Source organism: Trachypithecus francoisi, unplaced genomic scaffold, assembly GCF_009764315.1.
Source record: "Trachypithecus francoisi isolate TF-2019V2 unplaced genomic scaffold, Tfra_2.0 Contig01461, whole genome shotgun sequence".
NCBI classification, from domain to species: Eukaryota; Metazoa; Chordata; class Mammalia; order Primates; family Cercopithecidae; genus Trachypithecus; species Trachypithecus francoisi.
The window spans coordinates 6,884,107-7,127,899 of record NW_022681433.1 but is presented as its reverse complement, the minus strand read 5'-3'; the positions used below and the strand labels follow the sequence as shown (position 1 = coordinate 7,127,899).

At 39.7% G+C, this 243,793-nt stretch overlaps 3 protein-coding genes, 2 long non-coding RNA genes and 1 pseudogene across 21 annotated transcripts; 4 read left to right on the top strand and 2 right to left on the bottom strand.

Moving 5' to 3' along the window:
* Positions 1-229: 229 nt before the first annotated feature.
* Positions 230-77,651, bottom strand: CCDC169 (coiled-coil domain containing 169). Of its 5 annotated transcripts, none has more exons than XM_033235275.1 (9): positions 77,410-77,651; positions 75,569-75,648; positions 62,799-62,909; positions 62,676-62,716; positions 60,625-60,675; positions 33,345-33,443; positions 33,090-33,143; positions 28,648-28,724; positions 230-400 (listed from the first exon to the last, which is right to left on the bottom strand). In XM_033235275.1, the coding sequence occupies exons 1-9, from the start codon at positions 77,490-77,492 to the stop codon at positions 292-294; spliced, it is 705 nt and encodes a 234-aa protein (XP_033091166.1). In that variant the 5' UTR covers positions 77,493-77,651; the 3' UTR covers positions 230-291. The 5 variants fall into 5 exon arrangements, with proteins under 5 accessions (XP_033091166.1, XP_033091177.1, XP_033091171.1 ...); XM_033235280.1 differs by lacking the exon at positions 230-400 and adding an exon at positions 4,083-4,305; XM_033235286.1 differs by lacking the exon at positions 60,625-60,675 and having other exon boundaries at positions 234-400.
* On the top strand, positions 46,711-46,806 carry LOC117098637 (annotated as a pseudogene).
* Positions 77,652-89,134: 11,483 nt separating the features above from the next.
* Positions 89,135-90,776, top strand: LOC117097416. The gene is made up of 2 exons (XR_004442934.1): positions 89,135-90,622; positions 90,710-90,776. It is a non-coding gene; the product is annotated as an uncharacterized LOC117097416 (long non-coding RNA).
* Positions 90,777-90,907: 131 nt separating this feature from the next.
* Positions 90,908-134,645, bottom strand: SPART (spartin). Of its 6 annotated transcripts, none has more exons than XM_033235250.1 (9): positions 134,446-134,645; positions 122,177-122,988; positions 118,257-118,454; positions 115,897-116,052; positions 112,778-112,901; positions 100,633-100,827; positions 98,698-98,856; positions 98,523-98,613; positions 90,908-91,367 (listed from the first exon to the last, which is right to left on the bottom strand). In XM_033235250.1, exons 2-9 carry the CDS (start codon positions 122,984-122,986, stop codon positions 91,100-91,102), a joined length of 2,001 nt encoding a protein of 666 aa, XP_033091141.1. In that variant the 5' UTR covers positions 122,987-122,988; positions 134,446-134,645; the 3' UTR covers positions 90,908-91,099. The 6 variants fall into 6 exon arrangements, with proteins under 6 accessions (XP_033091141.1, XP_033091145.1, XP_033091135.1 ...); XM_033235254.1 differs by having other exon boundaries at positions 134,329-134,453; XM_033235244.1 differs by lacking the exon at positions 134,446-134,645 and adding an exon at positions 134,077-134,342.
* Positions 134,646-148,655: 14,010 nt separating this feature from the next.
* LOC117097424 lies at positions 148,656-157,291 on the top strand. The gene is made up of 3 exons (XR_004442935.1): positions 148,656-148,727; positions 154,255-154,362; positions 157,017-157,291. It is a non-coding gene; the product is annotated as an uncharacterized LOC117097424 (long non-coding RNA).
* A 46,585-nt stretch (positions 157,292-203,876) lies between these two features.
* CCNA1 (cyclin A1) lies at positions 203,877-215,576 on the top strand. 8 transcript variants are annotated; one of them, XM_033235235.1, is made up of 9 exons: positions 203,877-204,624; positions 205,837-206,022; positions 210,361-210,607; positions 210,799-210,923; positions 211,376-211,599; positions 212,700-212,904; positions 213,837-213,950; positions 214,879-215,012; positions 215,319-215,576. In XM_033235235.1, exons 2-9 carry the CDS (start codon positions 205,858-205,860, stop codon positions 215,368-215,370), a joined length of 1,266 nt encoding a protein of 421 aa, XP_033091126.1. In that variant the 5' UTR covers positions 203,877-204,624; positions 205,837-205,857; the 3' UTR covers positions 215,371-215,576. The 8 variants fall into 8 exon arrangements, with proteins under 8 accessions (XP_033091126.1, XP_033091119.1, XP_033091111.1 ...); XM_033235228.1 differs by having other exon boundaries at positions 205,834-206,022; XM_033235220.1 differs by lacking the exon at positions 203,877-204,624 and adding an exon at positions 204,666-205,014.
* Positions 215,577-243,793: the final 28,217 nt, after the last annotated feature.

Genomic DNA, 243,793 nt, shown 5'->3' with positions numbered 1-243,793 from the left:
TGGAGTCTCACTCTGTTGCCCAGGCTGGAGTGTGCAGTGGCGCATCTCAGCTCACTGCAAGCTCTGCCTTCTGGGTTCACACCATTCTCCTGCCTCAGCCTCCCGAGTAGCTGGGACTACAGGCGCTGCCACCACGCCTGGCTAATTTTTTTCTATTTTTAGTAGAGATGGGGTTTCACCATGTTAGCCAGGATGGTCTCGATCAACTGACCTTGTGATCCGCCCGCCTCGGCCTCTCAAAGTGCTGGGATTACAGACGTGAGCCACCACGCCCGGCCACCAGAGAGCTTTTTATCCAAGGCATGTCCTGTTCTCTGGTCCAGTCACACCGGCAGCACTGAAACCCAATGTCTCCAAGCAGCTGACCTCTAAAGGGTCCAATTCTTCTTTTAAGAGGGGTCTGTGTGAAGAGATGTGAATAGAACATGAATAAGGGCAGAGAAGGTACAAATATGCTAACAAAGCAGATGTTCCAACCAGTTTATTGTATTTTTACACACACACACACACACACACACACAAATAAATAAAAAGTAAGCTCTATACCCAGTAATAGCACTAGTGATGATGCATTTTTGTATTTTTAGGATCATATTTTTGAGAAAGATCAAATAATATTTCATTAACATTTATCTACTAATTAATATTAAAATAACATATATTTAACATTTTTACAACAACCTTACTGAGGTATAAATCACAAAACATACCATTAACCCACTTAAAGTATACAACAGTTTTCATTACTTTCACAGAGTTGTGCAACTGTCACTGCAATCAATTTTAGAACATTTTCATCACCCCAAAAAGGAATCCTGTACCCATCAGCAGTCATTCTCCATCACCGACCCTTCCGCCAACCCTCAGCAACTACTGATCTATTTTCTGTCTCTATGGATTTGCCTATTTTTTGACATTTCATATAAATGGAATTATGCAATATATGGTCTTTTGTTATTCCATTATTTCACTCAGGATAATGTTTCCAAGGTTTACCCACGTTGTAGCATATATCAGCATTTCATTCCTTTCTACTGCCAAATAATATCCATTGCTGGAATATACTGCATTTTATTTACCGAATCATCAGCTGATGAACATTTGGGTTGTTTCCACTTCTTGGCTATTTGAATAGTGGTACCACAAACCTTCCTGTACATGTTTTTACATGGACATAGGTTTCCATTTTTCTTAGGCATATACCGAAGAGACTTGCTGTGTTATATAGTAACTCCATGTTTAACCTTTTGAGAAACTGACAGTTTTCCAAAGTGGCTGTATCACTTTGCATCCCCAGCAGCAACATATGAGGATTCCAGGTTCTTCATACTCATGTCAGTACTCATGATCTGTCTTTTTTATTATGGCAAAATTTGTTTTTAAAAATGGTATGTCTTGATATTTTGTAATACATTTAGATATCTTAAAATTTTTTATGTTGTTTTACTGATGGTTTTGCTTTATGATTTCTGAACTTTCCAATGAAAGAAAACAACTACTGAAGTCAATACATGTTTGAGTATCGAAGACCCTAAACTGTCATTTTTGCTGCAGTTATTGCAGCAAATAATTAGATTTTTTTTCTTTTTCTTTGAGACAGGGTCTTCCTCTGTTGCCTAGGCTGGAGTACAGTGGCTCATTGCAGCCTCCACCTCCTGGGCTGGCTCAAGTGATCCTCCCACCTCAGCCTTCTGAGTACTAGGCTACAGGCATATGTCACCACAACTGGTTAATTTTTGTATTTTTTGTAGAGATGGGGTTTTGCCATGTTGCTCAGGCTGGTCTGGAACTCCTGGGCTCAAGCAATTCACCTGCCTCACCCTCCCAAAGTGACAGGAGGTGTGAGCCACCATGCCAGGCCAGTAATTGCATTTTCTTTATGACAAAATTATTTTCAGAGCTTAGAATTAGATAAAACTTTTTCTCTACTTGTATATTCCTTCTACAGAGGAAAGCAGTCATTGCTTCTTTGCACTGACTGGTAGAAGGCTTAAAACTAAAACTTTTCTTGGTTGGAAATTCTTGCTAAATTTTAATTTTTATTTTCATCTTTTATCTTGTAGGTATTTTTTGATACCTCTATATTAGTAAAAGCTAACTCACATCCCTTCTAGTGGGAAAGAGGCTATAAAGAAGTAAAGAAATAAATATGTGGTAAGTACCCTTTATCTGCACAGCAATCTCAAGGCAGTAATTATAAAGGATAAAACTAAAGATATGAAAAGTTATTTACCAAAGTCAGAAGCTTATAAGTGGCAAAACTGGTATTAGAATACAGATCTTGGAGTCCCTCATTTCAGTTCTTTATACTCTCTCAACATTCCATCATTCTGTTTAATACAGACATTTTATGGCATCTGAAAAGTATCCCAAAGTAGCTTCTGCAGAACCAACACTTAAATGTAATACAGTCCCTGTGATAAGATGTTCAACTAATATTTTATCCCAGTGATTGAGATAACTTTAAATGTTCCTCAATAGTCCCCACAATAGCTTACTTAGCTCTGTATGAAAGGAAAAAATGTGTTTATTTTTCATTGATAATTATAATTATTATAATAATGATTTTTTTTTTTTTGAAACAGAGTCTTGCTCTGTCTCCCAAGCTGGAGTGCAGTGGCATGATCTCAGTTCACTGCAACCTCTGCCTCCTGGGTTTAAGTGATTCTCATGCCTCAGCCTCCCGAGTAGCTGGGATTACAGGCGTGCACAACCACTCCAGGCTAATTGTATTTTTTCCATTTTTAGTACAGACAAGTTTTGCCATGTTGGCCAGGCTGTTCTCAAACTCCTGGACTCAAGTGATCTGCCTGCCTTGGTCTCCCAAAGTACTAGGATTACAGGTGTGAGCCACCACACCCGTCCTATAATTATTATTTTAATTATTAATTTTCTACTAATGCTGAGAAAGATGGTATAAGACATAAAAATCTAATATTTGTCTAATGATATGGGTCAAGGCACCTAATATCAATAGTTAGCTAAAGAATAGGGGAAAACATTTATGAATAATTCCAATGTAGAATAATTTATAGAAAGTTACTTTATATTTTTCCACATTACATTTTAAAGTAACTTAAAATATTTTTGGCTATATGAAATTTATATATTCTTCCTTAAAGAAAGAAAATAAACTTTTATAGAAGTAGTTACAGAAATGCATTTGGTATTCATTACTGGTGATACAGAATTGAATTCAGGTTTACTGCCAGATATAGGATGAGAACACCATTAGCTGGAAACTATACTTATCTCTAGGTGATTTCTATACATTTGAAGTCCAATGATTTCACTTATTAAAGTGGACAAATAAGTTACATGTTCCAGACCTAGGTGACAGTTACAAAAACTATCTAAAAGACAAAAACAGTCTAACCACGAATGAGAGGATTCAATACATTTTATAAATGCCTCAAAAGCACTCTTTTCTATTCTCATTCTATCTCCACGTCTGGACTTGAGTATTGTGAACAATTGCAGTTTGGTCTAAAGAATTAGTCCATCACTATGAATTACCACACGTCACAAAATGACTTAAATCACTAGTGCTAAGTAAGTGGTAGGACCTTATGATTGAATAAATACTGGTTTTCTAGAATTGTAAAAAACCTCAGAAAGTGTACAGTTTTGCCTCAGTCATTTTACAGGTGTGGGAAATAAACAAGAGGTGAAGGGACTTGCCCAAGATCTCCTAAGTTCATGGCAGAGTGGAGACTACAAACAAGTTTATTTATGATCTAAGGTTGTTCTACAATACCATAATAGTTCAAGTTAAAACTTAAAATGGACTTGATTTTCGACTTTGTTTAAACCTGCAATTTAAAAAACTGAGCAAGATCCAGCCCAAAATGGCAAAAGGGTTTTATGAATACACACTTTTCACTGACAGTCAACTAGAAACCAAATAGAATAGCAATGTTTCTATCAGAGCAGATCATGGGTGTATCATTAAAAGCAAGTGTAACGATGCCAGCCTTCAGATTCCCTACGATATTTTAAAACTCTCAAGCACTTCATAGTTTAGAGTCACTGGAGAAAATTACTTTTATGCAAACAAAGGAATACACATCTGGAAAAGGAGCTAAAGAAAAATTTGGCAGTTCTTATCTATTTTATTCCCTGAAGAAATGAGCTGACCATTAACTTCATAAGTTGAATATTATAAATGGAAAAAGGAAGAAATAGAAATCCACCCAGTTCTGGAATCATAGATGGAGTTCTGGAAGATGGTTTGATCTTGTAATCTTTTTTACTGGTCCTTTCTTGGCACTCACTGTCTTCTGCTTAGCTGGATTATATCTTCCACTGAAATAAATAAGTGTTAATCATAATTTTTCAGTCACCATTATGTACAACAAAAACATTATAGGCCACACAGGGAGAAAGGTATATTGTACCTTGTTCCCCACCCTCTACCCCGATAGACCCTCACATGGAAACCTTCCTGTGAATAGTTTCTGCTTACAGTGCAAATCTTAGGCAGCCTTCTGTTACAGCATATCATCTCCACAGCTACAGAGGCATACAGCTTAAGGGTAGATAATTCAAAGACTGGGAAGCAGCATGTCAGGTGCCCTAATGTGGAAAGTTCTATCTAATGAGGGGTAAGACAGATCCATGAATTTCTTTTCTTAGATTTCCATGAGATCCTTTTTCCATTAATGACTTATGTGGCATTAAAAAGCCAACCTACCTTACACTCTGACTTGAGAGAGTAAAAGGCCACTTCAATTTCCTAAAAACTTTCTTAGTTAAGGGGTGATGGCAGTAAAATGATGAGTAAGAACCTGTCATTTTCTCCTCATTAAAATGAAGGATAAAATTCTCTTCTGCATAAAAGTGATGACAAATTGGCAAATATGGTTAGAAGCAACTTTATCAAAACTCTGGAAATTAACGAAAATGTTGCAACAATCCTGGAGAATGTATAAAATAACAACAACAGAAACAAATGGCTGAAACTTCCAACACTGAGCTTTGTAGCATTTTAACTTGCCCTATGCCTATCCACTGTTCCCCTGGCTCTCATCCCCAGCTCCATGGTAGCCTTGAAAACCAACAGTGCACAATTGCAGAGAAAACCCAGTAGCCTGGCAGACACCATAAGGGGCAGAATAGGGCTGGAGCTCCTTTAACACCTATTTCATTCCGAGAGGAGTTTCATTATTTAAATAGTCTGGTGATTACTTGAAAGACCACTTACAAAGCTATCTTTATTTGACCTAACTTGGAGATGGTCCAGTGTAAATAGCCTTTTCCCTAGGGGCATGGAACAATAAGAAACCATTGTTTAATTTCAGAGCTGCCAGGAGTTAGTAGATAACAATTGAGGAAAAAAATAGGCTTACCAGGAAGCTTAAAAGGAAAAGCTGAGAGGCCAGGCTCAGTGGCTCTCACCTATAATCCCAGCACTTTGGGAGGCTAAGGGAGGCAAGTGGATCACTTGAGGCCAGGAGTATGAGACTAGCCTGGCCAGTATGATGAAACCCCACCTGTACTAAGAATACAAAAAACAGAAAGAAAGAAAAAAATTAGCCAGGCGTGGTGCTGCATGCCTGTAATCTCAGCCACTTGGGAGGATGAGACATGAGAATCACTTGAGCCTGAGGCAGAGGTTGCAGTGAGCTGAGATCATGCCTCGGCAATAGAGTGAGACTCTGTCTCTTAAAAAAAGGAAAAGCTGTGCAATGAGTGTTAATAAGCTCCATTATATTTCTCGGAATCTAGAAGAGCATACACATGTGTAACTGTGGGGATGCATAGGACTGTGTGCATACTCAGGAAAGGCCTGAAAAGTCCCTAAGCTCTTGCCTCTGGCTGACCTTGAGGCTCTGCACAAGCAGGAAGTAAAGAATAAGGTAGAGTTGTAATTTGCCTGGCCAGCTGCTGAAGGCATGCTCCAACACACACACACAGAGCCCATCAGCAAAGGCTAGGAGATTTATTGATTCTAGGCATTTAAAGAAATCTGTTCAATCATTAGCTGACCCCTAAGCTAACTCAGCAGAGACTTCAGTGTCCACCCCAACAAAGAATACAGATTTTACATAATTATTTCAGAAAAGTCACTAAACAAGCAGCCGCAAAAACACTGACAACAACAAACCCTGGGGAGGGGAAAGAAACTAATATACAGAGTGGCCACGTTATATTTTTAAAAACATCCAGTTTTCAAAAAAAAAAAAAATTACAATATATGAGACGAGACAAAAAAAATGGCTCTTATACAAGAAAAAAAGCGACTAATAAAGGCTTTCCCTGAGGAAGTCCAGATGTTAGACTTAATAGAGAGAAAGACTTTAAATCTACTGTTTAAATATATTTCAAGAACTACAGGAAATCATATCTATAGAGGAAATTATGAGAATGATGTCTCACCAAATCAAGAATACTAATAAGAGAAAGAAATTATTTAAAAAGAACCAAATAGGCATTCTGGAGTTGAAAAAGAAAATAACTGAAATGAAGAATTCACTAGAAGAGCTCAACAGCAGATTGGAGCAGGCACAAGAGTCAGTGAAGTTAAAGATTTGTCAACTAAGATCATCTGGTTTGAGCAACAGATAACAAAGAATAAAGTGAAGGAAATTAAAATATTTTCCCCCAAAATATAGTTCTTTGACATATTTTGAAATGTCAGTCTCTTGGACAGCAGGCAGAAACAGCCTTACAAAGCTGTCTTAAGTGGGGAACATTTGCATTAATGTGGAGAATCTCCACTAATGCAGCTGTGCCACTTCCCCTTTCTATGCTTTTCCCCAGATCTAGGAGAGATTGAAAGTCTGACACATTTAGAAGTCTGAGAAGAAACATTTACCATCTATTCTCTTTGATGGTGGCTTCATCTACATAAAAAGTCCACCTTTGTTTGCTAAACCTCTTCTCCCTGCTCCTATAACCTTTTTTAAAATCAGAATCTAAGCCCCTACTCTTTCTGTAACCTCAAAATGGTATATAAGTTTCTATAACTCACTGGGAAGTTGGGTCTTCATTCTGAAGATTCCCATGTATACATATTAAATAAATGTGTGTGCCTTTTCTCCTATTAATAAATCTGATTCATGTCTGTGATTTTTAGTAAACTTTAGGGGCAAGAGCCTATGGCCCCCACTAAAGAAAACTGAACAGTCTCAGAGACCTGTAAAACACCATCAACTATACCAACACATGTATAATAAGTGTCCCAGAAGGAGAAGGTAAAGAGAAAAGGACAGATAGATTATTTGAAAAATAATAGCTAAAAATTTCCCAAATTTCATTAAAAATATTGATCTACAAATTTAAGAAACCTAACAAATTCCAAGATGAATATCCAGACACATCATAATCGAACTATCAAAAGCCAACACAAAGAGGGAATCTTGAAAGCAGCTAGAATGAAGCAACTCAGTCTGTATAAGGGATCTTCAATAGGAGTAACAACTGATTTCTCATCAGGAACTATGAAGGCCTGAAGGCAGTGAGATGAAATATTCAAAGTGCTAAAGGAAAAAGACTTTCAGCTAAGAATCCTATATGCAACAAAACTATCCTTCTAAAATAAAAGAAAAATTAAGACATTTCCAGATAAGGAAAAACAGAAGGAATTAATCATCGGTGAACCTGCCCTATAAAAAATAGTAGATTTTTGTGTTGAAATAAAAGGACATTTGATAGTAGTGTAAATTCACATGAAAATATAAAGGAAACTAGTAAAGGTAACTACATAGGTAAACATAAAAATAGGATAAATATGGTTTTTGTTTGTAATTCTTTTTAAATCTCCTAACTGATTAAGAAAATCACTGCATGAGCAATAATTGTAAATCTGTTGATGGAAACAAAATGTATAAAGTTGTAATTTGTATGACAATAACAGCACAAAGTAAGGTGGAGGGAATGGAGCTACATAGGAAAGATCTTTTGGTACACTACTGAAATTAAGTTCATTTGAACCTAAAGTAGATTGTTATAAATTAATATCCTAATTGTAATTCCCAGGGCAACCACTGAGACCAAGACCAGATGGCTTCACTGGTAAAATCTACCAAACATTAGATCATACATATGTAAAACCAATCCTTCATGCACACTTCATAAAAATGAAATAGGAGAGAACACCTTCCTACTTATTTTATGAGGCAAATATTACTCTTATTTTCTTGTTTCTGCTTGTTTGGGGTTTGGTTTACTCCTCTTTTTCAAGTTTCTTAAGGTAGAAGATTTGATTTTTTATTTGAAATGATTCCTTTAAAATATATTTACAGCTATAAATTTATCTCTAAGCACTAAACCTAATAAAGAAAATCTATGAACAAAATTTACAGCCAACATTATATTTAACGTAAAAACCAAAAGCTTTCTCTCTAAGATAAGGAACAAGTTAAGGACGTTCACTATTACCACTTCTATTCAACATTGTATAGAATTAGGCAAGAAAAATAGATAAAAGGCATCCAAATTGAAGAAAAAAAAGGAGTAAAAAAAAGAAGAAGAAAATAAAGGAGTAAAATGATCTCTATTTAGGTGACATGTTCTTATGTATAGAAAATACTAGGGCATACACATACACATACACATACAGACACAGACACACGCATGCATTTATGAGATCCAGGGTTTCTGGATTTAAGATCAATATGCAAAAATCAACTGTATTTCTAGACAATGCAATATATAGTCCTAAAATGAAATTTAAAACATAATTCTATTTCAAACTGCATCAAAAAGAATACAGCATTAGGAATAAATTTAGCCAAAGAATTGCAAGATTTGTACACTAAAATCTATAAACTATCTATGAAAGAAATTAAAGAAGATCTAAATAGAAAGAAATTCATGTTCTTGGATTAGAAGACTTAATATTGTTAAGATGGCAATACTACCCAAAGTGATCTACAGATTCAACACACTCTTCATCAAAACACCAGCTATATTTTGTGAAGAAACTGACAAGTGGATCCTAAATCCACGTGGAAATTAAAGGGACTCTGAATAACCAAAACAATCTTGAAAAAGAACAATAAAATTTGAGTACTCACACTTCTTGATTTTAAACTCACTAAAAAGTTAGTCATCCAGACAGCATGGTATTGGCATAAGGACAGGGTTATAGATCAATGAAATACAACTGGGAGTCTAACAGTAAACCCATATGTTATGGTCAATTTTTTTTTACAAGACTGCCAGGACCATTTAATTGGCAAAGTATAGTGTCTTCAACCTACGGTGCTAGGACAACTGAATAAATGCAGGCAAAAGAGTGAAATTGGATGCCTACCTCATATCATATACAAAAATGAACTCAAAATGGGGGAAAAGGGAGCTAAAACTATAAAACTCTCAGAAGAAAACATAGGTTAGGCAATGACTTCTTATATATGACACCTAAAACACAAGTAACCAAGAAAAAGCAGATGATGGTCTTTATCAAAATGGAGAACTTTTGGGTTTCTAAAGATATCATCAAGAAAGTAAAAAGACCATCCATAGAATGGGGAAAAAAATTGTAAATCTTTTATCTGATAAGCTCTCAGACCCAGAATATAAAATGCTCTCAATGCAACATAACAGAGACAAACAAGCCAATTTAATAATAGGCAAAGGACTTGAATAGACATTTCTCCAAAGAAGATACAGTTGTCCCTCTATATCCATGGGTGATTGGTTCCAGGACCCCTATGGATACCAAGATTCACAGATGCTCAAGTCCCTTACATAAAATGGTGTCATATTTCCATATAATGTACATGCATAATCCAGTATACTTTAACTCATCTCTAGATTACTAATATATAATACAAAAGTAAATGCTATATAAATAGATGTTATACTGTATTTGGTTCTTAAAATTATTTATTATTATTGTATTATTATTATTATTGTTTTTTCCCCAATTTTTTTGATCCACAGTTGGTTGAATTCATGGATGCAGAATTCATGCACATGGAAGGCTATCTGTATAGAAATGGCCAACAAGTACAAGAAAAGATGTTCAACATCATTAGTCATTAGGAAAGTGCAAATCAAAACCACAGTAAGATACCACTTCACATCCACTAGGATGGTTACATTTCTTTTAAATAAAGGACAATGTGTTGACAAGGATGTGGAGAAACTGGAACCCTGATACATTGCTGACGGAAATATAAAATGGTACAGCCACTACAGAAAACAGCTTGGCAGTTCCTTGAAAAGATAAACAGAATGGAATTAATGCAGCAATTCCACTTTTAGGCATGCACCAAAGAGAATTAAAAAAATTTACACACAAAACTTGTACAGGGATGTTCATAGCAGCATTATTCAAAATAGTGAAGAGGTGTAAACATATAAATATCTATCAGCTGATGATTTGGTAAATAAAATGTGGTATATCCAAAAACTGGAATATTACTCCACCACAAAAAGGAATAAAGAACTCGCATATGTTCCAACATGGATGAACCCTGAAAATGTTATACTAAGTGGCATAAGTTAAACACACAAGTTCACATATTGTGTATGCTCCCATTTACACTTGGAAATGTGCCACATAACATTTCAGTCAGCAATGGACTGCATATATGACAGTATTCCTGTAAGATAATACTGTAAGATAATACTGTATAGTATTTGTACTATACCTTTTCTATGTTTAGATACACAAACACTTAACATTTACAATTATTACAATTATCAGAGTGTTCAGTACAGTAATATGCTGTACAGGTTTGTAACTTAGGAGCAATAGGCTATACCATATAGCTAGGTGTGTAGTAGGCTCTACCATCTAGGTTTCTGTAAGCACACTCTATGATGTTTGCACAATGACAAAATTGCCTTATGATACACTTCTCACAACATGTCCCCATCATTAAGGGACACGTGATCAACTGTATATGAAATAACAAAACCAGAGAAAACCATAAAGACAGAAAGCAGATTAGTAATTGCCAGGAGTTTAGTGGAAGGAGGTTTGGGAACTAACTGCTCATTCATATAGGCTTTCTTTCTGAGGTGATGAAGATGTTCTGGAATCAGTTAGCAGTGATGGTTGCATGACCCCATGAACATACTAAAAATCATTGAGTTGTACACTTTATTATTTTTATATAAAAACATTTTTTTAATGAGGTCTGGCTCTGTTGCCCAAGCTGCAATGAAGTGGCACGAATATAGCTCACTGCAGCTCAACTCCTGGGCTCAAGTGATTGTCCTGCCTTGGCCTTTCGAAGTGCTGAGGATACAGAGTTGTAGGCTAAAAGGATAATTTTTTTGGTATATGAATAATATCTCAATAAAATAACTTTTCAAAATGTGCTTTGGGAATAATTTATTTCCTGTTAAAATTTTCTTTAGTTTATTAATCATGTTTAAAAAATGATTTCTTCTGGTGAAATATGGAATTAATCACAATCATTCAATTATTATATTTAATTAATATAGCTCATTATAGATATTACTTACAGCATGAAATGATTTTCTATTGCATTAAGGATGTTTTGAGTAGCTTCCAAAATACGGCCCATTTCTAAAAGATCTAACTAACATGATGACACTAATGTCTTAATAATAACTGACTAATGACACTAATGATGAAGCTGAGGTACTTTACTGGTAAAAGATATTTAATCTTCTAGATGTCTTTTAGAGCAGTGTTTTCCAAACTGCAGAATGTAACTCATTAGTGGATTGATTTACTGAATTACAATAGCAATATAAAAATAACAGAAAAGGAAACAACAGAAGAGGAAAAAGAATATATATTAATAAAAAGAACAGAAAAGGGGCCAGGTGCAGTGATTCATGCCTGTAATCCCAGCACTTTAGGAGGCCAAGGTGGGAAACTGCTTGAGCCTAGGAGATTAAGACCAGCCTGAAAAACATGGCAAGACCCTGTCTATATTCTCTACAAAAAAATAAAAAAATTAGCTGGACATGGTGGCTCATGCCTATAGTCCTAGCTATCAGGAGGCTGAGGCAGGGGGATCTCTTGAGCCTGGGAGTTTAGGGTTACAGTGAGCAATCACTATACCACTGTACTCTGGCCGGGGCAACAGTGCAAGACCTGTCTCTTTAAAAAAAGAAAAGAAAAAAAAACAGAAAAAGAAATATCAATATGCATCACATAGTAAGAGAAAACACTTTCATAAATTGTAAAGTATATAAATATATATGTGAGTATAGGATCACAATATGGTGTCAGTCATAGTCAAGAAAGTTTGGAAACCATTCTATGCTCCTGGGTATTATGGTTTTTAAATAAATAATAGTGGCTAAGCCTCCTGCAAGTTTATATATTAATAGCATAACAGTCACTTGCAGTTCCAAATTATTGTCATATGTATTTTTCTGTCCTCACAAATCAATACATTGTTACTCTGCTGATTATTTATATTCAATAAAGTACTATAGTAATGATCAGTTAATGTTTATTGAACTAGGGATTTAAAAAAATAATCTCTAATTCTCATACCAATCATTCGTTTTGGGTTTCATCTCTTCATCTTATGGGTGAGAAAATGGAATCTGAGAGTGGTTACTTATATAAAACCACATTAAATAATAAGAAATGGAGGCAAAAACTGATTGGTCTATCTGCTCCAAAGTCAGTGCTGATTTTCATTTACACTTGTCCCCCCTTTATCCATGGTTTTACTTTCCACAGTTTCAGTTACCTGTGGTCAGCCACAGTCTAAATATAGGTGATTACGGTACAATAAGCTATTTTGAGAGAGAGAGAGAGAGAGAGAGACCATATTCATATAACTTTTATTACAGTATGCTGTTATAATTAAGTTGTATTATTAGTTACTGCTAATCTCTTCCTATGCCTAATTTTGTAAATTTAATTTTATCATAGATACCTATGTATGTAAAAAAATAGTATACATAGGGTGCAGTACTATCTACGGTTTTGGTATCCACTGGTGGTCTTTGGAATGTATCTCCCTTGGTAAGAGAGGACTACTGTACCACCTTGCTTCTCACTATTTTTTTAAACACTGTAGTGTATTAGTCATACAGTATTTATACTGCTATTTTGACTCAAGAATTTCCATAGTCTATCTGGACTGTCTCTTGACTTTTTTAATAAAAAAATTATTTAAAATGATTATAAAATATACATATTCTTATATAAAACCTAAGAGGCATAAATATAAGTCATCCACAATTTCACTAACCTATTTTGTACTGTAATTTTTGTTTACTATTATAGGTAAGCGTTTTTCTATGTCAGCTATGTACTTTCCTAGAATGTAATTTTTGCAACTTCCTAATATCAACATAGTTATTGACTTATTCTTTTAATATTGGATATTTTGGTTGTGTTATCTCTACTGTAGCTGCTTTTTAACAAAATCAAAATCAGAAGGATGTGCCCCTAACAATCTGCCTCTTACCAAGTCCTAGAATCAATTTCCCTCAGGTTCTTTTGCTCCAGGGCACCAACGGCTCCTTGGTTATTTTCTTCCTTTAGGGCTTTTAGTCACTTTAAAACTGTCCATAAGCAGAAAAAAATGAGGTTTCACACTAAAGAAAAAAATAAACTTTAGTTTTCTATTTTTAGGAACTATTCCTGTGGTATCAGTTTTGAGCTCCTTGCTTTTGGGAATATGATTTTTCATAGTTAATACACACCATGGGGCACAGTCAATAAAGTTAGCTATTGACTTGTCTAGACTTTTTGGCAACTTACAATACTTACCCTAAAAAGACTGTTTCTCCTATTTAATCTTTTTTTTTTTTTTTTTTTTTTTGAGACAGAGTCTCGCTCTGTCGCCCAGGCTGGAGTGCAGTGGCCGGATCTCAGCTCACTGCAAGCTCAGCTCACTGCAAGCTCCGCCTCCTGGGTTTACGTCATTCCCCTGCCTCAGCCTCCCGAGTAGCTGGGACTACAGGCGCCCGCCACCTTGCCCGGCTAGTTTTTTTTTTTTTTTTTTTTTAGTAGAGACAGGGTTTCACTGTGTTAGCCAGCATGGTCTCGATCTCCTGACCTCGTGATCCGCCCGTCTTGGCCTCCCAAAGTGCTGGGATTACAGGCTTGAGCCACCGCGCCCGGCCCTCCTATTTAATCTTAAAGAGTCTTTTGTCAAATTGGTATATGTAAAGATCTCTAGAATACATCCTTCAACAGCAGTATAGATATCTTGTTCATTTGTGGCCATAATACATAGTAGTATGTCTACATAGTAGGACTATAATAGCTAATATTAAATCAGGCACTATCTCTTTCTGCTAGATTTTTAAAAGAGAATTTCACATTTACATGGGTATTTTCAAATGTTCTGATTTGTTTTGAACATTAGGAAAAATGGGATTAAGTCAATATTTTAATATTAGTACGTATGAGAATATCAACCAAAGCAAACATTAAAAGCCATGGAGACTTGATTAAAAGTTCATAAATCATAAATGTACCAACTCATAAATTATAATAAAGCAAATACTGATGTAACCACCACTTAGGTCAATCACTAGAATATTATCATCATACTGGAAGATGGCATCATGTCACTCACAATTATTATTCACTTCTTCCTTCCCATTGGTATTAATAATTACTAGCCTGTCTTCTGACATCACAGTTTTGTCTGTCTTTGAACTTTAAATGAATGGGATCACATTGTACATATTCTTTTACTTCTGACCTATTTCACTCAATACTGAGAATTATCCATAACGTTGTATGAGTTATAGTTTGTTTGTATTGCTGTTATTATTCATATATATATATATAATTTTTATCCATCCCATTACTGATGGACATTTAGGCTATATTCAGTTTTGAACTGTCAAAAATAAAGCTGCTATGAATATTCTTGTTCTTTTGGTGTAAATGTATGCACCATTCTATTTGATATATTACTGGAATTGTTGGGTTATAGAGAAGGTATATGATCAGTTAAATATAGAAAATAATGCTAAAATGTATTTGATATGGTTTGACCCTGTGTCCCCAACCCAAATCTCATGTTGAATTGTAATCCCTGGTGCTGGGGGAGTCACCTGGGGGGAGATAATTGAATCCTGGGGGCGGATCTCCCCCTTAGTGTTCTTGTGATAGTGGGTTCTCACGAAATCTGGTTTTTTGAAAATGTGTAGCACTTCCCCATTCACTCTCTCTTCTTCTTTGCCATGTGAAGAAGGTGCTTGCTTCCCCTTCGCCCTTCCACCATGGTTGTAAGTTTCCTGAGGCCTCCCCAACCATGTTTCCTATACAGCCTGTGGGACTGTGATTCAATTAAACTTCTTTTCTTCATAAATTACCCAGTCTCAGGTAGTTCTTTATAGCAGTGTGAAAACAAACTAATAGAGTATTCCAAAGTGGTTGTATAAATTTATACTCCTACTAGCAGTGTATGAGAATCCCCTATTCCTCCACATCCTTGACAACACTTGAAATCATCCATCTTCAAAATTTGTGGTTATATCTTGTAATTTTAATTTGCATTCTGCTGATGAGTAATGATGCTGAGTCTCTCTTCACATGTCCTTTGGCCATCTGGATATCCCATGTGAGGTGCATAATACCATAACTTCCTTTAAAGACTCAAATTTGAGTCATCAACAAAAGGAGGATACTAACTTCCAGAGTTAAGCCAGTAAGAAAAACAATATTTTGAGGTAGTACCAATTATCTAATCATCCATTAATTTGGATGATTATAGAGATATTTCTATGTTTCTATGAGATGAATGACTTGCATTGTTTATAATTTCAGAGAGTGAAGGTTTTTTTTTTTCCATTTGGCCATTCATTTAGTCATAAATTCATTCAAAAATTATTAAACACAAATATATGCCAGGCACTGTATTCAACATTAAGTTTCATCAGAGGTAGAAGTGATTGATCTGGGATCAAGCACAAGCAGTGCTGGAGGGCACAAACCAGCTGAATGGGCAGGTATCCCAGACCATGTCATCCACCTCAATGCACCAGCGCCTTAAGCTCAGTTCAGACCTGTGGTGTGGAGGGCTTCACAGACAAGCTGATCATCAGCCTGATTCACCGCTGCTGCTACATAAGGGGGTGGGGAGGAATGAGTTTGGCACCCAGGTGATCTACTTGGTTGTCCTTTGGTAGTAACTTGCCCAATTTTGACAGTAAGTGGACAACTATCTTAGCCATGACCTGGAAAGGACATGATAAACAGAAGCTCAGATTCCCCAGGGATAAGAGTATGGGTCATCCTGCCAGAGGAAGAAAAGGCCCACACTTGAGTCATGGATAAATCAGCTTGGTACATGGGACTGTGGCTGCGCAATAGCCCTACTCCCTCTGCCCAAACCGGGTTCCTAGCCTTCCCCCACAGGTGCTGATCCTAAGAATGCTCACTAAGAAATTTCCTGGCCAGGTGCAGTGGCTCATGCCTGCAATTTCAGCACTTTGGGAGGCTGAGGCGGGAGTATTTTTTGAGGTCAGGAGTTTGAGACCAGCCTGAGCAATACGGTGAAACTCTGTCTCTACTAAAAACACAAAAATTAGCCAGGAATGGTGGCACACACCTGTAATCTCAGCTATTTGGGAGGCTGAGGTAGAATAATAATTTGAATCCAGGAGGCAGAGGTTGCAGTGAGCAGAGATTGCACCACTTCACTCCAACCTGGGTTACAAAGACCCCATCTCATAATAAATACATAAATAAATACATAAGGCCGGGCGCGGTGGCTCACACCTATAATCCCAGCACCTTGGGAGGCAAACGTGAGAGGATCACCTGAGGTCAGGAGTTCGAGACCAGCCTGACCAACATGGAGAAATCCCGTCTCAACTAAAAACACAAAATTAGCTGTGTCTGTAATCCCAGCTACTCGGGAGGCTGAGGAAAGAGAATCATTGGAACCTGGGAGGCGGAGGTTGCAGTGAGCCAAGATCATGCCATTGCACTCCAGCCTGGGCAACAAGAGCTAAACTCCATCTCAATAACTAAATAAATAAATAAATCAAATAAACTTCCTACATGCTGATTCCTGTTTCAGAGTCTACTCCCTGAGAGATCCAACTCCCAGCAATATTCAATGGAAAACCAAACTGCCCTCGCAGACCTATATTCTGGTGACATATATGTGTGTATGTGCTAATATATGATTAGAATAAAGAAGTTTAACTTTCATTTTTGAAATATTTCCCTCTTCACTATTTAAGCAAATTTGAATAACAGAGGTAATATATTTTTAGAACAGATATGAATTGGAAAATAAATCTGAACTTCAAGATATTAATTAAAAATATTTAGGGTGGTTGTGCAGAAAAGTCAACATAGCAGGCTTGAGACTACTGTCTTTGGAAAAGCTTGCTTGCGAGTATCTGAAAACTTACTGGTAAACAGTTCCCTATACTGACATAAACCTTTTCCCAAATGAAAAGAATGATTTACTGTGCCTATGCTGTTTGTACAAACAATGTGGTTTATACTGAACACATGTTTTCCTTCTGGGAGTCTGGAATTTTGGTGCATGCCAGGCAGAGGAAGCCTATGTGATCTGCTCCCAGTAGAAACATTAGGTGCTAAGTATCTAATGAGCTTCTCTGGTAGATAAAACTTCAAGCACTGTCATACTTGTAATTTTTTGCTGGAGGAATTAAGTATGTCTTATGTGGCCCTAACTTGGAGAAAACTTTCGGAAGCTTGAGCCTAATTTTCTGAGAATTCATCCCATGAGCCTTATCCCTTTGTTGATTTTGCTTTGTTTTCCTTAGCTAAGGATGGAAGGAAGGAAGGAAAGAAGGAAGGAAGGAAGGAAGGAAGGAAGGAAGGAAGGAAGGAAATATATATTAGCCATAAGTACAAATATATGCCAATCCTTATGAATTCTTCTAGTGCATCATTGAATATGGGAGTGGTCTTGGGGACTCTGACAGTATATGAATTCTTCTAGTGAACCATTGAATATGGATGGGAGTGGTCTTGGGGACTCAGACACAGTGGTTATTGGACAAAATGTTGCTACCTCATTAATTTCCACCAAGGAAATTTGCTATACTTGAGTGGCTCTTACCTTGACCTATATTTAAAAAGGATTCTGACTTATAGCTGATTCACATCTTGGCTCAATTTTTTACAGTATTAAGTTACATATTAATGTTTTCCCCTACATAGGATAAAGTTACTCAGACAAGGATTACCTGAGTAATTCTGTATTTAGGACCAGGGAAAATTGCATGTAGGTATAACCTTCTAAACTCACAAAACATTTTCCTATTTTTTTTTTCTTAAGAGACAGTGTCTTGCTCTGTCAACCAGGCTGGATTGCAGTGGTGCAATCGTGGCTCACTGCAGCTTTGAACTCCTGGGCTCAGGTGATCCTCCCATCTCAGCCTCCCAAGCAGCTGGGACTACAGTGCACACCATCATACCCAGTCAATTTTTCTAATTTTTTGTAGAGACAGAGTCTTGCGATGTTTCCCAAGTTGGTCTTGAACTTGAGGCCTCAAGCAATCCTCCCGCCTCAGCCTCCCAAAATGTTGTACGACAGGAATGAGCCACTGCACCAGGCCCTCTGTTCTTTATCTATCTTAAATTGGTTTTATTTACATAGGAAAACAGTTTAAACTGCACTGTCATCTATGTTTATTTTAGTGTCCACTCCAGTGAACATATTTCCTGACTAAAAGGGGTAGGGCTGATGCTGTAATTGTTTAGGCATGCCTTGTCTTATTATGCTTCACTTTATTGTGCTTCAAAGATACTGCATTTTCTTACAAATTGAAGACTTGTGGCAACCCTCTGTTCAGCAAGTCCATCAGCACCATTTTTCTAATAGCATATGTTCATTTCATATCTGTGTCATATTTTGGTAATTCTCACAATATGTCAAACTTTTAAATTGTTACTATATCTGTTATGGTGATCAGTGATCTTTGATGTTACTACTGTAATTGTTTTGGAGAACCATAAACCACGCCCATATAAAACAGCAAACTGTTTGATAAAGGTATATATGTTCTGACTGCTCTACCAACCAGCCATTGCTGGGTCTCTCTCTCTCTCTTTAGGCTTCTCCATTCACTAAGACACAACAATATTGAAATTAGGCCAATTAATAACCCTACTATGTTGCTGAAGTAAAAGGAAGAGTTGCACATCTCTCACTTTAATTTGGCTAGAAATGATAAGCTTAGTCATTTAGTGAGGAAGGTATGTTGAAAGCTGAGATGGGCTGAAAGCTAGGCCTCTTGTGCCAAACAGTTAAGCCAAAGTGTAAATGCAAAGGGAAGATTCTTTTTTTTTTTCTTTTTTTTTTTGAAAGTGTGCATGGTGTTTATTAAGAACTTTATTTAGGGAGGGGCGGAGCAAGATGGCCGAATAGGAACAGCTCCAGTCTCCAACTCCCAGCGCGAGCGACACAGAAGACCGGTGATTTCTGCATTTTCAACTGAGGTACTGGGGTCATCTCTCTAGGGAGTGCCGGACAATCAGTGCTGGTCAGCTGCTGCAGCCTGACCAGCGTGAGCTGAAGCAGGGCGAGGCATCACCTCACCTGGAAGCGCAAGGGGGAAGGGAATCCCTTTTCCTAGCCAGGGGAACTGAGACACACAACACCTGGAAAATCAGGTAACTCCCACCCCAATACTGCGCTTTAAGGAAACAGGCACACCAGGAGAATATATCCCACACCTGGCCAGGAGGGTCCCATGCCCACGGAGCCTTCCTCACTGCTAACACAGCCATCTGCAGTGATCTATCCGCAAGGCAGCAGCGAGGCTGGGGGAGGGGCGCCCACCATTGCTGAGGCTTAAGTAGGTAAACAAAGCCGCTGGGAAGCTCGAACTGGGTGGAGCTCATAGCAGCTCAAGGAAGCCTGCCTGTCTCTGTAGACTCTACCTCTGCGGACAGCGCACAGCTGCAGTCCATTAGGGGAAAGAGCGGGGGCCGGTGCAGACGCGAACGACTCTGTCTGACAGCTTTGGGGAGAGGCGTGGATCTCCTAACGCGGAGGTTGAGATCTGAGAACGGACAGACTGCCTGCTCAGGTGGGTCCCTGACCCCTGAGTAGCCTAGCTGGGAGACATCCCCCACTAGGGGCAGTCTGACACCCCACACCTCACAGGGTGGTGTCACCCCTGAGAGGAAACTTCCAAAGAAAGAATCAGACAGGTACACTCGCTGTTCAGCAATATTCTATCTTCGGCAACCTCTGCTGCTGATACCCAGGCAAACAGGGTCTGGAGTGGACCTCAAGCAATCTCCAACAGACCAACAGACAGTCCTTCTGACTGTCAGACGGAAAACTATCAAACAGGAAGGACACCTATACCAAAACCCCATCAGTACGTCACCATCATCAAAGTCCAGAGACAGATAAAACCACAAAGATGGGGAAGAAGCAGGGCAGAAAAGCTGGAAATTCAAAAAATAAGAGCGCATCTCCCCCTGCAAAGGAGCGCAGCCCATCGCCAGCAACGGATCAAAGCTGGTCAGAGAATGACTCTGACGAGATGAGAGAAGAAGGCTTCAGTCCATCAAACCTCTCAGAGCTAAAGGAGGAATTACGTACCCAGCGCAAAGAAACTAAAAATCTTGAAAAAAAAGTGGAAGAATTGACAGCTAGACTAATTAATGCAGAGAAGATCATAAACGAAATGACAGAGATGAAAACCATGACACGAGAAATACGTGACAAATGCACAAGCTTCAGTAACCGACTCGATCAACTGGAAGAAAGAGTATCAGCGATTGAGGATCAAATGAATGAAATGAAGCGAGAAGAGAAACCAAAAGAAAAAAGAAGAAAAAGAAATGAACAAAGCCTGCAAGAAGTATGGGATTATGTCAAAAGACCAAATCTACGTCTGATTGGGGTGCCTGAAAGTGAGGGGGAAAATGGAACCAAGTTGGAAAACACTCTTCAGGATATCATCCAGGAGAACTTCCCCAACCTAGTAGGGCAGGCCAACATTCAAATTCAGGAAATACAGAGAACGCCACAAAGATTTTCCTCCAGAAGAGCAACTCCAAGACAAAGAATTGCCAGATTCACCAAAGTTGAAATGAAGGAAAAAATCTTAAGGGCAGCCAGAGAGAAAGGTCGGGTTACCCACAAAGGGAAGCCCATCAGAATAACAGCAGACCTCTCGGCAGAAACTCTACAAGCCAGAAGAGAGTGGGGGCCAATATTCAACGTTCTTAAAGAAAAGAATTTTCAACCCAGAATTTCATATCCAGCCAAACTAAGTTTCATCAGTGAAGGAGAAATAAAATCCTTTACAGATAAGCAAATGCTTAGAGATTTTGTCACCACCAGGCCTGCCTTACAAGGGACCCTGAAGGAAGCCCTAAACATGGAAAGGAACAACCGGTACCAGCCAAAAACATGCCAAAACGTAAAGACCATCGAGGCTAGGAAGAAACTGCATCAACTAACGAGCAAAACAACCAGTTAATATAATAATGACAGGATCAAGTTCACACATAACAATATTAACCTTAAATGTCAATGGACTAAACGCTCCAATTAAAAGACACAGACGGCCGGGCGCGGTGGCTCAAGCCTGTAATCCCAGCACTTCGGGAGGCCGAGACGGGCGGATCACGAGGTCAGGAGATCGAGACCATCCTGGCTAATATGGTGAAACCCTGTCTCTACTAAAAATACAAAAACTAGCCGGGCGAGGTGGCGGGCGCCTGTAGTCCCAGCTACTTGGGAGGCTGAGGCAGGAGAATGGCGGAAACCCAGGAGGCGGAGCTTGCAGTGAGCTGAGATCTGGCCACTGCACTCCAGTCCGGGCGACAGAGCGAGACTCCGCCTCAAAAAAAAAAAAAAAAAAAAAAAAAAAGACACAGACTGGCAAACTGGATAAAGAGTCAAGACCCATCAGTCTGCTGTATTCAGGAGACCCATCTCACATGCAGAGACATACATAGGCTCCAAATAAAGGGATGGAGGAAGATCTACCAAGCAAATGGAGAACAAAAAAAAGCAGGGGTTGCAATCCTAGGCTCTGATAAAACAGACTTTAAACCATCAAAGATCAAAAGAGACAAAGAAGGCCATTACATAATGGTAAAGGGATCAATTCAACAGGAAGAGCTAACTCTCCTAAATATATATGCACCCAATACAGGAGCACCCAGATTCATAAAGCAAGTCCTTAGAGACCTACAAAGAGACTTAGACTCCCATACAATAATAATGGGAGACTTCAACACTCCACTGTCAACATTAGACAGATCAACGAGACAGAAAGTTCACAAGGATATCCAGGAATTGAACTCATCTCTGCACCAAGCGGACCTAATAGACATCTATAGAACTCTCCACCCCAAATCAACAGAATATACATTCTTCTCAGCACCACATCGCACTTATTCCAAAATTGACCACATAATTGGAAGTAAAGCACTCCTCAGCAAATGTCAAAGAACAGAAATTATAACAAACTGTCTCTCAGACCACAGTGCAATCAAACTAGAACTCAGGACTAAGAAACTCAATCAAAACCACTCAACTACATGGAAACTGAACAACCTGCTCCTGAATGACTACTGGGTACATAACGAAATGAAAGCAGAAATAAAGATGTTCTTTGAAACCAATGAGAACAAAGATACAACATACCAGAATCTCTGGGACACATTGAAAGCAGTGTGTAGAGGGAAATTTATAGCACTAAATGCCCACAAGAGAAAGCAGGAGAGATCTAAAATTGACACTCTAACATCACAATTAAAAGAACTAGAGAGGCAAGAGCAAACACATTCAAAAGCTAGCAGAAGGCAAGAAATAAGATCAGAGCAGAACTGAAGGAGATAGAGACACAAAAAACCCTCCAAAAAATCAATGAATCCAGGAGTTGGTTTTTTGAAAAGATCAACAAAATTGACAGACTGCTAGCTAGACTAATAAAGAAGAAAAGAGAGAGGAATCAAATAGACGCAATAAAAAATGATAAAGGGGATATCACCACCGACCCCACAGAAATACAAACAACCATCAGAGAATACTATAAATGCCTCTATGCAAATCAACTAGAAAATCTAGAAGAAATGGATAATTTCTGGACACTTACACTCTCCCAAGACTAAACCAGGAAGAAGTTGAATCCCTGAATAGACCAATAGCAGGCTCTGAAATTGAGGCAACAATTAATAGCCTACCCACCAAAAAAAGTCCAGGACCAGATGGATTCACAGCTGAATTCTACCAGAGGTACAAGGAGGAGCTGGTACCATTCCTTCTGAAACCATTCCTATCAATAGAAAAAGAGGGAATCCTCCCTAACTCTTTTTATGAGGCCAACATCATCCTGATACCAAAGCCTGGCAGAGACACAACAAAAAAAAGAGAATTTTAGACCAATATCCCTGATGAACGTCGATGCAAAAATCCTCAATAAAATACTGGCAAACTGGATTCAGCAGCACATCAAAAAGCTTATCCACCATGATCAAGTGGGCTTCATCCCTGGGATGCAAGGCTGGTTCAACATTCGCAAATCAATAAACGTAATCCAGCATATAAACAGAACCAAAGACAAGAACCACATGATTATCTCAATAGATGCAGAAAAGGCTTTTGACAAAATTCAACAGCCCTTTATGCTAAAAACGCTCAATAAATTTGGTATTGATGGAACGTACCTCAAAATAATAAGAGCTATTTATGACAAACCCACAGCTAATATCATACTGAATGGACAAAAACTGGAAAAATTCCCTTTGAAAACTGGCACAAGACAGGGATGCCCTCTCACCACTCCTATTCAACATAGTGTTGGAAGTTCTGGCTAGGGCAATCAGGCAAGAGAAAGAAATCAAGGGTATCCAGTTAGGAAAAGAAGAAGTCAAATTGTCCTGTTTGCAGATGACATGATTGTATATTTAGAAAACCCCATTGTCTCAGCCCAAAATCTCCTTAAGCTGATAAGCAACTTCAGCAAAGTCTCAGGATACAAAATTAATGTGCAAAAATCACAAGCATTCTTATACACCAGTAACAGACAAGCAGAGAGCCAAATCAGGAATCAACTTCCATTCACAATTGCTTCAAAGAGAATAAAATACCTAGGAATCCAGCTTACAAGGGATGTAAAGGACCTCTTCAAGGAGAACTACAAGCCACTGCTCAGTGAAATCAAAGAGGACACAAACAAATGGAAGAACATACCATGCTCATGGATAGGAAGAATCAATATCGTGAAAATGGCCATACTGCCCAAGGTGATTTATAGATTCAATGCCATCCCCATCAAGCTACCAATGACTTTCTTCACAGAATTGGAAAAAACGGCTTTAAAGTTCATATGGAACCAAAAAAGAGCCCGCATTGCCAAGACAATCCTAAGTCAAAAGGACAAAGCTGGAGGCGTCACGCTACCTGACTTCAAACTATACTACAAGGCTACAGTAACCAAAACAGCATGGTACTGGTACCATAACAGAGATATAGACCAATGGAACAGAACAGAGTCCTCAGAAATAATACCGCACATCTACAGCCATCTGATCTTTGACAAACCTGAGAGAAACAAGAAATGGGGAAAGGATTCCCTATTTAATAAATGGTGCTGGGAAAATTGGCTAGCCATAAGTAGAAAGCTGAAACTGGATCCTTTCCTTACCCCTTATATGAAAATTAATTCAAGATGGATTAGAGACTTAAATGTTAGACCTAATACCATAAAAACCCTAGAAGAAAATCTAGGTAGTACCATTCAGGACATAGGCATGGGCAAGGACTTCATGTCTAAAACACCAAAAGCAATGGCAGCAAAAGCAAAAGTTGACACATGGGATCTAATTAAACTAAAGAGCTTTTGCACAGCTAAAGAAACTACCATCAGAGTGAACAGGCAACCTACAGAATGGGAAAAAATTTTTGCAACCTACTCATCTGACAAAGGGCTAATATCCAGAATCTACAAGAACTCAAACAAATATACAAGAAAAAAACAAACAACCCCATCAAAAAGTGGGGAAAGGATATGAACAGACATTTCTCAAAAGAAGACATCCATACAGCCAACAGACACATGAAAAAATGCTCATCATCACTCGCCATCAGAGAAATGCAAATCAAAACCACAATGAGATACCATCTCACACCAGTTAGAATGGCAATCATTAAGAAGTCAGGAAACAACAGGTGTTGGAGAGGATGTGGAGAAATAGGAACACTTTTACACTGTTGGTGGGATTGTAAACTAGTTCAACCATTATGGAAAACAGTATGGCGATTCCTCAAGGATCTAGAACTAGATGTACCATATGACCCAGCCATCCCACTACTGGGTATATACCCAAAGGATTATAAATTACTCTACTACAAAGACACATGCACACGTATGTTTATTGCGGCACTATTCACAATAGCAAAGACTTGGAATCAACCCAAATGTCCATCTGTGACAGACTGGATTAAGAAAATGTGGCACATATACACCATGGAATACTATGCAGCCATCAAAAAGGATGAGTTTGCGTCCTTTGTAGGGACATGGATGCAGCTGGAAACCACCATTCTTAGCAAACTATCACAAGAAGAGAAAACCAAACACCGCATGTTCTCACTCATAGGTGGGAACTGAACAATGAGATCACTTGGACTCGGGAAGGGGAACATCACACACTGGGGCCTATCATGGGGAGGGGGGAGGAGGGAGGGATTGCACTGGGGAGTTATACATGATATAAACGTCATGCACATGTACCGTAGAACTTAAAGTATAATAATAATAATAAAAAAAAAAAAAAAAAGAACTTTATTTAGGATCAAGATTTGGAGAGGAGGAGAAGGGAGCAGGAATGCGTTCAGTGGCAGCCCCAGTTGGCCAACAGGGAGTTCTGGGGCCAGAATGACTCTTGAAAGTTACCCCAGGTTGGGCTGAGATGACCTAGTCTTTATATCAGGGGTCAGCAAGTTATGGCTTATAGGCCAAACCCAGGTTGCAACCTATTTTTTAACTAAAGTTTTATTGGAGCACAGCCACACCCATCATGTACATGTCATCTGTGGCTGCTTTCATGATACATTAGCAGAGTTGAGTAGTGGGGACAGCTTCCAAGGCTGGCAAAGCCTAAAATGTTTAGGATCTGCCATTGATAGAAGTTTGGCAGGCCCTGTGATGTTCCCTCATTGCTCAGTCGCTGAGTGGACAGTCTCTGATCTCTGTGGCCTCGGCTGGGCTGGAGGGTCCCCTTCCAAGGTGCCTTCCTTGCTCAGGTCTCCTTGGCCTTGAAGCACCACGTTAGTGAACACACAAATGATAAGGAAGCAAAACAGCCTTCTTGCTGACATGGAGAAAATGTGAGTGGTCTGGATAGAAGACCAAAGAAGCCACAATATTCTCTTAAGCCAAAACCTAATCAAGAGTAAGGCCCTAAATCCCTTCAACTCTATGAAGGCTGAGAGAAGTGAGACAGCTGCAGAAGAAAAGCTAGAAGCCAGCAGAGGATGGTTCATGAGGCTTAAGGAAAGAAGCCCCCTCCATAACATAAAAGTGCCAAGTGAAGTAGCAAGTGTTGATGTCATACCTGTTGCTGCAATTTTTTGCTGGAGGAATTAAGTATGTCTTATGTGCTGCAGCAAGTTACCCAGAACTAGCTAAGATCATTGATGAAGGTGATTACACTAACCAACAGATTTTCAATGTACACAAAACAATCTTCTGTTGGAAAAGGATGCCAGCTGAGAAAAACGGGAAATTCTGGCCTTCTCCTTTATTATCAAGCCTCTGAAGATTCTGGAAATCCCCCTATCTCAACCCCACAGTCCATGTGACTTTAAAAAAAAATGCAGAGGAAACTGTGAAAACCATGTCACCTAGACATTCCTAGCTAGAGAGGAGAAGACAATGCTTGGCTTCAAAGCATCAAAAAAACAGGTTGACTTGTCTAATGCAGCCGGTGACTTTATGTTGAAGCTAATGCTCATTTACCATTCTGAAAATCCTAGAAATTATGCTAAACCTAATATTCCTGTACTCTGTAAATGAAACAACAAAGCCCAGATGACAGCACAAGAGTTTAGAGTTTACAGCATGGTTTATTGAATATTTTAAGCCAAGTGTTGAGACCTACTGCTCAGAAAATAAGATTCCTTTCAAAATATTACAACTCTTTGACAATGTACCTGGTTACATCCAAGAACTCTGTGGGAGATACACAAGAAGATAAATGCTGATTAAATGTCTGTTAACATAACATCTATTCTGCTGCCCACGGATCAAGGAGTAATTTTAACTTTCAAGTCTGGGTGGATCACGAGGTCAGGAGATCGAGACCATCCTGGCTAACACAGTGAAACCCTGTCTCTACTAACAATACAAAAAACTAGCTGGGCGAGGTGGCGGGCGCCTGTAGTCCCAGCTACTTGGGAGGCTGAGGCAGGAGAATGGCGGGAACCCGGGAGGCGGAGCTTGCAGTGAGCTGAGATCGCGCCACTGCACTCCAGCCTGGGTGACAGAGTGAGACTCCGTCTCAAAAAAAAAAAAAAAAGAAATACATTTCATAAGGTTATATCTGCCATAGATAGTGATTCCTCTGATGGGTCTGGGAGAAAACCCTCTGGAAAGGATTCATCATTCTAGATGCCACTAAGAACATTTGTGATTTATGGGAGGAGGTAGAAAAATGTCAACATTAAAAGAAGTTTGGAAGAAGTTGATTCCAACCCTCACAGATGACTATGAAGGGTGCAAGACTTCAGTGGAGGAAGTAACGGTAGATGTTTTGGAAATAGCAAGAGAACTAGAATTAGAAGTAGAGCCTGAAGAGGTGACTGACTTGCTGCAATCTGACAATAAAATTTGAATGGATGAGGAGTTGCTTCTTACAAATGAGCACAGAAAGTTGTCTCTTGAGATGAAATCTGCTCCTAGTAAAGATGCTGTGATGTCATTTTTGAAATGACAGCAAAGGATTTAGAATATTCTATGGACTTGGTTGATAAAGCAGCAGCAGACTTTGAAAGGATTATGCCAATTTTGAAAGAAGTTCTACTGTAGGTAAAATGCTATCAAACCACAACACATATGACAGAGACATCTTTCATAAAAGAGTCAATTGGTGCATCAAACTTCGTTGTTGCCCTATTTTCAGAATTTGCCACAGGCACTTCAGCTTTCAGCAACCACCACTCTGATTCATCAGGAGCCATCAACATCAAGGCAAGACCCTCCACCAGCAAAAAGATTATAACTCACTGAAGGCTCAGATGATCAATAGCAGTTTTCAGCATAAAATCTTTTAAAATTAAGGTATTTACATTGTTTTTAGACATAATGCTAATGCACACTTAATAGACTACAGTAATGGTATAATGGTATAAAAATAACTTTTATATATACTGAGAAACCCCAAAATTTGTGTAACTCACTGCATTGTGATACTAGCTTCATTACAGTGGTCCAGAACCAAACCCATAATATTTCCAAGGTATGACTGTGTTTATGTCATTGTTAATGGTGTAGTTTTAAGCTCTCCTAGGTAAATATTATTTTAGTTTAAAAACTAATATATTATCGTGCTTGAGGACCAAAAATGTATCTGGGATCGAAAAAAAAAATGTGTATAAATAGTGGAATAGATCACAACTTCTTTAAGTTCTCTTACCATCTGCAATTTTATATTGTTGCTATAAAACCTAGAAGTTCTGCTTCCAAAATATAGTGGACACCTGTTTTGTCAGTGGCATTTATGTGCAAATGTAATTAATTAGAAAGAAAATATGTAGCTAGACTTACGTTTTCACTAGATTCTCTTGCATCCTAGGCAGTTGATCCATCTGTTGCCTTTTAGAAACTTGATGTAAACCAGAACCCTGAAATACAAAACTAAGTGTTTATCCTCTTAGTTCATAATTGATTTCAGAAATAAGAGAGATAGTCAATTCTCAATTAACTCTCCCATAACCTGGTTTTTTTGCAGCATATGTAACAGAAGCTTTTTGGGTGTGAGCTAAGATATTAGATCATTTGATAAGAGTGACAGGTTTGGGTATATTGAAACATAAAATGGAGTTCATTCATTCCTTCAGCTAATGTTATAGAGCATCTACTATATGCTGCCACTATATAGAGCATCTACTATATGCTGCCACTACATTAAGCACTCAGGTACAAAGACAAATGGGTCCTAGTTCTATTGGGGAAACAGCAAACTAAATAGGTGATTATAATTAAGTGCCTTGATAGAGATGTGCACAGGTGCTTTGTAAGCATACAGGAGATGTAGTTAATTGAGGGTTTGGGGGGCTCCACGTGGAAGAGTAGCCAATTAAGAACTAAGGAAAGGATATTCTAGGTAGAAGGAACAGTAAGGACCTCAGATATAAAGCAGTAGATAGATCCAGAAACTGCACATAGCATTTGGTCTAACGGCAGTCTAGGATATTAGCAGGGATAAGGTTGCAGAGACAGGTCAGCCAAGTTGGAGAGGACTCTATAGAGACCACACCACAGAGCTTTGCTGTGATCCTCTGGGTAATGCAAACTAAAGGTTTTTAACAGGAAACAACACTATTGTATCTGTATTTCAGAATGATAGGCAGCAGAGAAGAGAAATGGGTGCGGCAGAGTTAGTTAAGACTTTGGTAACTATGCTGTTGACATTATATCTAAAGTACTAAATTTAAACCTAAGTACTACATTTAAACCTAGTGAGCCACATTTTTAAATGAACAATAACAGAATTGTCCAAAAAGGCAGCTGAAATACCTGCGCAGTCTGGAACCTATGTTATGGGAATGGCTAATGTAACTTAATATTTTAGCTTAGAAAACAAAACAAAACAAAAAACTAAGGGAAGACTGAGAGGCATTTACAAATCTTTGAAAACCTGTCTTGCAGGAAGAGTGTAGACTTATTCTTCAGAGAATGTAACTAAAACCAATGGATTTTAAGGAAGTCTCAGGAAAGGAGAATAAGAGGCACCATATGATATTTTAACAATTTTCACAATCAGAACTTCCCGATAATGAAACAGAAAAGCCTCAGATTCCTTAGCTGTGAGCTAAAAGCATTATATTCCTCAACCTCTCACAGCCATTGCTAAAATTCTACATTTACGAGGATAGAAGCTAAAGCTTAAGTTTATTATGTGTTGCAAACAGCTCTAGTAAATCTTTCTGCCTGACTTTAAGTAATGCAACGTACCTATGTATTAAAAAGCAATGTCCGTAGTGTACTTACGTTGTGCATATCAGAAGACTCCCAAGAGGGGGAAACTCAGTTTCATTCAAAACAGTGAATCAAGAGTGAGACAAAGTCACAGAGAGGACAACAGCAGAAGGATAAACAGCACACTCAGCAAATAGCTCTAGTTATCTACCAATGAATCAATTATTTATGTATTCAGCATGGAAAGAACTGCAAATCATCCATTAACCTTTCCAATCACCATAGTATCCACATGGTTAGAACTGTCCTTCACTATAGAGATTAACAATTCACTCTACAGTGAAAATCCTGATTAACATTTATACTGGGGACAGGATTAATATCTTCCTGGGAAGCTGTTAAAATAGGCTTTTATCGTATGTTCAGTGATCCTGTGGAGTCAGAGTAGGATTATTTCACATAAGTGAATTTTTCAGATAAACAAAGGTAAATGAATGCCTTGGGGACAAAAGACTTTTAACCTTAAAAGAATCCTTCAACAATGTTTTATATATCACCTTTTTCTTAATAACTTGGGCTTAATATTATGAACATAAATTTCTATTTTATGTTCAGTTCAGTAAATAATTTTGCATATTTCCTTTTTGCCACTCTTTGTGAAAGGGAATAGAAAGCATGAGTCACCCTGCCTGACCTCAGGGAGGAACCTACAGCTGAGTGAAGCAAACAGATATATCAGCAATAAGGGACCAGGAGGAAAGCTAAGGCAAGCAGAAATTCTGGTGCCCCTGTCACAGAGGGGCTCGGAAAATCAGAAAAGAAACATAGGAAAGTGATATTCACCGTTTACTGGAATTTAAAACCTACTATGTGCCGGAAACTTCACCCAGCACTGCACATATATTATTTCTCTACATACTCACAAAATCCCTGCAAGATACTGGTATTTCCTTTTCACAGGTCAGGAAGGAAATTAAGGCCCAGAAAGGTCACATAGTAGCAAGTGCAGAGCTGGGATTCAGATTCAGATTTGCAATCCCACTACAGTCTGGTCTTTTCATCACGTCATGGCCCCATAAAGAGGTAGTGTTTGTGCTAGACCTTGATGGAAGTGGAATTGGCATGTATGAGAAGGAGCACATTCCAAGCACATAGTCTGAGGAAAGGCATAAGGGTGCCTGTATTCTAGGAGGAATCAGTGCATCCAGCCCAGTAGCAAGGACCATGAAGTTTGAGCTAATCATCCATTTTACAGACAAGAGACTGCAAGAACGGATCCTATCTTGTCTCAATTTCCTCTTGTTTACCTTAGTCAACATTGCAACACACACTTCCCTTTACCCATGATAGACCTTTCTCAAAATTTTCTAAATATCCCCCTATTGGCTGTAATCCCCAAACTTAATGCCCTTCCTCTCAATCCTTTCATTAATCCCTCTAGATATTCTGGATCAGTGACTTGCAGATTATTCTTCATGCTACTCCCATCCTCAAAATCCTCTACCTCCTTGTCAGACCTAGCTGTGTCTTCAGGACTCCAACCCTCTTTTCGGCTCTTTTTCCCTTGATTGTCACTGTTGAACTTCTTCACAGCTATATCCTAGACTATTTTTTTCTTTTCCCACTGTATATTCTCCCCAATGCATTTCATTCATTCAATTACTTCACCATGCCTGGCCTACTTCACTTTTTATATGTTAACAATTTTCAAATCTTTATTTGTTTCCTGAAAGTCATATATCCAACTGCTCTTTGGACAATTCCATTTGGATCTGAAAACCGAATTTACATCCTAATCTTAAAACATTACCAAAGTAAGATTAATACTGATTACATATTTAAATGTCAGATATTATGCTATACAAATACTAAAAGATGGCCGGGCGCGGTGGCTCAAGCCTGTAATCCCAGCACTTTGGGAGGCCGAGACGGGTGGATCACGAGGTCAGGAGATCGAGACCATCCTGGCTAACACCGTGAAACCCTGTCTCTACTAAAAAATACAAAAAACTAGCTGGGTGAGGTGGCGGGCGCCTGTTAGTCCCAGCTACTCGGGAGGCTGAGGCAGGAGAATGGCGTAAATCCGGGAGACGGAGCTTGCAGTGAGCTGAGATCCGGCCACTGCACTCCAGCCTGGGCGATAGAGCAAGACTCTGTGTCAAAAAAACAAAACAAAAAACAAATACTAAAAGATATAGTGAATGCTATGAAACATTGAGATGGTCTTTTTAACTATAACATTAGAAATCATAAATAAAAGATAGCTCTGACAAGGTCAAAACAAAAACTCTACAATACCAACAATATCATAAATAAAACTGAAAAGCAAATGAATAGCTTGAAAATAGATGCAACATCTTTCATAATTTACTGATCACCTCCCTGTCCTGTATTTATAAGTACGCACTTCTACCAACAGCAATTCTGATCTCTCAGACCTTACCATGCATTATTATAAAGTGAAGTGCCTTGAATTTCATGATTGCACAGAGATAGCAGCTACCTGTTTGAATTCTAGTGATTAGGGATGAAACTAAAAGGATAATTAAGGAAGCAAATATGAAAAATAATCTCTTAATTTGGAAAACTGTTATGTCCTTTTTACTTTTTTTTTTTTTTTTGAGATTTAGTCTTGCTCTGTCATCCAGGTTGGAGTGCAGTGGTGTGATCTCGGCTCACTGCAACCTCCGCCTCCCAGGTTCAAGCTATTCTCCTGCCTCACCTCCAAGTAGCTGGGACTATAGGTGCTCACCACCAGGCCCAGCTAATTTTTGGCATTTCTTGTAGAGACAGGGTTTCACTATGTTGGTCAGGCTGGTCTCAAACGCCTGACCTCGTGATCCGACCGCCTCAGCTTCCCAAAGTGCTGGGATTAGAGGCTTGAGCCACCACACCCAGCCCTTTTTATCTTTTATACAAGTTGTGTATTTTCCTGTCTACCCTCTGTATTTAGAAACTTAATTCCAACATCTGCTTCTCTCCCAAACCAAAACCAAAACCTAGAAAAGTGAAAAACATAATTTATAGTAAGAAGAAACACTTAGAATTTGGAAATAAAAAAGGGTTACCTGAGACATTTCAGCTAGGTATGTACGGCGTTCATTGTTGATCTTCTGGTAAGCCTATGTGAAGATACAAAAGTAAAGGGTCCAGCATATGAGAAGATTAGCAATACGAGCAAGACTAAGTTAAGGTGTATGTCTCTATAGTGTAGGAAATAGTTTTCTAAGCATTTTGTGATCATTATAGAGTAGGTTTGTAGATAACATTAGAAATAATGGCAGTTTCAAAGGAATTGCTAAGTATATAGAGTAAAAACGAACCTTTGATTCTTGTTCCAGTTTAAGTGCATAGTATTTCACTTGACTTTCAAGAGTCCTCTTTTCTTTTTCTAGCTGCTTAAGTAATGTGTTTAAGGATTCCTGAAAATGTAAATAGTAAAATTTTATATGTAATCATGTTCTAAACAAAATAAGAAATGACCATCAATTTATTCACTAGCAAATGCCTTGTATACCTAACATTCTGTGATTTCAAAGTTCTTTGATGTGTACTTTTTTTTTTTTTTCCAGACAGAGTCTCACTCTGTCACCCAGGTTGGAGTGCAATGGCGTGATCTTGGCTCACTGCAACCTCTGCCTCCCAGGTTCAAGTGATTCTCTTGCCTCAGGCTCCCAAGTAGCTGGGATTACAGGCATGTGCCACCATGCCAGGCTAACTTTTTGTATTTTCAGTAGAGACAAGGTTTCACCATGTTGGCCAGGCTGGTCTCGAACTCCTGACCTCAGGTGATCCACCTGCCTCAGCCTCCCAAAGTGCTGGGATTACAGGCATGAGCCACTGCACCGGGGTGATGTGTACTTTTTAAGTAATGGCAATAATCACAATATTTATTGAACCCTAACAATATGTCATGTGTCGTACTAAGTGCTTTTCTTTTTTTTATATTAAACTATCTTTATTTGAAAAACGGTATCGTACAAACCTAACACTGTCTATCAAACTTCAGTAAGGTCAATTTCAGCATCAACTAATGAATAGTAGCTCAACTAACAAGAGACCAATCAAAAGTGCTTTCAAAGGAGCAGCACTGGCTGATGTTCTGCTGAAGCTGTGGGCATTCAGGACCTGGCTACAGGGAAAACAGAACCAAACCAGCTGGTGCTTTGGACCCAAGCCCTCACATCGTGACCTGCCTCCCTCCTGGGAGCCCTGGCACTTCCAGGTTCCTTTGGCACTTCCTGGGCCCTGTGGGGGCAGGAACTTGGCCTCACAATCAGCTGGCTTCTGTCTGTTGTGGTCATTTTTTTTTCCAGAGTGCCCAGAGTGCTCTCTCAGTGGACATGGCAGTCACCCAGCTTTCCTGAGGTGTTTTCTCATGGAAGAGGGTCTTGCTATGAAAACTGGAAGTGTCTTTCTTCAATTCTTGGGCCAGTTCTTGGAACAACTTGTAGCAGTCTGATATAAGCAGTTCAAGTTTTCAGGTGCCTTGTGAAGTCTCTGGTCGAGGTCCAGGCAGTAGGTGTCCTCCTCCATGGACTGCTGCTGAGGCCCCCTCATGTGTTCTCCATGCAGTTCAGATAGAGTGGGGAGGGTCAGCTACAGCTTCAGGAACTCCCCCTCAGACCGTGCCCTTGCACCCTGCAGAAAGGCCTGCTCCCTGGCGTGGTGGCTCACACCTGTAATCCCAGCACTTTGGGAGACCGTGGCGGGTAGATCACTTGAGCTCAGAAGTTCGAGACCAACCTGGTCAACATGGTGAAAACCCGTCTCTACTAAAAATACACAAATTAGCTCGCATGGTGGCACATGCCTGTAATCCCAGCTACTCGGGAGGCTGAGGAAGGAGAATCACTTGAACCCAGGAGGCAGAGGTTGAAGTGAGCCAAGATCGTGCCACTGCATTCCAAGCTGGGTGGCAGAGCAAGACTCCATGAAAAAAAAGGAAAGGCCTGCTTGCCGATCAGACTTTGGACTTGTCCTGTGAATTCTTTCCTTCTTTGGATTTCTTCCCACAATTGCATTCTGCTTCTCCAACTTCCCCTCAGGAAATAAGAAGGATGCACCTAAGCTACCATCGTCATCCACAGTCTTTAGAGGAACTTGTGGCCGGGACGCTGGGGACCCACTGTGTCCTTCGATGATCCCCATTCACTGCCAAGTCCCCGTCCTCCACGTAGTCTCTTACCACCCTTGAGCAGATACAGGGTGCTCAGCACGGTGTGGGCCAGGGAGGTCAATTGTCTCACTCCAGTATTCATGGGCTATTTCATTCCTGCCTTGGCCTGCTCCGGCCTTTCCTTCTTCTCCTTCTTTGCCTGCAAGCGTTGCTTCCATCTTGCAATCTTGGCTGGGCAGTTGTGCAGGTTGCTGATGGTCAGTGCTGTCATTTAGATCATCTGCAGTTTGTCCTTAAAGATCTCCAGCGTGCTGTGAAGTGTGAGGGATGTGATTTGCATCAGTCACTTGGGGAAGTTCAGGAGGCCTGTTTTTTCATGCTTTTCTCAGAAAGCTCACTGTTTTAGTTTGTTCTCATGCTGCTGTGAAGAAATACCTGACACTGGGTAATTTATAAAGAAAAGAGGCTTAGTTGACTCATGGTTCTGCATGGCTGGGGAGGCCTCAGGAAACTTACAATCATGGTGGAAGGCACCTCTTCACAAGACGGCAGGAGAGAGAATGAGAGCAAGCAGGTGAAATGCCAGACACTTATAAAGCCATCAGATCTTGTAAGAACTCACTATCATGAGAACAGCATGAGGGAAACAGCTCCCATAATCAATGACCTTCACCTGGTCTCACCCTTGACATGTGGAATTATTACAATTCAAGATGAGAGCCAAACCATATCACTCAGTCATGTCCTGAAGGGAAGGCCTGCTCATTTCATTTAGAACCCCTCAAGCAGAGATTTTGGAGCAGTCAAGGACTGACCTCCAGCATGGGTGATATGAAGTCCCCACCGGCCTGGGGTGCTGACCACATCTTGGCCCTGGCCTTTCTGTGGACCTCACCCTGGTCTGAACCCCTCTGGGCCGTCTCTTCCCTTCTTCTCACTGCATGTCATCTCCTGATCATAAAGGCCACCACAGCAGCACATGTCTGATCACCCAGAGTGTTCCCTGGCACTAGTCCCAGGCTGCACATCACTAATTACTACTGTCCACAGGTGGGCCAGCAGAAGCTGGGTAGGCATTGTGTGGCAGACAGAGGTGCTCTGTGGTTCCTGAGGGCTCTGCAGCTCTGCTTCCATTTGCCAGTGGCCTGTGGGCCAGAGCTTACCACTAGTGTTCTATCTCTAACACAAACAAGGGCCTATCGACCAGGTAGACCATTCACTGAGCTGGGGGTAGGAGAGGCACCTGGTATTATAGAAAACTGTTTTCTTCATTTTGCTGTACAAATAGAAAGTGACATTACTTACGCAATGCCTTGGGGGAGTGGAAAGAGCTCATGGCAGCCCCTAGCTCAGGCCACTCCAAGCCCCATCTAGCCCTACAGCACAGCTACAAGGTCAAAGCAGGGCTATGTCATAGCCCTGTGTCCACATATAATCATCTCAGGGCAGTGTGGTGGCCACCCCTGGTGAGGCTCATTACCCTAATTTCAAGTTTCCTTCTGCTTCAGGGAAGCCTGGTCCTGCCTACAAAGAGTCTGTCTACCAGCTGGGCATGGTGGCTCATGCCTGTAATCCCAGCACGTTGGGAGGCCAAGGCAGGCAGATCATGAGGTCAAGAGATCGAGACCATCCGGGCCAACATGGTGAAACCTCGTCTCTACTAAAAATACAAAAATTAGCTGGGCGTGGTGGTGCACGCCTGTAGTCCCAGCTACTTGAGAGGCTGAGGCAGGTGAATCGCTTGAACCCAGGAGGTGGGGGTTGCAGTGAGTCAAGATGGCATCACTGTACTTCCACCCTGGCGACAGAGCAAGACTCCATCTAAAAAAAAAAAAAATGAAAAAAAGAAAAACAATCTTTCTACCTTACTAGATGGAGCTCCTTGTAAAAGGAACTGTTTTCTTCATCTCCATATCCCCAGTAGCTAGCCAGTGCCCAGTATACACTAAGGGCGCAGTCATTGTCTTATTTTCTTATCTACTCTGACTTAGGACATGTCACTTCCCCTCTTGACCTCCATATTCAGATCTGTGAATGAGTAAGTGGGCAAAGGTCCCTCTAGCTTTAAAACCCCTCCAATATAGAGAAAACTCAGAAACCAGAACCAGAAGCTGAGGAATGGCGAATGGAGCATTTTCCCTGGTGTGGTGGATGAGACTGTAGATCTGGTTACTACGGTGATTTTTTTGCCACTGGAAAGTCCCTGCAGAATTTGACCCTAGTTTTCAAATCAGACTCCAGAATGATCTTCAGTGTTGGTGGTTTTGCTTTTGTTTTGAGACTGTTATTGACACAGCAGCTTCTGGAAATGTTTTTCATGGAGAGTATGGGGGCTTATTTGGCCAAATTGGGTGGGTGCAGGCTCCATCAGCTCAGCAGCTGCTGTCTGGGCCACAGCCTGTCTGCTGAGTCCTGCTCCCCTACAGAGGTTTTTGTCAGAGGCATCTGAACAAGAGCAACTCCATCTTGAATACAGGCTGGGTAAAATAAGGCTGAGACCTACTGGGCTGCATTCCCAGGAGGTTAGACATTCTTAGTCACAGAATGAAATAGGCTGACACAAGGTACAGGTCACAAAGACTTTGTCAATAAAAGGATGCAATAAAGAAATGGGGCAAAATCCACCAGAACCTGAGATGGCAACAAAAGTAACCTCTGGTTATCCTCACTGCTCATTATATGCTAATTATAATGTATTAGCATACTAAAAGACACTTCTATCAGCACCATGACAGTTTACAAATGCCATGGCAACATCAGGAAATTACCTGTATAGTCTTAAAAGGGAAGGAACCCTCATTTCCAGGAATTGCCCACCCCTTTCCTGGAAAACTCATGAATAATCCACTCCTTTAGCATATAATCAAGAAATAAGCAAAAAAAAAAAAAAAAAAAAATAGCCCATCAGCACCCCTGGGGGCTGCTCTGCTGATGGAGTGGCCATTCTTTTATTCCTTTATTTTCTTAATAAACTTGCTTTCACTTTACACTGTGGATTTCCCTCTAATTCTTTCATGTGCAAGATCCAAGAACCCTCTCTTGGAATCTGGATCGGGATCCCTTTCCGTTAATAGTTTCTCCAGACATTACAGTGTGACTGGCCATGTCATCTGTCACATGTATGAAAACAATCAAAACCAAGAGCCTGAAGCTGCCGGGTAAGGATGAGTGCCTACCAAGGAATCCTGCTCCCTGCAGGCACATCTAAAATGTGTTCCTGTGCTCGGGCCCTGCTCTTTCCAAGAAGGCAGGCTCCAGGGATTCCCAGGATCCCCCTCCCTCGGATACCACAGTCTATGTAGGTAGCAGGACTACAGTGGTGAGAGCCACCATGATAGTGAGGGCCAAGGGCAGGATGGTTGAATTAGAAGGCAGCATCCTGCCCCCTGGTGATGAGCTGAGTCACTTGGTCCCTGTCTCCCCCTCAGAGCCACCATCTTGTCGTGGTTTCCCTTAGGAACATTATGAGCTCTCCCCCAGGAAGTGCTTCTTGGCTTCCCTTTGTTACCTGATGGGAAGTCTTGACTGCGAGTTGTCCAGGTTCTTGGTGTATTGAACAAAGACTTGAACAAAATGCTCAAATAAAGCAATGGATGGCAGCGACAGAGATTTACTGAAGTGAAAGGACACTCCACAGAGTGAAGCGGGCTCAAGCAAGTGGCTCGAGAGGTCTGAGTCTAATGTTCCCTGGGGTTATTAACTAAAAGAACTTGATAACACCGTTTAGAGGTTTCCAGTTGGTTACACCCTATGCAAATGAAGACAGCCCACCACCAACCCTGAAGTGAAGACTTGGCCCAAAATACGAATCAGAGGCTGAAGTAAAGACTTGGCTCATGACCAATCAGAGGTTGAAGTTTTCCTTTAGGTTGAATTCCAAGAAGTCAGAGGCAGGTTGGCCTTAGACTCCCTGTCTCCAGACCCTATTCTCCTGCCTCATCTTCTCCAGACTCCCACCAGGTGGTGGCCTCTCTGGCCCTGCCAGGGACTGGGCGCAGGGAGGGGAGGGGTGGCTGACAGGCCTGCCTGAGGCAGGTGGGCAGTTGGTGGCCTTCAAGCATGGCCTGCTCCAATGGAGATGCCTCCTCGCTTGGCCTGCCCAGTCCAGTGCACCTCCATGTCTCTGGGAGCCCTGGGCCTAAGTGCTTTTCATAGATTATTTCATTTAATCCTTATTACAGTTGAAATGGCTAATATATTTCTATTTGACTGTTGAGAAGATTGCAGCTTATAGAGATTACATAACTGGCTCAAAGACATGCAGCTAATAATGGTAGAGCTGGAATGGAACCCAGGTAAAATGACTCCAAAGGCCACAGAAGGTAAACAATTATTATATGCGTGTTCATTTTATTGTTACCATTGTAACAAAAGAGGTACAGGCAAAGACATTTAAAGAGGATGTCCTATTGTTAACTGTATACTCTAAGTCAATTTTTATTTCCTGGTGAAAAACTAACTTAGAAATCTATAAAAACAGGATCAAACAGGCATCCAAATAGAGGAAAAAGTTTATGGTACCTTTTTTATAGAAAGATGAAATGTAGTGAATTATCTTGATCCACATCAATAATACCATACATATACATAATTATAAATTGTTAGATAAATGTACAATTAAAATGTATAATTTTTATCTTCCAATCTGAGTTACACTAGTTTCCTGGTATTAGTGAAATAAATGTAAGCAAACCCTTATGTAAAAAACTCCAGCTATTTGTGATGAGGGGTATCTAGGTTAAGGTCTTAGTTTCTAGAACTGGTCTACTCTGTAATATCCTCACAATTTTCCTGATTACCAACCTTTAGTGCCTATTCTACCACTCTACTTCTTTCACTTCTTTGGCTTGATAAATAATCTCCTTTTCCTGATCGTATTATTTCTCTTTTTTTGTGTCAGTGCATCCCTCACAAACTCTAGAACTTTCTTTTCTGAATGCTGCTTTTCATAAGAACCTCCTACCCCCATCTGTTTTAGCTTTTCAGAGAGGACGTAGAAGTGCATGGTTTCCTGGGTGTCACATATAGAAATGCAGAAAAGCTTTCAAGAATCTTATAATCCTTTTACCTGGCCAACATTCACTGAGGGCCGAAATCTGTACTGACTTGATGATTGGGGATGAGGAAATCTGGGAAAGAGGTATGTGGATGGTCCTATAAAAGTGGGAACAAAGGGTGAAATCTCTGTATTGCACAGTAATTTTCACCAGAGAGCACCCACTATGTAAGAGGCATCAAACCATATGGAACAAAGACTTAACCAGGAGATAGCATCTGGTTTCTGTTTTTGGTCACCCCAGTGGGTAGACAATGAGCTCATGAACAGTAACCACAGTGGCTGAGATGGCGACTTTGCGTTGGCTCAACATAATGGGCTCCTTCCCAGCAAGACTAATCTAGTACTGCTGCTGCTCAATGTCTAGCTTACCAACAAGAGATGACAACATAAGCCACTGTTACTGTGCCATCCTTCAAGATCAATCAGCTGCTTGGTGGCAAGAGTTGATTATACAAGATGCCTTCCAACCTCAAAACAGCAACAATTCATCCTGACAAGTGTTCCTGATACAGTTTTACCTTTCCTACCACAGTGCCTCAGCCAGCAACATACTTTGGCAATCTATCAGTTCTGAGAAGGAAGTTTGTTTGTTTGTTTCACTCAAAAGGGTTCTGTTAGGCCAAAAAACAATCTTACTATCCTTTTCAGGTGGGACTGGCTGGACAGTCAACTGGCTGATATCTAAGACTGGCAGCCTAGCATAATTAGTGGCTCAAAGCATATGAGTTGAAGGCAGAATGCTAGGCATAGAGCTAAATTTGTAGCAAAGAAAACCCACACTGCCACTAGAAGATAACTTGTGCCTGTTCTGTAGGAAAGCTGGATTCTTTATGATTTGACTTGCCTCCAGAGCCTGCCCTGTGATCACAGAACTGAACATCAGAAATATGCCATTGGGAACTTGCTGTTGGAACTCACTGCAGAGCATTTGTGAGTTTAGGTAAATTCATCAGTTGATTTTAGCCCAATAGACCCAGGTGCCAATTTACTCTAAATCGGCTTAGCTCTGGGTTGTTTAATCATCCCACACTTTTTAGTTTTCTCTTATATTCTGGGAAAACCATTAAGAGATGACCCTGCTGAGAGACTTTCACATGCAGAAACTTTTTCAGGAAGTTCATATAGAGGAATAACTGTCTACCCCTCTAGTGCTGCCCAGAAATGCTTGGCCCCACCCAACTTGAATCTACCACCCAGAAATGCCTTATGTTAACAATTAAACCTCCTCTGCCAACACTTCAGCACATAGTGTTCAGATTACCAAATACACAGTCCTTGGGGAGGTATGTGATCTCATCCTTAGACAAAAAGGAGATGAGTAGAAATAATTTTCTAAGGCCAGCCTGACCCACTGTCACATAATGCTATTTGAACTGTACCAGCATGACTGTGCCAGCACCTGATGAATGATGAACACCTCCATCTCCTTCTGGATGTGAAAGTATATAATATATTGATTTACTGCTAGATCTAGTCTCCTACTGGCCCTGTCCTGCTAGTCTTGGACTTCTAACATGTGCCACAAAGATTAGTTCTAATACCTAAATAAACAAAAGTACCACTAGCTTTGAATTATACCTAGGAATTCAAGTCATGCTTCAAAAATGCTTTTAACTGTGGCTCAAGCCTTCAATCATGAAAACCTGAAGATTCCCTGCCCCAACTGAAAGGATAAAGGTGGCTGGAGGGGTGAAGATTGGTATATACTGGATAGCCCAACAGAGATCTTTAAAGAACGATTTTTACCTAGGAAGTATGTTCTGGGCTCTGCTCTGTGCATAAAAGGGCCATCTAACCATAGGTCCAGAGCTACTGGGCTTGGTTTCTTGAACTGTCTCTGTGCCCAGCTCTGGGTCAGTGGTGGGGGTGAGTATCTCTTTTCTAAGAGATACTATGGTTGGCCAGTCTATGTAAGGTCTCCACCTCTAGACTAATGAGCTCTGGGGACATATAAAGCAGGGAAAACTCTTTTGGTATAAACATATGATTGAAAGAAGGAGAAAATACAATTTGCAGAAGGAGGGGAGTTCTGTCCTAGAAGCAGCCAGAAGGAATGCTGATCAAACCAAACCAAAATGCTCTCTACAAAGGAGATGCTAAAGCCCAGGGTTTGGCCATGGTATATGGGTTTCTGAAAAGGAGTGGGAGAGGGAGGGATTAATACAATTAAGCAGTTCAAGGAATTGTGAGGCTATAGTTATTTGTTGAATTTACAATCAAGTTCCCTAAAACATTGGTAGGAAAGTAGAGAAAAAAAGGGTTAGAGGTCAGAGCAATAATACACGCATTTGGTTTAAAATTTAATCCCTAACTGATAACTGATCATTTTCAGTAACTCCAATGAGTTCTCACATTCTTGCAAATTAAAGGGAAAAAATCTTCAAGTCAAATTCTCTCAATTATATTGGTCATGATCTAGGTCACTAAATCTATTAAAAAAATCCTTCAAAGAAAAGTGCAAGCAGTTGATTTAAATCTCCACAAAGCAAAACTGCAAGATATTTCAGAGCTCATACCTTCCTGAAACACAGCTACTTCTCTAAACACTTTATTCTCTCTTAGATACTTCTTAACAATTACTAGAATTTTACAAATTCTATTAAGAGAATAATTCGGTGAAACAGGGCAAGTTCCAGTCTCTCAAAATAATTCTAGTGATAAAACAAATCCCTGAGAAATGACACATCCTCACTATATATATTTGACTAACATCCCTGTTAAAACGTAATTGGGTGATACTTCTCAGGTAGGTATTATCATTCTTCAAAAATTAATTACACACTAGTATCATGAATGGTTTCCAGTTACCTTCCCTCAAATACAAATTTGCTCCGGAAGAAAATCAATAAAAGGCAAACATATGCAAGAAACTAAACTGAGTCATTTTATAGAAAATTAAAGCCCTATGAAATAAGCTGCTTAATATGAAGAGCTTTTGAAGGGATAATCAGGGGGTGAGGGAGGTAGTTCAAAATTCTGCTACATGGACGCTTGCTCCAAGAATTCCAAGTTTAGGCTACCATAGTAACGTAGATCAGTTACATAATTTGTTAAATATATTTATAGATGTAAAATGAATCCAACCCTTTTTAGTATAGTTTTAATGGAAAATGTATTCTAAGTTCTAAAAGAAGTTAGCTTACAAATAACTTTCTGTAACACAAATTATTTTTGCATTAAAGATGACCTGAATTAGATGGGATTCAAAACTTTAGAAATTCATACCCCAAAAATTTACATTCAAATAGCAGTTAAAATTACAGGCAGTATGTGATTAAAAGCCAAAATGTGAAACATAGACAACAAATACTTCAGAAGTTTTTAAAAGAAGTTGATCAGTATGGGCTACAGAGTCCTTAAAATGAGAAGGATTTCGATGGAAAAAGTGAAATGGAAGGAGCTATCTATTGGTCACAGGCTTGAATCAGAAACGATTATTTAATGGTAGTGATAGAGCTGAAGCAAAATATTTGAGCAATAAACAAAAGACAAAGTAAGATACCTAGGGAAGGACCTGGATAAAGAAGGCTTAACATGTTAGGCTCAGGAGTCTAAGAACTGGGAGCTGTTCCAAGTTACTAAAGAAGAGACATGATGAAAACAGGGACTTAGGAATATTAGTCAAGTGGCAGTCTCTATGACAGAGGATGTTTGCTGTTACTTTCAGGTGTAAATTTGCAATTCTAACTCTTGAGGCTTAAACATTTTTAATATACCTGTACTTTCTTTGTGACTTAGACTATATCTTACTGCTGTTCCCAACCTGACTAGATTCCTTGTCTCGTGGCCTAATTTTACAATTCATTCATTTATTCAATAAGTGCCTATGAAGCACCTCTTATGTGTCAGGCATTGTGCTAGGAATAGCACACTAAGAATTACAAACCTAGACCCTGTCCTCATGAAGCTGAGAATCTAATAGGGGATTCAGAATGTGGTCTATCTTAATGAATGTTACATGTGAGCTTGAGAAGAATCTGTGTTCTGGTGGTGTTGGATGGAATACTCAATAAATGTCAATTAGATCAAGTTGGTTGGTAGCACTGTTCAGGTCAATTGCCTGCTTATCAATCACTGACAGTGGGATGTTGAAGTCTCCAACTTTCACAATGGATTTGTCTATTTTCCCTCCAGTAATTAATCAAAGTTACCATTCAGGTGCACCTACCAGTTTACAATTCTAGCAGTTCTCATTTTAGGTGAACAGATCTCAATTGTGACTGTCCACTTTTGTCTGTTTATCCAGATTTCAGGGTAGGAGTTTGCCCTGCAAACACAATTTTCTAATCGGTCCAAGAAAAGTCACTGATTTTCTTTTTTTTTTTTGAGATGGAGTCTTGCTCTGTCGCCCGGGCTGGAGTGCAGTGGCCGGATCTCAGCTCACTGTAAGCTCCGCCTTGTGGGTTTACACCATTCTCCTGCCTCAGCCTCTGGAGTAGCTGGGACTACAGGCGCCTGCCACCTCGCCCGGCTAGTTTTTTTTTTTTTTTTTGTATTTTTAATAGAGATGGGGTTTCACCTTTTTAGCCAGGATGGTCTCGATCTCCTGACCTCGTGATCTGCCCATCTCAGCCTCCCAAAATGCTGGGATTACAGGCTTGAGCCACCGCACCCGGCCTGATTTTCAGTTTGAAAGTTGTAATGACAAGATTGACAACTTTCAAGCTGTATACATGTTCTAGCTGAAACAAGGAGTCACATACTTTGATCCCCTTTTCTAACTGAAATGAAAAGAATGAATTCTCCAAATCAATGGCTGCATACCCTGTACCTGAAACCTTATTACTCTGCTCTGGCAGTAATATCACATCAGGCAAAGTAGCTGCAATTGAGGCTACTAATTTAAGTCTGTAGTGCCTACAGTTTTTCCCCAAGAGACATCCAGTTTCTGCAGCCATTAGGCTGGCAAATTAAAGACAGCTATGATAGGCACCAGTATATTTGCATCTTTTAAGTCTTTAATTATGGCACTAATCTCTACTGTCTTCCCGGGGATTAGACATGTTTTTGATTTACAATTTTGGTCTGGTGAAGGGAGTAGTTTCAGAAGTTTTTATTTGGTCTTTTCCCTACCATGATAGCTTTTACTTCAGAGATTAGGGACCCATAAGGGAGTAACTTTCAACTGTCAAGTATATCTATTTCAATTATGTACTTGGTGATGGAGATAATTATCACTGCAAGGGTAGGGGAGTCCGTGGGCACATTGAGCCCCCTGTGATTTGGAATTTGGTCATAGATTTCCACTCTGGGAATCAATGTGAAGTCAGACTCTGTGCTCAATCGTCCTTGAGAGCTAGTTATTTCCTTTTCCTCAGTGTACAGTCACCTGTGTAAATGGCCAGAGGTCCCTTTTGGGAGGACTATGGATACTGTCATAACATAAACTTTGACTAGTATTGCAGGGCCCTTCTTAGGAATCCAGCCACTTCTTTGATCAGTAGTTTCTGGTTCTGGAAATTGGTTCAGATCTGGGAAATGAGTAAAAGAATTATGCTTTCTGCTGGGCGGTCCTCAGCCTCCTGCTCCTATATTTTTGCTTTTCTTTCTTTAACTAGAGATGCTGAACAGCACCATTCTTAATTGGCTTGGCAGCCAGGGGAGGAGGTGGGTGCAGCTCCTGAGGGGGAAACCAATTGTCTTGTTGGGAAGGGGCCTCCACAGCATCTTCCAGCACAGTGGATACTCTTCTAGCCGTTATTAGGGAAGGGTGGGCCACCTCTGCACACCCGGAGGGTCCAGGTAGACTTGTAGAATCCAGATCCTCAGGGGCACCTATCCAGATGTCCTATCAGAGTTTTCAGGATCCCTGGTCATCCCTATCAGGGCCCTGCCCTTCACGTAACAGACCTACCTGGGCTGAGCATTCAGATGCCTCTGGAGCTCTGCACTCTCACAATTAGGTCTTTAGCCTATTGTTTTACCCTGTCCACCCTTACACTACTGGTATAGAGGGCCTCTTATGAGGCTACCTCCAAGGCTTTCTGGTTTCACATACTTGTTAACAGTCCTCAGCCTCTCATTATTCTTATGTAGGCTGTCAATAAAACTTAGTAGCAAATGCCTGCATCATGGCTTCTTCCACAGTACTCCATTCCAACAGGACATTTTCCAAGGTCATCATCAGTGCAATCTTTATGAAATGAACTGCCACGTTGGGCCAGGATCTACTGTTGTCACATCTACCAATCAGAACAGATCCTCTTCCTGCTACACGGTGAGTGAGCCAGTTACAAATTACCTCCTATTTTCTCATATCACTATTCTTACTCCTAGTTTTAGACCTGGTCTTCTGAGAAGCAGACACTATAATGGGATTACATGTGAAAGGATCATGTTATGAGACACACCCATGTAAAAGTAAATAGGGAGCAGGAAGAGGCCAGGAGAGCAGTCTGACAGTAATGCAAGTCTTAGTCCTAGTAAAGGATAGGGAGAGAAGGTTGGTTGAAAGCAGAAATGTCCTAGGCTATAATGTAGTCTAGGAAAAGTTTGGCAAAGCCAATCAAGAGTGCTCACATCTGCAGCACATATACTAAAATTAGAATGATATAGAGAAGATTAGCATAGTCCCTGTGCACAAATTCATGAAGATTTCATATTTTTACAAGCTAGAAAAGATTAGAGTCCTATCTTCAACCTTCTTAAACAGAATAACTCTCAGCTAATAATTTTGTATCCAGCAAAACTAAGTTTCATAAATGAAGGAGAAATAAAGTCATTTTCAGACAAACAAATGCTGAAGGAATTTGTCACTACCAAACCAGAACTGTAAGAAATGCTAAAAGGAGTTCTAGACCTTGAAACAAAAGCCCAATATGTACGAAAACAGGACCTCTTGAAACCTTAAAACTCACAGGGTCTATAAAACAATAACACAATGAAAAAAAAACTATCTAGGTAACAATTAATATGATGAAGAGAACAGTGCCTTGTATCTCAACATTAACACTGAATGTAAATGGTCTAAATGCTCTGCTTAAAAAATACAGAATGAATTAAAAAAATCACAAACCAAATATCTGCTGTCTTCAAGAGACTCACCTAACATGGAAGGATTCATATAAACTCAAGGTAAAAAGGTGCAAAAAGATATTCCATGCAAATAGAAACCAAAAGTGAGCAGTAGTAGCTATTCTTATATCAGACAAAACAGACTTCAAAGCAGTAACATAACACATTAAACAAAGCAAAGATGGTCAGTATACAATGACAAAAGGATCAATTAAACAAGAAGATACTTCAATTCTAAATTTATATGCACCTAACACTGGAGCTCCCAGATTTATAAAACATTTTAAAATGTTTAAATTTTAAAAATTACTACTAGATCTAAGAAATGACACAGCAATACAATAATGGTGGAAGACGCCACTGACAGCACTAGACAGATTTTTGAGACAGAAAGTCAACAAACAGTGAACTTAAATGACACTCCAGAACAAATGGACTTAACAGATATTTACAGAACATTCTTCTCATCAGCACATGGAACATTCTCCAAGACAGACCATATGATAAGCCACAGAATAAATCTCAATAAATTTTTAAAAATTGAAATCATATCAAGTATATTCTCAGACAACATAGCAATAAAAGTAGAAATCAACTCCAAAAAGATCCCTCAGAACTATACAAATACATGCAAATTAAATAATCTGCTCCTGAATGATATCTGGGTTAACAATGAAATAAAGATGGAAATTTAGAAATTCTTTGAATTGAATGATAATAATGACACAAGCTATCAAAACCTCTAGTATACAGCAAAAGCAGTGCTAAGTTTATAGCATTAAATGCCTCTATCAAAAAAGGTGAAAGAGCACAAATTGACAACCTAATATCATACCTCAGGGAGCTAGAGAAACAACAACAAGCTAAACCCAAAGCTACAAGATGAAAAAAATAAAAAGATCGGAGTAGAACTAAATGAAATTCAAACAAAAAAGCCCCAAAAGATCAATGATACCAAAATCTGGCTCTTTGAAAAAATAAACAAAATAGAACATTAGTTAGATTAACCAAGAAGAGAGAAGATCCAAATAAGCTCAATTAGAAATGATACTGGAAACATTACAACCAACACCATAGAAATAACAAAACATCATTCAAGCCAGGTATGGTGGCTCATGCCTGTAATCCCAGCACTTTGAGAGGCTGAGGCAGGCAGATCATTTGAGGTCAGGAGTTCGAGACCATCCTGGCCAACCTGGTGAAACCCCGTCTCTACTAAAAATACAAAAATTAGCCAGGTGTGGTGGTGGACACCTATAATCCCAGCTACTTGGGAGGCTGAGGCAGGAGAATCACTTGAACTAGCAGGTGGAGGTTGCAGTAAGCTGAGATTGTGCCATTGCACTCCAGCCAGGGTGACAGAGCAAGACTCCAACTAAAAAACAAAACAAAAATCATTTGAGACTGCTATGATTACCTTTACGTGCACAAACTAGAAACCCTAGAGGAAATGGATAAGTTCTTGGAAACATGCAACCCTCCTAGGTTAAATCAGGAAGAAACAGAAACCCTGAACAGATCAATAACAAGCAACAAGATTGAATCAGTAATTTAAAAGTTGCCAACAACAACACCACCACCACCCAGGACCAGTTGGATTCACAGCTAAATTCTATCATGCATTCAAAGAAGAACTGGTATCAATCCTACTGAAACTATTCCAAAAGACTGAGAAAGAGGGAATCCTCCCTAAATCATTCTATGAAGCCAGTATCACCCTGATACTAATACCTGGAAAGGATTCAACAACAAAAGAAAACTACAGACCAATTTCCCTGATGAACATAGAGGCAGAAATCCTCAACAAAATACTAGCTAACTGAATCCAACAGCACATCAAAAAGATAATGTATTTTGATCAAGTGGGTTTCATTCCAGGGATGCAGGGATGATTTAACATATGCAAGTTAATAAATGTGATATATCACATAAACAGAATTAAAAACAAAAACCATATGATCATCTCAATAGACGCAGAAAAAGCACTGGACAAAATCCAGCATCACTTTGTGATAAAAACTCTCAACAAACTAGACATAGAAGGGACTTACTTCAAAATAATAAAAGCCATACATGACAAATCCACAGCCAACATCATACTGAATTGGGAAAAGTTGAAAGCATTCCCCCTGAGAACAGGAACAAGACAAGGATGCCTACTTGCACCACTCCTATTGAATATAGTTCTGGAAGTCCTAGCCAGAGCATTCAGGCAAGAGAAAGAAATAAAGAGCATCCAAATTGGAAAAGAGGAATCCAAACTATTGCTGTTTTCAGATGACATGATTGTATACCTAGAAAATCCTAAAGACTCCTCCCAAAAGACTCCTAGATTTGATAAACAAATTGAGTAAAGTTTCAGGTTGCAAAATCAATGTACACAAATCAGTAGCACTGCTGCACAACGAAATGACCAAGATGAGAATCAAATCAAGAACTCAATCTCTTTTACAGTAGCTGCAAAAACAAAACAAAACAAACAAACAAACAAACAAAACTAGGAATATACTTAACAAAGCATGTGAAAGACCTCTACAAGGAGAACTACAAACCACTGCTGAAAGAAATCACCGATGACACACACACAAAAGGAAACGCATCCCATGCTCATGAACTGGAAGAATCATTGTTGTGAAAAGGACCATATTGCCCAAAGCAATGTATAGATTCAGTGCAATTCCCATCAAAATACCAACATCAGTTTTCAAAGGATTAGAAAAAAACATCCTAAAATTCATATGGAACTAAGAAAGAGCCCAAATAGCCAAAGCAATCCTAATCAAAAAGAACAACTCTGGAGGCATCATATTACCAGACTTCAAATTATATTACAACGGTATAGTTACCAAAACAGGATGGTACTGGTATAAAAAACAGGCACATAGATTAATGGAACAGAATAGAGAACCCAGAAATAAAGCCAAATACTTACAGCCAGCTGATCTTCAACAAAGCATACAAAAACATAACTTGGGGAATGGACCCCCCTTTTAATAAATGGTGCTGGGAAAACTAGCAATCCACATGTTGAAGAATGAAACTGGATCCCTGTCTCTTACCTTATATAAAAATCAGCTCAAGATGGATCAAAGACTTAAATATAAGATCTGGAAGTATAAAAATTCTAGAAGACAAGGTTGGAAAAATTCTCATAGACATTGGCCTAGGCAAAGAATTCATGACTAAGATGCAAAAAGTAAACGCAACAAAAACAAAAATAAATGAGACCTAATTAAACTAAAAAGCTTCTGCACAGTAAAAGACATAATAATCAGAGCAAACACACAACTCACAGAATGGGAGAAAATATTTGCAAACCACACATCTGATAAAGGACTAGAACCTAGAATCTACAAGGAACTCAAACAAATCAGCAAGAAAAAAAAATCCCATCAAAAAGTAGGCAAGGACATGAATAGATATTTCTCAAATGAAGATATACAAATGGCCAACAAACATACGGAAAAATGCTCAACATCACTAATTCTCAGGGAAATGTAAATTAAAACCACAAAGATGCTACCTTACTCCTGCAAGAATGGCTATTAAAAAGTCAAAAAACAATAGATGTTGGCATGGATGTAGGGAAAAGGGAACGCTTATACACTGCTGATGGGAATGCAAATTAGTACAACCTCTATAGAAAACAGTATGGAGATTCCTTAAAGAACTAAAAGTAGATCTACCATTTGATCCAGCAATCACACTACTGGGTATCTACCCAAAGAAAAAGAAGTCATTATACAAAAAAGACACTTGCACACATATGTTTTTAGCAGCACAGTTCACAATTGCAAAGATGTGGAACCAACCTAAGTGCCCATTAGCTAACAAGTAGATAAAGCAAATGTGGTTATATATACACCATGGAATACTCCTCAGGCATTAAAATGAATGAAATAATGTCTTCTGCAGTAACTTGGATGGAATAGAAGGGTAATATTCTAAGTGAAGTAACACAGGAGTAGAAAACTAAAAACTGTATGTTCTAACTTGTAAGTGGGAGCTTTACTGTGAGTACACAAAAGCATACAGAGTGATATAAGGAACTTTAGAGACCCAGAAGCGGGTGGCTGGCAGGGAAGGAAGGGATAAAAAACTACACATTAGTGGCCGGGTGTGGTGGCTCATGCCTATAATCCCAGCACTTTGGGAGGCTGAGGCGGGCGGATCACAAGGTCAGGAGTTCGAGACCAGCCTGATCAACATGGTGAAACCCCCGTCTTTACTAAAAATACAAAAAAATTAGCCAGGAATGGTGGCGCAAGCCTGTAATCCCAGCTACTCAGGAGGCTGAGGCAGGAGAATCGCTTGAATCCAGGAGGCGGAGGTTGCAGTGAGCCGAGATTGCACCATTGCACTCCTGCCCGGGTGACAGAGTGAGACTCCATCTCAAAAAAGAAAAAAACTAAAAATAAAATAAAATAATAATAAAAACTACACATTAGGGACAATGTACACTACTTGGGTGATGAGTGCACTAAAATCTTAGAATTCACCACTATATAATTCATCCATGTGACAAAAAGAAAACACACACACACACACACATACATGTGTACCCCAAAATGTATTGAAATAAAAACTTTTTGAAAAAAGCCATCAGGGAACTTTAAGTCGAAGTCAGCTGACAATGGAGCCCCATGCTTCGCGGGAATGGGTCTGCCTTAGTAGCTCCACTGCACTTAATCATAGGCGGAGAATAGCCCTTAGGAAGTATAAACCTGATACAAAAGTAGTAACACATGTAAAATTTTTTTGAAGCCCAGCACCTACGGTCCTCAATTAACCTTCCTGTCCTGGGAATTCTGTGAGGTTCATTGTTGGGTCACCATACTAACTTTTCTATTTTTTTAAAATTATTTTTTCTCTTATTTTTTCTTCCTATTTCTTCCCATTCAACACACTAACTTTTCTAAAGGGCATTTCAGGTTTTTTGCTGAAGAATACTCCAATCTCCTAACCCTTAACGTTTAATCCTACCTGCTAGTTTCATGGAGTAGGGCAGGAGAAGAGAGCTGAGAGTTCCATTATTCAAACTGCATATTTTCATTTGATCCCATCATTCTTAGACCTCTATCTCACTCACACGTCTCTGTGTCTGAAACTCCAGAGTACAAGAGCTATTGCAGTTTAATTTCTCCAGAAAATAGACTCCTCACTGAAGGAGAGTATCCTGGCTGCATGGGATGGCAGAGGGGTCCCAGTGACCAACTGCTCCATGTGTTCATCTTCCACTGTCTCCCAGTTTTCAGCTCCTTTCTCACCCCCATCTTCTTCCATATCTGCCAAGTTCTAAAGCACTAAGCAGGTCAGAAGAGTGAATGCATTATTTTCACCAATATTCTTCTCTGCAGGCACTCTGTTATTGCTTCCTCAACTTCTATCAAGTCAATTTGTATTCTTCCAGCTATGAGCCTTCCAAAATTTGTTTAAATCACTCACCTGCTGAGATTTCTTCTTATCCATTCATTTCAATGATCAGCTATCATTTCTTGTTTAATAAATATCAGATCCAAATGTAAAAGTAGGCCCCTGGGTGCCTATTCTTAACATTTTCTTCACACTTCAAACTCAACTTTACCAAAATAAAAATGACGATTTTACTTAAACTAATTATACCCAATTATACCCAGTTTTCCAATTTTACATGTGTTATTGGATTTTGTCAGGTGGGAGTACTTTAGGAATTTTACACATGGGAAGAATATGGGTTTGTGAGACAGGAGCATGTAAGAGTGAACACACCCAATGATGTAATAGTCATAAAAAAAATTTCCTAACTGAGGCCCCACACACATACTGCCTTACTAGTTTCACAAGCAAAAAATGTTTTGATTAAAATGGGGAACATTCTAATTAGGCGCATTTGCATTTTTTAAAGCACAATACTACTACTGCTTCAATAATATTTCTACTATTCTGCTAGATTTAAAAATAATAATTTTATACTCAAAACCTGTGAATTCTAAAATAGATCACATTTGAGATCGTTAACAACCCACCCTGGTATTTAAGTTAGAAATTCCATCAATGTTTTTATTAAAATTTTTTTATAATGCACTAATTTCTAAAGCCTTATAGACACCATGTGGAAAACGTATTAAGAAGCAGCTTCATAGGAGTTGTGGTCTTCGTGCCTTGTCCTTCTTTCTTTCTTCACTATTGTCTTTAGCTTTAAGCTTTAACACCTCGGTTTCTTCTTCCAGCCTCTAACACATGACTTTGTCTCCCAGCTCTGTGGGTGTTCATTCTCTCCAGGCTCAACATAGAGACACGAAGTATTTTCTCTTCTGCAGTTAGCCTCAGCACTGCCCCCACACAGTTATAGCTGGTGTGGTCCAGAATTCCTGGAACCCACTTCACTCTCCTTCTCTGTACCTGCTTCTTATGAGTTGTGTTTTAGACATACTATGCTTTGAAATTCTACTATAACTCAGGAAGTTATGATGTGTCATTGGGGCAATCTCATGGGAATAAGGGCAGCATAAAAATAAATTATCCTGGGGAGAAGACAAAAACACATTATAGATTTTGCAAAAACTACAGCAATCATGAAATAACCTGGACCATTAACAAGAAGATATTTGTAATTATCTGTTTATAATATACATACCAGAGATCCCTGTAAAATATAAAACTGTACTACAATAACTTTAAGGTTCCCTCTTTTACTGACTCCAAAATGAACTAGATATCTTTAAAACAGAGGAACAGACTCTCATTCCATCAGTTCCAATTCACTGGACTACTCATAACAATGTTCTTGATCTTCCCAAGGAGCTGCTTTTATCTGATTATATAAATCAATAGTAATATACTAGAAAACTACAGCCTGGAAAGACAAAGCAATGCAACAGTTAAACTGAAAACTCTGTTAGATATTAACAACAACAAAAATCACATACATAAAGCCAATTCTTCTACTATCATACAAGAGCTGTTTTGTTTTGTTTCTGACACTAATAACTTCTTAGCATTCCAAGCAATAACATATTTCACCTACGTTCTTGTTTTAATTTGCTTTTTAAAGGTCATTTTCCTAGAGTAGATTGAAACGACAGGGTAAGAATAAGAAATTTCAAGATACTGTTTACACACCTGAAATAAAGTATACTTAGGTTTTTAAAAAAGTCCCTCACCTCTATCCAAAGCAGAAAGAAAATTCCATTGGCTGCTTATTATTTTTTAAATCAATAATTGCTAAAGAACACAAAAAACTAAAGTAAAAAAAAAAGAAATCACTCCACTGAAGTTTACAAAAGAAAAAACAGAAGAATACAATTTAGTTAAGCACAGCTCCTAGACACACAGTACTTTTCAGTACAGGCAACCGCAACAATGAAAGAACACAGCCTTCTACATACTTAAATACCAAATGCCCCCTTGTGGACAGCACTGTTACTAGAGTTACATATAAGATCTGTTTCAACTAACTTTTCGTGATTTGAAGCTATGTACCTATCCCCTAATTGACCATTCTGATCTTGGGGAGAACACAAATCCAGTGAGGGTTGACACAGAACACCTCAGGAGGCAGTCTCGGAGGTTATATCATTTTAATAACCTCAATACTTTAAAAATATATACTTAATGCATGTCAATAGTGCTGTAGGGTCATTAATTTTAATGACTGGTTATCAGGCATTAAAAACAAAATTTCTAAGAATTTTCAGAAGGCATAAACTACCAGAGTGAGCCCAGTGGGAGCATGACTAACTGGGTGTACAGCGAGGTAATGAGTCCCAGGAAGACCCAAACAGGGCTGGATGTCCATCAGGCAGCACAGCTAAAAGAAGAATCTGAATCACGATAAAGGAAAGAAATTAGTATTACAGTCAGGCAAATGTTGTGTGGCATCAGGATGAAGAAAAGATAAGTAGGTCAATGAGTAATAAGACAGACTGGAAGTCAGAGAGTGGGACATGACATGGACAACAGAGAATAATAGAGAGGAGAGACTGGTGTGGGATAAAAACAATGGCCCGATGGTTTAAAAGAACTAAGACTTAAAACCATTTCTTCCTTCAGGTTTCTCCTGCTTTTATAATATGTTCTTCTCCTGTTTGTCATATGGAAAACTGAAACATATGTCAGAAGAGAAGACAGACAAACAGCCAAAGATTAATATTTCAAAAAGTCAATTCACCAAAGGATTAATTTGCAGGGAGACCAACCTACCTATAATTCCAAACTTACTAAAAACTCGCTTTAAGGAAAATCATTCATATATGTGAACGTATAACCTGAAATATATTCTTTTTCTAAGTAATTTTCGATAATAATACTAAATGCTACATCATTTTCGTAAGTTTTGGGTTTTCAACAAACATTTCTTAAAATGTTACTAAATAAACTTATATTCATTAGAACATATTCAAGGATTTGGATTTTGGCAAATTGGCTTCCTGTGAATTGGTTTTCTACAAATTGATCAAGAGTCTTCCAGGGAATGTTTGAATGAGATTAAGTATTTTCCTAAATAATGTTTCTCGTTTCTACACCTTCTCCCCTATTCTTTTCACCACCAGCTAGACTTGCTAGCTTTAGGAACAGGATCTATCTGACTGACAAAGCATATGCACTGGTAAGAGATTTCCCTGAAGAATCCAAGCTGCTTGGGTGTCATGGAGGACAAGGGGGTGGGTATTGACAGGAAAACTAGAGAAAGAGAAAAATAGGGGTCATCACTTTTATGACTCTAAATGAGTCAAGAAACAGGACTTCCACTTTGCAATACAATTGACTGCAGGGTTTTGGTGGGGCTTGTTGATAAGAGACATTACACTCACTTATCACAAGCAAGTCTGTATTGCACATCTTTCTCTGAGGGATCTAGATCCCTACATCTGTTGATCTCAAGTGGTGCTCTGTAATAGAGCCTATTGAGATGTCTGCCAAAAAAATACAAATGTCCAGGCCTTACTCCAGACCTACCAAATTTCTGGGGAAATCCTCAGAATGTATACTTTTAGTATACATTAGTATACATACATTATGTATATAAAAGTATACATTAAGCAGCACTATTCACAATAGCAAAGACATGGAATCAACCCAAATGCCCATCAATGATAGACTGGATAAAGAAAATGTGGTACATATACACCACGGAATAATATGCAACCGTAAAAACGAAAGAGATCATGTCCTTTGCAGGGACATGGATGGAGCTGAAAGCCATTTTCCTCAGTAAACTAATGCAGGAACAGAAAACCAAACACCACATGTTCTCACTTATAAGTGGGGCCTGAACGTTGAGAACACATGGAAACAGAAAGGGGAACACCACACACTGGGGCCTGTTAGGGAGTAGGGTGGAGGGAGTAGAGAGCATTAGGAAAAATAATTAATACATGCTGGACTTAATACTTAGCTGATGGGTTGACAGGTGCAGCAAACCACCATGGCACATGTTTACCTATGTAACAAACCTGTACATCCTGCATTTGTACATTTGTACCCCAGAACTTAAACATTAAAATTAAAAAAGGATACACCTTTAATATACATTAAGATGGCTACAAGTCTTTGATGAACATACCTGGGAACTCTTGGAAGGAATTTCAGGTAGGCACTAAGTCCCTTTTTGGTGAATGCACATGGAAGAGACTAGAAAACGTACACCCAACTAGCTCAAGGGAAGTAGAGGTTCTGCACTTTTTATTAAGAGTGTTAAATACCGGCTAGGTGAGGTGGCTTACGCCTGTAATGGGAGGTGAGGCAGGCAGATCACCTGAGGTCAGGAGTTCAGCCTGGCCAACATGGCAAAACCCTATCTCTACTAAAAACACAAAAATTGGCTGGGCGTGGTGGTGGGCGCCTGTAATCCCAGCTACTTGGGAGGATGAGGCAGGAGAATGGCTTGAACCCGTGAGGCGGAGGTTGCAGTGACCCAAGATCACGCCATTGCACTCCAGCCTGGGCAACAGAGTGAGACTCCATCTCAAAAAAAGAGTGTTAAATATCTAATGAATTCTATTATAGTTTTGAGAAGGTACCAGAAGATTCAGAAGATTCACAACTTATATAACAGCACAGCTTAATAAGTGAAAACAGATTGCACATCTTTGGGACTTATGCTTATCCCTTCCAAGGTGATTGGGGTTAATTTCACAACAGATTTGTTTTAATAAAATAGTACTTTTCCTTTATCAAGGGAAAATAGGACAGGAACGAACACAGAGCTTACTATGTTAGGCACTATGCTATTCGTTTTATCTATCTCTAATAATCTTCACAGTAACCCTGCATGACAGTTTAATTAACTCAGTTTTGCAGATGAGGAAATGAAGCCTCAGAGAGATGAAACAGCTTCCTCAGTGTCCCATAGTCTGAATTTGAGCCATGATGGTCTGATTCTAAAACCTATGCTTCTAGGTAAAATAGGTTATACTCAGTACCTTTTCTCACCCCCACTCTTCCACTACACACCACATCACATTTTCTCCTAACATCCTAGCCTCTAATTGGCATTTCTTTCTTCACTATTGAATAATTTGCCTGAACTCTGGACAACGCATTTTATTCTCTCCTACAGCAGAAGTTTCTAGAACATTCTTTTGCTGAACATTCACAAAGCCATCCCCTTCTTGACTTCTATGATACCATTCTTCCAGTTGTCCCCCTCATCCTTTCTCAGTATTTTGCCTTCTCAATAATATTCCCTAATGTGCCTCCTAACACTTTAAGTGTTAGCATTCCCCAAGGCTTTAACCTCAATCATATTTTTCAGACTGCATATATTTTCCCGAGCAATCCCTTGTAGTTCCATGACTTCATGTGACACTTATGACTTGGTGGTCTCTATTTTCAGAGAAGCAATTTTCCATAATCTAAAACTATTTTCAGTTGCTTCCAAACCACTATCACCGGTGTAATACACACAAACAAAACTAAACTTACCATTTCCTAACATTCTAACTAGTTGCAATTTCTATTATCCTGTTCATTGTAATCCATGAAGTTATTCAAGCCAAAACCCTCAACTGTCATTAAATTCTCTTGCAGTCTCACCCAATATCTAAGTATTCATGAAATCCTCATTCCTAAATAGATCTTTAATCTGTCTTCTATGTTCCATCCCCATATAATACTGCCCAAGCTAAAAAAACCACCTTCCCTTACCTAGACTACAACAAAAGCATCCTAACTGGTTTCTTTTATTCAATTCTAACCCACCCTGAGGAATCCTTTCTTCAGGGTGGTTGGGGTGGGGGTGGGAGGATCTTTTCTTCATGGTGGTTGGGGTGGGGGTGGGAGGATATTTCAATCTCTATATAAAATATTTCTGTAGCTTCTTATCACATATAAGAAAATCCACACTCCCTAACATGAATACCAAACCCTTTATTATTTAGCCCCTGCATATATTTCCAGCTTCATCACTCATCATCCCTCTTATTTATTCCAGACATACTGAACTAACTGTAGATCTGGGGTGTCTTTAGATAGACTGACCCAGAAATACTTTATAATAATTTGAAAATGTACCTATCTTATTATTTTAAAATTCCACTTTTATATGTATACTTGAAGCAGTGGTTCTCAAACTTTTTTATTAGAATTACCTGAAGAGTTAATAAAAATATAGAGGTGGCAAGTAGGTTGAAGGACAGGACTTGGCCTTTATATTTTTATGAAGTGCCCTAGGTGATTCTGTAACCTATCAAAGTTTATGGATCACTGCCTTAAAGCAGGGGCGGGCAAACTATAGCCTAAATATCAAATTCAGCTTCTGTCTGTTTTTGTAAACCAAGATTTTTTAGAATACAGCCCACCAAATAGGTATTGTCTATGGCTCCCTTTATACTACAGCAGCAAGGCTGAATAGCTACAACAGAGATCAGAGGTCATACGGCTGCAATGCTGAATATATTTACTATTTATCCATCTGCAGAAAAGTTTGCTAAGCCTAGAGGAACACTTCGCACTGAAAGACACATATAAGGATATTCACTGCGGCAATGCTTGTCATAGTGAGATTTTGAAAAATTATTGATATACATAAATAAGCTAATAAATACATTACGGATATACACATATAATGAAATACTATACAACTGATAAAATTTACTAGATCTTTATGAACATGAATGGAATTCAAGAGTAAAAGAATGATATGCACAGTATCATACTTTTTAATGCATTTTTATACATACAACATGTAGAGAGATATTAAAAAATAAACAGAAATAATATATACCAAATTCATGGTAGTCCTTGCCTATGAAAAGGAGGCACAAACAAGACAGGGGAACAAAAGAGATCTCAACTCTATAAATTGTTTTCATTAAAAAATTTAAAATAAGAAAGACACACAGATCTGAAGATTTATAAATACTAGAATATGGAGGTGTTCGCCATAATATATTCTGTGGGTTTTGTTTAACTCAAAATTAAAACCAGAAACAACCTAGAACACCAAGTTATAGGGAAAAGTAATTGAACATTCGCATTCCAACACAATGGAACATAATATAGCCTTGAAAAATGCACATGAAGAGAATATAACATAAGAAATAATTGACTTAATTATCCTGATTAGCATAGGATTCAAAATTGTCCATGCAGTAAGGTTATAATTATATTTTAAACAATAAAAACTAGTTGTAATCCTTTTTCACTTTGTTTGTTGGCTGACTTATTCATTTGGTTGTTCTTTTAAATCAATATGTATGCATACAAAAATTACTAAAAACAGAACTGTCAACAGTGGATATGTTTGATTTTATAATATTCTTTTTCTTTGCCTTTTATTTTCCAAATAATATCGACTGAATACATATTGAATGAATATGTATGAATGAATTGAATACATAAAATGAAATGCCTTCACTTTAAATGACTTTGTGTGTGGCAGATACAGCCAACTGTACGCTCACAATGCACTCTTCTCTTCTTCCTGTATATTCAGTAAAACAGTACATTTCCCAGCCTGTCACACACACGAAGGTGGCCATATGATACAGTTCTAACTCCCAATGAAATGTCAAGGGGAGCAGCATCTTAGAAAGCTCTTTGAAGGGGAGTAGACCTGACTAGCTTTCACCTTGGCCTTTTCTCCTTCACCTACTTCTTTTTTTGAATGATAACATGAAGCAGCTGAGAAGGTGAAGCAGCCATCTTTAAATACGAGGACAAAAGCCACTCACAACAGATGGCAGAGTAGAAACATAGGGGAAGCCTAGATTCCTGAAGGCATTATACAGCCACTGCACCACCCCTGGACTGCAGACCTCATACTTTCTGTTACATGAGGAAAAAAAAGAAAAGAGAAAAAAAAAGCTTTACTTGTTTAAACCTTTCTCTTTATTCTGCCAAATGCGACCTTTAATTGATACATCATGCTAAAATAAAATTTTAACAAATTACCCCACTGAAAGACACAAGATAATATAATCTATCTTACCTTCAGAGGAGAAAAGTGAACCTCAAGAAAAAAAAGGCTGGAGGCATCAACCTAATATCCGAACAAAGACTAAAGCTTCACTCTCACGTATGTGAATAATTTTTTCCAAAATATTAAAATCACACTGAACTTTACATTTCAAAATGGCTGAAACAGGCGGGGTGTGGTGACTCACACCTGTAATTTTGGGAGGTGAGGCGGGTGGATTGTTTGAGCTCAGGAGCTTGAGACCAGCCTGGGACACATGGTGAAACCTCATCTCTACTAAAAATACAATAATTAGCTAGGCATGGAGGCATGAACCTGTAGTCTCAGCTATTCAGGAGGCTGAGGTAAGAGGATTGCTTGAGCTCAGCAGGCAAAGGCTGTAGTGAGCTGAGATTGAACCACTACACTCCAGCCTGGGTGACAAAGTGAGACCCTCCCTCAAAAAAAAAATGCTGAATGGTAAATTTTACATTATGTATATTTACCACAATAGAAAAGAGATAAAGTTATATTAAAATAAAGTCCACTTTAATGATATAGTTTGAAGATAATATTTTATATATTTTTGTCAAATAACATTTGAAATAATTACACATATACTAGTCAACAACAAGTGCCCATCCTTTTGCTACCCGTAAGCAAATCTGCAGTTTGAAGTTACTCAAAATTAGTATTCAAACAAACACATCAATTTCATAAGTATGTCTGTACAGATTACTCCTAAACACTAAACAATCCACAACAAGGATAAAGAATCGGGAAATTTACAGATGGTGTTTGAATTCATACCCTATCCCACAAAAACAACTAATTTAAGCCCTTTTGCCTAATTGTCAATTTAACAGGAAGCCAAAAATAGGTCTGCATTACACAATTATATGTCTAAATTTCACAAATATTATTCTTTATATCAAAGAATAAGACTTAGTATATCTTTTGTCCTTAGCTAAGAGAGTCTCTTGACTGGATATAGGGTTGTTGGATCCCAGTGCTTTTTGCTTAGCATTTGGACACTTCTATCGCTGACTCCTTGGCTAGATTTCTAATGTCTGCTGCTCAGACATACCCCTCTTGGATTCATGAGTACCAAACACTCATGAAAGCACCTCTCCAGAGAATAGAGAGGACCAGTTCTATTTATACTGAACATTCATTCTCTTTCCTTTCTGCTTAGTCTGTGGTCTCACTCTTTGTTGTGTTAATATTTCTTCAGTCCTTTACCGTGGAGAAATATAATTCTCTGTCTCTGGACCTAAATTATTGAACCTCTTAGAGAACCACATTTTCTTCAAAAATAACACAAATACATCAAGGAAAATAAATGTAGTTTTACCAACATGAATATGTTCTAGAGTCTCAGGTAGTAGTTAGAAAACCAAATAAATGCTCCTTAGATATGCCCTAAGGTATTTTACCAAGTCATACCAGCACTTGTTGCTACTCTCCACGAAGGTGGTGACACCCACTCTCGTGAGCTAGGACTGAGCCTCAGTTATCAAGAAGCAGGTAGCCAGAATATTTTATATCCAGTAGGTACTAATAAAATTCTACCTGCAATTAAGAAAAAGCACTAAGCTTAACACAGCTCTAGCAACAATTTCTAAATGCCACAAGAGGGCGATATAACTCTATGAGAGCACACGGGAAAACCTACAATTTTTCGAATTAAAAAAGAAAAATTCCTGACTTTCCAAGATATGGAAATAAAGGCATGTCTGGGTTGAAAATAACAAGTGTGCAAAAACACATTTCTCCTTGATCCATTATTAGCAAAAACACAGTATTTGTCTATATCTTTCTCTCTAAAGGTTGGCAGTGATTCAAAAAGTAATATCCATACATGCTCTTCTCTTTAGGACGCCTGTGAATATAGCTGGCAACTTAGTGCTCCACCTATAGCTACTTGAAAATTATTTGTTGTTACTTCAAACAGGTCCCCTGAAAAAAAAACAGTTTATTTGGACCTTGCCCTAGTCTTCAAACTTCTGTTTGAAATACGTCTAAAAAAAAAAAGACATAATTTCCTTCAATTATTCTTTGTGTTTAATCATATTTCTACTCACCACTGTCATTCGTTCATAGACACGAATAGAAGATAGTCTATCTACAATAAATCAAATATGAGCACTTAATGTTATATCAGTTTTAATTCAAATGATAAAACGTACATATGATTGGTTTTGTACCTGAAGAGTTTCCACGGATTTTTTCCATCTTCTCCTTGAGATAAACAATTTGCTTTTCTAGTTGATCATTTAATTCAAGTTGTGTCTCATAACGGGTTTTCCATTCACTACCTGAGTAAAAATGGGGAAAGAATCAAGAAAACCCCAACACCTCTCATTTATTTATTAAAATAACATGACGCCGGGCGCGGTGGCTCAAGCCTGTAATCCCAGCACTTTGGGAGGCCGAGACGGGCGGATCACGAGGTCAGGAGATCGAGACCATCCTGGCTAACACGGTGAAACCCCGTCTCTACTAAAAAATGCAAAAAAACTAGCCGGGCGAGGTGGTGGGCGCCTGTAGTCCCAGCTACTAGGGAGGCTGAGGCAGGAGAATGGCGTAAACCCGGGAGGCGGAGCTTGCAGTGAGCTGAGATCCGGCCACTGCACTCCAGCCTGGGCGACAGAGCGATACTCTGTCTCAAAAAATAAATAAATAAATAAATAAAATAAAATAACATGAAGAGCTTGATCTTACTCTATTACTACATTTTACTTTATTGGCAATGCAGATCAACTAGAAGGAAATAATTATTAAGTCTGTATTTCTGTTAGTAAGATTTTCTAGATTGCAAGAATTAGACCCACACTCAGGCTACCACACAGCCAAACCTTATTACAACTACTACAATTCCTCTCTTCTTCCCTACTTCCCACCCCCTTTTTTCTTTAACTTCTTGTGCATCCTTACAATGAATTCAATTAGAGGGAATATCAGGACATGTTTCTTTCCTTGGAACTTGAAATACCCATATATATAATATTCATATATTTCATATATATATCCATAATATATATGAATATTTCAAGTTCCAAGGAAACTTGATATATTTATGTTTTATATATACTTATAAGTATATAAAATATCCTCAACATTACTAACCTATCCAATGTCATGTTCATTTTTTTCCTTTGAAAGCAATTCTGAAGTCTGCTTAATAACTATCACTTATGTGTCTGCTGTATGTAAAGTACACAATGCTTTACATACATTAACTAATTTAATCCTCATTTTAGAAATGTAGTTACCTATTTTACAAAGATGAGGAAACCAAGGTTCAAAGATGTCAAATAATATCTTTTTTTTTTTTTTTTTTGAGACGGAGTCTTGCTCTGTCACCCAGGCTGGAGTGCAGTGGCCGGATCTCAGCTCACTGCAAGCTCCGCCTCCCGGGTTCACGCCATTCTCCTGCCTCAGCCTCCCGAGTAGCTGGGACTACAGGCGCCCGCCACCTCGCCCAGCTAATTTTTTGTATTTTTAGTAGAGACGGGGTTTCACCATGTTAGCCAGGATGGTCTCGATCTCCTGACCTCGTGATCCGCCCATCTCGGCCTCCCAAAGTGCTAGGATTACAGGCTTGAGCCACCGCGCCCGGCCCAAATAATATTCTTAAGATGACAGAGCTAATAAATGAGGGAAAAACCGGGTTTTAAATCCAGTTTTATCTGCCTTTGAAATCAAATCCTCTTAACTGCTAAGCTGAAGGAACAATGTACATTTAGCTATCTTCTCAGGCATTTTCTCTTAACCTTAAGCGTTTTTCTTTCACTAAACCCCTTTAGCTATTAAAGTCAAAGCATTTTTCTTATGTCTAGGGAAAAAGAAGAATACAGCCTAAAATTAAAAGGTCTTTGTTCAGATTCAAAGCCCAAAGCTAACTTTTTCTAGTCTTTAAAGTCAGGCTTTGTAGAGGGCAAAAAGATGGCTTCTTGTTCAACTTTAAATGCTCTTCACATGTCTGAAATAACTGCTGCTACATAACAGTTGGTGGAGGAGTTCAGGAGAAAGAGTATTAGCACATACTACTACCAGCCTCCTCAGCCCAGACACAGGTCTCCCTTACACCCTCATCTTTATGCAAATACGGCCTACCAAAGGGGCTGGAACACCCTCCCATACTGAAACTGAAAGTCATTAACCCAAAAGCTTTGGAAAGGAACAAGAAGAAAGGAGAAGCCCTGAAAGACTAAACAGTTACCCAAAAGACACAGCAGAGCCCAGCTGCATGGAATCATCTTTGTAACTTGCTACCTAAAGTCTCCCTTTGTCATGCTATCCCCTTTCCTACCATGGGAATGGATGCTTCAGACCAAGATGAGAATGGTTACCAAAAAATTAAAAACACAATTTATTTTTGGTACATCTGAGTACAGTTTATAAATTCTGACACCATTTTATTTTAAAATATTATTGACTTTAAGTCAATCATCAAATATAGACAAGTCAGCCAGGCATGGTGGCTCACACCTATAATCCCACCATTTTGGGAGGCTGAGGCCAGCAGATCACTTGAGGTCAGGAGTTCAAGACCAGCCTGGTCAATGTGGTGAAACCCCGTCTCTACTAAAGAATACAAAAATTAGCCGGGCCTGGTGGCAGGCGCCTATAATCCCAGCTACTCAGGAGGCTGAGGCAGGAGAATTGCTTGAACCTGGGAGGCGGAGGTTGCAGTGAGCTGAGATCGCGCCACTCACTGCACTCTAGCCTGGGTGACATAGCGAGTCTGCATCTCAAAAAAATAAAAAATTTTCTCAGAAAAACAAAAATAAAATAAGATAGATAGACAGACCAACCTTTTAGTATACAATTGTAACCAAATGCAATCTGGCTGCTCGCCACTTACAGAGTCCAATTAATAAGAGCAAGGTCTGGTGGAAAGTGACTTTATTAACCCCAACATCAACATGGGACAACACAAAAGACCCAACATAGACATCAAAACAAGACACACAGACCTTGTAACCAGCACAACTCCTGCATGCCTCCCATATTAAGTTTCCCTTTGTAAGCCCCCTGCCTTTTCCCTAGAAATTGGACATGGTTATTTTGGATGGGAATCTGGCCACTTATCCATTATTAGTTTTGGTCAATGAAGTCACTTCCTCTCTATCAGACCTCGTTCTTGTTAACTGAACTATGCAATCAGCACTTACAATTGCTGGTTACAATTTTAGTGTCCTGTATGGTGAGTGCTGTATGCTCCAGGGCCTGAGCCCGCCAGTCTGGTTTCTGTCAGATGGGGCATAGGGCCACCTGTGACTACTAGTTGCTGACGGCTAGCTGACCCATGGCTAGGATATTAGGGAATTTCCCAGCAGTTGCCAAGAATCTTTTGTCTTAGGGATCTTCTCTTTTCTTCCTGCTATGCTGTCTGCTACCTTCAATGCTTCGCTGGTGCAAAGTGACCTCTGGAGAAGCTGACAAACTTTGGAACTAGGTACATTAGTCAGAGTGTACCCAACCACCCTCTGCCTCTTTTGGGGTGTCGCTGGGGCTCTGCTTTATTTAGACTTGGCTGCCAGTGACACTATATGAGCATTTTATGCATTGGTTTTGTTTGTATTTGCTGCAACCTTGGGCCTTTGCTAGTTCTGACTCAGTTGCCTGGGGGGAGCCATTTGAAACTGAAATGAGGGATGTGGGAGTCTACACAGCCCCTTAACCAGGGATTTGTTTGGAGGCACACCAGCTGTTTGTCCATGTGAGATCTTTGTGCACCCTGATCTCTCTCTCTCTTTCCCCTTTTTTCCAACTTCATCATCCTGATTATCTCAGAAGCCATCTACAGCCCTACTCTTCTCAGCGAAAACCACCCTTAGCTCCCTCTGGCTCGAAACAGTTTACCTTGACTGGTGACTTGAGGAAATGGGAGGGATTCATCCCACACCCTCCCGGTCTGGGGTGCTGAGGCTCTCCCTAAGAGGAGATAAACAAGAGAGGTAGGGGTACTGTGCAGTGGCTGGAAGGCTCATAAGCCTCCCTTCCTTCTTTTTTCTTTCCTCTTCCTGCCCACAAAACCTGACCTCCTTTCTCCTCTCCATTCCTTTCTTCTTATCTTTTCCTGTTCAAACCAGGAAACCAGTACTGAAGAGGAAAAACAACTTTCAACATCCTGGCCCGATTTTGTCATCCTCTTTGGGACTCCAGCTGAGTACATATGGTACATTTTTGTGTACATTTTAAACCGACGGGCAAATTACAGCAAGAAAAATTTAGAGCTCAAATAGTTAACCTGAAGCTATAGAGTTAAGTAGACTCTTCTAAAGCTATCTTCCTCTCTTTTCTGCCTGCTTTAAATCTGCTGTTACTAAGCTGCTGGTGCTAAGACTCATTTATGGTCTAACTAGAATGTAAACACTGGAAAGTTGTTTGAAACTGAAAACAAAAAAACAAGGGTAAAAGGGGTTTAAAAAAAATTGCCATAGAGACCGTTTTACCCAAAATTTTGGTTCACAGATTTCCTTGGATTACCTATTAGGGCAAATGAAGTTTGGCCATATGAACAGGTTTCAATTTTGTCAGAAAAAGAACTTGGAGCCAGCTAACTTTTGTATGCTTGTGAGTTTGTAATGCTGTCTCATGGCTAGCGTTCCAAGGTAAAAGCTATTGGTTATTTCTTTGTGCATATATGTATTCATTAGATATATTTATGTAACATTCACATATTATGTTCTGTGTTATGTCTAGCATGCTATCAAATTGGCTTATAAGTAAACGAGTACTCAAAAATTAAGTCCAAATGCGTTTCAAGTGCATGTGAATCTTTAATAAAACTGGTTTTAAAATTATTGATAAAAATAGAAATGTCTTCAGAATTGTCCACATACGTTTTTACCTAAGTGGTTTTATATTTGTATCAGTGTGTATACTAAACTGTCAAGGGTTGACATAAAGGTTCTAAGACTTTACACTTAGCCAAAAACAGAATAATCTTTGTGTATTTTTTTTTGACAAATAAGATTAAGATTGTTAGTTCAATGAAACAGCTAAATCTTCTGTGTCATCAGCAAATACAATTAATTTTAAGGTTCTTAATTAGGTGCTCACTGTTTACTGTTCAGATTTTAAAAATGGTTAATAGAGAAATTATTGTTATTATTATTGAGACAGAGTCTTGCTCTGTTGCCCAGGCTGGAGTGCAGTGGCACAATCTTGGCTTACTGCAAGCTCCGCCTCCTGGGTTCACACCATTCTCCTGCCTCAGCCTCTCGAGTAGCTGGGACTATAGGCGCCCACCACCACGCCCAGCTAATTTTTTTGTATGTTTTTTAGTAGAGACGGGGTTTCACTGTGTTAGCCACCAGGATGGTCTCGATCTCCTGACCCCATGATCTGCTCACCTGGGCCTCCCAAAGGGCTGGGATTACAGGCTTGAGCCACTGTGCTCGGCCCAGTAATAACTTTAAATAATGATTAGTTTTGTGTAGTATCTCAATTTTCAGTAGTAATCTAGATAAACTATTAAAAAATGGAAAGAGTGAATACATGTAAATGAGATAAATGCTTGTAAGTGGACTTTTTATGTAATTTTAAATCTTAAAATTGTTTTGAATTAAATAATAGATGCTCCAATCCAATTGATAATAATTAGATTTCTGGGACACTTCCAATTAAGAAAAGATTATGATGTGGGAAAACGTATTTCTAAAACTGTAGAATGGTTTCATCCAGAAAATGCTAACATCTGATAAATAGTTCAGGACTTCTTGCTTCCTAAGTTTTCACTAAAATTTAAGGTTACTAAGAATAAGAATTCTAATATATAATTCTGTAAGTTGTGTTTTCATTTTTTAAAAAAGAGTAATTTAAGTAATTCAAAGGTTATTTAAAAGTTATTTCTAAAAGAAGATAAAAAAGAATCAGTGAGTAGGGGAGATATAAAGACAGTTGTGGATACAAAAATGTGTTTATAATAAAAAGGTTATAAAACAAGCAAATAATTTTACATGAGAAAGATTTTATATAGTAAATTCTTGTCCTAAAATAAAATGGCTGGTTATTCAGAAAACAGAAAATTTTAGGACAAATCAGAAAGTCCAAGCATGTAATAAATGGTCTATGTCAGTTATGATAAGGTTCATAAAAGGAAAATCACAAAAGTTATTTTATGTATTAAGTTGGCTATAATTAAAAGGGAATTATTTTTAATAGTCTTTCTAAGATTGATCCCCTGTCCTACAACAAGGTTTTCTTAAGGTATTACTTTTCTCTTAATAAAATTACAAGAGATTTTTAAAATTTTAGAGCCTGTTTCTTTTAAAAACTTCTCAGAATCGTATCTCAGAAGTTCAACTATTGCTGTCTCACTGCTTTCAGTTTTTCCTCCCCCTGAGAAGGCCTGAGATGAGCGCTCTCTCCTTCAGCTTTTAAATTAGCTTCTGTAACTTTTTTCCTCTGGTTCCATTGTTGTGGCCTGATGCTAAAATGTTTTATCTTAAAGGTCTAGAAAAGCAGTATTTTCCTCCAGTATAATTTGAACCTGTACTCTTGGCTTTCTTGATAGGTTTAAATTTTTCAATGTAATCAAGAAACTTCTCATGCAGTTACTAAGAACTATGTATTCCTCTGCTATACTCATAACCCTGAACACATTCTTCCCGTGTCTGATTAAATTCAAGTACATTTTTCATCAGGTTTAACTTCCAGGTTGTCTAAATAGCCTTCCTATAAGGACAAGTAGTCACACTGCAGGTTTTTCTTTGCCTTTCTGGTAACTGGTATAAGAAACAACATTTGGCCGGGCGCGGTGGCTCAAGCCTGTAATCCCAGCACTTTGGGAGGCCGAGACGGGCGGATCACGAGGTCAGGAGATCGAGACCATCCTGGCTAATACGGTGAAACCCCGTCTCTACTAAAAAAATACAAAAAACTAGCCGGGCGTGGTGGCGGGCGCCTGTAGTCCCAGCTACTCGGGAGGCTGAGGCAGGAGAATGGCGGGAACCCGGGAGGCGGAGCTTGCAGTGAGCTGAGATCCGGCCACTGCACTCCAGCCTGGGCGACAGAGCGAGACTCCGTCTCAAAAAAAAAAAAAAAAAAAAGGAAACAACATTTTACTTTTTATCAAAATAATTCATATGTTGTCTTTATTAGATTTTTAATTGCTTAGAAAAACTGCGACCTAAAAGGCTGAAAGTTGTTACATGCATGTAACCTTCTGTATTGCCTTTAAGTCTTTCAATGATCATTTTGGTTAAATTAGTAACGACTGGTTTACAATGACCTGTGGATCTTTTTTAATCAAATGTTTTGAGCCCTTTAACATTTTTGAGAAACATCTTCAAAATTGAAACCAAAATTAAGTCTCTGGCTTATTGCTGGTGTTTATCAAAGCTATAAAAGTTAATTGCTGCAAGGTTATAGAATCTTTTTACAGCTTCCAGTCAAGTCATGGACTCTAGTGTCACCACCTCCAGCCCCTTAAAAAGGTCCTTATCAGGTGCTATTAACTAATCCTTGTGCTATGAAGTTACAGGGCTTTGATTCCTGGGTACACAATCTCATCTAAAGAAGGCACTGACTCCTGCCAGTATCTGACAGCAAATCTAAGTTAACCAAAGCCCCATCTTTAGATCTGGGAAAAGATGACAATCATAGTAAACTACCTTCATGAGACACAGGGACACACCTGTACCACAGAAAAATCAAGATTCACTTAATAATTTTGCCTCTATCTAAAATAATATAATTTATTCTGTGCCTTGATACTAAATAATTTAAATGTTTAGCTACCTATAAGTTTCCTTTCCTGTAATTGTCAGAACTAGGCAGGGCTTATAACCTTTTTGTGTGAAACATTGGTAATACTTCACATTTTTTTTTACCTTCAGAATTTGAAACTATTCAATCCCTCCAGGCCCAGGGGCTATCGCAGAAGTGTGTCATTGTAAGGGCCAGATTTTGAGGGATAAAATTAATTAAGACTCTCCAAATCAAGGACACACAGATGCCTAAACAGCTGAACAAAATGCTTGTGTTTTGTATAGCTAATTGCTACAAGTCAAGATTACAGTATCTCAATGCAGAAAATTTATAGATAACTTTATAACCTTATTTTTTGGCTTTTGGTTTTTGGCTCTTATGTTACCTAAAAGGGGTTTTAAAGATTACTGAATACCTGCTCACCTCCACTCCTATCTAGCCTAAAACGTTTAATTGGATGGAAGTCTTTGACTCTAAGTTCTTGGCAATAGGAGTCCCACTGAGAAGCATGATGGACCAGGGGCAAGTAGTCACACCACCCCAGAACTTAAGCTAATAAAAGCTTAGCTATGGATACTGCTTCTGCATACCTTGAACAAAAAAGGGGGAATATAAACAAAAAAAAAAAAAAAATCCTAAGTCCCCCCAACAGAGGGAACGTATCCACCTCTTGGCCAAAGGGAATCTCAAAGAAACCTGAAAAACTAGTTCAGGCCATTATGAGAAGTGGAGGGTTGGACAGGCCACACTATACCTTCCCCCACTTTGGAGTTTAGGCACAAATGACCAGCATTAACATTAAAATAGAGATCACCTAAGACTGACAGGACAGACTCCTTGTAGCAATAAGATACACACTGTTACCTGTTTCACTTACTAACAAAGATTCTCAGAAGCTTAGCAAACAAGTGTTAATGCTGCAAAGCTTTCCCAAATTCATTTTATTCTGGAGTTTCCTGTATGATATCTCTTATGTTAAATAAGTAAGAATTTGGACTGAACTGTTATTCCCTTATAGTTACAGTCTTCTGTTATCTCTTCATATAGGTCCTCATATTTGTCAGGAATATTGCCAGATCTTTTATGGTTTGGGTTGGAGTTGCGGGTGGGATCATTTAAAAACCCTATTTTTCTAACTGGTTATTGCTGGCATTTGTTTTTTAAAATAAACATTTATTTCATTATTGTATCCAACCATTTTCTAGTTCTTTATTAATATGCTAATCTTTATAATAATTGTATCACTTCCTCTCTAATAGCTGTAACTCTTATTTCTATATCATATTGTATTGCTTAATTGGAACTTTTAAAACTATATTGCATTTTAATAATGGCAGCAGGTAGCTTTGGTATTTTTTCCCCCAAGAATGGAAATGCCTCTACTATTTCATTGTTAAGTATTACGCTAGTTTGAGATAAATAGAAGCATTCTTTTCCTTGTTTTGAAATAAGAAAAACAAATGGAATTTTATTTTAAAAATTTTAGCATTTACTGAGGTGACTTTAAAAAAATATATTGGATCTATTAATATATTACCCACTAGCCAAAGCTATTTGGGCATAGAAACCAGCCTACAAAAGACTCAACAGAGAAATCCAGGATGAAGATGTAAACTTGTGTGTTGTCAATAAGTCTCCTTTTTTTTTTTTTTGGATGGAGTCTCGTTCTTGTCATCCAGGCTGGAGTGCAATGGCGCAATCTTCACTCACTACAACCCCCAACTCCCAGTTCAAGTGATTCTCCTGCCTCAGCCTCCAGAGTAGCTGGGATTACAGGCACCCACCACCACACCTGGCTAATTTTTCTTTTGTTATATTTAGTAGAGACATGGTTTCACCAAGTTGGCCATGCTGGTCTCGAACTCCTGACCTCAGGTGATCCGCTGGCCTCGGCCTCCCAAAGTGCTGGGATTACAGGTGTGAGCTGCCGCGCCCGGCCTCCATTTTTCAATCTATAAAGTAGAGGTAATGATACTATTTTCTTTTTTTTTTTTTTTGAGACGGAGTCTTGCTCTGTCGCCTGGACTGGAGTGCAGTGGCCGGATCTCAGCTCACTGCAAACTCCGCTTCCCGGGTTCACGCCATTCTCCTGCCTCAGCCTCCCGAGTAGCTGGGACTACAGGCGCCAGCCACCTCGCCTGGCTAGTTTTTTGTATTTTTTAGTAGAGACGGGGTTTCACCGTGTTAGCCAGGATGGTCTCGAACTCCTGACTTCGTGATCCGCCCGTCTCGGCCTCCCAAAGTGCTGGGATTACAGGCTTGAGCCAACGCACCCGGCCAATGATACTATTTTCAAAGGGTAGTTGTGAGGTTTCAATTTTTTAAAAAAACGTACTTAAAGCTCTACACAAATACTAATTCTTCTCACTTTAAAAAAAAAAAAAGTCACCTGAACATTTCTTTACCATTTTCTTATTACTAAACTTCATTGTAAAATTCAAATTAAAACATAAAACCACATTTTCTACATATAGTTTCCTACAAACCCTAAAAGGCTTCAAGAGGTGACTGAGAATATAAAGATCTTTAGAGTTGGCTGTGTTTACCGTTTACCTAGAAATTAATCCAGTGACAAGCAAGATCAAACAATAAGCAGATAAGAAAGTAGAAATAAAAACTACTCTTTCGAAGGCTTTTGCTATAAATGGGGCAGGGACAGGGGATGCTAGCTGAAGGGGAAAAGTGGGACCAAAAGAAGCCTATCATTTGTTGTTCAGATAAAATAAATTCAGCATGTTGGTCTGCTGTTGGGAATGATCCAGTAGAGCAGGGAAAACAGTGTAGGGAAGAGAGGGCCATCACTAGAGTGATATCCTTGACTAGGTAAGAGTAGGTAGGATCTACTGCACAAAGGGAGGAGATAACCTGAGACGAGAATAAGGACAGACAATTCATCAAACAAGAGGGAAGAGGATGTGCAAGGTGCAGGTAGATGGGTAGCTCTGTTGGTAGAAACATGCAGAAGTCCTCTTCTGATAGCTTCTCTTTTTTCTTTGAAAGAGGAGGGTAAGCTCATTACCTTACAGTGTGATTGAGTAGAGGTGGTAGAGGTTTGAGAAGAAAGCAGAAAGGGTGAAAAAATTATCTGAACAGTGAATGTACCCATATTTGTCGCATGTGCACCTTTTTCCAATAATAAATTCATTTTAAAACACCTTTAATATCGCCCCACTGCCTTCAGGATAAATGTAAATTCATTAGCATCATGCAATCTTCTTGATTCATCTCCTTCGTAAACTTGAATCTCATCTTTTACCGCATTCTCATTATGACCTATGTTCCACTTTTATCAATTACTTAGCATATTCCCCAAATGGCTTTATGTTTAATGCTCCTGTGGCAGACTGTATTTTCCAAAGATGACTGCAGTAATGTATCCCATCCCATGTGCTGCTCTGTAATGTGACCTTAAAACAGTCTACCTCTCCAGTCCCTTGAATCTGTGTCTATTATGACCAATAGAATACAGTGGATATACACCTGTGCCAGTTCTGGGAGTAGCCCTTGATTGGCCTGGCGGTCTCTACTTATGTCTTTTGGAATGCTTGCTCTTGGGATACATCCTAACCTAACCACCATGCTGTGGAAGAAAATGGTACAAGAGGCATTTCTGACAGGCAGCCCTAGCTGGGCTTCCAGTCAAAAGCCAGTGTCAGATGTTAGCCAAGTGAATGAGTCATCACGGAATGACCAGTTCACTTGAATCTTCAGTATACCTGACTGCAATCGAACAAGAGACCCCGGTCAAGAACCATCAGGTGAACCAACCCAGTTAATCCCCAGAATTATAAGAGAAAGTTTGTTGCTTTAAGCTCCTAAATTATAGGGTGGTTTGCTATGTAGCAACAGACAAGCAGAACTGTTTTGAGTGTGCTGTGGTAATGGCAGTTGTATTATCATTTACTGAAGGCATGGTAAATAGATGATCTAGGATCAAGTCATGGCTCAGCCACTCCCTGGCTATATGACCTTAGAAGTTATTTGAATTCCTGAATCTCATTCTTCCACAAATGGGAATAATAGTAACTACCTCACCTGACACAGTCCCTGGCTTTAAAGGAGTAAATGTTTCTGTCCTTCACCTTAGGCCTTACTTTTGGCCCATGGAGGAAAGAACTTTCTCTATCATTCTGACCTTTTCTCTTTACACCCACATACTAGCTCCTTCTTTTGAGAACTGGTACAACTTGTTGAGCCACATTTTACTAGTGGGCATAGTTACTGCATGTGTACCTGTAGGCATGCCTTCTGTTTTTTCCTGTAACTGCGTACATGAAGAAGGTCCAGCTACCCTGCCAATGAAAGTATTTGATAAGTACACTTAGAGCCTGCCCCCAGAGACTCAATTATATCTAAGATATAGATATGGAGATAGAGGAAGCTACTTCAGCCTCGGGACAAAGCAGTATTCTGCAACCAAGCTTTAACAAAGCATTGGGTACTTATAGAAAGTGGCATTTTATTTCCCATATGGCCACTAATCCTTTTTGTTCATGGCTCCCCAGTTGAGGAAGAGTATAAATGCCCACGCTGATAACCCTAATAAACTCCTGTTCTTTAGCATTCAGTTCAAGCACTGCCTGTTCTGGAAAGCCTGTCTTTATTACCTCACCCAAATTCTGTTAGGTTTCTCTTCCCTGCGTTTTCATTTATCCTTACATAGAACTCATATGACTTTTCATATCCATATTCTGGTTTGATACTTTCTCCCAATAGTCAATGAACCTCTTTAGAACAGGGAAAACAAAGGTCTTCCATTTAAAGTGTTTACATATGGCAGGGTCATATCTTGCATAGATTACAAATTTTAAGGATATATGAGTGTGTATGTACACAACATCCTCCACACCAAACAACAGGCTTCCAACAACAACAGCCAAAACCTAGATACAGATTTTAAACATATCCCAAATCTAGAAGTTAGGATACAAAGAGTGTAACTTGAGGTAAATAGAAAACTGGTGATATTTATTTAATAAAGAAATAATATATCGATGCCATGTAACAAAGGTTTTGCTAACTAATGAACATTTTGAACTTCAAAGGTAGAAAAATAATTAAATAGTAATAAGTTTGATATTCTGAAGTATCAGTTTTAAAGCCTCTATCATAAACTATTATTAATGTGGCCAAAAAGCAATACTGAAACCTTGGTACTATTAAATATATGGAATTTAATGCACTATAGATATCCTGGTAAAATGAACAATAATTATACAGGAGTCACAAATGTAAGTATTTACTTATCTACCTTCATTGTCAGTATTGAGTTTGGCTTCCAGTTCTGTAATCTTGTGTCTTAGTTCAAATATTGAGAGTTGCACTGCATCCCTGTTATTTAAAATGTTTTTGTTGATTATAATTCAATTAAAAATAACATCAGAAAAATAATACATAGTAACCCACTACTACTTCAGGAACAATTTACTATGACATATCATTTACTGAAGTACTGGTTAAGAAACAAGACTCAGTTAAAAGGAAGGCTTCCAATTAGTCAGTTCTAGGACTCAAATACGCACTAAAGCTCAAAGACCCCCAGGCAACCACTGGAAATCCTTTATTTATTTATTTATTTATTTATGAGACAAAGTCTCGCTCTGTCGCCCAGGCTGGAGTGCAGTGGTGCAATCTCGGCTCACTGCAACCTCCGCCTCCCGGGTTCAAGCAATTCTCCTGCCTCAGCCCCCTGAGTAGCTGGGATTACAGGCATGCGCCACCAAGCCTGGCTAATTTTTTTCATATTTTTAATAAAGACGAGGTTTCACCATACTGACCAGACTGGTCTCGAACTCCTGATCTTGTGATCCGCCCAGCCTCGGCCTCTCAAAGTGCTGGGATTACAGGCATGAGCCAGCATGCCCCGCCCTCGGAAATCCTTTAACTTAAATATCATCCCAAAGAAGTTAGCTATCTGGTTTTTCAGAACCAAGCAAATTAGGCACTGTACATTATTACAGAAAGGCATACCTAGGGCAATACATAACAGCTGACAAACTGAAACAAAGGGAAAAAAAGAAACACTAATTTAAAAGGTTAGCTATTTAGGACATCAGTAAATAGAACATTATCATATGACAGGACCATTTATTCAATAAATAGTTTTGAATGCTATTATGTTCAAGGCATTGTATTAAACACGGAAGAATTCAGTGAACAGTGAACAGAAAAATAGCAATAGCGGCAGCAAAGTTCCACTGGATGCATATTATAAGCCAATGCTAAGCGCTTTATAGTGCATTTCATTCCAACCTGGGAACAACTGCAGGAGTATGATGATGACTATTTGTATACCCGTCTTAGAGTGGAGAAAACTGAAGAGTAAAGAGGTTAATTAACTTGTCTAAGATTGCATAATTACTGAGTGACAGATGGGGTTTGCATTCATTCAGGACTCTCCTCAAGTACTTGCTCTTATTCTTTACTTCCTCAGAATACACAGAACCTGTCCTCAGAATGCGTGTAGTTTGGTAGCAAGACAAGAATCACACAAGCAATTAAAAAACTGTGATTGGAGCTACAATAGAGGAAAACCCAGAACGCTATCTAGGCACAAAGGAGAGTCCAATTCTCACGGGACTTGTGGATGGAGTTGGGAGTATGTCCAAAAAATAAATGTTTCAAAAATTTAACACGAAGTACGAATACTGTTTTTAAAAAGCATAAAGGAGGAGTAACAGTTTTACTAAATGTCATTTTATGAAGTTCCCCCTAAAGGGATGAAAGAAAAAAAAACACGCATAACTAAATAAAATCTTTGGAATTTTAAACAAAAAACCTGCATTTATGGAGACATCAAAACCAAACACAACTTTTGGCATTACAGTATACAAGCAAAATACACGCCATATGATTGGATCCTAAGGGCAGAACATCCTACCTCGAAAGCTGCCTACTTACAATACCAAAGGCTTAGTCAAAGAGGCACATGAATCTTTCGCATGGAACACTTGGGCAGGTAGACCGAAGTGCCCAGGGGTTAATCACGGGGCCGGTCTCCCAGCATCCTCAGCGGCTTCGGCCCTGAGACGCCGCAGGTGAAGGCTCGGGGGGCGTGGACCAGACTCCACACCGCGCCGCCCCCCGACTCACTTCTTGCGGATTTCTTCCAGCAACTGCTGTTTCAGGCGGTTGGTGCTCACACCGTCGAAATTGTAGCTTCTCTCTTCCTCCATAGTGTCAGGCTAGAGACCTCCCGGGTCTTTCCCCTCAGCACACCTTAGAACACAAGACATTAAAGGCCACCCAGAAGCGAGCAAGGAGAGTATGGCACGAGGCGTGGCACCCGAACCGCCTCCCGGTGCCACCTCCCGCGCGTGCCTGCAGACGCACGTGGTGACGTCATAAAGCGATGCCCGCAGGCGGCAGGGGGCGGGGCGAGGGCAGCCGGGGAGACTGGAAGAGAAACCTGCCCTGTCCGGTGGAGCGACCCTGGAGAACAGCTCGAGGGACACTCCTTGCTCAAGACACTGGGGTTACATTGCCCCGACCACACAGAGGAGTGTCAGGAGGCTGAGAATATTCCTCACCTTTTTCTTCCTTCCTGCTGGTTGCTTTCCTAAACATAGACGTGGATGGCAAAGTCGGCTTCACTCTTAGCCCTTGTTAGGAAAATGCTGGATCCAAGAGTAGCTGCGCCCTTCTTTGCTTCAGTTGAACAAGCACCAGAATCGCTGATTTGGCAGTGTTGGAGCGAGAGGAACTGGCCTTAAAAAGGTACCTCCTGAACTCGGGAAGACCGCTAACCCTCCAGATTATTGTTTTGCATCTGTGTGCTGTTGATGAACATACCTCAGAGCTGCTCACTGCAACTTTAAATTTCATTTTATATATATATATTGTCACGAGCCTCCATGTGAAGAGACCACCAAAAAGGCTTTGTGTGAGCAACATGGCTGTTTATTTCACGTGGATGCTGGCGGGCTCAGTCCGAAAAAGGAGTCAGCCAAGGGAGATAAGGGTGGGGCCGTTTTATAGGATTTGGGATAGGTCAACGAAAATTACAAAGGGGGGTTGTTCTCTGGCGGGCAGGAGTGGGAGTCACAAGGTGCTCAGTGGGGGAGCTTTTTGAGCCAAGATGAGCCAGGAAAAGGAATTTCACAAGATAATGTCATCGCTTAAGGCAATGACCGGCCATTTTCACTTCTTTTGTGGTGGAATGTCATCAGTTAAGTCGGCGCAGGGCATTTTCCCTTCTTTTGTGATTCTTCAGTTACTTCAGGCCATCTGGGGTTATACGTGCAAGTCACAGGCGTATATGTGCAGGTCACAGGGGATGCGATGGCTTGGTTTGGGCTCAGAGGCCTGACATATATATATATATATTTAAGACGGAGTCTCGCTCTGTCTCCCAGGCTGGAGTTCAGTGACACGATCTCGGCTCACTGCGAGCTCCACCTCCCAAGTTCACGCCATTCTCCTGCCTCAGCCTCCCGAGTAGCTGGGACTACAGGCACCTGCCACTACACCCGGCTAATTTTTTGTGTTTTTAGTAGAGACGGGGTTTCACCGAGTTAGCCAGGATGGTCTCGATCTCCTGACCTTGTGATCTGCCCGCCTCGGCCTCCCAAAGTGCTGGGATTACAGGCATGAGCCACCGCGCCCGGCCTCATTATATTTTTAATCACAAGTTTACCTCCTACCCTTGATACATCTGTGTTTCCTTGACAAAAAGAGACAAACTCTGTAAAATATTTGAAGAGATTTATTCTAAGCCAAATGAGTGACCAATGGCTGGTGACAGCTCTCAGGAGATCCTAAGAACACGTGCCCAAGGTAGTCAGGGTACAGCTTAGTTTTATACATTTTAGGGAGACGTGGGACATCAATCAAATACATGTTAAGATATACGCTGGTTCCATCCGGAAAGGCAGGGCATTTGGAAGGGATGGGGGACAGGGGGCGGCTTCCAGGTCACAGCTAGAGTCAAAGATTTCCTGATTGGCAATTGGTTGAAAAGTTATTTACTAAAGACTTACGAATGTCTTTAGAAAATAAAGGGGTTGTGGAGACCAAGGTTTTAGTGAGAATGGGATAATTGATTGGTGTGGAAAACACAATTTGGTGTCAGATGTGTTGTGAATACATAAATAGTTTTCCAATTGAGTTTCTGGATGAGATTAACATTTCAATTGGGAGACTGAGTATAGTACATTGTCTTCTCCAATGTGGGTGGGCCTCAGCCAATCGACTGAAGACGGAATAGAACAAAAAGGCTGACCTCCCAGGAGTAACAGGGAGCTCCTACAGCCAAACAGCTTGAGTTGGAACACTTTCCCAGCCTTGGCAACACTTTTCCAGCCTTGGGCTCAGACTGGAACTACACATCAGTTTGCCTGCCTCTCCAGCTTGTCAACTGCAGATCCTGAGACTTCTCAGCCTTCATAATTGTATGGGCAAATTCCTTATAATAAATCTTTTATACACACACTCCCTATTAGTTCTGTTTTTGTGAATTACCCTAATATAGGAGGTATGCTTATCAAAATTTTGTCTAGCTCTAAGTCTGAAAGGGCAACTCACAACCAAGTAAACAGAATAGAATGAAGTGAAAAGGACTAGATTATCTGTTGACAAATCCAAATGTACAGAGGATTTCTTTTTTGAGCTCAGCTTACTGCAACCTCCGCCTCCCATGTTAAAGCGATTCTCCTGCCTCAGCCTCCCAAAGTAGCTGGGACTACAGGCACGCACCACCATGCCCAGCTAAATTTTTTTGTGTATTTTTTAGTAGAGACGGGGGTTTCACCATATTGCGCAGGCTGGTCTTGAACTCCTGACCTCGTGATCCACCCGCTTCTGCCTCCCATGGTGCTGGGATTACAGGCGTGAGCCACTGCACCTGGCCGAGGATTTCTTAAAAAGATCTGTTAGCAGAATCTCACTGTGGGAAATTAAGAGCAAAGGCAAGCAGAAAACAGGTTTGTCAACAACTACAGAAACCACAGATTTGTGTTTCCGGCAGAAATAAAGCAACTGAATTTACCTCCTGCCTGAAACAACTAAAAACTAAGAGGAACAAAAAAAGAAACAATGGTTTTCAAGAGATTGAACATCAGGCAATAAGGGACAATGATCTCTTGATGAGACACAAATGAGGCAAGCTCCCAAATGAACACTTGATGTGGGCCTGCCAGGGTACAAAGCAGAAAGGGAGAAAACAGGCAGAGGCTGGTAGTTGCCCTAAGTTGAGGAAACGAAGTTTCTCTAAGAGTCTAGGGAGAACAAGGCAGCTAGACTTTGCAGGGCAGATATTGGAGGGAAGACCTGTGCACGGTGTTCCCAGACCAAACTGAGGGTTGAGCTGCTATTTCTTGTGACCCAGTAACAAGATGTAGATGAACCGGGGAGGAAGAGTTTTTATTTCTGGAACCAGTTACAGGGAGAAGGCCTGGAAATTATCACCAGACCAACTCAAAATTACAAAATTTTCCAGAGCTTATAATACCTTCTAAGCTATATGTCAATGTGTAAGTGTGCATTCATCTAAAGACATAAGTGGTTAACTTCTTATAATCTACAACAAAGGTCCTGAGTCCTGAAGACCTTCCTCTGCAGCCTCAGTAAATTCACTTAATCTAAATGGGTCCAGGTGCTAGGGTGATTACCCTTGTCTCCCGCTAAATCAGGGAGGTTTAGTGATTCCTTCAGACCCTCAATAAACTTGTTTAATCCTAAATGGGTCCAGCTAAGAATTCCTTCGTTTTTTTGTCATGCTTTAAGGCCCAGTAAAGGACTGGGCAAAATTCTTGGTGGGCTTTGTTACATTCCAGCCTTTGTATAAGGGCCTTGGCTGTTTTATCTTTTAGCATTTAACTTAGCCACTCACTCAGTACTGAAACAGTTGTTATGGAGGCCTGTGTTGAGACCTGGCCTGCCACAGGGTACAGTCTGCAGCAGAGTCCTGATGAATGCACACACATGGTGGGGCAAGTCCTCAGGCTGGGGAAAGAACCATCGCAAAGGATTAGTGGAGAAATCCTTACAGTTTACAGAGGTAGGAATAATACCTGCTACCACCCACCAGAATGGAAAACCTCTGAATTCACAGGCATCAGGTACACAGAGGATTTTGCTTTAGGAGTGGAAAAAAACACTAGCCCTAACAAGTTTAAAAGAAAGATCCAAAAGTATCCAACTGGTTCTAAGTAACTTAATCCCCTCCCAAGACAAAGTTCAAGAATATTTATAGGAACACAAAACATCCAGTACCCAATAAGGTAAAATTCACAATGTCCAACAATATCTTTGGTCTCATTATGTTGCCCAGGCTGGTCTCGAACTCCTGGACTCGAGAGATCCACCCAACCTCAGCCGCCGTTGGGATTACAGGTGTGCGCCTCTGCACCCAATGTAACATTGTTTTCTTCAGGTATGTTAGAACTCACCTGTAAGTCCATCGGGCTGATGTTTCTTTGTGGGAAGATTTTAAACTCCTTATGGAACTATCAGCCAAAATACCCTTAAAGAATTTGGTCAGGCGGAGCAAGATGGCCGAATAGGAACAGCTCCAGTCTCCAACTCCCAGCGCGAGTAACACAGAAGACCGGTGATTTCTGCATTTTCAACTGAGGTACTGGGGTCATCTCTCTAGGGAGTGCCGGACAATCGGTGCTGGTCAGCTGCTGCAGCCTGACCAGCGTGAGCTGAAGCAGGGCGAGGCATCGCCTCACCTGGAAGCGCAAGGGGGAAGGAAATCCGTTTTCCTAGCCAGGGGAACTGAGACACATAACACCTGGAAAATCGCGTAACTCCCACCCCAATACTGCGCTTTAAGGAAACAGGCACACCAGGAGAATATATCCCACACCTGGCCGGGAGGGTCCCACGCCCACGGAGCCTCCCTCACTGCTAACACAGCCGTCTGCCGCGATCTATCCGCAAGGCAGCAGCGAGGCTGGGGGAGGGGCGCCCGCCATTGCTGAGGCTTAAGTAGGTAAACAAAGCTGCTGGGAAGCTCGAACTGGGTGGAGCTCACAGCAGCTCAAGGAAACCTGCCTGTCTCTGTAGACTCCACCTCTGGGGACAGCCCACAGCCGAGGTCCAATAGGGAAAGCAGCGGGGGCGGTGCAGAGGCGAACGACTCTGTCTGACAGCTTTGGGGAGAGCCGTGGATCTCCCAACGCGGAGGTTGAGATCCGAGAACGGACAGACTGCCTGCTCAGGTGGGTCCCTGACCCCTGAGTAGCCTAGCTGGGAGACATCCCCCACTAGGGGCAGTCTGACACCCCACACCTCACAGGGTGGAGTCATCCCTGAGAGGAAACTTCCAAAGGAAGAATCAGACAGGTACACTCGCTGCTCAGCAATATTCTATCTTTGGCAACCTCTGCTGCTGATACCCAGGCAAACAGGGTCTGGAGTGGACCTCAAGCAATCTCCAACAGACCAACAGACAGTCCTTCTGACTGTCAGACGGAAAACTATCAAACAGAAAGGACACCTATACCAAAACCCCATCAGTACGTCATCATCATCAAAGACCAGAGACAGATAAAACCACAAAGATGGGGAAAAAGCAGGGCAGAAAAGCTGGAAATTCAAAAAATAAGAGCGCATCTCCCCCTGCAAAGGAGCGCAGCCCATCGCCAGCAACGGATCAAAGCTGGTCAGAGAATGACTTTGACGAGATGAGAGAAGAAGGCTTCAGTCCATCAAACTTCTCAGAGCTAAAGGAGGAATTACGTACCCAGCGCAAAGAAACTAAAAATCTTGAAAAAAAAGTGGAAGAATTGACAGCTAGACTAATGAATGCAGAGAAGATCATAAACGAAATGACAGAGATGAAAACCATGACACGAGAAATACGTGACAAATGCACAAGCTTCAGTAACCGACTCGATCAACTGGAAGAAAGAGTATCAGCGATTGAGGATCAAATGAATGAAATGAAGCGAGAAGAGAAACCAAAAGAAAAAAGAAGAAAAAGAAATGAACAAAGCCTGCAAGAAGTATGGGATTATGTAAAAAGACCAAATCTACGTCTGATTGGGGTGCCTGAAAGTGAGGGGGAAAATGGAACCAAGTTGGAAAACACTCTTCAGGATATCATCCAGGAGAACTTCCCCAACCTAGTAGGGCAGGCCAACATTCAAATTCAGGAAATACAGAGAACGCCACAAAGATACTCCTCCAGAAGAGCAACTCCAAGACACATAATTGCCAGATTCACCAAAGTTGAAATGAAGGAAAAAATCTTAAGGGCAGCCAGAGAGAAAGGTCGGGTTACCCACAAAGGGAAGCCCATCAGACTAACAGCAGATCTCTCGGCAGAAACTCTACAAGCCAGAAGAGAGTGGGGGCCAATATTCAACGTTCTTAAAGAAAAGAATTTTCAACCCAGAATTTCATATCCAGCCAAACTAAGTTTCATCAGTGAAGGAGAAATAAAATCCTTTACAGATAAGCAAATGCTTAGAGATTTTGTCACCACCAGGCCTGCCTTACAAGAGACCCTGAAGGAAGCCCTAAACATGGAAAGGAACAACCGGTACCAGCCATTGCAAAAACATGCCAAAATGTAAAGACCATCGAGGCTAGGAAGAAACTGCATCAACTAATGAGCAAAATAACCAGTTAATATCATAATGACAGGATCAAGTTCACACATAACAATATTAACCTTAAATGTAAATGGACTAAATGCTCCAATTAAAAGACACAGACTGGCAAACTGGATAAAGAGTCAAGACCCATCAGTCTGCTGTATTCAGGAGACCCATCTCACATGCAGAGACATACATAGGCTCAAAATAAAGGGATGGAGAAAGATCTACCAAGCAAATGGAGAACAAAAAAAAGCAGGGGTTGCAATCCTAGTCTCTGATAAAACAGACTTTAAACCATCAAAGATCAAAAGAGACAAAGAAGGCCATTACATAATGGTAAAGGGATCAATTCAACAGGAAGAGCTAACTCTCCTAAATATATATGCACCCAATACAGGAGCACCCAGATTCATAAAGCAAGTCCTTAGAGACCTACAAAGAGACTTAGACTCCCATACAATAATAATGGGAGATTTCAACACTCCACTGTCAACATTAGACAGATCAACGAGACAGAAAGTTAACAAGGATATCCAGGAATTGAACTCATCTCTGCACCAAGCGGACCTAATAGACATCTATAGAACTCTCCACCCCAAATCAACAGAATATACATTCTTCTCAGCACCACATCGCACTTATTCCAAAATTGACCACATAATTGGAAGTAAAGCACTCCTCAGCAAATGTACAAGAACAGAAATTATAACAAACTGTCTCTCAGACCACAGTGCAATCAAACTAGAACTCAGGACTAAGAAACTCAATCAAAACCGCTCAACTACATGGAAACTGAATAACCTGCTCCTGAATGACTACTGGGTACATAACGAAATGAAAGCAGAAATAAAGATGTTCTTTGAAACCAATGAGAACAAAGATACAACATACCAGAATCTCTGGGACACATTTAAAGCAGTGTGTAGAGGGAAATTTATAGCACTAAATGCCCACAAGAGAAAGCAGGAAAGATCTAAAATTGACACTTTAACATCACAATTAAAAGAACTAGAGAGGCAAGAGCAAACACATTCAAAAGCTAGCAGAAGGCAAGAAATAACTAAGATCAGAGCAGAACTGAAGGAGATAGAGACACAAAAAACCCTCCAAAAAATCAATGAATCCAGGAGTTGGTTTTTTGAAAAAATCAACAAAATTGACAGACCGCTAGCAAGACTAATAAAGAAGAAAAGAGAGAGGAATCAAATAGACGCAATAAAAAATGATAAAGGGGATATCACCACCGACCCCACAGAAATACAAACAACCATCAGAGAATACTATAAATGCCTCTACGCAAATCGACTAGAAAATCTAGAAGAAATGGATAATTTCCTGGACACTTACACTCTCCCAAGACTGAACCAGGAAGAAGTTGAATCCCTGAATAGACCAATAACAGGCTCTGAAATTGAGGCAACAATTAATAGCCTACCCACGAAAAAAAGTCCAGGACCAGATGGATTCACAGCTGAATTCTACCAGAGGTACAAGGAGGAGCTGGTACCATTCCTTCTGAAACTATTCCAATCAATAGAAAAAGAGGGAATCCTCCCTAACTCATTTTATGAGGCCAACATCATCCTGATACCAAAGCCTGGCAGAGACACAACAAAAAAAGAGAATTTTAGACCAATATCCCTGATGAACATCGATGCAAAAATTCTCAATAAAATACTGGCAAACCGGATTCAGCAGCACATCAAAAAGCTTATCCACCATGATCAAGTGGGCTTCATCCCTGGGATGCAAGGCTGGTTCAACATTCGCAAATCAATAAACGTAATCCAGCATATAAACAGAACCAAAGACAAGAACCACATGATTATCTCAATAGATGCAGAAAAGGCTTTTGACAAAATTCAACAGCCCTTTATGCTAAAAACGCTCAATAAATTCGGTATTGATGGAACGTACCTCAAAATAATAAGAGCTATTTACGACAAACCCACAGCTAATATCATACTGAATGGGCAAAAACTGGAAAAATTCCCTTTGAAAACTGGCACAAGACAGGGATGCCCTCTCTCACCACTCCTATTCAACATAGTGTTGGAAGTTCTGGCTAGGGCAATCAGGCAAGAGAAAGAAATCCAGGGTATCCAGTTAGGAAAAGAAGAAGTCAAATTGTCCCTGTTTGCAGATGACATGATTGTATATTTAGAAAAACCCATCGTCTCAGCCCAAAATCTCCTTAAGCTGATAAGCAACTTCAGCAAAGTCTCAGGATACAAAATTAATGTGCAAAAATCACAAGCATTCTTATACACCAGTAACAGACAAGCAGAGAGCCAAGTCAGGAATGAACTTCCATTCACAATTGCTTCAAAGAGAATAAAATACCTAGGAATCCAGCTTACAAGGGATGTAAAGGACCTCTTCAAGGAGAACTACAAACCACTGCTCAGTGAAATCAAAGAGGACACAAACAAATGGAAGAACATACCATGCTCATGGATAGGAAGAATCAATATCGTGAAAATGGCCATACTGCCCAAGGTATTTATAGATTCAATGCCATCCCCATCAAGCTACCAATGAGTTTCTTCACAGAATTGGAAAAAACTGCTTTAAAGTTCATATGGAACCAAAAAAGAGCCCGCATTGCCAAGACAATCCTAGGTCAAAAGGACAAAGCTGGAGGCGTCACGCTACCTGACTTCAAACTATACTACAAGGCTACAGTAACCAAAACAGCATGGTACTGGTACCACAACAGAGAAATAGACCAGTGGAACAGAACAGAGTCCTCAGAAATAATACCACACATCTACAGCCATCTGATCTTTGACAAACCTGACAAAAACAAGAAATGGGGAAAGGATTCCCTATTTAATAAATGGTGCTGGGAAAATTGGCTAGCCACAAGTAGAAAGCTGAAACTGGATCCTTTCCTTACCCCTTATACGAAAATTAATTCAAGATGGATTAGAGACTTAAATGTTAGACCTAATACCATAAAAACCCTAGAAGAAAATCTAGGTAGTACCATTCAGGACATAGGCATGGGCAAGGACTTCATGTCTAAAACACCAAAAGCAACGGCAGCAAAAGCCAAAATTGACACATGGGATCTCATTAAACTAAAGAGCTTTTGCACAGCAAAAGAAACTACCATCAGAGTGAACAGGCAACCTACAGAATGGGAGAAAATTTTTGCAACCTACTCATCTGACAAAGGGCTAATATCCAGAATCTACAAAGAACTCAAACAAATATACAAGAAAAAAACAAACAACCCCATCAAAAAGTGGGGAAAGGATATGAACAGACATTTCTCAAAAGAAGACATCCATACAGCCAACAGACACATGAAAAAATGCTCGTCATCACTCGCCATCAGAGAAATGCAAATCAAAACCACAATGAGATACCATCTCACACCAGTTAGAATGGCAATCATTAAGAAGTCAGGAAACAATAGATGTTGGAGAGGATGTGGAGAAATAGGAACACTTTTACACTGTTGGTGGGATTGTAAACTAGTTCAACCATTATGGAAAACAGTATGGCGATTCCTCAAGGATCTAGAACTAGATGTACCATATGACCCAGCCATCCCACTACTGGGTATATACCCAAAGGATTATAAATTACTCTACTACAAAGACACATGCACACGTATGTTTATTGCGGCACTATTCACAATAGCAAAGACTTGGAATCAACCCAAATGTCCATCTGTGACAGACTGGATTAAGAAAATGTGGCACATATACACCATGGAATACTATGCAGCCATAAAAAAGGATGAGTTTGCGTCCTTTGTAGGGACATGGATGCAGCTGGAAACCATCATTCTTAGCAAACTATCACAAGAAGAGAAAACCAAACACCGCATGTTCTCACTCATAGGTGGGAACTGAACAATGAGATCACTTGGACTCGGGAAGGGGAACATCACACACTGGGGCCTATCATGGGGAGGGGGGAAGAGGGAGGGATTGCATTGGGGAGTTATACATGATATAAACGTTACGCACATGTACCCTAGAACTTAAAGTATAATAAAAAATAAAAAAAATAAAAAAATAAATAAATAAATAAATAAATAAAAAAAAAAAAAAAAAAAAAAAAAAAAAAAAAAAAAAAAAATTTGGTCTAGGGAATGAGCCTCTTGCCCTAACAATCAGTAGGACTTACTAATTTTAATGATGACAGTGTGGGACTGGCCCAGGAAAAAAAGAAATGACAGATGGAACAAACATCTCTGAGCCCAGAAACACTCATGCTTGATATATAGAGAAAGACCTGTGGGAAATTACTAAAGAAAAGAACTATTCAATAAACGGGGGTTAAATAACTGATTATCCACGGGGCGGGGGAGGAGGGGAGGAATTAGATACCTTACATGTTGCACACATACACACAATTCTCAGTACACACCTAAACAGGAAAAGCAAAATTGTCAACAGTGACAACAGGCAAATTTTACAGTAGAGGGAAATGAATGGCAAATGAACATGAAAAATTCCTGATCTAAGGTCAGGAAAGGAGGTCAGGAAAACACAAGTTAAAATTATGAGATACTTTTTTATATATGCTACATTAACAATAAAAACATTGCAAAGGGAAGTACTACTCAAGAGAATATCATCATTTTGGAAAATACCCGGCATTATTTTGCAAATTTGACAAGCCAACAACTCCACTCTTATGTATAAAGTCTCTTGCATATATGTACCAGGGGACAGTCAAGTATTTTTTGAGTGTACTGTTTCTACCAACAAAAACTAAAAATGAATGTCAACTGATAGGAAAATGAACACTTGATGTGGTATACTCAAACAGAATACTACAGGGCAACTAAACCATCCATGCATATTAAGCACAAGAATTAATTTTAAACATAAACTCAAAAAAGCAAGTTGAGTAAGACTTCACATTCAGACACTATATGTAGAAAGCTTCAAAAAATGCAACAGTATGTTTGGAGAATATACATGTGTGATTTAAAAAGGGCAAGGAACAATAAAAAATGACGTGGGGAAAGAGGTAAGAAAATAGGAAGAACATACATATACGTAATTGGCAGCTTTCCGTGTCTTTAGTTAGGTGTGATGAGTTTTTAAGTATTAATTCTGTTATTCATCATACCTTACATGTAATATACAATTTTATCTATGTATCAATTATTACAAAATATAAAAAAACTTTAGAAGATGCCTATCTCCTAATGATTCAATGAATGGTGGGAAAAGTCCATTTTCTAGAGTCTAAGACAGCACACTTTTTCTGCAAAGGGCCAGAGAGTGTGAATAAGTTAGGCTTGAAAACAGGTGGCCATCTGGATTTAGCCCATGGAGGATATTTGCTGACCTCTGGTCAAAGCTAACTTTTTAAAGTTTACATTCCATTATTTGCCATTCCATTTCTTTTTAAATTTTTTTTAATTTTTAATTTTTATGGGTACGTGGTAGGTGTATATATGTATGGGATACATGAGATATTTTGATACAGGTATATGATTCATAATAATTACATCAGGGTGTATCTACTGCTTCAAGCATTCATTTGTGTTACAAACGTCCCAATTACACTCTTTTATTTTTAAATGTATAAAGTTATTGCTGACTGTAGTCACCCTGTTAGACTATCAAACACTAGAACTAATTCGTTCTAACTAACTGTATTTTCATACCCATTAACCAACCTCACTTCCCTCCCTATCCCTTCAATGCCTCCCAGCCTCTGGTAACCATCATTCTACTCTCTATCTCCATAAGTTCGATTATTGTAATGTTTAGCTCCCACAAATGAGAATACATGAAGTGCCATTCTATTTCTTAAACTTAAAGCATAGACTGTAAGCTATTTACCAATTCACTTTTATTTCCATTTTATCAACTAGTACATTATCCTTGGTCTTAGGAAAAGCCTACATCAGTTCCATGTGTTCCCAAAATATAAGCCCATGTGACAATGACGTCAGGCAATTCAGAGTTTTTTAATTCATAAAGTGCATTCTTCAGACAGCTTCAAATAACGTCTAAGTAGCCACTAGAAGATCAGAAATTATTAGAATGAACTACAGCTATGAAAACTAACACCAATCTCTTAAATTCAGTAAACAAAAATAAAATACCATTAGGTATTTAGTTACATAGTTTTTTAGCCCATGTAAGTAAATAGGTCTGTGAATAGTCTGCCTCCTGCCAAAGTGGAAACCATAATGCCTATCCATCGGGGATTACGCCTAAGGTTTTCATATTCTTTACCCTGATTATGAACAGAACCTTTCCTTTTTAATAACTTGTCTTTTATGACCGAATCCCCAGAATAAAATGTTTACCATTAGTAAACTCAATTCTGTTTATATATATATATTTTACAATTTTTAACCTTTTGGAAACACAGAAGCAGATATGATAAAATAATTTCTTGAAGTACTTTTTTAATCCAATTAAGCTGATAATAATCACTTTGAATTTTAATACAAAACAATCATGTTCCCAAATGTCCTAGGCTCATAAGAGAACAATCAGTCTCAATACAAAAGACGTAATAATCTATTTTTATTCATTTTAAATCAAAAAGACCATTCCATTTCCTAACAAACAGGTAAGTTACAAAAGTAGTCCATTTTACTTTTCATCAGTCTTTCCGTTTTGAACAAGTCTTTTTGAGAATTCTTAGTTTAGGATTAGGTTTTGCTTAGCTTACACACTGAAAATATTGAGAAGAATGTAAAAAATCCACACTTAGTGCAAAAAGAGTAGACAATACTTTAAGTCATTCCTTCTATAAAAAGAATTAAGGTTTTCACTCTAGCCTGGGCGACAGAGCGAGACTCCGTCTCAAAAAAAAAAAAAAAAAAAAAAAAAAAAAAAAAAAAAAGAATTAAGGTTACTAAATGCCAATTTTTAAGCAAATATATAGTTTCCTAATTTGCTTTCTGAAATATAGCAGATATAAAAATAGTTCAACATTAGGTTTAATAAGGTCTAAACAGCACATGTATTATTAGCTTCATTTTACCGGCGAAAATATTTCAGCTACACTTGGAAAAAATAAACTTGAGAATAATTACTTCACATTTCTAAGGCCAGAAGCAAGAATATTTATTCTTTTCCTTTTAAATAGAAGACATGCCATAAAATTTATGAAAGTTAATTTGTAGGAATGAATACATTTAAAAAAATACTGGTTAATCTGTGAGGAATTCCACATTTGCTTAAATAACAAAATTTCATCCATTTCATAAGGCTTTGGTATAGGTGATTCCCAGCACTCCATCATTTATCTTTCTTCTTTGCCTCCTTTACTTCCTTCGTTTGCTCATTCTTCTCCCCTCTTACGTTGACATTTGCTGCTCCTTCTTGATTTTCCCTCTGAGAATTATCAGCTATCTGATAGTCCTCAAGGAGCGTGTGTCCTGTTTGTGTTGCAGTTTTCTTCACCATTGCTTTGATACCAATGTTGTTAATATTGTAGGCAGTTACGCCAACATTGACCGCAGAATCCACCGCATTGTGGGTAGCTTCTCCTGCATTATACCCGTATCTTTAAAAGAAAGATTAGAGGACATACAATGACATGATAAATATAAAATAAGGTCTTCTGAATTAGTATTAAATAAGTCAAATGATTACTGTGTGTTACCCCTGAAAGCAAAATTAAAGCTTAGGTTTCAATTTAATTACCAACTTAAAACATAGTAGAGAATGAAATCACACTGTGACAAAGCTGTATTTTCTCCTTTAGTAAAAACAGTGTGTGAAAATAAACTCAGACTAGCTGAGAAGGATGTAATAAAGACCCTCAAGTAAAAATAAAGTGTAAATTATAATATAGGTCATTAATCAGTCATTTTTTTTAATCCTCCCTTTCTGGAAACATGAGGGAAAATATTCACAGAAGCAACTAATCTAGAGTCATATAAGTAGTTTCAGGTTCTACCTTAACCAGACTTTGGCTATGTCTTTTAATTACGGGAATTTGAGTTTGTCTTTAAACAGAGGTTCTACGGCATTCTCCCCTGCATCCCACCCTACTGCACACTCACTGTCCTCCTTGCTGTTCCTTGAGCCCACCAAGCACTCGAAGGCCTTAGGACCTTTGTACTGGCTGCTGTCTGCTTGGACTTCCCACAGTTCTCTGCCCCACCTTCTACAAGTTGGCTCAACTATAATCTTCTCATTATCTAATCTGTTTAAATTGCCTTTTCCCACATGTCCACCTCCACCTCTTGACAACTGATTCCCCTTTAAACTACTTTTCCTTCTCCCATAACTTACCACTTTCTACATACTATAGAACTTACTCATTATCACTGTTCATGTCTTGCTTGTCTCACTAAAATATAAACCCTATTGGAGAGGAGATTCTTAGCTTTGTCCTTTAACATATCCTAAGCATTGAGAATAGTGCCTGATACTCACTCAATATTCACTAAATGAATGAAATCAGTAATTCCTGCCCTATCTGCCTCAGAGTTTCTTGAGCATCAAATGCATAGCAAGTGCCTGGGAAATTACAAAGCATATACAAAAGTTGTTATTATTGATAATAATACTATCTGCATTTAATGCTATTTCTATGATAAAATACAATTTGAGGTCCTATACGAGCATACCAAAACACATTTCCCTAGTGTTTAATTGTTTTACTCTTTACCCCATTTTGGTAACAGACTTTTAAAGCTTTTCTTGTCCACAGGTTTCCCCAAATAGAGGATTGTTTAAACAAACAACAACAAAAAGGCAAAAGTTTGCATTTTCTCCAGGACACAGTGAAGTTTCCTAGGTGCTTTATGACCTATAGCTGGACATCTTATATAACACTAGATCTGCCTTTTGAATTAACAAGTCCTCTATTACTAAATAGCCTGGCCTAGAATAGTGGTTTGTGATCCCACCGGCTTGTTTGTACTTGGCTTTTTTAACCCCAGTGTGAAATAATCTTACAGTGCCTCTGAATGATTCCATTCTGTCCTTTGCCTAATGTTAGTAATTATATTAGAGCTAGCACACGGCAGAGCCTAGTCTGTCAAACCTTCCAAGTCTGTACTACTCTTAATTGGGGCCCTTCTCACCAGTCAACAGACAGAAAAGCTTCCTACAACTGCTTCAGCCAGTCCCTGTTATGCAACCCCTCAGCATTCCACAGGATTTGCTGATGGTGCAGAAGATGCACCATTGCTGATGGTGCCTTCTCATTGTTAACCAAGCCCCAGTCACAAATACTACTGTCAGGTGGTAATGGCTGTGTCTACACAAAAAGAAAAAGGTATCAGCAGTTTCTGCACTGACAAACAGGGACCATAACTCTTGGTGGAGCCAGTTTCCCCGAGGGCTTACAGAACATTCAGAAAACTAGATTCTAATGCCAACTATGCCAGTAACTAGCCACATGACCTTGGTCAAGTTTCTACCTCTTTGCATATTGTCAACTTTCTCTTCTTTATTTGAAAAAAATGATGTACATGTGTGAAAGCAGTTTTAAAATTCTAAAATACTAAACATATATTTTTAAATATCCTATAAAATGGCTTTTCATCAGTTGTATTTATTTTTTAATATACCCTCAACTATCACTCCTGCTTTCCAATATGCCTTAGAACTAGTTTTCCTAACAGGAATCTATTCTTCTCTTCATAAATAACTGTTTAGTCCTTTTCTTCAGATTCAAACTATACTGCTATAAACTCCTATAAAGCATATGTCTGGCAGAAAGTTAAATTTATTTTTGATCTCTTATTTTTAAACAAATTTACTTTAATTAGACCTCATTAAGTTGGATTTTATATACTAACACTACCAATTGAAAAATAATAAAAAATGAATACAAAGTAGGCCCTAAATAAGTCAATGAGATTCAAAACTACAACTGAACCAGATTTTTCTGAAATTTCTCCAATGTGTTCAGTTATACAGAACTGGTTTTGGGTAATATGACACCTGTCATTGAAGTTACCTCTTCATCCACTGCAAATTTAGGGGGAATTTTAATTAAATTTCACTAAACAAACCAATAAACCAGCTACACTTAATTATAGCATAGTACCAAAAACCATAAAACAGTCAATTTTCCACAGGAAAAAAAGTCTATTATTAAGCTTATGTTCCACAAATATACATTCAAAGAAAATATTGCTAGGGGAAAATAAAAATAGATCTATCAAAGCTCTATTATTCTTTAAACACTTCAAAGTAGAATAAAAGAAACTTAAAGGTGAAACTTAAGCTTCATATGTAGAAGAGAGATGAATTATTGAATAGGTACTATACCGCAATTCAGTGTAGCAGGTTTAAAGTTACTGTTTTTCATTATTCCTGTATGTCTTCACATCCCCAAATATAAGACAAAAGTATTAATTTGACTGACAAACTGAATCTTAATGAATAGTTTCTATGCATTTACCTAAAAATTTTAAGAGTATAGTTATTTAATCCTCTGTACTGGCTTATCCACCTGAAATCAGATAAGGAAGTTTATATAATACACTTGGTTTTCTCTCAAGCATAAAATTAGGGACATTTAAAATAACTACTTTGGAGAGCAATCGCTTATCATAGGCAATTAAGAACACAAATTTTCCTTAGTATACTACCATCAGGTTTGATTCGAGTACTCCACAAATGGTCATTCGATGAAATACTTTTTGATAGTAAATTTAAATACAGGACAGTGTAAATAAACCTAAGTGTATGTAAACAAATAAGAACAAAATTAAATAAAGGTACAACAAGTGTTTCAATTTCTTCAGTTCTATCACTAAGTTATTACCGGTTCAATACTTTTAGTTTCTTCTCTTAAAAGACGTTTTCTACTTTGGGCCAGATTAGCTCCAAAGGTGAGAAACAGTATTACTTAGATAAAATCTTTTATTCCCTACTGCCTCTCCCCTCTTTCTAAATTTCTAATAGCAGAAACTAAATTACTGCTAAGACTGAATCATCCTCATAGTTAGAAATACAAAGCTACTTAACTAAATTCTCACTTTTCTGCTTTTTATTTAAATTCCATGAATCTTTGGACAAAAGGACAAAAAGAATAGCAATAATACAATAATAGAAATAAAAGAGCTGAGAATCACTGTTAAAAATATGCTATTCAACATATTAAGTTCTCATTAAGGACCAGAAGTGCAAAATCTACATTAAAATCCAGTATTTCCTAGTTATGTGAATCTCAAACTTTTAATAAGTTAATTGTAGTTAGGTAAGTATTTTTTTTGTCATTAGAGTAGGCCATGAAACAAAACCAACACAGCACTTCCTATTTTCTAATATGATAATCTAAAAACAATTCACTTTTGGCCTAAAAGGCATTTCTGCATTTCACCTGTTCTTGCTACAAATAAAGAACTATTTTTCTAATTATGACTGATCCAAAGTAACCTCAGGGTCATAAAACAATGACTGAATATTAGAGTTCAGTGCCACAGGTGACAAGAAGTGAATTGGAAGACTTGAGTTTTATATTTCTATCAGAAGAATTTGAGATCTATTGTATGTTTTATCTCTCAACTCTTTTGGTAAAACTGACACTCCGGCCAGGCACGGTGGCTCACGCCTGTAATCCCAGCACTTTGGGAGGCTGAGGTGGGCGGATCACAAAATCAGGAGATGGAGACCATCCTGGCTAACACAGTGAAACTCTGTCTCTACTAAAAATACAAAAAATTAGCCGGGCGTGGTGGCGAGCACCTGTAGTCCCAGCTACTCGGGAAGCTGAAGCAGGAGAATGGCAGGAACCCGGGAGGTGGAGCTTGCAGTGAGCCAAGATCACGCCACTGCACTCCAGCCTGGGTGACACAGCAAGACTCCGTCTCCAAAAAAAAAAAAACACTGACACTCCAAAATGATATGCCATATTGCTTTGATTTGATTCAAAGATATGTATCCCCCAGAATGTAAAGTAGTTCAGCCACTTTTGGGAGATTTCTCAAAACACTTAAAATGGAATTACCATTTGATACCCAAAAGAAAATAAATTGTTCTATCAAAAAGACACATGCACTCACATGTTCACTGCAGCACTATTCACAACAGCAAAGACATGGAATCAACCTAGGTGCCCATCAACGGTGGACTGCATAAAGAAAACATGGTACATATACACCATGGAATACTACACAGCCCTAAAAAAGAATGAAATCATATCCTTTGCAGCAACATGCATGCAGCTGGAGGCCATTATTCTAAATGAATTAATGCAGGAACAGAAAACCACATGTTCTCACTTATAAACGGGAAATAAACACTGGGTACTCATGGACATAAAGATGACAACAACAGACACTGGGGACTACTAGGCGGGGGAGGGAGAGGAGTGTGAGCTAAAAGACCATCTATTGGGTACTATGCTTACTACCTGGGTGAAGGGATCATTTGTACCCCAAACCTCAGCATCATACAACAAACCTATGTAACAAGCCTGCACTTGTACCCTTTAATCTATAATAATAGTTGAAATGATTAAAAAAAAAAAACATAAAGCAATTCCTATTTCCTAACTTAAAACAAACAAATGTATACATGCCCCAGACAGAGCAGATCAAACCAATTAAGGATGGAAATTAAATTAGCACTGTAGAGCACAGGTTCTGATGACAGAAACACTTGGTTTATATCCCAGCTCTACTACTCACTAGGAGAGAAATCTTTAACATGGTATTTAACTTTACATTTTGGTTTCCTCATCTGCAAAATGGAGATAAGTGTTGAAAATTAATCAATATGTAGGAAAAGCAATGAACACAGTGCCTGATACAAAAGTATGAACTCAACTAAATGCTGTCAATAAGTGGATAATTAACATAAATAACCAAGAGTTGTGAATACTGTTAATATTGCTCTTCTTTTTTCTTTCTGAACAGTAAGATCCAAACTAATTCAAGGCTAAGAAAGCAACTCAGGTCCTTCATACTAGATTTAGTTTTTAGACCTTGATTCTTCTAGTATTGTATAAAGAAAGTAGAGTCAGGTAGAAAGAATAAGGAGCTAAAAGCAGAAGACCCTGCTTTAACTCTCACCTTCAATACCACTTGTCATAAATTTGTTATATAGTTGCGGCTTCGGCATTTATTTTTAGGCCTGACATAAGTTGCTTGAAACCTAGTTGTATCCCGTCACCTTTGGCCTAGTTAAAACTTCCCCTCCCCATGTGGTTGTCTGCAATACAGTATACTTGTTTCTCATCTCATTGACTCAAAACCCAACATACCCCACAGCTGCTGACCACGAGAAAATCCAATGGTCAACATTAGAGTCACATAAAACTAGAGCCGTGTAAATGTTCCCCTGTTCACACTTGTTTTCTTTAAACTAGTCAATCCACAGGCCCCACTGGAAAGCCAAAGGAAGAACACCCATGGACTTGCATGAAGGTAGTCGCACAAATTGCCTCTCCCTTGCTGCTGCTCCCTTTCACCCATCCCCCGCCCCACCCACTGGTTGAGCACTCTGCTGTCTTCAGACTTCCTCCTGGCTCTCGTGGGTACCCCTCTTCTCTCAAGGGTCTGTGAGTAATAAAAAGCTTCTGTCATTTCGTGTGTTTGGTTGTGCTGCCTTCTCTGTGTGTCACATGACCAACACCCAAACCTTGCTCTCCTCCTAGTCAGGGTCTCCTAGAGAGTGGCTTTCTTAGTAGGAATAAACTGGACACAGGTCAGAAAAGAGTCATAAGGGCATATGCCATAAAGAAGTTCCCTGAGAGAGGGATACCTGGTCATGGATGTGCCAGGATAAAGAAGTATCCTGTGAAAGGCACACTGCAAACATCCATGAGCTTTTCCTCTTGAGCCACGACACAGCAGGACTAGAATTTATAGCCACTCTCCAGAGACAGACTGTAAGGCCAAATGAGAAAGCAATCATAACACCAATCAGGTGAGCTTGTGCAAATCATTCATTTCTGTTTGTCCATTTCTTAATATATGAAATTGAAGATACACCATCTACCCATTCCAATACAAATGTACAGTGGTAATCAGAGTCAAGTAAGATGTGACATAATTTTTAACAGTCTGTATGCTCAGTGGGCTAATATTAACAAGGGGTATAAGAGTTTAATTATAATTCAAGTTTATTCAGGCAGACATCACCCATCAAAAACATGTAGTCAGTTAATAAGGTATACAGGAATTCTGGGTTTTTAAAAAAATTAAACTTATTCTTCACAGTAACGATGAACAAATGTTTATAACGATTAGTAATATAAAGCAAAGTGACAAAAATTCTGTTATTATACTAGAAATACTATTCTCCCTATTTAAGAAAAGCAGTGAGTGAAAAAAATTATTTATCAGATACTTAATAAAAATATCTTTACCATCATGGATTTTTGCAAATGCTACAAGAGATTTAGTTGGCCAGGTGTGGTGGCTCATGCCTGTAATCCCAGCACTTTGGGAGGCTGAGGCAGGCAGATCACCTGAGGTCAGGAGTTGAAGACTAGCCTGGCCAATGTGGGGAAACTCCATTTCTACTAAAAAAAAAAAAAAAAAAAAAAATTAGCCGGGTGTGGTGGTGTGTGCCTGTAATCCCAGCTACTTGGGAGGCTGAGACAGAATTGCCTGAACCTGGGAGGTGGAAGTTGCAGTAAGCTGAGATCGTGCCTCCAGCTTGGGCAACAAGAGAAACTCTCTCTCAGAAAAACAACAACAACAACAACAAAACAGAGATTTAGTCATTAAAATAAAATTCAACTTACTTATATCTGACAGTTTGTACAGTTTCTGCTGAAACATTGTTAACAATGCATTTAGCTGCACATTCCAATCCTTGCCACACAGTTGAAAATCCTGTAAAAATAATATTTAAAAGTATGTAAATCTAGTCCAAAGCAAATAGACCTTCCTAGTTAAAATTCTGGGCCCCTTTGTTACCTTGAACACTACTTGCTGCTACAACCATGGCACCATCCAGAGGAGATTTCCCATCTTTGTCTTTTTTAAGAGATTCTGGAACTAGTTTGCTTCCATGCTTCTTGACATGTGGAGCTAGTTCTTTTCCAACGCAATTTGCTACAGTGCAAACTCCATCAACTAATATGACCATTAAAAAAAAGAAAACTTAGAAAATAGATATTATTCCCTTGATTTTTACCACTCATCTTGCAACATTCTTAAATGAGCCTCTAAAATGTTTTACTATATAATGTTACAACTTCTACTCAAGGATATGAAGCTTAGAGAGGAGGGTCTCACTATGTTGCCCAGGCTGGCCTTGCCTTGCCCTCCTGGGCTCAAGTGATCCTCCTGCCTCTGCCTCCTGAGTAGCTGGGACTACAGGTATGCAGCACAGACTGGCTATTTTTTAAATTAAGGCTTTTGTTTGCTTTAAAGCTGTGCTTGCAGAGCCTATTGATGTTTATAACCTTGCCTCTCAGATATACATGTTCTTGCACTTCTGCTTGAGAAAACCAGCCACCTTTTCTATCTGACTGTTGCAATGCAAGATTGGTTGGTACTTTTAGATTATTCCAGCTTAGTGTATTCATATTTTTCTATTGATAAAAATCTCAGTTATCTCAGTGAAATAACAGTAAAATGTTTAATTCTATAAAAGTAAACAATCCAAAATCTGATTAAAAAAATACTAAATACCAAAAAAGATCATTTTGCTAAATTTAATGGTAATCCATTAAGGTTCTATCTACCCATCTCAAAACACCAAATTTCAGTGCTGTGATTCTCTCAAAGCAAGGAGTTAGAAGTATATTGCTTGGGCAGGCTGGGCCAGAATCACTAAGTCAGCTTTTCTCAAACAACAGATCCCTTCCTCTTGACCCTCAACGGCTAAGCAGTCAACTGCTCTCCTTGAAAGAATGTGCCATATCCCTTAGAAGGATTCAAGGATTCACATTCAGTCGTGCTGCATAATGATGTTTTGGTCATTTCAGACATTTCAGGGTCCCATAAGATTATAATGGAGCTGATTAAGTCCCACTGCCTAGTAACATCACAGCCACCATAACATCAGAGTGCAATTACTTTGTTTTTAAAATAAATTTAGTGTGGCCCAAGTATACAGTGTTATAAAGTCTGCAATAGTGTACAGCAATGTCCTAGGCCTTCACATTCACTCACCACTCACTCACTGCGTTACTCAGAGCAATTTCCAGTCCTCCAAGTGACATTTCTGGTAAGTGCTCTCTACAGGTTTTATGCCATTTTTTATCTTTTATATACTGCACTCCTACTGTACCTTTTCTATGTTTAGATGTGTTTAAACACACAAATACCACTGTGTTACAATTTCCTATGGTATTCAGTACAGTCACATGGTGCAAAGGTTTGTAGCTTAGGAGCAATAGACTATATCATATAGCCTAGGTGTGGAGTGGCAATAATGTTTAGGTTTGCGTGAGTACACGCTATGATGTTCACACAATGATGAAATCACCTAATGATAGATTTCTTAGAACTTACTCCCCTCGTTAAATAATACATGACTTGACATTCAGAACTCTTTTTCAAAGACACACACATTCTCCTCGTCAACACATCAAAACAACCCTTTAACCAGTCTCTCAAATTTTAACGTGCAAATAAGAATCACCTAGGGATCTTGTGAAAATGGAGATTCTGAATCAGTAGGTGTGTCTGTGCCTAAAATTCTGCATTTCTAAGGATTCCAGATAGGCCGATGTGATGTTGCTGGTCTGCAGGTCTCACTATGAATAACGAAGAGAAACTGCTTTGTCCTAATTCGTTATTCTTGAGATTAAACCATCTAAATGAACATGCAGATTAACCCTGGATTAAGATATTATTTTAAATATAACTTTAAAGAAGTAAGGTTATCTAGAATTACTTTACCCAGGAACTGACTGACTTTTGCTGCTCCTCCTGTAGCTTGCTTCGCTATATAAAGTCCCTTGGTGACAGCTGGACTAACTTCCACAGGTTTTTCTTCTGGTTGAATCCGCTCTCGGAGTTTAGAAGCACCTTTCTGGATTGCTTTGCCAGTAAACTCAGCACCTTTGATTAAACCCCAACTCACCCAGGAAGCACCTTTTTAAAAGAAAATTTAAAATTGCACAATATTAGGGCTAATTATACTTTTAAACACTTTAATAAATAACATCAACCAGAAAAAAATAAAAGGAGTTTGATATTCAGAAGCTAAATGTGCCATGTCATAAACTTTCAAGCTAACTTTATACCTAAAGTTTTCTTCCTGAATACTTAGGTCATATGTCACTCAGTGACAGAGTTCTGTGTTACTCTATGCTGCCACTGCAACTTGCAGGTATCTCTATATGTTACTTATCACACTATATTACTGCTAGGTATTAATTTTTAGTTTTGGTGCCATTAACATAGAATTTGGCTAAAGAACCCAGATATTCTTGTTCTTTTTGCCTTAGGCCAGACACCACGTTTCCCCCATGAAATCCTGAGGGAGAAAGACAGAAACATCACAAAATGTAAACCAAAGAAACTGCCTCTCAAACACCAAGGCAGAACTCTTACTTTCTTTAGGCTAAAAGCATTAGTCAGGGGGTCCTGTTCCTTCCTGAATCCTAAACCCAAACTCTTGGATCTCAGTACTGTTTAGCTTCCTACATACACCTGAATGACAAAAACACGAGAACACCCAAATGCGTGAGAAGAGAAAATCTAAAGAAGAGACAGGCCTAGATAATTTAGCCATTTCTCATGACAGTGGGTCCTAGCCCTTTGCTTTGCTTATGTTCTCGCAGCTTGAATGACAGAACTGCTCACCAGAGGAACAGAGGGATGGAAGGGCCTTCTCTAGTGAGGACAAAAGGTCCTCAGCCAGTGGAAATGTGGGGAAAGAAGGAGTGGGAGAGGGATGGGTAAAGAAAAAATACACAAGAACAGTGTAAGAAGTACACTAAGATTGAAGAAGTATTACCCTACTCTGCAGAGACTTTCAATTTAAAATATTTCTTTGCGGAGCAAGATGGCCGAATAGGAACAGCTCCAGTCTCCAACTCCCAGCGCGAGCGACACAGAAGACCGGTGATTTCTGCATTTTCAACTGAGGTACTGGGGTCATCTCTCTAGGGAGTGCCGGACAATCGGTGCTGGTCAGCTGCTGCAGCCTGACCAGCGAGAGCTGAAGCAGGGCGAGGCATCGCCTCACCTGGAAGCGCAAGGGGGAAGGAAATCCGTTTTCCTAGCCAGGGGAACTGAGACACACAACACCTGGAAAATCGGGTAACTCCCACCCCAATACTGCGCTTTAAGGAAACAGGCACACCAGGAGAATATATCCCACACCTGGCCGGGAGGGTCCCACGCCCACGGAGCCTCCCTCACTGCTAACTCAGCAGTCTGCCGCAATCTGTCGGCAAGGCAGCAGCGAGGCTGGGGGAGGGGCGCCCGCCATTGCTGAGGCTTAAGTAGGTAAACAAAGCCGCTGGGAAGCTCGAACTGGGTGGAGCTCACAGCAGCTCAAGGAAGCCTGCCTGTCTCTGTAGACTCCACCTCTGGGGACAGCCCACAGCTGAAGTCCAATAGGCAAAGCAGCGGGGGCCCGTGCAGACGCGAACGACTCTGTCTGACAGCTTTGGGGAGAGGCGTGGATCTCCCAACGCGGAGGTTGAGATCCGAGAAGGGACAGACTGCCTGCTCAGGTGGGTCCCTGACCCCTGAGTAGCCTAGCTGGGAGACATCCCCCACTAGGGGCAGTCTGACACCCCACACCTCACAGGGTGGAGTCACCCCTGAGAGGAAACTTCCAAAGGAAGAATCAGACAGGTACACTCGCTGTTCAGCAATATTCTATCTTCGGCAACCTCTGCTGCTGATACCCAGGCAAAAAGGGTCTGGAGTGGACCTCAAGCAATCTCCAACAGACCAACAGACAGTCCTTCTGACTGTCAGACGGAAAACGATCAAACAGGAAGGACACCTATACCAAAACCCCATCAGTACGTCACCATCATCAAAGACCAGAGACAGATAAAACCACAAAGATGGGGAAGAAGCAGGGCAGAAAAGCTGGAAATTCAAAAAATAAGAGCGCATCTCCCCCTGCAAAGGAGCGCAGCCCATCGCCAGCAACGGATCAAAGCTGGTCAGAGAATGACTTTGACGAGATGAGAGAAGAAGGCTTCAGTCCATCAAACTTCTCAGAGCTAAAGGAGGAATTACGTACCCAGCGCAAAGAAACTAAAAATCTTGAAAAAAGAGTGGAAGAACTGACAGCTAGACTAATTAATGCAGAGAAGATCATAAACGAAATGACAGAGATGAAAACCATGACACGAGAAATACGTGACAAATGCACAAGCTTCAGTAACCGACTCGATCAACTGGAAGAAAGAGTATCAGCCATTGAGGATCAAATGAATGAAATGAAGCGAGAAGAGAAACCAAAAGAAAAAAGAAGAAAAAGAAATGAACAAAGCCTGCAAGATTATGTAAAAGACCAAATCTACGTCTGATTGGGGTGCCTGAAAGTGAGGGGGAAAATGGAACCAAGTTGGAAAACACTCTTCAGGATATCATCCAGGAGAACTTCCCCAACCTAGTAGGGCAGGCCAACATTCAAATTCAGGAAATACAGAGAACGCCACAAAGATACTCCTCCAGAAGAGCAACTCCAAGACAAAGAATTGCCAGATTCACCAAAGTTGAAATGAAGGAAAAAATCTTAAGGGCAGCCAGAGAGAAAGGTCGGGTTACCCACAAAGGGAAGCCCATCAGACTAACAGCAGATCTCTCGGCAGAAACTCTACAAGCCAGAAGAGAGTGGGGGCCAATATTCAACGTTCTTAAAGAAAAGAAATTTCAACCCAGAATTTCATATCCAGCCAAACTAAGTTTCATCAGTGAAGGAGAAAGAAAATCCTTTACAGATAAGCAAATGCTTAGAGATTTTGTCACCACCAGGCCTGCCTTACAAGAGACCCTGAAGGAAGCCCTAAACATGGAAAGGAACAACCGGTACCAGCCATTGCAAAAACATGCCAAAATGTAAAGACCATCGAGGCTAGGAAGAAACTGCATCAACTAACGAGCAAAATAACTAGTTAATATCATAATGACAGGATCGAGTTCACACATAACAATATTAACCTTAAATGTAAATGGACTAAATGCTCCAATTAAAAGACACAGACTGGCAAACTGGATAAAGAGTCAAGACCCATCAGTCTGCTGTATTCAGGAGACCCATCTCACATGCAGAGACATACATAGGCTCAAATAAAGGGATGGAGGAAGATCTACCAAGCAAATGGAGAACAAAAAAAGCAGGGGTTGCAATCCTAGGCTCTGATAAAACAGACTTTAAACCATCAAAGATCAAAAGAGACAAAGAAGGCCATTACATAATGGTAAAGGGATCAATTCAACAGGAAGAGCTAACTCTCCTAAATATATATGCACCCAATACAGGAGCACCCAGATTCATAAAGCAAGTCCTTAGAGACCTACAAAGAGACTTAGACTCCCATACAATAATAATGGGAGACTTCAACACTCCACTGTCAACATTAGACAGATCAACGAGACAGAAAGTTCACAAGGATATCCAGGAATTGAACTCATCTCTGCACCAAGCGGACCTAATAGACATCTATAGAACTCTCCACCCCAAATCAACAGAATATACATTCTTCTCAGCACCACATCGCACTTATTCCAAAATTGACCACATAATTGGAAGTAAAGCACTCCTCAGCAAATGTCAAAGAACAGAAATTATAACAAACTGTCTCTCAGACCACAGTGCAATCAAACTAGAACTCAGGACTAAGAAACTCAATCAAAACCACTCAACTACATGGAAACTGAACAACCTGCTCCTGAATGACTACTGGGTACATAACGAAATGAAAGCAGAAATAAAGATGTTCTTTGAAACCAATGAGAACAAAGATACAACATACCAGAATCTCTGGGACACATTTAAAGCAGTGTGTAGAGGGAAATTTATAGCACTAAATGCCCACAAGAGAAAGCAGAAAGATCTAAAATTGACACTCTAACATCACAATTAAAAGAACTAGAGAGGCAAGAGCAAACACATTCAAAAGCTAGCAGAAGGCAAGAAATAACTAAGATCAGAGCAGAACTGAAGGAGATAGAGACACAAAAAACCCTCCAAAAAAATCAATGAATCCAGGAGTTGGTTTTTTGAAAAGATCAACAAAATTGACAGACCGCTAGCAAGACTAATAAAGAAGAAAAGAGAGAGGAATCAAATAGACGCAATAAAAAATGATAAAGGGGATATCACCACTGACCCCACAGAAATACAAACAACCATCAGAGAATACTATAAATGCCTCTATGCAAATCAACTAGAAAATCTAGAAGAAATGGATAACTTCCTGGACACTTACACTCTCCCAAGACTAAACCAGGAAGAAGTTGAATCCCTGAATAGACCAATAGTAGGCTCTGAAATTGAGGCAACAATTAATAGCCTACCCACCAAAAAAAGTCCAGGACCAGATGGATTCACAGCTGAATTCTACCAGAGGTACAAGGAGGAGCTGGTACCATTCCTTCTGAAACTATTCCAATCAATAGAAAAAGAGGGAATCCTCCCTAACTCTTTTTATGAGGCCAACATCATCCTGATACCAAAGCCTGGCAGAGACACAACAAAAAAGAGAATTTTAGACCAATATCCCTGATGAACATCGATGCAAAAATTCTCAATAAAATACTGGCAAACCGGATTCAGCAGCACATCAAAAAGCTTATCCACCATGATCAAGTGGGCTTCATCCCTGGGATGCAAGGCTGGTTCAACATTCGCAAATCAATAAACGTAATCCAGCATATAAACAGAACCAAAGACAAGAACCACACGATTATCTCAATAGATGCAGAAAAGGCTTTTGACAAAATTCAACAGCCCTTTATGCTAAAAGCGCTCAATAAATTCGGTATTGATGGAACGTACCTCAAAATAATAAGAGCTATTTAGGACAAACCCACAGCTAATATCATACTGAATGGGCAAAAACTGGAAAAATTCCCTTTGAAAACTGGCACAAGACAGGGATGCCCTCTCTCACCACTCCTATTCAACATAGTGTTGGAAGTTCTGGCTAGGGCAATCAGGCAAGAGAAAGAAATCAAGGGTATCCAGTTAGGAAAAGAAGAAGTCAAATTGTCCCTGTTTGCAGATGACATGATTGTATATTTAGAAAACCCCATTGTCTCAGCCCAAAATCTCCTTAAGCTGATAAGCAACTTCAGCAAAGTCTCAGGATACAAAATTAATGTGCAAAAATCACAAGCATTCTTATACACCAGTAACAGACAAGCAGAGAGCCAAATCAGGAATCAACTTCCATTCACAATTGCTTCAAAGAGAATAAAATACCTAGGAATCCAGCTTACAAGGGATGTAAAGGACCTCTTCAAGGAGAACTACAAACCACTGCTCAGTGAAATCAAAGAGGACACAAACAAATGGAAGAACATACCATGCTCATGGATAGGAAGAATCAATATCGTGAAAATGGCCATACTGCCCAAGGTTATTTATAGATTCAATGCCATCCCCATCAAGCTACCAATGACTTTCTTCACAGAATTGGAAAAAACGGCTTTAAAGTTCATATGGAACCAAAAAAGAGCCCGCATTGCCAAGACAATCCTAGGTCAAAAGGACAAAGCTGGAGGCGTCACGCTACCTGACTTCAAACTATACTACAAGGCTACAGTAACCAAAACAGCATGGTACTGGTACCACAACAGAGATATAGACCAATGGAACAGAACAGAGTCCTCAGAAATAACACCACACATCTACAGCCATCTGATCTTTGATAAACCTGAGAGAAACAAGAAATGGGGAAAGGATTCCCTATTTAATAAATGGTGCTGGGAAAATTGGCTAGCCATAAGTAGAAAGCTGAAACTGGATCCTTTCCTTACCCCTTATACGAAGATTAATTCAAGATGGATTAGAGACTTAAATGTTAGACCTAATACCATAAAAACCCTAGAAGAAAATCTAGGTAGTACCATTCAGGACATAGGCATGGGCAAGGACTTCATGTCTAAAACACCAAAAGCAACGGCAGCAAAAGCCAAAATTGACAAATGGGATCTCATTAAACTAAGGAGCTTCTGCACAGCAAAAGAACTACCATCAGATCAGAGTGAACAGGCAACCTACAGAATGGGAGAAAATTTTTGCAACCTACTCATCTGACAAAGGGCTAATATCCAGAACCTACAAAGAACTCAAACACATATACAAGAAAAAAACAAACAACCCCATCAAAAAGTGGGCAAAGGATATGAACAGACATTTCTCAAAAGAAGACATCCATACAGCCAACAGACATATGAAAAAATGCTCATCATCACTCGCCATCAGAGAAATGCAAATCAAAACCACAATGAGATACCATCTCACACCAGTCAGAATGGCAATCATTAAGAAGTCAGGAAACAACAGGTGTTGGAGAGGATGTGGAGAAATAGGAACACTTTTACACTGTTGGTGGGATTGTAAACTAGTTCAACCATTATGGAAAACAGTATGGCGATTCCTCAAGGATCTAGAACTAGATGTACCATATGACCCAGCCATCCCACTACTGGGTATATACCCAAAGGATTATAAATTACTCTACTACAAAGACACATGCACACGTATGTTTATTGCGGCACTATTCACAATAGCAAAGACTTGGAATCAACCCAAATGTCCATCTGTGACAGACTGGATTAAGAAAATGTGGCACATATACACCATGGAATACTATGCAGCCATCAAAAAGGATGAGTTTGCGTCCTTTGTAGGGACATGGATGCAGCTGGAAACCATCATTCTTAGCAAACTATCACAAGAAGAGAAACCAAACACCGCATGTTCTCACTCATAGGTGGGAACTGAACAATGAGATCACTTGGACTGGGGAAGGGGAACATCACACACTGGGGCCTATCATGGGGAGGGGGGAGGAGGGAGGGATTGCACTGGGGAGTTATACATGATATAAATGATGAATTGATGGGTGCTGACGAGTTGATGGGTGTAGCACACCAACATGGCTCAAGTATACATATGTAACAAACCTGCACGTTATGCACATGTACCCTAGAACTTAAAGTATAATAAAAAAAAAAAAAAAAAGAAAAAAAAATATTTCTTTTTTGGCAAAGACTTAACAATGTGCTTTCAAAGTTGAACATATGAAGTACTTAATTATATTCTCTCAACGTCTGTGGTGTGGTTTTACATGATTACTCCAGCCCATGAATAAGCATCCAGCAATCATGTGAAAACCATAACAGTTTATTTTAAAATGTTAACAATGAAAAGTGACACGTAATAAATAATTAGAAATTTTATGTTTCTCTTCCTGTTTTAGTCAACATCTCCACCTCCAGCTCCAATCCTACCCCCACTGTCTTACCTGACAATCAATTTCTGGGGAAGTGCAGGATTCAAACCCAAGCAAACAGGCTTCCATAAACAATAAAAGGCTTGAAGATGTCCATTTAAAAAAATTATCTTTTTAGATTAACTTATAGGTTGAAAAGTTTTAAGAAGAAACCAGCTGAACATGAAGACTGAGAAATCGTAAAATAAATGACAATAAAACAAAGGATACTACAATCCTATAATGAAACTGTAAGAAATAATAGGGATGAAGTCAAATGATGACTGAGAAAAATAAATGGAAATGAGATAAAAAGTCACAGCACTAATAAAGAGAAATACTACATGCAAATAATCAATAACATATCACCATGGAAGTATACAGTATACACAAATATGTTAAAACTGTGAACACTGCAACAGAAGGAAATGCAATATTTCACTGATAGCTATGTAGATATTTTAAATGACATGTACAATGCCAGATATAGATTGATTCTGTTCACGTTTGCATCCTATGCACTGAATTAATGCAGCCACATGACAGACCATGAACATCTGCTGAATAAATGACACATTGGCAGATGTTAAAATTATCTAACTCAAACCTAACTACTACAGCTTGTGGGACACTGTCCCCTTTTACTGAACTAAAGAAAGCTACCATTTACAGTTGTTATTAAAAACAGAAGTCCCTGGCCAGGTGCAGTGGCTCACACCTATAATCTCAGCACTTTGGAAGGCCAAGTTGGGCGGATCACCTGAGGTCAGGAGTTTGAGATCAGCCTGGCCAATATGGCGAAACCTTGTCTCTACTAAAAATATAAAAATGAGCTGGGCATGGTGGTGTGTACCTGTAGTCCCAGCTACTCAGGAAGCTGAGGCAGGAGAATCACTTGAACCCTGGAGGCGGAGTTTGCAGTGAGCCAAGAGAGCATCACTGCACTCCAGCTTGGGTAACAGAATGAGACTCTGTCTCAAAACAAAACAAAACACAAAAACACAGAAGTCCCAAATCACAGCTTTCTCTCCTGGTAAAAAGCTAGCTGAACCCTACGATTATATAGAACCCAACTTTTCTGGTAAGTTTTAATAATTTTATCATAAGAAATATGAGCTTAAAAAATTTCTTAAAAAAGAAATACTGATTCACTGATGTTTTTATTTTCAGCTTTTGATATTCTTTATCTCTGGCAATGAGGGGGGAAAACTGGCAGCAAATTGGCTAGCACATGGCCAATTTCAATCACATGACATGTATCTTATGTTTGATGCAGTCCTCTAAAAGCCTAGAAATGATTTGTCTTAGCACTTAACCATCCTATACCAATCAAAGTACAAATTGAATATATGATTGCTCTTTGATGTTTTGTTCATTCTATATAATTTATGCTGGAATAAAGGTCTTTGTGGATCTGACAGCTGGAAGACTGTACTAGGTCAATGGAGTCCCAGAAGGAATGTACTGAAGAATAGGAGGACTTGTTTGTCTATTCTTTAACAGACTGAATTAACCAAAATGGAAAAGTTTTTGCCAGGGCCTAGAAGCACAAAATGGTAGCAAAAAGCATAATCTTGGAGAAACTTTAGGGAGGCATCACAGTTGCCTCCATTCTGCTCACTCTCAGCCCTAGGATGATATGCTGGAATAGGTAGGCAGAAAGTGATCATTCCCTCTCATTCCCTGTCAACTGTTTGCCTAGCATTCCAGAGTCCATCTGTAAATTAAATTGGGAAAGATTAGGGAGTTAGAGGGGACATTCAAATACCCTTGATGATCTTTTGCTACCTCACAACCACTAAAGTGTTCCAGAATGATTGAAGGTAGGTTGCTCCAAAGGTGAGCTCCATCAGCCTATTGTCAGCAACCCTCTACCGCCTCCCAAATAGCTTACTAGGCTCTACTCCATTGATACTGCACAGCCGCTGCCTTCTTAAAGTGTTAAGTCTAGGTTTCTCAAGCCTATACAGGTAAACTTTAAGCATGGTTGTTTTACTTTTTTCACCTTTTATATTAGGAAAACCTCAGACTAGCTTTTAGTGATCTTTACTTATTCTTTGACAACAGACAAGCACCAATTGGGCTAAGATACATAAGCTCAATTTATATCCCTGGTTACTCATTTTGTACATAGACTGAATGAGTCAGGTAACGATAGTCTCTTGATAGATCAGATAATTTTCTCAGCAGTAAATCTTTATTAATTTTCTGCCCCCTCTTTGTTTTACTTGTACCGTAAGCATTTGATGAACTATTCGTTCTATGTATTAAAAAGCTCATAAAGAGACATAAACTCTGATAGGCAGTTAAATGGTTTACAGTCACCAACTATGACGGACATTACTAGAACCCCAGCCCTGAAGGTATAGAATAAAAAGGAAAAGAGGTACTGGCATGAAGAAACTGAGCTCTTAAGTAATAAAGAAGGCCTCTGCATGTTACCAAAACACAGTTTTTGCTTGTTTTAAAATTATGCACTGCTGAAAGTTCTTTTGAAATCTCCAAAGAGACCTTTTCCCAGGATTAACTGGCTGTACTGCTTCTGGTAGCACCATGGTGTGGTATCTATAGTACCTAGGAGGCCTGAGATTTAGTGGCAGCTGGTAATTTCTGAAGATGACCACAAACAGTGTCTCCTATTCTGAATGTTAATCCTTCCACAAGATCTTGATATTCTTCCCAGAGGGAAATGGGGTCTATGTCACATTCCTTGCATCTGGGCTGGCTTGTTGCTTGCTTTTAACCAAACGATGCTGGAAATTTCCAAGAGTATGTCAGAAATGGTAAGGCAGCTTCTGTCTGTTTGCTGGATGATTCACATTTGAAGCCCCAAGTCACTATGTAGAAGCCACACTAGCCTAAGGCTACCATGCAGGGTGGAAGTCCAGCCACAAAAGGCCATGTGTAGGCACTCTATTTGGCAGTCCTAGACTTTGACCTCTCCCAGCCTAGATGCCAGAGGTGTCAGTAATGATTTCAGTCTTCAGCTTATTGTCAAGTCACTAGCTAGCCTTTCAGTCTTCCCAGATGAAGTCCTTAGATACTATAAAAGAGATATAAGCCACTCCTGCTGTGACCTTTCCAAATACCTGGCCCACTGAATTCCACAGGAACAAATGTTTGTTGTTTTGTGCCTTTGGGTTTGGGGCAGTTTGTTACATAACAATAGTAAATGGAACAAACTTATAATAGCATAAATTCCAAAAACTTGGTAAAATTACTTTGAATTTAGTGTGTAGGGGTAATAGGCAAGTTTTCTGAATAATGGCCTCCTAATAATAATGCTTAGCAGGCTACAAAGTTGGGGGGTAGGGCAGTAAAAGTGAAAAGGTTTTTCATTGCAATTTCTTTGTGAATCTCTTTCAAGGGTCAATTTTAACGGCTGCAATTACATTTTAAAATTTGGCTTTATCTTTTCTTCTTGTCTCAAGCACAGTTCTTTGGCACTAGGAAAAGTATTTTAGTTCCTAGCTAGCTAATTATTTTAGCTTGTTGTTTTTTTATGTTGAAGATTTCCTCTGCTTTAGACATCTTCTAAAATGGATTTTAGTGGACACGGAAATCTGAATTGACAGTCGTTTAAATGAGTCAAGACCCATTTAATGGGGTTATGAATTTGACAAACTGAATGGTGATTGGCAATATTTTTTAAAAAAACAAAATAAAAGGTATAAATCATAGAGTTACTACGGCTAAAAAGCTACGTGAAATGTTAACCAATTAAAGTAGAAAGACATGCCACTAATGATCATTCTGGTTTCAGAATAATTGATCTGAAGCCCTTTATAACCATAATTTAACAGCAGAGACTACTTCTCAAAGAGTTTGGCTATAACCCTCAGATGTTCTCATGTCTGCATGGCTGTGTAGTTAGTGCTGCTTTGCTTTCAAAGATGAATGAACATGTTCTCATTTTTTGGGTGGGTATCTGAGTCCATTTGTGATGCCATAACAAAATATCATCAACTAGTAGCTTATTAACAACAAAAATTTATTTCTCACAATTCTGGAGGCTGGGAAGTACAAGACTAAGGTGCTGGTAGATTTGGTCCCTGGGGAGGGGCCCACTTCCTGGTTCATAGAATTACACCTTCTTACTGCTTCCTCACATAGTGAAAGGGACAAGGCAGCTTTTTGGGATCTCTTTCATAAAGGACTAATCCCACTGACGAGGGCTCCTCCCTCATGACCTAATCACTTCCCAAAGGCCCCACTTCCTAAAACCATCACCTCAGGGGTTGGGATTTCAATATATGAATTTTGAAGGGACACATTCAGACCACAGCTGAGGGACAGGGGTTGGGAGAGGTTAAGAGGGAGCTTCAAAGGGGAAAGGAAGGTAACTAATTTTAGATTCAGAACTATTAAGAGTTTGAAGATTCTTCAAGCTTTTCACTATCCATTTTCCCAATAATAAAACAGAATAATAGGCCAGGAAGAATTTATACTTATATGACAATATCTGATGTTTTAAAAGACTAGTGCCTTCTACATTTATTTCTAAATTGATCACTTAAAACCAAAATACAAAATATTATCTTTCTCAGTATTCCCTAATAAACACTATCTTTATTTGGTTCCAAAGGCTTAATGTCATACAGGGAAAAAAATTAACATTATTGTAATACCTGACAAAATGTTGTGAGCCACTTTCTCACTCCATTCAGGTAATTCTTTTGATTTTTCTTCTGGAACTGGCTCACATGGTACAATGTGACTCAGGTTAACTTCTTCACTTGAAGTATCTTTAGCCTAAACAGTAAAAATGTTTCAAAATGTGAAGAGTTAGAACTAAGAGGGGGAAAACTGTAAGCATTATATAACAAATATGAAGCCAACAAATACTAGATATAATTAATGAAAAATATCTTCAGCCAACCTAGTTACCAGTATGGTCTTATAAAGCACAATACCAGAACTGCCATGAAGTTGAAAACTGTTCTGGTCCATATAAATCTTGACTGGTAAGATTTAAATACCAATACAAGTTCAATATGGCATTTATCAAATCATTTATATTGACTAACTTTTTTTTTCTGGACTAGACTGATTTCCTTCAAACAGATACCATCCCTAGATATTAGTGTGCACACGGTACTCAGTAAGATTAAAAGATTTTTGTTAAATGACTCAATCAGTAAGCAAAGATGAATTCATAAACTGGTTTTGACAGAGCAAACAAATGTCTAATTTGAAACAAGAAGGAATATATAAACACAGAATAATCTGCTATTCCATTTAAGAGGAAATGGAGAACATAGAACTATGTGTACTTTGCTAACTGAACAGCTGTTATGAGAGCCTGGGCCAACAACACCCAAACTCTCAAAGCTAAATGAACTCATTCTAAGAAATAAGACGCAGGCTAACTCAGACCTCATAATATTAATATAATAAAATAACCTGAAAATCAAAGTGGCCAGTAATACAAAGAATGTCACATAAGATATAAAAACAGGCCGGGCGCGGTGGCTCAAGCCTGTAATCCCAGCACTTTGGGAGGCCAAGACGGGCGGATCACAAGGTCAGAAGATCGAGACCATCCTGGCTAACACGGTGAAACCCCGTCTCTACTAAAAAATACAAAACACTAGCCGGGCGAGGTGGCGGGCGCCTGTAGTCCCAGCTACTCGGGAGGCTGAGGCAGGAGAATGGCGTAAACCCGGGAGGCGGAGCTTGCAGTGAGCTGAGATCAGGCCACTGCACTCCAGCCTGGGCGACAGAGCGAGACTCCGTCTCAAAAAAAAAAAAAAAAAAAAAGATATAAAAACAACATTAAACAAAACAACTTCTACATGGGATAAAAGTCACCCATAAGTAAAAATCTAAAGCTTTTCACTGCATATACTTTTTAATATCATTTGATTTTTTTAGAACAAGAAATTAAATTTTAAAACATGAAGTTCTAACTGATATGGAAGAATTTCCAAATACACTGTTAAGTAAAAAAGCAAGGAGCAAAACATTGTTTTATATGCCATCTTTTATGTTAAATATTAAGTATGTCCATGTGTGTGTGTATTTATGCATAAAATATATCTAGAAGGACAATAGAAATTAATAATTATGTGTCTGAGGCCAGGCATGCTGGCTCACACCTGCAATCCCAGCACACTGCGAGGCTGACGTGGGTGGATCACCTGAGATCAGGAGTTCGAGACTAGCCTAGCCAACATGGTGAAATTGAAACCCCATCTCTACTAAAAATACAAAAATTAACCGGGCGTGGCTGCAGGCACCTGTAATCCCATCTACTCGGGAGGTTGAGACACAAGAATTGCTTGAACCTTGGAGGCGGAGGTTGCAGTGAGCTGAGATCACACCACTGCACTTCAGCCTAGGTGACAGAGTGAGATTCTATCTGTGGGGGATGGGGGAGAGGAGGGAAGATTATGTGTCTGGACAGAGGAGCTAGGTGGCTGGTGGACAGGAATAGGGCCCAGACTTATTTTTCACCATATACTCTTTTGTACCCTTTAACTTTCATTTCTTGTGATTAAAACAACGTTTTTAAGTAAAATATATTTCTTGGAACCATTTTGGACTCCCAATATCCTCATATAGCTGGTCTAAGATGTTCAACATAAACCACAGTGACACTTTGCAAATAAATGTAGAATATTCACGTGATATTCATCAATTCCAAAGATAATTATTGAGCATTTACCATGTGGAATATAGCAATGAACAATACTAAACTGCCTGTAATATGATACTCAAGACAATGCTGTTTTATTCATATACTTGCTTATATTACCACTTCTGCCAAGAATCCCCTTAAATTTGCTATTCATATGACCAACGCTTCTTTATCCTTCAAGACTCATCTTAGTCATAATGTCCTGTAGGAGGGGGCTCCTCACTGCTTCCCATACCACTCATCCACCCACACTTATCTGTTAGGCTAGGCTGCATCTTCTATCTAATAGCCACATTGGATAGAAATGATCTCTTTGCTAATCTGTCCTTTCCATTAGACAGTAAATTCATTGAGACAAGAAATTTAAACCTTTTCCACTATGTATGCCTAACATTCTAGCACTCAATAAATATTTCCTGAACTCTAATCCAAATTTACCAGTTAAAATATATTACATACTCAGAGCCTATGAAATGGAAGAAGAAACCACTCAATATATTTTTAAAAATCAAATCTCTGTCCTGTTGCCCATCCATAAAAAAACAGGAAACTGAATAAAAATGGCAGAGTGTAAGAAAAAAAGAGACAGTAGCATATGTAGCCCCCAAGCTCTTGGTGAATATAGGAAGGCAGAGAATAACACAAAACAAATAAGAAAGTATGTGCATCATTAGTGCAAATATAAAAATATTTTGGTCAGGTGTGGTGGCTCATGTCTGTAATGCTGGCTAATTGTGGAGGCTGAGGCAGGAGGATCACATGAGTCCAGGAGGTCAAGGCTGCAGTGAGCCATGTTTGCACCACTGCACTCCAGCCTGGGTGACAAAGCAGGATCCTGTCTCAAAAAAAAATAAAATCTCTCAAACAGTTGGGAAAAAAAATCTATCCCCCAAACACAGAGTATCTTTTAAAAAAATAGTTTAAGTAACACACACTTTAAAAGGGAAATATTACAACTGATTCTAATTGTTTTTGCCGGTGATCGCTTTGTTGACTACGCACAAGTTGCTTTGCTTTAGTATATGGGACTATGATCATATAAATATATGAAACTGGAGAAAGGTACCATTAGAAAACAACACACACACTTATTATTCTTTTATTTACCCTTTTTCCACGTTTTCCTTTATGACGTACATCCTTATTGCCTTGGTCCAACTGTTTCACATCAGTGCCCGAGGCTTCTTTTAGTTGGTCAGAGGAGGGTCTAGTTCTTCCAGGGATTTGGAATTCATTTTCTTCTTCTGCTCTGTTCCAGTTGGCCTACAGAATAAGGGTTTAAGCCTAGCCCTAATCAGAATTTTTCTTAGATGACTTTCTGCCACCTATATTACACCATGCTCAAGTGACATACTTGTTTGAATGTCAGTTTGGCAGTCTATAAGTAACAACTGCTTTTGCTTTTTTCTCTATGCTTCTCTTTTGTCTTATCACCAAACCCCAAACCTCTGAGATCTTTGGTTCATAGCATATGCTTAAGTAAGTTTCAAAAGACAAAGTATAAAAGACAACTTATAAGGCCGGGCGCGGTGGCTCACGCCTGTAATCCCAGCACTTTGGGAGGCCGAGACGGGCGGATCACGAGGTCAGGAGATCGAGACCATCCTGGCTAACACGGTGAAACCCCGTCTCTACTAAAAAATACAAAAAACTAGCCGGGCGAGGTGGCGGGCGCCTGTAGTCCCAGCTACCTGGGAGGCTGAGACAGGAGAATGGCGTGAACCCGGGAGGCAGAGCTTGCAGTGAGCTGAGATCCGGCCACAGCACTCCAACCTGGGTGACAGAGCGAGACTCCGTCTCAAAAAAAAAAAAAAAAAAAAAGACAACTTATAGCAGTTGTTGGTATAAGTTATCTTTGAATCAGATGCAGCTACATTTAAATTTAATTAATGAATAAATTTTAGGTAACATATACAATATACAAGACAAAATGAATTTAAAGGCAATTGACAAAACTCATGTCCACTTCATTACGCATTACTGGAAGGTTTATTAATTGTCTGCACAGTATACACTTTGCTGAATGAATGCTTAAGAGTAAAAACCAGTCAAAATTATAGCTAGTAACTAGCTTATGTTTACAGTTGAAGTTCTGGGACAGTAAAGCAAGCTAAAAATAACATACAACCAAAAAATAAAATTGAAGAGATAAAATAAACATACAATCTAAAAGTCTGCTTAGTTTTTTTCCTAAAGTCCAGTAATACAGGTCCAGTTAATGTAGGGGTGAAGGGAGAAATAGTTCCACATCAGGTCTGTGAATACTTAAGAGCATCATTTTACTCAGTCAGTAAACAGTGAAGTGAAGATGAACTCCTTTATTTGACCATACTCCTGCCTTTGTGAATTCCTCTTCACAAGTACAATGAGGCTACACACTTCTGTATGCTGATCACGTATTTTGTTAAATAATTGCTGCTATGCTAAAGTCTTGGTTTGCTGACCACCAGGTAGGTCATTCTCAGGTCAACAGGGGCTGATTTTATATTGTCTCACACACACACACACACACACACACACACACACACACACACCTTTGCGGTCTCCTGTTCTCATAATCTGCCCATCCCACCACTTAACACAGTAACTGGTTAAATAATGAATTCCAAATATCTGCTGACTGAAGGAGAGAATAAAAGATTATACCATCATAATGCCCACCTCAGTCCACCCCAGATGACTGTCAATATTCATAATCAAAAATACTTTTTCCTTCTTGCTACAACAATATATAAAGAAAGTCTCTCCATCATACTCTATTCAAGTTCCCTGTTAAACAGAAATACTCTATTTCCACAGGTACGCATGTGGGCAGAGGAAACATGCCAAATAAGGCAAGTTCCAGGATGATCATATTTTAAATCATATTTTCTTTTTATTTTTTAATTTGGCCTTCATTTACCACAAGAACAAAGAAAATTATCTCAACCAAAGCCTGTTTCTTCCTCAGAATGCCAACCATACCCCTTAAAATGTCCAACATAACCTATCTACTAAAGGTAAAATTATCTTCATGTCACCATTTAGACCCATTAGTACACTTTCCCAGCTGAGCAGTAAAACAGTGGTGAAAAAATAGCTAACATTCACAGAGCATTACTACTTGTTCTGATGTAAGTGCTTAATGTATTAATTTTTAATTTTCACCACAGCCCAATGAGGTGGACACTGTTATTATCCCCATTTTATAAGTAAATCAAAATATAGAGAAGATCAGTACCAGCTGAGCTAAACGGCTATTAAGTGGAAGAGCTTGAATTCATATACAGGCAATTCGACTCTAGAGCTCACAATATTAACCACTATTACAGCAAATTCCAAGCATGTAGCTGTGAACACCCAAACAAATGATAAACTGTTAGTCTCCTAACCTTGATCACAGTAGAGGTTATTACAATTTCTCCAAAAGCTGAAGAGCTTATGTTAAAGTAGATTTTTTTCACCCTAAAGATGATCACACAAGTTACCTGGAGCCGAAGGTCAGACATTTGCCTTAATAGATCCTCAAAGAGCTCTCTATCATCCTCTGGTAACTCAGAGGACAGGACGACCCCCACAAAGCATCCTGCTGCTTGTAGCATTGTATCAGGAAACATGTAGGCTCCTGCAGTACATTTCAGAACCGGAGATCTATCAGGAACTAGAGGATACAACCAGTCACAAACCTGAAAGGATTCGTTAGAAGAAAAAATATATATACATATAAATGAATGAAACTAGATTTTCACTTATGTTTTAATAAAATTGTTATACTAGAAAATAAACACTTCAAAGTTGGAAACATATTTTAAAAGGCTTTACAGAACCATCAACATCAACAAATCCCCAAGAAAATTAATCATTTGCTAGTCTGATCTTCCTGCAATAAGGACTGTGCTAAATATGCCATTGCTCCACTAATCATACAATCTTAAAGCTGATGGCCTTAACCAGCCCAGTGTTAACCAATAATGACTCTAACTTTAAATAAATAATAATCAAAGTAAATTAAGGTTTTCTTCGTTATTGAAATTAGATATTCCTTTTGTGGTACAGAAACTATTTTCAGGTATTATTTACTTGAAATATTTACTGAAATAATAGTGTTTACTGATTTAATGCTCCTAACAATCCTATGAAATCAGTTACTATTATTGTCATTTTATGTACAAGAAAATTGAGGCACACAGAGGTCAATTAAGTTGCTCAGAACCAACAACTGAAAAGTGGAGCTTGGATTTTAACACATGTAGTCTGGACCAGAGAAGCTGCACAATTATTTTAATCAGAAACCCAGCACTCACAGGCCGGGCACAGTGGCTCACACCTATAATCCCAACACGCTGGGAGGCCAATGGGGAGCGGGGGGATCATTTGAGGTCAGGAGTTCAAGACCAGCCTGGCCAATATGGTGAAACCTGTCTCTACTAAAAATACAAAAGTTAGCTGGGTGTGGTAGCGCACGCCTGTAATCCTAGCTCCAGCTCCTTAGGAGGCTGAGGCAGGAGAATCACCTGAACCCGGGAGGTGGAAGGTGCAGTGAGCCAAGATTATACCATTGCACCCCAGCCTGGGCAACAGAGCAAAACTCTGACTCAAAGAAAAAATAAATAAATAAATAAGAAACTCAGCACTCACAACGTGGAATAATTTTTTGTACTAAACCCAAGAGAACCTGACATAACAGAATAGATTAAGTTAATGTTTATGGATTGTCTATCTATTGTGAAATAAAAAGCAAAATAACAAAAGCTCTCCTGCAGTGTCATCTGGGAAGGTCAGCTTGCCAGTACACACACAGACTTAAGCTCACATTCTGGCTGCCTAATTTATTTCTAATGCAAAACATTATTTGAGAAACCAAAATATAACTGGGCTCAACATCAAAACAGTCTTACCCACAAACTTTTAACATTTGAGTAGTTATATATTTTAATATGTATGAGAAAAAATACACATTTCCCTTAATATCAGTTATTATTAAGATATAACTGACAAGTGGGACAATTTAGTAAAAATATAAAGCAAGTAATAGTAGTGGTATGGAGTTGACAAAAAAATTGTAAAAGTTATTCTAAAATAAAACTTAGGAAAGGTTTTTTTTTTTTTTTTTTTTTTTTTACTATTCCATGGTTTCTTCCAGATTATATCCTGGTCACCTTAATTGAACTGGAATATCACCAAATTGTCTTTAAAATACCAACACTTTATAGACTTTTCTTAGGACAGGATATTACAGATGAGTGAGTTCATCCACCATAGGCTGATTTTTCCCAGTTTCATTTTCAGAGGGCAAATTCATGTCCAATTTCTGTAACTATAGATTTAACAGGTTTAAAAAGTATGTGGTATTAAAACTAAAACCAAAAGAAAAATTTTTTTTGAAGTTCTAGAATTCTGTCTACCTAAAACCAAAAAATCTTAATTTCCTATTTAGACCAATAGTGATTTTAACAGTGATTTTTAGTATAGGAAATATCTAACTTCTAGTATTTAGTTGGTTTATTATTGTTTTTTTTTTTTTTTGACAAAAACATTCAGAAAACACATATGTTAACTCTTTTAAGGACACTCTGCTACAAATACCTGAATACAAGCAAATGAGAACCTGTTAAAGAGACTCAAATTAAATTTTGGGAGCAATTTTACTTTTCATTTAGGACAAAAAAATACACATATGAGAGAGATTAAAAACAAAATTAAAAGCACTAAGGACAAATTTGTATTAAAGTACAAGTCATTTCAATGGATGAGTGAATGTAACCATGGTACAATATTTCTGCCATTCACTACCCCATCTCCAGTTGCTAAGGACCCAAAGATTTTTTATTTCCATCGTTACAGTGCAACACTACATTAGTAGAAATTGTTACAGCTTTTATCATCCCCCACTACAAACCCCAACCAATAAGCCTACTCTTTTTAACCTTAAGGCTCCTTTCCTAAAATAAACTACAGGAGTCACAATATTCTTCCTGCCCAGTATCAAATATTTCCTTTCTTTTTTTTTTTTTTTTGAGACGGAGTCTCGCTCTGTCGCCCAGGCTGGAGTGCAGTGGCCGGATCTCGGCTCACTTCAAGCTCCGCCTCCCGGGTTTACGCCATTCTCCTGCCTCAGCCTCCCGAGTAACCGGGACTACAGGCACCCGCCACCTCGCCTGGCTAGTTTTTTTGTTTTTTTTTTTAGTAGAGACGGGGTTTCACCGTGTTAGCCAGGATGGTCTCGATCTCCTGACCTCGTGATCCACCCGTCTCGGCCTCCCAAAGTGCTGGGATTGCAGGCTTGAGCCACCGCGCCCGGCCCAAATATTTCCTTTCAATAATGCCCTCAAAGTATCTCCCTCACACATCCCTAGTAAGCCTCAAATTGTCTTTAAACAACTTTCAAGTTGACTCCATATAAAAACTATGTAAGAATCAACAGAAGAGTACACCAAAAGAGAAAATGATTAGAGATAGCCTGTGCTATTACTAAACCACATTATTTGGACTGTGGACAAAATACCTGCTTTGTTTAAAAAGTGATCTTTCTTCAATGCAAACTCCTTTGTTATACTCAACATATACTAAGTCCTCATTTCAAGAACTCGTCTTCCTATACCTACATCCAATCTTTTAAAATGTGATTGTCACTGGACCACTATCTTCAGAATACCTCACTAAATCCACAGCAATGCCCTGACATCAATCTTTATGTAGCACTCTTTACTCTTGGACCAAGTGCATTCTGGTAAATTTCTCTGCTTGGACTGTTGGAATGACATCTTAAATTATCACCACAGACTCTATTTCTAAACCAGGGTCTCTCAACCTTGGCATAGTTGAGATTTTGGGCAGGATAATTTTTTTTGTTCATGAGGGCTGTCCTGTGTAAATGTGTGGCAGCACCCCTGGCCTCTACCCACTATGCTAGTAGCAATCAACCTCCAGTATGACCACCAAAAATGCCTCCAGACATTGTCAAATGTTCTCTGGGGAGGCAAAATTACCCCTGGCTGAGAACAACTGTTCTGGACCATGAGCTGGGTCTTGCCCAGTTCAGACCCTCAGCTGAGTCTTCACAACATTTGTGAGTATTTACAGCTATACATCCACAGAAACTACATAAATCCCTTTTCAAATTAAACTTACTAGGTTTCTTCTTCAGATAAAGAATTAAAAGTTTAAGGATGACCACTCTTCTCAAGTTTTATCATCACAAACTTAATTTCAAAATAAAACTATTAATATATCTTAAAAAAAAAAGACTATAAAACACAAACATGTTTAAGGCTCATAATTTCATGGAACATATTTAAAAACAAAGAATTTATTATCTTTTTGCACTTATAGTGCACACATAAACATTAACAAAAATGATGTAGTCTACATGTTTTTCAAATTATGCTTTCATTTTCCTTTGGCTTACCTGAAGAAACCCAGGAGGACGGTTTAGAACCGAATCAAGAGAATTATCCAAAAACCTCACAATTCGAAGGTACCCAGGATACGAAGGTGCACTAACCTCCCCTGCAGGATTTACAAAAAAAATCTGTACTCCATTTGGTATCAAAATCAATTCATCTGCATCTAGCCCTAAAGTCTCAAGAGGCGGCGGCTGAGAATGATTCCTATAAAACTCTTCTCCAACTGATGAAAACTCCCCAGAATCTGTTCCAAAGGATACAGTGTAGTGACCTTCAGCAGCCTGAGGAGTATAAGCAGGAGGAGCTTCTGCTGGACAACTCTGTGATGGTAAAGAGAGAGAAGCAGGTGCAGCAACCGCCCCTGCACTTGGAGTTGAGCTGCTTCCATCTACTTCAGCATGCTGAGGAGCTGAACTGAAAGACTGAGGCTCTGGTAATTTTTCACACATGTCTTTAGGTGGAAATTCTGGATATAACTTGGGCACCTCCTGAAGATCATTCTGTAGAGAAGTGGCAAGACCCTTCTCTAGAATTTCCAGCCTGGTGCGTACATTCTGTAGTGTTTCTTTCATTTTCTGTTGCATTTGTCTAGCAGATTCCCACCCAGGGCCTGTGTGTTCAGACTCTGTTGATGAAATGCTGATCCCTCTGAGCAGGTGTCCTATTCCTTGCTTATAGTAGTTCTTTGCTTCTTCCTTCTGACCTAATTCATCTGTATTCAGACCTTTGTTAACAAAAAAAAAGGCCTTCTTATATGCTTCTCTGACGATCTTAATTTCAGCAGGTTCTCCATTTTGTGGCTCTTGCTCCATTTCTGCAAAATTGGAAACATATTTAATTATCTTGCTTAGCTATTGTTTACTTATCATCTATATCTCCTACCTGAATATATTTTAAGAGGACAAGTGCCTCGCTTATCTCTGTTTTGTACACTATTATACTATCCTTTAAGCCTGCTATCAGGTCTGTCATAAAGAAAGTACTTAATATGTATTTGATGAATGGATAAATAAATGAAAACTCTCGGTCCAAAATACCTTTATTTAAAAACATAAGAGAATAAATCAGACAACATCTATTACATAATTTTCTTGTTCCAGTTTCTTATAATAGTTTCCTATCATACATATGATATGTATGATCTATCATATCATACTGGACACAAACATTAACAAAATGACGTAGTCCACATATATTTCAAATTATGCTTTCATTTTTCTTTGAAAAATGAATACATTTTTGTATGATGGTTGAAACAAGAATCTCATTCTAAAATTCATTATAATATAAATCCAGATTATATCCAGCCAATAAAAAATGAATTGAATCACACACTGGGGAAAACAGAAATGAGAAAAAAAAATTTGAATGAAACTCTGTTACCTGATTTCCACTTAAAGGTGGCAGGCAGGTTACCCCACACAGCCCTGTTGCTTCCCCAAATCCTACTAAGATGACTCTAGAAAGATTATGAAAAAGGAATAACCATTTTTTCTTAGTGAGAAAAATACATGAATAGGTACTTCACAGAAGAAAATCTTTAAAAAGCATCTGAAAAGGTGTTCAACATACTATTCCCTCAGAAAAGTGAAACTAAAATTGAGTGACACCAACTAGACACTTACCAGATGGCTAAAATTTAAAAGACTGATTAGTGCTAAGTGAAGACAAGTGCAACTCTTCTACCTTGCTGGTGAAAGCTGAAAAATGATACACCATTTTGGAAAACTGGTAGTTTCTACTAAAGCTAAACGTTCACCCACTCAATGACCCAACAATTCCACTTGCAGGTATATAACCAAGAGAAATGGATGCATGTGCATGCCAAAGACATGTATGGCAATATTCACAGCAACTATATTCACAAAAGGCAAATCCTTAAAACAACCCAAATGCTTACTCATTCATACAATGCAATAATACACAGAAAAAAATTTTAAACCTGATTGCCTGCAACATCAATGAATCTCACCAATTCTTTGAGCAAAAGCCAAATAAAAAAAGACTTCATATTGAGACCACATACTATGATTCTATATGAATGAATTAAAGAATTGGAAAAACTTGTCTATGATGATATAAATCAAAATAGTGCTTATAGGTAGAGGCTAATAACTTCGCAGGTACAGGAGGGAATCTCATGGCCTTTGGAAATGTTCTCTGTTGATCTGAGTGATGACTACAAGGGTGTACAGTGGTCCCCCCTTATTTACTGTTTCACTTTCTGTGGTTTCAGTTACCTGCAGTCAATCATTATCTTAAAATATTAAGTGGAAAATAACAGAGATAAATAATTAATAAATTTTAAATTGCACATTCTCAGTATCATGATTAAATCTCTTGTTGTCTCTCTCTGTGCTCCCTGAGGCATGAATCATCTCTTTATCCAGGGCATCCATGCTGTCTATGCTCCCCTCCCATGATCACTTAGTAGGTGATATGGTTTGACGATGTCCCAACCCAGATCTCATCTTGAATTGTTATCCCTATAATCCTCAGGTGTCAAGAGAGAGACGCAGTGGGAGATGATTGGATCATGGGGGCACTTTGTCCCATGCTGTTCTCATGATAGTGAGTTTGCACACTATCTGATGGTTTTATAAGGCAGTTTTTCCAGCTTCTGCTAGCTCTCTCTTTCCTGCCGTCATGTGAAGAAAGTCTTTGCTTCCCCTTCGCCTTCTGCCATGATTGTAAGTTTCCTGAGGCCTCCCCAGCCACGCAGAACTGTGAGTCAATTTAAACCTCTTTTCTTTATAAAGTACCCAGTCTTGGGCAGTTCTTTTTTTTTTTTTTTTTTTTTTTTTTTGAGACGGAGTCTCGCTCTATCGCCCAGGCTGGAGTGCAGTGGCCGGATCTCAGCTCACTGCAAGCTCCGCCTCCCGGGTTTACGCCATTCTCTCGCCTCAGCCTCCCGAGTAGCTGGGACTACAGGCGCCCACCATCTCGCCCGGCTAATTTTTTGTATTTTTTTAGTAGAGACAGGGTTTCACCGTGTTAGCCAGGATGGTCTCGATCTCCTGACCTCGTGATCCGCCCGTCTCGGCCTCCCAAAGTGCTGGGATTACAGGCTTGAGCCACCGCGCCCGGCCCGGGCAGTTCTTTACAGCAGTGTGAAAACGGACTAATACAGCAGCCATCTTGGTTATCAGATCAACTGTTCCAATATTGTGGTGGTTGGATTCAAGTAATTCTTTTTACTTAATAATGGCCCCAAAGTGCAACAGCAGTGATGCTGGCAATTTGGATACACTGAAGAGAAGCTGTGAAGTGCTTCCTTCAAGTCAAAAGGTTAGTTTTCAACTTAACAAGGAAAAAAATCATATGCTGAGGATGCTAAGATCTACCATTAAGAACATATTTGCTATTCCTGAAATTGTGAAGGAGTAAAAAGAAATTATGCTAGTTTTGCTGTTGTCCCTCAAACTGCAAAACTTATGGTCAAAGCATGTGATAAGTGTATTAGTTAAGATGGAAAAGGCTTAGATATGAACAGAAACATGTTCCAATTGAAAGCAATGGGGTTCCACACTATCCATGGTTTCAGGCATCCACTAGGGGTCTTGCAACTTATCTCCCTTAGATAAGGGGTGGGGGAATATACATAAAAATTATTAAACTATAAATTTAAGATCAGGGCACTAGATGTATTTTATGTGATTCCTTAACAAAACAGATAAATAATAAAGCCATAACTCACAAGGACAAATAGGGAGGATGAAGAGTCAACAGTACTTGGTGCCAAAAAAGGAGGCGGACAAGTGAAAACTCCCAAAACACACTTGAGAAAACAGATGCCTTAAACTGTCAGTGGGAAAATCAGAGATGGAGCTGTACTTACATCACATCAAAAACCTCCGAAAGCGTAAGAATTGATGGAATTCAATCTTCCAGTGGAAAGGAAGTAGAGGTGCAGCTGAAAAAGAGGACTGGTTGAAAGCCTGTTACAAATTAGCACCCTCAGATCTTTCCTACACCAAGCACTCAGGACACTGTTTCTCTACAGCCCTGAGAGACCAAGTGGTTTGATCTAGAAGACTGTAAAATAAAGTGTGGGTAAGAAACTATCAGGCAAGATTAAGGGTAAAAACCAGAAGCAGGGGGATTAAATGAAATATTACACATTGATTACTGAGACCCACAGCCTTCCTCCCCACAACTTGGTAATTAGGAGTTCCGGCTGCCAGGTACCCCTCAAGAAAGGAGACTGGAAGTTACCTTCTTGAGGAATCTGATCACCACCAAGAGGAGAGACACAAAGAATAGTGATAGTGAGTGTTTCCCAAGGAAAACTGTCCAAGCAATTCACCGTTCAGAAGCCATAGTTGATAGGTTCTAGCCACAGAATCTCAGATCAGCTTTCTAGTGCTTCATTCACTCACATGCACACACTCACACACAGATACACACACAGCCCAGGATCACAAAACATGAGGCAAATATCCAGTATAAAAGATTAAAATAAGAGCAATGTAATTTGGTTGAAATGGACAATGTGCAAGAAAAGTAAAACTTACCAAAAAAAATCCTATCATTTATATCAACATAAAGAAAAAGAAAATATCACATCCATAAAATAAAAAGTGGGATGCATGCACACTGAAAGAAGGATATTCAAGAGACAAAATGAACACTGGGAAATTAAATATTTAAAAAGCAGAAAGGAAAAACTCAAGAAGGATGAGATCATACAATTATAGAAAATGCCCAGAAAGCAGAGCAAAAAGACAGAGATGAAAAATAGGCAAGAATAAATAAGAAAATTAGGACCCAGTCTATAAAGCATATCATTTGTATAATAAAACTTCTAGAAATATGGGAGGCCGAGGCGGGCGGATCACCTGAGGTCAGTAGCTCCAGACCAGCCTGACCAATATGGTGAAATCCCGTATACAAATACAAAAGCATTAGCCGGGCATCATGGTGTGCACCTGTAGTCCCAGCTACTCAGGAAGCTGATAGGAGAATTGCTTGAACCCAGGAGGCGGAGGTTGCAGTGAGCTGAGATCACACCACTGCACTCCAGCCTGTTTGACAGAGTGTGACTCCATCAAAAAAAAAAAAAAAAAAAAAACTCCTAGAAATAGAGACTAGAGAAAAAAATAAGGGATGAAAGGATTAAATAATTCATAGAATTTCCTAGAACTGGAAAACATGAATTTCCTGATTTAAAACGACCAAAAGGTTGGGCGCAGTGGCTGACACCTATAATCCCAGCACTTTAGGAGGCTGAAACAGGCGGATTGCTTGAGTCCAGGAGTTTGAGATCAGCCTGGGCAAGATAGTGAGACCATCTCTACAAAGAAAACATTAAAAAATTAGCCAGATGTGCTGGTGTGTGCCTGTAGTCCTAGCTACTCAGGAATCGAGGTAGGAGGATCACTTGAGCGCAGGAACTCAAGACTGCAGTGAGCTATGATCACAACACTGCACTCCAGCCTGGGTTGAAAAAGCAAGACCGTCTCTAACAAATAAAAGTAAATAAAAAGACCAATGGGCAAATTAAGGAAAAAAAGGGGACACCGAGGTAGGCGGATCACAAGGTCAGGAGATCGAGACCATCCTGGCTAACAAGGTGAAACCCCGTCTCTACTAAAAATACAAAAAAATTAGCCAGACATGGTAGCGGGGTCCTGTAGTCCCAGCTACTCGGGAGGCTGAGACAGGAGACTTGCTTGAACCCAGGAGGTAGAGCTTGCAGTGAGCCGAGATCATGCCACTGCACTCCAGCCTGGGCAATAGAGCGAGACTCTGTCTCAAAATAAATAAATAAACAAACAAACAAATAAAAAATATTTCACACCAAGAAACATACCATGACATTTTAGAACACTAGGCTCAAAAGGATCATCTTTATTTTTATTTTTATTTTTTTTTGAGACGGAGTCTCGCTCTGTAGCCTGGGCTGGAGTGCAGTGGCCGGATCTCAGCTCACTGCAAGCTCCGCCTCCCGGGTTTACGCCATTCTCCTGCCTCAGCCTCCCGAGTAGCTGGGACTACAGGCGCCCGCCACCTCGCCCAGCTAGTTTTTTGTATTTTTTTAGTAGAGACGGGGTTTCACCGTGTTAGCCAGGATGGTCTCGATCTCCTGACCTTGTGATCCGCCCGCCTCGGCCTCCCAAACTACTGGGATTACAGGCTTGAGCCACCGCGCGCGGCCAAGGATCATCTTTAAAATGCTTATACAAAAAAAAAAAAAAAAAAAAAAGAAATAAGAGTGCTAATGAACTTCTTGAAGGCAACAATAGAAGAAGGAAATTATATATTTAATTCATAATTCTGAGTAAAAATAACTGCTAAACCCAGCCAAGTGACTGCTCAGTTATTACATCCTCTGTTTGCTGGGTACCATGTTTTATGAAAGGAATCCCAAGACTGATGATGAGTTTCCAAGATAACAATTAGGCAAACACTCCAGGGTGGAGTAGGAGACAACAGAAAAGAATGTTTTAAGAAAGTAAAACTGATCGAATACTTAATGTGATTGTAAGCTCTGAAAAAAGATCTACACAACCGTGAGAGTATTCAGGGTTTCATTAGTACTAATTAAAAACTAAGGATTAACTCTAGGGAAAACGATGTTGAGCAAGAAAGAAAAAGTAATTATAATGTACTAAATGTTTCAGTTTCCACTGGTGTCACGATATATACAATGAATCTCAATATAAACAAAATTATGGTACAATCATACTGAAAAGACGGGAAGATGGATGGATACAAAGTTTATGTGCATGTGACAAAGGATGAAAGACATAAAACTTCATCTTTCCCACTGAGAAGTGAATGGACAAGGCCTAAAACTGAAAAAGTACCAATATATCTGCACTGTTTAGAGTACAAAAAGACCGAAATAATTAGGTGAGAAAAAGGATACAAGCTGACTTTGGGAGGAAGGGGTAAGATTTTTCTTAAATCTATGTGTATGACAGAAAATTTAATTACTATTACATTTAAAAAAGTAAATGGAAGCTTTAGAGTAACTATGTAATGCAAGCCACATATGTAATTTTTAATTTTCTAATAACCACATTAAAAAGGTAAAAAACAGGTAAAATTAATTTTAATGATAGTATCGTATTTATCCAAATATATCAAAAACATTATTTCAATATGTAGTTAATATAAAAACTTTCAGTTAAATATTTTAGCTTTCTTTTTTTGGTATGGAGTCTTCAAAACTCAGTATGTGTTTTACACTGAAAAGATATTTCGATTCCAACTAACCCCATTGCAAGTGCTCAATATCCACATGTACTTAGTGGCTACTGTTATTAGATGTAGCAATTATTTTCCTGTGATCTCATGAACACTTATGGTAGAAGAATTTCAGTGATATGAAACTATTTTAGCAGCAATCTACACTATAAAGCATCACAGAAGCATCACAGAAAGCATTCATTAAAATTGGTCTAGCTTCCGATTAATAACATAACTATACTTTCTAACCTGAGAAGCCACTAGTCGGCCTTATCATGCAACAACTTCATGGTAGTCAACAGAATATATTCAGTAATGAATTTAGAAAATAGCATATACAATTGACCATATACAGACCCAGCTATTTGCTCTACCCCACAACCCCTATCAAAATTAACAATCTCTTCTCCTGGAATTCTATCCCGTTGTGTCCTAAGATTGCCACACCTTTCCAAAGAAACCACAGGCATTTTGTACTTTATCCTCCTCAGGATACAAGGAGGCCCAGAGTAAACCAGAAGAAAAGACAGCAGAGGTTAAATAAGCTTCTGTGAGTTGATTGGGAACTTCACCAGCATCATTAAGTTTGTCCAAGTGACTTGAACAGGGTCTTGAACAACACTGTGACTTGGCACCCACTTTTGTGCTTCATACAATAGGACACCACTACCCCATGCATCATTTAGAGTACTTAACATATGCGGGACAGTATGCTAGGTGTTTATCTCACTTCTTACAAACAATTCTTGAAGCAATATTACTATTAGTAGTTCTTTGCAGAGAAGAAAATTGAAGTTTGAAAGCATTAATTGCCTTACATCACCTGTTTTCTGAAAGACTCTGGAATTAAGAATTACTTTTACATTTTTTAAAGGTTATGAAAACAAAGAAGAATGTGCAACAGAGATCATATATGGCCCCAAAAGCCTAAAATATTTACTATCTGGCACTTCACAAAAAAAGTTTACTGACCCTGTACTAGTTTACAGAATTAAATGGTCTGATTCCTAAACAAATCCTCTAAATCAGAGTTTCTCAATCTTGGCATGGTTGACATTTTGGGTTGGATAATTCTTTGTTAGCAGCATCTCGATCTCTGTCCACTGGATGCCCAGGGCAGCACCCCTCCCCCATCCCAGTTGTGACAACCCAAAAAGTCTCCAGACATTGCCAAACGTATCTTCGGCAGCAAAATCGTCCCCCGCTGAGAATTACCACTCTAAATGGTCTTCAAACTGGGGACAAATAAAGTCTTCCATGGGACATACACCAACAACATGTGTAATTTTAAGAAAAAGGCTTCCAGATCCTTTACTCCCATGAGTACTCCTCACTAAACTGATCTGCCTGAGAATATGCCCACTGTTCAGTTATCATACTAGTTTTTATTCCCCGAGATCCTTTCACAATCTTCCACTTTACAAAATAAAGGCATACTTCTCACCCCTCCTATTCTTACTGTGGTACACCGCCCCAGGACGGAAAAGCCTCCCTACCAACAAACAATAAGTCAAAGGGTTCAAAGACCCTCCTTTAACTTAGGCACAACTCCCACTATCCATTCCATTAAGAAACAGATTTCCAGTAAACTTCTACTTTTAATAATTACTCTTCATTAAAATCCATCAGGTGTTTATGCTATTCTGATCGACTATTTATAATAACTCAACCCAAAAGAAAAATTACAACTTACAGAATTAGTTATAGAAAATTTTAAAACTTAGTTTCAATTTATATAAATACTGTTATTAAAAACATGTATCACAGAGATTAATAAAAAGCTTTCAAGCATAAAAATACATTATCTTAAGATAATATTCTGTGGGGTGGGGGTGATAAAAATAAAATTTTTTCAAAAAGGAAGTGTGTAAAATGTATTTTAAAAATTGATGGTGATGGATATAAAACTACAAAGATGCGATACTCCACTGAATAGTTAAAAAGATTGATGTACCAACATTATATTAAAATGTTAATATCAATACCAGGTGGGAAATTGCATCCTTTTCAACTAACGCATGATGTAAAATGCTCTAAGTTAACCAAAAGTGCGCAAGAGGGACAGTTTTACAAAAACTATTTCGGGGTTCACAAGCAAATTAAAAGTACTGCTTTAAAAATCACTCACTACTATTATATATGGCAAAGATATAATGGACATGGTCTGTTTCTGGCCTTTAGAGGCACCAAAACTTGCTATCTTTTGTTAAGCTCTCTAAATGTGTCTGGCACTTATTCTAAGGTTATCCAATCCTCATTCTTGGAGGTTGATATCTGATTTTTAAAATGTTTTACAAATATGGAGCAGCTTGCCCAAGAACAAGGTTAGTAAATGATAGATTCAAATCAGTTCATGGATCAGAAGACTATTTGTCAAGAAAATTAAATGAGCTCTCGCCTGTAATCCCAGCTACTGCACAGGCTGAGGCCGGAGAATAGCTTGGGCCCAGAAGTTCAAGGCTGCAGTGAGTTATGACCACACCACTGCACTCCAGCCAGCCTGGGTGACAGAGCAAGACCTTGTCTCTTTAAAAAAAAGAAAAGAAAAGAAAAATGAAAATGAAAATTAGGTGAAATGTGTTTGATTCCAAATCTAAAAATCCTACTATGTTTACAAGTCAGCAGAGTGAGGGAAGGGTGAAGAAAACCCAGAGTGTCCCACGGTAGAAAGTCATGCGGTTTAAATCTTCAGTAGTTAGCATTTGAAAGCAGAAGTGAGGCATAATGAAGGCATTTAGCTAGAAGCAATATTTACCTTGGGTATACCTTTATTTCTAAGCTTATTTAACATACAGTATGATGAAAGATTTCCTAAACAATGTGTCAATGGAGAGAACAAGATGGCTACTGAGAAAGAGAAGTGTGTCTGTGTGTAGGGTGGAGCGGGAGGGCTAATTCCGCAGGGTTGCTTTATAACCTTCCTTGCTGCATCTCCATCTTAAAGAGAAAAAAAGGTTACACAGAAAGAAGAGCCTGGATATCCAGAGGTTATATAAGTCTAATGGTCAATTTCAGTCTAATCTCTGGGGAATCTCAACACAGAAAGAAAAAGGTTTAAATTAAAGTATCACATTTTTATTTTGGGACTGGGATTTGCTATATCCTCAGCAGTCTCAGAAAATACATTTTACAGAAATAAGGATTGTAGGATGGTGACTTTTAAAAAAGCCTATTCTATTCCTAAGCACAATTACGTGTCAATCAAGTGTCCTGAAAAGATAAAAACCATTATCACATGATTTCACATTCTTCAATTTTCAAAGTTAAGAAGAGAAAGTCTTTGAAATGACAATCTGATGTATTAAACAGTACCTATACCAGTGTAACAGTCTTCAATAACAAACCAAAATCTGTTCCTAGATACCAGTAATTCACCTAAATACTAATTTGTTAACGTTCTAATAAAACACATTTATTTCAACACAACTATATGTATGTGTGTAGATGTCTTAAGAAATACCCAAGAGCAAAGGTAAAATTCTGAATTAAAATACCTATTTAGTTCGATTCCAAAACATTGAAAGTAGTAACACTCTCACTTCACTCTCAACAGTCAACATTACAAGCAGTCTTTAATAATACCGCATGTATCTCCCCAGAGCTAGCAGAAGTTGATCGAATGCCTACTTGGTCCTTTACCAAAAAAGCGGAGGGGGCTTTGTCTAATACCTGTATGCACCTCCCTCCGTAGCATCCCGCTCATTCTAGCTTGTTAGGGAAACCACAGACAACGACGTTTCAGAGAGTGCCGCAGGTGAAGCCGACCCGAAACCACATTACAGAAAGGCTTCCTGTTTCAAACAGGTCCAATACAGCCACGAAATGAAGTCTACGATTATAAATAACTGAGAATCAGAAAATATTTCCATATGGGTGCGGTCTTCTATTACTTTTTCCCCACTTTCGGAAATGTCAAAGAAAGACTGCTACATTCTTAAAGATGAGGCCATCATTTCATAGGCAGTAACAACCTGGAACGCAAATTCGTTAAATTATAATACAATAAGGCCAACCTCGAGGATCCTCGGTGGACTACTAGTGCACTTCTTTACAATTAGAAAGTGGAAAACTGGGTCAGCCCTACAGTCACGCAATAATGCCGCGTCACGAAACTACGAATTCCAAGAGCAACTTTTCTCATGCCCAGAATTAAGCTGGAGGGATCCTCCGCGCAGCTCAATCTCTAGGAAGCATGAAGGAATGTATTGTAAAGAGTAAAATCACGCGCAATCCATCCCAATACAACTGCAGTTGTTCGTGGGCCTTCTTGCAGAGAAAGGCTGCCGAACCTTGACCGGGCCGTGGGCGCTGCAGGAGAGCAAAAGACCACAGAGATCTGCGAAGCCAAAGTAAATAACGAGGTTGGGGCCGCGAGAATGATCCATAGCGCTGCTCCGAAAGGACCCCGCGAAGGGAAGCGAGCGGGAAGGATTCCCTCCAATCTAACAGTCCATGGGTTAGAGACCGAAGGTTCCCTAAATACCACATTCCGGGGAAGGGACTGAGAACAACTTCTCAAACTATTCTCTCTCGAAATCGCTCCCTTCCTCGAAAGTTCCATCTCTGAGACTCGGAGGAGGCCCCGAACCCCTCCGCCCTTGTCCCGTGACCGTCGCCCGCTCAGCCTCCCAGCCGAGTCCGCCGGGCCTGGGGCGCCCACCCCGCCCACCCAGGGGACCGCGCAGGGGTGAACTCCCTCGCGCCCCACCTGCGCCTTCCAGACCTCGGGCGCCCTGGCGTCGCCACGAGATCTCCCCGCGCGGCCGCCGCGGCACTGGCCAGCTCCCGGTCCCTCACACGGGTCGCCGCTGCGCTCGCCGGGGACCGGTCCCCAGGTTCCCAAGGCCTCGCCCGCGCGCTCGCCGTGGCAACTAAGACGTTCCAAGACGCGCGCTCTCGTGACGCTCCGCGTCACGAGACCGCGCCGCCCCGCCCCACCCGTCGGCCTCGCTCCAGCCACCTGGCCCGCAGCACGTCGTCGCCGCCGCCGCAGCCTAGGTCACGTGAGTGCCCACGCGCGCGTCTTGTCAGCGGATTCGTCGCCGGTCTGCTCAGACTAGGTTCTGCCCACTCTGACCTTCTAAATGGTACGTGGGAGGACGTCCGTCCCCTTCGAACCTAAGAGTCACCGTAACACTCTAGAAGGGGAGAAAAGGAGCGAGGGCGGCAGGCGACAGAGAACCTCGCGAGTCAGCGGCTTCGCGCAGATCCCCCTAGGCACAGTCCCCCGCGGCCACGTCGGCTGCTCCGCGCCTGCGCAATCTCTTTCTCGCCCGCGAAACCGAGGCCTCCGGAGAGACTAGAAGAGAGTGTGGGCAGTGAGCGCTTGTAGCCGCTAGAGGGAGCGCTGAGCACAGTGCGCGAGAGACAACAAAGGCTGATTGTCCCCTCAACGCCTCTGCAGCCTCAGCTTTATGACTTCTGTATCCAGAGCACAGTTAGTTTCCAAAAGCCCGCCTGCACCACGTGTTTTAAGTCTGGGTGTGTGTGTAAAGTCTATATCACTATCATAAAACTGTTAGTTCCTGACTCCAGGATACAAAGAGTAAAATCAAAATGAACATACTTTACCTTTCTTGACAAGTGTTTTTAAGTTGGTAAAATATTGTAGATGACAGACTTGTACTCTTCAATAGGCCTGCCTTAGGAAAAAAACAGAAAAAAGAAAAAGCAGTATGTATTTGCCCTGAGCATTTAGGACCAGTTTTGTTGTTGTTGTGTTTTTGTTTTGTTTTGAGACAGTCTTACTCTATTGCCCAGACTGGAGTGCAGTGGCATGATCTCGGCTCACTGTAACCTCCGCTTCCCAGGTTCAAGTGATTATCATGCCTCAGCCTCCAGAGAAACTGGAATTACAGCTGTGCACCACCACTCCTGTCTAATTTTTGTATTTTTAGTAGAGACGGGGTTTCGCCATTTTGGCCAGGCTGGTCTCGAACGCTGGACGTCCAGTTAGCCAGGCTGGTCTCGAACTCCTGACCTCAAGTGATCCGCCTGCCTCGGTTTCCCAAAGTGCTGGGATTACAGGCGTGAGCCACCACGCCTGGCCTTAGGACCAGTTAAGTGACTCTCCTAAGGATTGCAGTGATTTATTCCAGATGAATTAATCAGATTAATTTAATCAAAAGTAATTAGTGATGGGGACTATTGGACTGGAAGAGGGTTTTAAATGTAAAACTGGGAGCCGTTTGGTACTTCCCTCAAATCTCAAAAAGGTAGCAGTCAGTCATCCTATAAAGCAAAACCTATTAGAGGGGAATATATTAATACAGTGGTTTCAAATGATTTGCTCTTATACCCCCAAAGGAATCCCCAAAGACTGTGACTGTTTTCTTACTTCCACATTTTTGGATTGACCATCACAATTTCTCATCTGATTTAAATAGTTACAAAAGAAGCAACTTCTGTTTTATTGTAAATTATCATTTTAAAATAAAAGTTATGTAACTTTTAAATGTAGCCAGTGGAATCTAAATACCAATTTAATGTCTAACATCATCAATTTTTAAAACTATGTGAACAAGCTTTTAACAGAAGGAAATTGTACATAATTTCTTTTCTTCTTGAACTCATATTTCCATTCTATATTGTGAAATTGTATCCCACTATTTCTTTAGTCTTGCAAATATTGGGCAGGCTTGGTGGCTCATGCCTGTAGTCCCAGCTACTCCAGAGGCCAAGGCAGGAGGATCGCTTGAGCGTAGGAGTTTGAGACCAGCCTGGGCAACATGACGAAACCCGTCTCTACAAAAAAACACAAAAATTAGCTAAGCATGGTGGTACACATCTGTAGTCCCAGTTACTCCAGAGGGAGGTGGGAAGATCACCTGAGCTGGGGAAGCAGAGGCTGCAGTGACTGAGTGAGATTGTGCCACTGCACCCCAGCCTGGGCAACAGAGCCAGACCCCATCCTCCCTGCCCCCACCAAAACAAGAAAGAAAATCTTTTATTGGTCATCTACTCCTTTACATTTAAAAAGTACATACATTTAAATACAATTTTAAAATTTTCCAACAGCCATAAAGATGAATGTGTTTAAAACATGTAGAATTTCTATACACAAACTTTTTATATACAGAAAACCCTAAAGAATTTACTACAACACTGTTAGAAGTAATAAATGAGTTCATCAAGGATTCAGGACAACAGGTCATACAGAAATCAATAGTATTTCTATACACTGGCAATAAACATTTCAAAAATGAAATTAGTTCCATTCATAATATTATCAAGAAGAATAAAATACTTAGAAATAAATTTAGTAAGTGCAAGACTTGTATGCTGAAGACCATACAACATTGCTGAAAGAACTTAAAGACCTAAATAAATGGAAAGACATCCCATGTTAAAGGATTGAAAGACAATATTGTGAAGATGGCAATACTTCTCAAATGGACCTCCAGATGCAACACAATCCATGTCAAAATCCCAAATAACTTTTTTGCAGAACTTGGCAAGCTGATCCTAAAATTCATACAATCTGGGGAAATATAAGGACCCAGAATAGTCACATGCGTGCACACACACACAAATCTTGAAAGAGAAGAATGAAGTTGGAGGACTGACACATTCCAATTTCAAACTTTACTACAAAGCTGCAGGCCAGGCAGCGTGGTGGCTCACACCTGTAATCCCAGCACTTGGGGAGGCCAAGGCAGGTGGATCACCTGAGGTTGGGAGTTCAAGACCAGCCGGACCAACATGGAGAAACCCCGTCTCTACTAAAAATACAAAATTAGCCAGACGTGGTGGCGCACGCCTGTAATCCCAGCTACCCGGGAGGCTGAGGCAGGAGAATCACTTGAACCCGGAGGTGGAGGTTGCAGTGAGCTGAGATTGCGCCACTGCACTCCAGCCTGGGTGACAGAGCAAAACTCCATCTCAAAAAAAAAAAAAAGAAAAAAAGAAAAAAAAAGAAAAGACCTTCAGTAATCAAGTCAGTGTGGTTAATTTTTGTTTTATGAGATACAGATACATTTACGTTCACAGTAGCTTCCATGTATGGTTAAGTTACTGCTAGCCATAGTGGTCTAGTGCTGACTTCTAGGAATATTCGTACTACTGACTGCAGAATTACCTGGCATCCTAACAGAAAGACACTGGCCAGGCATCATATTGCTTTGTGTTTGTGTCCTACAGTGCACAGTACCGGAGGGATGTGGGAGGAGAAGAAACGAGTGAACAGGGCCAGAAGCTCATCTGTGGAAAAGTGTAAGGAAAGGATTTGGTTTGCTCATCAGTACGTGGTCAAAACCTGTATTAGGGATCCTTCCGAATTTGATAATAATTGTGAAACTCTTGTGACATTCTTAATACTGAATTATGAAGCTGAACTAAGCTTTCCTAAATTGTATTAAAAAGCTAATATTGATAAACCATGCTAGAGGAAAAATTGAATTATCTGTTATCTCTGTGGAATATGTTGCAAAATCATTTTCATATGAAGAAGCAATCAGCATAGTCAAGAAAGGTGGGAAAAAGTATTATGGGATGTGCCGAGCACCGGAATAATAGAATGATGTTACTTTTCTGGATTTTGTGGTATCTCTAGTATTCGTCAGCTTTTTAAAATTAGTAATTTTTTGATTCACTTTTATTGTTTTCCTTCAGAAGGCCATTCAAACTGTGAAAGCTGCAAGCATCACAAAACTTGGATCTGCTTAGGCCAAAGAGGGGCTTGAGATTAGCAGAAAATAATTGCTTATATTTGGAAACATGTAAAAAGCCATTTTTAACATTTAATATATCTTATTGAAGTAAAACAACGCTTGGATTGTCAAATCAGATTGACAAGATTCAGAGCTTTTACCCAGTCACAAGAAAATAATGGCAGCATCCAAAACCACTAACCCAGCTCCCCAGGGCTTCCCCGAATTCCTTAGAACACATTCTGGCTTAGATCTAGCAGGTGAGGTCTCTGAGTAAACTATGTCAGTGAACACTTACACAGATGGAGCTCTTTCAGTCAGGAGCTATCTCCGTTTTCTACTGAAATAATTATATGCTGGAGACTGACATCTTCCACTGTGCCATTCCATGTATTAATATATCTATCAGTTCCAGGTTTATTTACCTTAGGCCATCGAGACAGACCAGGTGTACCCTGCTTTAAAAAGCATTTCATAGACAAGGACTCCCCACTCTCTTTCCACCAGAATATACCTTGCATGTTTACAAGGAGATTTGGCTTAGTTATTTCCACTTGGCCATCTCAGGATAGGAATAATTGGCTAAAGACCAGCTGCTATCACTTCTAACCTATCCCCCGTGTCTTTTTTTTCTCACCAGATCCTTCTAAAAAAAATAATTCTCTAACAATAGTGAATAATTGTGGCTGAGGTCTTTAAATGAAAATTACCATCATACCATTATAGAAGAGAGCAATACTTTGAAATCTTGGCACTGTTGGAGCTTTTACCCCTGGGTAATGCACCAGAGGAAGATTTAGGGAGCCGAGCGCTGTGTATTTCTTGCGTAAAGTGGGAGAAGTTTTAATGTGAAAAGAGGAGTAGGAAAAAAGATAGTAGGAAATAGCACATAAGAAATTAAGATCTGGATATTGATTATCTTATATCCCTGTAAATTTTCTGCATACCTCCAGGGGTATGCATACCCCGGTCAAATATTTTTACATCACATACTTGCAGTGGAGAGTCTGGGACTACTAGTTCTAGAATCCAAGAGCCTGAGTTGGAAGCCACCTTCATCTCACAGTTGTTGCCACTTAAACACTCTGAGCCTGTTTTCTCATCTGTAACATGGGGATGTGATAATAGAATCTGCCTCATAGGGTGGTTACCTAAATTAACTGAAGTAACTCATTTAAAGGTGGCACTCAAGCCAGGTGCAGCAACTCACACCTGTAATCCCAGTACTTTAGGAGGCTGAGGCAAAAGGATCACTTGAGATCAGGAGTTCAAGGCCACCCTGGGCAAAAAAGCAAGCCCTCGTCTCTAATTTTGAAAAAATAAAAAAAAAGTTTACACTCAATAAATATTGGTAGTAATATATGAATTTCTTCTCTTCTTGCTGACATTCTTTAATGATTAGCAAAGAACAATTTGGTTTTAAGCAAATCTGAATGTTTTTTAAAGTCTAATTGTCTTCCTTAAGATTGATGAAGTTGTTTTCTCTTGGCAAAGAATTTATTTCACTGTACAAAAAAATGGTAATATGAATGCTATTATAACCCTGTCACAGTGCCATTAATAAAACAGTAGTATATGCATACCATTATTTTGGTAACATAAATGTTCTCAGAAGAAGAATCTACTTGTTAATGGACTTTAGGAATGATATATGCCTATTTGGGTTTTAGGCATGCAGTATCCATTATACTTACAAATCCTGGGTGATTATGCCAAAGACTTTTGTGTAGAAGCCTGTAGTTTAGTTAGATGAATGTGCTAGAAGTTTCATCATAAATTATGCTAGATTCAATTTCATTCAGGTTCTTATTTCTTTTATTCAAGTGCTGAAAATATATTATTTTTTTCTTTTCATCTATTATATCATATTGTCAGTGGGTTTTAGAAAACCCAGAGAGTATATCACATAATGGTGAATATCATTAAAATGAGAAATGTCCAAATTACTTTAGCCGTGAATTGAGTTAGATGTCAGGGTATCCATCTCATGAAGTGAACTTAGGTTATCACTAATGATATAATCTAATTCCTTCAAGCTCATGTTGAAATCAGTGGGTGACTCGGTGTAAACTAAAACTCCTTGTGAGTACATTATGTTGAGGGCTAATGTTTTAATAATGTTCTAAAAGTTCTACATGAGATAAGGTTTCCAACCTGTGATCTCATTACATTTTTCTTTCTTAAACTCTGCATTATATGAAAAGCATGCATTTGACAAAAGATCAATAATTGTGATGTTCTTAGTAAAGTATAACTTTCCTCTTACAGACCAAATATAGTGGATGATGGGCAATCTGTTGATTAAAAATGGAAAACAATTTCTTTAACATTTCTTAGTAACCTAATTTGACTTTGTACTAGCTAAATTGTATTTTTTATATTATGTTATAAATAGGCTAATGGGTTGGCTATCTTATTTTCTATTATATATATAACAGAGCGGTGGAGTGGGATTTAAAACCAGGCACCAAAATTCTTCTAAGAACTGCATTCCTTTAGGAAAATACATTGGTAAGCCACCTAGATTCAAGACTGTGTCCCCAAGGACACAGGCAAAATCAGACAAATAAATGAGAGAATACTTACACAGCATTTTGTAATACTGTCACTACATTACAAATGAGCAAAGATTTGCACAAATGGAGTAGGGAATGAGAAGCAGTGAAAACTGAGAAGAGGCCAGGTGTGGTAGCCTCACACCTGTAATCCCAACACTTTGGGAGGCTGAGGTAGGAGGATCAATTGAGCCCAGAAGTTCAAAACCAGCCTGGGCAACACAGGGAGATCCCGTTTCTTAAAAAAAAAAAAAAAAAAAAAAAAAAAAAAAAGACATTGAAAATTAGCCAGGCATGGTGGCACGCACCTGTAGCTCCAGCTACTTGGGAGGCTGAGGTGGGAGAATCTCTCAAGCCCGGGAGGTTGAGGCTACAGTGAGCCGTGCTCACATCTCTGCACTCCAGCCTGAGTGACAGAACCAGAACCAGTCTCAAAAATAGAAAATAAAAAATTGAGAAGAGAGGAAAAGCCAAGTAACATGATAGATTGACAAAAGACTCAGAACGAAGTTTCCAAATTTTACATTTGAGGTTGCTTTTGCTGTTGTGATGTATAAAGGCTACATTTTCTGAATACTTTAGAGCAGTGTGCCAAAAAAAAAAAAAACAAAACTGTGTTTTGTCTTGTTTTGCTTTGCTTTGTCTAGAAATGTAGAAAAAAGGCTCACCATTCATCTTGTTTACATGGTACAGAGCAAGACAAACGTGTAAAGAATGAGACCAAGAATGGTGCTGAGAGAACCCATGAACTGAACTCCTTAGGGAAAGGAAAGGCTCAGAGCCAAAGATGTCCTCGAGACTGGAAGCCCCTGGGGAGACCATTGGACATTTTGAAGAAGGCATTAGATTTTCTATGAGAGGTGGGAATGGAAGCTCAAAGCAAATGTCAATGCCTTCCAGCCAAATACAATCAAGAATACACCGGAGGTTTTAGCAAACTGGGTTTATTACTCATTGAAGTGAGGGAGAACACACCACGGGGAGTCAGGAGACATCTCGGTACAAGGGTGTTAGAAAGGCCCTGTTATAGCACCTGGGCTTGTGTTAGGTGATTTTGAATTGGTATAAAGAACTGGGCTTTGCTCTGGGTTGGGCGCTGTCAGGAATCAGGAGTAATTCTATGACTGGGGATGTTAAACCTTATCTAGGAGGGAAGATGAGAGCCACACCAAACCTGTAATTAGGAAAGAAGCAGCAGTCTCTCGTATTAGCCAAGATAGGCAGATGTTTGGTCAATTTTGTGGTTTCAACAACATTCATATACTCTCTTCAGACATGATTTCAGAGTGGTTGTGTTTTTGTCTTGGTCCTTCAGTAGTCACAGAGTGGTTTTGTCTGACGTGCACGTTCTGTGAATTGTTTATGTTCAGTTGGGTAACTCCAAGGCCTAAATAGAGGTAACAGGCCAGCTCCTGGCAACACCTGGAAAGCTAGGCCTGTTCCAAATGTCAAAGGATGCTTTCTTTCTTTCCCACAGACTTTATGAAGTAGAGTGATCTTAGATGACACTGGGTTAGATCTATTTTATCAGATTGACAGCTGGTTGATTAAATTCTATTCCCCCCTTTAAACCATGTCATTAAAAAGAAAACCTATGTCATGTTTTAATCAGTCAATTAGTTGATTAGCAATATCTATTTGATGTCCTTTGTAGGTAGAGGACTGTAACAAAGGAAGCATAAAGGAAGTTTTCTTCTACATCATAAGATATTCCACCATGACCATCCCTTCCTTAAAAAAGTAGTCTTTCTCTGTCCAGGAAAAGGTGAATAACTTAGCAGACCTTGACTGGTCAGACCCTGCACTGTCCCAAGAAAGGCCTGGTCTTCAGGACTGTCCTCTGCACTTAAGGAATATTTTGTTCTGATAAGAATGGCTTTTTTAATGCCTTTTGCCTGTGGGAGCTAGAATCTGAGTTGCTGAGGTCAACCCTACAGGCACTGCATGCCTATAAGGTGGACCCCCAATAAAAATTCTAGACACCAAGGCTCAGGTGAGCATCCTGATTAATAACACTTTGCACATGTTGTCATGCATCATTGCTAAAAGAATTAAGCATGCCTGTGCAACTCCACTGGGAGAGGATACATTGGAGCTTGTGCCTGTTTTCTCCTGGACTTCGCCCGCCCCCATGCACCTTTTCCCATTGCTAATTTTAATGTATGTTCTTTTGCTGTAATAAACCAGAACTGTGGGTATAATTGCTTTCCTAAGTCCTGTGAGTCCTCCTAGTGAACTGTCAATTCTGAGCATGGTCTTGGAGAGCCATGATTAATTCTGCAACTGTATGTCTTCTTTACAGCCAATTCTACTCTATGTGGATTTACTTCTTTAATCTTTTTTCACAAGAAAGCAATTTTCAGTTTTGGCATACTTTTAACAATAGCTGAAGAGGAAACTAGACCTAGAAACAGAAAATGTAAGTGAAGAAGACAAAGTGAAAGTAGAAATGTTTACAACAAAAATCTTGATAGAGATAAAGTAAGTCTCCTTTTTAGGATTGTATTCAGTCATTCAGTCATTCAAACAATATTTATTAAGCACCTGCTTTGCATCAGGCAATTGCTTGATGATGGAGTCACAGTGATCTTTAGAACAGATGTGGATATGTGGGTTCACAACACATACTTTGTGTTTTTGTTGTTGGTTTTCTTTTTTGAGTCAGCACCTTGCTTTGTTGCCAGGCTGGAGTGCAGTGGAACTATCACAGCTCACTACGGCCTTAAACTCCTGGGCTTAAGTGATCCTCCTGCCTCAGCCTCCTGAGTAACTGGGATTACAGGCATGCACCACCATGCCTAGCTCTACAACATGTATTTTGTATTAAGTTATCATGGCAGAGCTAACTCTGTACAATTCTGAGTGCCAGAAAGGAAATGTGGGAAACACCCAAGAGGTCATGTCTGTTTTCAATATCAACATTACATAATCTTGCTCTGAAATCTCAGTGAGGCCTGGAAAGGACAGCTATTTTCAGTGGAAAAAAAATAAAGGTGTGGAATATCGGAACAGCACAGAAAATGACATGCCAACGTATCTCCTACTATGTGTGTTACTTGCAACAAAGCAAATGTTTAAACATCTCATAAAACTGTGAAAGTGTAAAATCATGAGCAGTTTCTAGTAAGTGTAAACTAAAAATAAAATTCTAAGGTTCCCCTCAACCATCTGAATGGACTTCCTCCTCAGCTGGGGCTTTTTAAAAATTTAACCTGAGAGACTGTTTCAGGCCATGATGGGAAGTGGGGGTCGAACATGACTCATTGTATTAGGTTGGTGCAAAGATAATTACAGTTTTTCTCATTAAAGTAATGGCAAAAAAAAAAAAAAAAAAAAACACGCAATTACCTTTGCACTAACCTAGTAGCTCCTTGGCATTAACATCAACACAGACTTTAAGTCTGATAACGTGAGGGTTCAGTCAGGCTGGTGGGAAAAATTTTAGTTATAGAAAATATACACAAATCCTTTGGGAAGGCCTGAGGGTTTTTACATATAGTACTTGGCTGAAGGCAGTCTTGTCCCTTTAGTTAAATAAATTAGAGTAGAAACAAAGGAATGTGGAGAGTTTACCTAACTAGCTTGTTTACTCATGTGGTCCTAAGACTAACTTTTGATCTGCTGTGGGTGCTTAATTGCCATGGACTTAGGAAGTCTGCAATATCAATTACCCCTTAGTGGTGTTGACTCAAGCCTTTGTCAATTAATCTTTACTGAATAAATAGGAGTCTCCCTGGCTGGTTGAGGCCGTGCTTTACAGCACTCTGCTTGGAGTCTGTAAGCGGCCTGGACGCTCAGCCGGACTGGCAAAGCAGAATATCTGTATGTCAGTGTACTTTATTCATCCGTCATTGGGTCAGGGTCTGTGGGACAGACTCCTGCATGATAAGAAACATTTTACAACCTATTCTCTCTGAAGTCTACTACCTGAAGGCTTCCTTTGCAAATAAGAACTTGGATTTCCACAATCCTTTGTCTTAATCCAGACAGCCCTTTCTGTTGATCCTAGGTCTTTAGACAAACTCAACCGTCAACCAGAAAATGTTTACATTTACCAATAGCCTGGAAGCCCTCGCACTTCAAGTTGTCCCCCCCTTTCTGGACTGAACCAATGTATATCTTAAATGTATTTAATTGATGTCTCATGCCTCCCTAAAATGTATAAAACCAAGCTGCACCTCGACCACCTTGGGCACATGTTCTCAGCACCTCCGCTGTGTCACGGGCCATGGTCACTCACATTTGGCTCAGAATAAATCTCTTCAAATATCTTACAGAGTTTGACTCTTTTTTGTCAACATAAGTAAGGGAGGATACATGGAAGTTAGTGTGCGTTATTTACTAAATTGAAATTTGCGAAATATTTCATGTGTTATTATTCTGTGTATTAAATGTGCTTTGTTTTATTTCAAGCAGTGTAAAGATAAGTGCTTTTAACGACAGTTTTAATCATTATCCCTCAAACCTATTTTCCCCACCAATTTGTGAATGTCTTAATGTAGATATTCTTCCTCCACTTGAGAAAGGCAACTTTCCCTTTCCCCATGAAGGCTGCACTTCCTAGGTTCTCAGGGTTGTCGTTGCCACTGGGATCCAGGTAACCATCACCTAAGAACCCTCCTTGGAGTGGGGCAGAGCATGGATGCTTCCGCTCTTACAACCATGGATACCTAATCAGTTATTTTCAAGGGTGGGTGGTTGACTTTATCTGGGACCTGCTTCCTGAGGAGGCACAAGTCATCTTTGCTGGTACAGAGGCGAGGTGATGGAAACAGTCATTTTCTTAGAAGAATGTGAAGGTATGGCCACCTTGGAAAAAGCCCCTGAGGCTCCTGCTAAGGATCCTGCTGAAATACCGGATTCAGGGGAGAAGAGGAATGTCCTACCGCTGTGCAACCTGCAGCAAGTCACACCCACAGAACTTCTGTTTATACACTGCTTGTCTTTTTATAAAAGGAACCTATAAGTGGAATGTGAAAGAACCCCTTGGCAAAACAGCAATTATTAAAATAATAACTGGTGGCCGGGCGCGGTGGCTCAAGCCTGTAATCCCAGCACTTTGGGAGGCCGAGACGGGCGGATCACGAGGTCAGGAGATCGAGACCATCCTGGCTAACACAGTGAAACCCCGTCTCTACTAAAAATACAAAAAACTAGCCGGGCGAGATGGCGGGCGCCTGTAGTCCCAGCTACTTGGGAGGCTGAGGCAGGAGAATGGCGTGAACCCGGGAGGCGGAGCTTGCAGTGAGCTGAGATCCGGTCACTGCACTCCAGCCCGGGCGACAGAGCGAGACTCCGCCTCAAAAAAAAAAAAAAAAAAAAAAAAAAAAAAAAAAAAAAAATAACTGGTTACGTTCAGGTATTCTCGGTTTTTAAATTCTGTGTCATTGTGGATTACAAGAATAAAGAGACTATCTTTAGTGCTGGTTCACTGTATCATCAGTCAGACACTAGCCCTTCATGAATTGATTACTTATGGGAGCAGCCAAGAAGAAAAATGTGTGATGAATTGCCGGCAAAATCCACCGAGCACCAGGAATTCATTGTGGAACATCCTTGATTGTCTTGGGAGGATTCCCATTCCAGAACAGCTAACACTTTTCTGGCAATATGCAGGTTTTGGATGGAAAGATCAAGGCCCAGAAATTCCAGCTCCAGGACTCTCAGTTCTTGGAGCTGGTCCATCTGAGCCTGATTGCCCAAATGAACTGATATTATAGCTGATTACCAAGAACACAGTGCACAACAGATTTAAATGCATCAGTTCATAAAGGGTTCATAAGCAAAGTCACTATTCATAGAAAAAAAAAAGAAAAACCTGCTATTTTATGAGATTTGGCAAAAATACACCAACAGTTATATTTTACAGTTAAAATTTTCAAACGATTCTTCCCAGAAACACTTTTTTTGGTTGTTATTCAATCATACTCATTTTATGAATGGTCTTTATTTCTTAGTCTTCTTTGCATGTTTGGATTTCTAATTGCTGCTGTTTCTTTAAAAAATAAAGCTCTTTTTCGTAAAGCAGTACTAACTTGAAAAACCATCATCTCCCTGACACAGCTGCAAAGACTTGTTGCTGTCATGACTAATATATGAAGAGGAGAAATGAAAGTTGAATTTACTTATTTTTTTCTCATAGTCCCAGTTTGGCTCGAACAATTGGTACTGTATTACTATTACCAACAAAAAGAAGCTGTTGGCCATTTTAAAAACTCTCATTCAGGACACAAGTAGGTCTTAAGAATCCGTTTCTTTTGAAAGAGTCAGTTCTGCAATCCAAAATATTTCCTTAGTTTAATTTACATATAGAGAAGTCCCTGTAGTGTCAGATCACAGCATAACTGAGCATCACTGAACTGTATTTAGTCACGAGGTTTGATTATAACAGCAGGGTGCTTCTTATGCAGTCCTGAAGACATGGAAATTAAAATGCTAAGAAAATCCTATTTTAACAAGCTCACACAAACTCATTTATATTAAGCATTACTTGCCAAGTCTATAAGTTACTCCATCAGAATAAGTTAAAGCAGTTTTGGAATTTGATGAACTGTTTTAGATAAAAATAGTTCCCATTAACTTTTCTGCAAAAGTAAATTGGGAATAAGACTAACAAATATTATTTTTGGGGGCCAAGTGGAAGGTCTTCTGCTGACTGTTTTTTATTCATCATTCTATCTCACCACCTCCCATCCCCAAAGAACGAATAAGGTGGCTATGCTTAGATGAAGAAGTAGAACCTCAGAAAGTTTATGTAATATATTCCAAACCACAGCAAGTATCAGACAAAGCCAAGGTTCTCAAAGGTTGTTTTCAGAACTGATATTTTATTGAAATTAACATTCTGTTGAACACTGTATGCTCAGCATGATGAGTTTCCCTATATTGTCTTTAAACTCTTCCCCCCACAAAATTATATGGAGTGGGGTTTACTGACGTTACATAACGCGGTCAAGGTCTTGTGACTAGTAAGTGGTAAAACTGTAATTTAAATTGGAGCTTTGACTTTAAAACCTTAGTATGTTTTTCTTATACCACAGTGTCTTAGTGGTTATCCAGTTCCCAAGAGGTAATATACTTTGGAAGAATCTGAAACATGTTAGAAAAAAGAGTAATTTGCCAAGGCTAGAGATGACCTCTTCAGGTTAGCTCTAAATATAGACATACGCTTAATGCCATGGACCATCACATGCAACTGTTGGAGTCCTAACAGTCTTAGCTATTACCTACATGAACTTAGGCAAGTCACTTACCCTCAAAGCTTGTTTCCAACTGGGCTTGTTGAGAAAGCAGTAACAACTTCATAGGATTTTATTTGGGATTAAGTAACATAACGTATGCAAAGCTCTGTACTCCACAAGAGACAGCAGATGGCAGTAGTCAAGAGGACAGATCCTGAAGCCAGCTGTTCAAATTCAGAGTCCAAATTCTGGATCTGCCACTGGCCAGCTTACTGACTTTGGGCAAGTTTGTTTGCTGTATTCATCTGTGCCATCTGTGTCCTCACTGCTAAAACAGGGTAATGACAGTAACTGCTTCATGAGCCAGTATGTATAGGGTATTTAGGATAGTGCCTGGAACACTAAACAGTATGTAAGAGGTAGTTAAAAAAAAAAAAAAAAAGGCTATTTGAACATAGTGGATGCTGAATTTCATTCTGCAATCACTCAGGTGAATTAAAAATAAATTTTTAAACTTAAATTTTTGATCTTTGGAGAAAATTCCTGCATTGCCATGAGGGAAACGTCAAACGAAATCAACAGTTCTAGAATGATGAATGTTAGAGTTACCCTAATAAGTTCACTGGATTTGGGGGTAGGAGGATGAGGCAGAGAGGAAGGTGTTAAGCGTGTCTTTCAGATTTGGGGATTAGATAACTAGGTGTGACACTAGGAACTATTTCATACTGAGATGGGGAAGAGAAGAATTATGCATATGGGAATAATAAGTAAAAGAACTAGCATTTGTAGCATCTCCCAAGTACTGGGCATTGTGCTAGACACTTTGTATACAGAGTAACGGATTTCACTCTCATAACTACCCTTCAGGTTTTACTCTCTCTGTTTTTAGAGATCTGTGAAAAATTTTAAAGGCATGTGTTTTGCCATATATGCAAGTGAATCATTTGCCGGATAAAAGATTGCTGCATAAATATGGTAAGAATTCTTCTTCTCCTGCTCCCTTCCCCTACTAAGCTCTGAATTTTCACATCAATATTTATATTGCTATGTTAGAGTAGGCACTACTTTCAGCAGAAAGTGATCCTTTTCTATTCTTGGTAGTTAGTCCTTTAATACCTCCATAGACAAAGGACCTTTTGAGATGCCATGCATGCTCTAAAGTTCCGTAATAACTTGGAAATCTGTGATGGTTAGACAACTCTGTCCAGAAATGTCTTGGGAGCTGTCATATTTCTCTAATACTCACATTAGACACAGACATACTGTGATGGATCTAAAATTCATGGTGTAATGATATTGCACATTAACCTCATAATGCTGTCTGTATCAATTTCAACATTAATATAATGTAACTGTTTCCAGGTGGAAGCAAACCAACTTATATACCTGTTTTTATTCCAGTCTTCTGAAAAATGTGTGCCATCTGTATTACCTTAAACTTTCGGGAACAAAATACATTAAGCAGAACCTCAAATAGTCAATAGAATCTGTGTCTTTTTCAGGATGTTTCTGAACTCTCTAAAAGAAAACAAGTTTTGAATTATAGAATCCATAAATTTTTCAAACACAAGCACCACCAGAGGAAATTGCTATTAATTTTTAAAACTCACTGTTATGCAGATATTTGGTGGAATCATATGAATGTTCAACTATCAGCACTTTCAAGTGGTTTCACCTAATAGATCAAGTAGTTTGTAAATCTCAGGCAACATTAACATAATTTTTTTCAAGCCCTTTGCATCATTCTTTTTTATTTTTATTTTTATTTATTTTTAATTTTTTAATTTTTTTTTTTTTTTTGAGAAGGAGTTTCTCTCTTGTTGCTCAGACTGGAGTGCAATGGCATGATCTTGGCTCACTGCAACCTCTGCCTCCTGGGTTCAAGAAATTGTCCCACCTCAGCCACCTGAGTAGCTGGGATTACAGATGCCCACCATCACACCCAGCTAATTTTGTATTTTTAGTAGAGATGGGGTTTTGCCATGTTAGCCAGGCTGGTCTCAAACTCCTGATCTCAGGTGATCCATCTGTATCAGACCCCCACAGTGCTTACACCACGCCTGGCCCCTTTGCATCATTCTAAAACCATCTTTTCATTCTGATGGATAATTGCAACTGAAAACTTTCTAAACTTTACTAAGTATTTATTGCTACTATTTACATTTCAATTATACTACTATAATTTTATTTCTTACTATAGTAAGAAAGCTATTACTGATGACTATTGTAATCTCTATTGATATTTACAATTGATGTTTTTGCTCTTTGGTTTTAAGATAAATTCTTGACTGCATGAATATCAATAATAAAAAGATTTTATGCCTGTGTAATGTTTCAAGGTTGTCAGCATGCTGTGCAAAAATTACCTTGAGCAATGCCTAGGATGCTGCATTGTAGGCAGGCATTATTATCACTCCAGTCCTTATACTAGACACTAGACAAGCAATACCCATGTCACCTGGATGTGGTGGCTCACACATGTAATCCCAGCACTGTGGAAGTCCGAGATGGGCGGATCACCTGAAGTCAGGAGTTCAAGACCAGCCTGGGCAACATGGCAAAATCCCATCTCTACAAAAAATACAAAAATTAGCTGGGCATGGTGGCGCACGCCTGTAATCCCAGCTGTTCAGGAGGCTGAGGTGGGAGAATCGCTTGACCCCAGGAGGTGGAGGTTGCAGTGAGCTGCCATTGCGCCACTACACTCCAGCCTGGGTGACAGAGCAAGACTTCCATCTCAAACAAAACAAAACAAAACAAAAAACAACAACAATAAAAAAACCATCTTATGGAAGAAGAATCAGGCTCAGGAGGTGACCAGCTGTGAAGGGGTGTGGCTATACCCAGATCTAAAGAGTCACAGCTGACAACATGTATTCACTACATCTTTGTTAAGCAGCCTGTCTAGGAGTGACTCAGTTATTGAAAAAAGTGCATTTCAGTATCATGCTCTGAATAAGACATTGCTCTTAGGATGCAGAATCCCTAGTTTCTTTCTCCCCTGTGTGCTCTACATAAATCCAGACCTTCTCAGGTGGCTTCCATACCACAGTGAAGAGGAAGCTTATGGCCTCGGCCAAGTGTGGGCCCTGCTCCTCCACCAGGCTAACCTTCAGGGCTGGCTTGGTACCTAAGATAGCCCACAGCTTGCTGCCCCTCAACTGCTAGCCCAAAACCAACAGCAAGAAAGCAGACTGTAATGTGGAGGAGACTTTTTTAAATGAGATTTTGTTCCTAGGAGACTCTAAAAATTAATACCTTATTCTACTGTTCTTTTTGGTTATGTAAGATTATTTTCCAAAATGCTGGCAGAAATTGTCTTCTATATTAACTAATTTTCTGTTGGTGATTATCAACATGGTGGAAAGGCAGGATTGGCAAATCGGGGCTTTCCACTCTTTAACATGCATACACATCCTCTGAATATTTTTGAAAAATACAGATTCTGATTCAATAGGTCTAGGATGGCACCTGAGAGGCTGCATTTCTGGAAATCTCCAAGGGACTGGTCCTCAGACCACACTTTGAGTGGCATGGACCGAAAGTGTTTCAAACAGTCCTTGTATCTGCCTGATGATCTGTGAGTATAGGATCAATCTAAAGATTAGTAATGATTCTTTTTTCTGAAAACAACAACAGCCAAAATGATTTCTGGTTGATTTTATTTTTCCCTATTTACTTTTTCTATGAGAGTATGAGAATTAAATGGAATTCTCTTTCGTAGCGTTTGGGAATAAATCAGGTGTTGAGTTAAATAAGCATCTCTCTCTCTCTCTCTCTCACTGTCTCTCTCTCTCCCCCTCCCCCGCTCCCCTTTTTCTCTGTCTCTCTCTCTTTCTCTCTCTGAACTCTAGAGAAATGCTGAGCTGCTGCCTTTTGGTCCTCCCCCTTCTCTGAATTTTCCCATCTACTCTTCTCTGCCTTTGCGTGATCCTTTTTCCCCCTATACAGATTTGGGGTTTTTATTGACCGGAGACAGATTTTGGCAAGAATGTCCCACTTATTTTAGTTTGTGCAGTTGGTCACATTCTTTTGAAATTAGCCTGAAATTAGATTACTGCTCAAGATAGCCGTGAAATAATATCAGTGCTCGGTATTTAATTCTGAATTATCTGGCAAAGCTGAATCAGCTCTGCCAAAATGGACATGGCCAGGGTCTCAGCAGTGATAGTGTTGCAGCCTGTTGGTTTTTGTTGTTGTTTTTGTTGTTGTTTTACTTTTTATTTTGAAACAAATACTATAAGAAGATGCACAAATAATAGTTTTGAGTGTACATCATCCAGCTTTCCTCAAAGATAACACCTTACATAACCATAGTACATTATGAAAATCAGGAAACTGGCATTGGTACATATTATTAACTAAACTACAGACCTTATTTTGATTTTACTAGTTTTTACACACACTCTTTTTTTTGGGGTGGGGGAGGGTATACAGTAGTATAAAGTTTTACATATCTGTATCTAGATTTATGTAACCACCATCACAATCTTCCTGATTGCTAAAAGTTGGTGTTCTCCAGGATTCTGTCCTGAACACTATTCCGTTTTCATTCTCCACATTGTCCCTGGGCCCTCTTATGGGTAATGGTGACTGTAACTATCTTTTCTCTTTGGATAATTCTCAAATGTATAACCTTAACCTCTATTGAGCTCTATACCTCACCATTTCCTGGCCTACTTCTGGACACCCACTGACTATTTTATCTGTCCCATGAGCTCCAACATAGCCAAAATTGAACCTATATTCCTTCATTTTTAAACTAAATAATCTCTATTTGAGGGATTAACACCTTGTGGCCCAAGTCGGAATTCCCAGGGATCACCTTAGAAGCATCCAGTCTCCCTAATCCATCTCCACATAATAAAAACAGCCAACACTCCTAGAGCAGGTACTGTGTGCCACATACTGTCCCACACCCGCTCAAGGGATCAGCTCACTTTGTTCTGATCCAATCCCACACTTTGTCAGAAAGGAATCCAAGTTTCATGAAGCCTGAAACTTGTATAGTTTCCTGTCGCATTAAAGAAAAAGAATAGAAGGTTACAAATATTAGAATTAGTATTTATCAAGGGAAATATTTGGGCTAGTGCAAGTGAGGGGCCCTGAAAATTGACCTTCACTAGATTCATAATCTATCTGCCTTTGAGATAAATGCTATTCTTCTTGCCATTTTACAGTGAGACAATCAAGGAACACAAAGTTTGCAAAAGTTAACTTGCCCAAGGTCCTCCTGTCACAGGGGCCTCATTACCTCTTGCTGTGTTTTAACAGAGGCCTCCTCTGTACCTCTCTCCTGTTAATCAACCCCCTTCATCCATTCTCCACACTGACCCCAGAGGGATCTGCACACAGAGCCGTGTCTCTCTCCTGATCTAAAGCTGTCACTGGTTCCTGGTCTCTTTCAGTATAAGAGCTAAACTGTTTTTGCATGACCCCCTGGCTGTCCCCTCTGTCACTGGAGGTTGCATGATGCTGAACTGCTAGGGGCTCCCAGCAATGCCCCACACTTCCTCTTCCTACTCCTTTCTATGTGCCCTTCTGCTGCCAGGACTGCTGTCCTCCCGTCTCCTCTACACACTGCACTCTTTATCATCTTATCCAAGGTAGAAATTGCATTATTGGTTATTTTTAGTTTATAGGAGCAACAGATGGTTAAAGTAAAAAAAAAAAAAAAAAATCTGTTCGCTGGGCGCAGTGGCTCAAGCCTGTAATCCCAGCACTTTGGGAGGCCGAGACGGGTGGATCACGAGGTCAGGAGATCGAGATCATCCTGGCTAACACGGTGAAACCCCGTCTCTACTAAAAAATACAAAAAAAAAAAAAACTAGCAGGGCGAGGTGGCGGGCACCTGTAGTCCCAGCTACTCAGGAGGCTGAGGCAGGAGAACAGCGTAAACCCGGGAGGCGGAGCTTGCAGTGAGCTGAGATCCGGCCACTGCACCCCAGCCTGGGCGACAGAGGAAGACTCCATCTCAAAAAAAAAAAAAAAAAAAAAAATCATATAATGCAAAAAAAAAAAAAAAAAGAAAAAGCACAAAGAATTGAGTAAAAACTACCAGATCTGTGGCCCCATTCTTTGGGATCAACCACCATTAAGTGTATAGTATATATACTTTTCATTTTTCCTGCTCTGTGTGTGTGTGTTCTAGTCTATAAAACTGGGATATGTTACTATGTTACTGTTATTCTTTTTCATGTTTATTAATCTTCTAGACTTTTCTCCAAAATGTTTTTCTTTTTGTTTTGTTTTTGCAAATCTCTTAGATTACTAGGAAAGCCAAGTCTTTCTTCCTGGATTTCTTCTCCTGTAAACTGCCTATTGAAACCTACCCACTTCTCTATGGAGCATAGATGAAGGATATTGGTCATGTATGTTGAAATACTTGTCCAACTTTATCCCTAGTTTTTTGACTATGTAAGGATGAGGAATTTTAATTTGTATATACTTGTAGATGCCTTTAGAACAATGACCATATCTTTTTTTATCTCCATTGCTCCAGCATCTAGTACAACGTCTGCAATGGAACAGGCAAGCTGTGAATATTTGTGATACGCATGGGTGGACTAAAGACCTGTCGCCTCACTCTAGACCGCCCAGGGTGTTGGAGGTAAGACCTCATCTTCTGGTCTTTTTACCCCTTCTCATACGGTGCCAGCCACCAAATCCTGCAAATTCAACCTTCAAAATGTCTCTACACATCCCACAACCACCACCACTCTCAGATTTATCATTTCTCACCTGGATTCCTGCAGTAGCTTCCTCTCTGTGGTCTCTCTAAGCTAACGCTTTCTCTGTCTGTGACCAGGGTTTTCTAAAACACAATCTGTCTGTTCATTTCACCCTCCTGCTTAAAAACCTTGAGGCCGGGCGCGGTGGCTCATGCCTGTAATCCCAGCACTTTGGGAGGCCGAGGAGGGTGGATCACAAGGTCAGGAGATCGAGACCACAGTGAAACCCCGTCTCTACTAAAAATACAAAAAATTAGCTGGGCGCGGTGGTAGGCGCCTGTAGTCCCAGCTACTAGGGAGGCTGAGGCAGAAGAATGGCGTGAACCCAGGAGGTGGAGCTTGCAGTAAGCCGAGATCGCACCACTGCACTCCAGCCTGGTGGACAGAGTGAGACTCCGTCTCAAAAAAAAAAAAAAAAAAACCTTGAATGACTCCACAGTGCCTGGAGGAGAAACCTAAATACTTTAGAAAGGAGTTCAAGGCCCTCCATAAAATCTGGTCCGACTTCCCTACTCAGCCCCGCCTCTTTTTCTTCTCTCTCTTTACATCTTCTATTCTCCAGCTGTGCCACACTTTCAGCTGTTCTGGAACAGACCTTATATTTCACAACTCTTTGCTTATTAGATCCATCTCAAATGTCAGACATTCCATGGAATCTTGTCCTGTGTCTCTATCAAAATTATCACACTACTATTACCACCATTAGCATCACCATCCTTACCTGGTATACCTCCCTCTGTCCTCTACACTTCCTCATTAACTCAAAGATAAGTTTATATTTCTCTCCCTATTTCAACTTCCTGCCTCCATAGAAATGATTTTCTGGTTCAGCAGTTTCAATGAATCAGTCAAATATTTGCACACCTGTTATGTGCAAAGTACTGACTCCATTTCTGATACTCAACTCACTTTTCAGTTGAAATTTTGAGTGCAGCTGAGTTCTGAAACATATTAGTTTATAAGAGTCTGAAAATACAATGCATTTATAAAAATCTTGGGGGACCTCCTCTTTCGGCTTTGGAACCCCCCTCCGTCTGTCTCTGAATGGGGGAGCTTCTTCTTTCTGTCTTCTCCCTTCCTTCTTGCCTGTTAAACTCTCCACTCCTTAAAACCATCCTATGTGTGTCCGTGTCATTTTATCTAACCCGGCATGAGGACCAAGAACTGTGGTGTTCCTCCACTCATCAGAGCCCAATCATTTTGGTGCGTGCGCCCAGAAGGGAAATTCAGTAATCAGACAGAAGCAATCAAGCTCCAACTGGTGCTGTAAACTGAACCACACATGGACCCGCCATTCTTCTGAGGACTCTTAGATCTACCCCAGGAGGAGCGCTAGCTGCTGTTCCCCATTAGACGCCCCTTTTCAGCAGGAAGTAGCCAGAAGGAGTCGCTCCCCAAAACCCACTAACAGCAGGTAGTGTGGCATCTCCATAGTGGGGAGTGTTGTAGGAAAAGGGGTCCTTGGGAGGTTTTCGGTTTTTAAAGCATCTCCAGAAAAGTTTCCTGTAAAGCCCAGGCTCTCAGAGCCAGGTCAGCAACCTTTGATATGCAAATGCTGGCCATTAGAAACTGGGTCCACCCCAACATGGAGGCCTTCTTACCCTTTCCCCACATGTTCCTGGCAACATGGCTGCCCCCACATATCCCCACATGTGTAGAAAATCATGGCACCCCATATTTGCATATTAAAAGGGTAGGGTGGGAGGGCCAGCGTTTTCATGGGCTTCATGAATGACATGCCTAGTCAAACCAATCCCCTGAGCCCTATGCAAATCAAACACTGCCTCCTCCAGCGTCTGCATATATACCTGGCTGGTATCCGTGGCAAGGTGGGGACCTCTTGTTTTGGCTTTGGAGACCCCTTCCCTCTGTCTCCCTACAGGGCAGCTTCTTGCTTCTGTCTTACCCTTTCCTTCTTTAAACTCTCCACTCCTTAAAACCATTTAAAAAAAAAAACAAAATAATTAAGTTGAGATGAAAAAAGCCTTGTAAACTTCTTTTGGAACAGAAGATATGAAGCAAACAGGGAGGTAGATGGCAGTGTATTCCCAGCCTTGTAGCTAAGCAAGTGAGCGGGAAGCAGGGCTTCTATTCACCGATGATACATTCTCACTCACTGTGTGATGATTCAGTCATCTGGCAAAGCATCCTCTAGTTCAATTAAAATATGTCTGAAGTTTTGGTTTAAATATATTAATAGACACAAGTATTAAAATCATTTTTTCCTAAGCTTTTCAAAAATTATGTATTCTCAGGATACGATGGATAGTCATTTGCCTTTGCAAATTTAAGGCACACAATTTATTTGTGTGTTCCCTATTCTCATTGCAACATGCTTTAGGGCTGAATATAAACAGGAAAAGGATTCAATATGCATACATTAATATTAGTAAACCTTTGCCCATAGTAAAGTGATCATGGCTATAAAACTTTAAGGCTTATCATTTTTCTTTCAAGGAAACAGTCAAGCAGATTTTAAACATGTCAACAAAAAATAAGTTCTTTCATTTGCTCATTTGTTTCTCCCTTCCAGCATGTGAAGCACTATATGAGCTACTGAGGATACAGGAATAAACAACAACACAGGTGTGTCCTTTGCCCAAACCGGGCATAAATGAGCTTCCAAATGAACACAAACAAATCTGTGGCTTTTGAGGAAGAAGGACCATTACAAAAGGTACAGAGCGAATGTGTTGAGATCATGTTTATCAATCACTGAAGTAACTATTCTCCACAATTTCAATGATTCTCCAGCCAATATACTATTACCCCTCCTTATTAAAATAAAAATGAAAAACTCTGCCAATAGAAAGCTGCCTTTCCTAGTAGATTGCATGCAAGTCATACTGTTAACTAGAACTTAAGATACCTTGTTGATTTAATCAGTAGGTTACTATGGGTAAATTCAGTATTAAGAGAAGTGAGGCTATCAATATTACAGATATGTCTTGCATTTTTCCAATGAGTCATGACTTGAGCTAACATTAAAAATCTTAATACATTACACTCTATGTTTTTTGAGCACAAATATAACAATTTGAAAAGTAAGGTGACTGGGCACAGTGGCTCACGCCTGTAATCCCAGCACTTTGGGAGGCTGAGGTGGGCGGTTCACAATCTGGAGATCGAGACCATCCTGGCCAACATGGTGAAACCCCGTCTCTACTAAAAATACAAAAATTAGCTGGGTGTGGTGGTGCGCGCCTGTAGTCTCAGCTACTCGGAGGCTGAGGCAGGAGAATTGCTTGAACCCAGGAGGCGGAGGTTGCAGTGAGCCGAGATCGTGCCACTGCACTCCATCCTGGTGACACAGCAAGGCTCTGTCTCAAAAAATAAAAACTAAATTTAAAAATTGCACAACATTTTCTTTAAATAATGTAATTTTTGTCATAAGCTATTGATTTTCTTCCAGGATCATTTGCCTCCCATCTTTCTTCCAAGTGTCATCATCTTATCTATTTCACTTTTTATAAAACTTTAAACAGCAAGAGGCCATGCAAAATGAAAAAAGCTAACTTGTATTAATTCATTTAGTCCCTTAAAAGCTGTATCAGAAGCTATAGTTGAAAAAGTAGTAGAGTTATTAGGAGTGTTGCAATGTACTCCTAAATGTCCTATAACTGATATATTAGTCTTATACTCTTCTTAATCATGTATAATGATCTTAGTACTAGCAGACGCATAAGGTCTAAGATGGCATTTAATACAATTTTGTCTCCAAATTCTGCTGTGGTTTCGTCAATGCCTTTTTGTCAGCTCTGAGTTTAAATTTTAATCTGGAACCATAACTGATTTATCCCAGCTGCTGACAACTGCCTGGAATCTGGTTTGGAGCATCTCCAAAGCCAACGTACTTTCCCCCAAGAAAACACAGGAAGATCTCTCTGCCCAGGCTTGAAAATACATAAGGATCTGGTTTTCCATCCTTTACTTTAGGGCGACTTTAACATGATTCAATGCCCACTGACTGCCTTTACTCCTACAGGTAAAGTAATAAACAAAGGAGTCAACTCTCAGGAGCTCTCTCTTTTGTCTGCTTTATGTGGCCATTTTCCTTCATTGCCCTCTCACATTCACTCAGTAATCCACCAAATATTTATGGAGCCTTCATGGTGTGCAAGGCAGTGAACTCCATACTGTAGGAAGAGTGAAGCCATGGAGATCACAGGCCTGGCTCTTTATACCTTTGCCTTTCTGTTGAATTGAACTTTCTGTTAAGTTTAAAATACACAACAGAACTTTGATGATGTTGAGGCCTGGTCGGGGATGGGACAGATAACCAGCCCTTAAAAATAAAGCTCCTCCAGCCCCGCTGAATACCTTCTGAAAGAAGGAGGGTTATTATAGAGCATAAATAAAACAGTAGTGATTAATAATGATAAGAAAGTTTATCTCTTTACTCACTCAAGAGCAATCCTTTTGGGGCAAATCACTTATGATTTCCTTCCCGGATTGAAGAGAGCATGCACAGACGGAAGGTGGGGGCTGGTGCTGGTGCTGAGCCTGGCATGGGGAGGGAGGAAACAAGAGTGAAAAGACTCTTTCATTCTTCTGGCAAAGGCAGCCTTGCAGCTGGGGCCACGGTCTGCGGTGCTGATCCATCTGCTGGGCAGTCGTCTCCCGAGAGAGCCTGTGTTCCTCCAATCATGCGTATCTTAGCACCAGTCTCTGGCAGGAGCCAGGAGATGGGGAAGACAATTTAAATGATTCACATAACTTCAAAAAAATGTGGATAAGCCCTTATTTTTCTCCCAAACCAAGAATATCTACTCAATTTAAACTCTTACCTGAGATCTGTCTTCCTCAGACCCAGCGTCACGAACTTGCCGTCTAACCTGGCAGGTCAGTAAAACCTTACCCCTTTCAGGTCCTCATCTGTAAAATGAGAAGGTGGCAGCAGAGGTTCCGAAGGCTCCTTCCAAATGAAAACAAATACGCTTTTTACATCAGTAGAATTTCAGTGGGCTCACACTTGACTCTGAAAGAGAAAATAAAAAATTATTTGTTTTTCTGTTGGCCCTTTCCTGTCATTTTAGCTTACTTATTTCTACTTATTGATCCCATTTTTGTGTCTCTTATTTCTTCTATTAACACCACTAGATTAAACCAAGCAAAAATTTAAAGATTAATTATCCTTTTAAAAAAATTTTAGACGTATAACACACACATACACACACACACACACACACATACACATATATACATACACACACCCTGCATGTAGATGAAGCCGCTAGAAATGAAAACCTAACTGAAACATAATTCCAGTGGTTCTCAAACTTTGGCAGGCATTAGAATCACCTGAAAGACTTTTTAGAATGCATATTGCTAGGCGTCAACCCAGAGTTTTTAATTTGCTAGGTTAGGTGGAGTCCCAAAATTAACTTTTCTTACAGGTTCCAAGTAATACGGATGTTGCAGGTTTGGGACCACACTTTGAAAAGCACTGCTTTGTAGCACAGCTTCCAAGAGACTCCAGTGTGTGTTCTGTGTGTATCTTCTCTATGTATGTGTGTTCTGTATGTGTATATGTACAGTACATGAATCTCCAATGTATATTCTTGTCTAATCCCTTAAAGTCATGATGTGCCTCAGGCCATAGTTTCTTCTCTCTACTGATTGTCAGTTGTCACCAAGTTGAGGTGGCAGTGGCATTTTTCTTTATGTCAAAACGCTTTCCATCTATTCCTAACTGATTGCCTACTGATTCCTTGGTTCCCTTGACTATTTCATTGAAAGTATCTCAAACCGCTGTAAAACTTGCATTTTAACATCTAGCATGACATTTTCCCTTTGTTTAGTTTCATTTTCATGTCAGATTAAGAACTCCCACCAACACACATTCTCATTTAATCCCCCAGCCATTGTGATCTAAAACTCTTTGCCAGAAATTCTGCATGCCCAGAACACACACACATAAACACACACACACACACACACACACACACACACACACACTCTGAAAGAGAGGCCACTCAAGTCAGGGTAACAAGGTGGAACCTTTGCAGTGCATTTAGCTAATGCTAATAGAGATGCAGTATAATGTAGTTGTACCAAGTTTCCGTCTTTGCCTTAAGCAGGATATGAGCCTGAGATTGTAGAAGAAAGGATTCTGTAAACAGATTTATTTCATGATATTTGGGTAGACAGTTCTTGTTAACATAGAACAACTTTGTACTAACCATAGAAAATGTTTTTCAATAAATCCTCCTTGACAATCAATGTGTTCTCAGGTTCTTGTCTTCTGAGAGAGATCTATAGAATAAATTATTCTGGGAAGTGTATGGTATGGCACATAAAGAGGAAGGAGTGGTTATTTGTATGAAGTAAAAACTGTAACTGATTTTTAAAAGATACTTACATGACTTAATCTCTGTTAGAGTGCCAATATTAAAACTAAGTAACGATTATGAGGGCTTATTAGCAGTCCTCTCGAAGGTGAGGAAACAAGATCGGTTCTTCAACATTGCCTTCTGCTACCTGCCTGCTCCTTCCCCTCTCCCTTTCTGCCTACACAGAGGGTCTTGTCATTTAGCAGGAAGAAAAACGACTCAGGAGCCCTGAAGCAGAGGGCTGCTGCTGTTGCTGGTGATTGATGGGTCTGGGTAATTTCACCTCTGATGTCAAAAAGATTTAAGTTTCACTTTCAAACTCCTTGCTGAAGCCAGCCATCTATCTCAGCCCTACCAAGTTTAGCCCACTCTTAGCCCTCAGGGGCATTAGGCATTTCTTTCCCATTCACAGTTATCTATGACTTTTTTTCTGCTTGCACATATGTTTGTAGCATGTGGTATGTTTCTGCATGTATGTGTATGTGTGTGTGTCTGGAGTGAAGATGACTGAGCTTCCTGTCTCACTAGCCTAGATAGAACTTCAAGCCTCTCTTTAAAATGGCCTATGTCAAATAATTTTTTTTAAAAAGCTACTTACTTAATGACATCTTTAACACTTCAGATTTCTGTACATATCTATAAGATCTTACTGCTATGGTTTGGCTGTGTCCGCATCCAAATCTCATCTTAAATTCCCATGTGTTGTGGGAGGCACCTGGCGGCAGGTAATTGAATCATGGGGGCGGGTCTTTCCCATGCTGTTCTCATGATAGTGAATAAGTCTCACGAGATCTGATAGTTTTGTAAGGGGGAGTTTCCCTGCACAAGCTCTCTCTTTTTGCCTGCTGCCATCCACGTAAGACGTGACTTGCTCTTCCTTGCCTTCCACCATGATTGTGAGGCCTCCCTAACCACGTGGAACTGTAAATCCATTAAACCCTTTTTCCTGTATAAATTACCCAGTCTTGGGTATGTCTGTATCAGCAGCGTGAAAATGAACTAATACACTTACTAAAGGTATTCTACTGTCCCACAAAACTTATTCGACACATTGCCTTGACTGTAGAAGCTGTGTTGTGAATTATGACTGTGGGCAGGAGTTACTCTGTGACTTCTATTAGTATGGCTTGGTGGAGATCAGAATATTAGTTTGTAGATTTCTTATGTTTCGTTATTTACTTATTTATTTGTTTATTTATTTTTTAAGACAGGGTCTTACTCTGTCACCCAGACTGGAGTGTAATGCGAACTCACCACAGCATTGACCTCCTGGGCTCAGATGCTGGGCTCACCACAGCAGCGACCTCCTGGGCTCCCATCTGAGCCTCCTGAGTAGCTGGAACTACAGTGCTCACCACCACACCCAGCTAATGTTTGTATTTTTTGTAGAGATGCGATTTTGTCATGTTGCCTGGGCTCAAGTGACGCACCCACCTCGGCCTCCCAAAGTGCTAGGATTACAGGTGTGAGCCACTGTGCCTGGCCATGTTTAATTTTTTGATTAGATGGAGGCATGGGAGTGTTCGTTCCTTTTGTATGTGTGAATGTCTGATTTATTTCTATTGCCATTTATAATGCAAAGATAGATACTTCCTAATTATTTATTCTGACCAGGGATATTATTTATTGATAGAGCTGATGATAGTATGTGGCTTTTGTGAACTGATCTGCTTTTTGGTTTTGTTTTTATTCTAAAGTTAACTTTTCACTTAGTTGTAACCTTGAGCTAATACAGAGGTTTGATTGTTTGATCGTTTTTAGCTTTTTGATGGGTAGTCAAGCAGTTCTCCTGCCTCAGCCTCCCGAGTAGCTGAGACTACAGGCATGTGCCACCACGCCCAGCTAATTTTTGTATTTTTAGTAGAGACAGGGTTTTGCCACATTGTCCAGGATGGTCTCGATCTCTTGACCTTGTGATCCGCCCACCTCAGTTTCCCAAAGTGCTGGGATTACAGGCGTGAGCCACTGCGCCTGGCCGATAACGGCTTTTAAACAGTTAAAGCTGTTTAAAAACACAACTCCTCTGAGAAGCTACTAAGAATTGGATCCATTCAAAGCTGAAACTGCTGTTCTTATCTGTTTGGCAAATCTAGATGAGACTTTTTGCAATTTGTGATGTAATTGTGTACACTTACCATGGAGTTGCTGAGACAATTCACATTAAGGATTGACCCGTTATGGTATGACATACCCCCAGAGAGGGCAAGGAAGGTAGCCTAGGGAGAGAATAGCTGTCAAGTCCTTTCTTGCCTTCACTGCTTATGAGGTAATAGGATTCTCCAGAAGTATCCTCTCTCCCCAAAGACTGAGTGAGTCCCACCACTGTTAAGTTCTGATGCATACTAAGTTTTCCAGAGAGGGGCTGCCTAACGACCAACACACTTCATCCAGCTGGAGCCTCTGGCACTTAAGACCAGGGGAGGAACTTAACTCTTTTGAAAGGTGCCAGGCCATGTAAACCAGAGCAGTTTTTCTAAATAGTAAAATGTTATTAGCCATGAAGAGATTTAACCCCTTCATCCTGTAACATTGACCTCCTGGACTCAGGTGCTAGACTCCAAATATATGAATAAATATTGATAATAATAATAATGATCATGATAATGCAACCCTTATACATCTAGGGGTCATCTGCTTTTTTTCAGAGCAAGGTCATGTTCCAGAGGCAGAAGTCAGCAGACACAGAAATTTTAAAAAGTCACTACATTCTTTATTTTTGGTCGATGAAGAACATGAGAGGGATATGATTCCGACTCAGGGGCAAAACCTTTTAAAAACCCCTCTCTCCAATTTTCTTGTATGCTCCAGAACCTCTCATATGTCAACACTAAAACTATCCCATGAGTTCCTACCTTATGTGGAACTTGCTCTTTTCTTTCCTGTTCTTTCTGTGGCAGATACCTTGGTTTTTATGCAAGCAATCAAAAAATTTCCTCATTAAGTGGAAGAGGCACAGAAACAACTGAGTAGGCATGGTGCTTACTGAAGTACTGCATTGTGTTTTGGAAGGAGAGGATCAGGGAAGGATCTTAACATCCTACTTAATAGTTCTTGCTGCAGCACAATAGCTGCCCTTCATTATGCCATGGCCACAATGCAACCACATATTAGATGCTCTGTTTGTATTTTCTCATTTAAGACTTGTTAGCCCCATTCTAAAGAAGAGGCATCTGAGCTTCCCAGGGGATAATTAGTATTCTCATGGGCCCATTGCCTCAAAGTGGCAAAGTCAGGATCTGAACTCAAATCTTTCTTCGTCCAAAGCCTTTACATGTGCCACTAGTCAGTCACCATGCCTGTTATTTTAAATAATTAATTCAGAGGGAAACAAATAATTTCTCTTTTTTTCTTTTTTTTTTTGAGACAGAGTTTCACTCCTGTCACCCAGGCCAGAGTGCAGTGGTGTGATCTTGCCTCACTGCAACCTCTGCCTCCCAGATCACTCAAGCAATCCTCCCACCTCAGCCTGCCGAATAGCTGGGATTGCAGGCGTGTGCCACCACACCCAGCCAAAGTTTTTTGTATTTTCCGGTAGAGATGGGGTTTTGCCACGTTGCCCAGGCTGGTCTCAAACTCCTGGGCTCAAGCGATCCACCCGCATTGGCCTCCCAAAGTGTTGGGATTACAGGTGTGAGCCAGCACATCCGGCCCTATACATCATTTTTACTGGTAAAAGCTCCAAAGTTTAAAAATATAAAGATATTAACTCAATTTTATTCATTAACTTCATAGACTCTTATGCAATCATTTCATTTAAAATAATAAGAAAGCTGTATTTTTTATGTAAAGAAGCATACAAGATAATGATTGGTTAAAAATTAAATGAAGTTTAGTATATAAAATTATAACCATTTAAAAGTAAGCATATACAGAGTTAAAAATCAGAAAAGTCATAAATATGCAAATTAAGTCTAGTAAGGCGAAGGAGAGGAGTTCTATTTTTTGCTAAAGTTATTCACATTTTAAATGACTCTGTCTTTGAAAGAAAGAAAGATTGTCAGTCTTGGGTGGTACTGATTCTACTGACTGCACGCTTCACAAACCCAAGTTCAAACTGGAGAAAGATAAACACTCTCATTAATCTGATAGATTGAGACAATTCATATTCTTCACCTTCTTATCCTATTTTTATCAGAATACTACTATACTTAACAGTGAAACAGCCTGAAACAAAATCAACCTAAAGGCCTGCTCTCCTGCCCTGCGGGCGGCACCGTGGGCTTGTTTAAATCAAAGGCAAAGTGGTAAATTAGCAGCAGTCTGATGCCGATTCAGGCTCATTCCTCTACCAGCAGACACTGAGCATTTCTTTTCTTTTTTCTTTTTTTTGAGACAGAGTTTCGCTCTTGTTGCCCAGGCTGGAGTGTAATGGCTCAATCTCGGCTCACCGCAACCTTTGTCTCCCAGGTTCAAGTGATTCTCCTGCCTCAGCCTCCCAAGTAGCTGGGATTAGAGGCATGTGCCACCATGCCTGGCTTTTTTTTTTTTTTTTTTAAGTAGTGACAGGGTTTCTCCATGTTGATCAGGCTGGTCTCGAGCTCCCAACCTCAGGTGATTCACTCTCCTCGGCCTCCCAAACTGCTGGGATTACAGGCGTGAGCCACTGCGTCTGGCCGACGCTGACCGTTTCTTATTCTCCCCTTCCTTGCTCCACCTGAAGCCTTTAGTAGTCATTCAAGTATAAAAGACTGGTGTCATTTCAAGAGTGTCTTCTCTTCAGGAGATTTGTGTCAGATCTCTAAGCCTTGCTCTCTAAAGGAAATGGAGACTCTAAGTGAAAGGGAATTTGAGGAATTGTTGAGAAGACAGGTAAGAGACACTGAAAGCCAACCTCACTCTGTGATGCAAGGCCACCTTTATGCTGGGGGAAAGACTGCCTTCCTGAGGGGCTGTATCCTCAGAGGAAAGTTGTTCTTCATTTTATATCTTTAAAATAACACTTCTGGTATTTATTGCTTTCATGAAAGAGTGAATTTTGAAAAGGAGACTTTATTATGCCTATAGAAGATAGTTTTCTCTGCTTATATGTTAGTTCATGCATTTTCTCTGAAGGACTTTTTTCTCCTGAAGGTGGGTTTTCTCTTACAGAAAACAGGTGTGAAAGTTCAGTGTTCAACAACTCTACCATTCTCTTTAACAGATTTATTTCATTTTATTTTATTCTATTTTATTTTATTTATTTTTTGAGGCTCCTGCTCTATCACTAGGCTGGAGTGCAGTGGCATGATCCCAGCTCACTGCAGCTTACAGCTCTCATGCTCAAGCAATCCTCTCACCTCAGCCTCTTAAGTAACTGGGACTGCAGGCATGTGCCACCACACCTGGCTATGTTTTGTATTTTTTTCATAGAGATGGATTTTCAACATGTGACCCAGGCTGATCGCGAACTCCTGGGCTTCAGTGATCCGTCCACCTTGTCTTCTCAGTGTTGGGATCACAGGCATGAGCCACCGTACCCAGCAAGCAGATTTATTTTAAATTTCATTTTGTCTTTTATAAGTCAACATAAGATGCCTCACTTTGCTCTAAGTATCAAGCTTTGTTTCATTCTCTGAGCTCCTAGAAGACAAGACTTTCTGTGTGCCAGTGAGGGGTTGTGGTTGATAGCTGTGATTTGAGGAGATATTTCACAAGCAATATCATTTTATCTATGCCACCCTCTGTGTATTTCTATTGCATTTTTATGCTCATTGTATTTAAAAAGGTACCAAACAACAAAGAGCCAACAATTTCACCCTCCCATTCCATTGCTTGTACCTTCTGCTTCATTTCATGTGTCTGACCTACATACAGAGTCTGTGTCATGGTCCTGGGTCTATACTGTAGCCCAGATAATAGCTTAGAGATATTTTTCTTAATGAAGAGCACTGCTTTATAGTCCAGTATACTGGAATATACATATGGAATTTAAATTGGGTGACACTGAGCTCATATCAATCTGGAAGGTAATGCAAAACATATTTTTCTCTTTATACTCTCCTGCTTCCTGATAGGCTGCTGTGGTCTAGAAAGAGCTCTTCTCTGGGTTTCTGGAGAAATAGAATAGAACTCCCATCTGGAATTCATTAGCTGATCAGGATCTTGTGCGATTCTCTTAATCATTCTGAGTCTCATATGGAATGTAATAATAATAATGGCTATGTTTCACGGTGCTATAAAATTATCGGAAGTAATGTGCATAGAAATCTGTTTTACTTTGTCAACTACAGATGTTCAGTTATTTTTCCACCCCAAGACTGTCCTGGCCCAGGGTTTTCTGGATCCATACCATTTTGGATGCTCAGGACGTCCAAAGGGTCATCAGGGTGTTCTTCAGCTCTTCCTCTCACCCCTATATCTGTGTCTATAGACTCCACCCCTTTCTTTCCTCTACTGCTACACTCATTTTCAGGTACCCATCGCCATTCCAGCAAGCCTCCCAACTCTTTGTCTAGACCTTCTGGGAATCACCAAAGTCAAGCTTTCCTGAGATTTCCAAAGTGTCTAACTTTTTAAGCCATACCTTATTATCTATATCTTCTATATTTTCTTTTCTTTATTCTTTTCTTTTCTTTTCTATGGAGTCTTGCTCTGTCACCAGGCTGGAGTGCAGTGGTGCTATCTCAGCTCACTGCAACCTCTGCCTCCTGGGTTCAAGCAATTCTCCTGCATCAGCCTCCCGAGTAGCTTGGGTTACGGGTGCCCGCCACCATACCTGGCTAATTTTTATATTTTTAGTGGAGATGGGGTTTCACCGTGTTGGCCAGGTTGATTTCAAACTCCTGACCTCAAGTGATCCACCCACCCTGTCCTCCCAAAGCGCTGGAATTATAGGCACGAGTCACGGCGCCCGGCCTCCTATTTTCTATATATTTCTTACTTAGAGATGTTAAACCAGTGTTTCTATAGGATCTAACATGCTGACATTGAAAGGAAAGTCTCTTGGTTTCACTTCTTTCATCCTATGTTTCAGATTGTCAATAGCCATCTTCCTAAAACCCGTTTCTAATTATTCTGTGCCTCTTCCTAAGAACCTTCTTTGAATTCCCTCTGCCTAAAGATCAAAGTCCAAATCGTTTAACATGTCCTACAAGGCTTTTTGCATCTAGTTCCAGCCAAGCTTGAGTCAATGCTCTACATTCCCTGCACCCACTGACTGACTAGCCACACGGAGGTGAATGCACTTCCCTATGTAGGTCATGCGTTTCCAACTCTCTTTACTCTTGCTCCTTCTCTTTCTTTAGTCTGGAATTTCTATATACCACTTATAAGCCTGACAGATTCAACACTGCTCTTTCAGGACCCAGTTTGGAAATGTCATCTTCTCTGTGACACCTCTTCAATTCTTCCAGACAGACTTTGTCCGTCTTCTCAGTTCCCGTTCCATGGCTGGCATTTATTCAGTGCTTACTATGGCTCAATGTGCTCTGATTGGTATTTCTAGGCCCACTATAACAAGCAGCTGTGTCAGGACTGCATGCACCTAATTATTTTGCCTTTCTCACACCATCTTGAATATGTTTTTATTATATAAATCATTATACTGAATTGCAGCTATTTGTTTCTGTGTCTTTCTTTTCCAATCTAAGCTCCTAGACTTTTTAATCTTTATGCCCCTCCCTTGGCCTAGTAACTGGCAACCAGTAGAATCTCAGGAATTTTTCATTGAAATTAAAAGCAGTACCACATGAAGTTCAACTCCATCCAGAATCCTTCTAGACATCAGGGCCCCTATTAGTGGTCTCATCACTAATACAGCAAATTATTTTGCTTATCTAACTTGACTCTTCAGCACAATTGACACAATCCATCACTCTTTCTTTGAAATGCTTTCCTTCCTTGATTTCCATGACAGCACAGTCACGTCACCTTCCTCCTCTCTCTGCTTTCTCAGTTTTGTTGTTGTTGATGTTTTCGTCACTACTCAATTTATAAATACAGTGGTGCTCCAGGGCTCTTCCCTGGGTGCCATTCTCTTCTCTAGCAACACACAGTCTTTTTTTTTTTTTTGAGGCGGAGTCTTGCTCTGTCGCCCGGACTGGAGTGCAGTGGCCGGATCTCAGTTCACTGCAAGCTCCGCCTCCTGGGTTTACGCCATTCTCCTGCCTCAGCCTCCCGAGTAGCTGGGACTACAGGCGCCCGCCACCTCGCCCGGCTAGTTTTTTTTTTTTTTGTATTTTTAGTAGAGACGGGGTTTCACCGTGTTAGCCAGGATGGTCTCGATCTCCTGACCTCGTGATCCGCCCGTCTCGGCCTCCCAAAGTGCTGGGATTACAGGCTTGAGCCACCGCGCCCGGCCGCAACACACAGTCTTGAAGTAACCTCACTAAGACCTGTGGCTTTACATACCACCCATGCTGATGAACAGACCTCCGTGCTCATATATTCTGCTGCCTGGCGGATGTGTCTACATGGCGTCTCACTATCACAACGTGACTGTGATGGGACTTAATGGAACTCTTGATGTCTACCGCCAAACTCACTTCTCCTCCACTCGTCCCCATCTCAGTGAATGATGCCACCCAGCTACCAGAAAAATATTCAGGGAAGCACATTCTTTTGTGCATGCATGTGTGAACCCAAAAGAGAAGTCTCAATCAAATCAGAAAGTTTATTTTGCCAAGATTAAGGACACACCCATGTCACAGCCTCAGGATGACGTGTGCCCACGGTGGGTGGGATACAGCTTGTTTTGTACTATCTGGGGAGACATAATACCACATCAATACATGTAAGATTTACATTGGTTTGATCTGGAAGGGTTGGTTGAAGTGGGGGCTTCTAGGTCATAGGTCGATTTAAAATTTTTCTGATTAACAATTGGTTGAAAGAGTTATTATCAATAGAAAGGAATGTCTGACTGATGATAAGGGTTGTGGAAACCAAGGTTTTATCATGCGGACGAAGCCTCCATGTGGCAGGCTTCAGAGAGAATAGATTCTAAATGTTTGTTATCAAGCTTAAGGTCTGTGTTGATGTTAATGCTGGTTGGTTTTTCCTGAATTCCAAAAAGGAGTAAGTTATAACCCCCTTCCACATCATGGTCTGAACTACTTTTTCAGGTTGACTTTGGAATGCTCTTGCCTGAGAAGAGGGGTACATTCAGATGGTTCGGGGGGCTTAGAATTTTATTTTTTGGTTCACATATGCATTCCACAAATATTAACAATATTAACAAGTATTAAGGACTATATGTCAAGCATTTTTCTAGGTACTAGGTTACAGTGTTAAAGAAATGTGGGTGGTTATTAGGTTTTTTTCTTTCCTTTCTATTCTTTAAGCTTATATTTGTTTTTTTTTTTTTATCTGAAGTATTATTGACCCAAGACCCTCTTAAACTCTAATTTTTAAGTTTTTCAAGGGTGGCCAACAAGGCCATACACTGTAGGGATCCATATCCTGTCATTTGTCCAGACAGTCCTACTTCTCTTTCTTAGGAAGTTTCTTGGACTCTTTGATACAGTTTTCCACGTCTACCTCAAACAATGTACATAGATAAAACGTTGTGGAAAAAATAATCTTCATTAAACTGTAATACAATTTGTCTATCCAAAATAGAATTGACTGCCCTTCTTTCCTCTTTAAGAAACTTTATCAGGAAACCTAAGTAATCACTAGAATTCTGAAATTTGAATGTGTATGATCTGTTAACTTTGGCTCTGTTAATTATAGGGCATTAGGGAAATTAGCTTTACAATCTTACTTGCAGAAGAAAATTCAATTTTCTTTCAGTCTCAGCTGTATCCATTGGAAATTGGCTATAGGGATTTCAACAAAAGGGAAATCTATGATTATTGCATTAGGGTTTATTAGAGGCAAAAAAATGAGCCTATTAGTTAGGAACTACAACGTAAGTTGTATTTTGGCTATTTATACTGTAAAGCAGCTATGGGAAACAAGACTACCCCTGGTCCCCGATAGAAACAGGATTTTTAGAACAGCAAGATAGTTTCAGGGTCCGTTGCATCCATCCCATCTGAAGTCTCCAAAATTTTTTTCTTTTAAATGAAAATCCTAGTCATCCTTAAATATAAGAATGCTAGTTGGTTAAGGAGTAATTAAAAATTTGTCCAAGCACAATGAGGTTGACTATATAGGCAACTGAAAAACTAGACATTTCTTTTTGTAGCTGTGAATTTGGAAAGAAAATTTCTAATCCATATACTTTTGCAGACTTCTTGCCTTATCTTTATAAAAGGCCGGGGATTCTCTATAAGACCTACCTCACGATGTGAAGGTTTTGGAAGCTTTCAGCAAGAAAATAACACAAGCTCTATGGGTGCTTGCTCAATAGCAGAACATCAACCCTACTCAGGCAATGAAAATACTGAATAGGAGCATTTCCTGGGCACGTTAGTTATCCTTTGGCCACTATAACAAATGACCACAAGTTTAGTGCTTAAAACAGCACGCATTTATTCTCTTCATGGTTCTGGAGTTCCAAAGTCCAAGATAGGTCTTTTAGGGCTCTAACATCAAGTCATCCATAGGGCTGGTTCCTTCTGGATCCTGGGGAGGAATCTGCTCCTTGCTTCTTCCAGCATTAGAGGCTGGCCATATTCCTTGGCCCATCACCACTTCTTCCCATCACTTGCTTTGATCCTCAACATTTCCTATTGTTCTCTCTTATAAGGTTATTCCTGTGATTACATTGAGCCCACCCATATAGCATCCCCAACTCAAGATCCTTAATTAATCACATCAGCCAAGTCCTTTAACATGTGAGGTAACATTCCTTACAGGTACCAGGGGATCAGGGCGTGGGCACTTTGGGAGTGCCATTATTCAGCCTACCACCTTAGGCAATTTCAGACCAGCCACTTAACCATTGCAAACCTCTCAAATGAAGAAAAAAAAATGAAAGAAGAAGACATTTTGTATAACTCTAGATGGATGATACAATGTTAAGAGTTAATGCCACCTAGTTCTGTGGATCCATGAAAACCTTACCCCAATCAGAAGAATCTGCACACTCCTTACACCAGTCTGTTCCCTCCCGAATGTAAACTCAGGAAGGCAGACCACCTCACCTATAAGTAGTTGTTAAATAAAGTCAAGCAGAAAAAACAATTATTGCTACATACTGTTGCATCCTGTCCTCTTATTTTGTGGATTAAATACATCAACAATATATTTCTGCTACATTCTTTGGCACAATATTTCATTAACATGCAATTATAGTTTGTTCCGTATTTAGGGCCACATACCTGACCTACCAATCCAAAGTGTCATTGTGTAATTCTTCCTAAATATCCTAGCATCCCTCTTTATTCAAGAAACCATAAAGCACAACACCAAGTGTGGCCATAACCTGCTGCCATTATTAATCTTTACTATACAGCTTTGCTCTTTGACCTCTGCCTATTTTGATCTGCAATTAACCCATACAAGGCCTGAGAAGAGTTGAGAGACAGATCCTCAGGCTGTCCAGCCTCCACCCCATCTCTGCCCTTATGTTTTTTTTCTATGTTCTAGTCAAGAGGAGTTATAGTATTAGCTCCCATATTTGGATCTGTGACTCATTTTGAGATAGGTTTTGTTTATGGCATAAGGTGAGGGTCAATATTTTTTCCGTGTGGGTATCCAATTATCTCAAAACCATTTGTTGACATGCCTGTGCTTTTCCCATTGAATGTCTTGGTAACTTCATGGAAAAACAATCGAACATAAATGTAAGGGTTGATTTCTGGACTCAGTTCTAATTCATTGATCTGTATGTTTATCCTTCAACCATGATTTTTCTTTTCATTTTCTTTTTTTGAGACCGAGTCTCACTCTGTCACCCAGGCTGGAGTGCAGTGGCACAATCTCAGCTCATTGCAACCTCTACCTCCTGGGTTCAAGCAGTTCTCCTGCCTCAGCCTCCCAAGTAGCTGGGATTTACAGGTAACTGCCACCGTGCCCAACTAATTTTTATATTTTTAGTAGAGACAGGGTTTCGCCATGTTGGCCAGGCTGGCCTTGAACTCCTGACCTCAGATGATCTACCTGCCTTGGCTTCCCAAAGTGCTGGGATTACAGGCATGAATCACTGCACCCTGCCTTTGCACCATAATTTTTTATTTAAGCTTTTTATTGTTTAATTATTTCTGCTTGCTTTGTTTTAATTTGATTTTATTTTCCTAGTTTTAGTTTAAGTAGAGGCTTAGGCTGTTGCATTTGAGATCTTTCACCTTTTGTAATATAGGTGTTTAAGGCTATAAATTTACCTTTAAGCACAGCTTTAGCCAAATCTTATACATTTTGGAATTTGGTATTTTTGTTTTAATTCAGCCAAAATATTTTCTAATTTCCTTTGTGATTTCTTCTTTGACCCATGGATTCTTTAGGAAATGTGTTTGTTATATAGATAAATTCCATGTCATGGGGATTTTGTGTACAAATTTTGTCACCCAGGTAATAAGCATAGTATATGATAGGTAGTTTTTTGATGCTCACCCTCCTCCATCCTCTACCCTCAAATAGATCCAGTGTCTATTGTTCCCTTCTTTGTGTCCATATGTACTTAATGTATAGCTCACACATATAAGTGAGAACATGTGGTGTTTGTTTTTTCTGTTCCTGTGTTTATTCACTTAGGATAATGGCCTCTAGCTCCATCCATGTTGTTGCAAAGGACATGATCTCATTCTTTTTTATGACTGTGTAGTATTCCATGGTGTATATGTACCACCTTTTCTGTATCCAGTCTACTGCTGATGGCATCTAGGTTGATTCTGTGTCTTTGATATTGTGACTAGTACTGTGATAAACATACATGTGTGTGTGTATTTATGGTAGAATAATTTATATTCCTTTGGGTATATACCCAACAATAGAATTGCTGGGTAAAATGGTAGTTCTAAGTTCCTTGAGAAGTCACCAAACTGCTTTCTGCAGTGGCTGAACTAATTTACATTCCCACTAGCAGTGTATAAGCATTTGTTTTTCTCTGCATCCTCACTAGCATCTGTTATTTTTTGACTTTTTAATAATAGCCACTCTGACTGGTGTAAGATGGTCTCATTGTGGTTTTGATTTGCATTTCATTAATGATTATTAGTAATGTTGAACTTGTTTCACATGCTTTTTGGCCTCGTGTGTTCTTTTGAAAAGTGTCTATTAATATCCCTTGCCCACTTTTAAATGGGGTTGTTTGTTTTTTGCTTTGTTTTTTGCTTGTTAATTTGTTTAAATTCTTTATAGATTCTGGATAGTAGACATTTGTCAGGTATGTTTGCAAGTATTTTCTCCCATTCTGCAGGCTGTCTGTTTACTCTATTGATACCTTCTTTTGCAGTGCGGAAGCTCCTTAGTTTAATTAGGTCCCATTTACCAATTTTTGTTTTTATTACAATTGCTTTTGACATCTTTGTCATTAAATCTTTGCCAGGGCCTATGTCTAGAATGATGTTTCCTAGGTTTTTTGTTTCAGAGTTTTTATAGTTATAGATTTTACATTTAAGACTTTAATCCATCTTGAGTTGATTTTTGTATATGGTGTCAGAAAGGAGTCCAGTTTCAATCTTCTGCATATGGTTATCCAGATGATGTGTATGATAAGTACCTGGGGAGTTAGCACCTTTGACTACTCTTTTCTTATTTTTTGCTGTCCATGTAAGTAGTAAAATGAATCTGGAAGTGACTTGTGTCTACTAGCCAAATCAGTCAAGCCTTGGCATTGGCATTGGCCTTAGCTTGTTTTGTGGTTTGTATGTGACTCACCTGTGTGAGGCCTTTTATGCAACAAGATCTCCCTGGTCCCTTCTAAGCATGCACGAGGTCTCTGCAGTGCAGAGCCTTCCAGGTCATCAGGGATATATGGAGACTTTTCAAGTCCTACTGTGGTTGTCTCATGCTCTTGATCTCTCTGTTAAATTTCTGGCTGCAAGCCTGCTGATCCTGCTGTTTGCCCCCACCAGGATGGCAACCTGAGGCTAGCTGCAACTAGGCCTTCCTCACTGTTTTGCTTTCAAGCTCACTACAGTTTCCAACAATGCCTAAGGGTACAGGGATTTTCTGTGCTCTGCTTCACATAAAGTCAGCCCTCTTTGGCAAAGAATATTTTCACAGCCTGCCCTATCCTGGTAACGCTAAGGGCTGATGGAACTGAGGTACAGGTCAGGTGGGACAAGAGCAGCCCTGGGCTGAAATGCTATAGACTCTCTCTGTTCAGCAGTTTTTCTTAAATCAGTGATTCCCATTTTTTATGTGCTTTTGGTCAATTCCCAGTACCCTGAAATGGTTCTATTGAAAAATTTGTTCAGTTTTATTTGTTACCATTTGAGGAAGGTATTTCTTGAGCTTGTCGTTTTTCCAGTCTGGAAGATTTAGCTCTTTAATACCATTTATTTTGCCTGATAATTGTATCATACATATACTCTTGAATGTTGACATATGTATAGTATGTAAAATGGATACTTTTCTTTCTTTCTTTTTTCTTTTTGAGATGTTGTTATGCTCTTGTTGCCCAGGCTGGAGTGCAGTGGCGCCATCTTGGCTCACCACAACCTCCACCTCTCGGGTTCAAGCAATGCTCCTGCCTCAGCCTCCTGAGTAGCTGGCATTACAGGCATGCACCACCATGCCCAGCTAATTTTGTATTTTTAGTAGAGATGAGGTTTCTCCATTTTGGTCAGGCTAGTCTCGAACTCCTGACCTCTGCCTGCCAAATGTTGGGATTATAGGCATGAGCCACCACACCTGGCCCAAAAATATATACTTTTCAAAGTCAGAACTGATTTCCCTGTTTCTCTCAAAGTCTAAAATATCATTTATTATGGTTTCTCAAATAATTTTCCATGGAAAACTCAGAGTAATTTTGATAAACAGTTCATAGAAAAAAATTATGATTAAATGTGTTTCGGAAATAAAGTTAAATAGGTTTCTTTGCTGCAAGAATTAAAAGAATTTTGAAAGGCTTATATGTGATCTGAGTGCTTAAGAAAAGAAGTATGATACATTTCTTGACTATGGAATCTGCCTTTTCTTGTGAGAGTCTCAGGAGACACCCTTAGGAAATAGGGAAGACAATAAACACGTACTGGGTAATCTGTTGCCCTCTAGTGATAATTTGCTTGACGTCAGACCTTCCTTATTTGCAGAACTATTTTAATAACCTTTTTGTAGTTTCCTCTTCCTTCAGCTCTATTCAAGCCATTTACCTGATGACTTTATTTATGTTCTTCAAACACAGATATGGTTATTTCTTCTCTGCTCAAAAGATTTTTCTCTTTTTTTTTCTTTTTTTTTTTTTTTTGGAGACACACCCAGGCTAGAGGGCAGTGGTACAGTCATGGCTCACTGGAGCCTCCACCTCCTAGGCTCAAGCAATCCTCTCACCTCAGCCTCCTGAGTAGCTGGGACAACAGGCATGCACCACTATGCCTGGCTAACTTTTTATTTTTTGTAGAGACAGGGTTTTGCCATGTTGCCCAGGCTGGTCTCAAACTCCTGAGCACAAGCTTTTCCTAACACCCCTCGGTGTCCCAAAGTGTTAGAATTACAGGCATGGGCTACTGTGCCCAGCCTTGAAACATTTTTATGGTTCCATCATAATAAAAGACTCAGTTATCTCATGAAGGAAAATGACAAGTATTGCTTGAATAGCAGTTCCTTCCTAGCTGGATAGTCTCCCGAAACTCTCCTTAGTCATTACCAAGATGGAGGGTCTGTGCTTGATCTTAAAGAGAGAGGCTTGCACCTCTTTGCCCACAATGCCAGGACAAGCTGCACAGAGAGTGGAGCTCAATAGATGTTTGGAGTTGAGTGGAATTTCATACCACTCATGATGATACCATCTCTGACTTCCCTATGACCAGGCCCTGTCCCATGAGAGAGAAGAGCAAGTGAGAAATCGCTGGGGTTATAAGATGTTATGGGAGCAGGAAAAATCCTCTACCTTCTACTTAAACCTTAACATGATCATATATCCTAGAATAATGCCATTACATTTCACCATTGCGATATATCAATAGTTGTAAAAATCAGCAGCAGTTGATCCAGTTTGGAAATATGAGGGTGGATGTAACACAGTGGAAGAAGAGACATGTAGGTAAGGCAGAGGGTATTGAAAATGGTGTGCGAGTTGGGAAAGGAAGTAAAGGGCAGTGAAGTACTGACCAACTACACAGCTGGTATTTGCTAATTAATACTATAGCTGTGAAATAAAAAAAGAAAGAAATGTGGTAGTATGTTGGCGATTATTTTGGGATGAAAAGCTTTTTAGTACAATTCTTTGTTTTAAGCATTGGTTTTTACAGAATATCAAGCTCATTAACAACTTTAAAAAGTGACAAGATTAATGTACCATCTGAAGCTGATAATTAACTGGTATCATAAAGGTCTTGTAATATAACTAAGGAGAATTGTTGAGATGTAGCCACTGAAATGTAATTATACACAAAGCTTGCAACTTCTTTGGGGAGGTTGACCAATGGGGTTTGAAATGCCTTGAATTATTTTAAAAATCTACTTTTTGATACAAAGTGAAAAATTTGAGGATATTTAAAAATAAATGTTAAAATTTTTGAAATATGGGTCAATGGAAATTTTAAAACTGCTTCATGAACATTTTGTTAAAATCTGCAGGAGGCTACTATACAGTATTCCAGACTGTGAATAATAAACAGAAATTGTCAAGATGACTATGGTTCTGACTTATTTTAAAGCCATCAGATGCAAAGTCCATAGATGTAAAATATGCACCTGTAAAATTCTCCCAGTGAGTTATAAAATGTAGCCTTTGATTGGTTGGGTAAAAGGCAATTAACTTTTCAAACAAGCAAAATTTGAATACAGTGCTTCAGGAATAGAAGTTCAGAGGCCTACCACTGAATGCTTTTCTTCATGCTACAGAGTTGGATATAGCCTGGAGGCTGTCATAGTAGGATGGTTTATTCCTAGGACATTTAGATAATAATACCGATGCCAAAGAGAAACTTGCTGGCAGGTAAGCACATCTTGGATGAAATCACAAGGTGAGATTTGGTTCTCAGCTTTGTTAGACTCAGGAAAATAAATATTTCAAGTTCATCTGAAGTTAATGAAATCCTGAGGGGGAGGCCAGGTTCACACCTGTAATCCTAGCACTTTGGGAGGCCAAGGCAGGAGGATCACTTGAACCCAGGAGTTCGAGACCAGCCTGAGCAACATAGCTAGACCATCTCTTCAAAAAAAAATATTAGCATCGTGAGTGGCATGAAATAAGCATATGGTGTCATGTGCCTGTAGTCCCAGCTACTCAGGAGGCTGAGGTCAGAGGATCATTTGAGCCCAAGACATCGAGGTTACAGTGAGCAGCCTGGGGTGACAGTGCAAGATCCCTTTCATCTCCAAAAAAAAAAAAAAAAGAAGAAGAAGAAGGAAAAAACGAAATCCTGGGTAGTCAATTTATTCAAACCAAAAGGGAGACTAATTCATAAATCTGAAGACCAAGTTTTTGATTTATAATGGGAGCACTGACAGGATAATGTGAGACCCACCATTTATCATTTGCTCAGGGCACACTTTTCTGGGATCCTCTCAGAAGACCGAATCAGAGGCTGAGCATAGAGGTAAAATAAAGGGAGTAAGATGCTGATCAGTGACTAATGTTCTTCACAACTCTAGAAACGCAAATTCAAGTACTGAATCCTCTTCATTACCCTGTTGTTCTCTTAGATAGTTAAAGGACCTGTTTGGTCTCCTTGATATATCCATTAAATTTCTTTATTAAGATTGTTTGACTGATTTAAAAAATAAGTGTTTAAATTATTTTGAGATTGGTTGATCTCATCAGAATTTGGGAATTTTCTACATTTTCCATGTTATATGGTCAGATTTTCTGGCCTTATCCCCCAAATCTGAGGTGCTTTTTTGTATGATTCAATATTTTTGCTATATATCTTAGTTTTCAATTGCCAATCCAGTCTCACGGTTTACCTACCACAATAATGGCGGGTGAAAGATAGAAAAGTCAAATCTGATGCTGTAACTTCCCAGCTTAAAAACCTTCCAATAATTTCCTGTCCATGTACTACAGCCTAAACTTTTTAGCACGGAAGACCAAATGCCTCATGAGCTGACCCTTGCCTTCTCTCCAGCCATCTCTTTAGCTGTGGCGCCAATTCCTCTGTTCTCATGCTAAGGCCATGTGAAACTTTCTTGAGGCTCCTCTCACATCACATGATTTTGCACTCAGCCTCTACACATACATGCATCCTTCTGCCTGGAATGCCCTTGATTTCCCTTGCAGGCTTGGAAGTACCTTTTCTATTGAAGTCTTTTTCAATATCATCATCCCACAAATAAGTGAGAACATGAGACATTTGTCTTTTTGTGCACGGCTTATTTCACTTACCATAGTGATCTCCAGTTCCATCCATGTTGTTGCAAATGCAGAATCTCATTCTTCTCTTTATAACTCCCTTGTGTATATGTGCCACATTTTCTTTATCCATTCATCTGTTGATGGACATTTAGGTTGCTTGCAGATCTTGGCTATTGTGAACAGTGCTGGAACAAATGCAGGAATGGAGGTATGTCCTCAATATACTGATTTCCTTTCTTTTGAGTATATACCTAGCAGTGGAATTGCTGGATCATATGGTAGCTCGATTTTTAGTTTTTTTGCGGAACCTCCAAACTGTGCTCCATAGTAATTGTACTAATTTACATTACCACCAACAGTGGTCAAGGGTTCCCTTTTTTCTACATCCTCACCAGCATTTGTTATTGCCTGTCTTTTGGATATAAGCCATTTTAACTGGGGTGAGAAGATATCTCATTGTAGTTTTGATTTGCATTTCTCTGATGAGCAATAAGGTAGAGCACCTTTTCATATGCCTGTTTGCCGTTTGCATGTCTCCTTTTGACATATGTCTATTCAAATCTTTTGCCCATTTTTTGATCAGATTATTAGATTTTTTTTTCCTACAGAGTTGTTTGAGCTCCTTATATGTTCTGGTTTTTAATCCCTTGTTAGATGGTAGTTTGCAGATATTTTCTTCCATTCTGTGGGTTGCCTCTTCACTTTGCTAATTATATCCTTTGCTGTGCAGAAGCTTTTCCACTTGATGTGATTCCGTTTGTCCAGTTTTGCTTTTTTTTTTTTTTTGTCTGTGCCAGTGGGGTAAGGCTCAATAAATCTTTGCCCCAACAAATGTCCTGGAGATTTTCCTCAATGTGCTCTTGTAGTAATTTTCTAGTTTGAAGGGTCTTGTATTTAAGTTTTTAATCCATTTTGATTTGATTTTTGTATATGGCCAGAGATAGGGGTCTAGTTTCACTCTTCTGCATATGGATATCCAGTTTTCCCAGTACCATTTATTGAAGAGACCATCTTTTCCCCAGTACATGTTCTTGACATCTTTGTCAAAAATTACTTCACTGTAGGTGTATGGATTTGTTTCCAGGTTCTCTATTCTGTTTAATTGGTCTATGTATCTGTTTTTATGCCAGTATCATACTGTTTTGGTTACTATAGCTCTGTGATATAACTTGAAGTCAGGTAATGTGATTCCTCTAGTTTTGTTTGTTTGTTTGGCTTAGGATAGCTTTGGCTATTATGGGTCTTTGGGGGTTCCATATACATTTTGGGATTGTTCTTTCTATCTTTGTAAAGAATGTCATTGGTATTTTGATAGGGATTGTATTGAATCTGTAGATTGCTTTGGGTAGTATGGACATTTTACCAATATTGATTCTTACAATCCATGAACCTGGAATATTTTTACTTTTTTTTTTGGTGTCCTCTTCAATTTCTTTCATCAGTGTTTTATGGTTTTCATTATTGAGATCTTTCACCCCTTCATTAAGTTAATTCTTAGGTATTTAATTTTATGTGTAGCTACTGTAAATGAGATTACTTTTTAATTTCTTTTTCACATGGATAACTGTTAGCATATAGAAATGCTACTGATTTTCGTATGTTGATTTTGTATCCTGCAACTTTACTGAACTTGTTTATCACTTCTCACAGTTTTTTTGGCGCAGTCGTTAGGATTTTTTCAAATAAGATCATATCATCAGCAAACAAGGATAATTTGACTTCTTCCATTCCAATTTGAATGCCCTTTATTTCTTTCTCTTGTCTGATTTTTTAGCCATACTTCCTGTACTACATTGAATAACAGTAGTGGAAGTGGGCATCCTCGTTGTGTTCCAGATCTTAGAGGAAAGGCTTTCAGCTTTTCCCCATTCAGTATACTAGCTGTGGGTCTGTCATATATGGCTTTTATTATGTTGAGGTATATTCTTTGTATGCCCAGTTTTTTGAGTGTTTTTAATCATGAAAGGATGTTGAATTTTATCAAAAGCTTTTTCAATATCAGTTGAAATGATCATATGGTTTTTGTCCTTTATTCTGTTGATATGATGTATCATGTTGATTGATTTGAGTATGTTGAACAATCCTTGCATCCCAGGGACAAATCCCACTTGGTCATGATGAATGATCTTTCTTATGCACTGTTGAATTACGTTTGCTAGTATTTTGTTGAGGATTTTTTTCATCAATATTAATCAGAGATATTGACCTGTACTTTTCTTTTTTTGAGGCGTCTTTGTCTGGTTTTGGTATCAGGGTTTTTGTCATTTATTCTGTTGATATAATGTATCACAATCACTGATTTGAGTATGTTGAACAATCCTTGCATCCCAGGGACAAATCCCACTTGGTCATGATGAATGATCTTTCTTATGCACTGTTGAATTACGTTTGCTAGTATTTTGTTGAGGATTTTTTTCATCAATATTAATCAGAGATATTGACCTGTACTTTTCTTTTTTTGAGGCGTCTTTGTCTGGTTTTGGTATCAGGGTTTTTGTCATTTATTCTGTTGATATAATGTATCACAATCACTGATCTGAGCATGTTGAACTGTCCTTGCATCCCAGGGATGAATCCTACTTGGTCATGATGAATGATCTTTCTAATGTATTGTTGAATTAGGTTTGCTAGTATTTTGTTAAGGATTTTTGCACCAATATTCATCAGAGATATTGGCCTGTAGTTTTTCTTTTTTGAAGTGTCTTTTCCCAGTTTTGGTATCAGGGTAATCCTGGCCTCATAGAAAGAGTTTGGCAGTATTTCCTTCTCTTGTGTTTTTCAAAATGGTTTGAATATGATTAGTATTAGTTCTTCTTTAAATGTTTGGTAGAATTTGGTGGTGAAGCCATCAGGTCCTGGGCTTTTCTTTACTGGGAGACTTTTTATTATGGCTTCAAGCTCATTACTTGTTCTTGATCTGTTCAGGTTTTATATTTATTCCTGGTTCAATCTTGGTAGGTTGTATGTGTCTAGAAATTTGTCAGTTTATTCCAGATATTCCAATTTATTGGCATATAGTTGCTCATAGTAGCCACTAATGATCCTTTGAATTTCTACAGTATCAGTTGTAATGTCTTCTTTTCCATCTCTGATTTTATTTATTTGGATCTTCTCTCTGTATTTTTCTTAGTCTGGTTAAAGGTTTGTAAATTTTGTTTAACTTTTCAAAAAAACAACTTTTTGTTTCATTGATCTTTTGTATTTTTTCATTTCAATTTCATTTATTTCTGTTCTGATATTTATTATTTATTTTCTTCTCTTAATTTGGGGTTTCATTTTTTCTTGCTTTTCTGATTCTTTAAGATGCATTGTTAGATTATTTGAAGTTTTTCCTCTTTTTTGATATAAGCACTTAGAGCTATACACTTCCCTCTGAGTACTACTTGGCATGTAGTGTTTCCATTATCATTTGTTTCAAGAAATTTTTCAGTTTCCTTCTTAATTTCCTCATTGACTCACTAGTCATTCAGGAGCATATTTTAAAATTTGCATATATTTGTATAGTTTCCAAAATTCCTCTTGTGATTGATTTCTAGTTTATTTCATTGTAGTCAGAGAAGATGCTTGATATTATTTCAATATTTTTTAATGTTTTGAGACTTGTTTTGTTACCTAACATATGGTTTATCCTTAGGAATGATCTCTATGTTATGGAAAAGAATATGTATTCTGCAGCTCTTGTATGTAATGTTCTGTAAATATCTGTTAGTGCAGTGGTTTATAGTGCAGATTAAGCCCGAAGGTTCTTTGTTGATTTTCTGTGTGGAAGATCTGTCCAATGCTGAAAGTCGGGGGTTGAAGTCTCCAGCTATTATTGTATTGGGGACTATCTCTCTCTTTTACTATGATAATGTTTGTTCTACGTATTTAGGTGCTATCTATTTATATATCTGGATGTGGTGTATCTACTTTAGAGGGCTCCCCAAGCCCAGTAACAATATGATTCTTATAGACTCATAGAGGTACCACCTTGATGGTCTTGGACAAGATCCAGGATAATTCTTTGAATTACCAGGCAGAGACTCTTGTTCTCATTCCTTACTTTCTCCCAAACAAACAGAGTTTCTCTCCCTCTCTCTTTCTTTCTCTCTCTCTCTCTGTTCTGAGCCACCTAAAGCTGGGGGTGGAGTGACACAGGCACCCCTGTGGCCACCCCCACTATGACTGCACTAGGTCAGACCTGACGCTGGGTCTCACCCAAGGCCTGCTGTAATGACTCCCTGGCTACTGCCTATGTTCACTGGAGGCTCTGGGGCTCTACAATCAGCAGGTAACAAAGCCAGCGGCCTTTGTCCTTCCCTTCAGGGCAGTGAGGTCTCTCGGCCCCATGTGGGTCCAGAGGTACCATCCAGGAGTCAGGGATTAGAGTTAAAAACCTTAGAAGTCTACCTGCTGCTTTATTGTATTGTGGCTGACCTGGCACTCAAACCACAAGACATAGTCCTTCCCACTCTTCCTTCCCTTTTTCCAAAGGCAGAATAGCCTCACTGGGTAGCCACCACCACCACAGGCCATGAGGAGTATTGTTAGACTACCAGCCAATGTTACCATAAGGCCCAAGGGCTTTTAAGTCAGCTTGTGGGGAATGCTGCCTGGCCTGGGACTCACTCTTCAGGGCAGTGGGCTACCTTCTTGCCCATGGCAGGTCCAGAAGTACCTTCCAAGAATCAAGTCCTGGAACTGGGGACCCCAAGAGCCCACTTGGTCTCTTCCCTGCTGTGACCATGGTGGTGCCTGAAGTCAGCAAGTCTCAGAGGCTCACCTGAGGCCCTTGATTGTTGCTAGTTATTCAGGGACCAAGGACTCTTCAGTTAGCTGCCAGGACTGGCTTCCTTCCTTCAAGGCAACAAGTTCCTTTCAGGCCCAAGTTGTGTCTAGAAATGTTGTCTAGGAGTTAGGGCCTGGAACAAGGTCCTCACGACTCTGTCTGGTGCCCTATTCTGCTGTGGCTCGGCTGGTATCCAAGAGGTAAGACAAAGTCCACCCCACTTAAAGTCCACCCCACTTTTCCCTCTCCTCTCCTCAAGCAAAGGAAGGGGTCTCTGTTGGAGCTGCAAGCTGTGCAGCTTAGGGTGAGGGGAAGGGTGATATGAGCACTCCCTTGGCTGCCCCAGCTGTTGCAGTACACTTCTTTTTATTCTTCCTACTTGGAATTTGTTGTGCTTCCTGAATCTCAAGAATGGATGCCTTTAGTCCATCCTGGAAATTCATGTAACATAAAATTCACCACTGTAAATTAATCAGTGGCTTAGCTCTTATATTTTGAAATATTGTCTCTTCCCTATTCTATTCATGCTGTCTTTCAGGAACTCCAAGTTATATTAGATTTTCTTATTCTGCCCTCAATGATTCTTAACCTCTCTTTCATGGTTTCTGTCTTTTTGCCTGTTTGTGCTATAATATGTATAATTTCTTCAGTTCTGTCTTTGAGTTCAATAAATTGTACTTCAACTGTGCCTGTTCTGTTGTTTAGCCAATCTACTGAATTGATTTCAGTGATAATATTTTAATATTTAGAAGTTACACATTGATTCTTTTCTGAAACCTTCTGGTCATTGCCTATGCTCTTTTAATATTTTGGATACCTTTGAAGGAACCATGTTGAAATGGAACCTAGCTTCTTTCACATTTATTTTCTATTAACTATTCCAAAATTTCAAATCTGAAATCTTTTGGTGTCTTAACCAGGTACTCCAAGATGCTACCAATCAGGTATACTTTTAAAGGTTTAGGGTTTCTCGGATGCTGCAGGTAAAGAAATTTGAACCATAAATCCAAGTGATGGGGGTTATTATTAAAGATCCTGGCCAGGCGCGGTGGCTCACGCCTGTAATCCTGGCACTTTGGGAGGCCGAGGCGGGCGGATCACCTGAGGTCAGGAGTTTGAGACCAGCCTGGCCAACATGGAGAAAGCTCATCTATATTAAAAATACAAAAATTAGCCAGGTGCGATGGTGCATGCCTGTAATCCCAGCTGCTCAGGGGGCTGAGGCAGGAGAATTGCTTGAACCTGGGAGGTAGAGGTTGCAGTGAGCAGAGATTGTACCACTGCACTCCAGCCTGGACAACAGAGTAAGACTCTCTAAATAAATAAATAAATAAAGATTCTCAGGTGAGAGTTTACAGTTTTTATTTTTCTTTTCTACCCAGAGCAAAAGAGTATAGTCCTTCGAGTGTACTAGTATTTGTTGGGGCCTGGAATCTAACTCAGCTTTGTTCAGGCCAAAGGTCTTTCTTTCTTGCTCCAGAACAGTCATTAAAATTCAAGGCTCTTTTTACTGTATTTGAGGTGTTTTTGTTAGGAATAGTTTTTCAGTGCATGCCAGGTCACTAAAAGGAACTAAAGTCTTTGACAGTGGAATAACTCCTGGACTATTTTATATTAAATATACAAATAAATCAGGAGTTGTGATTTTAAAACCGTATGAAGTCAGATTGTATTTTCTTAGCATTTATGGGTAAAGAATAAAAATAAAAACTATTTCATGTATGACAAAAGTAATTGGGGCCGGGTGCGGTGGCTCACGCCTGTAATCCCAGCACTTTGGGAGGCCGAGGCAGGCGGATCACAAGGTCAGGAGATCAAGACCATCCTGGCTAACACAGTGAAACCCCATCTCTACTAAAAATACAAAAAATTAGCTAGGTGTGGTGGTGGGCACCTGTGTTCCCAGCTACTCAGGAGACTGAGACAGGAGAATGGTGTGAATCCGGGAGGTGGAGCTTGCAGTGAGCCGAGATCGCGGCACTGCACTCCAGCCTGGGCAACAGAGCGAGATTTCGTCTCAAAAGAAAATAAAAAACCAAAAACAAACAAATAAAAAAAGTAATTGGGAAGAGGTGCATTTTAGGATAATATGGATATGACAGCCATAAGAAAAATAGTACAGTTTTATCCTTACTAATAATTTATATCATTGCTTAAAATGTTTGATTAGCACCCTAAAAAATGTATCTTCTTGTATATTGTTAAAGGAAGTTGGCTCTGATGCATAAGTATGAACATCTATTAACACAATGAAATTAGTCCACAGCAGAACTGTTAGCTTAAGCCGTGTTTGGGCAACACATATCTTCCTTGAAAAAGAATTAGACTGAAAGAGCTGATTATTCCTTAAAAGCTGTTTAGCACAACCCACATCTCATACCTTAATTTGTAATATTTCATACAAATTCAATCCTTTTCAGTAGTTTGGTGAATGGTATATCACTTTTCGGATGGCAGCACTTATTTTTGAAGATTGCTGTTAAGTGGAAGAAAACTGGCTACTTTCTATGTAAATATTTTGTTAAATATTTATTGCTTTCTCTAGGATTTCTCCATCAGTTTCCATGACAGAGTCTAGCAGTAGATGTACCAAAAAAATCTCCCGGGAATATCTTGTTTAGATTTACTTTGAGGAACCACTAACTCATCCTTATGGGTCCAGAGGGAAGCTATGGGCAGAATCCTGTGAGCCAGCCTCTGCACTTGAGAGTATGTAGAACTCCTGGGGGAGTGGAGGGGGACCCTAATATCAGTTAGAAAAGCTCCTTGTCTGTAAACATGAAAAGTGAAACAAGTGTTGAGTTTCAGGGTGCTAGTGATAAATCAGTGAAGAAGGAGAAGAAGAGGAAGAGGAAGAGGAAGAAGAAAGAAGAAAGAAGAAGAATTAAAGAAACAAAGCTCTAGCTTTTGCTGATCAAATACCTTGAGGTCAGCGGAGGTTTCAGAGCTAGACTAGCTCTTTAATCCCTTCTTCATGTAAGATCCCTAGGTATTCTCTACCCTTGCATGATCCCTGGTACACATTTAAAATGACTTTTGTGAAATTTATCTGGTATCTACGTGTTTGGTTGCAGGAGAGTTTAAAAACAAAACAAAAAACAAAACCTGAATGCCCTATTGCCAGAGGCAGACTATCTTAGACATCTTGTATCCCTTATTCTGAATATTTAGTAGGTAACCATGATGTTTTTTGTTAACTTCAATAATAAGCACATTAATCTAATCATGGTTAAAAACAAAAGTGAGAGAGATACTATCAGCTTTATTTTTGAGCAGTGGTTTATCCCAAATACATGTATTTTATCAGCTACCCTTTCTGTTTATAATCTGGCCTTGGAATTCCAGAAGACCATATAATGAAGAGAAATAATAATCAAAACAGCACCACATACCCATTTTATTTTTTTTCCAAAGCAAATTTAGATGATATATTACTTTTTGTAACTTGGCACCTTTTCCAGGATGCTTTTCTTTGCCCCCGCAGCAAATAACAACAAAATCCCTGAAGCCTCCAAATATTTGAAACTATTTTTCTTGGAGTTTCCATGGTATCTCCTTGATGTAAATGGATCTGAAAAGCCTTTGCAGATAAATGTGTGAAAATAAATTTTATATCACTTCTAAAGAAGATCATGTCCCTTGCAGGGATATGGATGGAGCTGGAGCTGGAGGCCATTATCCTTAGCAAACTAATGCAAGAACAGAAAACCAAATACTGCACATTCTCACGTATAAGTGGGAGCAGAAGGATGAGAACTTGCGGACGTAGAGGGAAATAACATGCACTGGGGCCTGTCAGAGAGCGGGGAGTGGGAGGAGGGAGAGGATCAGGAAGAACAGCTAGTGGATGCTGGGCTCAATACTTGGGTAGTGGGATGATCTGTGCAGCAAACCACCATGGCACATGTTTACCTATGTAACAAACCTACACATCCTGCACATGTACCCCTGAACTTAAAATAAAAGTTGGAAATTTAAAAAATGCTGTACAACTTTGTTTTTATACAATTCAGATCCCCATCTTTTCTCACAAGTGCAGTTTTGAAGTGGAACGTGATGATATATGGGTTGTAAGAAAAAAGATTAATAAAGTCTTTCTGATTAATGATCTAAGTCAAAATTTAAATGGATACATTCAAAATCAGTTCCACCCTGAATCACCCTTGAATTACATTGCTACAGATTATTAAATCACTCACATGAGTTAGAAATTGCATTTTACTTATCACACAGAAATCATTGCTGTTGTTGAACCGACAGATGATTAACCCCCAACAAATTCCAGTTTATTAATATTAGAGGGAGGGCAGAGCACTGCACCTCAACACATGTGAGAGGACATGCCCAGCCCTGTCTATCCCAGCCTAAGAAAGTTTTCTCTTTTGTTCCTTTTGGTGGCCTTCGATTATTCTGGAGTGTTTCTCCTTCACTATTGTTGTGGTCTTAGCTTGTAATCAATAGTTAATCATAACTTCAGAAGTTTCTAGTTAATCAGAATTTCAGAACTTTCTATGTTGGTTACACTTCTTAACATATCAAAAAAGCAAATTTCTATCTTGTTTTTATGTACTTCTTCAGGAAAAGGATCAAAGGCCAGCTTCCTATAACACAAAGGGAACTTGAACATGATTCAATATCTGCTTCTGGTGGGGTAAAATATTGATTGTGGATTCAAAGCAAGTAAATAGAAACAAAGAAAATATTTGTTATATTGATCATCTCAAATATTCCTTAGAGTGTGCCATTATTTCCAAATCCCACTTATAAAGTACACAGTATTTTGTCATTATTTAGTTGAATTTATTTTCACTGACTGGTATAGGATTGGTATAGCAACAAGCTGTTAAACTGACCTCTCTATTTCACTAGCTTCCTTCGGTTCCCTCCAGCCTGAATTGCAAACTCTATTTCTCTTCCTCTTTTAGTAACTGTGCCTGCTAGCTTCAGAAAAAAAAATTCTAATATGTTATATATAAATTGTCTTGGACTTGAAAGCCAAAAAAGTCAGTTCTAGCTGTATATCTTCCATATTCATTGTAATTGTGAAGATTTCTCCCAGAAAATTTCTACTTGAAAAACTTATCATCTTAATACTTAATGTTATTCTCATCACAACTCCAGAATTTTTAATCACAATACAGTATGCTTGCTTTACTAGGTACATAAGTATATAAAGGAAAGCACTCTGGAATCTGTCTATTGAAAAGTAAGTCTACTCAATTAAGGAAACTAGTAATAGAAATTATTTGTTTCTAAAAGTGAAACTGTCCCTATAAATTTATAAAATAGAATAAGGGAGGGAGAGAAACAAAACAAAGATAAACCAAGCTTACAGCATAGTCACATTAATCATTAGGTCAGCTTGCTTTTTGACCAGCTTCCTCATAGTTGTTTGTTGCCTAATGTTCCAGAATTATTGGACCTTGTCATAAGACTATCGTTTTTCTTAACTGCTCTATAGATAACCTAAGCATTGTGAAATATTGAGTTTTCCATTTGAGATATGATTTCAGTTCCCCTGTACCAGTAAAACTACTAACACCAGATGCTCTGAAGGATACCACAAAGAGTTGACTCACTAAAGAGTGCAGTTTCCACATCCTGATGATTTCATGCCCCTTACCCTAACCAATCAATGACTCCAATTTTCCAGCCCCTTACCCTCCGTAATCCCCTTAAAAACTTTAGCCCAGAACACCTCAGGGATATGGAGTTAAGAGTCTCTTCCCATCTTATCACTGTTCTGCCTGGTAATCATTAAACTTTCTCTGCTGTCTCAGTGTATTGGTCTGAGAGCAGGAACATGAACCTGTTAGTCTAATAACAATAGTATCAAAACGCAGAAATGTGAGCACACTGCTGCATAAATGATCTATTTCGTATTTTCCAGAAAGCAGATAGGCAGCTCATTGTATTCCAGTAAGGCTCATTTACACAAATAATGGGTCTGTTCAGTCACGAAGCAAGAAACGAAGCAATATATCTCAAATAAGGACATATCTTGGGTGCTGATGAATTACTGTCTGAGGAATGAGGATATCACAAGCCTGAATGTCAGTCTGAGAGGCAAATTCTTAAATTATGGAAGGAGGGTATGAATTTGGTCACAAAATTTAACATACAGCTTTAGTAACAAAAATGAAGCTTAAGCGACAATTTACACAACTATTATGTAAGTCTAGCATTCAGCAGATCTAAGTAGATGTATATCTATAAAATTAAATGATAAAAGTTGGGTTAATTTGCCAGGTTAACAGAATCCAGATTGATCTTTTAGCTGTTCTTGTTCTACCTCTGGACTATTGCATGATCCTGGAAAAGAATGAACAGTTTTTTAACAAGGAAGATGTGATTTCTGGACGAACTCTCCTTGTTCATTTATAAATGGATCTTCTTTATAAATCACATGATGAAGTATGTTTGTTTCTCAGAAAAAACCTCCTCTACATAGATGGTTTCATGTCATCATTTATTGGTACACTTTATCCTAAATTATGGTATAATAACTTAGGGGGAAGCTAGTCAAGAAAAACGTACACATTTGCATACACAGTAGCAGATCTAGACTAATTATGATCACTCTTACTGTGCTATGACTGTTCTCAACTACCACCTAGTCTATCCTGCATTAACCAGTATTGTAGCCACTAGCTGCCTGTGACTACATAAATTAAAAATTCAGTTCTTCAGTTGCACTGGCTTCATTTCCAATGCTCAGTAGCCACATATCATAGGAAATGTAGGTACAGAACATTTTCATCATAGCAGAAAGTTTTTTTTTTTGAGACAGAGTCTCACTTCGTTACCCAGGCTGGAGTGCAGTGGGGCAATCTCTGCTCACTGCAGCCTCCACTTCCTGGGTTCAAGCAATTCTCGTGCCTCAGCCTCCCGAGTAGCTGGAATTACAGATGTGCACCATCATGCTTGGCTAATTTTTGTATTTTTACTAGAGACAGGGTTTCACCATGTTGGCCAAGCTGGTCTCAAACTCCTGACCTCAAGTGATCCAGCTGCCTCGGCCTCCGACAGTGTTGGGATTACAGGTATGAGCCACCATGCCCAGCTGGAAAGTTCTAATGGATAACACATTTAGCTTGAACTTGCAGCTTGCCATGGTAATTGACTTCTTCAATAATAATTTTTTTATTATTCAGCAATTAATATTTTTATTATAGGAAATTTAGAAACTACAGATAAACCAAATGAATTCAACTAGAATCAGCTAATCCTGCGATACAAACAGATAACTATCTAATATTTGGTATGTATTTTTGGTGCTTTTTCCAAGCATATAAAATTTTTAAGTGAAAATCCAACATACTAAACTTACTGTTTTTGTACTTTATCTCATAAAATATATTATGAACATTTCTGTATGTCACTTTTTCTCTACATAATTTCATATGACTCTATAATAGTTTTTCAGACTATTACTGCACAGTTGTCACTATAGACTCCTACTGCCCTATACTTCATTTAACAAATTCCTTCATTTGAAACATACAGATGATTTTTTAATTTCTCTATTATAAAAAGCTCTATAGGTGTAACTTTGAACCTATTTATGATTAGTTTCTTAGTATAAATCCTAGAATTGGAATTCATTAGTGTTAATTTACTTCTGAAACGTCACTTTTAGAAATTTAATTTGATGGAGATAGGTCTGAACCAAGGTTTTCTCACCTACGCAGGACAGGGATTAATGAAATGATCTCCAAGTACCCTCCTAGCTTTTCAGATCTAAGAATTTTTTCAGTGAGTGACAAAATATGAAATTCCTAAGAAGGAGGAAAGAAAAAAACACAAAGGTTTGAAAAGGCAATTTAATACATCAGATTTCCTCCCTCATACACATACAATATTGTCATGAAATCAGGAATTTTGGGGCTGGTAGGGGAAAGATATGACCACCAGGTGGTAGCAGTACACAGAGTGCTTTGTGTGGTGCTTGGACAAGCTCTCATGTAGGAGTGTAGATGGGAGTGAAGCCCAGGGATCTTGGAGACCTGCCAGAGACAATGGCGTGGGTCCACCACCCAAAGGGGAAGAGAGCAAGGGAACTCCCTGGGGAGTGGAAAATCAGAGAAAGGAGGTTACCTGGCTAGGTGATGTCCCTCAGCCTCACGATGTGGGAGGCTCTGGGTCAGAGAGTTAGGAAGAACAGCACGGACCTGGGTCTTCTATAGCCTCAGGGTTTGGCTTATCTAAGGCTAACAGATGTTGGTGGAGTTTCTGGGATAAGCAAAGCAGGCAGGCTCTGAATGACTAAAAATATGCTTTCTCAGGCCATATTTAAAACAATTGGCTGTACAATAATTTGAGTTTGCTGCCGGCATGCTTTTGAGCCAATGGTCTTGGTCAGGAATGAAGAAGTAAGCCACATAAGACCAATATAGAGGGGCCATCTTTTTCTCATTTTTGGAACAAGCATAACTTGCATCTTATTATTCAATCACTTAATCAACAAACATTTATGAAGTGCCTACTATGTTCTGAGCACTAGGCCAGGAAAAGAGCTTCCAAAATTGAGGAAGATGTCATCCCTGACGCTAAGGGACTTACGATTTTGGAAGAGGGCCTTTTGAATGGGAGAGTGGAACCCTGAAATGGTAGACAGGAAGCTGTTGCTCTTTCCCTCTTCATGGGTTTTCCTAGAATAGCTGTCTATCTACTAATAATTATTTTACAGTGGTGGTACATTGTATCAAATGTGTTACAATCAATCTACTTTTTTCTCCAACTCCATAATCAATCTCTGTTAATAAGGAGAATTCATTATTATCAAAACTCATACATATGTAGGGATGGAGGTGGAGGGAAAGGTGGCAACTCTGGGCAATTATTAGAAAAGACTTTATCATTAAGATGTCTGAAATCAAATTTGTCCTTCACTTTCTTTTTCCTCAGAATTTAGCTAATCTTCTGGCATTTCTGCTTCTGTTAACTCCACTATTCTGTCATCAACCTGACCTAGAAATTGCAAAATGATGTTTGTCTCCACCTTCTCTTTCAAACCCAGCATACAGTCAGTTGCTAAGTCATCTAGATTCTGTAGTCAGAGTGACTTCATTGAGCCTCCTGTTCTTTCTGTGTCCATGGCATGATCCTGGTTCAGGTCGCCATTTCCTCTAGCAAGTACATCCTGAAGCATCTCCTACTCCCAAATCCCAGGCTACTCATTGCTCTCAGATGGTTCTTCCATAAACATAGTTCTAACTTCATCATTCGTCTATTCAAAAGTGCCACAGCAAACTCCTTATTCTGGCATTCAAAAATACTACAGGACGTTATCCCAATCTTCCTGATTGTAAAGTGTATCCTTTACTATAATCTCAGATGCTATAGGACATCAGCATAACCCATAACATGTTTTATAATCATCTTCTCAGAGTCTTCACTCATGCAGAACTCTCTTCCTAAAATAGGTTCCCCAAACCCTGCAGATCAAAACCAGATCCAGATTTCAAGGCTAAACACAAAACCACCATTTTCAAGAAACCTTTCCTCATTTCTGTAATTAACTGAAAACATATGTGACTTTTAACCAGAACTTTCTCTGGACTTCTTAGAAAATGTTTACTTCACTCTAATTACCTTGTGGCAAATTATTTGTGTATTTGACTAAATAAGACTAAAATCTCCTAAAAGACTAAACTTTGCATAAGACTCTTTTTTACTCATTTATGCAACTTCTGTGTCTATCATTAGAATAAATTAAAATGTGTTGTGCTTTTCATATACACAGAGAACAATGTACTTCAGGTGGACATTTTTTTCACTGTTGATTAGGCAGTGTGTTCAGTAATGGAAACTGATGGATGAAAAAAGATATTCTTTGCCAATAAAAACCAAAAATAATAATAAACAATTCTGATATCATGGATAGAGCCACCAAGCTGCCTCATTCAGTCAGAAAAATATTAATTGCCAAAACGGAACACATTCATGCACATAACTTTATGACTTATTATTAAAATGTTATATGTGTTTGTGATTTCTTCTTTCCTAACAGAATTTTCACAACTGAAAACTATATAGATTCTTTAGGCTTTTTTTTTTTGAGATGGAGTCTTGCTCTGTCACCTAGGCTGGAGTGCAGTGGTGTGATCTCAGCACATTGCAACTTTCACCTGCCAGGTTCAAGCAATTCTCCTGCCTCAGCCTTCTGAGTACCTAGGACTACAGGCATGCCACCACTCCTGGCTGATTTTTTTATTTTTAGTAGAGACAGGGTTTCGCCATGTTGGCCAGGCTGGTCTTGAACTCCTGACCTCAGGTGATCTGCCTGCCTCAGCCTCCCAAAGTGCTGGGATTACAGGTGTGAGCCACTGCGCCTGGCCAGAGGATATAATAATTTTAAATGTATATGCACCCAACATCAGAGAACCTAGATATATAAAGCAAATATTATTAGAGCTAAAGAGAGAGAGAGTCCCCAGTATAGTAATATCTGGAGACTTCAATAGTCCACTTTCAGTATTGGACAGATCTCCCATACAGACAATCAACAAAGAAACACTGGATTTAATCTGCACTACAGACCAAATGAATGTAATAGATATTTACAGAACATTTAATCCAAAGGCAGCAGAATACACATTCTTTTCTTCAGCACATGGATGATTCTCAAGGATAAACCATATGTTAGGCCACAGAACAACTCTTAAAGATTAAAAAAATCAGTACCATGCTGTTTTGGTTACTGTAGCCTTGTAGTATAGTTTGAAGTCAGGTAGCGTGACGCCTCCAGCTTTGTCCTTTTGACTTAGGATTGTCTTGGCAATGCGGGCTCTTTTTTGGTTCCATATGAACTTTAAAGCAGTTTTTTCCAATTCTGTGAAGAAAGTCATTGGTAGCTTGATGGGGATGGCATTGAATCTATAAATCACCTTGGGCAGTATGGCCATTTTCACGATATTGATTCTTCCTATCCATGAGCATGGTATGTTCTTCCATTTGTTTGTGTCCTCTTTGATTTCACTGAGCAGTGGTTTGTAGTTCTCCTTGAAGAGGTCCTTAGACCAATGGAACAGAACAGAGTCCTCAGAAATAATACCACACATCTACAGCCATCTGATCTTTGACAAACCTGAGAGAAACAAGAAATGGGGAAAGGATTCCCTATTTAATAAATGGTGCTGGGAAAATTGGCTAGCCATAAGTAGAAAGCTGAAACTGGATCCTTTCCTTACCCCTTATACGAAAATTAATTCAAGATGGATTAGAGACTTAAATGTTAGACCTAATACCATAAAAATCCTAGAAGAAAATCTAGGTAGTACCATTCAGGACATAGGCATGGGCAAGGACTTCATGTCTAAAACACCAAAAGCAACGGCAGCAAAAGCAAAAATTGACACATGGGATCTAATTAAACTAAAGAGCTTTTGCACAGCTAAAGAAACTACCATCAGAGTGAACAGGCAACCTACAGAATGGGAAAAAATTTTTGCAACCTACTCATCTGACAAAGGGCTAATATCCAGAATCTACAAAGAACTCAAACACATATACAAGAAAAAAACAAACAACCCCATCAAAAAGTGGGGAAAGGATATAAACAGACATTTCTCAAAAGAAGACATCCATACAGCCAACAGACACATGAAAAAATGCTCATCATCATTCGCCATCAGAGAAATGCAAATCAAAACTACAATGAGATACCATCTCACACCAGTTAGAATGGCAATCATTAAGAAGTCAGGAAACAACAGGTGTTGGAGAGGATGTGGAGAAATAGGAACACTTTTACACTGTTGGTGGGATTGTAAACTAGTTCAACCATTATGGAAAACAGTATGGCGATTCCTCAAGGATCTAGAACTAGATGTACCATATGACCCAGCCATCCCACTACTGGGTATATACCCAAAGGATTATAAATTACTCTACTACAAAGACACATGCACACGTATGTTTATTGCGGCACTATTCACAATAGCAAAGTCTTGGAATCAACCCAAATGTCCATCTGTGACAGACTGGATTCAGAAAATGTGGCACATATACACCATGGAATACTATGCAGCCATAAAAAAGGATGAGTTTGCATCCTTTGTAGGGACATGGATGCAGCTGGAAACCATCATTCTTAGCAAACTATCACAAGAAGAGAAAACCAAACACCGCATGTTCTCACTCATAGGTGGGAACTGAACAATGAGATCACTTGGACTGGGGAGGGGGGAGGAGGGAGGGATTGCATTGGGGAGTTATACATGATATAAAAGTCATGCACATGTACCCTAGAACTTAAAGTATAATAAAAAAAAATAAAAATAAAAAAATAAAATAAATAATAATAACTAATGAAAAAAAAAAAAAAAGATTAAAAAAATCGAAATAATATCAAGTATCTTCTCTGACCACAATGGAGTAAAACTAGAAATCAATACATGGAAAATAAATAGTATGCTCCTGAATGACCAGTGGGTTGATGAAGAAATTAAGAAGGAAATTGAAAAATTTCATGAAAACATGACAGTGTCAAAACAACATACTAAACAGCAAAAGCAGTACTCAGGGAAGCTGATAGCTCTAAGTGCCTATATCAAAAAAGAAGGAAAAGTTTGAATAAACAATCTAATGATGCATCTTAAAGAATTAGAAAAGCAAGACCAAACCAAACCCTAAATTAGTACAAGAAAAGAAATAATAAAGATCAGAGTAGAAATAAATGGGACTAAAATGAAGAAAATGCAAAAGATCAATGAAACAAACAGTTGGTTTTTTGAAAAGTTAAAATAAACAAACCTTTAGCCAGAGTAACTAAGAAAAAAAACAGAAAAGATCCAAATAAATAAAATCAGAGATGAAAAAAGGAGACATTACAACTGATAGTATAGAAATTCAAAGGATCATTAAGTGGCTACTTTGAGCAACCACATGCCAATAAATTGGAAAATCTAGAAGAAATGGACAGATTCCTAGACATATACAACCTACCAAGATTGAACCAGGAAAAAAACCCAAAACCTGAACAGACTAATAACAAGCAATGGGATCAAAGCCATAATAAAAAGTCTCCTAGTAAAAAGAAGCCTGGTACCCGATGGCTTCAATGCCAAATTCTACCAAACATTTAAAGAACTAATACCAATCCCACTCAAACTATTCTGAAAAACAGAGAAAGGAACACTGCCAAATTCCTTCTATGAGGCCAGTCTTACCCTGATACCCAAACCAGACAAAGACACATCAAAAAAGAAAACTAGAGGCCAGACCGGGCACGGTGGCTCACGCCTGTAATCCCATACTTTTGAAGGCCTAGGCAGGTGGATCACCTGAGGTCAGGAGTTCAAGAGCAGCCTGACCAACATGGGGAAACCCCGTCTCTACTAAAAATACAAAAATTAACCAGGCATGGTGGAAGGCACCTACAATCCCAGCTACTCAGGAGGCTTAGGCAGGAGAATCACGTGTACCTGGGAGGTGGAGTTTGCAGTGAGCCGAGACTGTGCCATTGCATTCCAGCCCCAGCAGCAAGAGTGAAACCCCATCTCAAAAAAAAAAAAAAAAGAAAAGAAAAGAAAAGAAAAAAATAGAGGAAACTATAGGCTAATATTGCTGATGAATGTTGATGCAAAATTTTATCCTCAACAAAATACTAGCAAACCTAATTCAACAATATAGTAGAAAGATCATTCGTCATGACCAAGTGGGCTCTGGGATGCAAGGATGGTTCAACATACACAAGTCAATCATTATAATACATCATATCAACAGAACAAAGGACAAAAACCATATGATCATTTCATATGGTTTTTTATTGATGTTTTTATTGATGTTAATATTGATAAAATTCAACATCCCTTCATGATTAAAAACCTTAAAAAAATTGAGGATACAAGGAATATACCTCAACACAATAAAAGCCATATATGACAGACCCACAGCTAGTATCATACTGAATGGGGGAAAAGCTGAAAGCCTTTCCTCTAAGATCTGGAACACAACAAGGATGCCCAGTTTCACCACTGATATTCCACATAGTATGGGAAGTATGGTTAGAGCAATCAGACAAGAAAAACAAATAAAGGGCATCCAGATTGGAATGGAAGAAGTCAAATTATCCTTGTTTGCAGATGATATGATCTTATATTTGAAAAAACCTAAAGATTGCACTAAAAAACTATTAGAACCGATAAATTCAGTAAAGTTGCAGGATACAAAATCAACATATAAAAAGCAATAGCATTTCTATATGACAACAGTGAACAATCTGAAAAAGCAATAAAAACATAATCTCATTTACAAGAACCACACATAAAATTAAATATCTAGGAATTAACCAAAGATATGAAAGATCTCTATAATGAAAATTAGAAAACACTTATGGAAGAAATTGAAGAGTACACCAAAATGGGAAAATATCCCTTGTTGTTGGATTGGAAGAATCAATATTGTTAAACTGTCCATACTTCCCAAAGCAAGCTATAGATTCAGTGCAATCCCTATCAAAATACTATGACGTTCTTCACAGAAATAGAAAAAACAACCCCCAAATGTATATGGACCCCCCCAAAGACCCATAATAACCAAAGTTTTCCTAAGCAAAAAGAATAAAACTAGAGGAATCACATTACCTGACTTCAAATTACACTACAGAGCTACAGTAACCAAAACAGCATGGTACTGGCGTAAACACAGACACATAGACCAATGTAACAGAATAGAGAACCTGGAAACAGATCCATACACCTACAGTGAACTCATTTTCGACAAGGATGGCAAGAACGTATACTAGGAAAAAAACAGTCTTTTCAATAAATGGTATATCCCCATGCAGAAGAATGAAAATAGACCCCTGTCCCTGGCCAGTACAAAAATCAAATCAAAATGAATTAAAGACTTCAATGTAAGACCTCTCAAACTATGAAACTACTGCAAGAAAACATTAGGAAAAATCTCCAGGACATAGGTTGGGGCAAGTATTTCTTGAGCAGTACCTCACAGGAACAGGCAACCAAGGCAAACATGGACAAATTGCATCACATCAAGTTTTAAAAGCTCCTGCACATTGATTGCTTCTTGGCCTTTTGGCTAAGATCATGTGTAAAAAAGTGCCTGCACAGCAAAGGATACAATCAACAAATTGAAGAGACAACTTAAAGAACGGGAGAACATATCTGCAAACTACTCATCTGACAACGGATTAATAACCAGAATATATAAGGAGTCCAGACAACTCTATGGGAAAAAATTGGATAATCAGATCAAAAAAATAGGCAATAGATTTGATTAGACACTTCTTAAAATATACAAATGGCAAACAGGCATATGAAAAGGTGCTCAACCTCACTGATCATCAGAGAAATGCAAATCAAAACTACAATGAAATACCATCTCACCCCAGTTAAAATGGCTTATATCTGAAAGACAGGCAATAATAAATGTTGGGAGGATGTGAAGAAAAGGGAACCCCTGTACACTGTTGGTGGGAATGTAAATTAGTACAAATACTATGGAGAACAGTTTGGAGGTTCCTCAAAAAACTAAAAATTGAGCTACCACAGGATCCAGCGATCCCACTGCTGGGTATATACCCAAAAGAAAGGAAATCAATATATTGAAGAGCTATCTGCATTCCCATGTTTGTTGCAGCACTGTTCAGGACAGTCAAGATTTGGAAGCCACCTAAGTGTCACAGGTGAATGGATAAAGAAAATGTGGTACATATACACAGTGGAATACTATTCAACTGTAAACAAGAATGAGATCCTGTCATTTGCAACAGGATGGATGGAACTGGAGATCATTGTGGTAAGTGAAATAAACCAAAGAAAAACAAACTTCTCATGTTCTCACTTATTTGTGGGATCTAATAATCAAAACAATTGAATTCATGGACATACAGAGTAGAAGGATGGTTACCAGAGGCTGAGAAAGATAACTGGGGGTTTGGGGGAGTGACAATGGGTCCAAAAAAATAGAAAGGATGCATAATACCCACCATTTGATAGCACAACGTGGAGACTGTAGCCAGTCATGTCATTGTATATTTTAAAATCACAAAAAGAGAACAATTGGATTGTTTGTAACACAAAGAAGAAATGATTGAGGGGAAGGATGCCCCATTTCCCATGATGTGATTAATATGCATTGCACGCCTGTATCAAGACATCTCATGTATTCCATAAATATATACCCCTATTATATATCCACAGAAATTAAAAATAACTTTCCCAATTATTTGTAATTATTTGTACAGCCATTGAAAATGGCTGTATTGTCCCACTGAAATTATTTTTTCCTTGGTGCAGAATCTGGGAGAGGCCTCAACTGTGCATCCTGGGAAACTGATTTTAATAATGCATCTCTAGTTGTGCACGTGATTAGGGACTGACTGATGGTAACTAAAGTCAGCAGAAACTTCTTCCTCTCACCAAGTTCCTGGGAGGTTGACTTCTTGATGAGTTAATTGCTAATGGAGTCTGTACCTGAGCCAGTAGAGACAGTCGTGAGGGGTATTTTTGGACATCACAATTTAGTGCTTTCCCTTGGAAGGTGCTGGATAAACACCGCTGAAAATTCCTGTTCTTTGGGTACCCCATTTCTAGGACATATATAGACTATATTTCCTGCCCTGTCTTTTTTTTTTTTTTAGAGATGAAGTCTTGCACTGTCACCAAGTGTAGTGAGTGGCACGATCTCAGCTCACTGCAACCTCCACTTCCCGGGTTGAAGCAATTCTCCTGCCTCAGCCTCCCATGTAGCTGGGATTACAGGTGCTCACTACCATGCACAGGTAATTTTTGTATTTTTAGTAGAGACAGGGTTTCACCATGTTGGCCAGGCTGGTCTCCAACTCCTGACCTCAATTGATCCACCCACCTCGGCTTCCCAAAGTGTTGGGATTACAGGCGTGAGCCACTGTGCCTGGCCCTCGCCCTGTCTTTAAGACTTGAATCATCTTAATGATCAGATCTGGATACTGCCTCCAAGTCTTCCCAGCAACATACCTTTTTCCTTTTCTCTGAAGCTCCAACTGCTCCCCCTTTATACATCTGTATTCCTCATGGTAAAATAAACACTAATTATGCGCCACCAGGACTGTCTGCTGTATTTCCTTGCCTGGAACAACAGCTCCTTGAGGGCAGGGATCATTTTTTATTATCATAGTCATACCCAGCTACTGCCTGGCATACAATGGATGCTCAAAACACTTTGCGAAATGAATGAATGAACAGTAGACTTTGTCTAATCTCATGTATGTATTCATACTATTTTCACTTGGAGAAGGTGACTTCTTGCAAGTCTTAATGAAAACTTACTTCACCCATTATGTACTAAGGCATCCACTTTTCACAACCTGATGAAATATACTTCTTAAGGTGTGCACAGTTTTGGCTGCTTTTCAAGCTGGACTTGCTCAATGCTTTGGTCATCTTCCCTGGAGCTAAGTGCTAAAATGTCACAAATTGCAGCCAGTTCCTTGTTTCTTTCCAACATCTATCTCTCATCTTACTGTTCAAACTATGTTCTTAGTTAAATGTATACCTGAGAATGACAGAAGCGTATTATGAAGAGGCAAAATATGTCCCTAAATGGACCGTTGTCCTTAAATAAACTTGGCTGGTTTTTAAAAAAATCTTTCTTTCAGCCTTATCCTGAAAATCAAGTTGATTTCATACTAATTAATAAAAACTGATATGTTTCAACAGGAGGTTAATTACTAGCTAGGATAAACAAATGCAATAGAATAACTGCCTCTGAAATACCAAGTAATTGCTGACAAACTGAAAGGACTATCTGAATTGTAATTTGGAGAAGGGAGTTGATTTTAATAGGACTTGTGGGTTTTAAAAATTCCTAGTAAAGGGTCGGGTACGATGGCTCAGGCCTGTAATCCAGCACTTTGAGAGGCCGAGGTGGACAGATCACGAGGTCAGGAGATGGAGACCATCCTGGGTAACACGGTGAAACCCCGTTTCTACTAAAAAGTACAAAAAAAAAAAAAAAATTAGCCGGGCATGGTGGCGGACGCCTGTAATCCCAGCTACTCAGGAGGCTGAGGCAGGAGAATGGGGTGAACCCGGGAGCGGAGCTTGCAGTGAGCTGAGATCCAGCCACTGCACTCCAGCCTGGGCGAGAGCAAGACTCCTCAACAACAACAACAAAATTCCTAGCAAAGAATTCAGCTGTCATCCTTATTTTGAAAATTAATCCTAGAGTTAAAGCTAGTTGAGCATTCACTGTCAGGTTGGAAGTGCTGACCAACGAACTTTTTAAGTTAAAAAAAAAAAGCTGTTATATTAGTATATAAGTTATGCCAAATATTTTAGATATTAAAAAAGTTGTATTTACAAGTATGTTGTTTAATTCTCAATATATTACCAAATATATAGTTTATTTAAAGATGGGAAAAATTTAAATTTACTTATGTTTGAGTTCTAATCCTATTTTGCTATGCAAATCTAATCCTGATTTGCATAGCAAACTCAAGATGAGATTGTAATGCTGCTAAATGCAACATTATAATTATGCATTTCACTAAAACTGTGTAATTTGTGAGAAAGTCCTTTCTACTCCCTCTGCTCCTTTTTTTCTTAATTCTAAGGCCAAGTTTTTAGTTTAGATTTTTAAAGTAAAAATCGAACACCTATTCAGTTAAATTTGTTTTTATGTCATTGTCATAAATCATTACTCATTGGAACACAATATTCAATGAAGGCTTTTTTTTTTTTTTTTTTCTGATATGGAGTCTCACTCTGTCACCAGGCTGGAGTGCAGTGGCCCGATCTGGGCTCACTGCAACCTCTGGCCTCCCGGGTTCAAAAGATTCCCCTACCTCAGCCTCCCGAGTAGCTGGGACTACAGGCGTGCGCCACCACGCCAGGCTACTTTCTGTATTTTTAGTAGAGACAGGGTTTCACCACGGTGGCCAGGATGGTCTCTATCTCTTGACCTCGTGAGTCGCCTGCCTCGGACTCCCAAAGTGATGGGATTACAGGGGTGCGCCATCATGCCCGGCCTCATTTTAGAGCCAAGAAAGTCATAAGTATTGCACAAGTTATACACGTATCTGAATTTACATGCACACATAGATATCAGTTCATCGAACACACTCTCCTGTTTAAGATATGACCAGAGGCTTGTAACGACGACGTAGAATTCTAAGCACAATAAAACAGTCATAAACTATGTAACCATTTCCCTTTGCCAAGTCTAGCAAAGTGGACGGAGCAGGAAGAAAGATGTTCATGATAATCCTATTTCATATAGATTAAGGTTGGATTAGGGTGCAGCCATTCAGATAAGAGGAGGGGTATTAAATTATCCGAGGGTCTCATTTGGTTACTTTTTAAAGGCTAAAGATGGCTGAAAGTCATTGGACACCTTTGTAGCCTTGTCATCTGGTCCTGGCCAGATCTGAGTTGGGAAAAACCAGCCTCAGAGCGACTTCAACCCTGGTTTCAGCTTCAGCCCAGAAAAGCGGATCAAAACGACAGGTTCCACGAACAAACACTGCGCCGGCGCCTCTGTTTTGGAGAAAAGAAAAAGGGAGTGAGGTTTCGGTCACTTTTGTCCGAGGAAATCAGATGAAAAGGGGTGTACAAAGGACCAGGTCTCGTGAGCGCAGCCAATCTTGTCCGCTCCCAAGCGACTCGGGCTCTTGGCAGGACTTGCCGCAGAGTCCCTGACGCAGTTAAGCCACTGAGGCCTTCAGCGTCCCAGGAAATAACAACACTGTCGGCAGGTGGGGGAGGGCTCCTGGGAAGATATCCAACAGAGGCGCCAGGCAAGAGGACAGAAATGCTCCTTTCATTCACCTTGCGAAGCAGAGCATTTGGTCCCCGTCGGCGTCTGACTCTGTTGTGGCAATCTAGATGTTACCAGAGTTCCCGTGTTTCCTTCATATTCAAAGGCACAGGAAATCTGGGGTGCAAGAGGACTGCTGTCTCTCAAGGAATAGAAGTGTGTGACAAACGTATAGAAATGAGTTTCATGTTGAACAAGATCTGTTTCTGCGTTCCTCCCTCATCCAGCCTTGATTCTCCAGATGCTTCCCAACTTATTAATATTTGACTCAACTGCACGGCTTTCAACCCGTGCTTTTGTTAGAATACTTCTATTTTCACCTTAAAGCAATGCCCACACTCAGTTTGCTTGGTAAAAATGTTAATAACGCACACTTTAAAAAAAGGCGATAACCGTTGCTTGCATAAAGTGGCCATTTGAATACACTTTGGGTCTGATTTAGAGATTTAGGGGTGGATGTTTAAACAAAAAAGCAAAAGTAGTGACAGACTACAGCATTGGTAACGTGTGTGTGCATATATACATTTTTTTAAAAAAATAAAGTTCGATTATTTCACCTGGCTTGTCAGTCACCTATGCAGGCGTCTGAGCCCCCCGGGTTTCCAGGAGCCCCCCGTATAAGGACCCCAGGGACTCCTCTCCCCACGCGGCCAGACCGCCCGCCCAGCCCCCAGCCCGGAGCGCTGCCACCGACCCCCTCAGCGTCCCAAGCCCCAGCTCTGTCGCCCGCGTTCCTTCCTCTTCCTGGGCCACAATCTTGGCTTTCCCGGGCCGGCTTCACGCAGTTGCGCAGGAGCCTGCAGGGGAAGACTTCTCGTGGGGACCTCAAGCACCACGTGCGACCCTAAATCCCCACATCTCCTCTGCCGTCTCGCAGGCCACATGCATCGGGAGCCGGGCAGGGCAGGTGCCGCCCGCAAGGACCCCCAGCGATGGAGACGCCACACTGCCGCGACTGCACGTGGGGCCACCCCGCCGCGTCCCGGCCGCCGCCCGGCAGGAAGCGTAGGTGTGTGAGCCGACCCAGAGCGAGCCGCGCCCTCGGGCCAGCGTAGGCAGGGCGCCGCAGCCTGCGCAGCCCCGAGGGCCCTGCGTCGCTCTCCCGAGCCAGGGTTCTCAGGAGCGGGCCGCGCAGGAGACGTTACAGGGGGTTGTTAGCGGCTGTTGGGAGAACGGGTCACAGAAACAGTCCCTTCCAAAGCCGGGGCCATCGTGGGGTGGGCGAGTCCGCCCTCCCAGGCCGGGGGCGCGAACCAGAGGGTACGTGTGCAGACGGCGGCGGCCGGCCCCACCTCGCCCGGGCGGAGACTCACAGCTGGAGCTGGAGGGCAGTCGCCCGTTAGTCCCGCAGGGGCCTGAACGCCCAGGGGTCGCGGCGCGTCCACCAGGAGCGAGTCAGGTGAGCAGGTCGCCATGGCGATGCGGCCCCGGGGAGCGCACGCCAGCCGCGGTCGGCATGGAAACGCTCCCTCCGGTAGCTGTCCGGGAGCGCCGCTGATTGGCCGATTCAACAGACGCGGGTGGGCAGCTCAGCCGCAGCGCTGAGCCCGGTCGCCTCCCAGGCTGGAATCCCTCATCACTTGGTACCTCCCTCCCCGCCCTGCCCCGCCCGGCCCCGCCCGGCCCCGCCCGGCCCTGCCAGCCGCTACCTCTTAACCTGATCCTCCAGTGCACTTGGCAGTTGTTCCAGACACGTAGAAAGATATCGCCGGGAAGAGCTGGGCCCGATTTGGGGTCCAGGCAGGTTTTGAGGACTCCTATCTGGTGAGAGGAGGCCGCAGTGCACCACCCTGCTTGTCACTTGGGATGGAGACCGGCTTTCCCGCAGTCATGTACCCTGGATCTTTTATTGGGGGCTGGGGACATGAGTGTCTCTGCTGGGGAAGACCGGGGCTCCCAGATTTCAGCTTCCAGGTAACGTGGGTTTAGTATCCCGACTTGGAGGCTTGTCAGAATGTTTCTCTCCTTCCAGCCCAACACGAGGTCTTGGGATACAAAAAACCCCTCAGAAATTCAAATGACTGTTTTAATTCAGAGCAACTTTGATCGATTGTGCGGTCGCTCATGCCCTTTCAGCATTAACAATTGCTGGGAAGATCAGCAATTGGTGTTAGTCCATTTGCTTGGTGCTCTCCCTCCTAGAGGTTCTCTTGTGTCCTTGGAGCCCCGGGTGGACGGGGTTGAGTAACCAGCCTGTCTGTTTCTCTTTCCCTGGTAGCAGCAGCCCGTGGAGTCTGAGGCAATGCACTGCAGCAACCCCAAGAATGGAGTTGTGCTGGCTACAGTGGCCCGAGGTCCCGATGCTTGTCAGATACTCACCAGAGCCCCGCTGGGCCAGGATCCCCCGCAGAGGACAGTGCTAGGGCTGCTAACTGAAAATGGGCAGTACAGGAGGACCTGTGGCCAGGTAATGACTCAGACGCATTGGGAATGATGCTTGTGGAGAACGGCTCTCCTGCTTTGGTGCCAGGTGCTTTTCTGTTGCCTTTGTACCTACTACTCCCCCTGAGTATTACAACCCTGGAATCTGGACAACGGGGAAATTGATCTTTCCTTTCCTTTCCTTTCCTTTCCTTTCCTTTCCTTTCCTTTCCTTTCCTGTCCTGTCCTGTCCTGTCCTCTCCTGTCCTTCTCCTGTCCTTCTCCTTTCCTTTCTCCTTTCCTTTCCGAGACGGAGTTTGGCTCTTGTCGCCAGGCTGGAGTGCAGTGGCGCTGTCTGGGCTCACTGCAACCTCTGCCTCACATGTACAAGCAATTCTCCTGCCTCAGCCTCCTGAGTAGCTGGGATTACAGGCGTCCACCACCATGCCCGGCTAATTTTTGTATTTTTAGTAGACAGGGGATTTCACCATGTTGGGCAAGCTGGTCACTAACTCCTGACTTCAGGTGATCTGCCCACCTCGGCCTCCCAAAGCGTTGGGATTACAGGCGTGAGCCACGGTAGCAGGCCAGTTGATTTCTTAAGATCACCTTGAGGGGTTCAGTTTTCAGCTAGAAATAGTGATTAGTTTTCTTTGTTATTTTTTCCACTATCAAGGAAATAGGTCTAGGAACAGTTTGGATTATGTATATTAAAGTAATTTAAGGGCTGGGCTAAAAGGAAATGTGAATGCTTCCAAATAAACTGTGGAAGCGGGGTTCCTCCAGGTCAGAGCAGTGTTCACATTGATGCAGGCTGTGCCTAAAGCAAACCTGGATAATCTTGGCTGTGTTCATTGGGGATAGTGTTAGAATCAGGATTAGATTAGGCTAGACTCAATTACTCCAAAAAGCATGCTTTGAAAGCAGACATCTTCCCAGTACTGACTAAGCAGCTACGCTAACAGGTAATGGTCCCTCAGGTATTAGTTGTGTGAACTTAACTGATCATAGATACCTTAACAGACAAAAACTATACCTTTCCTATTTCGTAGGTGAGAAAATCTGAAAGGTTTAAGCCTCTGCCAAAAGAAAGTTATGATAGAAACTAGATTAGAAGCCCCTCATCTACTGACTCTTCACGTGATCTGTTCAAAACTTTGGAGAAAATTGAGTGGAAGTGGTTTTAACAAATTTTAATTTGCTTAGCGATGTTTGCTTTTTAAAACTTAAAGCCTGAGACTTGGTTCTTATGAATTGTCAGTTGTGCCTATGTTGAGTGGTCACGTTTTAAATTCCCAGTTGCTAACCTCTATGTTACCTGGTGCCACTTCTGCATTTCCCTGTACCTATCCTCTACAACCTGCTTAGAAATCTATTTTGCATCTTCCTTTCTCCGTTTAATCCTCAGTAACCTCCTCCTTCATGCTCACTCTCAGCTGATGACTTTGTATCTTATTTTCCTAAAAATATAGAAACATCCAGAAGAGAATCTGCACATGTTCCTGTGTGCCATATAATCTGCCATCCACAACCTGTTATGTGTCTGCTATGTCCCTGCTGTCATGCGAGGTCGCCCCCCTACCCCATGTGTACAATATACTCATGTCTCCTTGTTTCTTCAAGGATGTCACTCTAGCCACTTTTCTTTCTCTCGTTAGTTTTTTCTTTTCTACTGGGCCCAACCTGTAAGCATACAAATATATTGCCATTTTTCCATCTTAAAAACCTGTCAACTAAACGCTCCTACTGAGTGTTACAACCCTGGAATCTGGACCACAGGGAAGAAGTTGATTTCGTAACATCATCTTGACCCGTCCCTTTTTCAGCTAGAAATGGTGACGAATTTTCTTTGTTAGTTTTCCAATATCAAGGAAATTGGTCTAGGAACTGTTTGCATCATGTCGATTAAAGTAACTTAAGTGCTTAAAGTAATTTAAGTAATGGGACAGAAGCTGTCCCATTTAAAGCCACCTATCTTGAGAGTTTGTCATATCTCGACATATATAATGTTGCCTTTCCCAGTAACATGTAAGCTCCATCCAGGTGTTGATTTAGGTTGTCATGTTCACTGTTGTGTGTCCATTACTTTGAACACTGCCTGGGCCTGACCAGGATGGCACACAGTGTTTGCTGGATGAATGCTCTCTGTCTCTAGTTCTTTTTCTGCTCTATTTTGACTCAATTAATAGTCTTTTCCTTCCTCGACTGATCAACATTATTTGACATGGTTGATCATTCTTTTTTCCTTGAAATAATTTCTTCTCATTCAGCTTGTAGAACATCACTCTCCAAGTTTTCTACCTAGCTCATTGGCCACTCTTTGATATTCTAATTGCTACTTATATATCCAGTCTCTACAAGTTAAAATGCCCTATGGCCTAGTCTTTGATCTAAATTTTGCACTCAGTCCCTTACTAGCCTCTTAGTCTCCTAGCATTAAACACTCTCTATTTGGTGGACTGATATTTCTATCGCTGGCCTGGGCCTCTGAGCTTTATTGCAGGCTCACACATTCAGGAGTCTACTTGGCATCTCCACTTAGATCATATAGTAAGCAACTTCATGCTTGTGTAAAACGAAACACCCGTCCTTTTCCCTACTCCAGACTGCTCTTCTCAAGTCTTCTTTATCTCAGTAAATGGAGTATCCATCCTTCCTGTTATTTAGCCTCCAAACATTTGTCTTCCTCGATTCCTCTTTTTCTGTCACCCCACATCTAATCTAATGAGAAAATATTAGCTCTACTTTTTAAATGTCTAGAACCATTTTACTCTTCACAGTTTACAATTACTTTCCTGGTTCAAATCGCTATTGTGTCTCACTTAGAATTTTCAAGTTTTGTAATTGATTGACTTACTTACTCTCCACACCTGTGCACAGCCAGAATAATCCTTTTAAGACATAAAAAGATTATACCACTCCTTTGTCCCAAATTCCAGTGGCTCCTGTCCCTGCATAAAAGCCAATTCTTAGATCAGCTTTGGCAAGCCAACAAAAACAAAATAATAGTAATGAAAACTTATCCTTAATTGGCCTATGGTAAGTCCCTCATGATTGGCCTCTCTTTTCTTTCTGTCTTCATGCCCTATGTGACTGTCTCACTCTGCTCTGTTTGCTCCTACCATGTCTTTTCTAGTTTGTTTCCTTCCTCTCCCACAGACTAGAATATAAACTCCATCAGGTAGTTCTTTTTAAACATTTTGTTCACTGCTAAATTATGGGCATGAGAAAAACTTCTAGCACATAGTAGATACTCAGTAAATATTTGTTTATTAAGTATATGTCCCAGCCTATGGACACAGTGTCTATGTAGCAAGAGTCAAACTTGGCAGTAACTTGGAGTCCTGGTTGTAGCAAGAGTCAAACTTAGCGGTAACTTGGTTATCTGGTTACAGTAACTTATGATTGTGACTCTTTGTTGTCTTTGTGATTTCCCCCCCATTACTACCATAAGTGTTCATTTTCCTGCTAGACATAAATCATGTATTTAACTTGGTAAATAAAAGGGAAAGTTATGGAACCACCTACTAACTTAGAAGTCGCCTTCAACAGTACACATCAAGATACATTATAAACAAAATGGTAATGTGGTAGACAGAGCTGGCATTTGCATAAATATAGCTCAGGCTCATAGAGCTTGCCCACCTGCCCTGACTCAGCTGACATTCACGCCATCTAGCATGGCTCACCTTAATATGCAACAGTGTTTGATGCATTATGCTTGTTCACTGCGGTGGCACCACAGTTGTTCCCATTGTTCATGTTATAAGAATAGAGAAAAAGGAGAAGTGACTGAGAAATTTCCCCAGGAGTAAATGCATTATGTCATACGTAAAGGTTCTGTGGCTTGTAAGAGAATTGAGCAGCATTTGGAAGTTTGGAAACTTCCAAAATCATCATGTTTCTTAATAACTGGGTATGAAATGGAAGCATTATAGGGGCCATGTGGCTACAAAGTTATTTATTTAAGGAGGAGGGGAATTGTAGGAACTCAGTCACTGCATCAAGAGTTATGCAGACTACTTATAAAATCTCATGATGCTATAAATATAAAAGCCAATTTACAGTTTTGCCTTTATATGTGGTACCTATTTCATTTTGTAAGAGAGCTATAGGTTTTCTTTTTTCTACAATCTTGAGTTTCCTTTGATAACTATGTGATTAAATTTTAGGTAGCTCTTTCTCCAAATATCAAATGTAGACAAAGACAAGGGGGCAAAAATTACACTTTTGAAGATTTATTCTTGGAATTAAATTGCCGACATAGATTTTTCAGTTTAGAATTTATCTTACCTTCCCAGGCTGTTGGTTTGAGTCGCGGAGGTTCACATCGCCTCTGTGGTCTTTGACGTGGCCTCTAACAAAAGATTTAAACGTTTTTTAGGGGACCACAAGAATCAGGTGTTATTCTGGATCAGAAAATGCCTTCCCTCCAGCTGGAAAGAAAGCGCTCCCTGACTGTGGGGTCCAAGAGCCCCCCAAGCAAGGGTTTGACATCTACATGGATGAACTAGAGCAGGGGGACGGAGACAACTGTTCAGGCAGAGAAGGGATGGCATTTGAGGATGTGTATGAAGTAGACAGCAGCACACTCAAGTCAGACCTGCACTTCCTGCTGGATTTCAACACAGGTAACTAACTTGCCGATGGCTAATGGCTGATGGTACCCTGTATTTATAACTGCCTGCAGCATTCACTAGCTAGTACCTAGCAAGAGAAAAACAGCAAGAAATAACTATATTCACAACTGCCTGTGGAGGGTTAGTGGCTTGGACAAATGGTTAAATTAAATGAGTTATCTGACAATGTTGAACTCTTGCAGTTTCTCCTATGCTGGTAGATTCATCTCTGCTCTCCCAGTCTGAAGATATATGCAGTCTTGGCACAGACGTGACAAATGTGACTGAATACGCTGAAGAAATTTATCAGTACCTTAGGGAAGCTGAAGTAAGTTTTCCCACCTTCTACTTCAATCTTCAGGACCCAAACTCTTATTATTAAGATAAATTATATACTCTTGGCTCATAACCACTAGTGAATGGCACTCTTATGCCAGCTAAACATAAGAATATCTATGAAAAATAATAATTGTGATGGCAAGTAGCAATTGCTTGGACTATTTCTACATGATTCAAAGGGTTTATATGTGAAATATTTTACTTTTAGGAATAATTCATATTGCCATTCTCCCCTGCCCCCCCAACCCCATGTTATTTGCTAACCAATTACTTTATAGAACCAGAAATTTACACTTTCTTCCTTGTTATGATAAAGATTTATTTGCCTCTGATCAGGATCTTTCCAACCTTTGCTTGTGAGATTTTTAAATAGTAACTGTATTGTGGAATGATCTTTCTGAAATTGCACCTACTTAAATATCAAAACCTTTTCCCAATCAGATAAGGCACAGACCCAAACCGCACTACATGAAGAAGCAGCCGGACATCACGGCAGGCATGCGCACGATTCTGGTGGACTGGCTGGTGGAGGTTGGGGAAGAATATAAGCTTCGAGCAGAGACCCTGTATCTGGCTGTCAACTTCCTGGACAGGTTCCTTTCATGTATGTCTGTTCTGAGAGGGAAACTGCAGCTCGTGGGAACAGCAGCTATTCTTTTGGCTTCGTAAGTGTTCTTTCAGCTTTCATAATATGAAACTATCACTTGTCAAAACACTGAATTTTTGTCCTCCATTTCTTATTGAAGAAATGCAATGCTTGATAATTAAAACTATTCATGTCTCCTTTGATAAAAGATCATCCCCTTCACAGGATTGACTGAGAAACTGAATCTTACCACATGTTTACTCTTCAATCACCTGGTTGTGATTTATAGCAACAAGTTCAGTGTCCTGACTAAGGCAGCCATCAGCTCAAATTCAGGATCTAATTTCACTATTTTGCAGTGTACCCTTTTGGCTATTTCCTATCTATTAAGTCCTATTTAAAGACAGTGTGGTTACAAAACGCTGTCTTCATGATCTAGCAAATGGCCCATAACAACAGGTTTATTTGGTTACAGTGAATAAACTACTTCAACGAGTTCCTGTTACTATCAGTCATTCGTAACAGCACCTAATTGTGTGGGCTGGGTTGTGGCTGAGCTACCTTTAAGTGACCTGTCGCTGAGTGGTAATTTCTTTTCTGTTCTTTTGGTCTCAAACATTCTATTGCTAATGCATAAAAACTTGCCAAAATTCCCCTAAAGAAAGGGGAAACAAAGGCAGAAGGAAAGAATTGATCATAGTGAAATTATATCATTATGTCTCTTGGCTATAAGCATCATTTGCTAATTCAGTGGAGAAAGTCGAACAGCATCTTTTTAAAAACTAGAGGCTTGTGGAGTTTGTTTCTATCATTGTGTTAATCCTAACACTTTTTTCTATGAAATGATTTGAGGTCTGTAGAATGTGTAGGAATTTACCTATAGTGTCTGTCATTCAGAATCTTTCAGCGTATCACAGGCCCAAAGCTAAAATTCTCAGTTGGAAATTATTTGTTACTACTCCTAGCAGTAAATATAACATATCCTTGTAATAATCATGCTCTTGGTCCAGAAACACGCTCCTAATATTTTCATAGCCTGGAGTCATTTAGTGGTGTTTAAGTGGATATGTGGCTGCAAAGTAAGTCTGCAAGGGCCGTGTGAAGAGGCATGGCTTATGGTAGCACAGGAGTAGAGCTATAGGTTCCAAGTTTTACTTCTAAAAACTCTTCCTTTCCCAGGAAATATGAAGAGATATATCCTCCTGAAGTAGATGAGTTTGTCTATATCACTGATGATACATACACAAAACGACAACTGTTAAAAATGGAGCACTTGCTTCTGAAAGTTCTAGCTTTTGATCTGACAGTGCCAACCACCAACCAGTTTCTCCTTCAGTACTTGAGGCGACAAGGAGTGTGCGTCAGGACTGAAAACCTGGCTAAGGTGTGTATACCATGTGATTTCCAGGAACTTCCAATGCCAAGGATTGTAAAAATCAACTTTTCCCAATTATCCTTCAGTTCTTTCCTTTTCGGTTTTCTTCCCACAGGCCCAGAAAAACTGTTCCAGTGCTGAAAGAGAGCTAATTTTAAGAACCCAGCTTTTGGTTATAAGGCATTACTATTGACTATGTTTGGCAGGCACGGGTTGTCTGATCACCCAACTATTTAAAAATTTAAGCTTGGAAACTGTTCCCTTATTGGATACAGATCACATACAAGCAAAACTTCCTAGGTTTATAGAATGGGAACAAAGTAAATCTAGTTTAATATGGTTCATCCTAATATATTATTAAGTAATGAGCATTATTTGGTTGTTTGGAGTTATAGAACTTTAGTTGAAGGCATTGGAGTATTGGTTTGGTCAACTGGGTTTCCAGCGACCATAATCTAGGATATCTGGTATTTATGTGCTGTACATAGAGTAGCAAGGATGTCCACATGTTTTACTATGTTTCTTCTAATATGAAATGTTTCCACTGGTGCTGTCCTAGTCTCTGAACTGCATGCATTTGCCTGATAGATTAATAGCGTTAATGTTTTTGTCTTTTGGCTAAAATCTCTGTTCCAATTCCAGCTGCCAGAGCAGTGCTACTTTATCTCAGCATAAACATAAGCATAAGAAAAGTAACCTATCACCTATCCTTTGGGAGTAGGCCAAATACTTTTGTAATGACATTTTACCAAAACATAAATGTTACTGTTGTTATAGACAGGCATACCAATTACTAACCCAGTAAACAATCTTGAACATCTATTTCTGTAGATGCCAACTGAACAAAGATAAGACACCATTTATTTCCTTGCCATTTCCAGGCTTACTTGTGACCTTAATCACATTTCTAATTCCAATGTGTTTTCTTCTCTTGTGCTTAGTATGTAGCAGAGCTGAGTCTACTTGAAGCAGACCCATTCTTGAAATACCTTCCTTCATTGATAGCTGCAGCAGCTTTTTGCCTGGCAAACTATACTGTGAACAAGCACTTTTGGGTAAGATCTAACTTCTTTCTAGATGAAATTCAAGGTCTATCTAGAATGGGCTTGCCTCTTATGAGGGCAAGTTAGTTCATTAAGGATCTAGTCATCTTGACAGCAGACCACATGCTGCTGGTCAGTCTTCATGGCTTTGACTCAGTGGCTTCACTCTATGAGGAGTGAGATTGCAGGAAGTCGAGGAGACAGTATCACATACTCCTTCAACAGAAGCAGGCCTGGAAACCCCAATGCCCACTGGTATTCAGGGAGGGCCCTTGAGGTACATTGACTGCTTCAAGCAAAAGTTGTTGACTTTTACCCTCTATATTAAAACAAACAAACAAACAAACCTGGGTCCAGTTAGGATGGCCAGAAGATTGCACTTCAAGCTTTCAAGACAACAGGGTAGTAAAGTGTTGCCTCTTGCCCAAGAAGGTGACAACATCAGAAAAAGACCCCTAGGTTTGGCTCTGAAGGCTCACTGCTGTACTAAAAGAAGGGGGGTGTCTACCTTTATTTTCATGAATGCTTATGTTTTTTTCTGCTGCATTTTCTTTTTTAAAAAAATTTTCTTTTACCTTTTTAAAGCAGTTCTTATTCCAGCACTGCAGTGTTTTGACTAAAAATTTTTCATATTGTGTACAAATAGAATGGTCAGCCAAGCAGGGCTCTATAAGGACCAGTAAATATTTCACTCATGAGGGAACAAGGAAAGTGATCCAGCCCCAAGTTGAGCATTATAAATTTATAATACGAGAAAATTTAGAATCCTGGCTGTACTTTCTGATATTTTCCATCTAAAGTCTCTGAAGGGGGTTCTGGTTTCTTTTGAGATGAATGTGAATGTTTACTAAGGGATTAATTCCCTTTATTTCAAATTGGTTATTTTCAGATTTCTAATGTAAAGTTACATGAAGCAATTTTTTTCTTTTGTCTTGATTAGCCGGAAACCCTTGCTGCATTTACAGGGTATTCATTAAGTGAAATTGTGCCTTGCCTGAGTGAGCTTCATAAAGCGTACCTTGACGTACCCCATCGACCTCAGCAAGCAATTAGGGAGAAGTACAAGGCTTCAAAGTAAGTCACTGACATTTTCATATCTTAGCTCTCTATTTAAGGATTAATGGGTTATAGTAATGGTTACTAGATTAAAAATAGATTAAATTGTATATCTGGTGCCAGGTTGGAAAAGTAAGGTTACATGTACAAATTTACAAATACATTTGAAGAGATCTAGATTTATAATTTGTCAGCTTTTAATACTTGTAGTCAGCCAACTTCCTTCCATTCTGTTAAAATTACTGGAAAGTTTTTCTGTGGCCTGAGATTTTATCAAACTGAAGTCCTTGGCTTGTGCTGACCTTGCTTTTGGTCTTGTTTCAGGTACCTGCATGTGTCCCTCATGGAGCCACCTTCAGTTCTTCTTCTACAATAAGTTTCTGAATGGAAGCACTTCCAGAACTTCACCTCCACATCAGAAGTGCCATTAATTGTCATAGGCTTCTGCAGTTTGGATCAACTAATGTTGTTTACAATATAGATGACATTTTACAAATGTAAATTAATTTAGGTTCCCTTAGACTTTAGTAGCTTGTAATATAGTCCAACATTTTTTAAACAATAAACTGCTTGTCTTATGACCATGTGTTAGACTTATTTACTAATTATCATGGCTGACATATTCGTCTGGAATGTTTGTTGAGAGTATTAAAAGTGTTATCTCTATTTCAAGCATCTTCAAAACTGGTTTTGTAAACGTGGCATGTTATTAGGATTAAGTGTTCCAAGGTATCCAGGGATATTCACGGTTGATAAATGGCTACTCTGAGGCTTTTTCCTTCCTGTCTCTTTATTTCCCAGGTAGTAGCTCTCATAGATTAGTAAAGGAAGGAAGGGACAGCCTAGACAGATGGGTGAAGGGATTTGAATAAGCACTGCCTGCTGTAGCTTCACTCCACCATCCTAGTCAGTAAGACAGGGGTTGAGGCCCAGATGTAGTCACATACCTGTTAGGAGTCACTGACATTTAATTCTAATCCAAGGATACCATGCTTATTTGTACAGGGCTGCTATTATGTCTATGATCAGGTTTGATTTAGGCACCCATTAAGCATATATTTCTGTCTTAGAAGATGCTTTGGGAGGTAGAAAAAGCAAATTTCACCTTCAGAAGGAACATCAGAATAATGAACCCAACCCACCAACTGTGTCTCTTGGGAGACCTCTACCCTAAGCTTTGGTATGGCTTGAATTATTCCTGATCATTCATGATCTACACAGTTCACTAATCTATGTATGGTTTCTCTTCCCTCTCCTCTCCCCTCTCCCCTCCCCTCCCCTCCCCTCCCCTCCCCTCCTCTCCTCTCCTCTCCTCTTTCACTTTTCAGATGGAGTTTCAGTCTTGTCACCCTGGCTGGAGTGCAGCGGCACGATCTTGGCTCCCTGTAACCTGCACCTCCTGGGTTCAAGCGATTCTCCTGCCTCAGCTTCCCGAGTAGCTGAGATTACAGGTGTCCACCACCACACTCAGCTACTTTTTTGTATTTTTAATAGAGACAGTTTCACCGTGTTGTTCAGGCTGGTCTTGAACTCCTGACCTCAACTGTTCCACCTGTCTCAGCCTCCCAAACTGCTGGGATTACATGTGTGAGCTACCATGCCTGGCACACCTGGCTAATTTTTTGTATTATAATTATTTTATTTTTTTGTAGAGGTGTTTTTTTTTTGTTTTTGTTTTTCCATATTGTCCAAGCAGGTCTTGGACTCCTAGGCTTGAACCCTTGGGCTCAAGAGATCCATCCACCCACCTTGACCTCTCAAAGTGCTGGAATTACAGGCGTGAGCCAATGCTTCTGCCCAGCACTTATGTAGGCTACAAGATGGGTAAAATGGAAAACAAAACAATTGTCTTGAATTTCTTTTAAAGATTGGAAGGAAAAATGAGTAGATTTGGCCTCGAAGGTGGGTGGTGCTTATTGGAGATTAAATGTGAATTTTGCATTGTGCTCTTGTTATCACCAAAATTAGTAGCCCTGGACCAGTAGTTATTGAGCCCTCTGGGCTATGTGTGCCTCTGCAGAGGGGCCTCTGGAGAGGGGATTCCATGGGGAGTCCCGAAGACTTGATTTGCTTTTTCTGCCTCCAAAACCTTTCAAGAGGATAAGAAATCCATATCTTCTAGATTCCTTTACATAGAAAAGATTACACTCAGGCAGGTTTTGGTGAAATGAGTATAGATGAAATTCACTGCAGCTTTTGTTTCTTTCAAGTTCTAATGAAATTATAAACATAAAAATACAGCCATATTTTATGAAGACTTTAAAAAATTTTAAAGTACCCAGAAGTTCTTAAAAGATTTTAGCATTCCCTCCACCCTGCTTTTATTTCCCAGCAGAGAAACATTCTCAAGGTGTCTCCATTTCTGGTTCCAGTGAAGAAATTATTTCCCTAAATGTTTTGATATTTATTGCCCACGGTTCACAAAGGGGATACAGGACCTGTATTAATACTGAATTCTGTTTTTATGTTATATGATTAAAAACTTGTTATTTCATATTCTAATATATGACCCTGTGTTTCTGTTCACTGCATGAACATGCTGAACTTTCCAACTATCCTTTTGTACTTCAAAAGGATGACAGACAAATGGCTTCCTCCCAAGTGTGGAGTGGGAGAGGGCAGTTCTGTTTTTTTGTTGTTGTTTATTGTCTTGTTTCTGAGGCAGAGTCTCCCTCTGTTGCTCAGGCTGGAGTGCAGTGGGACAATCGTGGCTCACTATCACTACAGTCTCGACCACCCAGGCTCAAGCGATTCCCGAAGACCCGGGAGGAGACCCCTCCTCAGGCCTCTAAGGGTTGAGGAACCTCCTCGTGCTCCTACATGGCAGACGGACCAGGACCTGAGACCTGCTTCCCTCACTCTCACGGCCTCTCTGGGGTAAGTGCCCTTGTCTCCTCTTTACCTCCCTCGGCCAAAATCCTGCGCAGGTCCGAGGTCCATTTTGAGCCACCAAGTGGCTCGGGAGACCCGTTCAGGATGGAGACGTCCGCCTGAAGGTAATCTCCACTTTGGCTCCATGAGCCTCCAGTCTGTCTCTGCTGGTTCCAAGGGACGCTTTGAAGCCAGGCAGGGATCTATTTCCATTTCCATTGTGTCCACTGTGTAAGTAAAGAGGAAACAAACGGGAAACCCCCCAGTCCAAATTTCCAAAGAGCACCCCCTTAGGGTGCCTCCTAGCCAATTTAAAAACCTTACAGCTCGAACAAGACCTTAGGAGGAAGCGGTTAATTTTCCTTTCCACTGTGGCGTGATCGACCTCAGCAATTTCTGCCAGCGGCTAGGCAAGTGGTCTGAAATTAATTACGTACAAGGCTTCTGGGCCTTACGCTCTCGTCCCAACCTGCCCTATACTCCTCCTTCTCTCCCGGCTCTCTCCACCCCCTCCCTTCCTGCCCAGACTCCTCCTTCCTCCTCGTTATCTACTAGTAATCCACTCGGTCCCGTGCCTCCTTCCGGGCCCCCAACTGGCTGTCTTGAGTCCCCTATCTCTGCCCACACCCTCCTACAGTGTTAGCACCTTTGCGAGAGGTGGCTGGGGCGGAGGGGGTAGTCAGACTACATGTCCCTTTTTCATTGGCCGATCTTTCCAAAATTGAGAAGCGTTTAGGTGATTTCTCAGCTAATCCTACCATATACATAAAGGAATTTAGATACTTTTGTCAGGCCTATGACTTAACTTGGCATAACCTCCAGGTTATCCTAACCTCTACCCTAAACTGACTGAGGTTCTAACCCAGTATACCCGGTTAGATCCGGCCTCCCCCACAGGGGCCACCATTTTGGCGTCTTATTTCATTTCTCAATCAGCTCCTGACATTCGTAAAAAACTTCAAAGGTAGAGGATGGTCCTCAGACACCAATACAAGACCTGGTTAAATTAGCCGTTAAGGTCTATAACTCCAGAGAGGAGACGGCAGGCTCGCCTCAAACAGAAGTTACAGCTCCTAGCAGCTGCTTCACAGCCCAGTCGTAACCCCAGGCCAGAGAGTACACACTCCGCAGACTCCAAGGCTACGAAAGGAGCCTGCTATAAGTGCGGCAAGGCAGGACACTATGCCAACAGGTGTCCGCAAGGTCCCCGAGCCCCAACGCAGCCTTGCTATAAGTGCAAGGCGTCAGGACATTGGGCCAGTGAATGTCCTAACCCTCGTCCACCAGCAACCCCCTGCCCTGCTTGCCAGCAGGGAGGACACTGGAAGTCTGATTGCCCCACCCTGAGAACAGGTGCTGCGTCTCCACGTGACCCCCTTTCCCAGGATCCTGGGAGCTCCTTCCAGCTCCTACATCTGGACGACAACTACAGCTGAAGGTGCCGAGACTCGGGGACCCCCATCACCCTCGCAGAGCCGCGGGTAACTCTCCTGGTAGCGGGTAAGACAATCAATTTTTTAATCAACAGCGAGGCTACCTATTCTGTTTTGCCATCCTTCTCTGGACCTAGCCTTCCATCCAATATCTCTGTAGTAGGAGTAAGCGGAAAGCCATCCACTCCACAAAAAAACTCCACTCCTTAATTGCTGCCTGGCCAACAACTACCTGCGCACTCCTGCCTCATTCCCAGCTAAAAAGGGCCCCTACCGAAAGCAATCAGTGGAAATCAGTTTAGCTTTCCCCCACTCACCTCAAACTTACTAAATTTTCTTAACTATCTCATACTCCTCAACCTTGCTGGGACCTTCCTTCTGGGTTTTGCCCCTATTCCAACAAATGCTTCCATTCCTCATTCCTATGCTAATACTGTGCCTTATTTTATTCTTCATCCGTACGTCCAAATGCCAACCATGGGCCCTGACCTTAACAGCACCCCTTAACAGCAGGAAGTAGCCAGACAGACCATGGCGCCCCTTATCACTATTACCAATAAAAGGTTGGAACGTTTGGAGGAAGGGAGGCAAGATGGTGCACTTCCGGGTTCTTCATCCGCCCCCCCCCCCCCCCAGCTTTTCCCGCGCGCGCGAAAATGCAGCCGGCGACCCGGGAAGGTGCAGACCAACTGGGCATGCGCCAGGTGATGTCAATCCGAAGAGACCAAGATTTACCTGGTCGCACCTGCGGAACGCCCCCTGACACGCCCGTGCCCCGCCTATTGCCCTCCCACTCCTAGAAAAGCCGCTGCGGAGGGACGCCACGCACGGCCTTCTCACAGCCCCACTCCTGTCGGGATGTCAGGACTGTGGGAACTCCGTCCGAGAGCCCCACGGGGGGACTCTGTCGGCCTTCTTTGCTGGAGGCTGACAGACCTCTTCCCCACACCTTAGGTGACCAAAATAAACTTGCAGTTTTGCTCCTACACTTGCCTAGTCGCTGGTTCTTTTGTGCCCGCTCTGGTGGTCTTAGAAAAACAAATCACCCACCACAGCCTCCCAAGTAGCTGGGACTAAGGTGTGAGCCACCATGTCCAGCTTGAGGGCAATTCTGGGTAAGGTTCATCCTTCAGCGATAGGGATCTTAGGCAGCATTGCTTTTTGAAATTATATGAGTAAGTAGAATCCTAGTTATTTATACTATTGTCTTATGTGAATAAGTAGAATCCTAGTTATTTATACTATTGTCTTACATGAATAAGTAGAATCCTAGTTATTTATATTAGTGTATTGTCTTGTATGACTACACCATGATTATCTCTTCTGTTGATTTTCCCACATCTTTCTCCCTACCCCACTCCTTGTCAGCCAGGAATGGAAATTGGTTCAGACAGGGCTGTGCGTGTGGGAGTGCCACACCTGTCTGCCTCTGGAGGCTTTTCAACCTGTGACTTCAGACAGATCCAGGCCTTTCTGAGGAACTCATGCATGACCATGAACGTAGGGGCCCTTGTTGAAGTGGCTATGAGAGAGAACTATAGGAACAGCATTTGTCAACCCTTTATCAGGAGCAAAAGCCCAAGAAATTAGATGGATATATTCAAACTGTTCAGTTGTTTCTGTTTTCCCAGTATGTTTTTGCCACCAGAGTTAAAATATCTAGACACGTTACCACTAAAACTTGGAAATGGACATGTATACTTTTTGCTGAAAGTGCTCTTGCCGGTGCCATGGCCAGGCTTTATGTTCCATGTGTCTGGACTTGGGGATGGGGTCTGAGGCTGGGGTGGCGCTCCTCAGAGCTCATGCCTGTGGCCCTACTGGCATCCTGGCTCCAGGGCAAGTTCCATGTGCAAGACCCAGGTCTCCTAGGATGGTTTTTGTTATCCCAGGGAGGATATCCCATTCATCACAAGATGAATAGAAACTGACTTTAGGCAGCAAATTGTTTAATATGTCTTTCATCAGTGATTCCTGGACTTGATGGTGAGTTTTGAAAAACTAAATGGTCATGCTCAGTGAGCCAGAGTAATGAGGGAGGAGGCCCGAGGGGAGAAGCATAAGGACAAAGGACCTGGGAAGGAGACCATGGGTAACTGAGTCAAAGTAGGGTCTGCGGATGGAATGTTCTTGAAGCAGATTAAGTTTTCTGAGCAGGTAAGTTGACTGACTGAGCTGATGGGCCCATTCACTTGCCCAGGGTAGGTGTCTGCCCAGACCGACAGGTACTTGCTTCTCCTTCGTCGTCTCCTCCCTTTCACTCTGGCTGGATATCCTGCTGAGCATCTCCGTGTGTTTGTTCACGTCAATCAAGACACTATTATTTGCATCAACCTGTTGCTACCTGCAAACTTTGGCTAGCTAACTGGTGAAAGGGAGAGCTATTCTCACTTTGCAACAAACACACACGGGAATGGTGGATAGTTATGTAGTTTCAGCCACTCACGGCAAGTGCATAAATGTTCTCAACTGATTTATAGTTATATTAACTTTTTATCCTAAATATCCTTCCCTCTTTCCCCATGTTTACTCTTGACATTAACCACTCTTTCCCTGCACTATCAAGTGTTAACTGTAGGACAGGGACTTACATCTATTATAGACATCCCATCTTTATGATCAGGGTATGGGCTATCACATTCAAAAACAAAACCACCTTTTTCTCCTTCTGGTTTGTAAGCAAAGGGAGAAAGAGAATACCAAAAGCTACAATCCCAGAAGGAATCTGCTGTTGGGCTGTTGGACTGCAGGGGGCTGGGAGACATGATATCTGTATCTATCTATCTATCTATAGATAGATACAGATATAGATATAGATATCTATATCTAGATAGATAGATAGGTATAGATATAGATATATATGCCCCTGCCCATGGAACAAATGGAATTCCTTTTAATTGCACGAACAGTTGCAAAGTTGCACAGTACCCAAGGCTGGGAGAGCAGCCAATCCTGGTCCTTTATCCAGCACGAACTCAGCTAATGGAGACGGTGCATCAAGACACTTACATTGAAGCTCAGAATGGAAGCTTGGGCTCTGCACCTACCAGCTGCTGGGCTGTGCCTATGTGTCACCTTGCTTCTGCAAGCAGCTCTGGCTGGAGTTAGACTCAAGCATGACAGGAAAGTACTATCAGGATGCTTTCTGTGCTCTGCTGCCCTAGCCTCAAACTGAACTAGAGATCAGACGTTCGATAGATGTCGGGATCAGATGCTGACGGGAGGGAATGGGGTCAACTTGGGTTCATCTGATTAAGCTCAAGCCTACTGGAAAGGTTTTTCTCTCCTTGCTTTAGTCTGCTATGGAAACAATAACATCCTGATGTAAATAAACTTGTGGAGATGAATATCTCATTGTCACAGTACTGACTTTAAACTTGTGTCATCTAAAACGTTCTTTCTGTAATTTGGGTGCTTCTCAGCATCTCATTCTTTTAAGAGAATTGCAGCTGAGAACTAAAGTACTGGCTTTCCCCTTTCACCTGCGAATTTATCCTTAACAAAGACCCTTAGGCAGGACACCTGGGTCCTAATTCCAGCTTGGTTATTACTTGTGGGATGCTGTTTTCATTTAGGTAAGCTAATTACTTTAGCCATCCCCAAATCTCTGGGGCCCACCACCCTAAAGGCTTATCTCATGTCACTCTCCAGTGTGTGTTGGGGAAAGAGAGCTTTTGCTTCCACATGATCATCCTTCCCTAGGAGTCCCTGCTGTATTCTTGTATTTGGCAGGTGAGGAAAGAGAAAGAACGGGGCCGGTGGGGGGTGGGGGAAAACACGCATTCTGACTGCAGGGAGCTGGGAGTCATGATTTAGCCGCAGGCTTGGAAGGAAAGGTGATAAGGTTTGGCTCTGTGTCCCCACCAAAATGTCATCTCAAATTGTAATCCCTATAATCCCCATATGTCAAGGGAGGGACCTGGTGGCGGTAACTGGGTCATGGGCGGTTCCCCCGTGCTCTTCTCCTGATGGTGGGTGAGTTCTTATGACATCTGACGGTTTTATAAGGGGTTTTATAAGCCCCTTCATGTGCTCTTTCTCTCCTGCTGTCTTGTGAAGAAGGTGCTTGCTTCCCCTTTGCCTTCCGCCATGATTGTAAGTTTTCTGAAGCCTCCCACCCATATGGAACTGTGAGTTGATTAAACCTCCTTTCTTTGTAAATTATCCCGTCTCAGGTAAAAAAAAAAAAAAAAAAAGGACCAATACAAAAGCGGAATTTAGTGTTGATAAACAGCCTGTGTTTGCCACAGTGGGATTTTCACTTAGTGTCCCAAACTTCTGTCTCTTCGTGAATGAGAAATTTGATTGGGTCAGTGTTTTTCAGTTTTGAGCCACTGATCCATTTTTACTACTTCTGCCATATCTAGATGTCACCTTTAAAATGACTTACTTTAACTTAACATCTTCTTAGCAGTAATATTCCTGAAATAATGGATGTGATATGCTAGTTACCTGTTTTCTAACACGTATTAGAATATTTAACTAGTGAATGTGTGTCAATTGACTGTATGCTCTATCAGATACATATATCAGCCCATGGGAATTCAGTGATCTGAGATTCTGTTCGATTGTGTGGAATTTTTTTTTCTTTTGAGACAAGGTCTTGCTTTGTCACCCAGGCTGGAGTATAGTGGTGTGATCAAGGCTCACCGCAAAGTCAACCTCTCAGGCTCAAGCAATCTTCCCATATTGGTCTCCCTAGTAGCTAGGACTACAGGTATGTGCCACCATGCCTGGTTAATTTTTTGATATTTTGTTGAGATGGGATCTCACCATGTGGTCCAGGCTGGTCTTGAACTCCTCAGCTCAAGCGATCCTCCCACCTCAGCCTCCCAATGTGCTAGGATTACACAGTGAGCCACAGTGACTGGGGAAAATTTTTAATGCTTAAAAAAGAAAACATCAGCAAGAATTCGCTTTGTTATATGTCCTAAACCTGACAGTACTTGGTCAAGAAGTGTGACTGCTGGTCACAAACTGCATACTGTCTTGAGAATAGCACTCTTTTAGGATGATTAAGGACAACAGAAAGGGGTCATAGGGATTTAGGCCTTTAAATAATAGTACAGCATCTCATTTCTGCCTTATTTCTCCAACCTCTCCTTTCCCCTCAAGCACTAAAAGCAGGAGCTGGGGAAGTGGGAAGACTGACATACTGTCTTTTGGGGATGGACAATTTGATATGACAGTTCTGACATTTAGGGCAAGAGCTGGGCTGGAGAAGGTGCTTAAAGGTGAGATGAAACTTCAAACTAGAATTTCTCCTTGAAATAAAGTATAACAGGAGTTGTGTCTCCAGGGCCTGAATCCATCTCTGTCTGCACCTTCTTCTGTCCCTGCCTGTCATTTCTCATCTGCATCAATCCCTGTAGCAACCGTCTCACCACCCTTCAGTTTCCTCTTCCCGTTTCCAGAGTTTCTGAGATGAAATTGATGATATCTCTTTCCTGCATCAAATTCTTCAATGTCTTATCACCATTGGGATAAAATACGGGGTGCACAGGCCCTTCCCACACCAGACCCTAGAGTTTCCTAGATGAAGACTGGAGATCCAGTGGCTTTTGGAGGACAGGTCCAGGGTTTTACTGTCTTTTTTTGCCTTTATGTGTTTATCTGCTTTAGAGAGAAAATCTTGCCTTCAAAAGAGAACTCTTCCTGAGCTGCCATTTAATAAGCAACAGCAACAACTTTATTTTGCATGTAATCTGATGTATCATAAATCATACTTGCTTTTGAAGTGCATAAACAAAAGCTACCTCACTGTTTTTTGTTTTGTTTTGTTTTGTTTTTTGGAGACGAGGTTTCCCTTTGTTACCCAGGCTGGAGTGCAGCAGCACGATCTTGGTTCACTGCAACTTCTGCCTTCCGGGTTCAAGTGATCCTCCCACCTCAGCCTCTGGAGTCGCTAGAACCACAGGTGTGCACCAGCATGCCCAGCTAATTCAAAAGCCCTTTTAATGAAATGATTTATTCTTCAATTCCTGAAAAACAAAACCCACATCATGATGACATAAAGGCCCAAAGCTTTAGCTTTGTGGCAGAATGGTAGGGGGACATAACTTCATCAAAGCCCTGGGAAATAGAATAACTAATGCAAGGAAATTTGTGGTTATGGAGCAGTTAAGTTACAAAAGCCACTTCAAAATCCTAGGCTTAATTGATTCTCCCACCTCAGCCTCCCAAGTAGTTGAGACTACAAGCATGCAACACCATCTATGGGTCCCTTCCTTCCTTCCTTCCTTCCTTCCTTCCTTCCTTCCCTCCCTCCCTCCCTCCCTCCCTCCATTCATAGTGACAGAGACTCAAACAGGCTTGTCTCAAACTCCTGGGCTCAAGCAATCCTCCCACCTCAGCCTCCCAAAGTGCTAGGATGACAGATGTTGCTACCGAACCTGACCCTCTATATTATTTAGCATTTGATTTTTACAGGTATGTTTAAATTACCTGTTAGTAAGTTCTCTATAAACCTTTTGAAGTGCTATCCAGCTCTTTATTTTAAATAGAAGAATTTAAAATAATTCTTGGTCAGACATGGTGACTCTTTGGGAGGCTGAGGTGGGAAGATTTCTTGAGCCGAGGAGTTAGAGACCAGCCTGGGCAACATAGCAAGATCCCCATCTCTGCAACAATACAAAAATTAGTGGACATGGTGGCACATGCCTGCGGTTCCAGCTACTTGGTAGGGTGAGGCAGGCAGACTGCTTGAGCACAGGAGGTCGAGGCTGTAGCCATGATCCCACCACTGCACTCCAGCCTGGGCAACAGAGTAAGATCCTGTCTCAAAAACAAAAGAAAGAGAAGGAAAAGAATTCTTCAGCTGCAGTTAAGGAAGATTCCTAGCTCCTTAGACCTGTTGGCGTTATAGTCATTGCCCTTGTGCCCCGATGAGGCATCCGGAAAGTTGCAGTCTTCTTCCTTGAGTCCTCTGGGGTTAAATTGTTGAATGCTGCTAATGCAAATCACCAGGTTAGTGATGGGCTCTGTATTAAATATTGACACAAAATAAGTTTCTGCAATATTTTTAAATGTCTCGTACTATTAAGCACTTAGTGATTTTATTATATTTTCACTTTCAGGAAAAACTTAAGTTTGGGTTGCTAACATCTGACAGTGTAGAATTCTGAAACTTATAACTCCATAACATCAGCTTAAAACAATTTATGCCACAAGACACATACAAATACTCCTTGTAGGAGAATTATGTTGGCTCTGTATTTTGAGAGTTATTCAAAGATCCTTAAAATTATCTGGAAAGCTTCAGACTGGCATTTTCAAGCAAATATTAGTAGTCAATCTTGTGGCAAAATACAAGCTCCTTAAGGGCAGAACTATTCTTTTCTTTATTTTTGCATCCTCTATAGCCTTGCTGCTCAAAGTGTGGTCCACGGATCACCAACATCAGCATTGTCTGGAAGTCTTTTAGAAATGTGCAACCTTGGCCCCAACGTAGATTTACTGAATTTGAAACCTGTGCTTCAATAAGACAGAAAATTTGTGTGCACATTAAAGTTTGAGAAACACTGGCCTATAGCACCCAACTAACTGAATGCTGGAAATGTAAGAGCTTAATAAAGTTTGGCTGGTGTTTGCAGACTAGAACCTTCAAGAATTAATCATCGGTTTCAACTTCTATGTTCCAAGGGTTGCTTTGGACTCTAGACTTCACTGTTACACATCTGCTAGAAATAAACAGCAAGGCAAAATTTAAATAACAGGATTTTTTAAGAAGTCCCATTATATTTGATTATCTATCCTGTACTCAAACGAACACTGAACTTGGAGAGAAGGAGCCATCTCTGTCACTCTCCTGCTTCCTTTCAACCACATAGTGTCCTCTATGTGGCAGTATAACTCTGAGAAATGTGCAGAAAGTCAACATTTAGTCTTTAGTTACCATCTCTCTGCTCAGAGCTGTCTGTCCCACAACAACAGACCGGTAAGACAGTCCCTGAGTCAGGCCTCTGCTTGCAGTTGGGAGGCCCTCAGAGGTTTTCTCTCCTACTTTGTCTATTCCGTTAAACTCAAGAGGCCAAACATGTCAGATCTGGCCGTATCACAGTACTGTAAACTCAACTGCCCCCTCTCCCTTAACTCTGGAAGCTTACCTAGAAAGGAACTCCAGAAACCATGGGAAAACCAAGTTCAAAATCATAACTCCTCAACACCTGGGCCTAGGTTGGAGGGAGTTGGTGTGTGAACAGGCCTCAGATGGAATCCTCCAGATGGAATCCTTAAGCACTACCCTAATGACGTGGTGTTTCCCGTGACTAACATGAGCTTCAGGTATCACATTTGCAGGGTTGGGAGTGGGAGCATCTTGGCAAGAATGGTTTTCAGCTAGGGGTGTGTGTCCTATGGGCGGTGAAGCCAACAGTTAGTATATCCTCTGGGCATTAAGCACGTGACATGACCACAAAGTGCTTTTGTAGCTCTGGGTTGGGGAGGATAGTTATGGTATGTGTTGATGAAGCAACAGTGCAAAGTCATTCAGTGCTACAGTGGCTAGAAAAAGAATTAACGTCTTGTATTTTTCTTGGATATACATTTTTCAGTGCACTTTCAACTACATTATTACATTTGATCCTTACAAGATTATGTGAGAATAGGACAGACATTGTTAGCTTCATTTTATATCTAAGAAAACTAACCCACTTCTTGGCAAGTTTAGAGTTTGCAGTGGTAGTTCATGACAGTGGCTCAAATCCACTTATTTTACTCATTCCTTGACTCAAGTAACTTAATGCCTCTGTAATGCAGTTTCTGTAGCAGTAAATGGAGATGAAAATAATTGGGCCTTATTCATATGGTAGTTAATACACACGAAGATTTTAGCATAGTGCTTGCCTATACACAGTAGGAGGTGATAACTGTTAGCTTCGATGATTACTGCTGGAGATCACAAAGCTAACGAGTAGTAGACCTAGGACCTGAACCATGATCTCTGGTTCTAAGTCCAATAATCTTTTCATTATGCATCAATGTGAGTGATTCTGGACACATCTCAGGCACCATCTCCTTCAGGAAGCATTTTCTGATCCCACCCCATTCCTGGCCAAGTGCTGATGTGAATTTTGACAGGAAGCAGCCTCCTGTTCAGTCTTTGCAGCTGAGACCACATCGTATCCCTCTACCTGTGCTTCTTTATTTTGGTTGACCCCTTTTTGTCTTTTCTCTCTTCTCCTGGAGGTGTATTTATTATCTATGCCTGTAATTATCCAATTCTCTTGCCGAGTCTGATAAAATCACAGTTGAGCTCCAGCTGTGTAGCTTTCTACAGCCCCACATGAAGCTCCTGCTTACTGCCGAGAAGACACATAGATGTGATTTATAATGAGATTGCAGGGGAATGTGGCATGTTGTCAAGGTTTCATTTCTGACCAAACAGGAGGGAGGAACTAAAAATGGGGCTGCCAGAACAAGAAGAAAATGTCAGGTGCTTGAAGGAAAGTGTAAAACTCAGACTCTAATCAGTTGGATGACGAAATAATACCCTTTTTGGGGGCTGTTGTCTAATTCAGTAAAACTGAAATATACTTGAGGGAAACAAAGTCATTACAGATTATATAGATATGAATGCCTATGTGTAAGCATAGGAAGATACAGATACATATATGGATATACATGTGCATATGTCTTCGTTTTATTCCTGGAATTAGAAATGTTTATCCCATGCAGTCAAGCCTCAGTATACAGGGCCATCTTCTCACTTAATAATCAGTGTTATTAATATAAAGAAACCATTCAAAATTTGTGTGATAATATAAAAAGTCATACTCATATTCTATTACTAGGCATTGGCTACTGCTATTTATACAACACATTGAACGATGTGACTGTTGGCCATGAACAATTTGTAACTTTACTAAAATGGATCCCCATTCTAATAAGCAGCTTTAAGGAGGAATTTTATAAGCTTAGGGAAGTATTTTGGGACAACAATTAATTTACTAAATATAAGTAATCTATTTTTTTTTCTTACATAATAGGAATCTTGTTGCTTTAGGCAACCTGTTGGAAAAATAGGTTTCACTATTTTTGCAAGTCATCCATGAGGAGGAAAAGACAGTGATTGCTTAATCTGAAACTTTCAAAAGGATGAAATATAATAGTTAGAGCTACCTTAATACATGAAATATGAATAAGGGATTTCTGGGTTGGTACAAACTATTTTTAAGTTCTCCTATACCTACAAGAATAACAACCTTGCTTAATTTAAAACATTACACCCACTGTTTTTCCTTGGTTTGAGAAAACACAAGCAGATTTGACTTCACATTTTTTCGACAAGAACATAGTTAGCTGATGGAAGGTGGGATGTGACATGTTAGTCAATGATGGTCCCAAAGCTAACCGTGAAATCATCAGTGTAGTTTTAAAATCAATTGGCAACACAGTCCCATGCTAAAATCGTGTGATAATTTTCTCAGACACCTAATGTTTCAAAAAACGTCACGCTATGAATTTTGATTAGGGTTGTAATCTAAACTGGCTCTCCAGTTTTAAAATGATTACATAAAAACATTGATTATGTGCCTAAAACACAGTTTTGCTCAGGAAGCACATTTGGGTGAAAGGAACAGTTGTGAAATGAGCAGCACACATTTCCTTCACTTTAGAAACTAATCAGATAATATATTCTTCTCTTACGATGCTACCAGTTCAAAGCTTTTATGCATTTGTCTTTACATGAATATATCATCACCTAATGACTAATGCTGAATGAGCTGTGCTAGTTCATTTTCTGTGAGTGACCCCAACAATCTTAGCCTTAACAAATTTAGGGAGGAAGGAATGACTAAGGCATTAACATCCAAGTTCTGCAATGAGGACTCCAGCATGCCCTTCTGTCTGTGTAGTTAGAGACTTTCAGTGAGAACAAGGAGTGCTTGTCATCCTTTCAGTTGTCTCTTACTTAATGTTTGCCCAGAGGCTGGGTTTAATTTGGGCAAGGGCTCCTGGGGTCTCAGTTTGCGTAACTTTTTTGAGGCAAGGGCAGCAAGGAAGAAGCATTCTACTAGGCAGGTTTAGATGATGGCCAAGCTTGTAAGTCACTTGGGGGACTATCAAACAATTTTTATGATTCGGGGTCCCAGCAGGCAAGATTCCAGGCCAATTTGGAGAAATGAGAATAAGAAAAGAAGAAAAGGAATCCCAGATGAAAATAATTTAAGCCAAAACTCATGAGAAGTCACGGGCACAGTACAGGAATTCTGTTACGATTGAATAATAGGTTGTTGTTAAGCCTAAGCTTAAGAAAAAGACTCGCAGAGGAATCCTGGTCTAATCTTCATTTTAGACTCACTCAGTCCTAGACTTGTTGTCATCCAGCCCCTGAATTGTTGTTGTTGTAGAATACCAGAATGATACTGCTATAGAAGAAATGGTCACCAACTCCCTGAATCAACAGGGATTTTTCCATTTCCCAGGGGAGGTAAGAATGCAAAAAGGTGAGGAAAGGAACTGAGCCAGCAGTATGTTACTAAATATTTAACAACTGGGCCGGGCGTGGTGGCTCACACCTGTAATCCCAGCACTTTGGGAGGCTGAGACGGGCAGATCACGTGAGGTCAGGAGTTCGAGATCAGCCTGGCCAACATGGCAAAACCCCATCTCTACTAAAAAATTCAAAAATTAGCTGGGCATGGTGGCAGGCTCGAGTAATCCCAGGTACTAGGGATGCCGAGGCATGAGAATCGCTTGAACCTGGGAGGCAGAGGTTGCAGTGAGCCCAGATGGCGCCACTGCACTCCAGTCTGGGTGACAGAGTGAGACTCCATATCAAAAACAAAAAACAAACAAGAATTAATAACTGGCTCTCTGGGGAAAAAAAAGTATACCGAGGTATATGTACATATGCTTATTATGAATTGTACTAACGTAAAGAATATGTAGCATACAACTTATAAATAATAAAAAATACTCATATAGTGAATTGATTCTTACAGACTACTTCTGTTAATTTTTGCTGAACTTTCAAAATCTATAGCCAATCTACAGTTGCCATTGAGAAACAAGTGTAGTTCTCACATGAATGTTAGTGGATATTTTCCTTTAAGTCAATGAATGAGACTAAGTAAAACATCAAAGATGTATGAGGGAAATAACTTTTTGGTCAATGAGGAATGCTGGAAGAACGTTTCCTCAATTTTTTAATACTATTCACAATGCAATGGCCAGAGACATAACATATTTAAAAAGTTTAATCTGCATTATTTACATTTTATCCATCACTTTCTTAAGTTTAAACAAGGAACTGGAAAACTTTTTCTGTAAAGGGCCAGATAGTAAATATTTTAGGCTCTGCAGGCCATATGGTCTCTATCTCAACTATCTCTGTCTATACACTTCTGCCTCTGTAACACGCATGCAACCCACAGACAGTATGTAAACCAATGAGCGTGACTGTATTCCAACAGAACTTTATGAACACTGAAATTTGAATTTCATATAGTTTTCGTAAAATATTATTCTTCTTTTAATTTTTTTCAGCGATTAAAAAATATAAAAGCCACTCCAGCTCATAAGCCATACAAAAATGGGCAATGGGCTAGATTTGTTTTATGTGTTACAGTTTGCCATTTTCTGGTCTAACCAATCAATAAAACAATAAATAAATTCACAGCAGTTATCAACTTCTGTGATATAAATATTCTCACCATGGCTGATTTCAAGCTCTCAATGTGACATCATTGAACGCAGTGAAGAGATGTGGAGTAGCATGTCATTATACAATATTTCCACTCTATGGATAAAATAGAAAAGAATAGCCTGAAGAACACAGATAATATTAAAATGTAGTAAAAATAATTAAAATTATGAGTGTTCAGCATTTATTACCTTATTTCTAGTATAACTTTATTATTTGTAATCTTACACAATTTTATTTTTTATTTATTTATTTTTGAAACAGAGTCTCCCTCTGTCGCCCAGGTTGGAGTGCAGTGGCAAGATCTTGACTCACTGCAACCTCCATCTCCCAGGTTCTAAGTGATTCTCCTGCCTCAGCCTCTGGAGTAGCTGGGATTACAGGCGCATACCACCACGCCAGGCTAATTTTGTATTTTTAGTAGAGATGGGGTTTCACCATATTGGCCAGGCTGGTCTCGAACTCCTGACCTCAGGTAATCCACCTGCCTTGGCCTCTCAAAGTGCTGTGATTACAGGTGTGAGCCAACACACCTGGCCTACAATTTTATTTTTAATAATGGTTATGTTCAACAACTGGCTGGCAACATCCTCAAACATTTAACAATTGACTCCCGAGAGTTGGTACAGGTTGTCTCCACCAAATCACAAAGCTCTGCACTTTTCTAGAGCATATTGCAGTACTTGACTCTGAGATTCCCACAGCAACACTAGCTCTCAATCCATAGACGTAAAATTGCCCTCTGGAGCTACCCACAAGGAGTTCCAGGAATCTTAGGCCCTAAGTCATCTCAGAAGCTTTTGCTATCTCTGTCTTCCACATAAAAGTGGGATGAGAAGGAGACCTTTATTGCCACAGGAACAAGCAATAGCGGCAATATCTAGCATTTCTGGAGTGTTTACTCTGGGCCAGTTCTGTTTTAATCGTTTACTTATAACAGCTCATTTGATTGTGATTCATCCCAAAGAGTAACTTTCCATCATCATCATTTTACATTAAAGGATATTGAAAAACAGAGATGTGAGGCTGCTGGTCCACTCACACATGTAAACAGCAGACTTCCAACCTCCCTAAATGCTAGGTTGTGCATACTTGAGGAGATAAGTACCTCTAGTTTATGATTTACTTATTTATGTACCCAATAACAGATTATCAACTAAATTCAATATATCCCAAATTGGGCCATCATCTTTCCTCCCAAATCTCTTTTTCCTCTGTTTTTTGTTTTGTTTGTTTGCTCTTGTTAATGACACCAGTTCTATACTGGACACCCTGGGATCTTGGACCCTTTCCTTATCTTTATTCCAAGCAATTGCCAATACTGTTAATTCTACGTTTTTTTTTTTTTTTTTTTTGAGACGGAGTCTTGCTCTGTCGCCCGGGCTGGAGTGCAGTGGCCGGATCTCAGCTCACTGCAAGCTCCGCCTCCCGGGTTTACGCCATTCTCCTGCCTCAGCCTCCCGTGTAGCTGGGACTACAGGCGCCCACCACCTCGCCCAGCTAGCTTTTTTTTGTATTTTTAGTAGAGACGGGGTTTCACCGTGTTAGTCAAGATGGTCTCGATCTCCTGACCTCGTGATCCGCCCATCTCGACCGCGCCCGGCCCCTAATTCGACTTTTAATATTTCTTTTCACTGTACCTTTTCTATGTTTAGATACACAAAAAGGTACAATACAATCGGGTTGTAAGTCGCTAACAGTATTCAGTATAGTAATATGTTGAACATAATGTTCAAAAAATGAGGCTGGGGCGGGGTGCGGTGGCTCATGCCTGTAATCCCAGCACTTTAGGAGGCCAAGGCGGGTGGATCATGAGGTCAGGAGATCGAGACCATCCTGGCTAACATGGTGAAACCCCGTTTCTACTAAAAGTACAAAAAAAATTAGCCAGGCGCTGTGGCAGGTGCCTGTAGTCCCAGCTACTCCGGAGGCTGAGGCAGGAGAATGGCGTGAACCCGGGAGGCGGAGCTTGCAGTGAGCTGAGATGCGCCACTGCACTCCAGCCTGGGCGGAAGAGCGAGACTCTCTCTAAAAAAAAAAAAAAAAAAAAAAAAAAAATGAGGACGGGCACGGTGTCTCACATATCTAACTCTAGCACTTTGGGAGCTTGTTTGGAGATTCTAGCAGGGGAGTGCAGCTACTCATATACCCTTGACTGAAGACTGGTCCTCTTCTAGCGGGAATGGTGGTCCTCTTCGACGGAGCGCGCAGCTTCCGGAAGGACGCACATGGAGCAGTGAGGGAGGGAAGGCAGCCAGATCAGCTGAATCAACCCTGGCGATCAATGCGGTGACAGATGTCACAGTCAGATCGCCCTCACATTCAATTCTAGCACTTTGGGGAGCTGAAGCCCGTGGATCACTTGAGGTCAGAAGTTCGAGACCATCCTGGCCAGCATGGTGAAACCCCATCTCTACTAAAAATACAAAAATTAGCCAGACGTGGTGATGCATGCCTGTAGTCCCAGCTACCTGGGAGGCCGACGCACTAGAACGGCTTGAGCCCGGGAGGCGGAGGTTGCAAGTGAGCCGAGACTGTGCCACTACACTCCAGCCTGGGCAACAGAGCAAGACTAAGTCTCCAAAAGAAAAGAAAAGAAATCACCTGATGATGCATTCTTAGCACACATCCTTATTGTTAAGTGATGCATGATTGAACATACGATACTTTTGAAATCTATTCATCCATCAGTTTACAGACACTTAGGTTGACTCCATATCTTGGCTATTGTGAATAATGCTGCAAGGAACAAGGGAATGCAAATATTTCTTCCACACACTGATTTCATTTCCTTAGAATATATACCCAGTAGTGGGATTGCTGGGTCATATGGTAGTTCTATTTTTAATTTTTTGAAGAATCTCCATACTATAATTCATAATGGCTGAACTAATTTACAATCTTACCAACAGTGTACAAGGGTTCCCTCTTCTCCACATCTCTACCAAAACTTATCTTCTGTCTTTTTGATGATAGCCATTCTAACAGGTGTGAAGTGATAGCTCGTTGTGGTTTTAATTTGCATTTCTTTGATGATTAGTAATATTGAGCATTTTTTCATATATCTGTTAGCAATTTGTATATCTTCTTTTGAGAAATGTCTGTTCAGGTACTTTGCCCATTTTAAAACTGTATTTGTTTTCTTGCTATTGAGTTGAGTTCCTTATATACTTTTGACATTAATCCCTTTTAAGATGTGTGGTTTGTAAATATTTTCTTCTATTTCATAGGTTGTCTCTTCACTACATGGATTATTTCATTTGCTGTGCAAAAGCTTTCTAGCTTGATGTAATATCGCTTTTCTGTATTCATTTTTGTTGCCTGTGTTTTTGAGGTTATATCCAAAAAATAATTGTCCAGAATAATGTCACAGAGCTTTTCAACTATGTTTTCCTCTAGCAGTTTTTTTAGACTAAGGTCTTACTTTTAAGTCTTTAATCTATTTTGAGTTGATTTAAGTATATCGTGTGAGATAAGAAACATTTTAACTTTCACCATTTAGTATGATGTCAGCTATGGGGTTGTCATGTATAGCCTTTATTGTGTATAGCCTTTATTCCTTCTATACCCAATTGTTGAGAGGGTTTTTTTTTTCTTTTAAAATCATAAAAGGAGGCTGAATTTTGGCAAATGATTTTTCTACATCTACTGAGATGATGTTATAGTTTCTTTTTTTGTTCTTCATTCTGTTAATGTGGTGAATCACATTTGTGGATTTGCATATGTTGTACCATCCTTGCATCCTTGGGAAAAATTCCACTTGATTATAGTGAACCATCCTTTAAATGTGCAATTGAACTTGGTTTGGTAGTATTTTGTTCAGGATTTTTACATCTACATTCATTAGTGATGTTGGCCTGTAATTTTCTTTTTCTTGTAAATTTCTTTTCTTGTGATTTTCTTTTCCTTTCAAAGTCCTTGTCTGGCTTTGGTATCAGGGTAACGCTGGTCCCATAAAGTTAGTATGGAAGTATTCCTTCTTCTTCAATTTTTGAGAAGAGTTTGTGACAGATTGGTCTTAACTTCTTTAGATGTTTGGTGCAATTAAGGAGTGAAGCCATTCAGTTTTAGGCTTTTCTTTGATGGGAGACTTTATTACTGAATCTCCTTCCTCATTACTTTTTTTTTATTTTTAAATTTTTCTTTGAGACAGAGTCTCGCTCTCTCTCAGGCATTATATACTCCCACCATTATTTTTAAACCCAGGAGACCTTCAACTTCTCGAAGTTGATAACTGAGTAGTTCCTCCAATTGATGCCCCCATTCGTGTAATAATTACATCCCACAATCTCGGCTCACTGCAGCCTCTGCCTCCCGGGTTCAAGGGATTCTCATGCCCCAGCCTCCCAAGTAGCTGGAACTACAGGCGCATGCCACCACTTTGGGTGATTTTTGTATTTTTAGTAGAGAAGGGGTTTCACCATGTTGGCCAGGCTGGTCTCAAACTCCTGACCTCAGGTGATTCACCCGCCTTAGCTTCTTCCCAAAGTGCTGGGATTACAGGCGTGAGCCACCACGCCCGGCCTCTCCTTTTTCATTATTGATCTCTTCAGATTTTCTATTTCTTCATGATAAAGTCTTGTTAGACTGCATGTGTCTAGGAATGCACCCTTTTCTTCAAGGTTTCCAGTTTGTTGGCATAGGGTTGTAGATAATAGTCACTTATGATTTTTTTTTTAACTCTGTGGTATCAGTTGTAATCTCTCTGCTTTCATTTCTGATATTATTTATTTGAGTCTTCTCTCTTTTTTTGGTCTAATTAAAGGTTTGTCAATTTTGTTTGTTCAAAACACCTATTGATCTTTTCTTTGTTTTTCTAATATCTATTTCATTTATTTCTCTCTGATCTTTATTATTTCCTTTCTCTACTAACTTTGGGCTTAGTTTGTTATTCTTTTTCTAGCTTCTTGAGTTGTAATGTTAGGTTGTCTATTGGAGATCTTTCTTCTTTTTTGACATAGGCATTTATTGCTATAAATTTTCCTATTAGAATTGCTTTTGCTCCATCTCATAAGTTTTGACAGGTTATGTGTCCATTTTCATCTGTCTCAAGATATTTTTAAATTTAACTTTTAATGTATTCTTTGACCCATTGTTCAAAAGAAGGTTGTTTATTTCCATGTACCTGTAAATTTCCCCAAATTCCCCGTTACTTGATTTCTAGTTTCATACCATTGTGATTGTAAGAAATACTTGATCTGATTTTAATCTGAAATTTATTGAGAGTTGTTTTGTTTCCTAACATATGATCCATTCTGGAGACTGTTCCACGTGCTCTTGAGAAGAACGTGTATTCTGTTGCTGTTGGATAAAATGTTCTGTATGTTTGTTAAGTCCATTTGGTCTAAAGTGTGGTTTATGTCCAATGTTTCCTTCTTTAGTTTCTATCTGGATGATTTGTACATTGCTAAAAGTGGTGTATTGATGTCCTTACTATTATTGTATTACAGTCTATCTCTCCCTTCAGATCTATTAATACTTGCTTTATGTATTTAGGTACTTTGATGTTCAGTGCATATATATCTACAATTGTTATATCCTCTTGAAAAATTGACCCCTTTATCATTACATATTGACCTTCTTTGTCTCATCTTAGCATTTTTGACTTAAGGTTTGTTTTATCTGATACAAGTATAGCTACTTCTGCTCTCTTTTGGTTTCCATTTGCACAGAGTATCTTCTCTTATCCCTTTGCTTTCAGTCTATGTGTGTCCTTAAAAGAGACATGGGTCTCTTGTGGGCAGCATAGTTGTATTGGGTTTAGAATCTATTTAACCACTCTATGTCTTTTGATTGGAGAATTTAATCAATTTACACTCAGGGTAATTATTGATAGGTAAGAACTTGCTACTGCCATTATTATTATTATTATTTGCTGTTTAGTAGATCCTTTAGTAGATCTTATATTGCTTTCCTCCTCTCTTGCTATTTTCCTATTTAATTAGTAATTCTCTCCAGAGGTATGCTTTGGTTTCTTACTTTTTATCTAGTGTTTATCTAGCATGGGACTATTGCTTTGTGGTTACCATGAGGTTTACATAAAATGTCAACAGTCTATTCTAAGCTGGTAACGACTTAACTTTATTTTTCTTTGTTGTGTAGGAGAAACTCATCTTAAGCTTAACTTGAGTGACAACGTGAAGTTGTGCAAAGAGCTCTGAGAACTTGTGCCAATTCCTTAAGCTTTTTGAGTCTCAGTTTCTTCAACTTTAAAATAGAAATAATTGTGCTTTCCTTACAATGTTGTTCTGAGCATTTAATGAGATAATATACATTAAGCTGTCTGACACATAGTCAGTGTTTGGTAAGTGCTGGTTTCTTTGACTTCTTAAGCAAGCACAAACTTACATTGCATCCGTCAGTCCCACATGTCATTGCCAGTATATTAATATCACTGCGCTGACCAGTACTAATCAATTTTCTAGGCCAGCTCTATATTTCTTCCTAGTATCTGTCACTGTTGCAGTAAGTCTGGTAAACCTAACCATAATACATGAAAAAATGCAATTGTTAACCTGAAAAAAGAGAAAATCCAGACTCTTTATCCTGAATACATTTTCAGGATCTGGTTTTAAATCCCAGGTAAGTAGCTTGAAGCTCACATCCCTGAAGAAAAGAGATGTCTACATCTACCATGTTGCCCAACTTGAAGGGTGCAATTCACATTGTACAGTATCCTATGCTGTACATCAAAGATACAAGGTAAATGGTGCCACTGAAGTTGTGCAGTGCTGCAATGTTGGACAACTTGCTGCTGTTCTCAATTTTACGTGATTGATTGGGAAGTAGGGTATGGAAGTAGGGAGCGATCAAGTTACACTTTGTTCTCCATTTTAGGCAAGACCAATATCCTAGGTTTTGAGGTCTTTCAATACTGCAGAGCAATTATCAAAGAAGTAAAAGATTGTAAGTGTTATAGATAACTGCCAACATCATTTTCAGAACAGATGTTTTCATTATAATACAGTAATCATAGTACTAAGCAAGGATTTCTGAACAAATTCCCATCAATGGGAGGATAGAATTGTCCTTGCCATCATGCTCTATGGGGTAATCACAGAGCATGACAGCAATCTACTTGTCTTTCCCACAAAAGGGCTTATATATCCAGAGAAGATGGGCTCTTCAGTGTGGGAAGATGAGGGTTGTGAATCTTAACTACTCAATGTAGTACAAGTAATTTTAGATCCCAAGATAACCTAACAATAAAGTGATGGTGGTGCTTATTATCTTAATCTGTTGTTGTGTGAATATTATTATTCATAAGCTTAATCCTGATCTCTTGGGACTGCAGAAGGGTTCCAGGACCTCATTTCTTAATGTCTTCTTTACAGTTATAAATCTCAAAACAAATACAATAATCACAAGGGAGCATCAGCAGCTGGGATAGTTAAACACTACTTACCTTCACTATGTAGAAAAGAAGAGCTCTTTTGCTCTTCATTGCAAAAGAATCCTTTATGGGTAAATGTTTTGCAGTAGAAATGTTCCTTCTGACAAAATTTGCTCTTTTAGAACATTGATACGTAATATATGTACACATTTTGGGGTACATGTGATAATTTAATACATTCATATAACGTGTAAAGATCAAGTTAGACTAGTTGTTCTTGTTTGTCTTTACACTAGAATTTGAATTATTCTTCTGTTTGAAATGTACCATAGGTTATTGTAAACTTTAGTCACCTGACTGATCTATCGAACACTAGGCCTTATTTATTCTATCTGTACTGTATATTTGTAACCCTTAATCAACCTCTCTTCACCTCTGTCCACCTCCCCTACACGTCCTGTTCTCTAGTAACCACCAGTCTACTCTCTATCTTCATAAGATGTACTTATTTTTTAGCTCCCACATGTGACAACATGCGATATTTGTCATTCTGTGCTCAGCTTATTTCATTTGACACCAGGACCCCCAGATCCATCCATATTGTTGCAAATGAAAGGATTTTCTTCTTTTTATGGCAGAATAATATTCAATTGTGTATAAATACCACTGTTCCTTTATGCATTCACCCACTGATGGGCACATAAGCTGATTCATATCTTGGCTGTTGTGAATGGTGCTGTAATAAACATGAAAGTGCAGATATTTCTTCAATATACTGATTTTCTTCCTCTGGGATATATACCCAGCAGTGGAATTACTGGATCATATGGTAGTTCTATTTTTAATTTTGGAAGGAACCTCCATACAGTTTTCTATAGTGGCTGTACTACTTTGCATTCTCACCAAAGAGTAAAAGTGGTTCCCTTGCTCTGCATTCTCATAGCATTTGTTATTTTCTGTCTTTTTGATAATAGCCATTTTCACTGGAATGAGATAATATCTCACCGTAGTTTTGATTTGCATTTCCCTGATGAATAGCAATATTGAACTTTTTTCATATACCTATTGGCCATTTGTATGTCTTCTTTTGAGAAATGTCTATTCAGATATTTGCTCATTTAAAAACAAAATTATTATATTTGCTATTGAATTGTTTGAGTGCCTTATATATACTGGTTATTAATTTCCCTCACCAGTTAAATAGTTTGCAAATATGTTCTTCCATTCTGTAGGCTGTCTCTTCGCTTTGCTGTTTCCTTGACTGTTCAGAAGCTTATTAACTTGACGTAATCCCATTTGCTCATTTTTGCTTTGGTTGCTTGTGCTTTAGAGGTATTACTCTAGAAACCTTTGCCCCAGCCATTGTCCTAAGGTGTTTCCCAGTGATTTATCCTAGTAGTTTTAGAGTTTCTGGTCTTAGATTTAAGTTGCTAATCCATTTTGATTGATTTTTGTATACAGTTAGAGATAGGGGTATAGTTTCATTCTTCTGCCTATGGATACCCAATATTCCCAGCACCATTAATTGAAGAAACTGTCATTTCCCCAATGTATGTTCTGGACACCTTTGTCCCAAATGAGTTGGCTATAAATGTGTGGATTTATATAAGAATCTCTATTCTGTTCCAATTGTCTGTATGTCTGTTTTTATGCCAGTACCATGCTGTTTTGGCTACTACAGTTTTGTAGTATAATTTGAAGTCAGGTAATGTGATGTCTTCAGGTTGGAGCTTTTTCTCAAGAAGGCTTTGCCTGTCCTGAGTCTTTTGTGGTTCCATACGAACTTTAGAATTTTTGTGTGTGTGAGTGTGAACAATGTCATTGGTATTTTGATAGAGATTGCACTGAGTCTGTAGGTTGCTTTGGGTAGTATGAACACTTTGCCAATATTGACTTTTCTAGTCCACAAACATAGAATACCTTTCAAATTTTTTGTGTTCTCTTCAATTTGTTTTATCAATGTATTATATTTGACATTGTAGAGATCTTTCACTTGTTTGGTTAGTTTTATTCCTAAGTATTTTTTGTAGCTATTGTAAATGAAGTAACTTTCTTTTTTTCAGATTTTTTTGTTGTTGTCATGTAGCGATGCTATTGCTTTTTGTATGTTGATTTTGTATCCTGTAACTTTACTGAATTTCTTAAACAGTTTTAACAGTCTTTTTTTTTTTTTTTTGGTAGAGTCTTTAGGTTTTTCTAAATATAAGATTATATTGTCGGCCGGGCGCGGTGGCTCAAGCCTGTAATCCCAGCACTTTGGGAGGCCGAGACGGGCGGATCACGAGGTCAGGAGATCGAGACCATCCTGGCTAATACGGTGAAACCCCGTCTCTACTAAAAATACAAAAACTAGCCGGGCGAGGTGGCGGGCGCCTGTAGTCCCAGCTACTTGGGAGGCTGAGGCAGGAGAATGGCGGAAACCCAGGAGGCGGAGCTTGCAGTGAGCTGAGATGTGGCCACTGCACTCCAGTCCGGGCGACAGAGCGAGACTCCGCCTCAAAAAAAAAAAAAAAAAAAAAAAAAAAGATTATATTGTCTGCAAACAAGGAACATTTGACTTCTTTCCAACTTGGATGCCTTTTATTTCTTTCCCAAGTCTAATTGGTCTAGCTAGGATTTACAGTACTATGTTAAATAAAAATAGTGAAAGGAGACATCCTTGTCTGGTTCCAGATTTTAGAAAAAAGACTTTTATTTTCCCCCATGCAGTATGATGCTAGGTGTGGGCTTGCCATATATTGCCTTCATTGTATTGAGGTAGGTTCTTTTTATATTCAGTTTCTTCAAGGTTTTTATCATGAAGGGATGTTGAATTTTATGGAATGCTTTTTCAGCATCTATTGAAATGATCATACAGTTTTTGCCCTTGGTTTTATTGATGTGATATATAACATTTATTTATTTACATGTTTTGAACCATCCTTGCATCCCTGGGACGAATCCTACTTGATCATAATGAGTAATTTTTTAATGTGTTGTTTAATTCAGTTTGCTAGTGTTTTGTTGAGAATTTTGCACCTATGTTCCTCAGTGCTTTTGTCCTGTAGTATCCTTCCTTTCTTTTTTGTTATGTCTTTGTCTGATTTGATAGAAGGCAATGCAGGCCTCATAGAATACATTTGGAAGTGTTCCCTCTTCTTTAAATTTTTGAAGAGTTTCAGTAGAATTGGTCTTAGTTCCTTAAATGTTTGGTAGAATTCAGCAATGAAGAAAGTGCATCCTGGCCTTTTTTTTTTAACCTTTTTATTTGGGAGACTTTAGTTCTGTCAGGCCTGGACTTCTCTTTGATGGGAGAGTTTTTATTACTGTCTCATCACTTACTATGGGTATGCTTTGGTTTTCTATTTCTTTATGGTTTAATTTTGGTACATTGTTTATGTGTCTAGAAATTTATCTACTTTTTTCTACATTTTCTAATTTATTGGCATATAGTTGCTTATAATAGCCTTTAGTGCTCTTCTGAATGACTGTGGTAACTCAACTTAATGTCTCCTTCTTCATGTTTGATCTTATTTATTTGAGTCTTCCGTCTTTCTTGTTTGTTAGTCTAGCTAAACTTTTGTCTGTTTATATTAAAATTTTTTTTGTTTTGTTGCTCTTTTGTATTTTTTCAGTGTCAATTTTATTTAATTTTGCTCTGATCTTTATTATTTCTTTTCTTCTCTTAAGTTTGGGTTTGGCTTGTTCTTGCTTGTCTAGTTCCTTGAGGTACATCAGTAAGTATTTCTTTGAAGTCTTTTCACTTTTTTGATGATCTATTGCTGTAAACTTCCCTCTTGTAATACTTTCGCTGTATTCCATAGGTTTTTTATTGTACATTTCCATGTTTATTTGCTTCAAGAAATTTTTTAATGTTCTTAATTTCTTTCTGACCTACTGGTTGTTAAGGAGCACAATGTTTAATTTCCAACTATACATATATAGTTTCCAAAGTTTCTCTTGTTATTTATTTCTAGTTTTATTCCATTGTTGTCAGAAAAGACACTTGATGTGATTTCTACTTTTTTGTTCAATTTGTTTTTACTAGCTGTATGGCCTAAAATGTGGTTTTTCTTGGAGAATGCTGTATGTGCTGATGAGAAGAATGTGTATTCTGTACCTGTTGAATGTAATGTTCCATAATTGTCAGTTAGATACATTTGGTCTATAGTGCAGATTAAGTCCAATGTTTCCTTGCTGATTTCTGTCTAGATAATCTGTGTAATGCTGAAAGTGGGGTGTGAAGTCCACCTATTATTGTATTGGGGTTCACTTTGTCTCTTTAGCTCTAATAATATTTGCTTTATGTATCTGGGTGCTGTGGTGCTGGATGCATATATATTTATAATTGTTATAAACTGTTGAAGAATTAGTGCCTTTATCATTATGTGGAGACCTTCTTTATCTCCCTTATTTAAAAAAAAAGAGAGAGGGAAGAGAGCCAGCGACTTTGCCTAGGAACCCAGGAAATTATCCCTTATCTTCCCCAGGTCCAGCAAGGGCTATGTATTCAGTAGTCTGCAAGATTTGCAACATA

Excerpts from the sequence above, each read along its gene's own strand:
- CCDC169 (XM_033235275.1), bottom strand. The coding sequence starts at position 77,492 with ATGGAGGAAGAGAGAAGCTACAATTTCGACGGTGTGAGCACCAACCGC. Across the intron at positions 75,649-77,409 it reads CTGGAAGAAATCCGCAAGAA|GGATGCAGTGCAACTCTCAA; the intron begins GTGAGTCGGGGG and ends TTTAAATAACAG. Across the intron at positions 62,717-62,798 it reads AATCCGTGGAAACTCTTCAG|ATAGACTATCTTCTATTCGT; the intron begins GTACAAAACCAA and ends GATTTATTGTAG.
- SPART (XM_033235250.1), bottom strand. The coding sequence starts at position 122,986 with ATGGAGCAAGAGCCACAAAATGGAGAACCTGCTGAAATTAAGATCGTC. Across the intron at positions 112,902-115,896 it reads AAGGAAAACGTGGAAAAAGG|GCTAAAGATACTTCAAGTGA; the intron begins GTAAATAAAAGA and ends TTTACTGTTTAG. Across the intron at positions 98,857-100,632 it reads AAAAGTCAGTCAGTTCCTGG|TTGATGGAGTTTGCACTGTA; the intron begins GTAAAGTAATTC and ends TGGTCATATTAG.
- CCNA1 (XM_033235198.1), top strand. The coding sequence starts at position 205,422 with ATGGAGACCGGCTTTCCCGCAGTCATGTACCCTGGATCTTTTATTGGG. Across the intron at positions 206,023-210,360 it reads ACAGGAGGACCTGTGGCCAG|GGGACCACAAGAATCAGGTG; the intron begins GTAATGACTCAG and ends AACGTTTTTTAG. Across the intron at positions 210,608-210,798 it reads CCTGCTGGATTTCAACACAG|TTTCTCCTATGCTGGTAGAT; the intron begins GTAACTAACTTG and ends GAACTCTTGCAG.